At 36.9% G+C, this 259,033-nt stretch overlaps 29 protein-coding genes and 1 long non-coding RNA gene across 50 annotated transcripts; 16 read left to right on the forward strand and 14 right to left on the reverse strand.

The window, feature by feature from the left end:
* Nucleotides 1-4,245: 4,245 nt before the first annotated feature.
* LOC135607130 (cysteine-tryptophan domain-containing zinc finger protein 7-like) lies at nt 4,246-20,682 on the forward strand. 2 transcript variants are annotated; one of them, XM_065098681.1, is made up of 13 exons: nt 4,246-4,410; nt 5,014-5,086; nt 5,170-5,303; nt 5,583-5,933; nt 6,011-7,452; nt 7,565-8,025; nt 8,099-10,197; nt 10,269-10,420; nt 12,169-12,329; nt 13,134-13,294; nt 16,599-17,365; nt 17,664-17,765; nt 20,497-20,682. In XM_065098681.1, exons 1-11 carry the CDS (start codon nt 4,261-4,263, stop codon nt 16,788-16,790), a joined length of 5,376 nt encoding a protein of 1,791 aa, XP_064954753.1. In that variant the 5' UTR covers nt 4,246-4,260; the 3' UTR covers nt 16,791-17,365; nt 17,664-17,765; nt 20,497-20,682. The 2 variants fall into 2 exon arrangements, with proteins under 2 accessions (XP_064954753.1, XP_064954754.1); XM_065098682.1 differs by lacking the exon at nt 17,664-17,765.
* A 6,301-nt stretch (nt 20,683-26,983) lies between these two features.
* LOC135607132 (probable esterase PIR7A) lies at nt 26,984-28,113 on the forward strand. The gene is made up of 3 exons (XM_065098687.1): nt 26,984-27,399; nt 27,470-27,601; nt 27,684-28,113. The coding sequence occupies exons 1-3, from the start codon at nt 27,028-27,030 to the stop codon at nt 27,963-27,965; spliced, it is 786 nt and encodes a 261-aa protein (XP_064954759.1). The 5' UTR covers nt 26,984-27,027; the 3' UTR covers nt 27,966-28,113.
* Nucleotides 28,114-28,872: 759 nt separating this feature from the next.
* LOC135607131 (serine carboxypeptidase II-3-like) lies at nt 28,873-34,158 on the reverse strand. Of its 3 annotated transcripts, none has more exons than XM_065098686.1 (9): nt 33,707-34,158; nt 33,518-33,625; nt 33,175-33,452; nt 32,829-33,089; nt 32,638-32,756; nt 30,581-30,673; nt 30,379-30,484; nt 30,075-30,241; nt 28,873-29,168 (listed from the first exon to the last, which is right to left on the reverse strand). In XM_065098686.1, exons 1-8 carry the CDS (start codon nt 34,071-34,073, stop codon nt 30,098-30,100), a joined length of 1,476 nt encoding a protein of 491 aa, XP_064954758.1. In that variant the 5' UTR covers nt 34,074-34,158; the 3' UTR covers nt 28,873-29,168; nt 30,075-30,097. The 3 variants fall into 3 exon arrangements, with proteins under 3 accessions (XP_064954758.1, XP_064954757.1, XP_064954755.1); XM_065098685.1 differs by having other exon boundaries at nt 28,873-29,274; nt 33,707-34,157; XM_065098683.1 differs by lacking the exon at nt 28,873-29,168 and having other exon boundaries at nt 29,948-30,241; nt 33,707-34,150.
* A 1,394-nt stretch (nt 34,159-35,552) lies between these two features.
* Nucleotides 35,553-42,009, reverse strand: LOC103977719 (cyclin-dependent kinase D-1). The gene is made up of 7 exons (XM_009393309.3): nt 41,582-42,009; nt 39,563-39,861; nt 39,384-39,492; nt 37,692-37,817; nt 36,669-36,904; nt 36,237-36,560; nt 35,553-36,075 (listed from the first exon to the last, which is right to left on the reverse strand). The coding sequence occupies exons 1-7, from the start codon at nt 41,726-41,728 to the stop codon at nt 36,015-36,017; spliced, it is 1,302 nt and encodes a 433-aa protein (XP_009391584.2). The 5' UTR covers nt 41,729-42,009; the 3' UTR covers nt 35,553-36,014.
* A 737-nt stretch (nt 42,010-42,746) lies between these two features.
* Nucleotides 42,747-51,852, reverse strand: LOC135607133 (amidase 1-like). 2 transcript variants are annotated; one of them, XM_065098688.1, is made up of 9 exons: nt 51,622-51,852; nt 51,368-51,520; nt 51,067-51,191; nt 49,714-49,839; nt 48,295-48,477; nt 48,034-48,181; nt 44,993-45,161; nt 43,251-43,385; nt 42,747-43,156 (listed from the first exon to the last, which is right to left on the reverse strand). In XM_065098688.1, the coding sequence occupies exons 1-9, from the start codon at nt 51,750-51,752 to the stop codon at nt 43,004-43,006; spliced, it is 1,323 nt and encodes a 440-aa protein (XP_064954760.1). In that variant the 5' UTR covers nt 51,753-51,852; the 3' UTR covers nt 42,747-43,003. The 2 variants fall into 2 exon arrangements, with proteins under 2 accessions (XP_064954760.1, XP_064954761.1); XM_065098689.1 differs by lacking the exons at nt 42,747-43,156; nt 43,251-43,385 and adding an exon at nt 44,384-44,741 and having other exon boundaries at nt 51,622-51,834.
* Nucleotides 51,853-59,414: 7,562 nt separating this feature from the next.
* LOC103977721 (uncharacterized) lies at nt 59,415-61,093 on the reverse strand. Its single transcript, XM_009393312.3, has 2 exons — nt 60,841-61,093; nt 59,415-59,930 (listed from the first exon to the last, which is right to left on the reverse strand). Exons 1-2 carry the CDS (start codon nt 60,955-60,957, stop codon nt 59,643-59,645), a joined length of 405 nt encoding a protein of 134 aa, XP_009391587.2. The 5' UTR covers nt 60,958-61,093; the 3' UTR covers nt 59,415-59,642.
* A 6,202-nt stretch (nt 61,094-67,295) lies between these two features.
* LOC135606651 (transcription factor MYB98-like) lies at nt 67,296-67,868 on the forward strand. The gene has a single exon (XM_065097706.1). The coding sequence runs from the start codon at nt 67,296-67,298 to the stop codon at nt 67,866-67,868; it is 573 nt and encodes a 190-aa protein (XP_064953778.1).
* A 2,714-nt stretch (nt 67,869-70,582) lies between these two features.
* Nucleotides 70,583-73,116, reverse strand: LOC135607134 (heavy metal-associated isoprenylated plant protein 32-like). The gene is made up of 3 exons (XM_065098691.1): nt 72,810-73,116; nt 72,542-72,617; nt 70,583-72,345 (listed from the first exon to the last, which is right to left on the reverse strand). Exons 1-3 carry the CDS (start codon nt 72,846-72,848, stop codon nt 70,988-70,990), a joined length of 1,473 nt encoding a protein of 490 aa, XP_064954763.1. The 5' UTR covers nt 72,849-73,116; the 3' UTR covers nt 70,583-70,987.
* Nucleotides 73,117-77,896: 4,780 nt separating this feature from the next.
* Nucleotides 77,897-82,536, reverse strand: LOC103977723 (probable E3 ubiquitin-protein ligase LUL4). 2 transcript variants are annotated; one of them, XM_009393315.3, is made up of 4 exons: nt 81,865-82,536; nt 79,207-79,714; nt 78,939-79,071; nt 77,897-78,301 (listed from the first exon to the last, which is right to left on the reverse strand). In XM_009393315.3, exons 1-3 carry the CDS (start codon nt 82,368-82,370, stop codon nt 78,958-78,960), a joined length of 1,128 nt encoding a protein of 375 aa, XP_009391590.2. In that variant the 5' UTR covers nt 82,371-82,536; the 3' UTR covers nt 77,897-78,301; nt 78,939-78,957. The 2 variants fall into 2 exon arrangements, with proteins under 2 accessions (XP_009391590.2, XP_009391589.2); XM_009393314.3 differs by lacking the exon at nt 77,897-78,301 and having other exon boundaries at nt 78,678-79,071.
* Nucleotides 82,537-84,310: 1,774 nt separating this feature from the next.
* On the forward strand, nt 84,311-85,171 carry LOC135606652 (adenylate isopentenyltransferase 5, chloroplastic-like). Its single transcript, XM_065097707.1, has one exon. The coding sequence runs from the start codon at nt 84,311-84,313 to the stop codon at nt 85,169-85,171; it is 861 nt and encodes a 286-aa protein (XP_064953779.1).
* A 1,179-nt stretch (nt 85,172-86,350) lies between these two features.
* LOC103977725 (uncharacterized) lies at nt 86,351-95,268 on the forward strand. Its single transcript, XM_009393316.3, has 6 exons — nt 86,351-86,642; nt 89,836-90,075; nt 91,620-91,731; nt 91,821-91,995; nt 94,179-94,419; nt 94,743-95,268. Exons 1-6 carry the CDS (start codon nt 86,459-86,461, stop codon nt 95,042-95,044), a joined length of 1,254 nt encoding a protein of 417 aa, XP_009391591.2. The 5' UTR covers nt 86,351-86,458; the 3' UTR covers nt 95,045-95,268.
* Nucleotides 95,269-95,898: 630 nt separating this feature from the next.
* LOC135607136 (glutamine synthetase leaf isozyme, chloroplastic-like) lies at nt 95,899-102,008 on the forward strand. 2 transcript variants are annotated; one of them, XM_065098695.1, is made up of 14 exons: nt 95,899-96,053; nt 97,363-97,644; nt 97,952-97,991; nt 98,114-98,217; nt 98,323-98,371; nt 98,474-98,580; nt 98,765-98,852; nt 99,173-99,301; nt 99,731-99,805; nt 100,510-100,563; nt 100,641-100,678; nt 101,202-101,361; nt 101,465-101,525; nt 101,650-102,008. In XM_065098695.1, the coding sequence occupies exons 2-14, from the start codon at nt 97,388-97,390 to the stop codon at nt 101,787-101,789; spliced, it is 1,302 nt and encodes a 433-aa protein (XP_064954767.1). In that variant the 5' UTR covers nt 95,899-96,053; nt 97,363-97,387; the 3' UTR covers nt 101,790-102,008. The 2 variants fall into 2 exon arrangements, with proteins under 2 accessions (XP_064954767.1, XP_064954768.1); XM_065098696.1 differs by having other exon boundaries at nt 97,368-97,644.
* An 820-nt stretch (nt 102,009-102,828) lies between these two features.
* LOC135607135 (UPF0603 protein OsI_019212, chloroplastic-like) lies at nt 102,829-105,266 on the reverse strand. Its single transcript, XM_065098692.1, has 3 exons — nt 104,813-105,266; nt 104,463-104,655; nt 102,829-103,263 (listed from the first exon to the last, which is right to left on the reverse strand). The coding sequence occupies exons 1-3, from the start codon at nt 105,215-105,217 to the stop codon at nt 103,016-103,018; spliced, it is 846 nt and encodes a 281-aa protein (XP_064954764.1). The 5' UTR covers nt 105,218-105,266; the 3' UTR covers nt 102,829-103,015.
* Nucleotides 105,267-106,436: 1,170 nt separating this feature from the next.
* Nucleotides 106,437-112,465, reverse strand: LOC135582667 (probable methyltransferase PMT7). 2 transcript variants are annotated; one of them, XM_065098694.1, is made up of 8 exons: nt 112,195-112,465; nt 111,700-112,114; nt 111,264-111,553; nt 109,989-110,372; nt 107,879-108,125; nt 107,657-107,795; nt 106,992-107,151; nt 106,437-106,778 (listed from the first exon to the last, which is right to left on the reverse strand). In XM_065098694.1, exons 1-7 carry the CDS (start codon nt 112,376-112,378, stop codon nt 106,993-106,995), a joined length of 1,818 nt encoding a protein of 605 aa, XP_064954766.1. In that variant the 5' UTR covers nt 112,379-112,465; the 3' UTR covers nt 106,437-106,778; nt 106,992. The 2 variants fall into 2 exon arrangements, with proteins under 2 accessions (XP_064954766.1, XP_064954765.1); XM_065098693.1 differs by having other exon boundaries at nt 106,437-106,820.
* Nucleotides 112,466-115,224: 2,759 nt separating this feature from the next.
* Nucleotides 115,225-119,661, forward strand: LOC103977729 (putative E3 ubiquitin-protein ligase RF298). Of its 2 annotated transcripts, XM_009393323.3 has the most exons (4): nt 115,225-115,358; nt 115,640-115,717; nt 115,860-117,902; nt 118,899-119,661. In XM_009393323.3, the coding sequence occupies exons 3-4, from the start codon at nt 115,884-115,886 to the stop codon at nt 119,370-119,372; spliced, it is 2,493 nt and encodes an 830-aa protein (XP_009391598.2). In that variant the 5' UTR covers nt 115,225-115,358; nt 115,640-115,717; nt 115,860-115,883; the 3' UTR covers nt 119,373-119,661. The 2 variants fall into 2 exon arrangements, with proteins under 2 accessions (XP_009391598.2, XP_009391599.2); XM_009393324.3 differs by lacking the exon at nt 115,640-115,717 and having other exon boundaries at nt 115,226-115,358.
* A 2,454-nt stretch (nt 119,662-122,115) lies between these two features.
* Nucleotides 122,116-135,003, reverse strand: LOC135607137 (squamosa promoter-binding-like protein 9). Of its 3 annotated transcripts, XR_010485088.1 has the most exons (12): nt 134,363-135,003; nt 133,093-133,268; nt 131,497-131,735; nt 131,283-131,357; nt 131,072-131,179; nt 130,247-130,364; nt 127,809-127,944; nt 127,196-127,376; nt 126,203-126,778; nt 123,280-124,257; nt 123,140-123,200; nt 122,116-122,900 (listed from the first exon to the last, which is right to left on the reverse strand). XR_010485088.1 is itself a non-coding variant. In XM_065098698.1 (10 exons), exons 1-10 carry the CDS (start codon nt 134,911-134,913, stop codon nt 123,952-123,954), a joined length of 2,466 nt encoding a protein of 821 aa, XP_064954770.1. In that variant the 5' UTR covers nt 134,914-135,003; the 3' UTR covers nt 122,116-123,951. The 3 variants fall into 3 exon arrangements, 1 of the variants encoding a protein (XP_064954770.1); XR_010485087.1 differs by having other exon boundaries at nt 123,140-124,257; XM_065098698.1 differs by having other exon boundaries at nt 122,116-124,257.
* LOC135607138 (early nodulin-93-like) lies at nt 122,423-123,144 on the forward strand. The gene is made up of 4 exons (XM_065098699.1): nt 122,423-122,553; nt 122,645-122,706; nt 122,792-122,867; nt 122,949-123,144. The coding sequence occupies exons 1-4, from the start codon at nt 122,490-122,492 to the stop codon at nt 123,047-123,049; spliced, it is 303 nt and encodes a 100-aa protein (XP_064954771.1). The 5' UTR covers nt 122,423-122,489; the 3' UTR covers nt 123,050-123,144.
* Nucleotides 135,004-139,941: 4,938 nt separating the features above from the next.
* On the forward strand, nt 139,942-146,423 carry LOC103977733 (probable protein S-acyltransferase 17). Of its 3 annotated transcripts, none has more exons than XM_065098702.1 (10): nt 139,942-140,187; nt 142,212-142,305; nt 142,700-142,794; nt 142,876-143,049; nt 143,129-143,201; nt 143,376-143,428; nt 145,425-145,516; nt 145,601-145,653; nt 145,765-145,890; nt 145,972-146,423. In XM_065098702.1, the coding sequence occupies exons 1-10, from the start codon at nt 140,039-140,041 to the stop codon at nt 146,242-146,244; spliced, it is 1,182 nt and encodes a 393-aa protein (XP_064954774.1). In that variant the 5' UTR covers nt 139,942-140,038; the 3' UTR covers nt 146,245-146,423. The 3 variants fall into 3 exon arrangements, with proteins under 3 accessions (XP_064954774.1, XP_009391603.2, XP_064954776.1); XM_009393328.3 differs by having other exon boundaries at nt 142,876-143,043; XM_065098704.1 differs by lacking the exon at nt 145,765-145,890.
* Nucleotides 146,424-146,800: 377 nt separating this feature from the next.
* Nucleotides 146,801-158,604, reverse strand: LOC135582679 (uncharacterized). 2 transcript variants are annotated; one of them, XM_065098700.1, is made up of 7 exons: nt 158,174-158,603; nt 155,603-155,802; nt 154,505-155,149; nt 153,947-154,097; nt 151,638-151,787; nt 148,674-148,834; nt 146,801-147,314 (listed from the first exon to the last, which is right to left on the reverse strand). In XM_065098700.1, the coding sequence occupies exons 1-7, from the start codon at nt 158,472-158,474 to the stop codon at nt 147,207-147,209; spliced, it is 1,716 nt and encodes a 571-aa protein (XP_064954772.1). In that variant the 5' UTR covers nt 158,475-158,603; the 3' UTR covers nt 146,801-147,206. The 2 variants fall into 2 exon arrangements, with proteins under 2 accessions (XP_064954772.1, XP_064954773.1); XM_065098701.1 differs by having other exon boundaries at nt 147,280-147,349; nt 158,174-158,604.
* Nucleotides 158,605-159,685: 1,081 nt separating this feature from the next.
* LOC135607139 (uncharacterized) lies at nt 159,686-170,354 on the forward strand. Of its 4 annotated transcripts, none has more exons than XR_010485091.1 (5): nt 159,695-159,880; nt 160,922-163,310; nt 163,816-163,888; nt 168,329-168,842; nt 169,904-170,354. It is a non-coding gene; the product is annotated as an uncharacterized LOC135607139 (long non-coding RNA). The 4 variants fall into 4 exon arrangements; XR_010485090.1 differs by lacking the exon at nt 169,904-170,354 and having other exon boundaries at nt 159,697-159,880; nt 160,922-161,081; nt 162,875-163,310; nt 168,329-169,021; XR_010485089.1 differs by lacking the exon at nt 169,904-170,354 and having other exon boundaries at nt 159,686-159,880; nt 168,329-169,021.
* Nucleotides 170,355-171,499: 1,145 nt separating this feature from the next.
* On the reverse strand, nt 171,500-173,637 carry LOC103977736 (WAT1-related protein At5g07050). Its single transcript, XM_009393331.3, is given in 8 exon segments — nt 171,500-171,774; nt 171,777-171,979; nt 172,093-172,244; nt 172,329-172,487; nt 172,573-172,822; nt 172,910-173,026; nt 173,118-173,180; nt 173,264-173,637. Coding segments are annotated over 8 exon segments (1,419 nt in total). The 5' UTR covers nt 173,623-173,637; the 3' UTR covers nt 171,500-171,658.
* A 12,635-nt stretch (nt 173,638-186,272) lies between these two features.
* On the forward strand, nt 186,273-193,018 carry LOC103977737 (gamma carbonic anhydrase 1, mitochondrial). Its single transcript, XM_009393332.3, has 5 exons — nt 186,273-186,474; nt 189,433-189,576; nt 191,238-191,363; nt 191,707-191,858; nt 192,393-193,018. Exons 1-5 carry the CDS (start codon nt 186,360-186,362, stop codon nt 192,678-192,680), a joined length of 825 nt encoding a protein of 274 aa, XP_009391607.2. The 5' UTR covers nt 186,273-186,359; the 3' UTR covers nt 192,681-193,018.
* Nucleotides 193,019-209,322: 16,304 nt separating this feature from the next.
* Nucleotides 209,323-213,002, reverse strand: LOC135607140 (probable mediator of RNA polymerase II transcription subunit 26b). 4 transcript variants are annotated; one of them, XM_065098707.1, is made up of 10 exons: nt 212,866-213,002; nt 211,926-212,480; nt 211,639-211,707; nt 211,430-211,512; nt 211,059-211,111; nt 210,861-210,982; nt 210,712-210,739; nt 210,265-210,602; nt 210,091-210,181; nt 209,323-209,992 (listed from the first exon to the last, which is right to left on the reverse strand). In XM_065098707.1, the coding sequence occupies exons 2-10, from the start codon at nt 212,337-212,339 to the stop codon at nt 209,871-209,873; spliced, it is 1,320 nt and encodes a 439-aa protein (XP_064954779.1). In that variant the 5' UTR covers nt 212,340-212,480; nt 212,866-213,002; the 3' UTR covers nt 209,323-209,870. The 4 variants fall into 4 exon arrangements, with proteins under 4 accessions (XP_064954779.1, XP_064954778.1, XP_064954780.1 ...); XM_065098706.1 differs by having other exon boundaries at nt 212,554-212,996; XM_065098708.1 differs by having other exon boundaries at nt 210,861-210,976; nt 211,926-212,996.
* Nucleotides 213,003-218,873: 5,871 nt separating this feature from the next.
* LOC135607142 (early nodulin-like protein 18) lies at nt 218,874-220,260 on the forward strand. 2 transcript variants are annotated; one of them, XM_065098709.1, is made up of 2 exons: nt 218,874-219,253; nt 219,608-220,260. In XM_065098709.1, exons 1-2 carry the CDS (start codon nt 219,028-219,030, stop codon nt 220,111-220,113), a joined length of 732 nt encoding a protein of 243 aa, XP_064954781.1. In that variant the 5' UTR covers nt 218,874-219,027; the 3' UTR covers nt 220,114-220,260. The 2 variants fall into 2 exon arrangements, with proteins under 2 accessions (XP_064954781.1, XP_064954782.1); XM_065098710.1 differs by having other exon boundaries at nt 219,125-219,257.
* Nucleotides 220,261-221,350: 1,090 nt separating this feature from the next.
* On the forward strand, nt 221,351-226,074 carry LOC135606433 (uncharacterized). The gene is made up of 6 exons (XM_065097464.1): nt 221,351-221,772; nt 222,483-222,575; nt 223,466-223,699; nt 223,810-223,912; nt 224,388-224,617; nt 225,589-226,074. Exons 1-6 carry the CDS (start codon nt 221,453-221,455, stop codon nt 225,809-225,811), a joined length of 1,203 nt encoding a protein of 400 aa, XP_064953536.1. The 5' UTR covers nt 221,351-221,452; the 3' UTR covers nt 225,812-226,074.
* A 2,642-nt stretch (nt 226,075-228,716) lies between these two features.
* Nucleotides 228,717-233,279, reverse strand: LOC135607143 (NADH dehydrogenase [ubiquinone] 1 alpha subcomplex subunit 6-like). The gene is made up of 2 exons (XM_065098711.1): nt 232,980-233,279; nt 228,717-229,145 (listed from the first exon to the last, which is right to left on the reverse strand). Exons 1-2 carry the CDS (start codon nt 233,196-233,198, stop codon nt 228,960-228,962), a joined length of 405 nt encoding a protein of 134 aa, XP_064954783.1. The 5' UTR covers nt 233,199-233,279; the 3' UTR covers nt 228,717-228,959.
* A 2,379-nt stretch (nt 233,280-235,658) lies between these two features.
* On the forward strand, nt 235,659-240,199 carry LOC135606434 (putative disease resistance protein RGA1). Its single transcript, XM_065097465.1, has 2 exons — nt 235,659-239,399; nt 239,602-240,199. The coding sequence occupies exon 1, from the start codon at nt 235,659-235,661 to the stop codon at nt 239,337-239,339; it is 3,681 nt and encodes a 1,226-aa protein (XP_064953537.1). The 3' UTR covers nt 239,340-239,399; nt 239,602-240,199.
* A 787-nt stretch (nt 240,200-240,986) lies between these two features.
* On the reverse strand, nt 240,987-245,226 carry LOC103977744 (probable protein arginine N-methyltransferase 3). Its single transcript, XM_009393341.3, has 7 exons — nt 244,915-245,226; nt 243,990-244,523; nt 243,726-243,823; nt 242,738-242,816; nt 242,400-242,657; nt 242,141-242,308; nt 240,987-241,626 (listed from the first exon to the last, which is right to left on the reverse strand). Exons 1-7 carry the CDS (start codon nt 245,185-245,187, stop codon nt 241,183-241,185), a joined length of 1,854 nt encoding a protein of 617 aa, XP_009391616.2. The 5' UTR covers nt 245,188-245,226; the 3' UTR covers nt 240,987-241,182.
* A 314-nt stretch (nt 245,227-245,540) lies between these two features.
* On the forward strand, nt 245,541-254,555 carry LOC103977745 (uncharacterized). Its single transcript, XM_009393343.3, has 8 exons — nt 245,541-245,659; nt 245,761-245,885; nt 246,917-246,996; nt 247,609-247,750; nt 247,818-247,967; nt 248,068-248,269; nt 251,516-251,640; nt 254,245-254,555. Exons 1-7 carry the CDS (start codon nt 245,581-245,583, stop codon nt 251,614-251,616), a joined length of 879 nt encoding a protein of 292 aa, XP_009391618.2. The 5' UTR covers nt 245,541-245,580; the 3' UTR covers nt 251,617-251,640; nt 254,245-254,555.
* Nucleotides 254,556-258,004: 3,449 nt separating this feature from the next.
* On the forward strand, nt 258,005-258,448 carry LOC135606653 (sigma factor binding protein 1, chloroplastic-like). Its single transcript, XM_065097708.1, has one exon. The coding sequence runs from the start codon at nt 258,005-258,007 to the stop codon at nt 258,446-258,448; it is 444 nt and encodes a 147-aa protein (XP_064953780.1).
* Nucleotides 258,449-259,033: the final 585 nt, after the last annotated feature.

A 259,033-nucleotide genomic window follows, 5' to 3' on the forward strand; every position in this document is an offset into this window, starting at 1 on the left:
GAAAAGAAAAGAAAAGGATAGGATGAGATGAGATGAAAGAACAAAATGGGAAGAAAGAAAAGAAAAGAGAAGAGAAATGACGAGATTTTGTTTCAAGTAACCAATGCCCTTAGAAAAGGAATTTATGGGAAAGGATAGGATAGGATGAAGTCTATAAAAAGAAGATGATAAGGAAAAGATTGAAAAGAAAAGAAATAGAAGGAAAGATAGTGCTCTGTAAAACTAATATACTATATATATGCTTGATATTATTGTATGTAAGTATATCATTTATTATTAATGTTTTTTGTCAATGGTTTTAGTGATTGATTGACTGATTGATTTGTCCACTATTCATTACTATATGATTCAGTGGTATCAGCCAAGTCAATGTTCGATCTGAGCCTAAGAATTATGAAATAATATTTAAAGCTTGTAAGCTTGGAAAGGTTGAAGTCTTCTTTTTTTTTGCCTTTAGCACTCAATTGTCAAGAGATTAATAATGATTATCGCTGCTCTTTTAACATTCAATTGTCGGTATGAAATCCAAAGATCAATAGTAATTATTATTTTTTAATTAATTATGGAAAAAAAGAGTTGACGATGGAATGAATATATGCATATTATGATTAAGACACTCAAATATAAATTTTAAAAATTCGAACCAAAACAAATATTCCATTTGTTATTTTTCGTCGAATATATTTGAATTAACCCTTGAAATTTGACACAAATCTTTTTAATTATAAGGATGAAGAGAAAAAAAAAACCATTATTGTCATCCTATTTTATTATATTATAAAACTTGTACAATAACAACATGACATATTATTCATATGCTAGAAAATCTTCTCAAATCTTTGATTCGATCAAACCAACAAGTCAATTCTTAATCGGATCTATGTCCAATTCGGTCCTCGTATCGGTGCACTCAAATGCCGATCGACCAAGTAATATACATGAATCAAAACTTCTTTAAGACTTCCATTTTCGTTATCTCAGTATATAATAACCCAAAGGTATCTGTCATTTAATAGAGCATCCTCTCCTTAGTCAAAAGACGCACACGAATGCTGTCAAATTACTATCTTGATAAATTAGATTTTTAAAGATGTTAATTAGTTTAGCTGATAAAAAATATATCATAAACTCGACGTTTCTTCCTCACGTCAAGTGGATATTTTAGTAAATTTATGGTAGTAGTCAGCATTTCCTTTTACTGGTTATTTATTTTTCGCTGTATAGAATCGATTATTTATTGGATGAGTTATTTTTGTGGTTTTACGTATGTATCCTTTAGTGTTAATAAACAATATATTACCCTTATAAATGATATCCTTATATTCACACTCGATCAGGAACAAGTAGGCACCCACGTGAACACAAATGAAAATATTCGTGGCACATTTTATGATTCCCAAACCACAAGTAGTTATGGATTTTCAACGATAGAAATAGATCATGTTTTTATAGAATTTAATTGTCTGATCTCGATGTAGATTCAGAGTCGATCGAGGTTCAATTTATATCCATCGATCTCGAGCAATGTCACGTTTATCCGATCTCAAAATTTCAAACTCATCCGACTCTGAATCCTACAAAATTATGTTGAGAAGAGGATATTAAAGATGGCAATTAAAGATGCCGATGGCAATTAAAGATGTCGATTACTGGGTCTCAATCATTTGTTGACTACATGTTGATCATGTGTCGACCTCTTGTTAATCATACGTAATCGTATGTTGATCATATATTGACTACATGTTATGTTGAGGTGATAATCAAATACGTAATCGTATGGTGGTGTGTAGATCAAATTTTTTCATAATTTGATCATAATTATTAGAATATGATCAATTATTCAAAGCTCGAGGGATCACTAATTGAATTAATGGGGCATTGGATCATTTATCAAGATAGAACCATATATTTATTATTTTTTAAAAAATATATAAAATATATATTTAAAATAAAGAAAATATATGATTAATGTTGTGAAATAATATGATAAGAATAATATATATATATATATATATATATATATATATATATATTGAAGGGATGAAGAACTAATAAGTGTAAATGTAATAATAGAACGTGCTTTTCTTTTGTGGTGATAAAAAAGACTTAAATACCCTTGATAATTTAAATCTGAAGTTAATAAAAAAATTTAAAACATTCATATGGTTTAATTAATAAACACCACTAGTTTAGACTATGCATTTTCAATTTTACAACTATATTTGGAATAGAGATTAATGCATAATATTTTTTAATAACTAAAAATAGAAATATTATAAATAATTAAATGAAATAAAAAAATACTATATTTGAGAATTCATAATATTTTTTAATAATTGAAAATAGAAACATTATAAAGACTTAAATGATATTAAAAAGATAAAATAATATTATGTTTAACATATAGTTTAATGTGTAAAAAACACTTAAATGGATCAATAAATGGACCTTTTAAGTAAATTACATTCAAGCTACTATATGTAAGAGCTATAGATATGATTCCATTTAGTCTTTTGATCATCCGAATGATTTGATTAGTGAACCAAATCAATTGGACATCTGATTCATAATTTGACCAATCCAATGATGATTTGACAACTATGCCTTCTTTATGTCGAGTTCTTTCTCTTCTCCCTCTTTTATCTTTTTACGATAATTAATTAATTAATTAATGTGTCAGAAGATAAACATAGAAATCTATCATGTATATTCTTTGTTTATGCGAGAATAGTCTTGTTTCATGTTAGATATTATTATTAATATATCTATTTATTCATACATAAATAGTCGAGAATAAGACTCCATATTTTCATGATTTGCATACATAGTCAACTTCTAGACTAATTATATTAAAATATATAAAATGATTATTGCTCTCTCCTCTCCGAATTGGTGGGTCCCGAATAGTGGTGTAGTCGTGGGTTGCCTGTGGAAGACTCCAAGTGGACCCACAGGAGAGACCCGCGAGGCAAATCTAGATCGTCCCGAATCGAAAGGAACACGTGTCAATCGATAAGGTTCCCCGGGGGGGGAACTTTCTCGGAGCGCGCCGCTCACTGCCTTGCGACACGACGTCCGAAAGCGGGCAAGAGTTGGCTGCGAACTTCCCTCGCATCGAACAGCGTCGTGTGATGACGTGGAAGCTTCTAACTCGTAAAACCCGTGCACCCCAGTCTGCCGGACCTATGGATTGGTAGATTTTGTGTAGGTTCTCCAACAGCTAGTCGCCGGCATCGTCCGGTTTACAGAAACCTCTTTATTTCATCGTTTGCCCATTAAATTATATATATATATATATATTTATTTATTTATTTAACATGTTGTACCTTTTGGAGGAATGTGCTTCATCTCTTCGTGTTTATTCGGTCCGAGTCATCTAATCGTACTCCTCGTCGTTACAACTCGTTGAAATGAACGTTAAACGCCAACTCTTCATCTCTATTTAGTTCGATCGTTGCCGATATCTAATTCAATTACTTCATTTAGCTCTCGTTCTCATCTTATTTATTGACGTCAGAAATTATATATTTCAGCCATCATTTTCATGACTGTATTAAATAAATAAAATTATGTGTTTGCTGTTCCAAAAATTATTATGCTTGGCCCAAAAATGCAGCAGTAGTCCTTAGAAGGCTTTGGAAATGTTTGTTTAGGGACCAAACTTGAGATTTAGGTCCTAACGAGGGGGCGAAAAAGAAAAAGAAATAAAAAAAACACCCCATTATTTATTTTTAATTTTATTATTAATTTTTCTCTTTAATATATTATATTAATATTTAAATAGATAGATAAACTAAGTTGTATATATGCGTAAAAAAGAGAAGAATTCCTAATATATTTTTATTCATTATTTTCCCCTTCCTTTCCTCTCCCCCTCCCCTCTCTCTCTCTCTCTCTCCGAAGGACGCCGAAGAGAGATCGAAAGCAACCACCGCAAGCAGTGCTCGTGGTGGCGATCGCCGGTCCCGATCTCGCCTCCCGCGATTTCGATTCCCGATCTCCGAGATTGCACTGCCGAGGGCCTTCCCCCGCGCCGATCGCCGCTCGATTCAGCTGCCCCCCTCGATCGGCGAGGGATTCTAGGGTTTGGGCCCACGGGGGTGGGGGCGCGAGCCGCTGCTGGCGGTGTGTGGTGAGGGATTCGGTGGTTTGAGTTCTCCTTTGTCCGATTTTGGTGCGAAGTGGGGAAGAGGGGGAGGGGGGGAGAGGACAGAGTGGGGCGGCGTTGGGGTGGGGGAGGGGAGGGGAGGGGTGGATTGGATGCTGTCGGTGGGGAGAAGGGGGGATGGGAGGAAGGAGCTAGGGTTCGGGGGAGGGGGGATGGAGGGGGAGAACGAGCTCGAGGAAGGTGAGGCGTACTCCGGCCAGGAGGACGACTCCTGCATCGACCCCGACGCTCTCTCCTACATCGTAAGCCCTCTTAATAATTGTTGGCGCTTTCCTATGTTTTAGATTAAAAGTATATGCCATTTATTGAACTTGAGTGAAACTAGTATTAGATATGGGCACTTTCGTGCTTTATCAATCTTTGTCTTTCCAACTTATCAATTTGGTGGCCAATTGAATCCTAAATATCTTTGTTGATGTTCTTTCGTGATTCTAATTTCGAGAACAAAGCGGAATCATGTGATACTTTTTAAAATGGATATGTCTTATTTGAGAAAAAGGACATTTTTGATACTCCGAGTCTATAAAGATCTCACGTTTCTTTCATTTTGAATAATTTCTTTTTGCTTTAAGGAGTGTTAATTTAAATCGTGACCTCGCTAGAAGTTGATGTTCGGCCGACTGGTTTGCACCATAAGCTAATAGGTTTCTGCGTTTGATTGCACAGAAATCATTGAAGTGGAAGAACCCTGGTTTTCTTGTTGTGGGATGTCAGTAATATCTATGATCATCGAATTCATCAAAAATGCTTCAAATTTGAAGCATGCAAACTAGTATTTTATGCACACTGATTTTAGCTGAGATTTTGATGCTTGCCACTAATTGTGTTGCCATTTTTGTTTTCAGGATGAAAAGATCCAGAACGTACTGGGTCATTTTCAGAAAGATTTTGAAGCTGGGGTTTCTGCTGAGAATTTGGGTCAGGCAAATATGATAGTCTTCATCAGGATAATAAATATACAAATTATGGTACTGATGATTTCGAATTTAACTGATTTACAGGCGCAAAATTTGGAGGATATGGTTCGTTCTTACCTGCATATCAGCGTTCTCCTTCTATTTTATGTCAAACTAAAAGTCCACAAAAAGTTCCAAACCAAAATGTCACAAAATCTCCCTACAATCCGTCAGTCGAGGTACATTTATTGTTTTAGGTGATATATGTGATATTCTATCCTCAGGTTGAAGGAATTTTATTGTTAACCCTCACATCCAATTCTCCGTATGAGAATTCTGGTGAGCTGTTATCATGCTTCTTCCCATGTAAAAAATGCCCTTGTCCATGGATTGCACTGATTGAGACGAGAGTGAATTATGCACAAGGATTGCTACCACATGGCTCAAATAATTAAATAAATTTCATTGTATTTCAGTAGAAAGGGTTCTTCTCTGAATTTATCGCCTTATATGTACAGGTTACATACCAGAACCCTTCAGTTATGATGAGTTCATCTTTTCCCAAAAATAACACTGTTGCTGTGCCACCATCTGATGAGTCATGCAAAAGGGACATGTCTATCAATAAACCAAACATTCAGGAGCCCACATCCCAGCACGGCTTTAATAAAACAGTTAGTGGCACCGACCACAAAACACTAAAAGTTCGCATCAAAGTGGGTCCTGATAACGACTTGGCTAGAATCTATAGTGGCCTAGGACTTGATATTTCTCCATCTTCATCATCCGAGGACAGTCCTAGTAGGAGTGGAGGGATTTCTCCTGAATTTCAAGTTATGCCTGATGAATCTCCCAAGACTATTATCCAGGTAAAATGCTATTTCTTGCTGGTCATCTTTATTCTGAATCTTAGTTTGCTAATTCCTAGTTTGAATTAATCAAGCAGGTCATGACATGTTTGATGGTTCCTGGAGGTTTTTTACTCTCACCTCTTCAAGATAGTCTATTTCAGTTGACGGAAGAAGACAGTTCTTTTATTAAACAATGCCAGGGGGGAAAGACCTACCATGAACTACCTCAAACGAGTACAGGGTCTGCAGACTTTACTTTACATTTAGCAGAAGTAAAATGTCAGATGGAGAATCATAGTAAGTCTACCAAGCAGAAAGCAAAGCCAAGGGAAATAAAGAGTTCAGAAGGCAAAGCTGATTTGACTACGAGTTGGGAAATTGACACTGAAACCCAAGTAAGACAAGAACTTGCTTCTAATTCATTGAATATGTCATCGTCCTCCTTCTCGAAGAATGCTGGCAAAAAAGGGGAAAAACAAATAGTTGGAAGTCTAACAAAGAATGACACTAATATGTCAGATCACTCGAGGGAAACAAAGAAGGCCTCATTGAAGGACGGATCAACTTTTCCTGGTTTGATGAATGATAAACATTTTGAATTATTTGAAAGTACAACAAATAATGTGGCTGGCAATTCAGGGAATGAAGTGATGCTTTCAAATGAGCAACATAATTCAAAAGCAAGCATGTTACAGAAGGCTTTTGAAGAACAAAGTACGAATAATCATAAGGATGAGAAATCTAATTTGCAGAGTGAAGGCAGAAGCAAAGTTGAGAAATATTTTGCTATGACAAATACCCACTCGAATGGAAGTAAAAGGAAGAATGAGCAAATAACTGAACCTGATGATCATGTTAAACCAAGTTCTCCTCCATACAAAGAGAAGACACTACAACGAAAGGACCAAATATCTGATGGTAAAAAGAAAGTGAAGTTAAGTCAAGCTAATTCTGAATCATTTGGGAACTATTTGAAGGACAGTATAAGTGGTAATTCATCTGCAATGCCAAAGGAAAAGAAGAAAACTTCTCATGCAAAAGCAGGCCATGCTGAGAAGAAGTCTAAAGTTCTAAATTCACGTACAGATTCGAGTGGGGCTGGCATTAGAGAATCCAGTGGATATGTAAACTGGGATGCCAAAACTGAACTGTTGGAGAACGGAGTTGGTTCACTGGATTTTCGTTCAAAGGGTAAGCAGAAGGCCATAAAAGCTAAGCTCGAGAAGGAGCCCATAATGTCTACTCATATTTTTAATGAAAAGCCAATTGATAGAAACGCCGAGAAAACTCAGATCCCAGGAGCATCGGTTAGCGAGAAAACTCAGATCCCAGGAGCATTTGTTAGTGGACAAATATTTGCTCCGTCGTCAACGTACAATGCCCCAGCTATGGGTGCAACTGTTGCCCCTCAACCTCCTGTTTTTATCAACGAGCATTGGGTATGTTGTGATATATGTCAAAAATGGCGCCTTTTGCCATATGGGACTGATCCTGATCATCTTCCCAAGAAATGGCAGTGCAGTTTGCTCAATTGGTTGTAAGTTTCTCTTCACATAGAAAGTGGCATGAATTTCTTTTACTTGTCTTTGCTTTCCACATTTTTCAGTTTTAGTAGTTTTATATGATAGTTTGTGAAAACTCTTATGTAGGCCTAGGATGAATAGTTGTGACATCAGTGAAGAGGAGACGACAAATGCTCTACGTGCATTATATCTTGTCCCTGCCCCAGAAAATAGTGCTAGTTTAAATGTCCATCATGATGTCGTTTCTACTAATGTGTCTTGGGCCAGCGGAGTGCATCTTGGTCAGAATCTTGAACCTGGTTTTCCAAATGTGCCTACTGTTGCTAAGAAGAAAAGTGGACTAAAGTGTGATTTAGATTTACCACATTCAACTTCTGGTCAGTTTTCAAATTCTGTGAAAAAGGATCAACACACGTCTGTTAAATTTAGAAGTTCAAATGATGCAAATCAGTATCCTCCTTTTGAATTGAACTCATCAAACAAAGGTGTCCCTGGTGATGCAAGCAGATCATCTGACTTCAATGCAGAGAAGCAGAAGCCAAAGCAAAAAGATAAGCATAAAAAACGTGGTTCCTACTCAGATGGAGGTACCATTTTGCTTACCATTCTTTGTAGGCTACAGGAACAAACTTTATCTCTTATATCTCTCTTGTTTTTCAGGTGATCATAGTGGAAAAATTGAAAAACATTCAAAATCAAAAAGCAAGAGAGAAGTTGATCAAGATGATCTTAGAGCACCTAAGAAACCTAAGAAAGAAAGCTTGCAATATCCTAGCAAAGATTGTTCTGAGCATGATGTAGGTGATAAGGTTTTTGTGGAAACTGATGTTGGTGGTAGTTCAAATAAGGTAATTGCTAATAATGAGCCTAGGTGGAATAGTTTTCCTTTGTCCAAAGGCTCAAAATGTGATTTGAATGGCAATTACTCATCATCTAAGAAGTTAGGGGATGAAGTTCAATCCATCACAAATGGGGAAAGTAAGCAACATTTTGTTGCCTCAGATGTAGATAAGTTAAGTATTATGGACATTTCCACTAAGAAGAAAAAAGGGAAGGAGCGGCAAGGAAGTCAGCATGGTGAGGAGGTTCATGTGACTACCAAGCATGTGTTAGAAAATGAGGTTATTGTTCAACGAGCTCCTGGTCCTGCAGAGCCTGTAAGGGACAAGAAGGCTGAGCTAACAATGTCTGTAGGAAAGGGATCTAAAACAACTAAGCTAAATGACAGGATGGATACGAAAGGTAACATGACCAAAATGATTCTGCCTGCCAGTGGAGAGCATCTAACTTCTGGAATGGATAATGAGGTCCCATATGTGGTGGAAAAAAAGCATCGATCCAGTCAGAGATCCAGTCAGAGCGAAGGGAACATAGCATCTCAAAGGGCTCTGGACTTTGATTCCTCGAAGAGAGATGTCATGTTTACACAGCCTCCAGTAGCTGAGGCTGCTAACTCAAGTTCTTCAAAGGTTTCAGGCTCCCGCAAAAGTAGATCCAATCTTCAGGAAACAAAGGGTTCTCCCGTTGAGTCAGTTTCTTCATCACCTTTGAGGATTCCTAGTATTGAAAAATTATCACACAAAATCATCTTGGAGCAAAGGAATGGTGCCACCAATTCTGGTTTTCCTGCTTTGGGGAAACCCAGAATATGTTCAGATAGTGAATTTGATGGTGGAAATGGCCGTTCCGTAAAGGGTAAGAAACCCTTTTCTGTTCAACAACAATCTTTAGAAACTCATAAAGCAGCAAATTCTGGAATTCTAGATTCTTTGGAGGGAACATCTGACTACCTCAGAAAGGAAAGAAATAAATCATCTGATGGCAAATCTGAAGAAAGGTTGCATGTGAAACTGAGTGCTCAGAATGATTCTTCACCTGCTGAGCTTGGAAAACATTCATACAGGGATGATATCCAAGACATGGGTAAAGTGAACGGCCACCAACTAGTGAATGACTCTAGTCAGCGAAAGTCTGGTAAGAATTCTTCAGGATTCAAAGAGAAACATAGAGGTTCTAAGTCTGTTTTGGATAAGAGTAGGCTTAAGGTTTCTGGTTCCTATAATGAGCACAAAGATTTGCATTCTTTAAAGAATGGCAGCAATGGCAGACGTGAGGCTAGCTTTGTTTCTGGTGAACATTGTGTGTGTCCTGATGATTTGAGGAATGAAGAAGGCAACTTCCAGGGAGAGGATGAAAAGGAATTCTTGGGGAAGAAAGATCCTAATTCGAAATATATGACAGGTAGGCGAGGTAATAGCTCAACTTCTGCAGTGCAAGAAGACATGGATGGTGTTCCCTCCTCGTTCTCTAATCCACAAAGGGATTTAGACTCAAAAATACCAGTTGGAACGAGATGTGTTAAACCAGATTTTCAAGTGGGACCTTCTTTCCACAATGAAAAAGCACTGAACCATCCTTATTTAGATAGGATCAATTGCCCAGAACCACCATCTGGACTGGGTAAGTCACAATTGAAACTTTCTTGTGATAAACTAGATACTCATCCTCGGGGTCGTCATATGGTCACTTCACCTCTTAAAGCGAGTAGATCTGATGATGTAGCTGATGCAGTAAATTCTGATACATCGAAGGTGGTCAAACAACACAGATTACAAGATTGTCACAATGGATTGCACAATAATAATCTTAGACATGCCACTCCTTTTGTATCTGATTCATCAAGTCCACTAAGAAAGGAAAATTGTGCTGCTGTTTTGAAAGAAGCGAGAGATCTGAAGCACTCGGCCAATCGCTTAAAGGTTATATCACCTTTCTATCTTTCAACATAATTCTACAATTGTTTGCCTTTCTCAAATGCATTTTTTCACAGAGTGAAGGACTAGAACTTGAGAGCACTGGCCTGTACTTTGAGGCAGCTTTAAAGTTTCTCCATGTTGCTGCTCTCATGGAACCTGTTAATTTTGATAGTGCTAAACAAGCAGAAGCTGCACAAATGTACTTTGAAACAGCAAAACTGTGCGAGTAAGTTGAAGTTATCATGATAGATAACTGTTAGGATGGTCTTTTATTGTTAATGAATCATTGACAAAGTTCATATATCACTGACACCAACTGTCTGTCACTTGTAGTCTCTTGTTCATTGCTGTTAGGCCCTTGGTGGTCTTTTAACATATTTGAGACATTTGTTTAGGCCAGCATCCTTATAGTTTATTTTATTTTCATTTCAATGTCATAAGTTATATGATTTAATGTGATTGATTTACTCTTATGGACTCTCTGGAAGGAGCACTTTTGTGAAAATAAGAAGTCTTAACAAGCCAAATTCTTCTACTTTTCACACAAGCAATGTTGTAGGATCTTTATTATGTACTATCATAGGCTCATAGCAAGGATGTTAGCGTGATTATTTGTACTTAGTGTTGCAAACTGTATGCATCACAAGTATCTGTGCCTTGAATGCACGTGTAATGTAAAAACACTTGATTCTTGATTCCTGCTGGCATGATTAATGAGGAAGACTTATTTACATCAACAAAGATCAATTTTTTAGTTAGAGATGATGGTAGTTTGTTTCTCTTTGTCTTCTTATGGATGAGTTTTCTTCTTGTTGATGAGTGATTTCTGATTTACTTGATAACTAGCAAAAGGATCTTAAACATTTTCTGTTGTAGTTTACCGAGGTTAAGGACTAAGGTATGCTATTTTCTGATACTTAGGTACTGCAACTTTTTTACGAGTATCACATAGGAAACATGCAAAAAGCCAACAACAATGGAGTTTCTATAGTAAATATTCAGTATAGCATGTGATAAGTCTGTATTGCCCATTTCACAAATAGCTAAGATTTTATTGGTGTGATATAGCCAATTGTTGATATGAAATGGAAGTGTGAGTCTTTTGTTCTTTGTACACCTTTTTTTCCTTATTTTCTTTTCTATTTGTGGTGGTGTGGTGGGCGCGTGGCAGGGTTGTGTGCGTGTGTGATGTGTGCGTGTCTAAAAATTTAACTGAGATCTGTGTTTATACTAAGTGGTTATTGGAATAAACATTAAACTTTAGCAAGTTTCAATAATTTTTAGCAATATCAAAAACATAATTTATTGGAATAAACATTAAACTTTAGCAAGTTTCAATAATTTTTAGCAATATCAAAAACATAATTTGACCTCTTTGGCGATTTATGATAAAAATTATGCCCATAAATAACTTTGACAATGTGTTCTGATGATAATAACAATTAGATTTACCAAATTATAGTGAGAACTAAGCTATTTGTTATGATATTCAATTACATCTCCAGTGAAGTTTAAGGGTTGGAGTTATGGACTAAAATTTGATCTTCTCAGGCCTCTATTTAGACATTGTTGTCTGCAGGCAGTCCAGGTATGACAGTGTTCATGCAGCATTTGGGTTCTTATTCAAGTGCATGCACAACTTATTTTAAATATTAGAATATATAATCAAGTATACAAATGTATTTAAAAAATAACCACATAAATATATGCTGCAACCAAATTAGAACGCATGGAATAATATGTAGTCTATATAAGTTCTAAGAAACATGTAAAGGTCTATATATGTGGTTGGATTTTGTAGGTATGTATGTTCCAGATGCGTGTGCAAATTCATGCATAATGTCTTCATAGGTCCTTTCCAATGTGGTGCATTTTTGGGTGAATAAACCGCCTTCTAGAAAATAGATTTTTTTCTGCTCAAGTTCTATGTTGTGGTGTCTTTTTGTTTTGATACTGCTTACTTCTTATCAACAGGTTTGTGGCTCATGAATATGAAAAGGTAAAAATCATGGCTGCTGTTTCTCTAGCATACAAGTGTGTGGAAGTGGCCTATCTGAAGACTACATACTGTAAAAGTCCTAATGCAACCAAAGATCGGCATGAATTACAATCAGCTTTTCAAATCCTTCCTCCAGGTTATCAACTGTGTAGGATTTCTAAGAATTTCTTGCATAGGTTTTAATCATCAGGCTAATAGTTGGTAATCTCTTGAATTTTGTTTTAAAGGTTCTTATTGGAAAATATACTCTTATTTCTTGTCCATCATGGCTACAATGAGTGAATTAACTGTTGCTAGCGATCCATAAGCACATCCCATTCAACTCTACTACTATTAGCATTACAAATTAGAATCAAGCCAGATATGCAATACCTGTATCAAAAGAGGCAAATTTTATCTGGTTTTTCCTCCTCAATAAATTTTTAAACTGCTATAAAGTTTTACCATGTCCATAGTTTTATGAATTTTTATTTTCAAACTGGTTTTGCTGGTTAAGTGTAATCGTTGTTCACTCATATCTTTTTAATATTTCTTTCTGGTGTGTGTCTGTGTATTGTCCAAAACACTATCAACCAAGTCATATCTCGAGTAGTCTCACTCCATTTGAGCCTGCTGAACATGAAAACTTCAGATTTTAAGGACATCATCTGTGTATACACTCAGTAATGGTGATGAACTTTTTTCCTTGCTTCATCATTGTTTAAGGGCATAATCTGTTTATGTATTCATTGCTTAAGGGTATCATCTATCCAAAGTACACTTAGAATGAAATTGTTGTGTGCAATATCAGCATAGATTTTTTACCGATAATCTTTCATATTCGTACTTTATTTGTGTTATATTCTCTTGTTTATATTTGTTCTCCTTGTGCAACTTGTGGATTTCTCACATGCTAATTAGCAAATATTCTCCGATTTTGACTATTTGATTTCTGTTTTAGGTGAATCACCATCTTCTTCTTCGTCAGATGTTGATAATTTAAACAATCAGGCTATATTAGGTAAGAATGCTTCAGCCAAGGGTGTTAGTTCTCCTCAAGTTGCTGGCAACCATGTTATAGCTGCACGCCATCATCATCAAGTTGTGCGGTTGCTTCATTATGTAAGTTGTCGGATTTTTGTTGATGTTTTGGTGATTATGACCTATGAAGTCAACAAGGAATTTGTCAAGATTTTGTTGCATCTAAGAATTGATAGTCCGAAGCTAATTACATCTTTGTCTTCACTTAATGTCTTATGGCTCTTCACTTAAACCTAAATGATTGCAACAGATTCCCCAATTTGCTCGAAATTGTTTGGTCTAAGATTTTCGATTCAGGGGGTTTACATTTAAGAAGCGGCGCATAGGGCCTTTTTTTTTTCTGTCCTAAGCAACATAAATCACCAAATATATGCTTTTAGCATATTAAAAGCAGAGTAAAAGAAATAGAAAGAAGTAATAAAGAATAATGAGAAGAAAAGATTATCAACACAGAAAAATAGAAGCAGAATGGATGTTTTATTTCCTGTGCCAACGGAGAACCAATTTACTTTTGGTAGCAACAGGAACAACTCTAACCTAAAAACTATTGACATTGTAATAGCTCGCCGCAAACCTTTCTTAATTAAACTTCAAGTGGACCTGTTTGATTGCTGCTATTTATAAAATGTTGATATTTCTAACAACTGCTTCTTGTGTCTATGCCAGATATATACAGGATGCAATATTTTTAGGACACATGTTGGATACATCATCAAAGTATCTGATTTTTTTTTTTGTTTGACTAGTCATTATAAAGCTCATATTTTTTTTTGGATGCTTGAGGAATATGGTATGATGCACCCGTTGCCCAACCTGAATCAGATTAGTCCAGAAATGTACTGGACCTAATCTGGCCTTAAATTTCCTTGGTCACTTGATATTGGAGGGAAGGAACTTCAATTTGTGGTACCAGACCCATAACGATACTTTATATGCTTATACATCTTGAGGCACAAAATCCAAACCAGGGAAAAATTGAAGAACTTCGATTTTAGGATTGTTTCTCACCTATTCTTGGAAATTACAGCAGATATTGATGACAATGAAGTGATTTTAGTTCATAAGATGATAAAATATAAAATCAAAACATATGTCAGATAAGGCTCGAAAGCAGAATGTAAATATTACATGTACCAAAAAAAATGTTCTAACTAACATATGAGAATGATAAATTACATGAGAAACCAAAGCATATCCCTGCTCTTACCACAAGATGATGGACGTGAGTCCATGACAAGTGGATTGAGGTCCTTGATCTCATGAAACTTCAGATCAATACAGTGTGTTTGCAAGATCCATACATGGAACTGTTCTCACAACATATGATAGTGGGAAATACTGTGTTATTAATGCAACATGGTGTTAACAATTGTCACCTCATCTGCATGAATGATCCTCGTGGTAGTTGAGAGAGTTGAGCGAGAATTAGGTGAATTTGGAGAGAAATTTCAAAGAGAATGGGAGTGAGAAAGAGAGAGAGCGAGATAGATAGTTAATACAAGAAAGGTGCATGTGGGGGCTGTTTTAGCCACCAAGCACAGCCCTAACGGCTAACGAATGGCTAGTTGTGTAGTCACATCAATGAGAGTTTAATGTACTACTTGCTAGTTGCTACATGGCCTAACGGGTGGTACAAGACCCATACTTGGCAGTGCACCTTGTACTGGGCTTGAACCATCTGGTTTACCCTAGTCCGCTTATAGGTTGCTAGATTGGTAAATACTAGCCACAACGAACCATATTGGGCGTATTCAAAATTGTAGTGGAGGTTTAAGATGAGCTATTTTACCCATAACACAATCGGAAAAGATAGCCACATTTGGGTTATTGACTTAATCTATATCTTTATTCGTGAATCGTATTCAACAGCTAATTTAATTGAAGATTTAGTCTTTCTCAACATCTGTTCTGACATGTTTAAGGTCAATTATGAAAGAACTAAACCAAACCCAGGCCTGGCTGACCCTTCTTGGATCTTACTTGGCCCCCCAGGTGAACTTTAGGTTGGACCAACCTATTTAGGGCATTTTCAGCCAAGAAACAGGTCTCAAAGCACCATGTCATGGGTGATACATAGGAATTTGACAGTTACCGGAGGTTGTTTTTATAAAAAAAGGGTTATGGACTATAATACAGGTAGAAATTAGTTTTGGTTTAAATTGGTTTTGAGCATCTAAAACAGTCTAAGTCCATTGCTGGCAGACTAGTTCACATCAGCCTTATTTTACTTATTCTAATTAGAAGACTTCTCTATTTTTAGTTGTTTTGACATTTTTTATTGTTTTTAATGGCTAGTTAGTATACACTATTATGATTCAATCTAGTGTCCTGTAGACCATATATGAGTATAATATTCTAGTTATTTTGCTGTTGTGACTCATGTTTTGAGAGTTTTAAAGGTTCTCTTCTAGTTGGTTTTTGTGGGGTGACAATATTGACCATGTGTACCACAGGCCACAACTATAAATTAGTTAGCTTGAAGAGACATGATTGAATATATTCTCCGTTTTACAGTGAGCTTTGCTTAGTTAAACTTTTTCTCCTTTTTTTCTTCCATTTTTTGTTGCCTTTTTATGTATGACGTCCCCACTGCCTGACAAGGGACCTGCCCCAAGAGAATTTACAGATGTTTCTTGAGAAAATGTTGATTTTTTTATTATAGAAAATGTAGATATATGGTCAGACTTGTCATGTTATGACAAGATAAAATAATAATAGCATCTATGTTTATCAGAAGTTCCTTTTATCTCCACTACATTTGTGAAGTATTGTATTACTGAATATAATATCTTCAAAATGAGTAAGTTCAGAGTGCTAGTTATAATTTGTTATTATTTTATGTGAATTCATGTTTTATGATAATATGACATCAAGCTTTGTGGAGTACAATATTTTGTTTAAATGAGTTTCATTGTTGCACATTTGTCGCATGATTTTCAACTTTTCAAGACCTGGTATCAATAGACCTGTATTGCATCATATTGTTATCCGATATCTGTGTCCATGCCTCATCGGCCAGCATGATTTAAACTGAATGAAAATTGGAAATGGGTTTCACCACCTTAAAATTCTATCACAAGACAAAAATACAATTGTGCAATTCATTGACTTAAAAATACAACTTGGACTCAACCTGATAGCTTGGAGGAACCATTAATTTACTGTTTCCACATCCAATTGAATCATTTTAGCTACAGAATGATGATCTTGTGACATCCTTTAATTGTGCATTATTTTACTACCATTTTTTTTAGTCACCAAACATATGAAACATATTGGTTTTTTTTCTTTCAATGTAAAATTCACGGATACTAGTTACACAAATTGTGGCTGAATTTTCTTTGCTTTTTTTATATAAAGATTCTCTTGAATGTCATTGTTGCAGACAAATTATCTAAATTGTGCATTCGAAGCAACTAGGAAATCGGAAGCTGCTTTTGCAGCTGCTAGTGTAAGCCCAGGAAAGGACAGGACAGGCTGCTTATCTTCTGTAAGAAAGGTTCTTGATTTCAACTTTCACAACGTAGAAGAGTTGTTGCGATTTGTACGACTTTCATTGGAGTCCATCGGTCGTTAGAAGTTCGAGACAAGGGAAGAACTCTTCTGTGAATGGGAACTTTAGATTATGTCTCTTCTTTTGCAGTCTCTGCTATGTGGACATGCTGGGGTGAAAAATAGTGATCAGTGGGATTTTGACTTTTCTGATAGGACATTATGTTATCCTGATGGTTCATTTCCTGGAAGATATGTACACAGTGGTCAGCATGCAAATTTTTGTAAAGTATTTTTTGCAGTCTTTGTTGTTTTAGACACTGATAAGGTCTTAGCTATCAACCAACAGCATTAGAGATATGAGATTCAAATTGGGTTTCTTACTAGTCTGCCCCAGCACAAGGTGACAACTATGCAAGACACAAGGGCATATGTCTTTCTCCAGATGAATCTGGGCAGCAATAGTTTCATGGTTGAATAAATTGACATGTTATGGATTTACCTTATCTTCAAGGCCTTCTCTTCAGCCACTTCAAAGTATCTGGAAGTTTGGAACTGGTACATATATGAAATGCTTTCTGTTGAGGCAGTTTGGTACAAAGTGCCAAATATCTCCTTTTTTAATTCTACAAGGCCGAGCACAACTGACTACCTATTCTGGTATGTGACGTTCTCACATCTATGTTTAACTCTTTGTTTGTTCTTACTATCTGTTTGAGTTTGTTTTTCCTTTGTTTTAAATTCTGTCTGTAATGCAATCGTTTAATATTCTTGTTTGCAATTCTTTTGGGTTCTTTTTTTTTTTATGAATGAGGCGGATTAATATTGACTTGTATCTAGTTTGTACATTTTCATACACGAAGCTTTTGCTAAAGTTTTCGTAAGGGTAGCTGAAAAATTCCATTTTAATCTTCATTCTTTCACATAGTATTGACTTCTGATTTTTTGCTTGTCATAGGCGACATCTGTAATATTGTTGTTTATACTAACATAGCTGGGGGCAAGGAGTACTACAGTTTAGTTGATGTTGCCATCAGACTCCAAGCAAAGAGTTCAGAAGGTAAAATATTTATGTTAAAAATTCTTATGAATTGACTAGTAGTAGGAAACATTTAAAAACAGAGAAAGAAAGAGCTTATTTTTTTGGGTAATGTTGTTAAGCTGTTTGGTGGAATACTGGAAGTAAACCAGGAAATGGGTAGAAGCCCGAGAAAGCAAACAAAAAAAAAGAAGCAAAATGTTCACTCAATCTCAACAATTACTACTAAACGTTCTCAGTCCATTGTTTTTCTAATTTAGTCTAAGGCTAAAATTGATGTTGTCTATGAAAATTGGAACTCTTCACTGCTCTGCAAGTTCTACTATCAAAGAGACCCAGCTTCTATTGTCCAAAATTTATTACCATCACAACTTTCTAATATGCTAAAAAAATTTGCTGGCTGATTGATAGAACCTCCAGAGACTTGGAACTTATAGCCTTTATACTTGCACATAATTTGCAAATGCGAAGTGGGCTTTTGTTTCAGAAGAAGCACTTCTAATATTCTTGTCAGTGTAAGGGAAAATGTTGTTGACATGTTTCCAACGTTAGAATGTATTTAAACTTTATGGGTGATGTCTGTTCCATGGGTACAAGAATGTTTGATCTACTTAAAAGCACTTTTTGATTTATTAAATTGAATGATTGAAGTACTACCTAGTGATATTCACCTATGATGGCTGGGGACTTGCTACCTTGCCCTTTGTCCTGTACATGTGTTTTTTGGCATTTATAGGCCCAATATGATCATTTGGGATCTGTGCCAAATAGTCACATTTATGCTTGAACTGCCTTGTGACTTAAATATTTACTATTTAAGCCATTTATTTTTTTCAGAAAAAAGAATCAAGTTCAATTAACTAGCCAAAATAGGTGGAAGCCTGTTTCCAGATACAAAAAAGGAGCCGACTTTAGCTTCCCATGAGTGGACCAAGTGTTCCACTCCGAAAATTTGCAACCGTATGTGTCGAAAGGTTTTTCTCTGTATTTTTATTGAACAAATGATGCCTTATGGTGTGAAGCCAGCAAACAGATATCATCAGTTTGAGAGGAGAGGGCCCAAGGTGCAATAGAGGTTCCATTGAGCCAATTGATGACTTCAAGTGCATCAGATTTCACCAAAAGGGTCTTAAAGAGGCCCTCAAAGATAGCCTAGGTTTCGGGGCATCTTTTATGATGTAGCCTGAACCTGCAGAGGATGTAGAACGGTGTAAGGAGGCATCACATTCTATGAAGAAATCATAACTTACCAGTGTATCTGGCCTGAGCTGAGCATCTATGTTTCCCAGGGGGACCCTCAGATTTACCTAGATTGGAGCAGTAATCATTCGTGGTAGCGATTACCTTGCACCATAGGAGAAAGAGCCTAGATTTTGAGTTGCAGTGTAAGGAATCATTGCGATTAAGCCACAGAAACCAAGGAGCAGTACCAATTATGCTTCTTAGATGTCTAGCCTCAGTTTTACCAAGGTCATGACCTTCCACTAACCAGGCTCCTTTATACCAATTATCAAAGAAATTGAACTCGTAACACGTTTTACCGGTGAGCAGGTGCAAGGACTCAAGGGCATAAGCACATTAAAAAAAGATATGGGTTATGGATTTAAGCCATTTATGAGTTGACTTATTCACTTCGGGCATTAATCTGGTAAAAAAACCCTCTTCTTGACAGTGGCTAGAGTCTCAAAGATAACAAGCAAAAGTGGGTTATCAGACTTGAGTATTTTATTGATCAATATTGAAGATGCTGTGTGTCTGATTTCATAACTGTAACCTTCTTGGTTTTATTGTTGAAATTAAGTCATTGCCTTTAGATTGAGTTACCACTATCATATTGGGTAATGGTGGACACTCCTGATTTTATTCAAGTTTTTCCTGTTAAAGCATTTCACAAGTTTAAAAAGCCTAACAATTTGATGTTTCTTATTTGATGACATTGACTGTTTGTAATTTTCCTGTTAAAGCATTTCTTGCAGCTTCATGGAATATTTTTTATGGAATGTTCCAAACGCAAATACATGGCCTGCATGCATTGACACTATTTAGTATTATAAAATTTGGAACCATGGATCATCTGTGCCAGCTACATGAACACTTATGTTCTGTTAGATACCCTTGAAAGTTAAAAAGATTAGAACTTTTTGTGTTATAGAAAAGAAAGATGGGAATCATTAGTTGTTTGGTCAATTGAGAAACGTGTCATTTAATTACATTTCACACATGGCCATAAACTTTTTTCCCCGGAAAATACTACCATAATGGGAGAAAAAAAAAAGGTTAGTCAAAGAAAATTTGGACACAGAAGGTTTTCTTTAAACATTTCTAAATATTTGAGTAGAAAAGAAAATTTCTTCAAACAAACTTCCACAGAATCAAATGGCAGATTAATGAACTAACATATATACATCTGTTTTGGGGGAAAAAGAAGCAAGCAGTAACTAAGCTATGGGCAACTGAGGTAAATATTTGAAAATTTCTTTGTAAAAAGGATTTCATAATCACGCTATATGATTATGTTAAAAGTTTAAACTGAATTAACTACTTTGTGGTACCTGAAAGAAGTTGATGCATCTTATGTGGCTTATCGCACTCATTTTATATGCTCAGACTAGTGGTAATTTCGGTTCAACAGTTTTTATGTTCATCATATATGAGACAGCCACTGCATTTGTGGCTGCAGTAGCTTACCAGACATGCACATTGTATGTCTTATTATTTGCTGACATTAATTTTACATTTCCCTCTGTTTCAGGTTGGACATGGCTGTATGATTTGGCAACAACACGGCAGCTCTACTATTATTCTTGATGTTTTTTCATTGAGAACTGTACATACGAGTGTTTGGAGTTTGACCTCTGACCATCTGCCCCATGTACATTTAAACAATAGTTCAATGAATTGATTCATTTTATAATAAAATTTTGATGTGGTTAACAAATGATAATGAATCTTGGCACCAGTTTTAACTTGGGTGATCTGTTTTTGTCACTGGAACTGGGTTGCTTAAAATGTATCTGGTCGATCCAAATCAATGATACATGTAGAATCATTTTGTTTTCTCCTTAAAATGTATATGCATCTTGTCAATGGATAAATGTAACTTGAGACGCACAGGGTTATCGACATATGAGGGACATTGATTCATGAACCTACTCTTCCGGGATGCACTTTCTCATTCTTTGTCTTCTGTCAAGATTTTATCATAAACTTACTATTTTTGCATGGGATCTTCTTTTCAGTGCCAACAGTTTTCGATGGTATTGCATTATGTGCTTAACTTTTTTTTTTTGGCTTATAATTGCTCCGATCTTTAACCGAGTGATTGCACTGATGAAAAGTGAAACGTTCTGCAGGTTTTGTAATACCAGATTGAGAATCAGAGATCTGTTAGCTTTTAAACACAGTAAATGTTGGAAATGTTTTGGTAAAATATTTTCTTGGTCAGCATCTCCTTTTGGTTTTTATTAGCATCATGGTTTTTATATTTAAAAAAATTACATTAAGATTCATATAATTTTTTAAAAAAATATAAATATTTTATTTATTTTAATTTAAAAAAAATATATATAAATATTTTATTTATCCTATCGTTAGTTTTATTGACGAAAAATGTAACATATAATACTTTTTATTTTCAGTGATTTTATTAATAAAAAAAATTAATTTTAAGATTTTATATACTGAAAATGAAAGGGATATTGAAATTATTATTTTGTCCATCACTTTCGTGTCGATTCAATATATAGTATTATGTGTTTTCTGTAAATGTAGCAGGCAACGTTAGAATTATTTATTTTATTTTTAGAATTATAGAGATTCTAATATAAATTTTTTTAAATATAAGAACTATAATGTTAATAGGATATAAATATAAAGAGTAATATATAATTAGCTCCCCTCTTAATCATGTAGAGAAATTTAAACTTTAACGGTTTAATTTTGTTTAGCTCTAGTTCATAAAGTTTAAATGCTGGGGTAGATTTATAACCATCATTTTTTCTAGGGTTGAAAGTGTGTGTGAAATAAATACTTTATACTGTGGCCTCATCATTTATGTTAAGGCAGTCAATAAATACTTTATACAGAACAATCAATCATGCTAGTATTGTTCACACAACTAAATTAAAGCATGAAACCGTATTCAAAGCACTTACTGCGCTTCGTTCTCGCATCGTCTTCACTACAGTGGAAGACAGAGAAGACGCGTGCCTCAGAAGGCGAGGACGACGACCGTTGTATACGTAACCATGACTTGGATGGATGGTTGCTGATAAAACGACACACAGTCGCGTTTAAAGACGGTGGTGTCACGAATGGCTGGCAAGGAGACGAGGATGCCTCGAAGCCACATACCGAGGACGGAAGAGAGAAGCCGCAGCGTGCTCATACACGATGCTGCCAGCTTTCTTGCAATTATTTAGCCGTGTGGCTCAAACAACTCCATGTCGCCACCCACTCTTTCAAGCAGCAGCAGCAGCAGCAGCAGCAGCAGCAGCAGCAGAAGAGACGCCATGCACTTTTGTTTGTCCCCAATCCTTTGACCTCTTTTGTTCTTTATTGCGCCAAAAAGTCCAACTTCTACATATCATATTCACGTTAATCGTTGTCGGTTTGACTTTGATTCCGCGAGTTACAATTTTTCATCATCATATCAAAACCAAAATTAACAAAAGAGTGAGCAAAGGCAAAAAAGAATTAAGCTGTTAAATTAATTAATTCTCTTTCTTTTTTTCTTCTTTTCTGTTCATATTTTCGTGATATCTCTCTTTGTTCGTTCGTTCGTTCCTGGATTGACTATCTTCCCAACGTAAAATTATTTTTAAAATTTAATTTCTATGTTTTGAAACTTAGAAACCCTCAACTAAGTCTGACGATTTAATTTCTGTCTACGTTGATTCAATCACTTGCAAGATTGGGAGAGACTTTAGATAGCTGACCTTTTTTTTTTTTTTATATAGAGGAGAAATCATGACTTCCACTTGGAATCAAGATTTTCTTTTTTCCAATTTAGTTTTCTCTCACTGAAGATTTCTTGGCATTTAACATTTCAAATTATAATAAGTGATGATATTGGAGTACAAAAGAATGCTAAAATTGATCAGTATTAGGAGTTCCTTAGTGACTCTCATACTGTATCTCAAGCAAAGTTGCTCCTTTTCTTTGTTTAAACCTCAACGCAATTTGCACGTCCACTTAACATAATATAGAGGAAAAAAAGAGAAAAAGGTTAATGTTTGTTTGGCTGATCATTAAACCTTTGTTCAAAGATTATGACATTAATGGACCACTAGTTTGTGATCACCAATAGTTCACTCTGTTACATCAAGAAATAGCCACTCACTGTTGATAATCTAGACAATGACTGGTGAATATATTTCAGCCACTTACGCATTGTTAGCAATGGTGAAAGCCATTAGTAGATCTCATCCATTATTAGGATTAAGTTTCTGAGAGAGTTCTTTTTCGAAGTAATAAAGTTTAAATCTTATCTTATTTGTGCTCTCTCTCTCTCTCTCTCTCTATATATATATATATATATATATATATATATAAGAAGTCAAAGTTGTCATTTTTGGTCTTGTAGACTTCTTCCTTCTCCTTCGATAACTCCAAATCTAATAATAAAGGTGTCTACAGGTGAGTGGACAAAGACGCGCGCAGCATGAATCAGACCTCTCAGCCACTGCGTTTAATCTCTACAAGATAGTGATTGCGAAGGGCCTCTATTTATGAGTTCGAGAGCACCAACACGCATCACCTGAGTTCGAGGCACATGGATTTAAAAAATATTCGCATTATTAATATACTTGATTTACAAAATATAAAAGTGTTAAAGATCAAGAGCACTAAGAGGGAGGGTGAATTAGTGCGATTTAAAATGATGTTCGTACGATAAAAATGATTTCGGTAAGAAAACCGATTCTGAAATCACTTTAACTTGTGATCAAGCGAGATGCAGTTAAAGTAAAGATATAGAAGCAGTTTATAGTTAAGATAGAGAACATAATGTAATTGCAAATCGAAATACGACGTTCACATGATAAAAGCGATTTTGGTATGAAAACCGATTCGGAAGTTGCTTTAACTTAGATTAGGCGAAGTGAGATTTAGAGTGGTTTGATCAATCTTGACCTACATCCACTTTTGGCTTCCTCCTCCGATGAGGTCACCGACGTCCATTAGAGGCCTTCCTAGGCGAAGGCCAACCACCCTTTTACAGTTTCACTCCTTTTGACAGGCCTAGGAGACAACCCTTACAGAATTTTCTCTCCTCTCTTAAAGATCAAAACTTAGAAGAAAAGAGGGGGGAGAACTTCAAGCCTTTACAACACTTTTGAGCTTTAAAAATCATAGAATAAGATTGGATTTTCAGTGCCCTTTCATGCAGGAAAGGGTGGGGTATATATAGGCCCCAAATTGGTTTGAATTTGGAGCTCAAAAATATTTTTTCCCAGATTTTCGGGGTCCTGGCGGTACTACCTCCTGACTGGGGCGGTACACCCGCTTGACAGAGCTCGGAGACCGAGCTCTGGCGGTGCCACCGCCCAATCTCGCTCGGAGACTGAGCCTAGGCGGTGCCACCACCTGACCTGGGCGGTTGCACCGTCCAGATTTCCTGGGAGATTGAGCTCGTGGGCGGTGCCACCGTCCACCCAAGCGGTGCTACCCTTAGCCAGGAAATCTGGGTTCGAATGTGTTGATCCATTCGGCCCAATTTGGGTCTGTCAAGGACCCAATTGCCCCCAGATTAAGTTAATGGGATCATCTCCCATTCCTAGCTTAATCTACATGCTAACTACGATATTTCTTTAAGACATTTACTGCAACTTGCTTCGGTGCGTCAATCACTTCTTCCGGCGAGCTTCCGGCGAACATCCGACGAACCTTCGGCGATGCTCCGGCGGACTTCCGGCCAACTCCTGGACTTGCGATGATCCACTTGGCGAGTTCCGATGAGCTTCTTTGGCAAGCTTCTAGACTTCTTGGATTTGTTCCCGTAGAACCTCCAACGACCTTCCGGACTTCCGTCGAACTCTCGAACCCCCAACGTGATCATGGTCTTGACTCCGGCACAACTCCTGCTACATGTCTTTCTTCCATCGTAGTTAATCATATACATTTATTTCAATATATAGATTAGATAACAAATGACAATTGACTTCATCATCAAAATAAAATATGAGATTCAACGAAAAGGACAGGGAGGATATTAATTATTTGCTTATAAGTGGATGATTTTATGTATACCGATAATGATGCTAACGTGGTTTATGAATTAAGAAAGAATTTGATATAATTGACTTTGGTTTGATGAAACATTATCTTGGAATTAAAGTTGAGTAAAAAGATGTAGAAATTTTTATTTCTTAAAAAATGTACACATCGGGGAGATCCTTAAGTTTAAAATAGATAGATAAAAACAAAACTATTAGCACTCTAGTAAAAATACACTTAAAATTTAATTAAGCTGGCAGTGGTAAGAAGGTTTATAGTACTTTTTATAGGCTTATTGTGGAAAATCTTATATGCCTGATTATAATTAAATAAGATATTATGTATGAAATCAACCTAATCAGCAAATACATGGAGAATCCTACAAAAGTTCATCTTCAAGCAACAAATAAAATTTTAAATTATTTAAATAAAACTCATGATTTTGATTTTTTTTATGATAGAAAATTTTTTGTTTGATTAGATTTACTAACAAAGATTATGCAAATAATCTTAATAGTGGAAAGAGCACATCTTGTTATATATATTTTTCTTCACATCTTAAGTGATTTCATGATCTTCTAAGAAGCAACCCATATTAACATATGCATTCTAAACTATTTGGTTCAAAAATAATAATAGAAGAAAGGTATGTGAAGTAAAATTTTTTTATGACAATTCTTAGCTTTAAAATTATCTAAAAATCGAATCAATCATGATAAAAGATAAAAGTTGGTATATTCACTTGAGATAATTATATGTTTTTGTACCCTTTGACTTTTCCCATTCGAGTCATCTCCTAAAACAGGTGTGAAGAGTTCAAAGCACTCGTACTGCTTTTGGAACGTAGGCAGTGACAGCTCAGCCGCTGACCGCCGACCAGAGTCATCACATCTTGGTTTGTCATCACGTCGATGTTATCCGATTGCTCTTTAAACATGGTCGATCAACTCCCAAGTGTTGATACGTTACTTGCCATGGTTTCCATTACACATTATGATTTGCACAGGAATAGAAAGTCTCACCATTTTCTTCCACATGCATGATAAAGGATGGTGATTACTTTGTTGCAACGAAGACGAGGAGTTAGGTTCTCAGTCCTTTTCTTTCCATGCGCATGCAAAACGCAGATGACAGGGCCCTTCAAAACCCCCACGAGAACATCCGAAAGCTACGGGTTCATGCACCCAAAACATGCTATTTAAAACAATTGAAGACCACGGCTACATTATTCTAATCAATGACTTCCAACCTTACGTCCTTTACATGTGGATGGATATGTATCATCGAAGTCTTTGACGTTTTACGGCAGAATGAACCAAAACTTAGTGTGAAGGCGGTGGTTCGAGAAATGCACCGTCGGAATCTTGAGAAGATAGCAGATGGAGTACTGTTTTAAGGAGCACTTCAATCGATCTGCAATGCTATCTCATCCATTAGCACCGCAGAGGCGAAAGGGAAGAAGTTACATCCCACGTTGCATGCGATAACCACACATTCTTTGACTCCCACTCATCTACTTGCTTAATTACATCACGTCCTCTTAATTCAAAATGGTTGTAATTTTAAATTATATCTTTAGAAAAAAATAAAAGAAAAATTCATCAAAGCTTTAGTAAAGATATCAATGAGTTGGTCTTCGGTGTTACGATAGTGCAATTGATTTCTCTTTTATTTATCGACTCATGGATAAAATGGTGTTGAACATCGATATGTTTGATGTGTTTTTGAAATATAAAAATTTTTATTACTAGAATAGTAAACTTGTCGTCGTAGTAGATTTTGGCTCGTTCATCTTACTTTCCATAAAAGATATGTTAGAATTCTTCGAAGACAAATTGTTTGGCATGTCACAAAAGTTGATGTTTCCATTGGCCACCCCAAATTTTTGTGATGGTCAGCTGCCCGCACCAAAGTGAACAAATGAGAACGCCAGTGGTGTGCTTCAAACCACTGAGCCGCCACGTTTGAGCTCTCCAAGACAGTGGCCGTGAGGGCCTTTATATATGAGTGCAAGAGCACCAACACGCATCACCAGAGTTCGAAGAGTGTGAGAGGAAGAGATCGATATATGGAGGGGGCAACAACACGTAAGCACTTCGTTCTTGTCCATGGGATCGGCCATGGCGCGTGGTGCTGGTACAAGCTGGTGGTGCTGCTGAGGCTAGCCGGCCATCGAGTCACCACCCTCGACCTCGCCGCCAGCGGAGTCCACCCGCAGCGCCTCGACGAGCTCGAGTCTTTTGCAGACTATTCCCGGCCACTGATGGAGCTGATGGCCGCCGTCCCTCCCCATGACCGCGTTGTGCTCGTGGGACACAGCTACGGCGGAGTTAGCTTGGCTCTCGCCATGGAGAAATTCCCTGAGAAGATTCTGGTTGCTGTCTTCGCCACCGCACTCATGCCCAGCCCCAGCAATTCAGTGGCGAGCATTACAGAAGAGGTACAAGTTGACACATGTCACTGTTGTTTCTGACGCTAGAGTGGATCTCACTGTCATCTGATACCTGCAGTTCTCCAAGGGGCATCCGCTCGAAGCCTATATGGATTCCACTGTGGAAATCAGCGATGACCAACGAGGCTTCTCGCTGGCTTTCGGCCGCAACTATCTGTCGACCAGATTGTATCAGCTCACCCCACCAGAGGTAGCATCTAGGGAGGTCTCAACCTTCTTCTACCTCTTATCTTCCATGTGAGTTTTCTTCAAGGCGTTTGATCTGCATGCAGGACATAGAGCTGGCTACCGTCTTGCTGAGACCCGGGAGCTTCTTCTTAGATGATCTGAGCAACAACATGGTCCTCACGGAGGCGAACTACGGCTCGGTGAGACGAGCGTTCATCGTGTGTAAGCAGGACAAGGCGATGGTGGAAGACTACCAGCGTTGGATGATCAAGCGTTGCCCGGGCGCAGAGGTGAAGGAGATCGACGGCGCCGATCACATGGTGATGCTGTCAAAGCCCAGAGAGCTCTGCAATCTCCTTCTTGAGATCGCCGACGAGTACAAGTAACAGAAGGGGTAGTCTTCCCTCTTTATACCCCATGCAAAGAGTCACTCCCAAGACATCATAATGCTTTTGGAATTGTTTTCTTCGCAGACACTACAAAATAAGACTTCGGGGCCTGTTTGCATCAAATATCCAGTCAATTTATCTTTAATTAGCATCCTCAAATTCCTTGCATTTGACCAAAATATCATTTCAAACGTATAATACCGTCTTAACTTTGTGCTAAAGAATGGGAACGTTTGATAAGTGCTCGACAAAGTTGATGTGGGGAACTCTGTTCTCAGTGCATCATCTACGAAGCAATCTCTGTGCTATCTAGATGTAGACATCCACTTCTTCTTGCCTCTTCCTAAGAAACGATGTCGGTAATGCGGTGGCTTTTGTCTCTGTGCAAAACAATATCACGCTTTTCCTAAGAGAAGCAACCTCATGCTTGAAGAAGCAGAAGCTTCACATAAGAAACCTAGAAGAATGAGCTCCTGCTGTTACGAGTTCTTATGCTACTTGAGTATTGGGTTTCTACTGATCACATCTAGCAGACTTTTCTTCCTGTAACAAGGTTGTGGTAGAACTTGCAGTCCGGATCACGTCGTTAAAGGATGAACACCTGCACCTCCATCAAAATCATCATTTAGCACGGTCTTTGCTGTGTTCTCCTATGCATGAATGTATTTATCATAGATGTTGAATCAATCCGGTAAGTAGATCTTAAGGCAGTAGAGAGATGAGAATTCCACGCAGTTGTCACGAAGTAGAAGTGGACGTACATGACGAAGTTACACATGGAAGTAAAAGTCGAAGCTATAGTCAACGATGAATCGAAGACTAGTTCGCCCACCGCTGCATTAGGGTTTTAGTGGAGTTCCTTCCGATCCCACTCATCTCTGCGAGCAGGAAAAGCGCAATGATCTTTGTGTTGCACTGAGAACTCTCACCATTGCTGACACTGTTTCCCACAAACATTGTTGTTTAGCCAAAAGTTAGATGGCGTCATTACATATTCCTTTTCATTACAAAGGAATCGGTGATGCTAAAGATAAAAAGGAACGTATGGTCTTCTCATTCACCGTCTTATCCTTCTAAGCCATGTATTATTCGATGGAGTACGTGCATGCACTGTGAGGAGTGTCGTCTTCCAATCTTGAGCATCGAGAAATCTAGTTGTGGGTTGACATGATAATTCTGCCCTCTGTTCAAAAATAGTCCCTAGAAATAACATCAAGGGTTTTCAGTCATTTCCATTAGATATTAGCATGATATGGCTTTGTGGTGGGTTGCCACTGTTGTGAACATAATGCTGATGCTGAGAAATCTGCAGTCACAGGAACAGTGTCACTCGCCACTGAATCATGTAGTAATGTTGCTTAGTCATATTTCATATCATTTAACTGTTATATGTACATAGAAACACAAACTACAACACATGAGAAAAATGCCACTTGAAAGTGATATGCAAAGGTATCAATAATATAAGTTTTGATCTCAGCAAATAACTTTCAGCACTACTAATTGGCTTCTGATTGAGCTGCAATAATATCTTAGTTTCAGTCACAATAATATTTCACAAAAAAAGGAGGCATACATAATTGGTAAAGGCATGAAGCAAACAAAAACTACAAGTTCTTTAACTCAAGTTCTCTTAATCTAAGAACCAAATAGCTCTGTTCTCTGTGTTCATCTTGCCCAGTAGCTGCTTATATATGTGAATCACTATCAGAGCAATTAATACAACTTTGGCAAGAAATTAGAAAAGGTAGCAATTGTCTCTACATCTTCATGTAGATTTAGAACAAGAGTAATATGCACATGTTCCTTCAGATTAAATGTCTGTAATGGTATAGGATTGTACTCATAATGCCAATATATAATAGTTGGAAGTGTCATGCCATTGGTGTTCACTAACAGAGTAAACATTTTGCTACTGCAGGACTATGAATTATTGATAGTAAACTTGCAATCAAACACATCACTGAGAGAGGAGAGAGTGAAGGAGAAAGATTATGCAATGATAAATCCTGCATGTTTATTGAGTGTTTCTATATTGGTGGAATTCAACTACTTAGTAGTAGTGCAAGGACCATTGTCCTCACAATCATTTTATTCCTAGATTACCAAGTGTCAAGTTCTTGTGTCCTTCAGGCTGGAAGCTGCAGTCCATGAAGAAAACTGTTGATGAGTACCAGTGCTCGAGCTGGCTGATAACTTGGAACTTCATGCCCTGCTCCTCTTACTGTGGCAAATGTCAAATTCCTATCATACACCATTGTGTACCCACCAACCTATTCATACACATTTGACATCAGATTAGTATTTATTTTGGTAAAGGAAAGCAAATATGGAAGTAACAGAGGCTATATTTGGCTTCTCATTTTAGACCAACAAAAAGACATTTACTAGAGTTGAGATTGTGTATTACCTCAGAGTTGATTGTCCAAGATTTCCATGGGGATTTGATTGGAAGATTTAGTACATTGAGAGAGTATCTTGTGGAAGTAACAGGAACTCTACCATCAGTATCACCACTGCATTTTTCATTTGCCATGATCACTCATTAAGAAATTTATTGCAAAATATTCTCATGTTGAAGAAGATCTCAAATAAGGTAAAAAAAAATTTACCTGTACACCAAAATCTGTACACCATGAGCTAGAATTTGCTGAATTATTGGTAGGATTGTAGAAGGACTGTCCACCCAATTCGATATTACACGGCTGCATCAGCAAGTTTGATCACAAAATTAAATAGAAATGTTTGAGAAGTCACCATTAGGACACATGACATGACATCAATCAAGGCTTAATATCATGGAAACTGTAGATAGCTGCAAAGGGGTTGGAAAATATAAGCTCATGAAATGAAATATATAACATTATGTGAAAGTTTGTCTTACATGAAAGTAAATCATTAAAGAAATTAAAGAAGTCAACATATTATATGCATACGACCTGTGAGAATAAAAGGCATTTGTTTGCAATCTTGTTTTTCCCATGCATGATGGGGAGTAGGAATAAACAAAATTGAGATATTTTGGGTGAAAAAAAAAATTTGAGATAAATGTGTCTCTCTCTTGAAAACCAATTTGTGTCTCTCCTCTTCTTTTCTTGCTAATATCATTATCAAACATCCTTGTTGCTTCTCTCCTCTTCTTTTCTTGCTAATTCAAATCGATTGCAACTTGCACTGTTCTTGCAAGCAACTAGCTTCCATTGCCCAATAGTTCATGCCCTGTCCTTTTATCATGACTTCTAAATCCACCCTTGAAAGAAACAATTTGACATCACAGGATGTCATGTTGATACATGTCACAGCAGTACTGATGTATGATCATCATTGATTGATGTTTAAATAATCAAAATCAAACTATTCTGACCTAACTTTTTTTGTTCAAGCTGAACTTCTTTGACTGAGTTGTTTTAGCCCCCTTTATAAACTCTCTTCTAGCATTTGCCTTTAGGCAGGACAAGCATTCTTGGATTCCAGCATCAAAGAATCATTCAGCACAAACAATCCCTGAGGAAGGAAGACAAGAACAAAAAGCAACTCTCCTGAATCATGACAGAGCTCCTATCTCTCAGTTCATGATCAGATGGGGATCTTAGCTTCTTCTCTCCCTACCTATAGCTCGTCCTGTTTCCTCCCTCCCCTGGTGTTTCTGCCATTATTCTTCTCTTCCCCAAAGTACAAGGAAGAATGTGGTACAAGCTAAAGTCCACAGGAAGACAACACTATTTAGAGGAGTGCTACATGAGTGGGTTGTAAAAGAGTTGGGGCATCGCATCACCACATGAATCATCCTTCCATTTCTTTCTCATCAGACCATATTCCTCCCAACCACGTCCACATGTGTCAAACAAGTCATCACTTCGTTCAATGATGAAGTGAGACATGAACTCCGAGGGGAGACGTATTCAGCTGGACTTCTTCGTCACATCTTTCTACATAATGCCTAGGAAAAACTCTCCCTACTTAATCTTGGGTGATCGAAATATCTATCTTTCTTTCTCGTATAAGTTTGCGTACATCGATCCTCTCTGTTGTTTATGATTGGCTTGTAGGCCATGCTAGCTTTATTAGCAATGAGCATGGAGAAGCACATGGCTGCTGTGCTCTCATCTTGCTGGTGGAGCTGAGCATCTCTCCAAGTCAATACATACATACATATAGAGGTTGGGCAGTATTCCATTAGATGGGGCAGACGGAATCCTAATTAGGTGGGTGTTCAATTATTGTCTTTGACAGTCTGTTCGAGGACCTAAGGTTGGTCAAGGGAATCCTAATTTTGAGGCCATCTCTCACCTGATGATTCCCCTCTCCAGATTTCTGTCATCTGCACTTCTGACCAGAAGGTTCATCCTTGAGCTTGCTATGATTGTGCAAGTTTACCGCAAAATTCCACAGCCTGAAGTGACATCCCCTGCACTAATGGATGGCAGTTGAAAGAAAAGGAGATGACGGATAACCTTGACCGCAGAAGGAGACACCATCTTCTGCAACGACTTGACCCAAGAAGGAGACTTCATCACCTATTTCTATTGCAGGACTTTTCCAATGGGAATGCAGGATGATGGATTCAGACTCCATGATGATGATGATGATGATGATGATGCTGATGATGATGATATCACAACAAGAACAAGAATAATTCCATGCATGAAATGGTGCAACAGCATCACACCTGCAGGAAGACCAGGAGTAGTTGAGCCTTGTGATGTTAGCATGGAGAGCTTTCTGTACTTCCGGATCATTCAGGTATGCGTTGACGTAGATAGACGTACAGGGATCGAAATCCTCGATCTGCAACTCTTCCATGCATTAGAAACATGTGAGGAATCGAGTAGAAGGGATGGGGAGTTGGAAGAGACGCACCGAAGGCTTCTTTGGAGGGGAAGTCAAATTGGATGAGAAGCACAGGGGAGCGTATATGTTGTAGATGTCCAGCTCCTCGAACACCTGGTCGGCCTCACGCGCAGCGTCAAGACACTGCTGGGGTTCCTTCACCGCGTTGGGGGAGAAGTTGCAGTACTTGTGGATTGCCTCCACGGTGGCGTCTGAGATCAGCGCGTGCGTCCAGAAGAAGTCGTAGATCCCTCTGCTGTCGGTCTCGTCGTTGATCACCGCGTTGCCGATCTTCCATCGACCGAAAGGGAGCAGCGTGAGATGATGAAGCGCAGGGAGAGGGAGAAGGCGTTCGAGAGGGCGGAATTGAGGTTACCGCGATCCCTTTGAGGTTGATGGCAGCTCCGGCCGCGGACTGGTTCTTGTTCTGGAGAATGGTGTAGGCGAGCTGCGGCACGTAGTGGCCGGCGTAGCTCTCCCCTGCGATGTAAAAGTCCCGGCCTTTGTACTCCGGGAACCTCTCCATCCAGTTCACCAAGAAGACGAACGCGTCTTCTGCTGTCTTCTTGTCGCCGCTCTTGCTGTAGTCCGAGGTGGTGTTCGAGTAGGAGAAGCCGACGCCCGCCGGGCTCTCCAGGAACAACACATTAGCCACTGCAACAACAACATCCACATCAACTTCACAACTCACGAACCATCTGAATTCATGAAACACTTACCTGAATTCCAAGCATAAGGATTCCTGTAGAGAGTTCTGCCATCGCTCATGACGCGGAAGGGGCCTAATTCCTGCATCGCCCCGATCCCGAAGGACGAACACCCGGGACCTGCGCAGGGCAAGACAATTGGAATCAGGAAGCAAATCATGGAGATGCTCGTTCTAGATGACGAAGCTGGCGATGGGAGACCTCCATTAAGCCAGAGAAGCAGAGGCTTGGAGCTGCTCTGTTTGCCCGCTGCCTCCGCAAAGTAGTAAAACAGAGCTCGTCCGCTTCGATCGTCGACGGTGACATAACCCCCGTACTGAACGAAATCTACTCCTGCAGGCTGGCCGGGCAGCTCGACGATCCGGTCGTTCTCCTTCGACCCGGAATCGGCGTACAATCTCGACGTAAGATCGGAGAAGGCGAACGTGTCAAAGTCGGAAGACGAAGTAACAGTAGCTCCCTTTCGGAGCTTGTCGAGGGCATCACCCTGCCTTCCCAGAGCTGCAGTGACAGCAATGGAGGACAAGAGGCATGCCAAGGAGCACAGGAAGCCTCCCCTTATCGCCATCCTTATCTCTGTCCCTAAGCTTTGCTCCCTCCTATCAACTAAAATCGATTTATAGGCCCAGACACATGAAGTCAAAGCCGGAGGAGAAAACTGATAGAAAGTGTACTTCACGGCAAACTTTCCATGGATAATGATAATAATAATTGTTGGCAAGCCGGCATTAAAGCTGTTTAGTGCCGGACTTTACAAAGTGCAAATCTAGCCGGCAAAGTTGTTTACCATGAAATCTTTGTGGATGTAAAGAGGTGGTGGTGTTGTGCTGAGTTCTATAGATAGTTTTATGGGCTCAGAAAAGCTTGATGTCATTGTTAGTTCAGCCATCGGAGTCTTTAGCCAATAAAGGTACTGTTTCTTGTCCATTCCAAGCTGCTGCACATGCCATCAAAGAGAATGATTTGTAAGAAGAATTCTTCTTTTGTTTTTGTCAGTTGCCAGTTATGTTGCAACTATAAAGAATAGGATTAGGATTAGAAGAAAGGGGATTAGCTATACTAATGCAAGGCAACACAGAAGGTTGATTGACAAGGATTCCAAGGAAGCCATTTAATCATTGAAGTATAGTGTGTATCTCAAAAAGGTGATGTATCCATCTGTCGTTTTCCTTTTTCTTTAGGTGTCATATGTAATAGAGGAAAATTGTGACATCTTCTCTTTTTCTTTTTACTTTTTCTTGTTCTATTAATTCTTTTAATTTTAGTTTTGGGTAGGTATTAGGTCAATACCTAAAAAAGGTTTGAGCATGTAGCTGAATCTGTTGTGACAAAGAGCACCTAAAAATTAGTGGGTACCATATGATGATTGATTAACTATAATCCTGTAGTAATTATTGAAAATTGTGACATTTTTTCTTTCTTCTTTTCATATATTTTCAGTCTTTATTAATAAATTGTGCCTTAATAAATAGGAATTCAGAATTCCTTTTCGCAAAAATGTTTTTTTGTTTATAAATCTGCATAGTAGATAAGTATGCAAATATTTGAACTTTTTTTTTCTATTATGTTTATATCATTGATGCATTTTACAAACAAATGGAGAAGAAGAAGGAGAAAAAAGAAAGAAAAAAGAAAAGGAAAAGAAAGAGATCATAGCTTAAAAAAAAAGGAAAATATTTTGTGAGATTTCAAAATTTTCAATCCCCTCTTCGGTGTTTGTTCGGAAGGATTTTATGCATATTTTATGTTTAATTATGAGTTTTTAAATCCTTATTAGTGAAACTTCTTTTCTAGGCCAAATATATCTATAGAACACAAATTCTCATAGTATGAGAACTGATTGAAAACATTGAAGTTTATCCAAATCCAAGAGAAGGTAGAGCATGTGTTTTGGCTAAAAGTTCTCACACATACACCATATCAAACAAGTCCAAAATGATCGTTAAAGAGATTGTTCTAAATCTAAGCGAGAAATGATGCATACTATTCTACACTTTTCTGAACAAACCTTATTAGGGGATGAGAAATTAACAATCAACAGCAGAAGTCGACTGTAACAAGATCCAAAATAAACACATTGCCTTAACATGCCACAGTTGTATACCAATCATCAGATTAATTTTTTACCATAAAAGTGTGCTACACTAGCAGCACATTATCTAATCGCAGCCGATGTCCCGGCAGCAATGTCGATCCATCATCATACACCACAAGAAAAAATAGATTGAATAAGATTACAAGTTGAAACTAGTCAAGCAGCTTGTCTTATCTTGTTCTTCGTGATTAATTAAGAAATTGCATCTCAAGGTAAACCTGTGATTGCCGAATTAACCATGCCTGAGTCAATACAGTGCCGCTGATCCCAACTGCATCTCTTGCACTGCGGCTGTTGGGTCCTGCCACTCTCCAATGTTCAAAATCTGATAGAAACGGAAGTTATCTTACTACTCATTACGTGCAAACTTGAATACCATACTATTCCAAATGCTGCTAGACCGGTCTACTATTGCTAGTGGTAGTCAAATTCAGGATCCAGATCAAGTTTTCTCTTCAAATGTGACCTATCGACACTGCAAAGATGATAATCTTTTAGCAAAGTAAAACACTAGAGTGCAAGAAGAAAATAGAATTTTCAGGTAAACTATGACGCGAAACATCTGCATCATTATTTCCTAGAACTGCTACCTTTAATATGGTATGTAATAAATGCTTTGCTTGAAGCAAATATTACCTATTCAAAGTTGGTCTAGGAGGTGGCCGTGAGCCAAACACAGCTCCCAAGTCTATTGACATTGGCATACTACCACTCTGACCAGTAGTTCCATCCATATTTCTGACTTCTTTAACATGCTCACCAGCTTTATCCAGTTGGTATACATTTCCTTCCAACCCATCTTGATGGAGAGTAACCCTCCTCAGCTTCCTTTGTGGAGACAAAACAAGAGGCCCATCCTGTGAAATGAAGTCTGAAGGCTTGTGATTTTGTGATTCGCCCTTCGGAGGCGGCCTTGGAAGTAAAGATGGCTTTGTTGGTGCAGGTACGGACGAGAAGTACCTGGTTTCAACACAAAAAAAATATATATATATATATATATATATCTCAGTGAAGTATAAGTAACTTTATTTGTTCGTAATCCTGCTGTAATACTTGCACAACAAGCACCTGTGCTCTAAAGCCTGTTGCACTGTTATTCTTGCCTTTGGATCATAAGTGAACATCTTTGACAATAAGTCCAAGGCATCATCGCTGGCCATTGGAAAAAGTGTCCGCAATGGAGGTGCAGGGACATATTGGTATTCAACATAATCTGGAAGGAACACCATGTCAGGCCATTGAGATGGCTTTGGAGTCCCAAAAGCTGCAAAAATCTTTCCTAGTTGGTCGATATCACTTGAACCCTGAAAGCAAATACTGTATTATGAGTAATCTGCACTCACTCAGAATCTTAACGAATCCTTTCCTCAAAATGTGTTCTGCATAGCCATCAATATAGTTTTGTTCGCTAAGATGACCACTAAAATTTTACAAAGATCATATCATTGTATATTTAATAAAGGCCAATTTTGAGAATGGTTAATTTGGATATTGGAAGCAGACCAATGCTTCGAACCTCTTTGAATCATCTATAAGATAACATTAATTGAAGATGCATTATCTTATTTGATCACTTGTTGGACATGCTCATCGATGATGACGATGCTGATGCTGCTACCATGGGACATTATAAATTCCTGCGTTAATCTGTTCTTTCTACCTGTGTGCTGGGCTATTCGTGTGTGAGTGCATGCACGCTTCTTGCTTCCAACCATTTCTGTGTCAGTCTCTTTGTTTTGGTTACGTAGTACGTTCTAATGATCTAATTGTTCATCTTTGTCATTTGGATTTTCTTCAGATTTCATGGTTCTTTCATGTTTACGCAAACAGGATAACATCATCCTCACCTATTCCTTTCAAGAATATGAAATGCAACACTAAAGGAATTTCAGCTAATGACTAGAAACAAAAGGTTCAAGAAATTTCACCATTCTATGATATTTGTATGGAGAGAAAAAGAGTCTCAGATTTATATCTAACCAAGAACTATGCAAAATAATACACTTGTAGCTATATCTGACAGAACAGAAGTACCTAAAAAGAATTTCCATTCAGATATTAGGGTAAAATCAAGAATGAAGCTAGCCAGACCTGCAGAAAGGGTCGTCTAAGTAGAAGTTCAGCGAATATACAACCTGCAGCCCACACATCCACCCCTGCTCCATATTGCTTGGCCCCATACAATAGCTCAGGTGCTCTATACCAACGGGCAAAAACCTACAAAGTGCAAGGGTTTCTTAGAATTAAGTTTATGTTTCCTTCTAGTGAAGGTTGTGAAAAAATGAACAGCATACGCAAAGAGATCTGGGCTCAGGTTGTGAGAAAATGAACAAATTATGACATTATTAGAAGACACATTTGCATTCCAACAGGGAGACATGGAATACATATCATGAACAAGATGTGCTCGGATTTGCTTTAAAGTTACGGTTGACAACAAGAATCGTCATTGTTGAAGGCTTGAAGCCAGTTAATCGAGCCTGGCTCTAGTACAAAAATGTCACGAATATGTCTCTTAATAGGCAATTCTCTAATTCAAGGAAGACAAGCCTCAAAGGACTAAGCTAAGAGAATCTATCTTTCTTGCTAGAACTGGAAATAAAAAAACAAAAAGAAACAAATACCGACTTAGATTCTCATAGGCTCCCCTTTATTTACACTATTCCTGTACCTAAACCCCATATAGATCCATAATGATGAGATGACAGTTATATTACTAAATCACAGATGCCATGCCTTTGAGTGGCTCCCAGGCATGTGATACAAGAAAAAGAAGTCGGTGTCCCACCTGGACAGCAAACATAGTCGCAGAGCCTGGTCCTGAGTTCAAAGATTCAGTGACTCCATATTGAACTCAGACATATCTGAGCCCAAGAGAACTCATGCACAAGTTTCAAGAGATATAGAGTTGATGCTAGCACATTTGATAAGTGAACAACACATGCAGAGGGAATCACATGAGACCAAGATGTCAGGGACTCTACATGCATCATGGTTGAAGACAGATCATGCAAGTACTACAGCAATTTAAATTCCTTGTCATCACTCAGAGGGGACAAGGAAGGCGAGCGCCACGGGGAATGTAGTTACCACTTCATAAGAACTTGATGACAAAGGAACCAAACAAAAAGTCTAACAAATTGATTGACAAGTTCTTCAAATTTGAAGTTCCATAAGCATCCAAGTAAATCTAGTTGATTTGCCATGCATATCATGAAACCATGGGAAAATAATGATTGCAGTGAACTAGTAATTTATCTGAATATGCACAGTGGGGAAGTATGTTGGTATCACATATGATGCACACAACTGCATATTAGCATAAAATTGTAGTTCCTTGTCAAACTTCGTGATTGTCAATTGTCAAATCCTAAAACTCAAAGTAGATTGACAAAGGTCACGACGTATTCTCCTGTCAGAAACTTAAAATGCATGTCTATATGATGTATAATCAACTCTGACCCCACAAAAAGAAACTTGTCTAAATGAAATATGCTATGCATTTGTCTCGGATAATAAGCATGCTGAAACCTGTCAGCACATATGTCAAAAGATGATGTTTTACTATTCATTCTTAAAAACAAACATTTAAAATACCATTATCTGATAGCATACTTATACAAAAAAAAGGATTCCTGCTTCATCTCTTAACCTTCCATATTAATATATTTATCTCAAGTCCTCATATAAATGTCCCAACAAATTGATATAAGTTAATTACATATAAATATCTTGCAATTTATTATCTAAACAATTAGAAGAATATATTGAATTAAACAAAACCTGGTGAGTGAACTTGCGATCTGGACTTCCAAAGATGCGTGCCAAACCGAAGTCTGCAAGCTTAAGCTGTCCATCAGAAGCAATAAGTAGGTTGTTCGGTTTCATATCCCTGATACATTAGCACACTTGGATCAGGATATAAGAAAAAAGATAAAAAAACGCAGAAAAAGACAAAGTACCTGTGTACAACCCATTTTTTGTGGCAGTATGCAAGTCCTTTTAGTGTCATTTGGAGATATGATTTGACGTCAGCTGGAGACAAGACAATGTTTCTGTCGCGAATGACAGCTTCCAAGTCGCTCTCCATAAACTCAAATACAAGATGCAAATTACCCTTGTGAGGGAAGGCATCAATTAATTCAATTATATTTGGATCCTTGAGCTCTTTAAGCAATTTAATCTCCCTAAGTGCAGTGAAGTTTACACCTTCCTTGTACTTTCCAAGTCGAATCTTCTTTATTGCAACTGTTTGCCCAGTCTGTAAAGGTTTCACATATTAGCTTAAAACAGTTTTATTGACTTCTTTCACACATAATGTTCATAAGATAAGAAGGTGAGAACTGCAGCTTCTTCAGAAAAGTATATTTGAAGGTTTGCTCAACCGGGATTACAGATGAACAGGAAGAAGAAACCAAAGCCTGCAAATTTGTTTAAGAATCACAAATCATAAGATCAGCACGCTTTGTAGGTTCTAAAGTAGAATAATTATGAAACAGCCTGTTCGAAAGAAGTCAGCATTGCTGAGAAGTTTAAGCTTCACCCTTATACTTCTCTAAAGAAAAGCTTCATTCTTATAGTCCAATCCAAACTCTATAATGATATAACAACAAAACCATGAGCATTGTGATGCCAAAAATGAGCAACTGGATTAATCATTCTTATAGATCAACAAACTCTGAAAGAGTGAGTCTGGGTAATAGAAAAAAAATAAAATAAGATATTTTTACATTATGAACAATTGAATGTAGCTCCAAAAGAAGATAAGATGAGGAAAAAAACCATTTCCAATGATCAAAACATTTCCAAAGATGATCTATACATGCACCAAATGGACGAGGTGAGTTGATTAGGATTAATGGGAAGGAGAGGTAAAGAAGATTTTAGAAAACTTTATTATATCGATGATAAGGGGATGGACAGTTGTCCCAATTGGACAAGGTGAGTTTGTTAGGATTAATGGTAAGGGGAGGTAAGGAAATTTTAATAAAAAATTATCAGAGGCAACAAAATGAAAATTTGATTGCTCTTAGTTTTTAACAAGTGAGAATGCCCTAACCAGAGCTCAATGAAGCTTTGTTGTGCCGAATTGGACTTCACTACCCATCACAAGCAGAACAAAATTTCCCCTTTTAGGGATTCAAAACCTGAACCACATGATGATGCCTTAAACCTGAACTCTTGGTGACCCAAAGGAACTGGTCAGTTTTCAGTGACACAAACGTCCCTATTCACGTAGCAAACTAGCCCCATTTAAACATAGCTCTAATGACAAAAGTAACGCTAATCAAATCTCAATTCTGATTCCGGTGTTATGAGCCAAAACTGTAAAAGGATTAGGTAATTGCAATTCCAACTTAATTTCAACATTGGGAAACAAACCAACTACCACAGAGATTTTCATTCAATGGCCCACATTTTCTGAAGAAAAAGAGAAAGGAAACTCTTAACACTTGCAGTTATTTATTTAGAAATAGAAATAAAATTCCTTCTTGCACTTAAGGCAGATCTAAACTCAGGTTGTGCCCACCGTCCCTATTCTCATTTCAGAGTGCAAGATTGACCCAACTCAAGTGATCAAGTGAAACAAAGGGATAAAACGGTAAATCTAATATAATATAGAAAATAAAGTCATAGTTGTTCCCAATATGAATTGTGAAGTCAGATTCACTTCATTTCTTCTTAATCAAAACAACAAACACATAAAACACGCGCAGAAACAGCAAAATGGAACAATTGGGCAGCCAATATCGGGCTTTTATTTTAAACGAAGTCACCTGCAATATCTGAGCTATGAGGAGAGGAGAAATAAACTAGAAGTGGAGAGATTCCCGTCAGCGTAAGATTCTCTTTTGCCCCTATATCGCATTTGACATCAACTTTAAACCCTAATCCAACAGATCCCATGCACTATGCCTAAACTTCCATCAACCGGTGGGTTAACGATCCAAATCAGAAAGCAAATTTATCGACCGACTTGCCTTTGTGTCGATGGCCTTAAAGACGATACCATAGGTGCCCTCACCGAGCACCTCGCGCTTCAAGTAGCGGTCGGCGACGCGCTTCGAGAGCGAAGGGTCCTCTTCGCCGGCGGAGGCGCCGCCAGAATCCGACGCCGGGATCATCATCTTCGTCGTAGTCGCCGCCGCCGTCGCCGCGACTGTCGTAGCCCTTCGAAGGCGGTCGCCGCTCTCAGCACAGTGCAAGCGGCAGCAGAGCACAGAGTGGTGGTAGGAAGGGGGACGCAAGCCGCCTTTTGGTCATCGGAAGTGGAGAGCAGGACAAGGTGGAAAAGGGAAAGGAGAAGGATGGGGCGAGCAGCTCCGGGCCGCGTGCGGCGAAGGAGGGCTGCTTTGCGAGGTCGAATGACCTCAAGAAAACACCAACGCGTTTGGGCCGTTTGGCGAACGCCCTGTGCGTGCTTTGAAGCCGTTCGACAAACAGACGGGTTCGGTTCGGATCCGTTTCGTCGACTTTTTCGAACTCGCACTCAATTCGGATCCGATCCGTATCTGACAAATCTATCCTGACACTTATTCGCGTATTACGCGCTGATAAAGAATTAAGAATTTTAGGATAATTTCATTTATTCTCTCTCTATCTCTCGCTCGCGTTCGACTCAATTTAGTCTTCTGGTTTGAGTCGATGCAGTCTGTCCTCTTTAATCCAATATAATTTAACTAAAACTCTTCAGTAGAAATCATCATCAAATCATGCATCTGTGAGAAGAACAAAAATATACCTCTTTACATGTACCAAACATTTGGTTCAATGAGTACAAACAAGAAGATAAATACTTAATGGGAAATCATCATCAAATCACGTCTCTCTGGGAAGAACAAAAATCTACCTCTTTACATATACCAAACATTTGGTTCGATGAGCTACAAACAAGAAGATAAACTTTTATATTCTTCTGTTGGGAATAGCTAGATTTTATTTGACCAGTTATGAATTATATGCTAAAGTACAACTCATTTCGATGTTAAAACGCATGTCGAGAAATTAATTGCAGGTAAAGTTAAAATGGGTTTAGCTCCTGTAGCTATTAAAAGGAAACACCAGTTCAATCAGAACATAATCCTTTGCATCTTCACAAAACAATTTGGCTATTTTTACTCTGATCTCCATAAACTTTCATGCAAATGAGGGTAATAAACTCTGATCCATCTGTAATAATATTCCAATTAATAAACAGAGAAGGAAATCAGCACCATTGCATCAAAAGTACTTAACTTGATCACAGTCTAAGGGTACAATAACTTAATCCAAAGCTCTTGGAGAACAGGTTGGCCAATTACTTTGTAGAAACTCTGCATTAGCACATTGATTTCCAAAGAGCATGTACATATGAAAAATCGAGATAAAATTACGGCGTTTACTTGTACAAACAGACACTTGAGTCAATTGCCATGTTCCCAAGCTATGCTAGCTTGCTCCTTGAGGGTAGCATATAGTGTTTGAACAATATCAAGAAGAAAATGGTCTGCATTATGCTTTGCTAGAAGGGAAACCGAGACAGGAAGATCATCATGCATTCCAAGTGGTATAGAAATCTGCGATCGTGATACAAACTTGCATGTAAGGTTATCATGTACTCATGAGTGGCATGATAGTGTGAAAATATTGATGGCATGCACAATGAGTTACCTGACAAAATCCGGACATGCCAGCAATAGAAAGCAAGGAAAATGCTCTAGCACGAAAGCTATCCAGTTCATCGACCTCCATATTTAGCTTAGGTGGGACTCCAGGAATTGTAGGCAGTGCAAGAATTCCATTATCCTAAAAAAGAAGACAGGAAAACACAAAAAGAAATAGTAGTATTTGAGAAAGTAGGACAGTATTTGTTTACAAGTAGAGGGTACCTTTTCAAAAATAAGAAGAGAGGATATGGAGCTTCCAGCTTAAATGAATTTTCAAATTAAAAATGAAAGAAGAAAAAATTCCTAATGTTCTTTCATTGTGAACGAAAGAATCATCACAAATAAACACAAGCGTTTACTAAAAGTCACCAGAATGGCAAGCAGCTTCAATCTCCACATGAAGTTTGATTCATATCCTTAATTCATGAAATAAAAGATTCCGTAGTTAAAAAGGAGATGTTGCTAAGAAGTAATGCTAATACTTTGCACTAGTGATACTCCTTAAAAGAGTGATGTTAATAATTTGCATGTTTTACTTGGTTTCCAAATCCGCTAGACAAGCCTTAAACTGAAAAGAAACAGAAAGTCACCAGAATGGTAAGCAGCTTCCATCTCCACATGAAGTTTGATCCATATCCTTAGTCATTGAATAAAAGATTCTACAATTAAAATGTAGGTGTTCCCAAGAAGTAATGCTAATAATTTGCTCTAGTGATACTTCCTGAAAGTGTGATGCTAATAATTTGCATGAGTTTCTTGGTTTCCAAATCCACTAGACAAGCCTTGAACTGAAAAGAAATGGAAGGTAACTAGAATGGTAAGCAGCTTCCATCTCCACATGAAGTTTCATCCACATCCTTAGTTCATGAAATATAAAATTCTAGAGTTGAAAAGGAGATAGTTCTAAGAAGTAATGCTGATAATTTGGACTAGCCATAGTTCCTAAAGAGAATGACATTAATAATTTGCATGAATTTCTTGGTTTCTGAATCCACTAGACAAGCCTTAAACTGAAAAGAAATAGGAATTACAATAGAATGATTATTGAGGGTTACTCTAATGGCTTATTTTCAAATGGATTATTAACAAAATAAAAAAAACTAAACATTGTTCCATACTTCCACATTGGTTTATAAATGACCAACCAAGAGGGTTCTTTGCTTCTCAATATTTTTTCCATTTCTCTTAACAAATACAGGGTCATATATAAAGGGCATCTAGACATTGTTGGAGGTTAGAAGGCTGAGTTGTATTTAAAAGCAGAGAGTATTCAAATATAAATTACACATGTTATTCTTGGTATATGCTTCTCCTTTGGACTTGATTCCATCACAGACAATGACAAATCATCCCAACCTTGTTTCTGTAGAACACCTTGCTTTCCTTCCATCCATGTATCTGAGCTCAAAGTTACACCCAACATATAGTCTTACCATGTGGTGTTTTGTTTCAGTCAGTTCCCCAATATATGTTTGTGGTGCTCCTGTTCATGGAACTTCATAGAACATAATAAACACACCACCTTGGTAGAAATCCATCAAATTATCAAAAGACCAAAACTAAAGCCCTTGAGTTATTTACAAAAAAACATGGATGATCAGAGATCTTTTTCAGTGGGAAAGCCCTTGTAATTTAGTTAAGGTGAAGAAGACTAAAAATGTCATATATCATTTGCCTTCTTTTAGTATACAAAAAGAATGTGCAATATGAAAGAAAGAAAAAGTATTATATAGAAAATCAGGCTACCTGCAAAAGAGTAGACAGGAATGCTTGAAGCTCAGCCCTCACTGGATAACAGTACTCCAAGTCCTCATATGTTGAATTTAGAACTTCTGATACTCTTTCAAACATTCCAGGACCTAGAGTAGGTTTTGTGGAAATCAACCAATCTCCATGATTGGTTTTAAACTCGAACCTACAAAAGGAAAGTTAAACACTAAGTGATAAATTGTGAGGATAATCTTGATGCTCTAAAGACAAAAAAATTCAGACAGAAAGGTAGAAGGATGCACAAATTCCTCATTATACAAACACTCAACAATGATCATCATAGATGCAACTTTAATTATCAATCAATATTGCCAATTAGAAAAGAGAGCCAAGAAAAAGGACAGTTTTCACTATAGACTGCCTTCATCTCATCAGTAAGTATTGTCCTAGAACATAAAAAAGTAACTCACTTACATGTTAATAGACCAAAAATCCAAAGGATGCATGAATGTGAAATTGCTTTTTCCCAGCAATGTTATAGGAGTTCATCAGATGTGTTCTTTTTAATGGATAAATTGTATTTGTAGGATATGCTTTTTTTATGTGTTAACTTGTTCACAAAATTATTGCAACCTTTCTTCTTATTATAATAATGAGACAACATAGTCGTGCATCATGCAATCCATGGGTGATAATGTGTACATGTCAAAAGAATGTACTAGATGTGCAACTATTAGTTGTCCCACAAATCCTGTTAAGATACCCAATACAGCCTCAATACATATTCTGTTGCCTTGGTGATAGGTTACAAAGAACATGTCAACAGCATGCAATAGGATTGCAGCATGGAGAATAGAGGTTCGGTGATATCATTATTTTTAAAAACATAAGTTTATTGACAATTCCACAAACAAATATCCATCTGAATGTCAATTAAATTTGCATAAAACTTTATGGAGAAATTTCATTTGATAAAACCTAACTTAATTTCCAAGCATTAGTATAATGCACTTCATTTATATCATGGATTGCTTTGGATTTTCATAACTATTCCCATCACTTGTATGCTTAGAACTCGTGCGATGCATGAGATTTTGCTGGCCGATCTACAGATTGCTTGATGATGAATGTTGCAATGATTTTATATGCCTAGCTCAAAGAAGGAATACCTACAATCACTTTTTAACATTGCCTTCACTCTTGGTTAAAGAAAAAAGTTCACCCATCAGAATTTACAAATAAGAATAGCATGCTGGGAAGAGATGTTGAATGCTGCAATAATTCTTTCCGCTAGACAAACCAGATTAATTTCATTTCCATGTTATGACAATTTGCTTTAAAAGCATCTTTTGCCTACTCTACTAAATGCACAGACCCTGACCATTTTCTATGTGATTGATTCTACAACAAGAATGATTTAGCTGCAACTACCACATGGAAGGAACTAGAATGTGTTGCTTCTGAAGAATGAGAGAAAAGTGCAACTGAACACGTGAGGCTCCTACCATTATGGTGATCAGAAAACCAGTAAACTTGTCATTCCAACTTGCACTTTAAACAAAGAATATGTTTATCCAATTCAACTACATCTTTAAACATTTTGTCAATGTTTAAAAGTAACTCATAATCCTCAAAGTCCATGTGTAGTATAGTCGAAAAGTATAACAGGTTAATAATTTAATCAGCCATCACAGACTCCCTACTTCTAGTCTACTTTCAACAACAAGAGAAAATAAAATAATACAAAATCATTATGATGTGATTTGATATTCCGATACAATATTAGAAAAAATAACTCATAAGAAGAAAAGGTGTCTTAGTTATGCATTTGCAAGTGTAATTGTTCATTTATTATTCATGAATAAAACAATACGATATTGATTGGATTAAAAGCATAAGTAATACCATTCTGTTTTTCATCTGGTACCATAAGAAGACTAGGTTTTCCTATGATTTGTGTCACATAAGCCACTCCTCAGGTTGTTTCATTTCCATGACTAAAACCTTTTGCTTGGTTCATTATCATTTATTCAGGATATGCATTGTTTCAGAAGAAAATAACACAGAGACCAACCTAGGCAACTAAAATATAATAGAATTCAATTATAATTCTATATGATTGTTGGGATTAGTAGCTTTAAAGTACCATATGGACTCAGAATAGGAGCTGTAGACCAATTTGATCAAGGAATTAATTTCTTTTGTATATTCTTGAACTCAAATAGAATTAAGAGTAGGATTTGAGACAATAGTGCATCTACATAGGTGTGTTTTGAGAGATGCTTAAGTGCCTGCTGTCGTGTGAGGTGAGTGCAGTGCATGGAGGGGTGCACAGAATTTCCTGGGGCAACTGGTGAGTGCTAGAGTGCTTTGCTTAGAGGTGTGCTTCATTAGTGGATGTGGAAGTTCTGTGGTGCCATGGACAGTGAGATGCATGCGAAGTACAACTATATAATGGGTAGAGAAAAGATATTTGAGAAAAAATATCTTTTTGAAGTGTTTCATATAGTGAAAATTCTTGTGAAGTAGGCTGTGGTCAAACTATGTTAAAATTTTTTTGTGAATGATATCCCAAAATTAATTAATTTTCCAAAGAAAAATGCATAAATTACTATAATATCAGAAATCAAGAAATGAAAATTCAGTTTCTTCATTGTTAATCTAAATTTCGCGATAAATTCCGTTTCATGATACTCTTTTGCCTTTTAATGTTCAATAAAGATTTTATGAACACTGGAACTTTTCACCAGGATTTCCATAAAAAAAAGGTCCTTATCTTGTCAGTCCTGTAGGTCAAAGTAAAGAGTAGTTAGGTGCACAAGTTTCCTTGCAACTGAAGTGTCTACGGAGATTCAGATGTAACAAATTTTGTCTCCACTGTGAAACACTGATTTTGGCTATTCAAGCCAATCAGTCTTGCAATGGTGCAACGTTAATGTTTCAGCAATGAGAACAAACAAAAGAAAAAACTTACTGTTCCACCAGTGCCAAAATATGAGCATTAAGGAATGATAATTTAGATGTCATATATAGACATATATCTGGACTATACAACAATGTAAATCATAGAGTTGGACCTTTGAAGCAACCGCATGGCATGTGAGAGAGCTGCAAGAACTGGCATTGTAGATGCTTGATCTCCGGAGAAGCTACTTATAAAGTTTTGCAAGCTTGGAACATTGTGGTAAATATGGTCGCCAAGATTTTCATGGTGTAATATACTACCTGTATAATTTTATAATTTTACATGAGAAACATAATAACAAAAGAGAAAAGGATAATGTATCTTCTCAGAGGTGATGAGTGTTGAAATCAACTTAGTAAGAGAAAGCACTTACATCCAAATACCTTCTCTACAGACTTTTTCAGGATTTGAGAGATTTGGTCACTGGGAGAACTCAAATACTGGAAGCAATCTTCAGGAATAACAAAACGCTTGGGTGGCATGGTAGCATCACTAGATGACTGCAACAGAACCTGGCCTACTCGTGTCAAGGTAATAGGGTCTCTAGCAAACCATCCTAAAAGAAGACTTTGTCAACTACAATAAATAATTTCAAAATTAGATGGATAAGAACATAAGATAAAATAACTCTATGAACCAAGTAAACTTCCTCTGAAGATTAATTGTATTCATTCATCCCACTGCATCGCAGCATTATGAACTCTAACTCATGTTATTTTGTATGATATTAATAATTTCTTGATCTACATGTTCCTGTCCCACTAATCTAATAAAAAAATAGTTGACAGATTGTGAGAATGAGGAAAAAGGTCACAGATCTGTTGGCTGTTTCTTTCATAATTAAATTGAAATATACGTTTGGCAATGTTCATGTTTAAAAGTAATGCCTTCTGTATACCTCCTAAAATCTTTTATCTATACAGATGTGACTTGCAAGTTAACCCCCTCAAAACGGTCAATACTGAAAATTTGATCTGTTGCCAGATATATATACCCTTGATATGCATCTGATTAACTTCAATGCAAGATCTTAAACAAATTTACATTGAACAAGTTGGTCTTGTTATCAGTCAACTTGAATTTGACAAATGTAATTGGGATTTCAGTACATTGTTCAGGCCCTGTTCTTTTTAGGACATACAAAAGCTTTGTAGTTTTTGTAGTTTGCAATCTATAATTACTTCAAACCTTGCATACATGTTTGTCCACTACATTCAAATATGGGATTTCACTCCATAATGTACATATTCAAGTCACCATTGACACACTACAAATTTTGGATTGGTTGATTGTTTGTTATATGTATAACACAGACATCCTAATAAATAAGCTCCCCCCCACTGTCAAGCATAGAGGGTTTCAGTTGTACCCAAACATGACGGCACATGCAAAGAAATCATTCCTGGAATTATTTATGCAGATTTACTTTGATCATTAAAGATATAACTTCAAACGGATTGGATCATCCAATTATATATGAACATAAAAATCGACCATATCATCAATGAGTTCAACAGTTAACTCGATATAAAGTATCACATTACAGCCTTTTGTTGAATTTTACTCAGATTCATTCTACAAACAGGTGATACATTGATGCTCTAGCAACTTCAAAATGATTATGTAGAAGAATAACAAATACACTCAAATATTAGCACCCTTTTGAGTAATACTTATATGTTCTCAATATTTCACCAAAGTGCCATGAATCATTTAAATGTAATATTGCAAATGCTGCATTCTAAAAGACTATATAAGCTGGCCATCTTTTGGAAATTTATTTGCTCCTTACCAACAGTGTCAAAGCTCTGAGCCATTGGAATGACACCTGTTGCAGATATAATGCCATGTGAAGGCCGGAAACCAAAAATTCCACAGTAAGCAGCAGGCACTCTAACACTTCCACCAGTATCCGTACCTAAAGAATCATCAACAACGATTGAAGATTCAGAAGGACAAACATCAATGCAATACTGATACTAAAATAACAACTCATGTTTTTTTACCAAATATCAACTCAGATGTTGCATAAGAGGTCAGGTCTATTTAAGTTGTACTGCATCAAGGTGTATATGCAAGTACATTGAAATGTTTTGTCCTTGCACATGTTCACTGACACCAGCCATGAATTGGAACACATATTGATCATGTAGCTACTGAAACGTAGTTGGAAGCTAATCCTATTGAACTAGCAAATATGTTGGATGCAAATACTACAATGCAGCAAGTTGTTAGCCTCCTTTTAACCACAGTAGATGATGACCAAGGCATCCTTTATATTGTCTTACTGATAGCAGAAAACATGGTTATGAAATCGAAATACAACTCACTTACCAATTTAAAAGCATTTTTACTCCAACTATATATAATTAATTGACAACAAGAACTGTAAAAGCAACATGGATAAAAATATAGTCCTGTTGATGTCAATATATTTCAAGAGATTTTGCAAATCATGTCTGTTTACAATCACATGATGCTTTGAGGAAATCTTTGACAAATGACCAAATCTCACAGTCTTCAAAAAATTGTTGGGCAGCATCATGCCACCGTACTGGTTAGCACACAACATGTTTACAGGATACACTTGTATCAAGAAGGATTGTCCAGAATGGACTCAAACTAATGCAAGCAGAACATAAGACTAACAGAATGGGTTCCTGCAAGGTTAACCTTCTATTTTCTAATTTGCCAACAACTAATGAAGACCATCTCATGACAAACAAATATGCTCTGTTTGTTGACAGGCACTTCTTAGTATTCATTACAATTTAATCCTTGGTTATTTCATTCCTGGAATATGGTTTTTATTCATTATTTTATTTTAGATCTTTTTTAGTTGCAATAGTAACTTTTCCATTTTATGCTTCATTACAATATTGTTTGTCAACCCTTGTTCAGGTTTTCTATGATGAAATGTTTGGCCAATGTCTCTTCTCTAAATTCCATGACATAGAAGTTGCTTGTTCCAAATTGCATTCCGGTGTTTCCCCAATCTATCATATGGTTTCTTTTAGGTACTTTCATATATAAATGTAAACAGTATAACACAAATTTTTTAAGATGTTAAAAATAAAAACTATAGCCATACATACAACTTGAACACAAAAAATAAGTAAACTTCAAGAAATTGTCGGCTGTAAACCTAGAGCAAAGTCAGCGAGATTTGCAGCAACTGCTACAGCAGATCCACTGGACGATCCTCCAGGGACTCGATCAGGAGCACACGGATTAGTGGGTGTGCCATAATGATAGTTCTCACCATTGATGCTACAAAGGAACAAAAAAAAAAATCAGATTTTTGGTGCATTCCAATCATGATGAGGCAAAATGTTCACAATTACAATGTCATTAACAATATTCCAATCATGATGAGGAAAACAGACGACTTTACTCTCTGCAACTAGCCAGGAGACCAAATATATCATATGATGTATGGACACAACCTGTATGCCATCTCGTCCATGACAGTTTTGCCCACGCATGTGGCGCCAGCTCCGATAGCAGCGAGAACAACGGGAGATGTGGACGACGCTGCCTCGTGCGTCCTCGCCCAGTCCGGGTTGCCGAACCCGGTGACGCAGCCACTGACGTCGAATCTGCAGTCGAGATAGCAGGAACGAACTGTCACAGAAATCAATGGGGATAATGGTCAGGAGTAAGAAGAAGGGGAGAAGTGAGGACGAGGAGGAGGACGTGCATGTCTTTGACGGCAAAGGTGAGGCCGTGGAGAGGGGGAGGGGGTAGGTCGGGGGAGCGGGGAGGCGGAGGGCGGAGGTGGAGCCTGTGGATGAACGCGGCGTAGGCATCGAGGCTCGGTTTGAGTGCCATGACCGCGCACTTCCCTCGCCCCTTCTCGCTTGGCTTATTTGATGCCTTCGGCCGCTCGCGCCCCTTATCCACCTTCGCTCTCCCTCGTTCCCCGTTCCCGTTTCCCGCTGTCACTCGCGTTTCCCCTTTCTGTTGGTTCTCTCTTAACTCAACGTTTGTAATTAACATTTATTAATTTAAAGTTCAAAATATATCCTTTTAATAATATATATATATATATTGCAGGTATTTAAAAAAAATATTCATATTTTGAGTATTTCGTATCCCTCATTTTATTTCTTTAAATAATACTCTTAATATAAAATACCTAAATGACTCTTTAAAACCCGGTCGAGCCGCTCGTTCATCGATTTCCCGGACCGGCCGGTTCACGTAAACCGGACACCATTTCTTTCTCGGTAGTTTCCCTCCTCTTTCTTTCCCTGTTTTTATCCGAGAGAAGAGGTCGGGGAGGGGCTTCTTCATCCATGGATCGATGGGGACTCTCCCGAACTCGGGGGCGAAAGTCCTCAATCTGAGCTCGCGACCCCGCCTGCTTCTTGCTGCCGTCGGCGTCGGCTTCCTGGATGGGAGGAACTTCGTCGCAGTTCGGGGGAGATTGAGACAGCGCTGCTGCTTCGCGCTCAAGCGGAGACAAGAGGTATAAATAACGAAGACCGATAAAATTTCCGTTTCATTTGCGTTTTGTTACCGATCGTCCATATTTGTCGGTGATTCTTGCTTCCACCTCCAACATCAAGATTTTTCGGTTTGATCGGTTGAGGCACCCTGTAATTTGTTCTTTGATCTTGTCGTATTGTAGTTTGTGATTCTTGGTCACTTTGACGTACAGTGTCCGCTTGTGGTATATAATATGGTGATGGCAAGTTGACTGTCGAGCTGCTTTAGCCATTCATCGGTTTGCAGACACTTTTTGCTCTCTATGATGAACTGTGTGGTTTATTAGATCACTGCAGAGTTTATAAAATCCAGAGGCATTTTAGGATCATACGTTAAATTGTATTGATGAAGTGGGTAAAAAGATAAGATTCTGCTTCTAGTTATTTGGAACTGTTCTAATTGAAACAACACCATAGGTTATGTAATTTTAGAAATAACATGAGAAGAACCGATGATGAGTTAGGATGAAAGTATAATAAGTTTTTGTAAGTAATTTCAGGTCTCTAGAATCTATTATTTAGTGAGATGGAAAGCTTGATGAAGATATTATTCATAAAGTAAAAATGTAGAAAAATCTTTATAGTATAAATTTTAGATATTTTAAATCTATATTTTAATAAGATTGATAGCTTAGTGAAGATATTATTTATAGAGAAAAAGCTAGACGATTAAAGTGGAGAGAGATATCAGAAGTTTTGAGTGAGCACTGAGTGCCTTTCTTTATTCTGAATTGTTGTGCAGTATTTACAGTTGCATATGAAATTTTGTTAGAATAATGACATTGTCTTCTTCCCTCCTTGATTGACCCTTTCCAATCATTTTCTGATACCTGCACATCTGTGAGTCAGATATAAATTGTCTTTGATTTTATAGTTTTAAGGCTGGTTCTGAAATGGAATCTTCCAACTAGTAGTTGGCTCATCTTTTATAGTTTCAATTCTTTTCTGTATGAACCTCATCAATAGAATACATCCTTGATATGAACTTATTGTCAGTAAATTGCATCCTTAAAATGTTAATTCATGTTGGATTATCATATAATCTAAATAAAATCATCTTCCTGCCACTAGTCCAATTATATCTTTTCTCTTTCTCGATGATTCAAAAACTTTGATACAGGTCCCATCCAAATCTCATGCTTGTGTTTATGCAAGACTTTTGTAATCCCTCATGGAGCAATTTTAGTTACTGAGCAAAAAATCATTGTTTGGCATTTAAAAGATCTAGTTGACTAAAAACCTTCTAAGGCATAACACATTACATTTATTTTGTGGTTAACCTTTTCTTATTGCTATGTGCCTATGACTTTTTTGAGGCAAACATGAGTCTTGACTAAGTATGTTAATATATGGAAGTCTAAAATGATTATCTCTTGAAACTCTTCCATTATATGTTCAAAGAAAAACCCATTGTTATAAAGAAATGCTATTAAATGTTTTCCTGTCTTCTTGTCTGATCATGTGTGCATGACGGGTGGGCCAGCTGCTCAATCTCAAGTTTCATCAGAAATAGTAGGTGAAACTCTAAGTTTACTATGGTAGCTTTAATCTTTACTTTGAAAATCAGGGTTGATAGACATTTATTATATAATTATTTCTACAAGGTGAGGATCCTATTGCTTGAAATTCTTTCTTGACTTTCCCTGTTCATAATACGTATAGTGATTAGCATGAGTTGAAGTTGCCTTTCTTCTTTTTCCTCTCTCTTCTTTTTCTTCTTATCTGTTCCATGCGGAACAAGGCAGATTTCAGATGGAGAAGCAACAATCCAGACCCTAGTCTTGAAGAATGGAAAGGGTAAGTTTTCCGTCATTTGTACTATATTGTATTTCTTGGTTTTCAGACGGAAAAACAACGATCCGAACCTGACTCTTGAAGATGGAAAGGGTAAACTTTGTATATTGTGTTTCTCAGAATCATGTTTTCAAGATGGTTTATCCTGTCTCATGTAATTGCTCGTTATACCTGTTATTTGGTTATCGGAACTTCTAGTTATGTTTTTTGAGTTTTTAATATAATTGATTTCAAACCTTAGACCTTGACCTTTTACTCTTAGTAAGCCTTAACAATGCCAACACCCATGGTCAAGCTTTGCAGGTGCTGCTGATGCGGTTTCTTTTGGCTGGTGATCCACACTGCCAGCCCAAGGCTTGCTGCATGTATACATCAGGTTTGACTAGAACTTGGTTCACAGGCCTTGCCTTCTGTTGTCCTTAGGCTTATTTGCCATGTTGAATGTTCTTTCATCTTAAATTCTTCAAATAATGGCTCTGGAATAAATGTTGCTGCTTCTGCATTTGATTCATTCAAGTTACAACAACATAGTGAACATAAATGCTTGTTGTTAGCGTAAAATATAATAACACGATTATCCTGGTTTCACTTGGAGATACATCATTGTAAGTCTGTACTTATGATATAAAAATCTGATTTTAGATATACTCATGAATGGATGCACCTTTAGTAATCTAGAGGCCAATGAAACACCATGGAATGAATTCTGCAACCACTGGAAGACAAGGAAGGTGAAGAAAGGTTACTGCAACAGAACTGAAAGAAAATAGTATAAAAAAGCTGAACTTTTTATCTTCTACCTGTAGATTCTTACGATACTATAATCTTCTCCTCTCGTTCTTTTCACCTGGTTTACCCTTCTCTATCTTCATGCACAGGAAAATGATACCCGAGTCTGTCTATATGACATAAGTAGACAACCCTTTATGAAGTCATGTGGGGCCCCACATTTAGTAAAATACACTATGGTAGTACCCTATGAATACAAGATACATATTTTGGAAGTTACACTGGGAATTTTGATGCTTATGTATGACATTTGATAAAAAGTTGCAAATTGTTTAGTGCTGTTTTGATAATTACCTTATTGTAATAAAGTCATGTATTCTTACTTATTCCGTGAACTTTATAGAACACATCAGGCTAGATGAGTTCTGTTCCTGATCTTATATATTTTTATTATCAATTTTTTTTTCCAAAGAGCATTCTCGTGACACTAGTCAATCAAGCCAACCAATTCATCCTGAACAAAATTTCATTGGTGATCTTGAAATTGGTCTTGATCCTATGAATTTTGCTGTCTATTGATCCATCAACAAGCAATTATGCATAAATGACACATCTTCTGTTAGGGATTTCCAATAGACTAGTAAGTGTATTTGCTGGGATTTGACTATATTGTGAGTTTTAAGAGTACTTTTATGGTCATATGGTTATCCTTTTGTTTTTTCTTTCTATTTAGAATTTCGATGGTTGGTAACCGATAGAGATCTGATTTTTTTTTTCGACAATGTGGATAACTATGCAAGAGGTAAGATACATTTTAGGAGATAAATGGGTGTTTAATTTTGAATTAGGCTATTGATTAGGTCCTTTTTAAAGTTTTATAAGAGACAGATTTTCAGCATCCAGCTTCAAAATAGACAATTTAAAATGGTTTTTTGCTAGTAAAAAGGCTTTAAACATATCTAGAAAGTTCTTCCTACTTGAAAAGCATTTCAGCTTTCTACTACGAGGCAAATTGTATGGCCCTAAATATATGTAATGAGTTTCTTCTTCCTACTTAGAAACTTGAGCATTTTATCTTTCACTAGGGGAACAGTACACAAGTGCATTTCAATTCTTGCTTAGATGTAAAAGTTAAACATTATACAACTAGACGACAAGTTGTGAGATTTTAACTGTTTTGTCAGTCGAACACCTTGTCTGATATTGTTTCTTCCACAGATTCTTGTCTTCTTCTCAAGTATGGAAAGCATCTGTTAATTCTTGCTAAGAACGTCACTTTTGTACTTGGAGTACTTTCTGTTCATTACTCATTCGGCAAATTCTGTATTGGTTCTCTTGTAATTTTTATTTAATGATTTGTAGGAGCAAGTACGAAGTGGTGATGCAACATAAACTGAGTATTTTGAGCTTGGTGCTGTTATGCTGAGATAAAAGTTCTACCTAGCAGCTACCAATTATTTTCTTCAAGCAATTGAGAAATGGGATATAGCCGATAAGGATCTAGCTCAGGTTAGATACGCGCAACGTTATTGGCAATTTGTGTTATTGCTTGTTCAAGCAGGACCATAAAATGGTTTCTGAGATTGTGTGTGTGTGTATTTTTTCCCCCCTAGAGCCATGAGGAAACAGAACATTCAGAGGTATCTAAACCTTGATATATCCCATTCAAATCAATGATGAAGCAATCACATGGAAATTCAACTCCATTATACATTATCTAGTGGATTTAAATGCTTATAAACAGCATTCAACCTATTTCGTGGAAGGTTGTTTAAATTGGATTATGTGAACAGAGGTAAGACACAAAAGTCTGTTTTAAATTGTATAATATGAAAATTCATGTCATTCATCTGCATCTAATTATCATAAACCACATGTATCAGAAAAACAGCTTTTTTGGATGGTTATAGATAATAAATTAAGTCAAGATCTTATGCCATACGATTCAATTGTTAACATTATGACCACATTATTATTGCCTAGGAGATCCTGAAAGTGGTTCAGTATTTGTTCCTGGACACATTAGGCCATGCCAGATTATTTGCAAAGATGACCGACTTCCCATGTGTACCATCATTAATATCGAATGGGAAGTTCTGAGACCAGGATACTTCATGGTTGATTATATCCTAATTTAACTTTATATATTTGTGTATACAGCCAAACACTCTTTACATGTATCCATATATTATATATGTACCAGTCATGCAGAAGCCATAAAGTTCCTATTTATTTTAGCCAAAACTTATTGTACATTCAGGAAGTCTCTTCCTTTTTGTTCTTTTCTTTGTACCACTAATCTTTGTATCTTCTTTATTCTCTTTCTCTCACATAGTTGTTTGTGACCCCTCTTGGGTTGTTGCCTTAGCCTTGTTACATGTTCAAAGAAATCATGCTATTGCAATTGCAGCATCACATGCATGAACTTTGTAGATGATTTTTTTTTGTCTGCTAGTCATATTATTCAGTCTATATGCTAACTAAAAGAAGGTTAAGTAAGGGATTAGTAATGGATTATGATATATTGTTCTCCAGTCACAGTTTATATTTGTCTATTCAGCAGTTATTTACAAAGTCCTCTCAGTTGGACAGGTGCTTAATGCTCTTGTTGGCTCGGCATCTGGTCAGATTACTAAGAACCAACAACAGAGTGGGATGATCAGTTTCACAGAATTGACAAGGAGAAATGGATAAGGCTCTCTACGATGTCACTATTTCAGTGTTTCATGTACTGTTATGTCTTCTCATGCAGAAGATTGCTTACTGGTGACTGTTTTGATCTGACCCTCATGTCACTGTGGAACTCAGTGTCTAAGAACCAGATCCATTATGAAGTCAAAGATTTCCACTACAATGAATCTAAAGAGAGGATAACGAAGATAACAGCACCACTTTTAGGCAGTCCCCACCAGTGACCGGAGGAATTCATGCTGCAAAGTGCACCACACACCAGCCAAGCAAGTAGCAGATTCCAGGGCACATGATGCAGATATATAATGGCATGATCTGCCATTCATGTGCATGTGATTAGATTCTGGCCCCATATGGTGGATACAGATGTAGTTGCTCTTTCAGACACCACACCATGTATGTGCTGCTAATGATATATGCCTGAGGTATGGCCCCATGGATAGGGATATCTCTTGCCTGGCTGAAGTGGGGGCCTCAGTTAATTATGCTTGATGCACGTTCATGATGAGTACTACAAGATGCAAGTTAAAGAGTGGGACAGGTAATATTTCTTTAAGAACTTATGTGACATCTTGATACAATATTGAGGTTGTTCCTTTGCCATCTGATACAAATTATGGAAGCAACTTCTCTGATTGAATGGTTAAAGTTATGAATCAAAGATATGTAGTTGGGAGCAGCAGAGATTGTTTCATAAGCCATGAATTAAATATTTGAGTTCTACAAACAACAGACAGCAAATTCAGTGGATGCTCAAAGCCACTAAATCCTGATCAAACACAACAGTTTTTTCTGCAATGGATGACAAGCCACATGACATCTTCCCTTCTGAAAAGAAAGATTATGATATGTGCATGTGAAAGCTAAGATGGTTAAGGGGTGTTTAGAGATGAACCAAAACTGATGCATAGCATGTAGCCGGAGTTGGATATGATGCAGATGAGAACTCAATCATGCACTGGGTACACATCAGAGTTGGATATAGCTGAGGTAGGCCACTGGATTTGTGAGCACTATAAGAGGACGAGGAAGATAATGTCGATCTATGATTATGATCTGCATCAGTTATGGTCCTTTCATTTTTGCAAAATTGCATACATGTCACTCCAAGTATGGTACTTATTTTACTTTTTGAATTTAAATTTAGCATATATATTTCTGTAAAACTTGAGAACTTGTATATATGCACTTATGGTTTAATCTCTGCCAGCCAACTGATTGATTGTTTCTTGAAAATATAATTAATATTAGTATACTTTAGAAGATTATTACATTGATAAGAATGTTAGGGTTATGTTTTGAAATATTGTATATGAGTTTTTGTGCTCAAACTAGCTGATTTTTAATGTAGAAGTAGTTAACATGATCTTTTTTTAAGGTCTTAATATATAAGCACAAAACAGATAGCCAATCAACATATCAATTTTCCTACGACTAAAAAACCCTGATCTACTTCTAAATAATCTGAGCTACTATTATTGCTTTGCAATTACTGTACTGATCAATCCAGTATGGAAAGATCAATAGGAATAAACTGTGCATCATGCAAGATATTATTTTTCTGTAGATCTCCAAATACCATATCTGAAAAAGTCCCATTTTTTGCACTATTTAAATTTTAAAAAAATGTTTTATCAAGTCTTGATTGTGACATCTTAACCATGTTTGATGTCATACAGTGTTCAGCAAATGACAGGTGAAAGATACAACATCAGTTTATGGCACCTGTTGATTTGATCAGCATCCAGATGAGAGCAGCTGAAGGTGTCCTCATCACAACACCACCATATCCTAATGGCATGATCACTCCCATTCTTTACCTTCTCCAATTAATACAACACTCAATGAGCACTTGCTCCACTCCAAGCCACTCTTCACCAGTTACAGGAACTATACAATTCACTGAAGAGGCTGGAATCTTATTTCAAGCCCACATCACCAGTACATCACCAGATGGAAAAAGTATGCTTTTCCTTTACAGAGTACCATAAACAATTCATCAGGACCAGGCTGCAAGTTAGTATGAGCCAGAGATCATCTGGTACTCCTGGGACTGCCTCTTTGGCACACTTGAGTTACTGCTGCATTTATTGGTGACTTGAGAAGCCACAGCTGCAGATTTGTTCAGCTGCCTGTGGGTGTTGCTGTCAGCTGCAGTGGATCTCCTTGACCTGTTGTTGTTCTTCCTTCTCGGTGCAGCAGAACGTGGGATAAAGACTCCAGTTCCTTTGCTCTCCCTTCTGTAGGCCAACAACTCATATCCATATGCTGGCGGCATCATGACTTGGGGCATGTAAGGTAAATCCTGTGTTGACAATAAACATTTCTAGATCATGTTGAGGACATGGAGGAAGATAGAATTTGCACATCCAAGAACTATGCGTCGATGCTGAGCCTTCATATGGACTGTTAGGTGATAGAATTGTTAGGTGTCTGGTTAAATGACAAAGGGAAAACTTAAAAATGGTTGTGTATTGGCCACAGTATCAGATTTGAGATCCTCTTCAATTATTGTACAGATCCATTTCTGATGTGACTGATCTGGCTTGACCTACACTAGCGGTGGGTGTGTGCAGTATGAATGAATGATTCCAATCTCAAAATAATGTTGCAAAATTAATAATAATAATAATAATAATAATAATAATAATAATAATAATAATAATAATAATAATAATAATAATAACAATAGATGGGGAGGATCCACAGCCAATTAGCAGCAGGATGAAGCTGCATAATCTACTGGGGCTTGCCAAATTTAGTACATGCCTAAGGAGAGATGTGATATATATATATATATAGAAACTAATAAATCTGTCTTTAGCACAAATTGATGAATTATCTGCCACTAAATACTAGGTTCTTTCTGGGTCCCATTGCAGCACTATGGTCCCACAGAGCAAAAGGACAGGTGTGACACTAGGTATTTGTATGCATGATTGATCAGCATCATGTAACTCAAATCCCATGCATGACAGAGAGTGATCGATTGCAGCAAATTCCGTTTTCCTATTACGCCAGAGAAACCCAATGATGCATCAGGCTCCTCAAAACCCATGTTTGAATGTTTTTCCACAGAAAGAAAGGGAAGAAAAAGCAAAAAAGGAAGTAGAAAAAGCAGAGCAAGATTTCATGGCAGACATCTGATCGTCCCCTATCTATGATCACTCAAGAAAACAAATTCACAGAGATCAGTGAGGAAGCTGGCAACCAACCTGAGTAGGAAGCTGTGGGCACTGCACTGGGAATTCTTCCTCATCATCCATGATCAGCAGGGCAATCTGCTTGCTTAGGTCCGCAAAGAAGACATCATCTTCCACCTCCACAGCCATCTACCCCTCTGCAGGTACTAGAACACAACACCACTACTAGAACTGCTTTGTGAAGCAAAGAAAGCGAGGGAGAGAGAGAGAGAAGCCAACCCACTCAATATTCCTTCTTCCTCCTCCTCTTTTTTCTACTTCTTTGCTTGCCATGGAGCTTTAATAGGCAAAAAGGCAAGGGATGGGGGGGGTGGGAGTGCATGTGGGTTTGGGGGTGGGATGTGGGGCCCCATGGCAGTTGGCTAATCCCCTATTTTCTTTGGCCCCAAATGAAATAGGTGGATAGGAGAATTTGCATGAGATTATCCAGTAAGAGTAGCAAATGGATGAGGGGATTCAGGCAACAAATCCAACCAGCATAGATTCAAATCCAAGATAAGACTTGGGACATCTCCAGGTGCTCACATGGCAGCCAATGTGGGCATGTCCTCTGAACTCTCTTCCTTGTAGCTATCCCAATCCACTTACTGTGACACACAAGGGTGTGAGGCAGGTTTCTCTCCACGTCAAGAACTGCTGCATGTGAAATTTTCTCCTCTTTTGTGGGGCTTTTAGGTGGCTCCTCCAATCCATGGAGTCGGAGGTCAGCCAAGTGAGGTGGAGTTTGTGACCACTAGCTTCACTTCCTGCCCTTTTCGACCACCCCCGGTTGGTGAGAGGCTTCAGCTGCCCGCTTGCCACACTATGATGATGACACCTTCACCCTTCTCACAACTTTCAAGTCATTGATGTCAGCGCATGGATTCATCATCTAAATTAAAATTGATTTATATTGTTTCTATTCTCAGTTGGTAAGAAAATATAATTGTGGTTCTTTATGGAAAAGAAAACACTTTCTACACCTGTGGCCATCTGATATAATCTCATCAATTATGCCTCAAAAATCACAAAATCATTGTTCATTTCTTAGTTTTTGCACATGCAACAAGAAAAGTGGGTTTGAAGCTCTTGCTACCAAACAATTCTCTGCTTTATAGGCATGATTTAGTACAAAGCTATGTAGCAAAGTGCCATTTGACATATCACATGTCTGTAGAACAAGTGGTTGCAGTAAGTATCATATGAAGTAGCAGTAAGCATGCAGGAGGTCTGCAACACTGCATTGCCTCAGCCTCAGCCTCAGCCTCAGCCTCAGTTTTTGCTTGTTTTCTTTTTCTTCTTTGATCAGGAACATGGACCCATGTTTCAGCTGACCTGCAACACTGGACTTGTTCTCACCACAGCACATCTTCAAACCTTTCTCTGTTTCTTTTTCCTTGTTTAATCAAGAACAGGGGGCCAAGATCCTGGCCTTTTATGTGGTGCTTGTGTCCTACCAAGCATGTTCTCAGACAGATCAAAACCCTCCTTCCCTCATCATATTTTCCAGGTACTGATATTTTAGTGTTCGGGGAATAAGAATTCCGCTGCTCTGTGACCATCGTACTGGAATTGATATGGAATTGGCTTGTGTTCTTCCTCCAGCGCCTTCAGACCGTGAAGACTGTAGCTTAGCTTGTCCTGGTGCCATCAATCATGGGATTCATGTGGCCAAAAGTGTAGTGCTTCTGCTGGCATGGGGTCAGGACAAGTTCTGCCCATGGAGTCTTAAGCACCACATCCCGGTAGAAGTCGGTGCTCGATCTTACTGAAAGCTGGAAAGAACATAGCGGTCATGTGGCAGCTATTTCACTTGCATGACAAGCTGCTGTTGAGAGTAACATCTCTCACCTAACCAAGGTTAAAGTTGTTCTTGTAAGGAGGAGGACCGACCTAAGTCTGTGCATGGAATCTGGAAAACTGAGCTGTTTCACAGTCAATCCCTGTCAAGGTTGCTTTCACTTTAAAACCCTGCAAGGGGCGGGCGGGCAATGGAACATTGGATCAGGGTGTAATGCATGTGGGATGTAGGTATCAGCTTCTTGATCATGTTCTATGGATCAGACAATGATGAACAGCCAAGTCTGGCATCATATGATCAGGATGAACAGTAACACTGTGTGATGCATCGAATGAAATCTGGGAACGTACCCCCTTAAGCTTGTTCCTGCTGGTGGCGGCGCCGCAGCAGCTCCGGTTGTGGACTGTGGTAATCAGTGTATTCAGCTCCACAGTTGTGGTCGATTAAAGGTGTCAAAGTAGTCGCCTTGACCAAAAAGATGCAAAGACAATGAGCCTTTTATATGATATAATACACTCTGATGCATTGCGAGTTGATAGAGCAACAAAATAGATTTTTTTTAATTATATAATATAATATAATATCATCATATGTTTTTATCATTATAAAGTTTAAGTATATAATATTAATATCATCATAAATTATTATCATCGTAAAGAACACGACAAATGTGTCTCTCTATACATACATAATAATAAAAAGAAGAAAAGGTAAATCGAATTCAAATTGATTCACCAATGGTTTATTTACGAAGACTAAAAATAGATCGATTAAAGTTCAAACCGAACTAAATCGATTTTAATTTAAAAGTTATCGATTATACTATTCAAAATGTGAGGTTAATTTTATAGATAAATTAATCAAACCGATTTAAATACTAAATTTTATAGATAATGTGAGGTTAATTTTATAAATATTATCGAATCATCCAAATGAAAATTCTGATTCAATTTAATCAAATTGAATCGATTTATTTAAAAATATATATTTTTAACTAAATCGAATTAGTTAATTTTCGGTCTATTCGATTATATCGATCCAAATAAAAAATGATTCGATTATATCGGTGCATTAGTTACACTTTTTTATTTGATTTCTTTGTATTAACAGACTAAGTTTTTGTTGTAAGATAATTGTATGTGGATCATAAGATTGCATCTTCTAACATATAGTGTTTCCATTAGCATTGGCTGTTGAAATGCAATTTTCCACCCATATCATATCAGTCCAAACATTCACCTATCAAAAGATCATTATTAACTTGTTCATATAATTAAGCACGCAAGGGAAGCTCAATGTAATTAATACCACAAACTTATCGATACAAAAGTCATTCGTCTGGTATCTCTTATAAATCAATCTTCGGGAAATTTGAAGTTGTTTAATGAACAAAAATTTACTTGTCAATGTGCAATTCGAGCGAAATTATTTTGAAAGAAAATTGAGGTGAAGCCCTCGAGAGAACAAAATTATTTTAAGTATTATTTGAAATTAAAATCCTTCTCGTATGATTAGATCATCGCATATGCCATCAAGATCAATCTATTGTTGGATCATTCGAAACTAATTGTTATGTATATTTTGATGGAATTCAAACAATTCAGAGTTCTCTTAAAAAGAGGTTAAATATGTAGTGGAGGGGTATACTACATAAATTATGGCATGATTATAATGATGCATTTTTGCATTTGATGAAATCAATGGAATTGGGGTTTGATGATGAACCAACTTATACATGTAATGAAACTAACAATTTCTTAAAAACTAACAATATCAAGGAAAAATAATCAAACTAACAATAATGACCACTACTTTTCAATATTCTTGCCCGCAATAATTGCTTAAAATGGCATGAATATCCATTTTTAGAATTTTATGGAGAGTACTTAATTGAGGCCTTAAGATATATAATATATATATATATATGTTAAATAGGCTAAAGACAAAAAAAAAGATCAATTAGCACTATCTTAGTCAACATATTTTCTTTATGTTAAATTCTCTCATAACTTTGTTTGATTAAATGTAGAAAATGATAAGGTGACTTGTTAAATTAGGGAATTTTTTTGCACCAATAAAAAAAAGATGAAAATATTTCATGAATTTTGTTACACCCTCGGAGTAATAAATATCCTTAAAAAAATGTTCATCTATGGTTTTCCCCAAAATTAATTTCTGAACAATTCTCTTGGCATTTAAAACACTTCTGACAACTCTTATTGTTGTGATGACTATACATTAATGACACTCCTTTCATTAATACTTCTTAAAAGACAGTAAAAATCTTTGATAATTCAACAATATTCCTTTTCTTTTCCTTTTCTTTTGAAAATGATTTTTAATTTTTAATTGAGTATAGCTTTTTAATCTATAGTTAAAACACCCTTTCCTCTTGGAAAATATAAATCTTTAGATAAACAAGATCCCCTTGGAAAATATAAAAGAAATAATAAATATAATATTTAAATAACCTAACTTAAGAATCATAAAAAAAAAAAATTCCCTTCCATGACAAACATATATATATATATATATATATATATATATATATATATATATATATATATATATATATATGGGGTAAGAATTAATATTGAAATTACATGGTCAAGTCTTCAAAGGTTTATCTGAGCAGCTTCCAATTATTACCTCAGTAGAAAGACCCCTTTGGATGCATTTATGAGAATGCATCCAAGAATCCACCCAAGGGAAGCAATTCGAATTTAGAAGAGGCATATGAGGACTGCCATGTGTTCCTCTTCTGACTAACTTACCTTCCATAACATGTCCCTTACAATCATTACCTTCACTCAATTCAGACAAAATTTTCTGTGTCACTGTCCATTCTCTGAAGGAAGCTTGACAGTCACAATTCTCAGAACATTCTGACCACTGATTCACCTTCAATTTGCCACCTTCGTATATAGATGAAGAAGCACCCTCACCATTGTTCTCCATCCTTCCTCCCCTTCCTCCGTCCTATGGAGTTTGGTTGCCCAAAGAGCTTACTGCCTATGGCTTTCCATCATGAACTCCACTGGTTTCAGGGTTCTGGTGATCTGTTGGATGTCTTATCCAATGGCTGTTCTTCCGATTTCGTTCGATGTTTCCCTCACAACACCTTCTCAGATGACTTGAACAGTACTCTGATGCTCCAAAAGATTGATCCTCCGAGTTATTCCACCAGGATCATTGGTGATCGAGATTTGATGGTTTGTAACAGTACTGAATTCAATATATCTTTAGATGCATTTCATGATCTTTCGACTATGGTGGCCGGAAGTCAAGCGCAAAAGAAAGTCCAGATCGATACGAACACTATTGTGGCTGCCAAAAACGGTGGTTGTCGAGTGCAGAAGAAGTCCAACGTGGTGAAGGGGCAATGGACTGCCGAGGAAGATAGGTATTGATTTCCTTATAATAATGTTTTTATTGCAGACAAATATATAGAGATTTCAGAAAGTTAAAAGGAGATGAATCTAATAAAAGATATTTTGTGTATTTTCTGTGAAGCATGTTGATGGAATTAGTGGAGCGATATGGAATCAGGAAATGGTCTCATGTAGCTCGAATGCTAAATGGAAGAATTGGGAAGCAATGCAGAGAAAGATGGCATAACCATTTAAGGCCTAATATCAAGGTTTATTAATTACCCTATACTTTCCTCTCTAGTTTATTCATTCATAATAAGAGATGCTTTGTTCATGCAATTATTATTATTATTATTATTATTATTATTATTATTATTATTATTATTATTATTATTATTATTATTATTATTATTATTATTATTATTATTTTCTTTCAGATGTCTTGGTAAAGTTATATGTGACAATTAATTTGTAAATAAATATATATACAATGTCTATGAATTAAAAACCAATTAATCTGCATGCATTTGATTATGGACAAAAACATAATTGAATTATTGTCCTGTAGATATACACAAATAATTCAAATCAATATTTACATGGCATGCAACTATACATATATGCAAGAGCATATATCTAAAGGTTTATAACATGCAGGCATATATATTTTTTTTCTCATGTTGTTGAAAAAAGGAATAATTTCCAAAATCCCATCACCAAAATAAGATTACTTGATTTCTCATTATTGCAATTATATGCTATAGATCAATGTTATTTGTGGTGAATGATGTAGTCACAATGTATCACTCTCAACTTACATGCTCTTAGAATATAGAATTGGATTTCTTATATATAGATTGGCTTTCTTACATGCTCTTAAAATATAGAATTGCATGATTTCACCAACTTAGAATTATTCTTTTCTTGCAACAGTTTCATCCCCATACTGTCACATAACTCACAGGAAATGTAAATAATAATAATTCATTAGAAAGCATTTAAATTTTAGAAATCATACTGTCAAAGATAGTGCTCTCTCTCTCTCTCTCTCTATGGTAAACAAGTTATGATACATAGAAAGATCTCAAAATAGTGGTCTGGATGGATCAAGATATGTTTTTGAATTAAAATTTATTTCTGTGGAAATCCTTAAATCTAAATATCATGGAATTTATGTTGTGCAGTATTTTATTTATGCATGAATTTATTATATACCTAAAATGATTTGAATGAGCAAACATGAACTGCTGCATGCATGCGATCTACTTGTGGACTATTGGATCAGCTACCCACGAAATGACAGCAATCTCTTGTCGATGCAGGTGGATAGTTGGAGCGAGGAGGAAGACAAGATACTGATTCAGGCGCACTCACAGCTGGGGAACAGGTGGGTGGAGATCGCCAAGCGGCTTCCAGGACGCACGGAGAACTCCATCAAGAACCACTGGAACACCAACAAGCGGCGGCAGTCTTCTCGTCGAACATGCCGGAAGTCGAAGGACGCCAAGCGGAGCACGCTCCTGCAGAACTACATCCGAAGCTTGAACCTGACCTCGTCACCTCCGCCGATGGAAAGCAGCAGTAAGAATGGCATGCAACGTGAAGCCGTCAACGTGCAGGGAGACGGTGATGGCGACCGCTTCCTTCATGGCTGGGGCCTCGGCGAGGCCCCCGAGATGCTGCTGGATTCCAGGATGCTGCCTGACACGGATGATATGATCAGTTGTCTCTTCGATCAGCTGGGATGCAGCGTTAGGATTGGGAAAGTGTGTGACGCCGCGACGACGTGGGACGGCGTTCCGCCGCTGGTGATACCGAGCGAGGATGTGAAGAGGGATGTAGACCTGTTGGAAATGATCGCCATGAACAGCAGCAGCAGCAGAGAGTAGAAGCTACTGACACAAGTAATATTGCCTTCATGGATGTCTCTTTGATAGCGTAAACTGTATACGGCTATACTGTGGCCTTCAATGTTTCGTGCTATGAAATCCGTGCTGCTGTGAGCTCGTCTGCTCGATCTTCGCTTTTGAATCTGCGGTGGTTTAGTTAAATTTGATTAACGTTACTAAATCTAAGAATTATAAGTAAATCACTTTTCTTAATCTTGAGAGAGATTAAGATTTCCTAAGTAGGATTTCTTTGGTGTTAGAGAAGTTCTACTGTCCTAAGATTTCCACACTATTAGTCTCATCCATTAGTAGATTTGATATCGTGTTTTTCATTGTGCATTCATAATTATTATCTAATATATTTCTAAAAGCATTTTCACAAAGATTTGTTGGTATGTGTTGTGAATTCACGAAAATTATTATTAAGAAAAGGTTTAACATCGAACGTCCCTATCAAGACTTATTGGGCCCAAATTCGGCCTGTAATGGGCTCAATCTGGCACTCGTAGGCTTTAATCTGGACTAAATGGGCCCACCTTAATGTGCCATCCCTTCTAAACCAAGGCGATTTTGAGAATATATATATATATATATATATATATATATATATATATATATATATATATATATATATATATATATATAATGAGTTAATAAAGAGAAATATTTTACGATAAAATTAAAATATTTTTACTGTATTATTGTTGAAATATTTTAAAAAAATATCATTTTAGAATGATGTCCATATGATATAAATATTTGATGAATCAATGGGTATGGAAGAAAATATTTCCGTATTATACAGTAATTTCTGTTTAAGATCAATATGAGTCCGATCCATCTCACACTACTCGCAGGGATAGAAGGAAGGAGAGATTCCAATGGCTGATCACGGGGAGTACGTCCTTCTTTCGGGTACAACGACGCACTGCAGCAACGCAGACGAGAGAGCGGTCAAGGTGTTCGACAAGCAACGTCGTACCACCGTCTACATGCCGCGTTCATCACGTACGTAAACCCGTGATCGCACTACCTTTGTCCGCTGCGAGAAACGCCACGCCCACATCCCGATAAAGAAGACGAAGTAGAAGACAAGCCGTCGGTGACTGCTCATTACTCGGCAGAGAAGAGGAACAGGAAACTGCCGCTGCCGCTGCCGCTGCCGCTCGGTGATGGACTCCAGTGGATGATCCTCGTCTAGGGTTGACAGAATAGACGTCTCGCGGAGGAGCAATGGCATGGAGGAATCGGGCGCCACAGGTGTTTGATTGATTGACAGTGCTGTTGTAGCAGCAGCATAATACTGCCCTGCTCTGCTCTGCTCTGCTCTGCTCTGCTCTCATGGCACTTCACCTAGGCGGAGGACACTGTAGAACAACTTGACCGATGGCCTCCGTACGTGAGAATCCTGACACCGTTGCCTGCATTGATCTAAGTAGTAGATCTGCTGTTCCTTTTGGGAACACAGTTCGGATACATTCCCTCCATTCGAGAGCTCGAGTCACTCACCACATTCCATTTCCTAAAGGTTTTAACGGGGGGATGTCGTGCCTCCACCCTGAACTCGCGTTGGCCTCATCTCCGTCACAGACCTGTGTAGTTGCGTGACCGGAGAGGGTGGGGGGGGGGGGGGAGAGAGAGAGAGAGAGAGAGAGAGAGAGAGAGAGAGGTGTGTGCATCTCTTCAATGTGGCAGTACACCTTAGGTCAAAAGTTTTGGGAAGTAGAGAACATGGAGAAGAGTAAAGAAAGGGATTGAAAGTGAAGAAAACTAAGAGGAGAGCATCATTCAATCCTGCTCAGCTCTCCTCCCAACACTCCAAAGCATCTCTCTCTCTCTCTCTCTATCCCCTCTTCTCTTCTTTCCTTTTAGATTAGAGGGAGGGTAGGATTAGCTCTCATCCCAAGGCATAGGTTACTTGATTCTATGGTTTTATACTCTGCATTTCCAAGCATAAACATTGTGTTGCATTCAAAGTCACAAGAAGAATGTGCATTTCCAGACTTCTCTGAGAACTCCACATCTCTCCATGGGCTATTCAAATGTACACAAATCAACTTCCTGAATGAGTTATGTTCTGATCTTGGATTTGTTCAGTCTCTGCTAGATTCGAATAATCTACTAAAACTCAAGTCACTGCATAAACTTCTCACATTTTGTAAATATTTCAAAACAGAAGTTGAATGATTAAAACAAGGAAACATGATCTTTTCAAGTGCAAAAAGTTCTAAAATTCCAATTATTAGAGCCTATGATGGGTAGCCAAAACAATCTTCTTTTATTAAGATGAAATTTCAAATCATTTCATCTATCATTCCCCCTTTTTGCAGCAGCAGATCATCTCATACTGATACATTAATAGAAAAGATTGAAATTTCTTCTTCAAAATTCTTAAAGAGGACCAAATAGAATCCTCCTGTTAGCAGTTAGCAAACATAGGGCTATGTACTTATAATTATTTTATACTCAAATGAGACCAATAATTCTACAGCATTATGTATTTTTTTCTCCCCATAAGCTCCACTTGATATAAAAAAAAGCATAGTTGTATACTCTCTGCAATATGATATCTGAAGTAGTAGATGCTATATAGATTTCCACTTTACATGATGGTGTGAAATTTTCAGTGCATCACAAGGATGCTAACTACATCATCAAAATATTTATTAGGATGCAACATTAATAATGCCAACAATGTTGGATGTGACTTAACATGTGAAGATAATACTTTTAACATTGGTTTGCATTTCCAGGTGCCATAAATGCACCATTTGATAGCAACATCAGCTCATCAATTTACCACCAATCTTATCTGAGCTTTCATGGATCTTTTCTATCAGCCACTACCATTTACATGATATCACATCAACCTTAAAATTAACTGAGAAAGGGTCAAAATTTCAGATGATATATATTTGACCAGAGTAATAAGCTACCCATTTTTGTATATTTGCAGCAGCAGATCACCTCATCTATCATTCTCCCTTTTCTTCTTTTCATGACAGCTACTGTTTCCCTCACCAAATGCACATGGAAAGAGAGGTACTTGGATGCACTGAGAGTGAGAGAGAAACATAGACCAACACCACAATTACATGCACCAAGCTATCAAGCTTGTTTCACATGATTGAGCAGCCACTGCTGGTGTTCTCATCACTGAAGAAGGTGGTGTAGGGCTCACCATGATGTGGGACGGCCGCTGGCACCGGCGGCAGGTACACCGGCGGCGGGGGTGGCCGGGCGTAGCCCGTCATCGTCGGCTGGAAGCTGCGGTCATGGGCGTTCATCATCATCATCATTCTCTGTTGTTGTTGCTGCTGAAGCTGCAGTTGCTGCTGCTGCTGCATCATGGCGGCCATGTACTGCTGCTGCTGATATGGATTGGCAATGGGTACCACATCGGGCGGCGGCGCCACCGTGCCAACTCCCTGATAGTAATTGTGAGGTGGGACTCCTTGCGCTGCCGTCGCCGCCACCGGAACGTTACCCATCTGAGGTCCCATTGCCATGCCGGGGAAGCCTTGGCCAATCATGCCCGGATTGATCATGGGATGGCCTCCTCCGCCGCCCATTTCATTCTTCCCACATCCTTTCTTTGCTCCGTTGGCGGTGCCACTTTTCCCAGCTTGGCCATTGCCGTGACCATTGGGAGGGTTCTTGATGTCACTGCCATCGTTATGGCCATCTTGTGGCGCAGCGCCACCACCATTCTTCGATGCAGATCCAACGCCTTGACACTGGTTTTGGTTTCCACAGCCACCCTTCTTACCACCACCACCATTGCCATTCTTCGGTACACCGTTGTTACACATGCCTTGGTTCTGTTCTCCAGCCTTCTTAGCCCCGCCGCCGTTACCTCCTCCTTTGTTATTACCCTTCACAGTGTTCCCGTTCGGTACCCCGACCGCGGGCGTGATCTTGATGTTCTTGAAGTCGTCGTCGACGTCGGCGTCGAAGCAGTCGAGCTCGTCCATCTCGTCGTCGTCAAAGTCGTCATCGAAATCGTCCTCCTCGTCGTAGTCATCGCCGCCTTTAGGAGGCAACGCAAAGCTGACAGCTTTGGGCTCCTTCGGAGGGGGTAAATTGAATGGCTTCAACTGTGGCAATTGTAGGTCTTTGGACCCTTTCATTTGATGCAGCATCTGCTGCTGTTGTTGAAGTAGCAGCTGCTGCTGCTGTGGTGTTTGCTGAGGCTGCTGACCTTTTTGGTCTTTCCCTCCTCCACCACCACCGCCGCCGCCGCCACCGCCATTCCCACCCTTCTGAGGCTTCGCATTATTGTCCTTCTGCTGCCCCTTGCCCTGTTGCGGCTGTGACTTCTGGGCCTGGTTGCTGCTGCTGTTGTTGCCACCCTTCGGAGCTAACAGCTCTGCGTGTTTGCCAGCCTTGGCAAGCTTCTTGACGAGGGTGGCAGGATCAACATCACCTGATACAGTCACCTTCCCCTGCTCTGCATCTATACTGGTTGTGTACACCCCTGATAACAATAGCAACCCAAAGCAGAGGCAACAAAAACAAAAGAAATCAACCATGGAAGAGCTCATCAGTCCGTGATGCTATGATAGATAATCAATAAAAACAATGGAGTTGAAACCCCAAAAGAAAAGGTGAAGAAGACAACAAATTTTGTAATGGTATGATTGCTTAAAAACAGAGTGTTGCAGTTGAAGTACCATCAACTTTGTGAAGCAGTTTCTTGACCTTCTTCTTACATCCATCACAGTGTATGTTCACTTTAAGGATGCATGTCTGCAAATGGAGCAAGAAAACCCACACAAGACGAAAGCATTACAAAGACAACCATGAAAACCAGCACAGTTTGCTTGCCTAGTGGGAGCTCCCTCAAGAGAGAGAGAGAGAGTGAAGAGTTGAACATGAAGAAATTGGTTAACATAAGATCTCCCGAGTTAAGAAGAAAATGTTCAGAGATAGAAGCTTTACCTGTATCTTGAGGAACTTGATGTCTTCTTCTTTACTCATCCCTTTCACCTCAGAGAAGAGCAGGGCTACAATGTTCTGTACCTCAAATCCAGCAGAATTCTCTTGTGGTATTGGAGACAGGGAGAAGATAACAAGGCAGGGAAAACATCAAGAGCAACCCACACAGGGGAGCTTCTTATTCAGCAACAATTCTTGTCACTCAAAGAGAGAGAGAGAGAGAGGTTCAGAATTTTCACAGCATTGTCCCTAAAAAAATGGCTATTAGCATTGGCATTTTCCTCAGGTGGTGTGTGAACTTGGTTGTAGGGAAGGGTCCCACAAAATGCAGAGCCTCTCTCTCTCTCTCTATCTATGTATACAATATGTTATGTACTTTTTATGATTATTATACTTCTTTCTTTTATGTAAACCCAGAATTTAAGACAGCCACCTATTACACTACAATTCTCTACTTTAACTACATCAAACAACAAAATCTTTACCTTGCAATTTCTTGGAATTGATCTCCAAACTTGTGAAGCTTTGATTGCCAACAATTTCTGATCAAATTAGGTGGTGAGCTTAGGTACTGTTTGATACCTCTCAGGGTCATAAAAACATCAAACAAGCAAATGCTTTTCCATTCATCACCATCATAGTTTGTGAGGATCATCCAAAAACTCCCTCTGCGCATGCTGAAGACACATTTCCAATCTTTACCTGATGGTGCACCGACAACAACAATTTCGACTCGATGGGTGCGTTAACTACAGTGGATCAGCTACTGTCAGCAGACGCAGGAGTTGAGCGATGTGTTGACTTTTGTGTTGCATGTCTGAGTGCATCGGATTTGATGTACAGCAGGCCATAAACATCAGGAGGAGGAGGTGAGACAGAGGTTATTGAGCATCATCAGCTCATGGCATGCATCACCCTCAAGTTTAAAGACATCGTTGATGGTAATCACATGAGTTAAAGTTGTGTGTCAGATACAGCCGCAGCTGCACTGCTGCCTTCTTGTTGACATCCACCAAAATCCTGTTCTCTAACTCATGTTGCAGGCTGAAGCTGAGGCAAGGCAGCGAAGTTGTCAGAAACCTGATAGAAAACCTGATCTGATCAGGCTTATTAACGGGCTAATTTTCAGAAAAATTTCCTCATTATGGGATGCTTCTTCTTCTTCTTCTTCTTCTTCTTCTTCTTCTTCTTCTTCTTTTATCCATCAGTATTTTTATTTTTTTATCTTTAAAATGTGGCCCAGTTACAATATTTTTGTAAATGCTTAGTTTTTGTATGTCACAAGAACACTATAACACTATAGTACTTTGTTCTTAGCTTCAAACGAAGGATGAATTCTTAGATAGAACTTTGAAAGATCCACTGGAAGGATTAAAAGGAAAAAAAAAAAAACAAAGAGGATATTCGAACCTTTTCTACTGATATGACACTTTATGTATATATCATTTATATAATAATTAAATACTTGGAGCAAAATAATGTCGTAAAAAGCTAGCTTTCAACCCACGCAAATCCAATCCGCACACCCAAACAAGATAAATACAAAAGGATACGGAGATGCCAATCTGACGGCCACTGTTCGTGTGAGTTGCCGTTTCGACGGTCGGCAGCAACGTTTCGCCTCTCGCCCCATGACAATGCGCAGTGAGCAGAGCAGAAGAGAGAGAAAGAGATGAGTTCACCCTCCTCATCGACTCTGTGCACTGGTTTCTTAATGAGGCGCACTTCCCCAAGGATGGAAGCGCAGGCCACAGTGGTCAAGTCAAAGCAGTGGACTATGGCTCTTTCCTCTGTCTCCTCAGTGACTTTTAATGAGGGGTTATGATGTAATGTCCAAAGATGTGCCGTGAGCCTTCACTTCATCTGAACTTTTCAGGTCCTTTGTGGGGGGAGGGAGAATATTATTTCTATGGCCTGAAGACATGGATGCTGGTTTTGAGTGTGGCCTCACTCTGTGTTTGTGCTCGAGTTGCAAGTTCCAATCACATATTTTTATGAAGAACATATAAGAAACATTAATTGGGACACATCTTTTCTCGATGTCCAGTACTTTCACATGCCTGGTTTATATTAATGGCACATATGTACTCTTTAAGGACATGTGAATGTGGAAAAAAGTTGGCACATCAAAGTTCACACTTTTATGGGAGGATATAAACATTAGATTTCATCCTTTTTTTCTTTTTTTTTTGGATCTTTACATCACATACCCACAAAAGCATAATCACCACATAGGCGAAACAACTCAAACTTGAATCAACTTGAATAATGCCTAAGAGAACAACAGAAAATGTTCTCTTCTCATTCATTCATTCATTCAAGATGATGGCAGTTCGATGTCCAACCTATTTTTCTGCTTCAGAGGAAACTTGCAACACTACTTTAGAGATGGCGTCATGTACAACTTTTGAGAGACTCTTCCTAAGCAGAAACTGTTCTTTTCTTTCTTTAGTTTTCCATAGAATAATCCACAAGAACTTTGAGATGATTGATAGGAGCGTGTTTGAGATGGCTGGTGTTTGAAATAATGAGCGGCAAAGGAGACGAAATAAAGAACATAGTACTACTAGATGCAGGCTTCATAGAAAGAGCAGGTCTGCAATCATACACCTAGAACTTCTTTTGAAAGACACTTTAAGTAGATAACTATTCTCTCTCTCTCTCTCTCTCTCTCTCTCTCTCTCTCTCTCTTGGATTTACATGCAATGTTACATGGGATGGATTCTGTAGTCCCATAGAGAGAGAGAGAGAGAGAGAGAGAGAGAGAGTTCTGCAATCACACAAAACTCGTATTGAAAGAATCTTTTAAGCAGATGACTGTTTCGTCCTTTTCTTACTTTGTTTTGCATAAAATGATATGATTTGTAGGACAGAGTTTAGGATGGATTAGTGTTTGAAATAATGAGAGGGAAGAAGATGAAATTACCAGCAGCAGCAGCAGCAGCAGCAGCAGCAGGAGGAGGAGGAAGAGAGGAAGAATCTCCGACAGCAGTGCTGTTTGACATGCGCGCGCGGACGTATGCACTGCAGTCACCAGTCCTCTTTCCCACTGCACTCTTTTGTCTCCTGGCTTTCGTTTGCTTCTGCTTGAAACTTCATCGTTCAGCTTACAGAGATACCCAACAGTGAACAAGGAAGCAAATGATGGTAACACAAGTGACGCAGTACCCGCAAAGGTTGCTACGGGCGTGGCGGGTAATCGAAGCCAGACGAGTACGCCATTAATGCCTGCATAAAGTGACTCCATTGAGAAATTTTCATTAAGAAAATAAATCAGTCGATCATGTCTCATCGACTGAATCAATGATTTTTAAACTCCCTAAGGACCTCCCTAATTACAAATTCTATCTTTCTATTTTATGGGTTAAATACAGTGGTAAATGTATTTTCTAATAATCCCATATCAAGAATTGATGATTAATAATATTATAAGAAAATGGGATTTTTTTTTACTTTTTGATTTCTTCCATAGTGAGAATGGATTGGGAATTGTGTTAAAATATACTGCCCGGAGAATTTTCTTTTTTTGTTTATTAGTAAGTATTAGATTTAACACTGTGGATGGAATGCTTATTCTATCGAACTTTTATTGGATTACTAAATCTACTTTTAGTCAAGTTGTTGTAATTGTAGCATATTTTTAAATAGCAGATGGTAGTGCCCAATCACTATTAGAATGATAAGATAATTAAAAAAAACCAAACTAAATCGAAATTGCCATTTTATTCAAATAATAGAACAGAGACGATAAAATTCAAAAAAAAAAAAAGAGAGTCAAAATCACCATTAAAGAAATGTAATCATATTGTCCTTTATGTCATATTAAAATAAAAGAAATCACTTTTGATTTGCTTAGACAATAAATTTCTTGTCCTTAAAGAGGCTAAGAGTGAAGGTACAAGGTCAAAAAGAACTAAATAAGAAGATATTCAAGTGCATCAATGGCAGTACATGAAAAGGACACTAATTTTCTTTGAGTGGTCATCTCATATTTTGTCACCTTCGAGTGTTCGAGGCTCAGAGAGACGGTTTGGTCATTCAAAAGGAAGACTTGGATCCAAAAAGACATAATTCACTGCCTACAATCATCGTTTTGGCTGCCTTTTGTTTTGTTTTTTTTTTCTTTTGAATTATTTGGAAGTAAATAATACTTTACTTGTGAAAAAATAAAAATAAAAAACGAATGAAACTATTGTTCTTATCTTTATCAAACATGTTTCCTATTTGTTTTTTCTTATAAGCTTCTTGCCTGATAAATAATTGACAAAAAGAAAAAGTATCAATATATATAATCATGATGAGACCACAACATTCAATTTGAAGAGAAAAAATAGGTGGCTGGATAAAACCGAGCTGATTCAGCTAACCTGCAAAATCTGGTTGAACAAATCACTTTGATGCATCGAAAGATTCATCAGGAAGATTTTTGTCATGCATTGATGTGGACAGAAGAGACCTTGTTAAAGTCCTTCTGCAGCCCTGCTGCTGGATTGCTGATCACTCTGCCTTGCCTGTGGACCCCTGTATGTCAATCGACAAACAGCCATAACTGCTGAACCAAAGTTCTAAAAGAAGACTGGAGAGAAGAGACATACCAGAGATTGAGATGGTTATTGTCCGAGCCACGCAAACATCACTGCCATCTGAATCTTTTCACAGAAAGATCAAATTAAGTCAGACGATTCAAAATAAAATGCAAGTGAAAGTAGAATAAGAAGAGTAGTCTCTCAGATCAAATGCCCAGCTGTAGTAGACAACAACTGAAACACACCTGTTTGCTATTCTGCAAATTGAGTCTGTCTAGTTAAAATTATAACCTAAATCAAAAGCTGCAATTTAACTTGTTGCAGATAGGAGCTGATATAATGCAGGGAGGGGCTCCCCAGAGTAATCACAAACGCATTTCTAAGCAACCAAAAATAGTTTTTGGATGTGCAGGTTACATCTGTAGCCACCAAATAAAATCTGTAGCATGTTGTAACTATTTAAGAGGCAAAAGGCAAACAACTCACTCTCAATGCATGTGCAAAACCTAGATTTGCAGATGTGGTGCAACTGCAATTACAGAAAATTAAAATCACAAGCAACCAAGTGCAACCTGCAGGCTTGTTTGAAATCATACATAAGGCATACATTGCATCAACAAATGCAGACATTCTGCACATTGGTCAAAAATATGGGCGTAAATTCATACCTCATTTACATAAGGATCACTATATGTGTAGACCAGTCCTTACTGAAGATGTTGCACATGCAAGTGCAAGAAAGCTGCTCACAAATAATCAGTAAATATTCACACTTCTTACTATGATATATGCTTCAAAGTGGAATTTAGGCTGGAAATTTATGATAACTCAAATAGCTCGTATCAGGAAGTCTTCTGAAAGCAATGTAAGAATCAACCAGGAATGATGCCCCAGTTATTTTGGTGTTTGTGTGCCGTCTTCAACCTGAGTTGAATTTCTTCATGTTCCAACTGAACTAAAGGCAATTACCTACCAATTGAAATTTAATTAATAAATTCTATGAATGATGTTGAAACATGAACCATGTTTTAAAATTAAATCATTTGAACAACCTGAGGATCACAAATATTAACAATACTAACTACAACCAACTTGTATAACAGAACAAGTTAAGGATGCTCCCACAATTTCTATTTTGCAACTTTTTTTCTTTTTTTTGCACAGAAACACCATCTAGATTGTTAACAGTCATGCAAATTTTGTTCAGACATGTTCTTTGTAATTGTAGATAGCACTGTTGTAGGGCAAGATCAATATACAGTACCTGGAGAGTCTATAACAACCACCATGAAATTTTAATATCAAACCAACAAAATATATGTATGAAGCCACTACAACATGCAGATCATAACAACAGAGGAATTCAATATTTTAACTGTTGAACAACAACAGTGCAATATAACCAAACTGGACAAGATTCAACACAATCACAGACAGCTGACTCAACTGACATGGGTACACAGATATTGTGATAAAAGATTAATATACTTTCAACTTTCAACATAGCAATATGAAGCTGTATACATATATCAATGTACATGAAAGTCACCAACTTTATTTAAAACAGATACACACTAAGAAGAAAATTTTGCAAAACCTAACATACCAAGAGACCTTGAAGTCTATCATGGGTCAGCGGTATTGACCTTAATCTCCATCAATTGTTCAACAGGTTGACGGCATATTGGACATTTATTTGATTGCAGCCTTAATGCTTTCGCGCACTCACCACACATGCACTGGAAGTGACATAAACAATCAGTTAAGCAACAATAACACAAAAGGTGAGGGACCATCATAACCACATTTACTAGTCAGTTTCATCTTGTAACAATATTAGTAACGAAACAAAAGAAAGCTTGTTGAGGACTAACCATGTGCCTACAAGGAAGTACAGTGGTATCTCTTGGTTCTGACAAACAGATTACGCATTCTTTTCCCATATCATCATCATCTCCACCACTAATTTTTGCTTCAACTGGGCTCAGGCCGAAGATTTCTTGTAGTTCATATCGTTCGTCTTCAACCCACAATATCTGCTTTACTACCTTGACTTTAAAATTCCCATCATTACTCTTCTCTATGACAGCTTGAGTGATCTGCGCATGAGCAGGACTTGAAGATTGGATACCATGAACATCTTTGGATGGGGATGGTCGGCAAGATTTGGCATATATTACCAAAGGGAAGACATCACCTTCTAATGGCTTTGAGAGCTCATCCAAATCGAAGAATCCCAAGTCAATACCAGATCCTGAAGGTTGGATGAATGTCTGTCCAAGTCCCTTAAGAAAGGTTATTCCTTTAGGTGTGTATATATCCACATATATAGAAGAGATAGTGGCATTGGCCCCTTCCTTGGCGAAGTAATAAATTGTAACACTGTTATCAAAGTCAACTTTAAACCTTTTGTGCAAAATCAAAAAATTGTTCAAACAGTAACAAACTTATATTATAGTAAGAAATAATTAGATGGGAGATGATACTGTTTGCAAGTAAATGTGTCTTAATTGTAACAGAACAGTTTCTAATTTATGGTAGCATAATTTCACAGTTAAATTTATGATTAAAGATAAAAAGTTCGATGACAGGTATGATCGCTATAGCTGACCCCTAGTAGTTGGGTCATTACAACAATGTGTCAAGTTTTGGTACAAGACCTATGCTGGTCCCTGCCTAGACTAGCATAAGTCCTATACATAGTGGCGTCCCGACACCTGGTATGCTGATGTTGCACCAAAGAGGAGGGGAGGAGGAGAAGAAAATGGAGGGGAAGAAGACAAACAAATACAGAGTGGACAAAAGGGAAAAGTTTGAGAAAAGAAAGAAACACATGGAAAGGAATAGTGTAAGCTATGGAGTGCATGATTTGATCCAATAGATGATAACAGCATAAGTACCAAACAACATAGACCTGTTATCACTAAACATCACTACTGAAGCAGCATATGTCCAATATATGTGTTACGACATGTATTTTATTTTAAGTGAGAACATTGTCAAAATCCCAAATAACAAAATTTGAGGAGGTTCGTCAAATAGATTTTAATGCAAATTGACCAATCCTGATAATAGTTATGCCAGTAATTTAGTATTTTAGGTTAAATGAAGACCAATACAGATGAAGTGTAAATTGGTTTTTTACAAGGAAGTGCACTCTAAGGATAAACAGATCAATAACAGACACACTTTTCTATGATCAACACTAAAGAAAATGCTATAACTTTTCTGAATGCAGGAGGCACAAAGATGGAGAAATAAGTTGGGACAGCAGAATCTAGAAAACAATATAAAAAACATAACTGAAGATCATGCTTACATTATTTTTCATAGCACTCAGTTAGATGACAAGATCTTTATATAACTTAATTTTTCATCTATAGGGAAAACCAGTCACTGGACCAAACTAAAAGGATTTTGCAAACAAGAGCATCAACACTCTCCATGATTACAAAACTCAAAATGGGCAATTTGAGTATATGAGCTAAGATGAATGGTATCATATTAGGTAAACAATGTACCATGTTGTTGAGCAAGTTATCAGGGGTTACAATTTTTGATAAAAGATATACCAGCCTGCAATTTCCTTCTTCAGTTGACAATTTAGAACGACTATTTGCAACTGCCTGAATGTACTAAAGTGCAGACAAAGAGAAGAATAATGATGGAGGCAAAAGTTACAGCATAGCATAATCCAATATATCTAGATTATAATCAGCAGTTAACTTAAATCGTTAATCAAAAGAAATTTAAAACTTTAGGAAATTCAAAGAGAAAAATTAAGAAGTAGAAATGGTTATAGTTGGCATGCTGTAATGAGCTACAGGAGAGAAATGTATAAAGAATTAATCATGTGTAGCTAACATACACTTTTGTTCAGGTTACTTACATGTTTTATATTCCAGGAAAAACTGTTGAAATTGGCAAGTCACAAACTGATTGAATTAAGCCCAAATATTACATAAAGTAGCCTGAGCATTTAAGAATAGTCTGTTCATATGCAGCACATAATGCTGAAGAATCAGTTACTAAAACAGATGAAGCGACCAGAGAAACCATTTCCGTAGTCTACTGAGATATCTATTGATCTAAATCTTTCTATGCTTTGATGTTTTTGACGAGTGGAACTACATAATAATCTCACTCTTTTTAATGGGTACTTGAGATTACCATTTGAAAACCAAAAAAAGAAAAAGAAGGTGAACCATTGAACAACAGAATAAAGTTATAGTTACTGCCAAATTGTCAATCACCAGATCAAGTTTCCTTGTTTGATGATATCAAAACAGTGACCCAGCGACAATGATGAAAGTATTCAATGCATTGAAAGAATGGTTCAGAAAACCCAAAAACATTGATGCATTTCGTCAGGATAAAACTCACAAGAGACAGGGAATAGTAATAGCATTGAAACTGCGAATTCAATTTCATCATACCAAAATCAACACTTATCGATGATCTTCTACTGAACAAACTGTGAATTCAATAAAAACAGAAGCATTAGCAAGAAAATGGCGAGAAGAATTAGATACCTCCCATCGACCATGGCGTCAAAGGTGAAAGAGACCAGATGATGATCGGGGCTCTGCTCATCAGGCACCAGCCGTATCGAATCCTTATGCACGTTGACATCGTTCTTCACCGTCTTAGTCTGCTCGACGAACGGTGGCGGCGGCAGCGCCGGCGGCTGACCAGCCATCCCGGGAGAGTGGATCGGCGGCGGCGGAGGCGGTGGCATCCACCAACCACCGCTCCGACCGGGGCCATAATGCTGTGGGTGCTGAGGCCGGCACGTCCAAGAGCTGGATTGGTGGTAATAAGAAGTGCTAGGGTTAGGGGGCGAAGGCATCGGGTAGGGCGTGCTATAGTTGGAGCGAGGCGGCGGCGGCTGCGATGGCGGTGGAAGCGGCGGAGATATCGGGAGATGAGAGGAAGAAGTAGCGGACTGGTTCGGACCAGGAGGAGGAGAGGAGTAGGAGAACGAGGGATTTTGACGGTGGTAGTCGTTTCTTCTCCAATTGCTTGATGATTGGCCCATGCTTCTTCTTCTTCTTTCTTCCTTCTTTCTTCTTGTTAATCGATGGAGATTCTTCTTGCTTATCGATGGGGAGAGTTAAAGAAGAACGGGGAGAACGGAAGAAGAGAAGACAAGAGGAAGAAGGTTGGGAGAAGACCGGTAGTGGGGTGTTTCTGTAAATAATCTGATCTTGCGTTTTACTTTTCCGGGGTCAAACAAAAGAACGAAGAAAAGGGATGGTCACAGGGAGAAGGAAAAGAAGCCACGTAGCAAGATGGTGAGATAGTTGTAATCTCAAAGCATAGGGAAGCCGGGGTGCGGTGACCCTTGAATCCTACAACGAAGGTGGTGGATATTGATAGAATATTATGATATAGATAAATATAAAACAATAAATTTTATATTTTTTACATATTTAATCTTTAATTAAATATTTGCATTTTAAGTATTTCTTAATATTATTTTTTATTTTAACTTTTTTTTATATTACTCTTGATTTATAAAATAAATAAATCATCTCTTAAAATTTTTTTCACCTATTACCATAATAAAAATATTGTGAGACTAACGCAATCTAAATGGACTCCCAACCTTAATTAAATTAATTAAAATCTTAAAAATATAATATTATAATAATATATAAAAAACGTTTATGAAAAACATTGTAAATGAACCAAATGAAAATAATGTTGTAGTTGAAAACTGGTTAAAAATGGCAAAAAAATTTAACGAAAAAATTTGTGAAGAATATTTTAGATATTTTATAAATTAGAAATACTAGTTAGGAAAAAATAAAAATGGATATCTTTTGAAAAATATAAAATATATTTTTAAAAAAATATATATTTCTTTTTCTCTCTTTTCTTTATCATAAGTCAAACCTCCATAAATTTCCATAACTCTTTGAAATTTCACACTCAATGAATTGTAATTCTCTGATTGGTTTTCTTTTAATATTTATCGACAAAAAAAAATAAAGCAACTCTGTAAGAGTTCGATCTCGGTTGGAGCATTTTCTACTAATATGCATGATAAGGACATAGGATTCCCATGCATACCTGTGCACAGTATCCAAAAGCCTTTCATTTATTCTCACTCTCAAGAGCAGGAACTCGTCTTCCTCGATAAGCGCATTGGCATTTCGTGGGTTGCATCTCTTGCACAGTTGTCTAGTGGAAATTAGTCTCAAAATATCACAGTAGGTGTTTGCTATATATCTTAGTAGTTTTGTCTGCCAAATCCAAAGCATTAGAGGGATGCATGTCTTTGATTTGGTAGATCATGTAGGATATCACCCATACATTTATTATGTATATTTACACTACTCATCTATGACCTTCTCATTCGGATAACATCATGTTGAAGATAATGTAATGAAGTTATGATAATAAGATGTTATGGTGTTGTACTATATGCAAAATCTGACATCTTCTCTTCCTGTAGTTTAAAGCACACGAGCCTCTATAATTGTTCTTGCTAGATATGCTACATTCTCCTGCTATAAGATACTTTGAGATCCAGGTTTGAGTAAGATAAATAACCATTGCAGAAATGCCGAATCGTGTCCTCTATCTTTTTTGCTGACATAAACAGATACAGAGCAGATCAGGAGTGCTGGAGCCAACCCAGTTGGACATCCCTTTTCTTCTCTTGTTCTAAGGTTATTTGCGTGGAACTAGATTGATCACTAAAGATTTGCCATGGAAGCAGCAGCTGCACTGCAACATCTATTTATAATGGCTCATCACAGTTTCAGTTCAGTGCTTCTTAGTTTGCATGCATGTCTTGACAGAGAGCAGCGTTGGAACTCCATGCTTCGATCTTGCAAAGCGGATCGCTGTTCTTCTTTCTTTCGGATGCCTTCTTACCCTCTCTTCCTCATCCAGTTTTGGTTTCCGAGGGTTCCTTCGGTACCGTGCAGGCTGCTTCCTCCCCTCGTTGATGTCCCCGCAGTTGCACGCATGGTGTACAAGGACAAGGTCGTCTTCATCCTTGGCACGACTGGGAGCGGCAAGTCCAAGCTCGCCATCGCTCTCGCTAAGAGCTTCCGTGGGGAAGTCGTCAACTCCGACAAGATGCAGGTGTACGACGGCCTCGGCGTGATCACCAATAAGGTGACCGAGGAGGAGTCCGGTGGCGTCCCCCACCACCTTCTTGGGGTAGTGCACCCGGAGGCGGACTTCACCGCTTCGGACTTCCGCCGCGAGGCCACGCGCGCGGTGGAGTCGATCCTCGGCCGCGGCGGCCTCCCCATCGTCGCCGGCGGGTCCAACTCGTACATCGAGGAGCTGGTCGAGGGGGCGGGCGGCGAGTTCCGGTCCCGCTACGACTGCTGCTTCCTGTGGGTGGACGTCGAGCTGCCGGTGCTCCACGAGTTCGTGTCGTCGCGGGTGGACAAGATGGTGGAGCAAGGGCTGGTGAAGGAGGCACGGGCGGCGTTCCGACCGGACGGGGACTACTCGAGAGGAATTTGGAGATCGATCGGCGTGTCGGAGATGGACGGCTACTTCCGCTCGGAGGACTCGGCAGGCAACGGGGAGGTGAAGGCGCGGATGCTGGAGGCCGCCGTGGACGCGATCAAGGCCAACACTTGCAGGCTGGCGTGCTGTCAGCTGCAGAAGATCCGGCGCTTCTGCGCGATGGGGTGGGACGTGCACCGAATCGATGCCACCGAGTTCTTCCAAAGGCGAGGGCGGGGGTCGGAGGAGGAGCTGTGGGAGGAGGTGGTGGGGGAGCCCGGCGCGGCCATCACAAGAAGCTTTTTGGCCTCCAAGAAGCAGAATAATGAGCTCGATGCCACTGCTAATGCTGCAACGTTCTAGGTTGAGAACGTGAGCACTTGCAGCGGTGGATGAGCTGACCAAGAAGCCATGGAATAAGTGCAGAGCTCTCTTCGTGGAAGAATGTTGCTGTAAAGAGATGTCTTAAATTAAACTGATTTATTGGTGGAAATAAGAGAATAGAAGGTTTTTTTTTTCCCAAAGGAATTCATCATCATATATTTTATATTATATATATATATCTCATCATGTAGTTAGGGAGATCTTGACTGTTGTTGAGGTTGTTATCACGTTGACTGTTATCATGTCCTCGCAAGACGGTGCTTCTGTCAGGATACCGATTAGACTGATGTGATGAAAGCGATTTACAAGACGTGAAAGCGATTTACAAGACGTATGATGGTGATGTGTTTTATGCATGAGTGGAATACCGGATTAGCGCATAAATAAGTAGCTCCGATATTGTCACAATATATTATAAGAGTAGAGTTGATGTTGATTCCTTCCCGGGCACGGTATTCAGCTTCAGAACATGCAACTATCTTTTACTTCTTGGAACTCCAACTAATTGGATTAGGTCCGAGGAAGTGAATATACTCCGATATAGATGTTCTATCATCAAAATTATCTACCCAATCAGCATAGGCATGGAGATGATATATATATATATATATATATATATATATATATTCTTATTTTTGACCCCACATTTTTATAATTTTCTAGCATTTTTTTACCTAATACCTAAATATCTTGGTCATCTTCCCTTTTTTTCCTTTTATTTTTTCTTTTTCCTATGAACAGATCTATTGAGTCAATTCATTCAATCACAATATTTTTACACGATAAATATAATTTTTAATAATTTATAAAAAAATTCTTTTAAAGATTGCTAAAAATATTATTATATAGTATAGAAATATTATAATTGGATCGATCCATAGAAAAAAAGAGAGAAAAAAAGAATATTCTTAATTTTAGGTAAAAAACGTTGTTAAGGGGACGTTTATCGGGAAAACAAAAAAAGAAGTTTTTTTTTGTAAAATTTCCTTATTTATATAAATATAAAAAATAATATCGAAATTTAGTGAGATAAAAAATGTGTACAAAGAGAGCAATAAGCCTTTTGTATGGAATCTCCGCAATACGCATATGCAGGAGAATATAGTTTGACTGGCGGATGACTGGGTTGAGCTGCATCGCCACGACTGATGCCTATTTGGCATGTTAGTTCGGTACCGTGTGTGATAAGATCCGAAAGCTTCTAGAGGTAACCAACGAAGAGAAGGGAGCAGAGGAGAGAGATCGATCGATCGATTGATCGCCACCATGTGGGCTGCATCGTGTCTGGCGTCCTGCTGCGCGACCTGCACCTGCGGGCTCTGCACCTCCGTCGCCGCCGGTATCTCCCGCCGTTCCGCCCGCCTCGGCTACTGCGGCCTCTTCGCCCTTTCCCTCATAATCTCCTGGATCCTCCGCGAGGTCGCCGCCCCCCTTCTCGAGAAGATCCCATGTAGGTTTGACACACGCAGAAAGCCCTCTCTCGTGTCCTTCTTTCCTATCACATTAAGCGAACGATTCTTCCCACCAAAACGTCATTTTTCTCGTGATTAATGGTTGTTTGTTGGTGATAATTACACTCGTCTTGCGGCATGCGTCAATCGGGCTTTTACTTGCGAGGGATGAAAAAACGAAGTAGGGAATCGCGTTTGCCATGTCAAATCAGACCATGATTTGTTCAGAATTGAGGAACCAAGTGTCTTAGGCGTCTTGGTTGTCTGGAGAAGATTCTTATGTTTAACGAGGGGAATGATACTTGTCCATGTGTTTCCAGGCAACAAACATGCAGTTTGAAGGCTAAAGGTGGTGGCTTTATCACGGATTAGTCGAATTAGATCGCCAGACTTTAGATCGTGTTCTTGGTGAAGTATAAGATTTTCATGATCTTGATGTTAATGATCTCCTTTTAAAGAGCCAATGTTTACCAAATTTTTTTTTACCATGTCTCCTTGCAAATGAAAATATTAGGGCAAGAATGTTACCCAGCTTCTTATACTCACAGGAGGAAGGGGATTATCACAGTACTGCAAGTTGGAAGGTCTAAGGTGGTTGCTGTCTGAGGGATTAGTCGAATTGGACTGCCAGACTTTTGAGCTTAGTCTGAAGAAAGTACAAGATTTTCATGATCTTGATGTTAATTATCTTGCCCTTTTAGGTGCCATTAGGCGATAGAATTCATTAGGGCGAGAATGCGATGCAACTTCTTATACTCACAGTAGGAAGAGATGATTACAACACTTCAAGCTGGACAACATTAGCTGATCATGTGTGGATGTTATTGGACATTGTTTTGACTCATGATATTCTTCCGATTAATATCTTATTGATAAAAGATTTGATGTGAGTATAGGTCAGTCACAAATAACACAATGTGATGCAATAATCCTGTCATCCAGCAATCGATTGGTACACTGGAGGGCACTTAATTCCTTATTAGTAGTCCTTTTGATTTATTATTTAATTATTCAATGGCTTGATGTCCAAATGATAATAATTTGTCTCACCCAGTAACATCTAAAAGTGGCTTGCCCCAAAACGTATAAAGTCTAAATATAAATATTGATATAAATGCAACAAAGTGAATATGAAAACAACTGAGGTAGTATAGGATTTGTCAGGGATATGGAAATAAATTGTTCTGTGTTGAGGATATTACATGTATGAATATACGTTAGTTTTGTATGAGAAGAAAATCAACAAGCTATTTTTTATAAGAAGTGCTCAAATGCATATGAAAAAGAAATAAAAGATTGTTTTGGCTGAGACAAACAAAAATTATGGTCTATGTCTATTCATCTTTCTCTAGTACTTCATAAGATATTAGTGCAATAATTATAAGCTAAACATCCATCTTATTCATATTCAAAGGTCAATATTTTATGAAGAATTTGTGTGTAGTTTGAACTTAATATCATGACAGTATTTATAAAAGTTTTCATGATCCTTGAGGGAGGAATATTTATCAGAAGTGTCAATCACTTATCCGAGAATTATCCTATGATTGAGGGCAAAACGAGGAAACATCCCTAAGGGAGGACAACGAGAAATTATCAACCATGTGTTTAGTTGTTTTAATTAAAAATGATGTAATTATAACTTTAAATGTATAAACCATTATTTGTAACCCCTAAGTCTACATGATGGATAATAGAATTGAAAAGCAACTCAGTAAAATTTTCATCTATATGCATATGTGGATATAACATCCTTTTTAGGAATTCTGATGCTGCAGATCTTGAAAACTCTTATGGTGGATGTACTAAATACAAATCATTTTCATATATTTGACATCAATGTATCACTTAAAAAGTTCAGTTTTGAGTGACGGTGAGTAAAATTTATGAATATTTGGAAAATTGGTTTAAACAATCATTGGTCAGGAAGTTGGGTGTCATTTGTCAGGTCAAGGGACACCATAGCCTCCTTGGTCAGTGACCACCATGTAGCTTTGCTCCTCCATTTGGGTATTTTATAGAATCTGATCCCAATATGAAGTAGGTTTTAAAATATATATGTTTCATATTACAGATAAGTTGGGATTGATGAAGAACCGGCTAACTAATACCATCCACGAAAGAAGACAATAACAGTGATATTTTGTTTTCGTGTTTAGTTTTACTTGGTATTCTTTCCTAATTTTTGTTCATAAGAGTGGCTACTCTTTGGTGATTCAGTATAGATCAGTCACAGGCAGCTTATCAATTAGGCTTGGCTAAGAGCAGGCTTTGACAAGCAAACTATGAGTTTTTATTGGATTTCTTAAGTTCTACTTGAAACAAAAATTGGTGAATCAAAAACTAGGGCTTTATAATGTAGAAAATACAAAATTGACATGGAAGCATTTGGAGCCAACCTAATTGGGACAAGGAAATTTGCAAGTTTCTCATCACGGCACTGGAGCTAGAGACAAATTCTGAGATATTAATAATAATCATCTGTTTGTTTGTTTGCTATTTTGCCTGAACCTAAGAAGGAACTATTTGGTTTTGTTTGGCTGAGATTCTTTTTCATTTCTTCAATTCTATCAAATGATTTGAATATAAGGATGGAGGATTAGCAGTTTGTTAATTGACAGTGCCTCATCATAATCCAGGAGTGGAAGCTGATGATTATAGGCGATGAAGAACCTAGAGAGCAAATCTTATTACTTGGTTGAATTTCTAGGGATTTATAAGAGATTTTTGCTATTTCTACTATTTTGCTAGCAATAATGTGGCCATACTAATAAGCCCTTAGAATATGCAGAATTGTTGCAACAGTTATTTTTATGAAGAAATTTTGGATATCAGTCCCCACTTGTTAGTCTTGACTTTTCTGGAATCTCTTAAATGCTATCAACTATCAAGGAGAAAGAGAGGTACAGATAGCTAGTTAATTGATGGGCTACATTTTCATTTAGTTATCCCTTTCTGGTATGATACAATTATAATCTAACCACACTTGTGGTATGATTGGAGAGTTTATTTAATTGCTTGTCTGATTTTTTTTTTCTAGTAGTTGCTGAGATTATTTCCCATGTTAAAAGAACAGTTCAGACTTTATCTTTATATCATCAATTGCATACCTTGTAAGATTATGTACAACAATTGATTTTTCTGAATGAGTTATTGTCAAATTAGATACTTAAACTCTTCCTTTTTATGCAGGGATAAATAATTTCACCCATGCCCCACCAAAAGAATGGTTTCAGACCAATGCTGTCCTTCGTGTCAGTCTAGGGAATTTCTTGTTCTTTGCAATATTTGCTCTGCTTATGATTGGTGTCAAGGACCAGAATGACAAACGAGATTCATGGCACCATGGTGGATGGATCGTGAAAATTATTATCTGGGCACTGCTCATTGTTCTTATGTTTTTCCTTCCAAACATAGTCATTACAATCTATGGTAATCGGTGAAACTTTTTGTTTTTTTGTCCTTGTCATGAGTATTTTTTTGTGTTTAGCTGTCCATCATTATGGCAGTGACTTCATGTTTGCTGATAAATTTGTTTATGTCATGCATGCTCCTTAATTTTGTGGTCATTTGTGCTAGCATAAACATCTAGTTGAATTTCTGCCTTAGGCCCTTCATTGTCAGCAAGATAGTGAGCATTCCACTCAAGTTCTGATTTTAGTATGCACTCACTGGATTACTGGAAATGTATATGTAACTGTCAGATGTTCATGATATTCTGTTCTATTATGCTTAATTCCATTAATTGGACTTTGTGATTGAAACCGTAGACCTTCCTTGATATATTGCTTTAATTAAATAGATGAATAACTACATTATGAAGGAATTTGTTGTCTCTAGGAAAGACAGCATACTGTCTGCTACTATGTCTTTTGATGTGTTAATCTGAAAAACTTACTAAAAGTCAACCATCATGCCACAATATGCGGTGAGGTCCCCTATGACAAGAAGTTGGAAGTTCAATCCTTTTGTAGTTGATGACAAACCCAAGTTTACACCTGTTCTGAAATGACCATTCTCGTCTTTTTGATGGTCATACTCTGACTTGTACACTTGTGATCTACAACATGCTTCCACTCTCTTAATTCACTTTTTTCAACCAAAGATTATCTGTAAGCTAAATGCATCTAGCTTCAAGATTTTGTCCAGAATACTAGAAAGGACTTCAACTTTCTGGATTGCTTGGTTATTAAAAAGTTAACAAGGTTACTAATTCTTAGAAAAATGAGTGAGACTGGTGCTAAACTTTATGTCAGCTGCTCACCATGATTTTTTTTTTATTCTCATCCTGCTTATTCTTCTCTTACTAATTCTTGGAAAAATGAGTGAGACTGGTGCTAAACTTTGTGTCAACTGCTCACCATGATCTTTTTTATTCTCATCCTGCTTATTCTTCTCTCTTGCTCTCATAGGAATTCTCCTAAGCTAGCCTACAGCCTATTGACTCATAATACAAACTTGTTTCAAAAGGACAGATTGTATTTTTCTTCATGGTCCCTGTTATCATAGAGCTGTTTTTCTCATTGTGAAAATGTTTGCAATGAGAACATTAAGACCACACTTTTTACAATAAGAGCATAAGACCACAATGGTTTCTTTCCACTGCTATGTGCCTTCTGATGATCATACAGCTGGCATGGTAGCCAAGCACAACGAAAATTTTTTCTTGCATGTCCTTGGGATAGGACAATCCTTCGTGATAGTATTATTTATACTTTCACCTGCATTTTGATGGAAAGTACCTAGTTGATGACCTATTTGTTCACATAGATGTATAATATATATTTGTCCATGCACATGCATCTCTTTGTATAAGTAGAACACTGTAACATGATTTCATTAGTAGTTTTTTACTTCATAATAATCCTTCATATGTTGATATTCATTCTTTTACCAACAAGCTAACGTGTCTCCATGGACATGGAGCTTCAGCTCAAACAGTAATTTCCTCATCCCCAATTTTGTTATTTCTGCAGAAACATTGTCAAAATTTGGTTCTGGTTTTTTTCTTTTGGTTCAAGTGGTCATACTTCTCGATTTTACGCACACATGGAATGATGCATGGGTCGAGAAAGATGAGCAGAAATGGCAAGTTTGTAACTCTGCTACTTGCAACTGTTCAGAACTAGTATTACAGCATTTCTTTAATTTGTCAACGTCTTAATTTGACCCTGCAGGTATGTTGCTTTGCTGTCTATAACAGTAGTGTGCTACCTAGCAACATATGCATTCTCGGGAGTGCTCTTCATGTGGTTCAACCCCTCTGGTCATGACTGTGGTCTCAATGTTTTCTTTATCGTCATGACAATGATTCTTGCTTTTGTCTTTGCTATTGTTGCACTACACCCTCAGGTATTTATATTGCTAATTTTTTTATGAGGTCGGCATTAATGTGCATTTATCTAAATCAAAATTTTCATTAATTTTTTGATTTCCATGATCATCATATTGGCTTGTAATATCTGAGTTTTGTTAGTAGTTTTATCATGTATGCATTATACACATTTGTGCAGTCCATTAATTTTCTTTAATAAGAAATACAAAAATTGTTTATATCTTAAACAAAACTTTATACTGTTGGAGGACCATATGGTGTCCCCAAGGAATCCCAATCACCGTGATCTTAGATGCCATGGAATACATTTCTTAATCGGCTTTTTCCAGACATTTGGCTGTGACTATTAGTTAGTGCACTGGAGTCCCACTTAAGAAGATAGCCTATGAATTTTGATGGCTCTTTCGGGGATTTTTTTGATTTTTGGAGCAGAGAGAAATTGGCTAATTCCATCATGATACTTGGGTATCTTTTTGGGATCTTCTCTTTTGTCTTTCCTACCCATACCATCCACCATGTTTCAATGTTTTGTATTTGGATTTGGGTAGTTGTTGACCATGACACCTAAAAAAGGTTCTGGCGGTACATGGAAAAATTTCAGAAATATTTGACATTATGAAATAAAACGAAGAAAATCTTCTATACTTCAGTCAGAACATCAATGACATGGTTCCAATTAGCAACAAGAAGTAAAAGAAATAGACAAGTACACCAAGTGAAATTATGTGGTGAAACACATGGATTACATCATGAACACAACGTGCCCATTGCTAAAAGTGCCTTAGGTATGATAAATACATTGGCTATGATCCAGTGTATCCAAACATCTATTTGCCTATGCGGTACTGATGGATGAGTCATATGAAAAATAAAACTGTTGCTGCCATATTGTTACTGTTCTTGCTCCATCTGCCCTAGGTATCCCATGGTGTAATCTGATGTCTGTAATGACCTCCATATCCACTCCATGAAAATCAGGTGACTTTGGCTTGATCTACTATCTTAGTTAAGCATAGCATGAGCTCCCTCTGCTCATGATGTGTTATAATCCAGGCATCTCATGTAGCATTGGTCATAGGTGCAAATGCTCTCTCACCCAGGTATATCGACCAGCACATCTCAAGCTTAAAGATCATCGACAATAATATGCCTTAAATCAGGCGTGCATATAGTTTGACATGTCTTGTTAATGGTTATTTGAGACACCTGCAAATGCTCTCTCATCCAGGCATATCAACCAGCACATCTCAAGCTTAAAGATCATCGACAATAATATGCCTTACATCAGGCATGCATATAGTTTGACATGTCTTGTTAATGGTTATTTGAGACACCACAAAAGACTGAATCAAGATGAAGTAGCATGGCAACAACATTTTGTCCTGATTCCAATCCGTGATTACAACTCCATCCAACCCATCCTAACCAAGTCAGGAACTGTTGAATCTATAGATCATAAGGTAGTAAAGAAAACCCTGGACTTTGCAAGAGAAACTCAGATTAGCAACCCATGTGGGAGGAGGGTTGAAGTGGCTTTGGAACCAACAATTGGCCGGCTAACGTTGATACTGAAGTGCAGTGGTAGCAGTCACGGCAGAAGGCATGATTATTTGCAATTGGCACATGTTGAGATCATGTTATGAAAGGTCGAGAGCAAAAGAGAGGGTCATCAATGGCAGGTCACTCCATGTGTTGGTGATGTTGTAGTTAGCATTGCTGTGGCTTGTCTTGGATTGCTTGCTTGTGAAGAGCAAAAGAGGATTAGGCTAGGGCTACAAAAGAATTAAGCGACCTTATTTTGTTGGCTGTGGTAAAATTTTAACACAATTGGGTGTGGTTTTAACTGGTTTTGTAACTCGTTTGAGTGCTAGACTGGGACCAAGTTTCAACTTATGAATTTGACCATGTTGGGCTCACATTTGGTGTTTGAGCTGGACCTTACTCGGCCAAGGATGGAAAATCCTAAGCAGTAGCTGTGGATGCTAGACTCAAAATCATTGGGACAGATATATGGATGAAGGAAGTTAGTTATATATGCTCTATGTGACTGTTAATTTAAGGAATGAGCCACTTTTTTTCCATATAACATCTTGGATGCATGTGCTGCAACGGAAAAAATATATATTTTTATTCGTCTTTCTTATAATTTTAAGAAGTACCCTACATCATTATTTTGTGATTAACTTTTCCACTTGCATAGGTGAACGGGAGCCTCTTGCCTTCCTCTGTAATCTCAATTTATTGTGCATACCTATGTTACAGTGGTCTTTCGAGTGAGCCGAGAGACTATGCATGCAATGGTCTTCATAATCATGTGAAACAAGTTTCCACTGGTACGCTGGTTCTCGGAATGCTCACAACAGTTCTCTCTGTTGTCTATTCTGCTGTTCGGGCAGGATCGTCTACTACTTTTCTATCACCGCCATCTTCTCCAAAATCAGGTACCGATTAAACTCAACATCTTTTCTGTTCACTACATTTATATTTAGCTTTCTATCCATAATAATGACATTGTCTCTGGAGCAGAATTTATGTTGGTTCCAGATACAGAAAATTTTAATGGTTCTCATTAAACAAGATTCATCATTGTAACCATAATTATATTATGTTTTTTTTCTTCTTTAAGGATTCGAGTAGATGTTGATGCCTACCAAAATTCTTTCTATGAGAGGCAATTCAGCACCTTGCACTATATGTAGCTTATGCTTTCACTAATTAGCTTTTCCAATTTTACCACTTCCCGTCAACACTGATTATCTTGTAGGTTCGAGAAGTCCACTGCTCGAAGCTGGTGATGCAGAATCAGGAAAACCAGAAAAGAAAGAAAATGAAGCACGGCCAGTTAGCTATTCATACACGTTCTTCCACCTTATCTTTGCCCTAGCCAGTATGTACTCAGCCATGCTTCTCACTGGATGGAGTGGTTCAATCTCTGAAAGCTCAGAGCTGATTGATGTCGGATGGACATCGGTATGGGTGCGGATCTGCACCGAGTGGGCTACTGCTGCCCTATATATCTGGACTCTGGTTGCTCCTTTGATCTTGCCCGACCGTGAATTCTACTAAGCCATAAATCTGCATGTTAAAAAGATTGTACCACAGTAACACTTACCAGACTCTGGAATTATATTTATGTTTGTGTCTGCCATATGTGAGAAGCAGGAAAGTTGCAGAATACACATGTATATATTATATATTATCACAGTTGAACTTGATTCGTGGTGTATGTCACTTCAAATTGTGATCTTTTATCAAATGGTCAATAACCAATTTCTAGTTGTGCTCTTTAATTCGAGTGCTTGGCTTTATTTTTTGGACCAGTCTTTAACCTTTGCTACCTGTAAATTTTATACGTAGGTCATTTCTTCTTGTGTACTGAGGATTTGTGATGTAGAGGTTATTTTGTATTCTGAAACAAATATTCATTTTTGTTGTAATGTTATATTTGTTCCTCATGAGTTTTATCTTGAATCAGGATTTGTTTGACCCAACTTTACATTTCATGTGCCACTGATCCATCTTCTATCAAAAGGATAGATAATTGAATGCTGCAACTCAACTTAGCCACAATTTTAGTCAGCGTGTGCTTAAATTGGGTAAACAAATCTACATACTTTTCTTTCCTTTTCTGTGAGTTGTTGTTTCATCAGTCATAGATATAAAATTTAGATATGATCGGTTGAACGATCGGATTTGATTTACTAATTAAAATAATTATAATTTTAAAATATGCATGTATTTAAACTTAATTAGGAAATTGTATTGTGCTATACAGATATTAAATCTGCAGTGTGACCGTTTGATACATCGATTCAACCAATGATTGGAAAATTGATTGGATCAATGTGTCCACTCAATTCCAATAAATGTGGAAGGATTTGGAGCCTTATCTAATGCATCATCATGCAGTGGCCTTCTGCCGTCCCCAAAGTGCGACTGCCAATTCTCCGCCACCCAACGTTCCAACCCTATCTATGGAAAGCTAACGTCCCCTTTATATTACTTACTGCTCCTCGTTACTGACAGTCTTCCTTGTCCTTCCTCCTCCTCCCTGCTCGGACTCTCCGCCTCTTTGGTAAGCCTGCCATGTCATGCTGCTTCCTTCTTCACGTCTCAGTTTGTTTGGCCATGCAGTTTATTCGTCTGAGATATCCTGTGCGTTGTTCTTGTATTTGGAGAGCTTGGGTTGTGCTTTCTTCTACTTGCATGCATGGAAGCCACTCTCAGGAAAAGTCCTTTTTCTTGTCCTGTCAACATGGTTGGGTCGGTTCTCGGTTTTCTTCCTCCGCTCTGTACATAAATAGAGCGCACAGTAAGCATTATCTTGTTGTCAGAAACCTTTGGATATTACTGTTTCTGTGAATGTTACTGTGGATTTTTTGGGTGGTTGTGTTCCTGGACGACAGTGTGATAAGCGTGGTCTTCTTTCTCCTCCCTGTGCGAATGTAGAGGACACAGCAACCAATTTGTTGTTTTCTGGGAAATCTTGGATATTACAGTTTCTGTGAATGTTGTTGTTTCTTGGTTGTTTTATAGGCACTTATGGGTGTTTATGTTCTTCCTCATCCCTATACGGATGCAGAGCATACAGTAACCATTTATTAGTTTTCTGTGGAGTCTTGGATATTACAATTTCTGTGAATGTTCTTGAGGCTTTTTGGTGGTCTTTTGAGCATTAATGGTTTATGTTCACATGCTACATGTAATTACTTAACATAATTAATTGAACGGCACTACAGAGTAAGAGAAATGGTTGGCTGCTACACAGCAACAAAGAGCTTATAGGCACTAGCATACTGCATGTAATTGTTTAACATACAATGGGCATCGGATTGGATTATTTGGTCATTAATTTATGAGTCACATCCTGTGAGCATTTGGCTGGTTCGTGCTGACAAAATATTGTAGAACAAAGAGAAAGGAAAAGGAAATTAGAGATTCTAGACAGTGAAGAAACTGTATCCGTTGGAATTCAGAATGCCACCAATCACATTGAGAATGGGTAGAATAAGGTCTTGGCAGTTGAATTTATTGTTCTTTTGGTAACTTGATAGTTAGGCAATAGCCACTTCATTCTTTATCATTTTTTGCTAATATGAACAGAAACATCCGAAGTTCAAATTTTCCTGCCAATTTTTGCTTGCTTGATGAATAGAGGCAAATGGAACTAGTTTTCATTCCTGTCCTTTGAAGCTTAGGAATGTCTTATTACTAGCTTCGACTCTCTGAACTTGTAAGTGCAAGTATTTAGCAGGTAGAGAAGCTATCTATCTTATGTATGCGAGGAAAATGGAACTAGTTTTCATTCCTGTCCGAATAAAGCATGCTATTTTTTTTTTTCTTTTTGGTATTTGACCCTTAATTTTCATACTTCTGAATTGAAGTTCAGAAGGGAGGTAGCAGGAAAATATGGCTAAGATGATGGTCTCCCCCATGCAATGCCAAATGGGATTCCCAAGCAACTCACTTCAGGGAAGGCCCATGATAACATCAAAGATGTGGAATTCTCTACTGTTAAATGCCCAAAGGCCTAAGACCCGAAGAGGAATTTCTGCATTCAAAGTGCTTGCTGTCAAGTCTGAAAATGGTGTTGTATCAAGGTTGGAGGACCTACTTAACTTGGACACAACCCCGTTCACTGATAAAATCATTGCAGAGTACATCTGGTATGCAACAATGACAACTTCATCCTTTCTCCTGGTAAATTGAAGCGTATATTATGAATAAATTTAGCAACGCGATTTCTGAATCATAGAGAACTAGACTAGCAGATGAAATAGCTTTGAGAGGGAACACAACATGTTGAATTCAGAATCTTAGTTTCTCCCTTTCTTTCTTGCTTGTATGCTTGAAAATTTTAACTTGTATGGTTCAAGTTAAAGTGCAAGCCAGTATACATGTGATAGAGATAGATATCGGCTATGACGTGTAACTCTTTGACTGAAAAACAAATTGTTTTCATGCTTCAAATAGGATTGGAGGAACTGGCATTGACATCAGAAGCAAATCACGGGTATGCTTTTACATTCGCGTCAAATATTAAGTTGTTTTACCTTTGAAAGAATAATCAGGTACAAAAACTGTATTTCTGCTCCTCCTCGCTAATAGCTCTTTTATCATGATGAAATATTTCAGACAATATCAAAGCCTGTGGAGCACGCATCAGAGCTACCAAAATGGAACTATGATGGATCAAGCACCGGACAAGCTCCTGGAGAAGACAGTGAAGTCATTCTATAGTAGGAAATATGATTCTATATCTGTATTTAGTTTCTCCATAAACTTGCTTGCAAGATGATAACCCATGCTTTCTTTGTTCTAAGTTATTTCCTTTTTACCTTCAGTCCTCAGGCTATTTTTAAAGACCCTTTTCGAGGAGGAAACAACATCTTGGTTAGTAATATATCTTTTAATACTCTTCAAACAAGCAGAAAAATTCACCATGTTTCATTTATAAAATATCCAAGTACTTCAATGACATGCATTCTTGTGAAGGTAATTTGTGATTCATATACCCCAAGTGGAGAGCCCATACCTACCAACAAGAGACATAGAGCTGCTCAGATATTTAGTGACCAAAAGGTCATTGATGAAGTGCCTTGGTGAGTTTCTTTTATGTATTAGATATATGGTGCATGAAGACAGGGAAAAGTAAAACGCGGTCATACATATTGTGAATCAACCACCTGAGTTGCTTGTTCAGTCATGTTATAGACACCTCTGTTTCCACTTGTTGGACTGAGAAGAAATGCTGTTTCTTTCTATTTCTTTCTTGAGAACTTACAGGTATGGAATAGAACAGGAGTATACCTTACTCCAAACAAATGTGCAGTGGCCTCTTGGCTGGCCTGTGGGGGGATACCCAGGTCCTCAGGTAACAACTTTTGTTCTATCCTGACAAGCATGTAATCATATTTGAAGTCATAGTAACAAGGTAGGTGACTGAGAAGAGAGATGGCTCAGTGCAGTTTCTTTTGACTTGGAAGCTGTGAGCAGGACATGAAATTTTGGTTATTTTCATAATTACTGCTGCCAGGATCATGAATCATAGTTGGAGCATTTGTACATTACCCTGAACTGGTGTTCACCATAATTGATAGAACCACGGAATATGTTGGACACAACCTCCATGTTAATAGTCGAACTAGAAGGAACATAATAATACTAGTAATTGTGGACATTGAATTGCTTCAGGGGCCATACTACTGTGCAGTGGGTGCAGATAAAACATTTGGTCGTGATATTTCGGATGCTCATTACAAGGCATGTTTGTATGCTGGAATCAACATAAGTGGCACTAATGGGGAGGTTATGCCTGGACAGGTATAGATAACTTTTTCCTGTTTCTTGCATTTTTCAGGATGCTTCACCTTGTTTTCTACATGTACTGATTCTTTAATTCATTTGCCAATATTGAAAGCATGTGATAGTTCTATCATATGTTACTTGGTACATTGACTCATTAGTATGTTGTCTAACCATTTGCTGTCTGACGCATTCTCATAATTTTCCTAGTTTAGAAATTATGTGCCATCCTTGTTTACGCATGCTTATATAGATTTAAATTAGGAGCTTTTATGGAGAATAAAAATCATACTTGTAGTGTTGGATTTCTAAAGTATTAGTTGCCTGCTTATATAGATTTAAATTAGGAGCATTTATGGAGAATAAAAATCATACTTGTAGTGTTGAATTTCTGAAAGTATTAGTTGTTATCAACTAAATATTTGATGATCAAATTAACTTGTGCAGTGGGAATATCAAGTTGGACCAAGTGTAGGAATTGAAGCAGGAGATCATATATGGTGTTCAAGATACATTCTTGAGGTAATCTTTAGCTGTCACCTTTTAGTTTCCGAACAGGAAGGAAAAATGAAAAACAGTTGATCAATTTTCTACAATTTAGCATTGACCTGAGTTTCAAGGAGTTGATAAACTCTCTTATCAGAGGAATATTATAGAAATACATGTGGTGGATGCACTTCAAGCCACAAAAGCACTTTATTTTTTGTATTATTATTGTGACCTCATTTAAAGCATAAGACTGGTTAGAGAGAGAGACTTTGTCTAAATCATTTTGTTGGACCACATTAATTGCCCTCAAGCTTAAGAATCTTTTAGTCCCTGATCTTTCTAGCGAAAATGTATCTTAATTTATGCGACTTCTAGAAGAAATTCAGTATTTCTCGATCTTATAATGCAATGGTATTATAAGAAAGTAATTCAACATTGCTACTTGAGGATATGGCACTTGCTGAATCTGTAAGCCATCCTGATGGAGCAAATGACCTCTCATTTAATTTTGTCTCTCAGCATAATATATTACTTGTAAAACGATCATGCTCAAACCCTCTGTTAAGGATACACTATTGATGAAATTCAATAACATGACATCAAAGCATATGTATGTGCAAGTTATGAGATATGAATGCTGAAAGTGATTCAACATCATTATGAGTAGGATCACTGTGAATCATTTGTCTTCTCCAGAAATTTATGATCCTCATGTTTTCATCTTGTGTCTTCTGTAGAGAATCACAGAGCAAGCAGGTGTTGTACTCTCCCTCGATCCAAAACCAATAGAGGTACTTGCACCATACTGCTGGAACAAGATTTACATGTATAATCTCAAACAATTCTGAGTTGTTCATTGCATGGATAGGGTGACTGGAATGGTGCAGGTTGTCACACCAATTACAGGTAACATGCTCTTGTTTTCACCCATGGCATAGTTGGAACAATGGAACAAGAGTGCAGTAGGCAGCTCATTTATTTCCATGAAGATAACTCCTAGAATGAATGTTATATGGCCACATAAAATTTCAGGTAGCATGACTCAGGTGGCAGTGATGTTATCTAAAAGACTGAAACCACAAAAGAGTTCCAGGGTTGCCTTGAGAAGGTTGACCAAAGGAGCTACCATCTAGAAAAGCTTGTTGAGAATGCATACATAGGAAACTAGAAAAAGTAGGTGTTTATGCATTGTTAAGGAGATAATAAAGAAGGATACAACTAGAACTAGACAGAAAATTTAGGTATCAGTTTATCTTTGTGTTGAACTTGGACAATGCTTGTGATCAGCATCATTTGCTGCAATTTAGGGCCATAAAACTAGTCATTTCAGCTGAAAAATAAACAAAAATCTGTAGATTTTACCTTTGATTGGTCTTGACAGATTGTTTATTCTGTCATCTGCTCCTGACTTGTATGCTTGTTATTGCAGCACCAAGACAATGAGAGAAGAGGGTGGGTATGAAGTGATAAAGAAGGCAATCCTCAATCTATCACTCAGGCACATGGATCACATCAGTGCATATGGAGAAGGAAATGAACGCCGGTTGACTGGGAAACATGAGACGGCAAACATAAACACCTTCTCCTGGGTAAATAACCAGAACCAACTTACCACTCTTTTCGATCTCCGTCTTCTCTCATTTCAAATGCTAGTGTTTGATTGAATGCCATGATGACCCCTTCTTGTCACAGGGAGTGGCGAATCGTGGCTGTTCAATTCGCGTGGGGCGTGACACAGAGAAACAAGGCAAAGGTGTGTGTTGTTCCTTTCAACTGCACTTGCATCAGCTGATGCAGATCTGATTGTCTCTGAAACCATAGCAGATGAACTCTGAAGAACTGTTGCATGTTTGACCATTTGTTTGTGCCAAATTTAGGATACCTGGAAGATCGTCGTCCGGCTTCAAACATGGATCCCTATGTGGTGATATCTCTTCTGGCTGAAACCACAATTCTTTGGCAGCCAACCCTCGAGGCTGAGGCTCGTGCCGCGAAGGAGTTGCAGTTGCAAGTATGAGGCCTTCATGGTGAGGTGTGGAACGGGAACTCGATGGATACCTCCTCTCTTGGTGTCAGCTCCTCCTCAGTTCCAAATTTGATCTCTGTAGTTTCTATTTATGTGATTCTCCTTCCTCATTAGGATGCTAAGAAGGAATGAATGCTCCATGAACAATACAAGTTCATTGTCAGCAAACTCTATGGGTGCCAAAAATAAGAAATTCTAGTGTTGTTTGCATGTGTGAGAAATTGATATAAGTTGGAGGTATGAACGTTTTGTATTACTCTGGTGATTGGACCAACTTCTCCATTCCCAATCCAAGAGTCATCGGTCACGACAACCTGTTCATGTCAACTCTTGCTAGCTTTTCCTTCTCATTTTTGCCAAATACAGACTAACAATCTAAAACCAGTTCCCTGTTTTCAAGTACTGTCATCTCTCATCTTCCTAGATCTTTCAATAATGTTGTCATTTTTCGACAAACTTCGGCAGATCTCAATAATAAGGTTTAGATTGTTCTTTGTTCAAAAAAAAAAAAAAAGGAACAATCTAAACCCAATAGGTTCTAAACACTTAATATATATAGTTATCATGATTGGATTGGAGATTCATCCGACAATATCTGATGTCATGGGATCATTGACTAAACTAATGGATCAAGTAATTAGATTATAGAATTAATACTTTTTGAAAATAATATATACTATGTCAAAACTTTAAACAGTACATAACAACATAAAATTAATTTTTTGAGAGTGGAACTAAGTGTGACGATAAGATTGATCCAACAAGATTTGAGTTGTGAAAATGGTCTTTTTAAATATATATTGATCCTATATCTCGATTTGACGGGAGCATCATGCCTAACTTCATTCTTACTAAAATAATTTTTTGATATGATAATAGAGTAATAGGAAGAAATTTGATGATACTTGAAGATTCTCGGTTGATGGGCAAGTTGTTTCCTTGTGAAAGGATTCTATTTTAGATAGGAAGAAATTTGAATGAAAGAGATTGTTATGTCACCTTAATTAACACATTGATAAAGCACTCGAAATACACAAATGACACTTTAACATGAACCCATTCCTTTACACGAGTAAGCTTTGATGATACTTGAAGAAATGCAAGCCAAAGTGAATTGGCATACAATTTACAATCCAAAATTCTCTGCGCTTCAGTTCTCAGTAGATACAAATTTAAATTAGAATTTCCATCGCTCATGATTATTATACATGGAGAACCTACTTCTTGGAGACATAAGCATAATACTGTGCCATGGGAACCACAAAGGCAATCACTAGCAAACCTACAACTACGAGGGTAAATTGCCCTCGTTTCTCTTCTGTCTCTTCCTTAGATTTGAAATTGGATTCGCGCTTGTTGTCCTTGAACTTGGGTCCTCCGGGATCTGGCAGCCCATCAATGGCAGCAACTAGACGTTTGGCGGCACTAACTATAGCTTCATTATATTTCTCATCCGTAGCTAAGACTGCAAGACAAAAGTATACAGCAATTGTAATCTATGAATAACTCACTTGTTTAAACTAGTTAGTTTTTGTCTTAAACAGTGAATTCACAGGTTTCCCAAGAGGAGAAATTAATCAAGTTTAATTCCTTTTTACAAATGAAGTTAAAGGTGGCACTTAATATGTAAAACAGAGAAAATAACAACAAATGCCCAAAGCTATGGATTACAAGTAACAAATATTGCTCATGATGAACTGCCTTATACTCGAAAATTCAGAGTATCAGTTCTATGATATGTCCAGATAGAAAATGTATCTAAAATTATGCCCAAATCCTTGCCTAAAACCCATTAGTTTGTTTAGCTATTGCAACTTAACTAAAACCATAGAATGAATGCTTATAAGCACAATGTTTCAGAATTGAACACGTTGGATACTGGGTTACTTTAGAATTTCAATCTTCAGCATGTAATTCCTCTCATAAATATAAGGTTTGAACTACCTTATTACGGTGAGCTATAATACATCAAGTAAATGATGAACAGATTATTTTGGCATACTGACGTATATGCTCCAGAGTCTTAGGTCATATATAGGTATCTCTGGAAAATGAGTAGGTTTCTAAGACAAATTCTTACATAAACTAAAAGAAATTGGTGGACATCAAATCCATGACTCAAAAGCTAAGATTCTGTGTGAGTTGAAAAGTTAATTCAGCAATGATTTATTATCCGAGCACATATTGGGCATACAACTCTAAAAGATACAGACAGAACATCCTATTTATGATCCAAGCTAATGACATAGGTGCTCTAAAATCACCAGTAGCTAAAATAAGCAATAGTTAGTATGAATGCACATGATATGTCCTTTCACTAAATCATGAACATAGAACTAGTGTAAAAACTTATATTGATTGACAAAAAAATTTAAGCATTTATACTGCATTATATGTTGTTGGTTAATGACCGTTCATCATGGTTGCAAACATTGCAAAGAGCTTGAAATGCAAGACAAAATTCAGAAAATATCATATCACTAAGGATCCTCCAGGTAATATAATATTTCATGTTATACATTAAAGCCAAGAACTACATCTTCATGCTTATATGTAAGCATCAATTTTATTAAGTAGAAAAGTTTAGATTAGAATATTACTTGCTTGGTGTGTGATTCTCTGTATAGAAGAAACTGTTTAATCCTTGAAAATTAATTGCCTTACCTGGAAGATTCTCAGACACAGTAGCATCCAGAATAGTATCTCCAACAGCTTGAACGAAGGCAGGTCCTCCTGTGATTGCCCCTTCTTTCTGGCTGGTAACCAGTACAACTATTCCCTTGTTGTTGCCTTCTTCTACTGTTGGATACCATTTCTCAAGCACCTGGTCAGCATACTCGAAAGCATCCGCCTTGCTCTGGAAACCAAAATTATCAGCTGCAATTAGTTGTGCAAATATCTTGTTTGTCCAAAAGCATAACAATGTAGCAAAATGCAGAACATAAGTCAGGGCATAATTGCAATTGAAATCACACATTCGAGTCATCTGGAAAGGGGAAATTGCTGCGACTCACCGTAAGCTTACGAAGAGTGATGAAATTGATGTGAACGTTCTTTCTCTTCTCGAGATCAGACATCAAACTTTTGAGATCCGATTTGGTCACGCGGCTAAGGACGCCGGCGTCATCGACGACGTACTCCACCGGAGGGCCCTCGCTCAGCACGTCGAACTCCGACGCGAGCGCCGGGGGGTCAAGGGACGGGACGGGGCAGAAGTTGATGGCCAGGGACAGGGCAGCAGTTGCCAGCCCATGATGGAGGTGGGAGATCCAGCTCCTTTTGTGGGGAGATGGAGCAGGAGAGGAGTTCTTGAGGGTGCAAGAGATGGGCTTGGAGAGGAGAGGGAGTCGGGGATGGTGAGAGGAGGGTTTGGGGAGGAGGAGGGGAGCGGAGGAGCAACGAGAGATGATGGTCTCCATTGAGGAGGAGGCAAGTGGGGGGGAGGAGAAGGAATGAAATGGAGGGAAAGGTCGAGATTTTTTAGGCGGTTGCTTCCTTTTTATTTGCTTATGCTTTTTGTTTGGCTGTCCGTTGGATTTGGTTACGATTTGGCGTGACGTGATTGGTTGGCTGGTTTTTTATGTAGATAAGGGTGACGTTTCCTAACGTCGGTTGGCTTTTAGATTCGTTATCTGATGATTAATGAAGGGTATTTGTATTATTTATTATCTCTATAAATAATATTTTGAGTCTATTTAATCCAGTTGTTTATTGAGTCGGTTTGATTCAATTAGAATCAAGTAAATATTTATTTAATATCAAATAAATATTTATTTAATATTTATTTATTATTAGAGTTCAAGTCTTGGATTCTGGATGGAACTCTATAAATAGGGATGTAATTATTTCTTTTTAATTATCTATGAAAAATATTATTCTGTCTTTTGACAAACCCTAGGAAGTCGATCCTCTCGAAATGATCAAGGAGGGCCGATCCCCTCGAAGCGATTAAGGAGGATCGATCCCCTCGAAGCGATCAAGGAGACCGATCCCTTCAAAATGATCATCCATTTCTCTTTTCTTTTTTACGATAAGACTTTAGGGTATTATCATTTGATATCAGAGCTTACGATAAGACCTTTAGGGTCTTATAATTTGGTATCTGAGCCTACGATAAGACTTTAAGGTCTTATCATTTGGTATCAGAGCGACGATAAGACTTTAGGGTTTTATCAATACATACACATATATATGTATATACATATGTATATATATATACATATATACATATGTATATATATATATATATATATATGTATATATATATATGTATGTATATATATAAATGTATATATATATATAAATGTATATATATATTTATATTTATATGTATGTATGTATGCATACATACGGGTATCTCTGAGTTTTCATATTAAAAATAAATAAATTTAATCTAAACAACAAGGTCTCAGACATAGAAATACAATAGTAAGGCTTAGATACATGAAAAAACAAATTTGCAAGAATACAAACTACAAGTCAACTCTGCTCAGGTAGATATGCAAAATCACTATGCCATAATCATATTTCTTTTATAAAAATTTTTATGACTGGCATGCATATATCACTTCTGCAAACAATGCATTAAATATTGAAATGTCTTTAACAGAAACATTGTCCTAAGGCATCAGAAAGGTATAAAGATATAAGCTAGACAAATTTTCACAAAACTTGATTGGGGAACACATTGAGATGCAAATAAAAGTAAACACAAATTATCAACTTAAAATGACAGTGTTAAGCCATACAGATGAAGAGAATGGAGGTTTAGTTAAGATGCAATATCTAGATTTTTACTCTATCAGCAATAACCCAGTTTCAGTTGGAAACCGCAGCATGCTTAGTTTGTCAAACCATATCCCAAAACTTCTTCCACATGATGGTCTCTGAACTTGCACAATACATGGATTGGCAAACTTGATGCTTAAGAATTGGTGTATTTGATGTGTAGCAGCCACACGCCATAACCAATATTTGCCGCTGTAATTGAGTTCATTTAGAAACATATCATTCTTCTGCAAACTGAAGGAAAATATGATAATTTGTCATATATCACAAATAAAAAATAATAAACCTGATATGCCAAACACCAAGAAAAAGGATTTTAACAGTTCACAAAATCCTTCAGTTTTGTGAACTTTTTTTTTTCAAAAGAAATTGAAAAAAAAAGAACAGTTCACAAAACCAGCTCACCTCAAACAATAGCCCAAAACTTCTTCCTGCAAACTAGCACGGGCTCCTTTTTCTTTTCCTCATTTTCCAACACATGTGATGTGACATCCCAAAGGAACTTAGGTGCAAGATTTCTGATTGTTGAAACAATAGACTCCTCATCTCTAATAATGATGAAGCCCTGGATAGGCATAGCATAGTAAAACAGGTTTAAGCCCACGATTCATAACAGCTGGGATAACTGAATAACTATTGGCAGAAGAGTGCTAAAAGGTTAGCATTTAGGAGAATACGAACAAATAACTTGTGCTTATCAGTGTTGTATAAGAAACAAGGCAGCTAACAAATCGAAGACTGATAAGCTTGAATTGTAAAGCAAGGTTTTATAATCTGCTTTTTTCTTATAAGGTAAGTGACAAAAGTGGGATTCGAACCTAGGACCTTGTAATAAACAGTCAAAGTCTTAAACAAATAAGTTAGCTGACACCTTCAAGGTTCTATAATCCTATTCAACTTCGTTTTTTTCTCAAAAATAATTTCAGTAAGCCATAATTTGGTAAGATGTTCTCAGCATATAGATGACACATTTTTCTTTCAAGTAACTAAATGTTTCAACAAAAACTTTACAAGCTGAAAAAAAAATTTTCATTATTTAAGTAAATAATTATTAGTAATTAAAGAGATACCTGAGGACGAATTATACGGTCCATCTCTAGCATAATATCTTCTATGCCACAACCTTCGCCACCGTCTTTGTAATGAGAAAAAAGATGAGAAGCATGGAGCAAATCATATGAACGTGGGTATGTTGAAAAAGGCATACACCTATAGAATAATTATTGAGTGATATTAATATTACTATGACAGAAAGAGTGATTAATAATAAACATATATTGACAACATCCCACCAGTCATGAAAAGCACCAACCAACCCACGATCGTAAATAGCAGAAAGGGTGTTACTCATGGTTGCTGGAACAATGTTCATTACCCACATGGGCAGAGTACTTAGTGCCACAGAAAATCCACCACAATAAGCATTCATGTCCATGACATTTCGAATCTCCGTCTTGTCGACACTGATCAATCTCCAGTATTCACGAACTTGTTCTTGCCAAAATCTATCACTCATATCAAATTTCTCTGGAGTGACCCCTATTGGGAATATAAAATATTAGTTATTATATCCAACAAAGTGACAAGCTTCAAACAAACAAGAGAATGCCCACATAACCAACAAGAAGATAAAATGTCCATATATGAATATATTAATCTGTAGCAACAGTAGACAGTAGTTTATGGTGCAATCATGATAACTAACAAATGCAAATGAAAATTGGCTATGAATATCTATATACATGTCCACTCAAGTTCAATACTGAATACTCAAATGGTAAATCCACACTCTTCAGAATGATCTAGGTTTTTTCTAGTGTCTATAAGCAAAATCCAGTCCTCATGATTGCTTAGGGTGTCCAGTGGAATAAAAATAGATGATGTAAATAACATCAGTGTGAAATTGTATAGACATATGATTATCTTAGTAACTGACACTTCGGTTTGATGTAAACATCACCCAAAAGAACAATTTACTTGTGGTGTAAATTGTAGAACACAGATCAACTCAAAACTTCCAATAAATTCAGGTTTGCTCATTTGATGGTCACTTGATGAACAAGTAGGAGATACGAAAAGGAAAATTTTGTTACCAGGCTCGTAAGATCTAGAACATGATAGTGCTGATCAGCACTCAACTTTTATCATTCGAACTTGAATCTGAAATATTGATTTTTTCTTTAGTTAGGTATGTATCCTATCACAACCCCCTCATTTAGATATAGAGATTCCAAGTGAGGATCCTTAAAACTGAGAATAAACATAAATTAAAGATACAAGGATCAAGGTGACCTGTAGCCACAAAGAAAAGGTGATCCGGAACTCCTCACCTATGAATTTTCATCTTGGGATGATTTGACCTATAGGCACTTTAGAAACTCACAGGATAAGTTTAACTAGTAAGTGGCCTATAAGCTACAGATTACTTTGATCATTTTGGATCACCAGTCTATATCCTTGAATATGGAGAATATTTTCCATCTTTGGATCCTTGAATATGGAGAATATTTGTTTTCACATATTTCTTTGTCAATTGAACTGATGTTGTGTACTAAATGAGAAACAATGAAGAAAAAGTATTTCATTAGGGGCAAGAACCAATTGGATAGGTCCAAATATTGGAAATGCATATATCTGAATTCACTCATAACAGTGGATAGAGAACTTGGACATGGATATTGGAAGGATGTTAAATTCCATAACCATAAAAGTGTATGATGGACATGAATTTGAATGAATTTAAGGTGGACATATATGCCAATACAACAGATAGTTAAAGGTACTGTGGTAAACATACCAATTATATTTTTTGGGTAGTAACACTTTAAGGGAATTATGAGGAAGAAAAGAATGACCAGGAAATTTTCATAAATTCTTAAAATAAAAATATGTCATATAGTAACATAGGTAAAATTAACACTTTGAAAAGGAATATCAATTATAGAAATAATAATATGTAGAAGAAGTAAGGTTGTGCAATTTAAACCCTGGCGCTATATGTTCAAATCATAAAAATAATCTCTACAAGTAATATGAGGTAAGTTGCATAAGTTTGACCCTTCCCAAACCCCATGGTTAAGTCTTGTTCACTACCATGCCAATATAAGAAAGGTAAATCATTGGTATTTCATTTCTAGATGTCAAGCATGTTACACCATTCTACAAAACAGAATTGTTTACATGTCAGAGAGTGCAGTATTTACTGATCTGCTAAGCAGCACATAATGAAACATGAAAATATATATTGATAGATCAAGTATGCCTATTCTACTTCCTTAATTATTTCAGATTTTGTTTTCTTTCCCTCAGTGTTCTATTTTTCCTTAATGCAAACTGAAAGTAAGAGTAAAAAAGAGAAACTCTTAAAGTAGCTACATTGACAAGGCATAAACAAAAACCAACCTATCTTCTCGAGACTTTTTGAGTATATTGAAAGCCGTTCAGGCCTAGGAGGGAGTTTCTGAAAGTTTGATTGCTCAACATTCAATTTCAGACAGTTCCTCAGTGGACTTCTCCATGAAGGAACAGTATCATCCTCCGGCTCGCATACGGTTAACAGGTTCCTCTCTGCATTTTGCAGTCGGCATAAATCATTTTCTGGTTTGAGCCATATAACAGTCTGGACTTGTTGAGCAATGAGCTTCCAGCACATTGCCGAGGTCAAATTTGATAGCTTCTCCCAAATCATTGGAAAATCTTTGTCCTTCCTATAAGCAGGTGGAGCAGAATAGACAAAATATCCATTTGGTCGTAATAAACGATCAACCTCTTTGAGCAGTATGCCATCTAAGACAGAATTGTAAAATAATTCAAGTAAACATCAAGATCCAAATGCATCATGTCAAATATGAGACCTCCACGTAACCTATCTACCCCTTCCACACAAAGATAAAAAAACTATACAGCATGCAGTTTGGAGAACGATGATGATTCTCATTTTGAAAAAAAATATGGAAAGAGATAGCATCAAACCTTCAAGGCATATTGATTCTGCAAAACTATATCTGCAAAATCTCAAAAAAGCAATCTCAATAACTATCAAAATATGGGACTTCATTGATGCCACATGAAATGCCCTATAAACTGGTTCCCATAATTCTCAAGTGACTAAAAAGTTAAGATTCAATTTGCTTCTTTATTGAAATTATAGCCAATGATTTAAAGAAAGATTTCTCTTCAAGTTTGTTTTCTTAACTTGATAAATGTGACCTACAGCATTTTTGACCTAAAACTCAATTAAAAGGCTAATTACTTGCCATGCTTGAGGAGAAAGACATGCATATATACAAACAATTGAAAGGCATAGAACAGCCTGACATGTAAACAAAAGAAATAGTAATGTTCTTTTGCATAATGCAATGTTATATACAAGACAAACAAAAATGGGAATGAAATGATCTAAAGAATCTTTGCAACATAACTATCACCAAGAAAAAAAAAAGTAGATTCCATGGATAAAAAGCTTCTCTGAACAGAACACATTTGACTGACAGCATTTGACTGCCACATTAAGCAAATAAGATTTTTCCGCTGATAAACATCAATGAAAGTAAGTATATTATATATTAGATAAAAATCTAAGGTTTAAAAATGGGCAATGTTGTGAATATTGGTGACTTAATGACACATGATATTTGGAAAAAAATGTTAAAAAGTAATAGTACAAGAAGAGTTTACCATTTTCATGCCAATCAACACGGCAACGTGAACAATGAACCATCTCAAATGAGTTGCGAGGAAACGGCAATTGTTTTGTGGCGAGCACTGAGATCATCGCATCAATACCTCTCTCTAAAGCAAACTGAATCTGATTCTCGTGACCATCTTTTGGAGCAAATGACATTGTGTGAATGTCTAGTGGGAGAAGATAAGCCGAAAAGCTGGCAACGCCACAACCAACATCCAAAACTTGAAAAACTCCTGCTGTACGTAGATCACCTGTTTCATTTGTTGTCATGTTTCCCAGCCTGCATTCAGCAATCAGAGATAGGCAAATCTGAACTATTCACAGTATATTTTTCACAAACCGAGTCTCTGACAAATCAAAAGCCCAACTTCAAGCTAAAGTTTTCTGCACAACGTAGCATCTAAAAGGTCCAAATGCACATGCTACCTCTCAATATACTCGGAAGCGCCATGCTTGAAGTGGGTACCGCCACCTGGGAACCACCACAGCTTCCCCTTCTCATGCACCCAGTTCTGCCCCCCTTTCACCTCGGCGAGGTGCGAATGGTTCACATTGCTGCGCCAGACGTAATCCCTGCTGGTGGGCCACCTGATGGGTATCTTGTAGTCGACCGGCGGGGGCACCAAGCAAAAGAGTCGCCTCTCAGGGGGCGGGCAGTGACTCTCAAGTTCTTCCTCCCTCGAAATATCCAAGCTTTTGATCAGACTTCGCGTGTAATTGGCATCGTGGCAAGGAATGTACTCGTTGTACTCAATAGGGCATACATTGACTCCGCTGGGTGGAATCGAAATGGATTTGGTCCTATACGAGAGCGCGACCTTGTTCGGGAACCGGGTCTCCCCTGCAATCGAGCGACAACAGCAGAAACATCGGTTACTTGACCGGATCTAAGTGGTTTCTACGGTGAGGAATGAAAGGTACCTTGGGATGGAGGAGATGAGGAAGAACGACCGGGATCCGGAGTGGTGGAGCGGACGATGGCGGCGGAGGAGTAGGAGTCGGGTCGGAAGAGGGTTCCGGCGTAGAAGGAGGCGATCATGAGGAGGAGGGCGACCAAGATTAGCTGTCCGGTCCTGGAATCGAAGGCCACCGACAACGTCCCCATCTCCCCCTCTGCGCTCGAGCGGAAGGTGACGAGATGCCGACGAGCTTTTGGCCCTTCAACCCTTGCATTCCAAAATACGGTAATGCCTACGTCACCATCTCAAGAGCCGGTAGAATTATAATTGATCTCCTAATCCAACGATTGCTTCATTACATTTTGGTCCCTAACATCTAATTAATGTCAACTTAGTACTTAATTTTAGTAAATAGCGTTGCTGCAATCTATTACATAAGCATATTTGTCCTTAAAAACATAGTTATTTACTTATTCGAGGCGAACCGGAGACCGGTCCACTTGGATTATTCGGGTCATTGGACGGCCGGGTCGACCATAGGTCAATTGATTCGGCCGTCAGTTTAATTAATACATATTTTTAATTATAAAAATAATTTTAGGATAAATTTCTCGAATAAAATCCTGCAGTTGATCCTCGCGCAAGGGTCAGTTGCCACTACTTGCAACCCTAAACCCGATCTCCATTTGCATCGTCCATACGGGTCGTTCCTTCGTTATGTGATTTATTTTCATTGTTATCTTCATGTATTATAAGAATAGTCGATGAGTAAAACAAAATAATATTGTAGGATTGAGATGATGATGGTTCGATAGGAGCCAAGGATAAAATGATTATTTATGAAAAAACATTCTACGAAAATTTAATTTATCAAATTTAAGAGTTTTTTTTCAGAATTCGCTCATAATTTTATAGTATATATAGCATAAAATATTTTTAATTTTTTAAAACATATTTAAAAGAACTCAAATAATCATAGGAATAAATAAAAATAAAACATCAGTAACATAAAATATAAAATAAGGTAAGCATGAATTTTTATTTAGATAAAAAAATATATTTAATATTAAAAATAATTATATTAGTATACTCATTAGTTAAAATTTCATTATATACTAGCAACACTTATCAAATAAATTTTTACATTGGTGTGGATATAAGAATGAATAGAAAATATGTCACATAAATGTGTATTTTTTGGCCAAAAAAATCAGCATATCACTCTTATAAATTTTAAGATAATATATGCATTCCTCCAAATATTTTGATCATCCATGCACCTTACATTAACATATTAACTACCTTCAATTATGTTGAACATTACCTACTTAAATTTATATTGTAAAAAAAGATAAATTACCTGAAACACTTATAATATTATAGAAGGTTAGTTGTTAACTTGTACTAAACACATTTGGCTAAGCAAAGCAAAGCATCTAAAATAAGTTAATTAGTTGAATATTGTGTTACTAATTTCAAATGTGATATTAGTAACAAGTTTTTTCAGTTATTAGTTACTTCCATCTTTTAGTCATAATCCTTATACTCTATAGCAAGTATTACATTTAGTTGGTGGCTTACAATGTAAGGAATTCTTGGCAACCTAAATATTAGTGTTATTTGAAACCTAAATATTAGTGTTGAATTCTTGGCAAAATCATCATAGAAATCCTATCAGTTACTAAATTATACTACTATTGACAAAATTAAAATTTTCATTAGTTTAGTGATTCACTTGATATAAAAAGGCCAAATCCTCTCTCTCTCTCTCTCTCTCTCTCTCTCTCTCTCTGGTAAAAATCTTGAAATAAGTGTTTGCAACATAAAATAAATGTTTTTCAATAAGTATTTTATTGATTTTTTTTAAAAAAATATATTATATAATGACATTTAAACATGGAGTCAAACCTAACACCCATCACTATATTAACTATATTAATATTTTCTAAAAAATAACTTTATTAAATTAAAAAATGACCTGCTCTATCCCTATATATATATATATATATATATATATATATATATATATATATATATACATGTATATGTATATACATATACATGTATATGTATATACATATACATGTATATATATACATATACATGTATATATATACATATACATGTATATATATACATATACATGTATATGTATATATATATACATGTATATGTGTATATATATACATGTATATGTATATATATATATGTATATGTATATATGTATATATACAGCTTTATTCTCATCACTCAAGGTATAAGACAATTTTACATTTTGAATATATGATATATATATATATAATTGAATATGTTGCTAATGTAATTTTTAGTAAATCATCGATGAATAATTATCCTTATCTAAGGTCTTAAAAAAAAAAAAAAAAAGCTATCACTTTCAATCTCAAGATTGGAAACATCTAAAAAACATCTTCCATCACTATATAGTAAAAAAAATCTGAAGTCTTTACTTGAAAGATAAAAAATATCATCTCCATTTAATTTGGGTATATTCATATCCCCTTAACATGAGATGTCTCCTAAACCCTAATGATTTTTTAATATATTTACAATCCATCATATAATACCCATCACTTGTTTAATATTTCACTGATCATAATTGTATCAATAAAACTAATTATTGATCAACTTAAAACCTTAGAATTTATTATTCATATCAGTGTTCAATAATCCATCAATAAAGTCATACTCTTGTGAAAATAACCTTAGATTTTCAATCACATGGCATGAAAAAATCAAGTACAAATAATAATTTAAATTTAAATTTAAATTTAAATTTAAATTATTATTCGTACTTGATTTTTTATTTATATATAATAAATATTCCAACTTAAAGTATACTTTCTTACTTACTTGAACTCATCTTAAACTCCAAACTCGGTTTAATTGAGTCGGATAGATCAAGAAAAGAGTAACCAACCTTAACCACGGTTGGTGTTCGTGGGAATAATTAGCTAACCATGGTTAATTTGTGGGGTTAAATCCAGGTGCTATATATACCCCCAATTTCTCACGGCCACCGCACCTAAGCCAAATTGAGACGCAGACCAATTCGAGCGGCGTTCTTCCTCAAAGGCTTTGTGCCGCGACCCAATCCATCCCCAATCCGCCCCCCAAGGATCCCCGATCGATCTTCCGATCGATCTATGCGGCGTCATCTGCAGCCCGGTAATCTCCGATCCTTCTCGCGCGGCCCATGCAATCGTTTCCGTTGTCTCCGCCTCGTTCTTGACGGTGGTTTTCCCACGATGGACTGATGCCTTCCCGACGATTGAGATTTTCCCCAATTCGATCCTGAATTTTCTGTGCGATCGCGCATTCATGTTGGGTTCCTCTCCGATGATACGTTTTCTTGAGATTAGCTACGGTTTCTGTAGCGGCGATCGTCTCAATTTGGTGCTTCCTCGATGAATCTTTGTGTTCTGATTGATTCGACTGTGTTGATGCAGGAAACCGGTGTATGAATGCCTCGAATCCCTCTTGGAGATGAGCTTTTGGTTACATTTTATCTTTCACATTGCAATAGAGTAAATCCGAATGCTATTACGATCGTTACGATTTCATGTTGTAGTCCTTTTCGCTGATCTTGCATGCATTGCTCCAATTATTATTAATTATTTTTGTTGAGATCATCAGTGGGGATTTCATGTTGGCAATCTTGATATATAGGTCGTGATTTGTGCCGGTTCTTGAATGGCAACCATGGTCGCTGCGAGTGGTAGTCTAGGGTCATCACCTATGTCTAATCAAGAGAAATGTAGCAGGAATAAGAGGAAGTTTCAAACTGATTCACCTGTTCTTGACCCATCTGATCCTTCTCTCATGGAAAGTGCAATCCATGAGTATGAACCATTTCCAACTGGGCCATTGAGTAATCATGATCTTGAGAAGCACGTAAGCGCCTGCAGTACATGTAGAGCTCTTACCCATAGCCTCAAAGAGGTACTCGATTTGGAGGATGTTAAATATACAGACTGGAGCGGCATGATGGAAACCCAACTTGAGGAGCTTCTCTTGAGTAATTTGGACATAGCTTTTAAGAGTGCAATAAAGAAGATCACTTTGTATGGATACAAAGAGTCCGTCGCAATTAATGCTCTATTAAGAATCGGCCGTTGCTATGGTTGTAAAGATCCTGTTTCAAACATTGTGGAACATGCTCTGGAGTACCTGTCAAGTGGGAAAGCAGTGGATATTTCAAGCAGAGAGAACTCATCTGAGGATATGAGGAAGTTGCAGAAGAGCTTGTTGGAAGACATGGTTAATGTGCTTAGGAAGATGCGGCCTTTCTATAGCAGAGGTGAAGCAATGTGGTCCTTGTTGATCCATGATATTAATCTTTCCCATGCATGTATAACAGATGGTGATACTTTCAGTGGTTCAGGATGCAATGAGATCTCAAGGGCTCCTGCTGTGCAGTCAAATGTAGAGCCGAATACCAATGGCACTACTACTTCAGTCATGGTGGAAAGCAATGTCCCTGAAAGTGATAAGCTAAAACCGTCAATAACTCATCCTCAAATTACTTCCAAAGCTGAAATGCCACCTTTGGGTGGTGTCCCAGGCTTAACTTCTTCAAAATTTTATGCCTCAAGCATTGTGCATGGCGCAACTTCTAGTTCAGGTCCCATGAAGGAGAATCCACCATCGTCATCTAAATCTGCAGAGGAGGAATTCCGGTCTCAGACTGTGGTTAAACCTTCTCTAACACGAGAAAAGCTTGCAGGTAGTAGAAAGGGGCTTGCAGGTAGTTCTAGGAATCGATACAGGTCAACTCATTTGGAAAGGAATAACCGAGGTCATGGACATAGATCAGCTTCGAGATTATCCAAAAATAGCAACTTGGGTAACCTGCTGTTAGACAAAAAATGCAAATCAATTTCCGATTCTGTAAGCGTGGATCCTAAAAGCTCTCCTCTTAAACTAGATAAAACAGTTGATCTCCTAACATCACAATCATATACGACTCAGAACTTTTCTTTTACTGCTGGCTCATCATCGTCTGGCACGGACAAAGTTAGCAATAGTGCTTCATTACTTGCTGCAAACACCGATGCTTCCTTATTACTTTCTAGTAATATCAGCGATGACATCAGTACCAGACCTAGTGATACTGCTGTATCTAAAAAGAGTAGTAGCATTTCCAGCTTTCTGTGCCATCAGGCTGGTTCCAATTGTGCTGCGGATGCAAAGGATGAGATATTGGTCAAGTTAGTCCCCCATGTTCAGGAGCTGCAGACCCAACTGCAGGATTGGAGAGATTGGGCACAGCAAAAGGTGATGCAGGCTGCTCGTAGACTGAGCAAGGACAAAGTCGAGCTTCAAATCCTGAGGCAAGAAAAAGAAGAAGCAACTCGTCTCCTGAAGGAAAAGGAGACACTCGAAGTCAGCATGATGAAGAAGGTCGCAGAGACAGAGTATGCATGGTCGAAAGCTTGTGCACAATATGAAATGTCAAATGCGACTATGGGAAAGCTTGAAAATGACAACAACAAACTGAGGCAGGCATTGGAAATTGCAAAGTCACATGCTACCAAATTAGCAGCTAATTGTCAAGAAGCATCAATGAGGGAGATTATGACCCTTAAGAAGATACATTCATGGGAAAAGGAAAAAGTGATGTTTAATGAGGAGCTTGCAGCTGAAAAGAACAAACTCTCACGGCTTCGGCATCAACTTGAAGAAGCTAAGGATTGTCATGACCAAAGTGAGGTAACTGTCGGTGAACACATTGCTTCTTAGTTACATCATTGCTTGCTTGTTATGGGCTTGTCTTTTATCTCTCTGACGTTCAATCCTATGCTCAGAATATTGTCCATCATTGTGACCCATATTGGAGCTAATAGAAAATTCCATTTTCTCCCGTGCATTGTTAGGAAACTCTAAGGATGGGTCTCTGTTTCACAGTAATATTACTCCTTTATGATATAGGTGATTAAGATTTGAATCACAGAGACAGCCTTCTGCTTGCAGATATAAGGCTGCATTCGTTGACCCTCCTTAGACCTGTCTTGATGGGATCCATTTGCACTGGACTGTCCTTTGTTATTAATGAACTACAAAATAATTACTGAATAGCGTGTGACTGTATTTTGTAAGTTCAGCTGATACATACAATAAATTAAATATGAAGTTACATGGCATATTGTTAGTGGGCAGTTAAAAGCATATTGAGCAATAATATCATCTTCACCGTTGTGTTCCTATGTTAGTTCCTTCAGTTCCCAGTGTGCATTCAAGCACAGATGGATGCTGTAGTTTCAGACCTTTCAGGAACAAAGGATCAAAAATGAATGTTGAAAAAAGTATTTCGATTTCAGTCAAATAAGATTATTTTCACCTGTCTTCTTTTTGTAGTTCATCTGAGATGTCAATCTTACTTGGCAACTTTTATATGTATGTTTGTCTATGTGTAATTAACATACTAACCCAGCTTTTAAGAGATCCCATATTTGGTGATTTCAAATGATCAAGGAAGAATAAACAGAACAAAGCTGGTCATTGAATCTAAGAAGGCTTGATTAGATTCTAAAGATTGGATAAACTTGTTTAGTTACCAAAGGTTCCCCAATCATGTATCTAATTCTAGTTTTCTTTCTGTTTTACCTTTTCCACATCACCACAAACTGTTATAGTCCTTGGTCATTTTGAATTGTTTAGATATGCACAATGTGATATGTCTCCTCACCTGGAAGGAAAACATCACAGGCTGCTTGGAAGCAGGAAGAGAAGGCAAAGGAAGAATCACTCATGCAGGCTGCTGCCCAAAAAAATGAACGTGAGAATATAGAGGCCTCAGCAAAATTGGAGGAAGATGCCTTTATATTGAAGACAGAAATTGGTTTACAAAGATACAAAGATGATATCAGGACACTAGAAAACCAGATTGCGAAACTCAGGCTGAAAAGTTGTACAAAAATTCCAGTGCTTAGTTGGGATACCAGTGTTCATTCTAACACTGATATGGGGGATTCCCAGGGATCAGGAAATGGAGACATACGGCGTGATCGAGAATGTGTAATGTGCTTGACTGAGGAAATGTCAGTTGTTTTCCTTCCCTGCTCCCATCAAGTTGTTTGTGCAAAATGCAACGAGTTGCATGAGAAGCAGGGTATGAAGGACTGCCCATCATGCAGGACCCCCATTCGGCGCAGGATCTATGTACGCTCTGCTTACTCTTAACTTGCATATAGCATCTTAGGTCAGGAAAATCACAAGGATATGGAGTAATGCTTTGTGAGGCTTGGCACTGGATAATGAATATTGAGGGGAGGGTTTTTTTTTTTTTTTTTTGTCTTTTTTGCTTTTGAGATGCATCATCGAGGAGGTGCAAGTTTCTGATGTGTTCATTTTTTTCTTTCTGTCCTTTCATGATCGCTCTTATTGTTTGGATAATTCATATTAAATGTGAGATTTGTCACAATGGATGTTACAATATATAGAACAGGAGGGGAGTATGGCTTGGAATGTAGATTATTTCGTTGGATGCAAGTATTAGAAACAACTATAATTTACATTGCGTAACACATTTTAACTATGAGATCTGTAAACATAATCCTCATCATTGTCATTTACCTTGTTTTATGATTCCTTTTAAAATCCGCTTTGCGTAATATTTGCATCGGTTATTCTATTTTATTCAGTCATGTGGTGTTTAAAATTTTATTCAGTCATTCGGACCGTCTTTACTCCTTTAGGTTGCAGTCAAGTGATATTGCTCCGAAATCATATCTGGCCATCTTATGCCTTTAGTTAGTGTGGACATGGAGGAGCTGACACTCCTGATTGCTAGGAGAGGACTAAAATGTGGAATTATAAAGGTCATTAGGAGGAAAGAGTTTTGTTTAACTTTTTATTAAAACCTGCCGATATTACTATTGACATTTATATGGTTATTGAAGATGAAATGCATCTCTCTCTCTCTCTCTCTCTCTTATTTAATGCTTTAACGTCTTTGTTGGGTGAAATTGAACCAGCATATTTTTTTTGTTCTTATATGATGATATGTGATTTTAGCATATTTTTTGTTTGCCAACTGTGATTGATACCAGACTTTGTGCGTTCCTGCCAAATGTGGACTCTCCGAAGGGGAAGATATCAAGTTTTTGTTATGTTCTCATGGCAGTGGATCAAGTCTAAAAGATGACACACACTGTTTACTGGAGAAAAAATGATGAACACTAAGCGATGTCACCAATCTTTTAGCAAGCAAGGTTTGCATGTCCATTGACTAAAAGAACATTACTTGTACACATATCTAAATCGTAAGGCTGGCTGAGATATAACTTTGTAAGGAGAAGATGGATGAGGAGGTTGAGCTTCTTCTATCGTTGCCACATCTTATGACGATCATTAATTCCACTCTTCTCGATCTCTCTAATCTTTCCCGTTGCATTCCCATATATCATGTACGAAAACGTTGTCTTAATCCAATTCTTTGGGTTTCTTAATCATAATGAGTCTCTCAATCAACCTTAAAATGCTCAGTTCTGAAAAAATAAAATAAAAAGAGATTCTAATGTAATATTAAAATAACATGATGAGCTAGCTCTAAGATAACAGTCTATTTTTTATTATCTAAGATCTTTTACTCGATACTATCGATAAAGAAGATGTCAAGTGATCTTCTATAAAAAGGCTCCTTTGATATCTAAACGAATCATCATATCATAATTGTGACAGTTCAACGATTTAAACTCAAGTATTCGATTGCCCGCCCGATGATGATCTAAGATTTTGTGCAATTGTTTCATAAATTAATTTTTTTTATTTCAATTTTAATAGTTACTCGAGTCCTTTATAAAAGAGCATTTAAATATATGAACCTTCAATCTGTTTGAAAAAATTATAGTCCTTCGAATCTTTATTAATTTTTTAAACATCGAATAAACTTTTGTTGGGTACATTATTATGATATAATCTTTGCAAGAATCCCTTATTCTCATGACACCAAACTTACTTGGGTTGGATTAAACTCATGACTTTTCGGATAATCGAAATACAAAGTAAAAATGATCTTTTTAAGTTAAAATAATTAGGATGCAATGACAACAGTATTTGATCAAATCTTTTTAATTCTTTTAATTGCTAGCATATTATATTTAATAAAAATAATATGTACTTCAACGACTATAATATCTTTTTCGTGAGGTTAAAAGAAAAAGAGATTAATACTGCAGTCATGTTCGGCAGACGTAGAAATCCATTAGCCCTTTTAGGTGCTGCTGTGCCGTCGCTCCTCATGATCCGACCCCACCGTGGAGATACATATATATCTGCGATCATCTGCCACGCAAAACCAAGGGACTCGATGTGGATGTCGTGGAACCAAAATACCATTTGCTTCTCCAACAGCTTCACGTTTCCTGGGTGCCACTGTACGGATACATGAGACAGAGACAGAGAGAGAGAGGCGTCAAACGTCCGAGGAACATGGCATCACGCAGTCGCCAGTAGACAAGGCGGTACTGTTCCTGTCCTAATTCACCCGACATGAGTTCCACGAGTTACCATCGGATTGACTTTTGGGATTTTTCGTTCGTGATTTAGATTATTAGATTTCAAAGTCTTAATGTTACGTTACAGTTCTTCGTTTGCGATTTAGATGATCAGAATTTTAGTTAGAGAAACAGTCATTTGTGTGTCTTCTATGCTAAAGTTTTTACCTTCCCATCAACCAACAATATGTCGACAGTTATGAGAAATAGTTTTTAAATATATATATTTTCTAAAATTTTAAAATATATATTATTTTTAAATTTGGTTAAGAATTTTGATTGTTGATGTCATGGGTCAAATCCATCTATTGATTCCAATTTTTAGTGAATTGAAAATATCAAGAATTTAGTGACTTTAAAGGGTGAAGACATCTATTATTTCCTATTCTTTACTTATAAAAAAACTCAATTAAAATTTAATACCATCGTACCAATAAATCAATAATAAATTACTGGAGATTATTAGCTTAAGACATCATAGACTCGAATACCCTTTGGTGTTATTAACCCCGAGGATGGAAACGGGACCATCCGTCACAACAGTGAGAGGCATTTGTCGCCATCTAAAAGACCACAGGCCACCGAGAACCGGAGGCAGTGACATCAGAACGGTGTGCCCACATTTCCAGGAGCACACCGAACGCTCAAAACCATCAACTTCTTCCTCGCTCGCTCGCTCGCTCTCACCCACTCTCTTCCATCGCCTATAAAGAGACTGACTACCCACACTCATCCACATCTCACAGCTCACATCTTTCCTCTCTCGACTCAAGCTCTCTCCTCTTTAATCCAGACGAAAAGAATGGCTCCGGCAACTCGCGCTTCCCTGGACCAGAAGCTGGCCATGGCCAAGCGCTGCTCCCACGGTATCATCTCCTCCGTCTTCATCTTAGCATTTGGTTACCGCCGCGCATCGTCCTATCGCTGATCTCGTTCTTTGCTCGGTATGGTTGGCAGAGGGAGTCGTCGCAGGAGCGAAGGCCGCCGTCGTTGCAGGTTTTGCAGCTGCTGTTCCCACTGTAAGCATACTCTTCCTTGTATACCGTGTGACCTCAGCCGTGTTCTCTTCTGGGCCATCGGTTGAACCGAGCTTGCTTGCATCAGTTGGCCAGCGTTCGGATGCTGCCATGGGCGAGGTACAACCTCAACCCCACAGCTCAAGCTCTCATCGTCTCCACAGGTCTTGAACACTCTTTCCAAATGATTTCTGATCCTGTTGATCGAATGTTGTGTGAGTAATGGGGAGTTTGATTGGGTGCAGCTGCCGGAATGGCATACTTCATTGTTGCAGACAAGACTGTGCTGGCAGCCGCCAGGAAGAACTCCTTCAAGGATGCTTACCCAGGCAACATCAGTGCCTAAGAAGCGGTTTAGATTGATGCTCAAGTGTGCAGGAGGATCCACAAATACATGTAAATCCATGCTTGGTGTGACAATAAATCTAAATGTTACCTCGATTGTTGTTGTGGCTGCTCATCCAACTGCTTCTGTTGTTCTTGAACTTATGGCGAGTCTGCTTAGATGCATCACAAGTGTCAGACATGATAAATAAACCATATGAAAGCAAACTAATCCAATAATTCAGATCAAACCTGGATAATTTGGATTTACTAATACAGCACATTGGATTGGAATTTAGGAAGGAAAAACTTGTTGATGTCTTGCGCTAAACAATGGATGAACTGCCTGACACTTTTGCAGGTATCATGATAATAAATGGAGCAGGAAATATTGTAGAGAAATATCACTGTCAATATCTTGTACTAAAATAGAAATGAACAAGGATCTTATTCTCGCATTCAATTCCATAATAAACTGATTGATAACATCTCTAGGTTATCCATGATAAACAACAATAGTAAACCTTCAGTCGATTCAAGCAAGGCCAAATCGAGCTCCAAAGATAAAAGCTTATGATGGCTAAAAACATAAGAGACGAAATTTGTTACACCAACAATTTTAAGATCATATTCTCATCGAACAAAATTGACAAAAGGAGTGATAGTCTACATTCTAAACAATAATCATAGCTACATTCTAAACAATAATCATAGGGACCATATATCAAACCCATAATTTTCTGACCTAGTAGAGTAACAAATACCTTTACAGATTGCAAGTTGTGCTCTGTTTCAGTTCAGACTATGCCTGAGGTCAATAAATGGCATGTAGAGTTTGGGGAGTTGCCACTTGCAACCAGTGCAAGCCGAACAATTCTACACTGTACATAGGACACAAGTGAAACCGGAAGTGTTAGCTTGGTTTCACGAGGGTGGGCCGCCAAACATACACCTTCTGACGGAAATCGCAAACTCCCCGGCCTTATGTGGGTGGAAAAGGATGATACATGCTGCTAAGCACAAAACAACACTAACTACTACAAACAAAGGAAAGCGAGTCCTCATGATTTTGTTTGAGAAAATATCGTCCAAAGAGGGTTTGAAAACTGGGTTTTGGTGACAGCCCCTCCTGTCAACAATCTCTTTGGTTACAAGTGGAACATTTACATCATGCTCGATGGCTGGATGCAACGAGGTCGAACACGAACTGTCTCCAATTGCCTCGTTATCCTGCAAAAATTTGTGTATTAAGATGGATTATGTAGATGGATAATCGTAGAGAAGATATAATTGTCAGTCTATCTTATCATGGTATTTCAATGTCTAATTAACTCTTAAAAACAATATCACCATAATATGTACTATAAATCTTGATGTTCTCACATAGAGAATGGAAAATTGCCTCGTTATCCTGCAAAAATTTGTGGATTAGGATGGATTATGTAGATGGATAATCGTAGAGAAGATATAATTGTCAGTCTATCTTATCATGGTATTTCAATGTCTAATTAACTCTTAAAAACAATATCACCATAATATGTACTATAAATCTTGATGTTCTCACATAGAGAATGGAAAATAATATCCGCAGGTTCAGAATGTCCACGCAGGTAGAAGGCAATAGACTTTCTCCCTTTATTGAGCAGAAAATGGGTACATGATATATAAATAGGAGGGGGAGATAGGAATTGAATCTGAACCCATGAATTTACAACACAAGAAAATTGAAAAAGACTAGCAAGTTAATTTTTTCCCAAGTAGTTTGTTCGCCAATATAAAGAAAATTTCTATCTTTCTAAAACAAAACCGTTGACAATATCCCAATGGAAAGGCCCCGAAAATTAATCATTTAACACAAACTTAATATGAAGAACATCTACAGAATGGCATACTGCGATCAGGCTACCCTATTAGAAAACACATTTAGTTGTGATCAGGGACTTGATACACTACAAGAAGACTGTTGGACTCTTTGAAAAATAAAGGTGATTTACAAATTGACACCACCTAAGTCAAAGTAACAGCACAAAAATCAAAAGGTTAAAGGTTAAAGTAATTATATATGAAAAACACAAAAACATATATAATTTGATATAGAATTAGAATATTTCTGGAAAAACAAATATAATTATTACGCAGATGATACTTTTGGAGTATCATTAGGTATTAGGGAACAAAATTACTAAACAACACTGTACAATCTAAACTACCCACAAAAAACAGAATGGAGAAGGCATTTTCACTCAACAGTGTGTAACTGTAGACATGATACCAACCCAATTATGCTAGAATATATTACGTTAAAAGCCAATAGCTAGAGAAAGCAATGCAATTGACAGGAAAAATGAAACAGAACAACAAACCTTGAGTAATCAAATAAGAGTACATTTTCATTTTTCAAATTCTAAGCCCTTGGATTCTTTTCAATGCATGAACAGAACTCTCAATAATTTGAGATTGGCTACCTTTGTCTATTCCTGCAACTTAGCGATATCGAGGACAACATTCACAAACAGTCCAAAAATCAGTATTATCCATTTCGACTGTTTATAACTAGGTCTTCTTTAGCACTAATTCTTACTATTGTGTGTACTTAATTCTTTGGACATGTCCAAAGACTTTTAGACAATTTTCCCTCATCTTGATCTCAAATAAAAGTAAAACTACCTCTAGATTGTTATTATTGCAGCCAATTTTTCGTACTTCCCGATAACATCCTCATTAGAAAGGTCAAACTATTACAGATGATCACTTCTGATAGTGAAGTTGAAAGCCTCTCATTTGCACACATGGTCCCCTCAAAAATTTGAATTCGTGTTAGGAATTGGAATACATTTGAATCATCCTTAGAAAGGAGGAAAGAGAAATCAATTCATAAGATGTTAAAGCAACAATTATAAGAACCCAATACCTTTGTTTAAGCAACAGATTACCTACCCATTATCTTCAGAATTTAGAAGGTAGGACAACTGTAATCAAAATCATTTCACACACAATTATTTATATCTTCATTTTTTAATAACCACCAATGTTAGCCATGATTTAGCACTACCTATATGCAAAGAATGATGATAGAACCAACACATCAAGCATATGGTTGGGAAAACATTGACGCAAAAAACATTGGAACTAAGCAATCCACAAGAATAACACAAAAGCAAACAACATAACTTACTTGATTTGTATAATTCTTGGCACACATGCTAGTCTTCTGAGAGGTTTGTGGCATGAGAAGTCCACAAAGTGGGTTTTTTGGTTCTGTTAACCTTGTATCATTTAGAGTTCTCTGATAAAGAATTTCTCTTACATGGTTAAGAAAATCATCATATAGCTTCTGGTCGACATCAGAAGTCCAATTGTCTGGCTTATCAAAGCCCTCGGTGACAATAATATTATCCAGATGATGCATTATTGCTTGGAGCACACTAAAAAGCTCATTCTGGAGTAAAAACTTTAACATAGAAGTTAACCTCTGGACATTGGTAAAACTCCAAAAAGCTTCCTTTTCTTCCAAATATGGTGCCTTCAGTAACCATGCTATATCTAAGAGCAATGCTGACATTGCAGATTGTCTGGATGCAAGAATTTCGCAAAAGCCTGGAGAGGAATTAGCAATAAAATTTTGGGACATAATGCGACCAGCATAACAAGAATCAACTACAGGTTCTTCCATTCTCTCTAATTCAGAACATATCTGTTTGTTACCAATGAGGACAGGTATATAGTTGGATATTCCAGCCGCATTTTCAACCTACAAAAAAAGGTAATGCAGCAGAAATCATTATTTTATCCAATAAAATGATATAGATATTTTACTAATCATAATACTATTTTTTTTTTCATCTCCAACAGCTGAAGTTTGTTGATTTCCTACCATGAAATCTTAATGGTTGAATGAACAAATTCAACTGTGTAATAATATATAAACAATAACATATGTTCATTTAACAGAGAGTTTCCTCATCATATGGATATACAAGCCAATAGTTTTAAAATAAAAACAAAATAACAGAAAGGGGAGACCATAATTTAACGGATGTAGTAATTAGAAACTGTTTCTTATGAACTAATTCTTTCAGAAAATGGCAACTGTTAAATTGTGATATTAAAAGAAGGAAAAATTATAGAACTTATTTGCAGACTGTGAACTTCACTAAAGCAAACACACCTCAATAAATGCAGGGCCAAAAACTTCCGAGTCCAGGTGAGTTACTTTTATTCTGAACATCTCATGTTCAGAATTGTTGATACACACTGCTTTATTTCCATCAAGATACCTGGATTTCCCAGTAGATATGACATGAAAAGAGTCATATTTAAGATACTTTCCAGCAAACGATACCAGAAACCTGCCATAACAAACATTTCTCATTAGGCTAGCTACTCCATTTCAAGCATAATTTTCTGTTGATTAAACATTTAGATATCTACATATATAATGGGAGAAAATGAGGAGAGACCCAGTAGGAGCCAACAGCCATCTCAGCCGTCCATGGTGAAAAAACAGATGGACAATATATCGATTTTCTATCCCTGCCATAAATTTGTGTTCCAATAGGACTCTTTTCTTTTTTCATCTTACATGCATTCACAATGAAGAAAATTATGTATTAATGTTAAAGATCTTTTATGCTTAAATTTCATATGATTTGAGATACAGGTCCAAAAGCAAGTACATTAAAGTAGAGACACAAGCATGTCTCAAACATGATCCTTATAAGACACTCTTAAACATGATGATCTGATACAGCTATAGCAAACTCTAAATGAAAATAAATTACCGAAATTTCGGCTGTTCAAGGTTGCTTCCACATGCAACAAACTCCATAGGTTTCCCGGCTTCAAAATAAAAAGGATAAACATAATGAAGTCTTGGTGCCTGCACCTCCATCTTGATATTTGTCAATGTTGCTCCATCTGAATATATATACATTAAACATCTCAGGAATTTCTTGCACGTGCTTACCCTTGATGAGATAGTTCAAGGGAAAATGACTGTGATACAAAGAGCTCTGAATTATCCGATTGAGATCGCATCAACTTAAGAAAACCAATAAGTTGTCAGCTGGTCAGAGAAATCAGTCACCTTATGGAGCCATGAAAGCTCTGAGTTGTGCTCTAGAGCCAAGCCTATCAGGGAAGGCATATATGGTTGTGATGATGACTTATTTAGTATAGTTGCCATGTGCTCTAATATCTTCCATGGATTTGTAACAAAAATGATGACCAAAGAAGAAATACATAAATGGATGTATGCCACAAACATGACTTTTTATTCAGGCAACTAACCAATATTAACCAAGAAGTCATTTCCTTTCACTTTAAATTGTATTGCGAATATTTTAATTACTATTTACAGAATATAGAAAGGACACACATAATTGCAAATTATTTAGATGACATCATCGAGACAAATGCGTTTTAGTTGCAAGAATGCAGAAAGCATTAAGTGATAAAAATATCACAAGACAAGCATGGATTGTACACAATTAACTGTGGATAAGATGGACATGAACACAATATCTGTGTGTACCACCAGAAAATTGCAGGTAGCCAATAGCAACTAGACTAGTAAAACACTACTATTGCCACTTGTAACTTAAGCATTTTACTACTTTCTTAAGTTTCATACTCCTTCCACGCTTAAAGCAGACATGGGCTGAGCATCATAATGAACAAATAGTACAAATTAGAACATTGCACAATTATAATGTGAAAGGCTATATTACAGTTGGATGTTAGACATGGATGACAACATCCAGTTGCCAATAGGAAATTATAGGAAGTGAGTATTAGTAAAAGAATTGTGTTTCCCTTCATTGTCCAGCCACTTGCACAGACAAACCACATTGATGGATTTTTGTTTTTCCAATCACCCACAACATGCCTAATAAGGTTTGCAATTTCATATCAGCCCTTAATATTACCACCAGAAAGTGTCAACCCATGAAAGGCTGTATCTCTTTATCTCAGCCATGAGTAAAATCTCACTACAACTGAAAATTAGCAACCACAAAATTAAACAAAATTTCCTCAGATAATTCAAGACATCCCAGTCTACTTCCTGTGACTAATCAGTAATGCTATACGTACACAAGGGCCAAACAGATAACTTAGGTGCCATGAACCGTCTAAAAGCAAAGCTATGATCTAGACAATTGCCTAACAATCAAGAAATCTAGCTGCTTCAACCAATGCCTGTTGACTGCACAATGATAGAGGCCTAATGATGGCTTCAACCAACACTTGCAGAAGCTACAAACAAAAGCTGAGGCAACTCTAGCACCGTCAAAGTAGCTGCTTTGTCAACTCATGCAAAGAAAAGAACAACCACTAGCATTACATGAACACTGAACATTAGGAAGAAGAGAAATTGAAAGGAAAAATGATTAAATACCACAAAACCTAGGCATACTGTCAAATACATATTTGTCAAACCAAGTATGGTATACTAGTTATCATGGTACGAATATCAATCCTTTTTAATTACTTTCTGCGCATACCACTGATAATGGTACTATACTGATTGATAGTTACCAATTTGAACAGGTTTCAGTACCTAGACCAAAGTGGAACTTAAATGCTTTGCAGAAGATGAAGTCAGAAATCAGAAAGAAAGATAACCTTCCACTTATTGGCAGTTGAAGAGCACCACAAACGATTCTTTAGTCATCCAGTCACTTATATCATTACTTCAGTCATCGGTGAAAGTTGTGGCTAGAGAAGTTTATGCATCCGATAATATATACAGTCATGGATCAATGAATATCAAAGATTTTTAACCTAATCATGACATTTCAATCCATCTATGATGTTTGTGCCCATTTAAATGGCTGATTAGTCGTCAACTAGGCAATTAAACATCATTCAATACCAAGCAGCCCAAAGCAGCATTAATGAGTTACAGCAAAAGGCCTGTAGCCAACCCCAACCTTGGCGGGCACCTAGGCAGGCACTTAAACTGCCTAAGAAAGCAATGTCAATCAGTCATCCAACCATCAGCAATGGAGGATTGGACCACTGCAGCCTCACACCAAAACAACGTTCTTTAATTAGAATGAAAAGGCACAACCAAGCTTAATTGTTTATTCAAATAATGCACAACATATTGTCATGCCAAAAACTAGCAAAGTAGACTGCCATTATCTAATTAAAAACACAGGTCAAGTTGAATGAAACTGAAATTGGTGATAAGTAGACAATTTGGGTATGAGCTAACCTTGCAAGACATGGATAATCATATTGCCAAGATAAATAAAAATGGTGCCTCTTCCCCGCAACAAACTTTCAGGTGTATTAATCAAGTCCCTCACATAGTGAGCCACATTTTCAGATAACTGTTAAGAGGAATTTTGACGTTAAAATTAGCTCTCAGTTGACCGAAATACATGAAAATCCTATTGTGAGACCCAATAATGAAAAGACCTTATCAAATCACGAAAGGAATCTTTATATAAAAAGGATAAGCAAAAGCACAAAGTTGATGCTGATGGAACATATAAACCAAAAGCTCCTACTGTCAAGAAGTGTTAAATTGTTAATAAAGCAAGTGGTAAAGCAGGCCATCAACAATAATTTTGTATCAAGTTACAACATCGTGCAAAGAGATAGTACACTTTTCATGATGAATATGCATAAAGACATCTGTTAGATAATCCTCCGCTGAGAAAAAAAAGTTTGTTCTAATCTATAATGTCCATTCACATCTGTAAATATCTTCATGAAGTTGGAAATGCATGTGAATTCAGCTAGGATGCTATGGCTTCCATAAATAGTACACAGCACTCATACTGGAGATTGCATTTTAGCCAACAGAAAACCAAATTCCTCTGATATCAGCAATGAAACAATAGTTTCTATGATAGCCAGAGGCCCAGAAGTACAAGAAAAACACTCAGTAACCCACAATTTTCATGTTAGTAATATCTTTGGAACAAAAGCAGTCAGCATCAGTAACAAGTATAATGCATTCATTATGACAATATGGGAACAACAAATATGACATTACTAAGCATATTAGATTACTGAAAGCAAAACTTCATACCTTATCCCACATGGACTGTGGCATTGCAATGAAAACAGTCAAAATTGTACATCCAGGACGTATATAACCCTCCAACTCAACAGGCATATTTGCCAACCAGTGAAATATCTGTAGAATTAAAATAAAACCAACTAGTTAATGTCTGTCTCACAATTTAAACAATAAACTAGCCCTTCTCAGCTAAATTTTACTTAAGAACTTAAAAGAGTACTTGATGGCGCAATCGTCTAGGAAATTCTGCAGGGTTCCAATCGTAGAGCTTGAACGATATTCGACCTGTAGGACACTACAATCAAGTAATGCATCACAATCCACAAGCATGTAAAAATATGTTAATAGCCAAAGGCACTCTTCTCAATAGAGAATCAATCAAAACTGGAAGAGAAAAGCCAGGTAGCTTAAAGAAAAGAGATAAAAGGACCTACCACAGATGAATAAGTACTCTTCTTCTCACAAAAACTAGAAGAAAGGGCAGATTTTGAATTAGTAATCCTTTCATCTTGCTGAGCTTCACCAGAAATTACTATATCATTGTTTTTAAGGCTAGGAAGTGAATCAGTGGGAGAACCACCCCCATCTTCAGATTCTGCTAGAGGTTCTCCATCCAGACTTTTGTTGCTCACAACTGTCTCAGCTGTGTTGCATGCAAAATCATCTACCATCTCTAGAAAACCATAAAATAAGAATGAGACAATCAAATAGAACGGACCACTGTGTAATAGACTGAGTAAGAAAGGGAAAACAATATACGGGAAGAGTGGAAAAACAATTACAAATCATTATTGGTTATTTCCATTAGAGTAGTTACAAAATACATTAATCTACAGTTATTCCTGCACAAACAAATTATGCCTAAGAAAGTGCAGTAGCAACAGCATGAATCAAGATCCATGGGATCAGGATTAGCTCTGGAACTAGTCAAGGGATTTAAGATCTGGATTGACCAATTTTTCTTTTTTTTTTCTTTTAACGACCGAAAATCACCAATATTCACTGAAAACCAAATGAAATAGGCAGGATCAGTTGAAAAACATCGGAGGATCGATTGAATGAGAACTAGCTCAACTGCCAGAATTGGCTAAAGATAATGGGGATCAACAAGATAAATTCAGTACAACTTGGAATGATTGACTAGTCCAGATCAGACAGAGATCAGCTGAATCAGATCAGATCAGAGTGACCAAATACAGCACAGGAAAAATAAAAATCATGAATGGATCCTGTGTTGTTGTTAAATATGTAGCACATAAATCCGACCTCAATGTCACCAATGTGACAATGAGTATTACAAGCACAATTTGTTGTTCACAGTAAGAGTTGGTATCACAGTCTTGCCATATTCACATTTTTTTTAATTATTTGTGAATGTTGGTATTGATCTTTGTTGAAAATGAATCTTATACTACATTATCAATCATCATTGGCGAATAAAAAATTATTCATCAAGCGCGTTCTACTGACTATTCAGGTTTGCACCACTTCACAGCCAGAGTAGTATTCCGACATTTGTTCAGGTATATAAAGAACTCAGAACCATGATAAAATATATGGCAACCACTGGTAGAATACAAACATGGTTCAAGGTAGGTGAATAAAAAATTACACAGCAAATCAAATTGACAAGTTTCACGAATCAATGTAGCATAATCATGGTTCGCTTTACCGATCCGTACCGATATGCCGATCAGCCATTGGTATGGTACATATCGATGTACCAAAACATAGTATGATGAGGCATACTGATAGACTAGTATGTACTGCCCTTACCGGTCCCCTATCGGATCAATACATATCACCTATATCGAGCAGTACACCATGGTATGATGAACCTTGGCATAAATTTAACAGAGGCAAATATTCATCATTTGGTGTTTCGGTAATTTTGCAAATATAAGTGTACTATCACTCATTGCTTGGCCTCTAATAGCAAATATTTATTTAGCAACTATATATTGAACCCAGGAACTAAAACATAACCAGATATGTCTGATTTTTTATGCTTGACAAGTAAGAAACAAAACCTTTCATTGGTTCACCATCAAAAGAAACATCAGGCGGTGAGTCTTCTTGCATGTCCATTTCTTTTTCCACTATACTATTTAAGTCATTAGGCTTTCTTCGCCTCCTTTTGTTGTGTCGTTCTAATTTTCTCCTACAGCTACGTTTGCCCTCATCAAAATCTGGCAGAACATGAAACCTGGAATCCGACAATTTAAACTATTAAAATTTTAGGCTAGAACCAGGAAAATATAGTAAATATCCAAAGGCATAATTACTTTAAAACAGCATCAGGTCAGCTAAAACCGAAAAGAACAACATTTATTTTCTTTAAAGAGGTGTTAAAGAAAATCACTTGATGCCACAAAGACCAATTTTAAACCATGTGATACTAAAGTATAGTGCCAAATTTGTTATATATACACAAAGCACTACGAATTGCTACAGATTTGTTTATCACAAACTGAAACACTAGAACACTTACAAGTATCTTAGATTCTTAATGAATATGTAAATTAAAGCTCAAAAATATTTCTGAAATGTTTGAAATTAGGATTATTTTGATAATATAATTAAAGTCAGCTGACATCAATAGACCCGCATCGTCTATTTTGAATTAGTTATGCCATAGAACAAAGAAAGATGCATGATTTAACAAAATGATAATGTGTATACCTAAATGAGAATACACCATCTTCTATTTCTTTTTTTGCCTGAAAAATTATTTTAGAGTAAGGAAGTATATCTGATCTATTTAAGGGCCTTCTAAGACATATTTGAACTCAAAAATATGTTGACAAAATAAACTTGAAGAAGACAATCCAATAGATGTAAAGTAGTTGCATACTTCCTAAAATGGAAGAAAGCAGCATGGTTTGTAATAAATATTATTCATTAATTAAACGCTCCAATAAGTTGCTCCGTTTTGACGTGGGTGACTATAGTTTAGTCACAAAGACCTATTGTCTGCTTGCAGGATTAAGACGGCATAATCGATTCCTCTAAATCCCTCATTGGCACAATGGGGGGAAGATTATTAACGCAGAAAAAATGTCCTGAAATCCAGAAATGATGAATAATTATTTTGAAATTATAAAGTCAGTACAAGATAGAATACTTGTGTGCGGTAAAATACAACATCACAAGGTTATAAAAGAATACAACGTTACTAACAGAAACCAATACCAAGAATCATACATTCTCGAATTCTTTGGAGAAAATAACCATGTGATGGAATAATTCTACATCGAAAAATCACGGTCTTACAAGGTTATCCAAAAATATACAACTTACTTGCCACACTGCTGACAATAACGCTTGTGCTCCCCGTCAAGAACCACCGATGAAGAATTCGCACACCGGAGACAAACCCTGTGCCGCTTGTGATACCCCTTCAACTCGCTGATATCCGCCTCGCACCCCGGTACCTGGCACCTAACCACCCTGGATGCCCCGCCCTTCCTGGACCGTTTCCGCGGTCCGGCCACCGCCACCTCCTGCATCGCCTCCTCATCCTCCTCGGGGCACGAGCACGGCACCCTTCCTGCCAAATAGTTCGGGCAAACGAGTCTCGGGTCCCTCTTCCTCACGCGACCCATCCCATCCTCGATCCCCGACGGCGCCGGCTCGGCAAAAGGGATCGGGAGGGAAGACAGCTCCGCGGTGGACAGCGGCGGCAGCGTCTGGGCTTCGTCGGAGGTTCCCCAGGGGAGGATCAGGGGATCTTCGTCGACGTCGGTGAAGTCGAAGAGGCTACCCCATTCCCACATCGCCGCCGCCGCCGCGGTGGGTTCATCGGCCGCCGCCAGGATCGGCTCCGCCGCTGAGGCCGGAGGGATCTCCATAAGGCGAGATAACGACAAGAGAGAGAGACAACTCCGCCGCGCTGCGAGGTTTAGATTTGGAGATCGGACTCCATAATTTGGGATTCGATGAGGAAAAGATGATATAATAAGCTACCGGTGGTTTAGGAAGAAGAACAGGCGTGGGCCCCGTTCGGTGGAAGCATGAGGTTAAGATTTCCTGTAAACGACCAATCACGGCTCAGGAATCAGGATGTTTCTATAAACCCGCTTGCGGGACCCACGGATCGTCCTTAGTTGGTTCACTCAGTCTGGGAATAACTGTGAATCCTGGCTGCCAGTGGACAGGTGAACGACCTTTGGGTGGGTGGCAAGAGTACGCTTGATTGAGGGGTAAATTAGGCCACCAATCCTTTCCATTTTCTATCTGTTCCTTGACTTTTAATACAACATCTCGGTCAAATTATTTCTATATTGACTCTAAATTTTAATTGCATTTCAATTAAATTAAATGTCACAAGTTAGGGTTATCATCACTTATCCTCCTTCCAAATGAACCCTTTCAATTTAACTCATTCACAAGTAAACGGATATCATTCACCATGGCATATTCAAGAAAATGTTTGATCGTTGAAAACAATGGACAATGATAAATTTTGCCTATTTATCTGTGCAAAAAGTAAAAATTGCTATATAATCAGAAATTCAAAAATGTGTGTGATAGGTTGATATGCCAAATTAATGATATAATTTAACTAAAATTCTAATTAGTTTTTTTAAGGAAAGTAAATTTGAAGGGGTACCAGAAATTCAAGATGATCTATCTCGATCAGCGCAGGGAACAGGATCCTCCTTTCACAAAGCATGTTTCTTCACGTAATCCATGACGTCATTCACGGTGACGAGGTACCACGTGGGTGGGAACCCTGTTGCCTGTCTCGGGAAGACTGGTAAACGCCGCCGCTCGGGTGACCCCGCCATGTCGACACCGTTGTCCTGTCGTCGTAGCACGAAAAATTTAGATCCGCGTGTCGCTTCCGCAACGTGATAAGAAGAAATGCTCGGATAAGTTTGTGCAGGCGGGGAGATAATAGAAATAGGGCGTGAGGTGGTTGAGCGGGCGTGAGGTTGTTGACACATTTGGTGCGGCAACAGATATTTTATGAACGGAATTCTTTCCCGACCCCTGTTTTTCCACGCCCCGAAACACCTGGCTTTCTATTGAACAAGAAAGCGGGCCCCAAGGAAGATCCGAACGGACCCCACACTTCGCATCGAATCGCGAGGTCGGTAAAACGTGGTTGTCGTGGGGAAAGTCGAGGCGTGTTGTTTACGACACTTCGCGTAGCACCACCTGCCTTGCTGTTGGTGGCGACGGTGGCCCCGGCGGTGGACCCCACATAAAACAGGGGAAAACCAATGGCGTGTTTTCTACGACTTTGTGTAGATTAATTACACCTTAAAGAGGAAGAGAGACAGAAAATTTTCCTATTTATTTTTCCCTAATTTGTATGAGTTTTTTTATTATTATTTTTGGGTGATTTATTTTTCGATGTTCTTAAATCAACCAAAGAAAAATAGAAAAAAATATTTTATCAAATACATTCGATTAAAAATCGAATGGCTCTCTTGATCTGTACATTTGGCAAACCAAAGTGGAGATGATTTAATAGAAAGCAATGATCTGACCGATTCATGTTTGAATCAGCCGAAAAAAAAACATTATCTTGAGATAAATGGTCAATGGGAAGAACAAAATTGAATAAGCATTAAATTAACTGTAATTCCACTGGTGGCAATCGATAGAGATAATATATATATGTGTGTGTTCGAACTAATCACTTTATTAGTCATAAGTTAATAGGAGATAACATGTAGGGATGATATAGTTGGAAGTCAGCAGTTGGTGGGCTGTCTTCTTGTTTGCTCCCTCATAGAAATACAAGTCCTCAACTTTATATCGAGAAACATGGATATGTAAATGTATTATTGGGGATATAAAAGAACATGTTAATTAACAAGGAAAACAGAGGTACTCTCATATAATCTTGTTTGTTCACTAATGAGAATTTTGTGACCATTACAAATAAAATAAGTGTTTAGTTTCATATTAAACAATAATATTTAATATTTTAATATTTTAAAAAATTAGAGGATATAGAGACCAAAAGAACTAATGAAAAAAATTATTGAGAGAAGATGATAGTTCGATTCTCCAACTTTGTTTGGATCATATGAGAAAAAAACATCAACCAAGAGGTCTCAAATATTTAATTTGATGTCAATTTGCATGCAGATGATTTTCAGATAGATTTCTCAACATGATCGTTTTGATGTTCAAATTAATAATCCAATCGAAGGTGTGGGTAAATAATGATTGACCTTAACTGATTTGATTAGAAAAATATATGATGTGATATAAGAAAAAAAATTATATTTATTGCTTGGGTCGTTATATGTCCGATCATGATTAGATAACATTTCACTTATCTAATTACACTTAAACATTATAACCTAAATTTAATATGAATTTGAAAGAAAGTGATCACTGAAAATTTTAACAAGTTATTATATTATATAATATTATTTAATTAGATAAGATATATTATGTAATATTATTATAATTATCAGGCAATATAAATAAAATCTAAGAATTTGGAGGCTCTTCTAATTATAATCTTAAATACTTTGCTCTCGCATATAAAAGAAAAAATTTTTATGGGGATGAAACTCTTAATTATTGGGAGATTACAGGTATTATTATAGCTTTCAGATCTAACAATAATGTATATATAGATCAGATAAGAACTTTTGAGTAGCATAAAAAAAAATTATGTATTGTATCTTCTGATTTATTGAATGAATTGTCACATGTATGGTTATGATTGTGGTAATATTTCACAAGAAGTATCATTGGAGCATCATAAATAAATTTATTGTTAATTGCTATAATTATTCTAAAAATTATCATTAATTTTGGATATTTTTCGATAAAGAAAAAGAAAATTAGATAGATATAACCTACCCTAATAATTTTATGATAATAATTAATTTTTAAATGATACTAATTTTATTCAGAGCTCCAAATAATAGACAGATGATTTGTTTGCTTAGGAAGAATAACTACTGTTAAATTTCATAAATATATTATGCCCTTTTCTTAATAGTTTGAGTTCATGGGTTAAATTCTTTGTCAATCATAATGATGCATAATAATTTATATTTTACAGTGATTGTTTTAGACAAAATAATACGATGTATTATTCTCTCTTAAAAGAAACTTGATTCACTTCGAGTTCATATCGACTAATACAATCTCCATAGAATTATGTTGCATGTGTTTATGAACATTATGCACAATTAATGCAATTGCATCCAGAATGAGTTCTCTCATAACTATTTGATTCAAATAAGTTACAGATTACTTGTTCGAGATATTTTTGATAACTCAACAAAATCAGACATTTTTATGTTGAAAATTTGTATAAAAATTAAATATATCATAATTGGAATGTTAATATAAGAGTTTTATGTAGATCAATGAAGGTTATGATCCAATTATTCTATTTTTATACAGTGTAAAAAACAATGTAATTGGCTTGATAATGAGGTAGTTCTAATGTCTTCAAGCCTAAACTATTTACAAACAATCTTTGGATGATATTTTTAAAGTGGAATTAAATACTTTATTTCAAAGGAATGGATTCTTTTTTTTTTTGACTAATTTTATATTGAAAATATATATTAAAAATTAACAAAAATTGATATTTAAAAACTTTATTATTATTATTATTATTATTATTATTATTATTATTATTATTACATACGCTATCCAATGAAAACGAGATTCGAATCGATAATCTATCAAAACCTTTAAATATAAGTACAACATAAGTAAATAAAATTATATAATAATAATAATAATAATAATTATTATTATTATTATATAGACTATCCGATAAAAACGAGATTCGAGTTGATAATCTATCAAAACCTTTAAATATAAGTACGGCATAAGTGAATAAAATGATGCAATTATACTATTTTGATTCAGTTCACTAATTTTATTTAAACCGAGCCAAAGAAAATAACAATTGAACTAGACTAACTAGATCCAAAAAGAAAAAAAAAACATTTAGCTGAACATTTTCTAGAATCATTTTTTATATTAATATTTGATTCAGGGATGTAAAAATAAAACCTCTAAAATTAAGATATTATTTTTTTTATCAGAGATAAATACAAAAGTCACTTATTTTGAAGGGATTATATAAAATATTATAAATCTATTAAAAAATATCATGGTTAGGTAGTATTTCACCCTTATTTATTATTATTCTTCTATGATAAATAAAAAATAAATATATAATCTAGATTTAAGATTACGTGAGAAAATATAGAAACTTTCGTCTTTATTTATTTTGAAATATATCAAAACCTTCTTGATTTTCATCTAAAACCATGCACACTCTCATACCAAAAAAAAAAAAGAAAACTATAGGACTATTTTGGTAAGCAGCAAAAACCTAATTATTATTTCTACAATAAATAAAAATAAAATATTATAAAATTTCTCATTATATATACACACACACCCCTAAATTTAAGATTATATAAAAAATAAAATTCATTTTCTTAATTTTAAAAGTACCAAAATAATTCTATTTTTTTCATTCAAAGTCATTTAAAACCTCTCAAACAAACTATTTTATAAAGCAAAAAAAATTATAAAAAAATAATAAGATTAATTGAGATTTAAAGTAATTGAACTCAATATATAGTATTTTTGGCTACTGAACGAAAACACTATAATCTCCTTAAAAAATTTTGTCATCGGTTTATTGAAATAAAACATTATAATCCCATTTTCAAATATATATATATACATATATATATACATATACATATACACACACACACACACACACACACACACATATATATATATATATATATATATATATATATATATATATATATATATATATATATATATTGTGTGTGTGTATACCAATATGTATATTTATATTTGTACATATACATATGCATACAGACTCACAACTTGTTGGTCTCATCACCTCGATTTTGTTTGCTCGCTGGCTCAGCCTGACGCGATCGCGGACAAGAAGGCGAAGGAGAACCAGGTGGAGGAGGAGGAAGGGGGAGGATGGCCGTGCAGTGGCCGCTGGTGGTGCACGGGGTGGTGACGCTGCTGGTGGTGGTCTCGTTCCTTTGTGGGCGCTGGCCCATCTTCCGCGGCACCTTCGTCGAGAAAATCCATTACTTCATTACCTACGGCGCCTACGACTACTTCCTGTGTGTCTTTTTTCCCCTCAAAATTGCTTCTTTCCTGAAACTAATGGCTTTATTTAGGTTTCTTAGACTCGTTTTCTTTGTTAGTTGAGTCTAGATCGAAGAGAGGAACATAGGTTTTGCATACACTTGATTTGGGATGAGTTGATTCGGATGCTTGCTTCTTGAAGGGCTTGGTTTCGGTATAATTACTTCGAATTCCTTTGAGAGGAAGCACAGGCGTCGGTGTATTGCGAGGTAGTTTATCTGTTCAACATCCAGTGTCATGTACATCCTGGTTGGATGGAAGTTGTCAAGTTGGAATTCTTTGGTCATTGCTCTTAGATATGAAGCGTTCCGAAATCTGAGGATTCGAAGAAAGTAAAGGCCGTTTGGAAGATTTTATAAGATGGTTCTTGGGAATTGATTCTCAAGAATGGTATAGAGAGAGTGAGAAAAAGTGAGGTAAGGTGTCGGCAGTATTTTCCCTTGAAGACAGCGGAGGGTTTGGGCGAGGCAGTAGCTACTATGTGGGGCAACTCTTGATGATCTCTGCTTGAAAGGAAGAGAGGATGCACGTGCCCTAGCTTGCAGAGGAGAGGGAGAGGAAAGAGGTGGTCGCTGCAGTCTCCAGTGAATGTGGCTACGGGCTTAGGTAACACTAAACCCATGATGTGGGGCTTGCCCTCAGAGTGGCAGTGGTAATGGCATGGATTACGACAGAACAATTCAACTTAAGCCAGCGACCATCATGGTCACAGCTCCAGTTGAACAACTCTTCTGGGATGTGATGGGTCACGAGACCTGCTTAAGAGATGCTATGGTTCATCAAGGTCTTGTCTCCTTGTTGAGATATGTGAATTGTGAAACTTGTTGAGAGATATGATAGACCTTGAATCCTGGTTGAGTTGATGCATGGGCTGTGCCTATTCGTTGAGAATTAATCTGAAAACATGGAAACAAATTAAAGTTGTCTATGTTCATTTGTAATCATTGTTCCTAGAAAGCATGTTTCAAAAAAATTCTCAGATAATATTACCAAACCTTTTTCGTTGTTTCTAAAAACTGAAAATCAGTTTCTGAGAACTGAACCAAACAGTCTGTTATTATCTCATACAAATTTATTTCGAATCTTTCACTTGTAGTGTCACTATGTTTCTCTTCCTCTTTCTGTGGCAAACTGGAAAGTTGCACACACTTCCAAACACACTAAATTCATATGTCTGCATGAAAATAGTTACTGGTGACGTAAAGCTACAAACAAACAACAAGCAAGCAATTAGGAATTAGTATGCATTTTTTTCCTCCTACTTCACCTGGATTGAATGGAAATCTCAAATGGCTTGTTTGGTGTTGAAAAGCTAAGTCGTACATCACATCCCAAAAACCATTCCATGATCCAGAACTTTCATTTCTTCCAGGGAATGGTAATTTAGAGATAAGAAAGCTCAAAGTATATTTTTAATAATCAAGGACTTGTATACTTGACATACAGTCGGCATCATGTAGAAACCTACTCAGAAAGTTTTGTGTTGCAACTCAACCATTTTTTCTTCTATAGTCAACCATATAAATTGTCACATGCCTGACAATTGACATCACTCCTCTTGATATCTGATTCCATCACTTATTTATGTTTTCTAAATTATGTTTTCTAAAGTTAATTTTGTACACTAGCGTTTGGAAAACTTTTTTTCTAGTTATGAGTCTCTTTAACTGCGTCACCAGCAAAATTTTTGTTTATCAAGGACTTAGTTTTTAGTGCTGTTGTCAGAGTGTATTTTAGTTTCAGACTTCAGAGATTGATTTCATTTTATCTTTTGATATTCTTCTCACTGGGTCAGTGTTCTTTTTGCTGTTAGATTTGTTTAAAATATTTACTGATAGTGAAAATTTGAAACAGTTTGTTATTAATGAGCATAAAAAGGTTTATAAAATAAAAAACTTTCTGGTTCTCCACTGGTTAGATTACTTGATTAAACAAATTTTATTCTCTTGTTTTGTTCAATGTCCATCCTCTGAGCTAATTATCTTCAACATTTTTGCAGACGATTTGTGGTAGCTGCATTTGGCTCTAGAGGCAGAAATTGCTTTCTCACAGTTGAAAATTATTGTTGTGAACGGCCAAATCCTATCTTACAAGTATGATGACCACTTTTCTTTCAAATTTCCTTACTATTTTTCCTTGTAATAAGTATCCATTGATTTCCTAAATGTACATGAACATCCTTCTAGGTTTTCGAGATGTATCTCTCTTTTCTAGATGTTGATATCAGGGAATTCACTCACTTCAGTCAGTTTTGAATTTAACAATGGTTTCAATAGGATCATAGAATCTAGTTTGTCTTGTTATTAATTGAATATATTTCACACAGGTATTATTTGCTTGCCGATGTTGCATTGATTTGTGGTGTGATATTGTATGAAGATATATATAGGATGACTCTGCATGGAAAAAATTCTAATGGAAAAAATTCTAATTTGAAGGAGCATGGTGTGATATTCCTTGTCACCAAACTCAATGTGATATTTGCAGATATTTTATCTGGTCATCCTTGGTGTGACATACTTTATCATTGGAAAGTCATCCTTCAGATACATTCCTGGTTTCTATGTCAGTGAATTTCACTGGTAATATCTGTAGCACTTATTGCAGATAATATGAATGACATAAAGCATTTTGAACTTACAGAAAACAATTATTTTGTCCAGGTACACAGGCATGTTGGCTGTAGGTGTTGGAGTTCTTCTTTTTCTATTGACTAGCTTTTCAGATCCAGGAACTGTGACAACTGAGAATGTTTCTAAATATGTATCTGCATATCCTTATGATGATATCATATACATGGAGAAAGAATGTTCAACTTGCAAAATCCTAAAGTCTGAGTATTGTTTTTGTGCTACTATTTTGGTTGTGATTTCTTTGCATTTTATATATTCTCACAGGAATTGCATTTAAATGCAGACCTGCTAGATCTAAGCATTGTGGCATATGTAATAGATGTGTTGCCCGATTCGATCACCACTGCGGTTGGATGGTCAGGCCTGATCTATATCTTTCCTTGTTATCCTATTGTTGCTTTTCTGATAATATGTCAACAACTCCTTGGAATAGTTGTCTTATTTGGATGCCTTAATTTGGTTTATGATCAATGCAGAGTTACTGCATTTTTGAGAAAAACACTTCCTAATTCAGTTTATCTGGGACGCAGAATAATTGCATTGGCGAGAAGAACACCCGTTATTTTATGGCCTTTCTTCTTTGGTTAGTAAATACCTAATCCAATGGTGAATATTCTGAGGTCATGTGTATCATCTAGTTATTATCATGCATACTTTACATTTGAAATAGTACTCTGCTAAACATAGAAATCTTTCATCATAATTAAATTTTTTCTTTGTATCGTCATCTTAAATTACTTCAAGTTGCTATTGGGCTATAAATTTTCCCAGTAAAGAAGACTTCATGAGCTAAGTGAAGTTCTCCTACGTAACTGCTTATCATTGAACAAGCTATCCTTATCCTTTGCACAATTGTTCCTGACTAAGATGCCTGGTGAGTTTTGAAGTGATTGTTTAATTTTTTTGGTAATTACATGATATATGTACTGAATTTTGAATGATCTTGATGTACTGAAGGTTGGATAGTGAGACGGTTTGAGAATTCTTCCATTATAGTTGATCTCGTGACCTTTTTCCTTTTCCTTTTTCTAGTTTCAATTGCATATGAAGATTTCTTGGCTCATTGGTTTTCTTCTATTAGCAAAGATCTACATATTTTTCTATAAAAAACTCATCATTTCTTTTTTTTTTTATTGTCTTGGGGTATTTTAAGTTACTTTGTATTTTCATGCTGTCTTTATTTATTGTATTGTTTATAGAATATATTATACTTGTTACTTTCATGGGTCAAGTGTTAATGATAATTACAATGTGTAGGAAGCATTTATTTAGTATCGCAATGTACAAAAAAGAAAGTTTTACAATGCACATCTAATATCCATTTATTGAAAAGATCTCGGCAAAGGAGTATATTTCTGAAGTTTATTCTTTAACATGTTTTTGCAAGTTGGGTAATATACGATATCGTATGTTTGTATTTTAATCTGTCAAAGTAGTCAAAATTTATTACTTCAATATTTTGTTTGGTGAATTGAAGCATATATCAGAGGTTTCAAATATCGATTGTACCAGTTGGCATTAGATGGTATTTAGGTTCATCTAAGTACCAGTGTCGAAACATATAGCTCCAATGTTATTTTATTCAGTGATATTGGATGGTTCAGGTTGATATACCACCCAGTATACCTGTACCATATTAGCCCATTAGCTTACTAAAATTGCTATTGAACCTAAATTTAAACTCTTGTATTGAAGTGAAAATATTGCTAAATGAAATTATGTTTTGGTTTCTTTGGTCAAGTGAGGCAGCTAATAATAGCTTAAGATTTGTCCTACATTGATGGAACAAAGCTAAAAAGTAACCTTAAAGTAAAAGGCAGATGGCACTTAGCGTGAAGGCTGCTGTCTAGGTAGGATACATTAAATTAAGGTCATCAAGGCCCACTGGTGGATCCTGCAAGTAATTTTGATATTCCTTTACTGAGGGATCTTATAAGGTAATCATCTCCTATGATGCAGCCAGTCAAATCTGAAATATGTTATGCTAGTTAAACATCACATTGAGAACGATAGTTTTTGTAGTTTGGTCCATTCCAATGTGAATATCAGTTTTGTGACTGACTTGAAACTTTTTCCAGGACAAGCCCTCTAAGATCCTTGTTTTCTGAAAGATATTTCAGTTCAGTGGTAATGTATTATGATACAGCATAAATTGTTGCCATCCCTGCTCCTGTCAATCTTATTACTACAGTAGCTACATACCTTGTGAAAGAGTTGATATTGTTCTTCTGATGATTTCTTTACAAGATTAACGAACGAATGACATCAAAATTAGCACATAATTAAACATTTGTCTTGGGCACTTGCTAACCAGTTGGCTACTTCTTTGTATGGTGATTAAGTTACTTTGTTTATGTTTGAAGCATTTAGCTCTTTATCTATTTGTTATTGTTATCATGATTTTTTTCCCTTGGATAAGTGTTTTTTTTATCGACTCACATTTCAAAAGGATTCCTAGGCAGTGAAAACTCAACATGCTAGACTTTCTGTCATGTAACTTCACTGAATGTAACTGTCATATGTGGTTGTGGGTGCCCCTAATGCGGAATCCTCTCCTTGTTTATCTGGTGAACTGGCAGGCACTTTCTTATTTGTCTCTATGGAGCACTTGTCCTCGGATTAATTCTTGCTGGTCAATTGAAAGAGCACAAGATAATATACATTTTAACTGGTAATCTGATGTTCATCCTAATGCATTTGGCTTGTGTATTAAGTTTCTACCATGTTTTTGTGATGACCCTTCCTCTTTTTTCAGCTTATTATGGCATTGAACATTCATTTTCCAGCTTATCTCCACATGTGGTACAGGTAAGATAGGAACTTTATGCGGTACAAGGATTCTATGCATTGTTCTCTATATCTGTAAATTATTAGAGTTTTTTTACGAAATTTCTGCAAAATAATAATAAAATATTACAGTGGTTGCTGGGTTCATATAATACACAAATACTTCTGATAATGTTTCTGGCAATAATTTCACTGCTGCTGGCCGGATTTTTTGGATATCATGCACATCTCTGTTTGACAAACACCACAACAAATGAGGTTTTCTTCTCTACCTTACCCTAAAGAGACGACCGGTCGAAGCCGACTATTAACAGATGCTTCATGTCTTTGAGCTAGCAGACTTTCAAGTGGCAAGACTACATAAGCTGGAAGAGGAAACTGAATGAAGCCAAGGCCAGCGCCGCAGCACTGAAGGCCGGTATACAGACAATCAGTGAAGAAGCAAAAGCTCCTGAAAGCAAATGGAGGGCTTTTTTCCGCAGATCCCCTCTGCAGAATGATGATGTGATTGTCAAGAATAACTTGTATGATCAAGGATTAATCAGTAACATTTGTGAGATCATTTTTCCTTTATCGCAGAGAAAGTCATTCTTTCATCGGAAATCAACATAACAGGGTTGTTGTAGACCCCCTTTTTCTCATATGTGATACATGAAGTTTGCATTTAATGTAGGTTACCCATTAATGTTTCTTCGGGGACCGGTTATATATTACAGAAATTGATGCTGTAGCTTGAATCTGATGGAAGATCCCAACTTCTATCTTGTTGCAAGGATTTGGTATTCCTTGGATCTCATTTGTCTACTGACTGCTTGTTCCTATGAAATATTCTGGAATTTAGAAGCACTACACTGGTTGGTTGTGAAACATGGGGTCTTCTTCTAGCAATCTTTGAGATTTCAGATGGGCACATGGTATCAGATAATGTTCCCAAATTGTGTGTGCAGGATAGGGAGACACCTTTATGCTAAAAATGAATACAAAGATGATTTGCTTGTGGCAACACCTCCATGCTCATTCATCATTTTGACCTATTAACAGGAAAAATAAATCCAAGTGGAGGAACATTAATCATTCTCATTCCTTCATTGATTCAGATGTTGCAAGGCATTAACCTTGGGTTTTATCTCTTGCACATGAACTTTTGCAGGAAGAAATGAGAAGCATATTTCACAACTGAAATTGACATAACTCAAAAGCCATTACAAGAAGTGGTTGTCCAGTTCTGCAGAAAGCAGTTTAGCATAATGATAACCACGCTTATTTTGCTATATTAACACAGTCTGATCAACATCACATTGCCACATTGTTACAGCGAACTCCTTCCGGAGGCAAAAAAGAAACACCAAATAACTGCACACGGTACCATCCAGAGTCAACAACTCCCAAGTGATTCCAATCTACTAAAAAGGAATGGCAACAATCACTGGAGCTGTCAAAAACTGAGGGAAAAATATTTAACTTTGTCAAGTTGCTTGTTTCACCATCAGTGGGTCCACTGGTTTCCTGAATTCTTATCCTTGGTATCTAATATTAAGGCTCATGACGAACCCTTACTTTGTCTGTATCCTCCTTCACTTGCTTCTTTTCACAAAGACAACCTTTGGGCTTGGTAGAAGCTGAAGGATGCAGTCGTTCATTATTGGCTTTGGATCATTGTCCAGACCCGGCTGAAATCTTATCTGCAAAATGTTTTGTTGATTTAGATCGCTAACCACTGAAACACAGGAAGATAACAGTGCAAACTTGTCAAAATAATTAAAATATAGAAAAACATATACACAATGAAAGAGTGGAAGCTTTTCGAAATAATTAAATATAGAAATACATACGCAGAATGGAACTAGCACAACAATGTCTAAGAACTTGAGTTTAATTGACGTCTTTCCTGAAACTTCAAGTTCCTCAGTTTAGAAAATCAAGGAAAATATAGATGTTGTTTCGTACACCAACATGTACCTGGAAGCTGAAACTTGAAACTACAAACAAAGCAACTTATTTCACTACTAATGTTCAGATCACAAACCATTCCCAGATATTGCAGAAATTAGTACCAAAATCATTCCCCAGGGATTACTTCATCACTCAAGATTCAAGTAAAAGGAGAAACAAAATAGTATTCCCCTAAAAAGAAGCAAGAAGAGGAAACAGAAAACATGTCTTCTATTGAAAAAATATCTAACGGTGCCCTATTATTTTATCTGTAAGCTCCTAAATAGATCATGTACCTATTCGTCTTCCCAAGATAAGCATGGACACTAATAGATAGGATTGTTCCATTGCAAAATAGGAGAAGCGGATTTGAAACATAAATATAATCTCTTTGCTTACATAGGTAAAATTACAAAAATTGATCCTCTCAAGATCTTATATTGGAGAAGCCTTATGTGCTAGGCCACTATTTTATTTTATTCATTCACCTTCCAAGCCGATGACCAATTCATCAATATCAATATCTGTCAAAACAAAAGGAGCATGCATCTCTCTTAAACAATTAAAAGCAAGAAACAAATTACAGTAATGGGAAAGTCTGTCAGGTTACCCACTAGATCTGATCCTATTCTTTATTGAGTTTTCAACCTTTAACTCTTAAAAAAAAAACTTAGCTAATTTTAACCATTGAATTGGGTGATTGTTGTATATTTAACTATGAGCTCTATGGATATGAACAACAAATATCAAACTCTATGGATGTGAACAACAAAATAAAATGACAATAAGAATGGGCATGACTATATGCATTATGAGAATGTGTTCTTTCTTCATCTTGTTTATCAAATTAGAAGCTCATATAATAGTTTTAACCCAATTATTGAGCCCTTACCCATATGCATTAAAAGAAAATAATTGATTATTTATTAGATGAGGATCAGACATTTGTGTGAAATCATTTTCTATGCAGTCTATAAAACATTTGATTTGTCATAAAATAAATAAAGTGGTTTTGTATCATCGGTACTTATCTAAATTCTAAAGGCATAAGTACAGATTTACCAAAATCAAGCCACAAATCCATAATTAAATATAACATATACAAGTACCTCATAGTTCTGAAGCAAAGATGCAATCAGTGTTGCAATTCCAAGAGTTGCAAACTTCTCTCCAACACATGCTCGTGTACCATATCCAAAAGGAAGAAAAGCTGCCTTTTTCTTTGGCTCACTAAAAAAATGGCTTCCTCCAAAGTCTTCATATTCCTTGCCTATGAATAGATATGTTGAAAAAGATAAAAACTTCAATCAGTGGTTTCAAAAATAATAACAATTTATAAGAGTGGGCATGAACAGAAAATTCAAAGTACTAGAAGCTGATATCTATACATCTCAAATAACATGCAAGTGAAAATCCATGATATATATCTAGTAAGTCCAAGGGTTAAAATTAGAACATGATACTAGTTTGAATTGCTCAAAAATAGGACAGAGAACAAGGAGACCAAGCATATTAGAATACTTAAAATAAGATGACAAAACAAAACAAGTAATCATGTGATTTGCATTATTGTGATGTACGTTGATGAAATCAACAGTCAAAGTGGCTAGAAGCTTGCACTAAAATAGAGTTTTCGTAAAGAAGCTCAACAATGACTCAGCAAGAGAAATCTCAAAATTTTAGAATGGGGAAGCGAATAAAACATCATGTAAATCGAGGAGAAAAGTGTTCAGATATTTTCTATATGCACACTATATCTGCAATCTAGACATGGTTCATGATGCAAAGTTGTATGTATGCCCAAAGAATATCAGCTCGGTCAGGTATCTGAGACAACGCTTGAAGAGTTTGCATTGTTTAGCTTGTCTGCTAAGTTCTTTGAAAACATGGATCTTCATCTGGTTTTCAACATAGACTCTTTCACCTTTGATTGCAGAGAGCAGTGGCAGTAGTATCAAGATCTATCTTTATGCCTGTTTGTGCTTGAAACAAAGGATTATCATTTCAGTTGGCATGAGTCAGCGTGTGACATGTCAGAAGGTATCAGCACACATGTGGAGGGATGCTGGCAATGTTGGTGGTACTAATTCTTGAAATAACTTTCACTACTTCACCCAAAGTGCACTTGTTCAAGTCTACTTAATGTATCTTGACAGATAAAACTCCCTTCTCACATGGTAACTACCACAATTGTTGAACATGTTCAAAGACATGAAAGTGGATATTCTTTATGTTGCAGCACATAGATAATATTTTGCACTGAATATCTTTCTTTGACTTGGCCTACCGCATATCCGAAATTCTGAAGGATTCATGTAAAGCTACTTTGTCTAAGTTGTATGCATTTTCTATAAAATATTATATAAAAAAACCCTTTTATATTACTAGCGAGTATATTGAATATGAGTGCTTATCAAGATTCACTATATGTCATTATCTAGTTCCAAAGGCACTTATTCAATTCATCCATCATGCGTTCTTCTGGGAGTGATTGACTCAATATTTGAAACGTAATCAGGATACAGTATGAGAGACATCAAGAAGTATATTATTCCCATTACATAATTATCATAATATCTCCACTCAAATATTCCTTGTATGTTTCAAGCACGTGATAGGATATGATCCTCCTGGTGCTGCTCTTTCATTCCCCACATGTGAAGACTGTTTCATATGGTTCCATTTCATCTTTAGGCCTCACGAGTCAGGTAATTGCTGTTTGAATTGTCTAAAAGCTGGAAACATGGATATGGAAGCTCTAGAAAATAGAAATCTTTCTCAGTCACAAGTGACTCATTTTCGATTCCAGACATGTAACAAGACCTATAATATACACCATAATAGATTTTTTAAAATGTTTTTACAATAACATGATAAGCTCAATATTGGGTGTCTAGGTGCTGACATAGAAAAAGACCAGGCAAGTTCAGTTTACATATACAGTAATAGTCACCTAAGTGTACTGTTGTTACTCAACCTAATGGAACTTGCAAATCATAATCCTTCACCTAAAAGCAGCTAACAAAACAAAATCAGTAATATTATAAGATTCATTACTAATATAATTTTGAACATGACAACTGCAATACAAAAACTTTGATGTCATTAGTTTCATTTATATGGCCAATTAATGTTCTTAACCCCCAGTAGTTCTTTTAAGAGATGCATCTTTTTATGCAACCATAAAGAAGTTGAAGGTACTGTCCTTAACAAGACCAGACTCAACATGATTGCTATACCTAGATTCCATTATCTATCTTAAGTTCTGCAGGCTATTATTTCTCTTTCATATATCATGTATCCTCAATAAAATGGAATATACATAAGAAGAAACTCTGTTTTTGGGCAACTAGATTTTATGTACTTCACATACACCAACTCTTCTGTAAACTTGGGCAAATCAAGCTCGCAATGTTGAAAAGAACACTTGATGAGCCTAGTTAAGCAAGATTATATCCTTCCTGTAATGCCCCATCATGCCTTGTTGTAATAGTCACAAATGGCAAGCCGCTGGGATTCTATCCCACCCTTAAGCTATGTCGAGACATGAGACCTTCTCATAGTTCTTATTTCCATCAAATTGTTGCAATATAAGCTCAGTTTAAAAGATAAACAAATAGGAAGATGAGAATATGTCGCATACTAATTCAAGGAAACCTTAAAAAGATAAGTACTACACTGTCACACATAACAGAGCATTTAGTTTGGATGAGTCACATTGAAATGATTCAACCCAGTTTGGATGGGTGAAATTGAAAAAATCATCATAATAAGGAAATTAGTTTATCAGGAATAGATATCTAATTTCACTTGTTATCATTTATCCAATTAAATTTATAGAATGAACTTAACCACATGGCTCAACATGTTTATGAACAAGATATTCGGTAACTAGATTACTTAGGTTATTAACAACACTGTGTGGATAAAAAGAAAATAAAAACCAATCATACCATCTAAAAACTTGTTTTGCTGCTACACTTGAAAAAAAAAAAAAGGTTGAAGCACAAAGAGATGATAACAAATATTTTAATGGGAGAAGAAGGAATCCAATCACGCTATGACAGCACTACCTTTATGGTTTGTGGCCTCCGAAAAGAAGCGACATGGATTGAATTGACTGGCATCCTTACCCCAAATAGCATTATCCATCTGCACCAGCTGTAGAGGAACAACAAGAATTGCCCCTGCTGGTGCAGTTACACCAGAACTAAGACAAATATCTGCAATTCAGAATTAAAAGGCAGTAGTTAAAAAGTTGGCTATAGTCTTTAAATGCATTGATAACCTATCATAAAAATAACCCTTCGAAGGAATAGTTTGATCAATGATCTCATATGCATGTGACTTTAACAAAGTATAACTGTTCACAGCACAAGTGAAATCTATAGGCACAGCTTAGGCACAACATATACAACAGGTAAAACTTCAGCATCTTGTCAGGTTGCACAAAGAGAATCTAGCTTTCTGTTATGTATTATCAACTGTGACCAACTAGATGTAAAAATTTAGTTTTAAAATACCATATACAAAGACAAACTGACTTGATAATCTGCTCCGGATATTTCAAGTTTTGTAAAGCTAATATACCAAGAATCCCAAATAATTCCCAGGAATCCTGGGCCAAGAACATAAGCTACTCTTGATCAAACACAGCCAACTTCCATACCAAGCTTCGAAGATGCCCGGAATGGAATGTTACATAAGTTAACTTGGAACTTCTCTGAAACATAGTTGTTCAAGTCAAAAAAGGTTCTATGAACAAGGAATTGAAATTCATTTCACACCACCCAGCCTGTACAGATTAGTCTGAGTGAGAATCGACCTCTGGACTGCCTTCATATTGGGTTATTTAATAAACAGGACTGAACTGCAGGTTACCTGTCTTGATACTGTAGTTTGGTGCGATATAGGTTGATTACTGCTCTGAAAAGGCACAGGATACTGTTGGTTGGCAAATCAGCCTTTGAGCATCTGAAGCAGTAAACTAAGAGAATCATGGCTCTTTAAAACTAAACCCTTACTGCCAGTCTGCCACGGCTTTGCTACTCTTTGAATGCCACAAGGAAAGGGACAGAATAGAACAGGAAGAGGAAGAAAGTAGGGTCCAAAATCTGAGAACCACTGCCAAAGGAGAGAAGAAGATATATGCAATTATTTACTAGATTCTCTTTATTTCTTTTTCTTGGATTTCTTTTATCTGATCAATACTGAGTTGTAGCAGACAACATACAAAGTTAACGCAGACCCATATTGATCTGAGAGGCGACCACAACATGTCCAGAATATGGTATTTAAATCCTTGTCCATAAAAATTAGAGCATTAAATTCTCATCTGCTGCAATTTCAACTCCTTACAATGGTTACTGAGCCCCTCACATTTAGCCAAGGAAAGATGTACATGTCATTAAAAGCCCACCTTTTTGGTCTGCTGCAAACCTAATTTGAACCCTTTGAAATGGTTGCTGAAACCTCAAGATTTAACCAAGAAAAAACCTTAAATGGTATTAATGCATATATTTTAAGATCATTCAACTGAGAGAAATATTTTAATAAACCTGGAAAATTCATGGTGGAGAATTTTCATAGAAGGGAATGTTCAAAACTTCATGTCCCAAAACTTCATATCCAAGATATTTTTTTATACCAAGTTTTTTACCATGGGTATAAGGGGATTAACCAAACTCACTCAGTTTTTTGATAGACACATAATTGATGGAATTTACAAATAGGGTTAGCATTGCAAGTTTCTTTGTACAGGAAGGAATCAAATCTATGAGAGGTGGATGAATCTCTTAACCCATGCAGTTAGCAGAACATAACTCCAGAGCTAATGCATTGGCAGTCACCAAACAGAGATCTGTGTGTGCTGCCTAAGCAGACAAGGGTCACTCCATAAATACTCATGAATATGAAGTATTTGTATATATAAATACCAACAGCACTTCCCTATTAATGGTACTAAGATTATCCAGTGAACAATTTATTTAAATAGGATACCCATATAATGATAACATGCAGAGAAGCAAGCAAGTAAGAAGCTTACAAATTTATGCATTTATATTTATAAAACACAATAAAGCTATTGGTACCATGCTCATACATGTATGCTGTTATCAATATTAGCAACTTTGTATTGAAGGAATAAATAGACCTATTCAGCTCAAATGCATCACTTATAGAGTTACAATCCTATTAAGATAGCTGTGTTTAAAACATCAAGTAACAAAGGAGACAGACATTACCATGGGTTGAAAAGAAAAAATAACATAGAGAACAATTACAATAGCACTGATAACCCAAATAAATAAAACTAATTTGTTCACTGCCTAAATGAATATTTCAGAGATATTGACTAAATTGTAGAGACTGAAGTTCATACCATGTTTAAGTGAGCATCTTTGAAGCAATGGACCTGCTGGCAATAACCGAGCTGATTCATGGACTGTAGCCATCAGTAAATTCATCTTTTGCACATCATGTGAATCCAGCTGGTAGGTTTTCTCTCGAACTTCTATGATCTCTGAGTACAACTGTGATATAGAAGATAGGTAAGCAAAAAGAGATAACTAGCTGAGTTTTTTGAGAATACATCCTCAGATCTCAAAATTTTCTTGCTCTAGAAAGATTTTTTTAAATTTAGTCTTCCAAGCATAGCCCTGTAACTAAATAAAGATGAAATGACACAGTAACTTCAGTTTTTTTAACATCAAATTTTTTTATCAAACTACTGGATTTCCGAATTGAAAGATCACCCAAGTAATATCAACTTTGAATTGTCTGGCATGCCTATAAACAGTTGTACGTGCACAGTTTGGTAACATCACCAGTTTATAACAAAGGTGATTTAAAACCATTTTGGGAGTAAATCAAGATTAGATGAACAAACAATAACAATTAGCAAAGCAGAAATGTGCCAGAAATTAGAAAAACTATCTACCTTCTCCTGCAATTCAGGATGCAGCACAAGCCTGGTCAGAATGCTACTAATCAAACTAGCAGTAGCTAAACATCCATGAAACATCAAGCCTAAAATATTCCCACATGGTTCTTCTTTGGAAATAAGATACTCCTCCATCTCTTTCTGGAATAGACCACCTGAAGTTGCATTATCAAGCAAAACTGGAGCATCCAATCTGGTTTTCTTCTCGTTACCCTTGTTTTCTTTGTGAGAATTGTAATGAATTTGACTTAATAAGTCATATCTTTCCACACAATGTTGGATGATGTCTTTGGTTAAGTGTTTTAACCTCTTGCACATGTGTTGGTACTTCCAGTATGTGCTACTCCAGAAAGGAGGGACTGTATAAGAAGCCCAGAAGCAACCATCCTTAGCAATTGTCATGAGGATCTCCTCATACATACCAGCTTTAGGCCAATCCAAAAATGCATCTCCAAAGAGTGTGCTCCCGAGGATGTAAAATGCCAACTGTCGAGAAACCGATATACAATCAAGAATACCTTTACCCATAATAGTATCAACCCTGCCCATGACACATTCAACAACCTTCAGAGGAATATTATTTGCTCCCACAGCTAGTTTCCCATTCATGTATTCTGCTAAAGATTCTCTTCTCTTTCGTACCTAGAAGCATTGAACAAACAACACATAGTTATAAAATGTTTTCTACAGTTAAATAATCAAGACAAGAATTACTATACTCTAACAACAGAAATCAGACAAACATTTAATCATACAACTAGTTAAAAATATACTAAAAGTAAATAGCTAAATGTATTCTCTTCACAAAAAAATATACATCTTGGCTAAAAATATACTATGTACAGATGAAATATAATGTAAATAAAAAAAAAATGAAACAACAACTTCACGAAAAACACAATTTTCTTAACACTATCAAAACTAGATCCAGTACAGGGTAATATGTCAACCAAAAAGATCCGTAAACATAAGAAAGTTTATCATAGGTGCTAGCATCAAAGTCACAAGTAAAACTAGCATTTAAAAAGTGAAGAAACGAAAAAGTGATAAAATGGAGAAAAATTGCAAATTCTAGCACTATTTAATTAAGGATACCTTTTCAAAGGAAGAAACAAACAGGCTTGATCTACCAAAAGCCAAATGGAATGCCCGCCCAGTCAATGGCAATTTATCTTCTGCCTTTATGAGCATCTCTTTGATGAGCATAGTATCTTTGACAGACACAAGAAGCTGAGTTGGGCTGAGCCAAAGTCTGACAATTGGTCCATATGTCTCATGCAACTCGGCCAGATAACCTGCAATGCAGTGAATTCAGAAATGCATTGGCTTTAATATGCATGTAATTGTTCTATTATAACTGCATTTTTCCAATATTATTCAAGCAGAGGGATCTACAAATCTAGACTGCGCACTTAAGTTAGTCAGGTGGTATAAATTTTTTTATCTCATGCTAATATAGTATCTACAGAAAGGAAAGATTTGCAAGATCAGGGTCCGTGGAGGACCAATTATAAGAATCCAGCAAGATAAACCAAATAGAATCATGGGAACTTCTTTTATGGAAACAAAAATCCAAAAATCTACTGGAATTAGAGGGACTGACAGCCAATCTTGATAATGCCCTGAAAGGTTTCTTGACACCCAATCCTATAAACCATGACAAGAAAAAAAATCATTGTATTGAGCTATTATTGTCTAACTATCACTAGAACTTGCATATCCTTGTTTTCTTTTTTTCTTAATCCTAGTGATCATTACATTAAAGGTTATCATCCAAGCAACTACATAAACTAAATAACTGTCAAGTCAAAATGTGATTCTGGTACTGGTTCATTGTACTGGCATGTTCGATAAATTGTACCAAGTAATTCATGTATATCTACAACATTTAGTTCCTCAAATCTTCTAAGAAGTTTTAAAAAATTTTAAGGCATGTGGTTTTATCCTTCTTTATTATTTTTTGATCTCTTACATATAGATAGAATTAATGCTAAATTAAGGTTAAAGGGTGCCCTATCACTTGGATAAGTTATCTCCTATAATGTGAACATAAATTTTAATTTATACAAATGCTATATTAAGGTACCAGAACAATTTATAATTGTTTATAACTGATTTTGAGATGAATGTGCAAGGCACAAATTCTTCCTCAAAAGCATACCCATGATAGACACAGTTGTTCAGGAAAAGGTAATTTCAACAGAATCAATTTTGAAGATAATATGTCAACAAGAATCAAGCATTTACTTCTAAATGATAAACTAACAAATTCTGTAGGTTCGTCTTTTGGTACCAAAGGTACAGATAAACATGCATGCCTAAAAAAATAAAAAGCTTTTGCTGATCAATGCTGAAATATTTTAACTTTGCAGAATCCATTACCTAAAACCAATGTCAAATCATGAAACTCTTTATGAAAATAATTTGTAGACCATATTTTACAGAAATTTCACAAATAAATTCTTGAGAAACAGCAAATGAAAGAAACAAATAAGATTCCCATTCATGGAGAAATTAACTTACGGCTAGGATTTCCTTGTGGGTTAAATCTTGAGGATTAACCAACTATAGTAACATATTTTATAAAGTTAAAGGGAGCTGGCATGCAAGTCGTGCAGCTTACTGTGGAACCTGTTAGCTAAAAAGGACAATTGTCCAAATGCAAATAGCAACCGCCAGTGCTCCCTGTCCTCCAAATAGGAACGGAAAGAGAATAAATAGAGAATCCTACGATAACTCCTGACCAAATACCTATTATAATAATTCTCCAAATAAGACCTAGAAGCTAATGCATGCAAAAGCAAATGTGATCTTAATAGAATATTATGCGAATGCAAATCTTAAAGATTGAATTTGAGGACTGGATAATATAATACCTCAGAGAAACACAGAAATTGCAACATTCACAGATCAGTTTCAGAATTCAATGTTGCAAAAAATTTTGACAAATAGCAAAGGTTTTTTATAATCTCAGTCAGAATGATGCAATCCAATCAAGATTCCAGATACAGATTGTTTAAGTTCCAGCTACTCAGGTTCTAGTCAATGATAGTCTAGCATCAACTCAAGCCATTCAAAGTTTTCTTTCTCCTTGTGCAAAATATTTTGTTTTTACTGGTTATAATTTAAGAAAGACCACCATGATATGATTAGAAATTAATTAAACACACATATCTACATGTATGTGTATGAACAAACACACTTAAATATACATGGAACAAGGCATGGTTCACACCCAAAGTTTGCTTTATGCATGACAACCTTTCCCCAACCAAAGAAGAAGGAACAAGGTTGCTATGTTCTTGTCATCTAAGTTTCATGACTTGAGAATCATGAGTAGATCCAATCGGTATACTACAGAAAATAATATTTTTTGGTGAGAATAAATACAAATAAATAAATTCCTAAAAGAACCACATCGTAGCACTGCCAGGTGATAAAGGATCTGCTAATAACAACTTACAATTCATGAATCCAAGAGTTCAAGTCTACCCATAAGATAATTTACAAGAAAATCATTAAAAAAACCACTTTTTCAGCTCCTCGTGCTGAAATACCAATCAAATAATCACAACCGCAAGAAGATCTAAAATTTCAGCTGCAAGACATAACTCATAAGCATCTCCAAATAGCAATAAACAGATTCGAAGAAGCATAGGCCCCTACCGGTGAGGCTCCCCAGGGATCCGCACCCGGCGATCAGCTTGGAGCGGGCAAGGAAGGGGTTGGAGGGCGGGCCCGGGATCCGGCTGCCTTGGACCCACAGCCGTACCAGCCTAGCGAGTCGGCGAAAGAGAAGCGAGGTGACGGAGATGAGGGCGATCCAGAGGAGAGCGTTGGTGGCCCTGGAGGTGTAGTCCCGGAAGAATCGGCCGGGGCAGGCGGCGGCGCCAGCGTGGGCCGATGTCGGCGGCCGGAGAAGAACGCCGATAAGGGTGTAGGGGTGCGCTGCGTCGCAGGATTCCATGCTGCACCCCACGGTGGAATCGAGTGGATAAACCCAAGTGCGTTACCGAGCGAAGGCGGTGCCGTCCTGTAGCCGTGGAGAGGGTGAGAGAGCGGTGGAGACGCAGGGGAAATGAGCAAAGGAACCGGTGGATTTTTTGTGGTGGCTTTTGACTCCAAAGATGGGAAGAGGCGAGCTGTGGTGGATGTCGTGATACGTGGCAGTCTCCAATTCAATCGGGCCAGCATCACATGGGTTGCGTGATGGACTAACTTTGGTTTTGGACACATCCATGACATTTAATGAGAGGCTCTATTTACCAGTTCAAATCGTACCCGTTCGGCACCTGTTTAATGGTTGGTCCAGCCACCTGGACCACCGGCAGGGTCTCCAGAAGAGAACCATGTCAGTCGTTTAAGCGAGTACTTACCAGATAAGAACAGAAAACACTTTCTTTTAATGTCACCAACGGTTGGTTTTGAGAAACAAAAATACCTGGTAGAATCACCCACGGTTTTACCAGTTATATGATTGGAGGATAGTCAAATGGACCACCTACAGCGATTGCCAGTCGAACACAAGATAGGTATGAACAGAGCGAGATGAGCGTTGGGATGAAAAAGAAAAGGCATTTTCATGTCGAGATACCTTTACCCACTAAGTTTACCATTGTCTGTACCTTTCTTATCATTGGTGGTCGAACTGGGAGGAGAGCTTTAGGCATGCTTTGGATGAACGTGATCCGTGATCGCAAAAGTGGCCCACCTGTGGAGATTGCTGCGTGAAAACACGAGGCAGGTAATCGGGTGAGTAAACCTCGGGAGGATAATGTCACTATTACTTTGTATCGTCACAGGTAGAATGTGTTGTTGGCCACATATGCGTCGCATAGTTGGGAAATCTGTGCGGTTCTTGTGATATTTTCGTAGCGAGAGTACGATTGGAAGAACGTTTTCAACGCGGCCGATCAAATCATCTTAGTTAATAAAGGTTTGCAATCTCTCAAACAATAGGCACCAACAAATCAAATTATGTAATAAAAAATAAGATCATGATTGATATCGAGTTCTATGATTTTGTGTCGTCAGATCGATCAATTAGGTCAAATTGGATCACCAGAGAATGAGATTGGGTCAATATATGGCTTTCAATCAGGTCGGTCATAATAATATGCTCGCCCCACATAGGTCCATTGCCATGAATGAAATATATCTCAATAATATAATGTAGGTGTGATGTTATATTCTAATATGATGAACGGGCGTAGTTATCATTCAACCAACGGGACGTACCGTCGGAACCAATCATAGTTTATGCGTAATACTTGAGCGTTACCCACGTCAATGGAGTCGAATTTGGGGTTAGAATCCATAGATAAACAACTTCGAAGATGATGGGAGGGACGAGAGAACAATTCTCTTGGATCGGTCTGATTTTTTTCCCTTTTGATCCCGTTTGCCCTAATATTTCTCTGTTTTTATCCACTCGTTTCTGCTCCTTTCTTGTTAATTGCCGTTCTCTGTGTTCCGTTCTTTGTTTTCTTGATGTGTTCTTCATTTGTGTGCTTGATAGGGGTTTAGGGTTGCCTGATAACTGCTGGGGTCCATCGTTTTCTTGTATGTGACGTTCGGAAATTTTTTGGTGGTCGAGTTTGCATTTGTTTAGGTTGTTCCATTGTGATTTTGGTCTAGTTGCGGCACGAGCCACTTTATCTGTTCCCTGTGTTGACGAGAGTCTTATACGCCAGGCCGCCTTCTTTTTAACTTTTTCTTTGTGGCATCAATTTCTTGATTTGATTCCAGTTCTTTAGTCTGTCTTGGTGTTGCCTTTAATCCAGGGCACACATTGACTAGTTCTGTTGCGTATTTTTGGGTGGTGGGTTTGTAGGTTCTTTTAGGTGTTGCACGGAGGTGGATTTGTGGCTCCATCCAATTTTATGTTGTCGAGTTTATTTCAAGTTAGTGGATGATGTTATGACTTGCGTGATCTGTGAATTGTAGACAATAGTGAAATTTTGTTTTTCTTTTTATCTTCTTCAACCACTATATGCAATGGTATCTGACATTTGCAATAGACATGGTATTGCTGTCCCATTAAAAATTTTTGATTTCCTGTTTGTGGCGGCCCGTTACGTGTCTTTCATTATAATAAGAAAAAGAAGAATATAGGATGATTCTCCTTCTCACATGTAACATGGCTGTTCAGAAATAGCAGATGCTCCTACCATACTGTCTGATTTCTTTATGTATTCATCTCAATCTGCTTAATAAAGGGAAGATCACTGAGATGGCTTAACCTCATTATGATAGATCTTAAGCCTCTTTATAACGAGCGCAAGAATGAAACAAAGAAACATAAAGTTATTCACTACATCAGTTGGATATCAAAATCTGTTTTAACAAGAATCTAATTGCTTTCTACTACATCATGCTTAATGTTTAGTGAAGACAGTAATTTTTTTGAATCAGGATATATGGGTTGAAATAGGGTAGAGTGATCTTGCAAGGATAGAAGGATATTACAGCTTGGACAGGATCTTTATAGAAGGAACATAAGACTATGCCAGAGAACACATTACTGAATTTTCAATTTCTACAAGGATATTACAGCTTGGACATGATCTGCAAGGTGTGGTTGTTCAATTTCTGATTGTTTGTTTTTAGATTTTTGCTAATGACAAATGAAACTTATTTTACCTTCTTGCTACAAAATTTGGGGAGTACCCTTATCGAGTTATGTAATTTCATGAACATACCTATAGATGAACAAAAAAAGAACATGTAATTTATGTGATCTCATCATCAGTTGTCTCAGTACTTTGGCAAGGATGCCTTGCATTTGATTTAATTGATCAGGTGGTTAACTTCTCTCTTCTTTTGAATTTTTCACCAAATATCCTTTATTTATTTATTTATTTATTTTTGCCCAATTTATTTATTGTTCTTTTAACTTTTTAGATGTTGAAGTTGAAGGATTGAATGAACTGAAAGCTAGTAAGATGAAAATACTTGTTCTAAAGAAGCAAAATGAGTTTGATTAAATTGACAGAAATGTCCATATGGATGTTGATGTTGAAGGAAAAAGACAAATCCTTATCAATCTCATCAGCTCTTTTTTTTCTTCACTAATGAGTTATTAAGGCTTTGTCAAGTTCCAATATATCACTTAAATTTATAGGCATTGATCTTGCTATGTTCTTGTACCTAATGCTTGCAAAGTGACTGAAATTCTTATCTGTCCTATGACTTCCTTTTAGTGTGTTGTTCCAAAAATGTTTACTTATTGGTGTGTACATGTGCATGTTTCTAGTTTCTAGTACCCATATATTAAGTTGCATTGCAAGTAGAATTTTTTGATGGAAGGTCAACTACCATAGTGTCCAGACTGCAGAGTAAATTGACATTTATGTATACATATTACATGGATATGTACAGACCAATGCAAAGATTTGCATGAATTCATCTAAAGCATGGCCGTAAGTTTCGTTGTATGCTTGGTGATGGGGTTTCATCATCGGGTATCATATACACGTATAACTGTGATGATAAAGGGTGGTTCAGGACGAGTCTCCTGCCAAGGGTTGAGCAGGGTCAGTTCTCACAAATTTAAGCAGAAAGGTGGTCTTTTATGTTTTTTTTTTTTTGGGCATACTGACCAGTATATAATGGTTTCATGTTTAAATTTTAGTGGGAGACCTAGATTTTGACTGTATTCTCAAGTATGGTGTAGTCGTGAACTTTGTTACTCATTGGAGTTGCAAGGATACTTTGATGGTAGTAGTTATTGAAGATAACATGTATGGCTTACATGTCTCTTATAAGTGTAAAGTTGAGATATTATCTGGTCATGACTTATGGCAGTATAATTAACTGTTGTCATTCAGTGAGAATAATCATGTTTTTTGAAGATTTAAAATTATAACAATCATTAGGTATTTTAATTTCCGTCTCAGTTCATTAGCATTTTCTCTTGTGGTACTGTACTTCTTGGGTTGTTTGGGCTGCCAAGTTTACATTAGGTGTTTTAGTTTCTTTTTTCAGTTAGTATTGTCTTCGTTCATGGTACTGTAGCTTTTTGGGTTGTTTGGGCTGCAATAGTTTACAAGCCTACACCCAGGTGGATTGAATATGCTATAATTTCGTTCTTTTGAAATTTTTCTCTAGAGAAAGTTTCTTTCTCTCAACTTGTCTTGCACCTGATAAGTTGATCTGCATGCATTGAATCTTAGAACTTTATTCGGATAATTATAAAATTTTGGTTTATGAATAGACTGCACATCTTTTGGAAGCTTCTGTGTGTTGGTTTTAATGAAAATATCATTTTCTGAAAGTTCTTTGATGTTTTGGTATAGTGTTTATCAAGGATTATCATTTGCTTATCAGACCCATATCGGTCCTGGTTGGACTGGTACGATGGTACAGGTATACCGACATATATGCTGATACATACCAGCATTTCAAAAATGAAGAACAAGAAGGAGAAGAGGAAGGCACAATGGAGAAAGAGGAGGAAGGAGGTGGAAAGAAGAGGGAGGAGGAGGAGAAAGAGAAGGATGAGAAGATAGGTATGGCAATCAACGAGCATTGGGCAACCATGTACTGCTGTATGAGGAGAAATGAGGGCTTGCATTCGGGGAGAAGAGGGCTCATGAATGCAAGCTCTAATGGCTATTTTTATTTTTTTTAACGGTCGGGCCGGATTGGCCTGAAATGGGGCGATCCGCATATTGGTTCATGTTCGCGTACCTGTTCATGGTGGGGACAGCCCACAATCCAATTCATGCCCATGTATTGGTTCATGGTGGGGGCAGTAAGTACCACCTGTTTTGTACCAGTCCGAGCAAAACATCAATCAATGGTATTTATCTTTGTCCCTATATTTGTTTACTTGTATGTGCTTTCTTAAACGTGATTTTATGGGAAATCTTGTTTTCTTAATACATCGGTTGTAATATCCCAACCAGCAGGAGATGGCTCTGATACTTGCATTCCTTCAGTGTAGGAATTTTCTTCTCTTTTAAAATCTGTTCTTGAGACTGACCAATGTACTTGTTATATGATTCTTTTCATGATACTATTACAAATTGTAACTCAGTTATTTTCCATGCATGTTCTCTTGCTTAAGTTGGTACCCTAATTATTAGGAGAAAAGGCACATTGGATTATGGTATCTATTATTTCCTGACATCCAATCACTGATGTAGCTTATGTAGAGAATCTGACTGCAAAAATAAAGCCTTGATGAAACAAAAGGAATGCCATTTATACATAAACAGTGGAATTCTGTTGCTGGAAATATTTCCTATGTAATGAAATATATTGCATAGAGCTTAGTTTGAATACTATGTTATTTTGGTCTCTAGGTGCAATTGTTAGATAGATAGGAAGATTATATCAATCTGGCAGCAACGAGAAGCGGTCAAATGACAATTCCAGGTTGGTTTTCATTATTTTCCTCTTTATGCTACTATGTTACATAAACTTGTTTAGGACTTTAACTTCATCCTGTGGTCATGATAAACTTGTTTTAGGACTTTTCCTTCATCATATGTTCACCACAAACTTGTTTTAGGACTTCCAGCAGTTGTTCTGGTGGTCCTGTTGTTTTTACTTCGTGCTACTAACACTCAAAGAACAGCATAATTTAGTAGGTTATTTAGAAAGATTGCATGCTTATGTTTGTTCATTTCTATAACAATGCTTGATGTTGTCATTAATACTTTCTGGATCTTGGAGGCACTTTGTAGTTAATAATGTCATTGGTTCATGGAATTTTATAGCATGTTGTATCATGGATTGAAAGCTTGAGGTCAATTCCATAAATGTCTAAGAGGAAACCTTTTTTTCCACTTTGCTTTTGAATCTAACAGTGTGCATGTCCATTCACTATGTAGATTATTGAGACCAATCTTATGTGGTCTGAACTTTTCATTTTAACTCTTGCTGATTAGTACCATGTCCTCACTCTGTCATATCATTTTGGATAGAAATTGCTAGGATTGATGTTCTGCCATGAGGCAATGATTTTTTAATTTATTTCAGAAATTACATTCGCTGTGTTTGTTATGAAAATCACATTTCTTGCAAGTACTCTGGTTGTTTTTATCACTGAAGCTTCCATTAAGAGAATAGGCAGTCCACTTGTTTTGAACTCTTAGATAAATGCTTGCGAGTATCCTCGAATTTAAGTTCCAGTTGCTAAATACAGTAAGTTGGATCCTTGGAATAGTAAAAGAACATATATGTTCCTTGTGGTTCCAGAAAGTTTTATTCTCAATGTTTGATACCATTGAAGGAGTCTTCGGAAGTTTATAGACACAGGTTGTAATGCTAGCATATGGGAGAAGACTTGGTTGAATAATATTTATTAGTAAATGGCCAACAATTCGTCAATATCGATAAGATGAGCAACTTGGATAATATTTCATATTTTACTTGATGGAAATTAATGGGAGGTGCAAAGACTTTCAGCAAGCTTTTATCCTATCTCGATAGACTAGATTTCGTGTATTCATATTTCTTGAAACTCGAGTGAAGACATTTGAATATGGACTTTCCATCCTAATGGTAATGCTACTGCTCATAATGCATAAGAACTATATGATGAAGACTACCTAGTTTTGAATTATTTGCAAAACAATTTAGTATTAAATCTATAAAATGCTTCTTTGTGTCCAACTTGCAGCATTTTCAATCATATTGTACAATACTTTATTTTTCAATGCTCCCTTTTGCCTGCATAGTGTGCTTTTATAATGTGCTTGTTTTTCTAATAGTGGTACCAAGAGGTAATATATGATGATCTTAAATGATACCAAATGGAAGGCTTTAGGAACATGTGTTCAAATTCTTAATGACATTGGTGAAACTTTATGGTTTTTTTAAAAAGCCTATTAAAAGATTATTTGAATATCTCTTTAACCTTAAATGCTAATTCTTACATGTTAGCTGATTGTTTTAACATCAGATCATGTTAAAGAGGTTGTGTTGTTAAAAAAAAGGTCCACATCACACAACATCTAATGCCACAAACATTGATGGTACCACCTCAGGTGCCAATTTTGGATGGAAATCCTTCCGTGTTGTAGGGATTGGAACCTGACAAGCACAAATGATAGTGTGTGTGGTTTGGTTATCAATTTTTTGCCTCCCCCACCATGCAATGAAGCAATCTTTCCAGTATTGTAGCACATAGCACAAGGCTTTTTCATCACCCACTCTCCCAATTGTGGCCTTCATCATGACATGGTGCCCAACCAATTATTTAGTTGGAGACTTGTGTGTACTCCACCATACTTTCTCACACTGCTCTAATGAATCATCCATTCCCCTCCATTTTGAGATGTAAAGATGTTCTTATCCACTTTGTAGTCCCAATGGGGCTCTACATATGAAGTAATCATGTCTCATGATAAAAGGGGTTTGATTTTGCACTACGAATTTTAGCCTAAGAGAAAAAGAAAATTTAGCTAAAATTTGCAGACTTTACTGGGCACTAATGTGGAAAGATTTCAGTTGATGAAAAAAAAAAAATTTAGCTAAAGTAAGCCTTGGAAAAGAAATAAATTAACAAAGAGTGCCTTTTAGCTTGTAGAAAATATAAATCGGTATTGATTTGGCACTAAGAAATTTTAGCTAAGGAGAAAACAAGAAAACAGAAAGCTAAATTTTGAGGGATTCAATTGGCATTAATGTGGCAAGACATTTTAGCTAAAGAAAATAAAAAAAATAGCTAAATTCCAAGCCTTTTGCAAGAGAAAGAAAAGAAAGGAAAAGAAAAGAAAAGAAAAGGTACTTTCTATTTTGTAGATAAAGAAAACTTGATGGTGCAATCTGTTTCTGGCAACTGAAAGGGAGTTGCATGCTAATTGTTGTCTTTGAGATGAGATATAGCTTTTAAAAGTTGATGATCGGATGGATTCATCTGGCATTTATTTAGCACGAAATTACAGCTGATTTTGCTTGATGAGCTAAAGAAATTTTATCTTAGGAGAGCAGACAGAAGTTTAGCATTTCTTTTAAGAGGTTCATTTGGCATAAGAAAATTTAGCTAGAGAGAAGAGAAAAAAATTAATTAAATTTCGAGGGGTTCATTTAGCATTTATGTGGCAAGAAATTGTAGTTGAAGAAAAGAAGAGAATTTAGCTAAGTTTTGATTATGTGGGATCAAAAAATTTTCATGCCATGCAAAATATTACATTAAAGAGTGTCGTTTAGATTTTAGAAGAAGTTGGTGATGAAATTTGTTGCAATGGATTTTTTTTTTTTTTTTTGTTGAAAGGGAGTTGCATGCTAACCATCTGTCTCTGAGATAAGATTAAACTTTAAAAAGTTAATGATCAGATGGGTTCATTTGGCATTTATGTACCAAGAAATTTCAGTTAATTTTTCTTGATCAGCCAAAGAAATTTTAGCTGAAGAGAACCAGCAAAAGTTTAGTTAAATCACATGGAGTTCATTTGGCACCAAGAAATTTTAATTGAAGAGAATAAAGAAACACGAAAATTTGAGAGGTTAGTTTGGCGCTAATGTGGCAGCAAAAAGTTTCTTCTAGCTTGTAGAAAAAGAAAATTTGATGACGCAATCTGTGACAGTCGATTCTTTTTTTTTGAAAGGGAGTTGTGTGCTAATTTTTTTGTCATCTTTGGGATAAGATACAACTTTAGAAAGTTAGTGATTGGATGGTTGCATTTGGCATTTATGTGGCGAGAAGCTTCTGCTGGTTTTGCGTGATCATTTAGATTGGAAAGATATACTGTTTTGCAAAAGAAAAGACAAGAAAAAGCTGAAAGCAGTGTCATTTAGCTGGTGGAAAAAGAAAAAGCAATCAGCTGCAGTAGATTTTTTTTGTGAAAGGGAGTTGCACGCTAGTTTGTTCATCTTCAAGATAGAATATGACTTCAAAAAGTTAATGATTCAATCTCTTTAGCATACAGATTTAAAGGGGTTTATTTGCCATTAATTTGCATGAATTTTCTGCCATTTTCTTCTGATCAACTTAGGATAAAAAATTTTGCCTCTTGAAAGAAAAGAAAAGAAGTGAAAAAGATCATAATTTAGCTTGTAAGAAAGAAAACTGTGATGCAATTCCTTGCAGTAGACTCTTCTTTGCGAAAGGGAGTTGCATGCAAATTTATTTTGGAAATTACTGATTGGATCTCCTTCAGCATGCAATTTTAAAAGTTCATTTGGCGGACCACAAATTATAGCTAATTTTGCTGATCAATTTTTATTGGAAAAAAATTATGTGCCTTGCAAAAGTAAAAAAAAGGTGGAGAAACTATTAGACTAAGACAAAAGGTAAATTGGTGACACAATCATCTGCAGTATGTTCTTTCTCATGAAAGGGAGTTGCATACTAATTATTCATCTTTGTGATAAATACAACTTTTAAAAAAGTTAATGATTTGATCTCCTTTAGCAATAGATTGTAAGAAACACAAGGAAGATGAAGAAAAGTTCAAGTGACATCAACTTCTCCCTGAGATGCATTTCCCTTTAGGTAAATAATGCATTAGAAATACCTTATCCCAGAGTAAATAATGCAACTCTGATCATGGGAGGACACATGATTGAAAACCAAAAAACCATATTTTTTTCTGAAAAGGAAAAAATATTTACGAATTTTTTTTCCAAAACTAGCTGAAAAAAGTTCTGATAGGTAAGTAAGAACAGAGGCATTCCAGATGTGGCCATGAGTGCTAGTCCTTAGCGTAAGCAACTAGTAGCCTGATTGGCTTCCCTATATTATATATTGATCTTGTACTCTGAAAGTAATTTTACATTCACTTGCTTTTGTTCTGAATCTCAACTTATTATTCACTTGCCAATGTATCTGGTGCTATTACTCAGTTCATGTTTCACTCTTTTTTCCAGGAAATAATGGTCTGCTCACCAGTCCTATGAATAATTGAGGGCTTTCTGAGGCACTATCTGGTCCTGAATCTTTTGCCAAAAAGGATGCTGCCCCATGAAGAGTTGTCCTGGGCTCCCTCACTTGAAACACCACAATGGTCACTGAGACCTCTTAGAGAAGGATTGTTATCAGTATCGGAGCTCCTTACATTATTCACTCTGCTCCTGCTCAAAGAGTTGCTATCTGTTACAGTGCAAAGTAAAGAGACCAAGGAGAAAAAAACTCTGCCGATGGCCACTATCACTCTCTGATGTTGAGGACTCTGCAATGAACATTACTGGTCAGGTGGCATGGAATATGGAGATGTCGAGAGGAAAGTGAGAAAGATTTAAAGGTGTTTGAAGAAGTGGGGATTTGTGTGCCTGTGGATTAAAGACACAAGCATTGTTGTTCAAAAAGATTAGTGGAATGCAGCAACTAGTCCGTGTATGGATGTTTGGCCCTTCTGATAGATGGACCTTTCTTCCAGTGCTGGTATTTTATGTGTCACTTCATTGCTTTAACTTACTCTTAGTTTACCCTTCAATAATGTAAATATTTTACATCCCCTGCAAACATCAAACACTCCTTTTAAATATATGTCAAATTTCTTGTATTTTATTTAGGTTTTGTATGCCTAAATTCAGATTAAAATAAGGATTATGATTGGAATACTTTACGATTGCAAGTTATAATGTTTCCACTACTTATGGTTGGCTACATGATGGTGCTCGACTGACATAAGAAGGACAAACACATCTGCATGTTGCTAAGCACAGAATTGAAGGACAGCAGTCCTAAATATTTTAATTGGTAGCTTCTAAAATTTCCCTGAACTACTGCTGTTCCAATTTTTATCATTCAAAATATAGCAGTTTAGCTGGCTACTCTTAAACTATCAAAATGTTGTGAAATGGATGATAAGTCCTAAGAAATTTATTGCCATTATATCATGATAATAACAGCAAAAATCTCAAATCTCAATAAGGAACCAGTAATTTGTTTGGCTAATTAATCACCCTTGCCATATAGGCATATACAGAGTCTAGGCTTGGTATGATCTGCTTGCATTGGAGTGGGACAACATCACAAACCTGGACCTGGATGAATCAGGATTGCTTTAGAATAAAGCTCACATTCAAGCAGCCAGTTTTGTGTAGCCAAAATCCAATGGATCACAAGCTGGTTTTGCATCCATTTTGTTGAGCTTATGTCACTTAACATGACCTCAAGCATCAGCTGGGCATCAGAACATTGCTGTGCGCCTGGTCATTTGCACGATCTAAATCCTCATATCTCCTTTTGCCAACCTCTGCAATTTTCCTTGTTGCTATTCCAACACGCACAGCAACCGAACAACTCTTCCACTACTGTGAAAAGAACTTGTGACCTGAGGTGTTGAGATCTCATTCCAAGGAAACACTTGTTTTAGTTTTATGGGAAGTCCATTAGAAATTGTATAATTGAAAGAATCAGACATTTTTTCTTGTGCAAAAGTACTTTTTTATTCTGTATACTTTAGCAGATGGCCAACTAACTTATTTTTGTTTATGTAGATCACATCAAGATACTGTACTGAAAAGGACTACAGGATTAGGCAGGAGCATAAAGAATAACCAACCTTTGTTGTCCTGAGATTAGAGGTTAGATATGAACTCAAGAAACAACAATTATCATTACAGAGATACGCTGGGAATTGCTGCTGCGTTAATCATGCAGTTGGTTCTTTCCATAGTGACTTCCTTGCAGATATGAACTTCTTTGGCTGGTGGGCTGATGAACTGAGTTGGTTTCCAGGAGAGCAATGGTCTTAGCACCATGACATATTTTTCCACCAAACTTTTCTCAGCTGGAATAATTCCTTCTGGGTTTAGTTCAATGTGAAATATGGCTTCCTAATTAAGTTATGCTGGCTTTGCAGATTTTGCACTCTATATGATCATATACTTGTTGGAAGTTTGAAGAACAAGCTAGGATTGGATACTTCTAATACAGAATTTTGCTACATTTTTTAGTGATTCTTTTGTGCATGAATCAAAGAGTTAAAAATATCAAACAAAAAGATAACAGGTGGGAAATTTAAAGCTTAATATGTTTCAAGAAAAACCACTGCTTGTGTGGAGTTATGAGCACTAGAAATGAGAATACCAATCTTTTGGGAATGATTTAGTGCCATCCTTTTCGATGCTGACATTGTTTATGTTAATATGAAATCTTATCTTTTGCTAGAATCTATCAATCTGTTATCTTTCATATAAGATGGAACTACATAAACTATCATCCAGCTTTCAAGAGATCATGAATGATTTTCTCGAATCCAAAAAAAGTAAATGATACCAATTGCCATGACATTCTGCACATACATCACACAACTGAATTGGATAACCAGCAGAGTTCCACTGTGAAAGGTATCAACACCAGTTGGAATTATGAATGCAGAAGAGAATTTGGATTCTAGAAGTGGCAGGTGTGTGATATATTCTCTCCCATGAACATCGTGTCACAAGTTGCCCACATAGTGTAGGAAATGGAACTCAGAATCAAACTTAATCCAGTTAAGTAGTTGTCTGCTTGGGCTGAAACATATCTCAGTTGATGTCTGTAGTTATCATCCTTCTGTTGCTTTAACCTTCTTTATTCCACTCCCTAACTTTCAAGTATCATTCCACATTCACCAATTCATTGCCATTAGTAGTTCTTTAGGAATCTCTTAGGCTTGTAATTATCCACTATGCACTCCGATCGAATCCCACAAACATGTCATTCTCTCCACGTTGTGACTTGCTCTCTTTTACAAGGTTTTGCCAAAAAATGAGGACCCAGTAAAGTTACTGCCTTAAACAGTGCTTCTCATGGATGTACAGTTGTGAAAATGATGAGCCTGTTTGCCAACTTTTCTCTGTTCTTCCTAATTTCAAGGTATTTTTTGGAGTTTTCACAAGTTTATTTTTTTTGTAGGACTTGAAATTATAGAGTATTGGCAATCTCAGCTGCAAATAATTCTGTCCTGGATTTGACCTGAGATTAATTTTGAGTGCAGATGTTAGGAAACCACTCATTTAAATGAAGTCATGGAAGCTCATAATCCAGATCTCTTTTTGTGCAAGTTGTTGCTGGTAACCGAGCATAATTTAGTGAGCAGAAATTTCAAATGAGTTTATGAGCGTTTATAATTGTCATTTCTTCCAACTTGCAAACTACAGTTTGCATGGAGTGTCAACTACACCATCAAAAGAAGAACAGTAGAAGGGCAGGGATAGAAAAGAAGAAGGAAGCTTCATGAAGGTGAAAGACAAACAAAACACTCCTCCTTAGCCCCTGTACCTACTGATCTCCTCCTCTCTGTTTCTCTCTCCTCCAAGTCCCAGAAACAAACTAGCTTGTAGCTCCTCCTTCTGTGCCTTCATGGAGTTCTCTGGTATTGGACATTAACTGCTACAGCAGCCTTGTCAAGGGGGGAGATCATCAAGGTGTTGGCTTTTGCCTTCTCCAGCTCAACTTCATCCAGTTCAATGATGGTCTTCACTGCTACTGGTATGTCCAAGGCTTCCATCTCCTTCTCCTTATTCTCCTTGTGCTTGCCCCAGAGAACAGAGTAGAGGCCGGCGACTATAAGGGCAGCTCCGACAACTCTGCACAAAGATGAGAATGAAGTGGAAGAGCTTGAGTCCACATTGTTGTTCGATCAAGGTGTAAAAGAACCTTCAAATCTCCTTCGAATTCTTGATCTATATGGTAGACTTACCCTCCCAAGTAGATCTTCTCAGCAAGGATAAAGGAGCCCATAATTGCTACTATGATCATCATCAGAGGGCTGAAGGCAGAGGCAAAAACTGGGCCTTTGTCCTGTATCACCAGACCCTGGACGTAGTAGGCAATGCTGGATGTCACGATCCCCTGCACATATCCAAATCCATAGGAAAATCTCATCAGCAGCTTACTAGCTAGAAAAAGATCAGCTTGAGAGAGAGAGAGACTGACAGCGTAAGCGGCGGCGAGGAGGTTCATGTCGAAGCCAATTCTCCAAACAGAAGGCTTGTGCTCCATGAACAAGGTCACAGCAGTGGCTTGCAGAGTACCCATAAAGCATATCAATGAGGTGAGGGAGAGGGGAGCATCATACGTCTTTAAGGTTGCTGCCTGTAGAGAAGGGGACCAGGGAATGAGGTCGATCGACACTCGTAAGATGAAGTACACTAAGCTCTCTAAGCAAGCAAGATCCTACCTGAAGAATGAAAAGAGAAGCCCAAGCCAGAGTCGCGATGATGAGGAAGATGCAGCCTTTGAGCCAGTCCTTGTCGGTCGAGTCGGCGGCCGCCGGCACGTTCGCGTGTTGCAGTTGCGCGTGCTTGGTCCAGGCCATGTCCATGATAGGTCCCTTGTACAGGGTCATCAACATGGCTCCAGCTACCGTCACGAGAGTTCCCACCACCTTGGCTTGGCATCTCACCTTCTTCAGGTGCACCTTCTCCATCCTGTTATGAATCAGATGCGCATCAAATTAGCAGTGACTAAGAATGCGATGGTGGAATGGAATCATGAGCTCGTCCGATCTCATCTACCTGCAAATGACGGCTAACACGAAGGTCATTGCAGGCAACATGTTGCTCATGGCGCAGGAGAAAGTGGGTGACGTGAACTTCAACCCAGCATAGTAGAAGTTTTGGTCTATCACCGGCCTGCAAATTTTGGACAAAGCACGTAAAACAACTGCTTCTGAACAACCGAAGAGTTGCAGCTTTCGTCGATGACATGATTCTGAACACTAACCCGAGGAGGCCGAGGGCAAATATCTGCATGAAGATGGAGAATGTCATCTTGGGTCGCACCTTCCTGCAACGAGGAGTGTTAGAGTTCCGTAGACAGAGGATGAAGCATCAAGTACTTGGTCATGGATCATAGCGGGGGAGGGTAACCTCTCGAGGATGAGGGCGAAGGGGGCGATGGAGAGGGTGGCGAAGGCGTGACGGTACACGACGAGCACGTAGTGGCTCATGCCGTGGTTGAGGGAGACCTTGGTGATGATGTTCATGCCGGCGTAGCCGAACTGCAGCGAGATCATGGCCACGTAGGGCTTGCACTTCTGGAAGAACTTGTTGCATCCTTCCATCTCAATCGGCGTTAGATGCGGCTGAGCAGAGCTCGGAGAAAGAGAGGAGAGCGAGTGTGAGAGAGAGAGCTGCGGAAGACCACAAGACACGTCGAGTTGGTGTGCGCTCTCCCGAGGAAGAAGGTGATCATTTGAGCTTGCATTTATAGCCGCCACTCGAGGCATCGTCGTCCATGCAACCCGCTCATGAGGGAGGCGTCATTCTCCATGGGGCCCACAACTTCAAGGAAATGGTTGCATCCCACGTCGGAGCATCGGGTGGGGCCTCTCCGGCACCGATGGCGTGACGAGGAACCCATGCACAGAGAGAGAGAGAGAGAGAGAGAGAGAGAGAGAGAGACTGGTAGTTCCTCTCGATTATATCAAGTTCAACAAGAAAATTAAGATATGGGAGCTTATGATCAATTTCTAAGTTTCACATGAACTGATTTCTAGCTGTTCCCCCCCCCCCCCAGAAAATAAGAGAGAAGGAAGGAATTACAGGTCCTTTTCTTGAATCTTCTTGCATGGGAAGGGAACAATCTTTATGAGGCATCAGAAAACGGAACAAATGCAAGTAAACTGCACCAGGTTATCGTGGCTCAATTTCTTCCATGGTCTGCTGAGCTCCAACTTGGATCGAGATGGCAGATGATGCATGAGCAATTTGGCTCGGATTCATCAACCAAATTGCTCATCATGATTTAACATTCCACTTCGTCCCAGCCATGACATTCTCTCGGTATCAGCTTCCATGGAAACCAGTTCTGCACAGCACAACTGGTGCTGCAGTGTGCCGTCAGATACTGGATTCCTGTCATTGGTGTTATCTGCACTGTCCCTGAAACATGAGGAAAAGGGTAATGGAATTTGACATCATTTGCAGCAGACAGCCCTGATGAGATGGAGGCACCACCAGCGGGATTCTTGTGGGGCACCTTCCTCGGCACCATGTGGTGGATGCCACCAGGAGTGACGCTGAAGTATCAGGTCTGCGGATGACACAGATACCTGCATGCCATAATCTTATGCACAGGATGGCAGGAGAGAAATGCTCGATTTGCTTCCAAAATTCTATCCAAAAGGGTGAAGGAGAAGCTTCACATTACCTTCATGGAAGGTCATGCCGTGCTGCATTTCACATTTGAAGTTTCAAGGAGCTTTTCTTCCCTGTTATCGTCGGTAGGAGTCCATCTCAAAGAGATACAAGCATCAGGTGCTTGCTTCAGCGATTTGGTTCAGGCAAAGTCAAACACTCAATGCTGATGGCTGAAGAGCTTAAGCTGCACTGAATCCAGCACTGTGATCCATCTTGCTCGGTATCGATACCTTCGGAGGAGTTGGGGTGGGCAGAGGACTCAGGAGATGCTCCATGGCTGGATTGGTGTTCTTTTCCGGTGTCATGGCTGGCCGACATTCCAAAGGCATTTAGGCAGCCTCCAGTGGCTTGCTCTTTTGGTGTTCCCTCCACTATTCATGTGCTAAATGGAGCTCTTTCTATACCGATGGCATCTAAAAACTCCCAATGATTCAACCGGCACGGCGTCGGAGACTTCTCTCCACCCAAACATGAATCTCAAATAGCAGTCCAAGGCAGAGTATCCTCCTCCTCTAAAGGAAAAGCCTTGTGGTATTTTCTTTGTTCTGCTGCATGAGACTCACCGTAGGACATAGCAAACATCATAACAAAGATTTTTGCCTCGTACTTTGATTCTTTAGCTGTTCTGCCACAATCACCTTCTTGAGTTCTTCCCAAGATCATAAGAACAGACTTCGAGTTCTGATGCGCCAACAGGAAGATGAGTTCTTGAACAAAGCCATATGTGATCTTGAAGCTTGGAACAGAAAAGGCACCATCTAGGAACTTGAATTTACATGTTTGCTAGTGATGTGGGTGTTGTCATAGATTCCAACTAGAATGTAGGGGTGTGGAAAGGAGGAGAATGCAGAGAATTGGATGCCTACCGTGTGTGTCAGTTCAAGAATGCAAACATTTCAGCTTTCTTCTCGTGCCTCACCTTCCTGCTTTCTTGGCTTCTCAGGTAGGTGGGATTCTTATATTAATATGCATGAAAGAAAACCATGCTGGAATCAACGTGATAATTGACAAGCATCAAGTGGTCACTACTTGGAAGTATTCCTTGCAGCCATCAATTTACTTGGACAAATTGGTCCATCCATGCATAAATGATACAGATGAACAGAAACAAAAGGAAATAGAAAATGCATGCAAGTTATATCCATTGATCAAGCACAGAAACATCATAATATACAGCCGATTCAGACTAATGGAAATAGTAAATGCTATAGATGCCATCAATGTCCTGTTTTCTTGTTTGCAGATATGTGTCTCAGTATACCAAGACACAAAGAATTATTATGAGCAGCTGCATGCATTCATCAATCTTGAAATTAAATCTGAATCACTGCTATACCAGAGAACAAGCAGATAGTAGTGGTGAGGAGATGAAGTTTCAGTGGCAAAGCATGCAGATGCAATCCTGCTAGTTTCAGAATAGATGTAGCACCAAAATCCTATCAACTCATCTTTGCGGACCACTTTAATGCTGCAACCAAAACATGATTAACCAATATAATTGTAGGCCACATAATTATATATAATTAAAGTGAGAAAGCATCTTTGGGTTCCTCCTTTTCCATGTTCCTCATGTCAATAGAGTATGTGTTGGATCTCCTCCCTCCTCTTAGTGCAAGCTTTTTGCAGGCCAAAGAGCCACCCACCGACCCTATTCATTAACACTATCACAGGCATCCTGCTGCATGATGACTGATTGCTGTCTTCACAGAGTTCTAACAAAAGCCTTCGCAGCACTGCTTTCCTCCCCATCACATCCTCCTCTTAAGTTTTCTTTTCTGCTCCTTTGATCTGGCCAAATTTATCGGGTGCTGTTGGTGGCTTTCATTTCATGTTAAAGGATGTCTGCCTTACACGCTGCCATTGCCATACAGCTAAAAAAGAAGATTCAGCTTCCATGGTCAAAGATGCATCCAACAATACCTCAGAGCTGGGATCTTTTCGTTTAATCGAGTAGCCTTTCCATCTTGCTTTGTGGAGATATTATTAATAAGCTTGCTTTGCGGAAAATAAAAATAATGAGCACTCTCGGTGTTTGCTTGCAGAGATCGAGCTCCATCGGAAGTCTTCCGTTCTACATCGTGCATTCTGATCCTCCCACGATGATCAATCAGTGCCAACTTTTTTGAGGAGGAAGAAAGAGCCCAACTTTTGTCATGATCAATCTGTGGTGCCTATTCTACAATTCATCTTTCTGCAGCAACACTTGTAGCTATAAAGCTGTGATCAAAAGTTGCAGCTCCACCGCGTCGTTGAACGGTCCAAAGGTGAACAATTGCCAAAATCGAGTGACAAATAAATACACACTTCTATTTCGATTAAACAAAGCCATATTGCTCGGAATAATGGACGAACAGGGTATCTGAAAGGGAAATAGACGATGCTTTTTCCCAGTATGATGCGTCATGGTTCGAGTATAGTCCACAATAGCTCATGTCATCGGCCAATTGTGTCCGCTTCAGATTCAAAGTCTCCATGTCTAAAGGCATTGTCAGAGACGACAAGCTTAAATCATGTGCTCGCGGCTTTTTGAAGAAGAAGAAAAGGAGAATGATGATGAACCTTTTTGTGAGTGATCTGCTTTCACTTGGAAAAAGACTCGAACATATGGGGTAACCAAATGCTTATGGGAGGCAACACCAAGTACCGGAGCTCAGTCCGTCGGCCGACAAATGACAATGGTGTCCAATTGCAGCGATCGATTCACTTCTCTTACAGCAGACTTTCTAGTAATTGTCCTGCACTGCGTGTTTAAATCAATCAGGCCTTTGTTGTACTATACAACATCAACTTGGACTTTGGTTGGTATCGTCACTGATTTGCCTTGCTTGCTAAGGTATTATTTCTTTATGCAAACTGCCTCATCTCAGTAAATTGGCAGAAAAGCTTAATGTACGTACCCAATGAAGAGAGAACGACTTATTTGGGCCTTTAATTGATTTGTTGGATTCTTTCAGTGATGATAAATGGGTGAATCTTAATGGACAATCATTGCTTCGGCCCAATCATAGTCTATTGATTGGATTATTTATGAAAGATTCCTATTATTTTCCATTTCGCTTGTTTTTACCCAATCATGCTTAAGAAGGTTGTCCGATCATAACAAATATCATAATAGATTTTGTCTATAATCGTCCAAACAAACATTCTAGAGGCAACATGCAACAATGTTTATAATAAAGCGTTAACAAATCCGAACAATAATTCGATAACATAGTTGCTTATGACGTGTAAAGTTATGTTGTTAAAAAATATTATCGCTTGCAAGCTGATATTCCATTGATATTTCAACTTTCATACCCTTCTAATTTTACAAGTCCTGCTACTCGGTTTTCATTATCGTCATGCTCACTTTGTTGCTCAATTTTTTCGACGTTCAATAAACTAGTTTGTTGATTCTAGAACTCCTCATCATGTCAAGTCTGACTAAAAGAATTTATTTTTTCATTTAGATTATGATGGTTCATATATGGTGATAGATAATGGTAAATGTTTCAATATATGAGTTTCATAAACCTTCTCTCTTCCTTTAAATCTTTTATTTTACGATGTTCTTTGTATTTTTAACATAAAGAAGAACCTAATATTTATCTTTAAATTATGTTCTTCTAATAATATTTCTATAGAATTCTTAAGTTCTTCATTTACATTGAAGTATCTCAATATACATCTTATTCAATGATTGAATAAAGATGAAAATTGAGTAAGTTATTCAAATCCATCTTTGCTTTAACCGGCATTAATGTTTCATTTCAAAAATGACATAATTACTTAGAGGATCCTTCTTTTAAGCTTCTAGATCATATTGATCATTCTTAAAATTTACCATTATCATCTTATCATCCAGTTTTATATAATTCATACAAATATAATAAAATATACCAACTTCTATTTTATATTTTTTTTTATAAATAATTCACCTCTTGAGTTTATATATTCTTATATTTAGGATCATTCACCATAGTTGATTATTTCACAAAGTATATGTGGTTATTCTTAAAATTTTAAAATATATATATTTTTTAAGCTCAAACTTATTGTTGAAAAGTTCTTTTAATAATTTATTATTTTATTTTACTATAATAATTGTGATGAATTTCAAAAGCTTCTTAACTTTTTTGAAACCATTGAAATCTCTCATTTTCTCATTGCATACTCTTGAATATAATAGAACCGTGAAATGTCATCATTAGTATATTGTCCAAACTAATTTTATTAACTATATACTTTTTTTAATTTTAGTCTCGTGTATTTATCACATCAGCTTATTTTATTAATAACGTGCCAATTTCAATTCTGGTCTCATTATTTAAAAAATTATTTGGATCTACTTCTAACTCTAATAAATTATATGTTTTTGGATATCTATGTTATCCATAGTTAAAACCTTACAACCGTACCAACTAGAAGTTTAATAAAATTAGATAATTTATTTCTCACCATGTTAATTTTGTGAAATCTATTTTTTCTTATAAATCACTTGACTCTTTTTTACCTAGACTAACTTCCAATAACTTCATTGATTGAGTCCCCAAATTCATAAGTCATCCAACTAGAAGTTTAATAAAATTAGATAATTTATTTCTCACCATGTTAATTTTGTGAAATCTATTTTTTCTTATAAATCACTTGACTCTTTTTTACCTAGACTAACTTCCAATAACTTCATTGATTGAGTCCCCAAATTCATAAGTCATCTCATATTAATTAAAACATCAACCCTAGCCATCAATCCAAATGTTTATCCACTTAGAACCTAATAAGTCATTCCTCAATGATACATGATTAGGATAATTCATAATAAGGTTTGGTCTCAATATCCCATATTTTAAATTCTTCTTGTCGAACACATCTTCATAGTATCATTGACCTTATACTAATTCATATGGTGGTTATTAGATCTAAAAATCAAAATTTTAAACTAAATAATTTTTTTATTTTCATAAAACAATCTCAAAAAATTATTTCTAAGCCTTCTACTGCCAACTAATCCTTAAAAAAATTTGAATAATGAGTAATAATGATTAAAGAATATAATATTTTATTATGAAATGATGTATGAGACTTAGTCTCATCCTATCCAAGTCAAATTTTCATAGGGTGAAATGGGTTTTTGGTATCAAACGAAATTGTGATGAGTCCATTAATAAATATAAAGTAAGACTTATTGCAATGAGATTTAATCAATATCTAGGCCTTGAGTATTATAACACATTTAGCCTAATTGTGAAGCTAATAATAATTTATATTATTTTATATCTTATCTTATTTAACAAATGGGGACTTCGATACTTTGGACGTAAATAATATATTTTTTCATAGTCATATTTTTTAGGATATATTTATGAGGCAACCTTCAAGCTTTATCGAACATAATCTTTCTCACATTTTTACAAGTTGTGCAAGGTTTATGGTCTCAGATAGGTTCCTTATGATTAGTATCATAAACTTCAAACACATCTCGTATCAATTAGATTTCATAATTCTTAATATAATACTTCATTATTTATTTATTTTTGTAAGGACATAATCATATTAATACTAGTTTATATAAATAACTGAATTAATATAAGTAATAAATTAATAATAATTTATTTATTTATTTGGGAAATAATTTTCTATCAAAGATCTTATATCCCTCGGCTATTTTCTTGGTGTCCAAGTCATCTATATGACAAACGATCTATTTCTTTCTCAAAATAAGTATATTCATGATCTTCTTGATTGTACCAAAATGTTTGAAGCCAATACTATTATTATGCTAATCTTTACAAATATTTCTTTTATCTTATTTGATAGTGCTAATCTAAGTGACGCAACTGAGTATCATCAAATTGTTGGAAGTCTATATTATTTAGCATTCGGTCGTCTAGTCGTCTAGACATTACATGTGTAGTGAATAAATTTTCTCAATTTATGCACAAGCATACTTTTAACCATTAGATGGTTATTAAATGCCTTCTATGATACTTAAATGATACTATTTATTATGGCTTATATATGTGAAGGGACTCTCCATTGTTGCTTCATGCATTTTTAGATGTTGATTGAGCAAATAATAAGGATTACAGGATATCTACTAGTGCTTATGTTATATTTTTTATTCATAATCAAATATCTTGGAGTTTTAAGAAATAATGCTCTATTTTAAGATCAAAGCTGAATGTCAAGCAATTACTTCTACAATTACTAAACTTTGTTGGATTCAATCATTGCTGCATGAACTATTTATTAAATTTTTTAATCCTCTATCTATATATTATGACAATATTGAAGTAACATATCTATTTGTTACTCTTGTATTGCACTCTGGAATAAATCACATAGTTATCGATTTTCATTTTGTTCGTAACAAAATTCAAAATAGTGAGTTACGTATCTCTCACGTCTTATATTCTGATCAACTTATAAATATTCTTACCAAACCTTTGTTTCACTAGCAATTCCTTCTACTTCAGCCCAGGATCAATGTCTCATAATATGTCCTATCTTACGAGTGACATATTAGGAAATATATTATTGAGAAAAATAAATCATAATAAAATTATCATAACCCTCTCATTATTTTGATAATGTATTATCATGATTCTAAATCATAAAAACTATGATAACATATTATCATGTTTCTATCAATAATAAGGATTATGATCGAAACATGATCTCCTACATTATAAAATGATTTAGATGAATATTTTATATTATATTGAATGAAAAAAATTATATAACTGTCATAGTTTATAATCTCTATATATATACATTCCTATCCATTATCAATAAAAATTCAAACTAATCATTTCTTTCAAATCCTTAAATTGTTTCATTACACCGCTACATTGATGACCAGTGAATCCTAAAATAATCACATCACTTGTTCGATGCCTCATTATTTTTTTCATGGCATGAAACACATGTATCCATTATTTTTAACTTCTGACCTCTTCCTCTTTCCACTCGATCAATTCCATCAAAAAGAACCAAAGAGATTATTCTTTTTTTCTTCGATCGGGCAGACCTAAACAACAGCAGCGCATGAGATGTGTTTTGATTGCAGAGTTTGTTGATGGGATCTGACTAAGATGGGCATATGTTCTCTCCCTTTATTTCCGTGTCAGTGTATCCACTGAGCCATAGAATGCTACTTACATGATAGGATCTATCACCAAACAAAGAAGTCTAGTGAAGTATTCTAAAGATAAAAAGAAAAAAATCTAATCTGTTCATCAACGTGCTCAGATTTTGTTTCATAAAGCATATAGTTAGGATGCAAATTCTTAATTGTCACTTCATTTGTTAGAAAATAAATACTTTACTATGCTGTACTTTTTTTTTTTTTTGTTTGGAGTGAATAAAACAGTGCTAACTAAACTTAGTATTCTATAAATTGTCACAAAAAAATTTACTTTTATATTTGTTCTGTTAGATTTTGTCGTCTTTTATAATTGGATAAGATGTATAATATAATTAATTGAGTTCCGTTGAAATATTTTTACCAATAAAATATAAGTCTACTTTGCTCTCACAAGTATAGACACAGTCCCCATTGAGGGAGTACAGTTTTCTACTCAACTCTCTCCCCAAACCCTCTCCCTATAACCATCAATCTAGATTAATCTAGCAATCTTGAATTAAAGATCGTGTTTGTAGATCAAACAGAAATATCTGAACAGATGACATTAAAATATACACATCATCTATGTATTTGACTTATATAAAGGTTATTTTTATATTTTAATATAACATAATTACATATTTTTATGCTTACATATTCGGTACAACCATTCAGAAGAATTTGATTCGCTATAATGCCTTCTTCCATTAATTGTAGGTCCAAAGTCTATCTCCTAATTAGCCCACTTATAAACCAAAGTAATTTCCTAACACTTTGAGTTCCTTAGCCCACATAAATCTCGTTGTGATCTCAGTGATTTATATCTCGACCTATACTCCATCTTATGCATCTTTATTAGTACCTGAATTTTTCTTAATGGCTAAAATCATGCTCATGGAAATTGCTAGGCCTTCAAGACACAGTGGTAAGTAATGTTAGTGAAATCATTGATCGAGTTGTTGATGTGAAGACTTCTATGGTTGAGTTGACTCCTTGGAGTTTCGAGTTCAACTTGACGAGGTTATTTGGCTAAAAACTTTCATCATTCTTATGTACAGAAAGATGTCATCAACGTTTTGAAAATATAATATAGTCTAAATCTATGTGTATGAGATTATCCATGATGCCCCCAAAGTAAAAATGCTAAGACCTCAAAGTGTCACATGCATAAAGACTAAGGTTGGGAGAGGTTTCTTAACCTGATTTCTTTGGCCTGCAAATTGTTAACCTGAGGTAGATGTGTATGATTGCAAGTAGTAAAAAAAAATCCTCTTTTCACTATGCTAAAAATGAGTTTTTATATTTGATTATAAAGGAGTAGAATATTGTATGAAATATTTTATAGGAAGACATCCCTCAACCACTTTTAACAATATATGGATAATAATGGTGAGATAACTTACAACCGTCTACCTTGGACCCTTGTTCATGTGGACAAACCAATTGAGGGTAGCCTTTGTCTTCTTCTTTTATCTTGGATGTCATGCATAGGCCATATGTCAGATGATAATTAATCGATAATGCTCTTTCTACAATTTGTTCCCTCAAAAGTATGCTTCGGGATCTCTTCTGAAGAAGTCCCAAAGTGCTGTTATTAACTTATCTGACACGGGCACTATGCAGAGGAAAAATGGTGGAGAGGCAAAGAAGAGAGTTGGCACAACCAGCTATAGTTATGCCAAGGTCGGGGCACGGGTTTCTCTTTATCTCTCTTTTCTCTATTCCCTTCCACTTAGCTATAGTAATCATAATTGTTCGATAGAAGGGGAGGAGTTAGAAGACATTTGAAAAACTTATCGTCGAGCCACATTAACATCTCCATTAGCAAATCCTCATCTCCGCTTAGGGAGGTAGACAAAAAGAACTCTAAGAAAGCCCCTCTTAAGCCCAAGTCTTCCATAGCGACTAGCAAGTCCTTCACTAACAAGTTGCCAGAATTATAAAAGTGTATATAGATGCTTCGTGGCTTAATAGTGATGGTGGTCGAGTTTCTCGACCTTTGTTCTCTCGTCGATGAGTGTCCTCCTTCTAACACTAAAAATATTATGAGAATATATTATTGACGTTCTAGTCAACCAAATATGATCTAAACCCATGTATGCAGGGTTATTCAACATGTCTTTTATGTGAAAATATTGAGGCTCTGATGTGCCACTTACATAAAGATCGAGGTCGAGAGAGGTTTTTCGACCCGATCCTTTTGACACCAAAATTAATAATTCGAGATAGATACATGTATTCATGAGTAATGAAAATGATTTCTTTTTCATGACATTAAAAAATAAGCTTTTATACTTTATCGTAAAGAAATAAAATATTTTATAAAATATTTTATGAAAATATAGCCCTACAAAATAGTCTCTCCTTTCTTGAACCCTTATCCACATGAATATACGGATGGGGATAGCCTTTATCTCTCCTTTCGGCTTTGGACGCTATATGAAAATCACATATCATTGATCACTGGCCTTTGCTACATATAAAATTGATAACTTATTCTCTAAATTCCAGAACAATGGACTGCAAGTTCTTTCTGCATCCTTTTGTTATACGTCAATTACAGCACTGTCTAAATCCTGTTGCCTTACTCGGAGAGATCCCTAAACCTCTGCTATCTTTTCTTCGAGTCTCCTTGTGATGTACTCAGTTATGGCCCATTGTATAAATTGTTTTCTGCATTTATCCTTACAAGAATCCAAACTGATCTTTAACCTCTTCTAATTCTGCATCTTTGACATCTTTCAATCCACATGAACTCATTCATTTGTGTCTCATCAGGATCTGAAGATCCAACACTGCAATACGTGTTCTTCACCGCTGGAGCTATCACTACTGCATGCCTTTCACATGATGTTACAGCAGCTAAAAGATCATTATGGTTCAAGGGAGAACACGCTGCAACAGTAAATATAATACATCTCTGGTTGATGATGCACGGCAACCAGCTTCTTCATCACCCACTTCTGTTGGTCCCCCATGTCCAACCCTAATTTATAGCAGTTTGCAGGTTCAAGCAACACTGCACATACGACATGGTGTCCCTACGATCACCCAGTGCATGGTCGTCATCCAACTTCTCCTATTGATGCTGCTCTCAGGGGCCTGGTTGCAGAGAAACCCTTCATAACATTCTGATGTGGATGCCTCAGCCTGTGCATGGATTGCCTACTGGGTGTTCGAAGTAATGCTGAGATGAACTCCCTATTAGGAATGGGTATTATGTTAGCAGAGGATCTCAGGAACAAGGTGACAATGTAAATGAGCTCATACATAATTGAATTCCAAAATAAATAAATAAATAAATAAGAAATTACTTTCAAAATAAAATGCTTCTTGTAGAAACCACAAATTATACAAAATAATATTTTATTTTCTTTTGATAAATAAAATATCATCTTTATGAACAGAAACAAATAAATTTTTATGACATCTTAAGGAAATTCTTTATGCATATAATAATATCCTTGTGTATAAATTTACACCTTTTTGAGAATAATTCCTTTTTGAACTAGAAATTAAAAGGTTGGATTACATGTAAAAATGTCAGTCATGCCCTAAATTGCTTTAGTATTCCAATCAAATTAGGTTCAAAATCTAATAATTACATAGAAAGGTGTCACTCCACAACTTAAACAACTTATGCAATGAGCAATAGTTGTCTCATCATATATTAAACGTGGATTAAAAAATGATATATATATACATACATATATATATATATACATACATATATATACATACATATATATATACATATACATATATATACATATATATATACATATACATATATATATATATACATATACATATATATATATATATATATATATATATATATATATATATATATATATATAAGCTCATTCAATTGTTATAAAATATCCTAACATAATATATATGTATTTGAATTTTAATATAATAGTTTCATTACTATAGCGATCTATTTATAATGTAATCGATAATAATGATGTAAAATATTACAAATAATAATAAAATTAACACTAATTAGTATTAGAATCGAATGTAAGAAACTATGAGCAATTAGTCATTTAAAAATCCACACAAAATAACAAGAAAAGATTAAAAAAAAGGTAAAAATAAGTCACAGTTAGACATTTGCAAATGATAACGCAAGTTACAAATTATCCTATTAGTATTATGATCTTTATACTTATAAAATTTATATTAGGATCTTTATATTTCTAAACATAAAATAAATAACCTTATTTATTTTGATGTTACTAGTTGCATTAACGAAAAATACTAACACATGAGATCACGGGATCGACATGAAAATGATAAGCAAAAAGATAAAAAAAATAATTTTAACATCGAAAATAGAAAAGATATTAAAATTATCTTTCTGTCCATCACTTTTATATCAATTTATTACATGATATCATGTTTTTTTATCAATACAATTTATTTATTTTAGTTTTATAATTATAAAGATTTTAATATAAAATTTTTAATTATAGTACTAATAGGATCTACACCTGAAGTTGAGGTCAGCCCAAGCGGCACAGGGAGAACGAAATAAAATACCATTTCTACCCCTAGTCGAGAGTCTCATAGCGAAGCTATTGAGGGTAAAATAGTAGTTTAACTTCGAGCACGTTACTTTCAATTTAACCCCTTGCAGTTGTCGCTGCCGCTGCTTCTCTTTTTCGCCCCTCTGCCCTTTCTTTTCCCTGCCCTACGAACGGCGTGCGATCCATGGGGACGCTGGGAAGGGCGATCTACTCCGTCGGATTCTGGATCCGGGAGACCGGCCAGGCCCTCGACCGCCTCGGCTGCCGCCTCCAGGGCAACTACTACTTCCAAGAGCAGTGTAAGACGACCTCCTTCCCCTTGATCCCTTTCCATTTTGATCATGCGAGCGCTTCTTGCGCGTGTACCGATCTGTTAATGAGTCTGAAATCGATTGGTTGGATCACTGCGGTTTTCCTTTCAGGAATCATTGCCTCGTGTATGGTTTAGGATTGTAATCGGAATGGGTGATAGAGGGTTTCTTAGCTTCTCTAGGATGACTTCTTGGTGATTTCTTGTTTTGACTTATCGTCAAGTTGTCTTTTTTACGTGCCCTATTAGCATGACGCAATATATCACGATTAGTATTTGAACCTCTTTTGGTAAAATATCTCTGTGTGGGTGATGTTTCTCAATCTTAAGGAAAACAAATTAAACCAAGTTCAGATGTCATCGTGTGTTATTAGAACATGTTTCCCAAGGTTATACTTAGATTCATTTGTTTCATATTGCAAACAAACCAAAGCATTGGGTGTCTGCAAATTGTAGATTCGTGTATTTTTTTCAGAACCTTCAATATGAAGCTTGGTTGACCTTGGATATCTTTCACTGATGCTTATCTAGGATGTTGATGTAACATTTTCAGTGACAAAGACAATGTTTGCCCCTTCATCAACTGGAATGCTCTATTGGATTCTATATGCAAAATTGTGGGTCTTTGTGGAGAGTCATTTAGTAGTGTTATGGGAATCTTACCAAGTCTTGTATTAGAGGACTTGTAATGAGCTTTGAATATTTAGATTGAAAGATTTTTTATGTATGAACAGCGGGGATTTACCTATAAGTACCTGAGATAGGTAATAGTACTCTTTATGTCATCAAATCAAATTCGTTGTGTTGCCTGGGTAAATTATGTATTTTTCAGTTTTTATTATATGGGGGAAGGCCGCAACTGATCAGATGTTGCTTAACTCTCAAAACTTTTGGTATCATGTCTTCATCCTTCGGTAGGATGTGTCGCATGAAATTGAGAATGTTTGCAATACATCTATCTAGGATGAATATTATACAAAGTACCTTAAGAGATAGGTTAAGTAGAAATTAATCAAATTGGACAATGTTGTATTTGGTCCTAACCTTCACTAGACTTGAGGAAAAACACTATATTTGGATTAGAATGTACCGATTTATAGATTCTGTGGTCGGTCCTACTCTCAGAAAGAGTTGTTAAATTGTATCAAATTAATATATGGTTGCATAGCTACCATAGCACAATTATGAATGCCGTGACCAGAGTCTCATGCAATTATTTTACTACTATTATATCACAACGAGCTTGAATTTTGTTGGTTGCCCATCAACTCACCTCATCACATTTGATCTTTAAGAATAAAAATGACAATATTTCAGAATAGAAGAATAAGAAGAGAGCATAGGTTAAAGTATGTGCAAGATCTAGAGTGAAGCCTAGTTGGAAGAAATAATCAAGATCGCATAATCTGAAATGATTTCCAAAGCCGTTAGTCTACTTAAAGTCATTTTGATTGTAAACATGAAATAAATTTCCATATCATTAATTAACTTTCTAATTGGGCCTTAGGAACATAAAACATAATGAGATTTGACGATGGTTCCTAACAGAACTGGTAGATAGTTGTTAGTTGCCATAAACTAGAAAAGGTTAACCTCAGTGATAACTTCATCTAGACTTATGACTATGCCCCTTAGTCTAGAATGCCGATCAAGCTGCATAGTTTACTTTTGTTATTATATTGGATAAGCTTGTCCTTTTACTATCTGCATTTGTACATGCCTATGGAACAGCATAAATGTAATGCACGACTTCAGAGAAAAATCTACCCAGAAAGTTCTTCTATAAGTCTTATTCATATTTGTTGCACCATGATACCAACTTCTGCTTTTATCTAAGAATTGTGATTATTGAAACAAAAGAAAGGAATCCCATCCAAATATAATTGCAGTGGTAGCATACTCCTCTACAGCGTCAAACGTCTGATATTCTAGCTCAAATTAGCTCAAATTATGAAGGTCCAGTATCATTCCTGTGTTAGACAACCACAGGTGTAGTATTATTCCATGCAATGGCATACCATGAGACACGTGCCAACTCGTGTCGTTTTACTTAAATAGCAATCTTGGTGCATATTATTTGTGATTAAACTTTGATTCACAGGTGCACATGGTACTCATACTGATAAGGTTTGGAGTAATTGAATGTTTTTACATTCCCATCACAGTTATTATGTATCAAACTATATGCTACAGATTGTCGATTTAGCACATGATCTAGCTATTTGTGAATTATCCCAATGACAACCTCATTTTGCAGTTGTACCATGTTCTAGGGTTAACCTAGATGCTTTAGCTCTATTTTGTCTTTGATCTTGTTTGTGTTAGGGTTAACTGAGATGTTTGATCCTCTAAGTTTGGGTTTAAATTGCAGAGCAAAAAGAGAAGAAGAAATAAATGGAACACTTTTCAAAGCCAAAAGAATTTAGTTTTTTCCGTTCTTAGTTGTTATGTCTAGACTGGGTAACTGATCTAGCCTGTGTAGTTGGGTGACTAAGACAGCAATTAGTGCATATAAGCAGCTATCATTTTGTGTGGCAGCATGGATTTATGAAATTATGCCACCCACTTGCAATCATGAAATCTATTAAGCAAGAAATCCATTAGAAATTAGATTTCAAGTAGTATCACTCCATGAGAAAGTAATTGTATTCTTGATGAATTCTTCAATTTTATGCTAAATATAACTTTTTTACTTTGTTTACACTTTACATCTAGTCATATCAGCTTCTACTACTGACATAATAGTTCAAATTAGCCTGCCATTTCTGTCACAATAATTCAGCTTTCTTTAATTTTTATGCCACTATCACTGAGTATAATTTTGTAGTTTTCTTGGATTTGATACATATCATTCTAATGCTAATTGCACTGAGTGTGAGAAATAAATTCAATTTTTAAGTTATAGGCTTTCTAATTTGTATTTGCTGCTTTCTTCATATCATGATAGTGTCGAGGCATCGTACGCTCATGAACATATTTGACAAGGTGCCTAATGTTCATAAGGATGCTTTTGTGGCTCCAAGTGCATCTGTTATTGGTGATGTCCAAGTGGGCCAAGGATCATCAATTTGGTACGGATGTGTTCTGCGAGGTATGTTTCTGTTGTACAAGTTAGTTTGATACTATGTATATAAGCTAGTAGAGTATTGATCATCCTAAAGGCCTTGTTCTCCTCCATACAAAATTCACTGGCTTAATGCATTATTTTCCAACTGAGAAAGTTGAATTGGTACTGATGTACAATGGATAATATTGCACTCCTTATGTAATGCTTGACAAAACTAGATTTTTGGAGGATGGATTATTTTGCATGAGAGATAGGAACCATATACATTTCCAGTAATTTCTTCTATGTCAATACTTTGCGAAAATCATTGTCAATCACTATATGGCTGTAAAGAGCCCAGATGATAGATTTTTCTTTTGAGAATTATGGTCACATGGTCCTTGTATTATGAGATGGACCCAATTTATCTGCGTTTGATTCGTCTTCTACCATTATCATTCGATCGTTTTCTTTTCCTTATTAGAACCTCATGTATAATTGACTGTATGTGTTCTACATTATCTTTTTCAGTTAGATGTCTGAATGCTTACTCTCCTTTCCGCCAGGAAATACTAAAACTTTACATTGATCATGCAGTAAATAAGTAGTCCCATATGAAATAGAAAACAAATAGGATAAGATTCAAGTTCTCTTGGTAATGCAATCTAATATGGTTGATCTTGTCTATAATGATGTAGAAATGATAAAGACACTCTTTTAAGTCCATATACTCGATAATTATTTTGAAAAAGGAAGGATTGGCTGAGCTTGAAATTTGTCTATTCAAATGAGTAAATGATTGTTTCTATTTGGTGGTTCATAGCAGCTATATTAAGTGATATTTCCCCTGCATTTGTTCTTTCTATATGGTTGTTCTTTATATTGCTTCATCTTCTTAAGCTGTCATTTCCTCACGATAAATAAATACTCCTTTCTTCTAGCAACTCATGTCTCATTTTATTATGTATTTAGTCCTTTTTACCTGGAGCAATCTAGTAGACTCAATCTTTTCTAGGGTTTGAAATGCAGAACTGATCATGTAGATTCTGTCTGTCTTGCATTACTTCTTGCCTCTATTGAAGGTCCTTGCTCTCATGAATTTGGTATCTGTACGTTGCAAGTAGATAGCACATATAAAAGGTAGCTCTATCATGTGTTGAATCATGGACTTGTTATATTTTGATTTGTAAATTCAGTTTCAGATTTATGAGATTTGCCTTTTAGTCTAGTGCCAGATCCAAAAGCATGACAAACTCAATGTTCTACAGTAGTATTTCTTTGTTTAAAGAATTTTTTTTCTCCCTACCTATTTTGTGGTATATTCTCTTTCCCAGTCTACTTGTTGTAGCAATAGTGGACATACGTCTTTCCAAGAATTTATGACGCCCTCCTGTATTTGTAAGCCAAAAACTTTCTTGTTTTCTTTCCCACTTTCTTCTTGTAAAGAGACATGGAAAATTTTCCATTCCTTAGATAACACTTGCATTCACCATTGTACATTGGTTGTTACTGTCTTCATTACTGCTGAATGGCAATGAAGACGAGATACATTGTTCTTTAATATAAATTTGGTGCCTGGACATCATCCCTTATGACAGTAATAGTGGACATTAGTTTCAGTATAGACATTACTTGTAACTCAGTGTTCTCATGTTCAATTTGGTTGAATATTGAGTAATAAACTCCTTTTCTCTTATCGTTTGCAGGTGATGTAAACAGCATCCATGTTGGCTCTGGCACTAACATTCAAGATAATTCCCTGGTGCATGTGGCAAAATCTAATCTGAGTGGAAAGGTTCTACCAACTATTATTGGAGATAACGTCACAGTAGGCAAGTGATATAATCATTTAGTGTCAGTTTTACAATAAGTGTCAACCTTGCTTTTGAACATTCAATTTGGTCATAGGTTAAATGATTAGTGTCATGGTGCTCAACTTCTTGTTCAGCAGGTACTAGTGGATATTTCTAGAAAAACACTTTCTTTTTTACCTTAGTAGCTATAATTTAACATTAGAACCTGCATGATTTCTCATAGATATAATTGTTGAATTTAAAATTTTTACTGGCTGCATAATCCTTTTGTTAAGTGTTAAGAGTTTGTACGCAAGCTGCAAGATAATTTTATAAACTTCTTGTAAATCTCATCATTTTATTCAAATCGTGAACTTCATAGGTCATAATGCTGTCTTGCATGGATGCACTGTTGAGGATGAAACATTTGTTGGAATGGGTTCTGTCCTTCTTGATGGGGTTGTCGTGGAGAAGCATGGAATGGTTGCTGCTGGAGCCCTTGTAAGGCAGAACACTAGGATTCCATGTGGAGAGGTTATCAACTGTTTAACCCATTATTTATTTTTTTCATTTTTATTTGTATGAATTTGTGCTCATATTAGTCTCTTTAAGATTATTACCATTTGTCGACTCTGTTCAGAAGAGTATACCTTTTCCATAATGTGTCATTTTTATCGTCAGAAGTATATGGTATGATCGCTGGTACCCCTTGACCTTTTTTAACTGCCATTGGTTTTGGGATGGTCATTTTAACCAGGTTTGATCTAGGCAAAAGGCTATGCAATTTGATGAACAGGTAGATTGGAAAAGGATGGAGATTGGTTTACTATGTTGGAACCACATTGGATCGAGGCCTGATCAGATTAATCCCAATTCATTTTTGGTTGAAAAAGAATTTAAATTGTTGGATCAGATTGGGGCTTTCAGTATCTGGGTCATTGGATTGTGAACTCCGTAGATTGGACTGGACAATATAGCATAATTTGTGATCAATTACTGTTTATTGATAAACTGCCTTTGCTTTAACAGTTTGTCTTGCACTCATTTGTGAACTTCTGTTATTGACAGGTGTGGGGAGGTAATCCTGCGAAGTTTTTGAGAAAGCTGACCGATGAAGAGATTGCTTTTATATCTCAGTCTGCTACGAACTATGCCAATTTGGCCCAGGTGCATGCTGCTGAGAATGCTAAATCATTTGACGAGATAGAGTTTGAGAAAGTATTGCGCAAGAAGTTTGCACGCAGGGATGAGGAGTACGATTCGATGCTTGGAGTGGTTCGTGAAGTCCCTCAAGAACTAATTCTTCCCGACAACATCTTACCGAACAAATCTCCCAAGCCTTCTCAGATAGGCTGAGATTGCCAGCCCACCTCACCAAATTGGTGTTGTGAGCTTGTTGTAAAGGGATGATGAGTTTGGTGGTTTATGCCATCCCAATAATTTCAGGTCGGTCTCATCTCTGGGATCGGCCATGCACTTTTTCCCTGTTTTTTTGTTTTTTCTTGGAATCTGAAATTGCTTCCAGATGATGTGAACAAGAGACGATGGTTTTGATGACTCTTTGTAGAGCACTTGGCATACTTCAGAAACCTGTCTGAATATAGTGGTGCTTGGAGTAATAAGTTATTCAATTGTGAGATAGAAACATCCATCATGGAGACACTGAATCCAGAAGCTGATATCTTCTTGTTGGTTGTCCTTTGTTTTGTGCCATCAGTGGACATTGAATTCAGATGCTCATCTCTTCTGTTAGCCAGTTTTTGTTGTGTTATCATTCTTGTAGGTATTATGTCCATTTGGGAGCTGAGCTCTTAATGATATTTTCTAGCTCTGTGCTTCATCACAGGTCAATCAACCAAAATCAGTGTGATTTCACAAACATGTGCAGACTATTCCATTGATTCGATCCATAGGAGAAGGATTGATTAAAAAATTTAATGAGCTCGCATGCTTTCTGAAACAACTCTTAGCCAATTTGCCAATTTTAACAGATACTTCTCACTAATATTCAATCGAAGATTTTGAGCCTTCTTTTATCTTTACCATAATGCTAATGCTCTCCTTCAGTATATTAATACCAAATAATAATAATTAAAAAATTAGGTAGATAAATAAAGATGATGGAAATACTGTATTTTTAATAGCCATGCCATCTAAAAAACTTGATTAACCACATCAAAGCCAATATTAACTTCCTTTATGATCATCATTATATTGTCAAGGCTTTTGTGGATGTTTGTTTACCTATCTTTTTTTGGATCCAAAAGATGTGGTCAGAGATGGGTATCAATGTTGGGGTTTGGATCCAAACCCTTTTGACTTTTATCTCCAAATAATAATAATTCTAAAATTAGGTAGATAAGTAAAGATGATGGAAATATTGTATTTTTAATAGCCATGCCATCTAAAAAACTTGATTAACCACATCAAAGCCAATATTAACTTCCTTTATGATCATCATTATATTGTCAAGGCTTTTGTGGATGTTTGTTTACCTATCTTTTTTTGGATCCAAAAGATGTGGTCAGAGATGGGTCTCAATGTTGGGGTTTGGATCCAAACCCTTTTGACTTTTATCTTGAAATGTCATTTGTCCTCTCAAATCAAAGGCATATACCTATATCTCTTTGCAACATCAATCATGATGCTATTGAACAACCATTGATCACATCCATTTCACATCAAATATTTAACCATCCAATTTTTGCATGCTATTGAACAACTTAGATCTGATTTTATCAAATTGGTTGGGATATTTACTTGTGAATAGATCTTGGAATATGAATCCGGTGGTCCTAATCATGATGTATGGATTTGGAAGTTTGATAAGAGGGACATTCATGGCTGATCCAACTATGCAGACTCTTGAGCTTGGGGATGGGTGGCAGGCAGGTGCTTTGCAACTTACACTGTTGTGTTAGATGCTTGAACAGTGCCCTATCTCCCAACCAAAATAGACTTGTTAATTTTGGATCATGGCTACTTCCAATTACCTTATTCGTTGCCATGCACAATATATTTTCTTTGAATATAACTTTTCCTAGTAATTATGTGAGGCCTCCTTGTAAAACAAGTTTAGATTTTTTTATCAATGGGTGGATGGGATGGCATGTGGTTTAATAAGGGAAATGATGCCTCCTTGTAATTTTTAGCTTCCTTTATGTGCTTTTATCACCAATGTTCTATGTATGATATTGAAAGCTAGAAATGGGGCTGTTCGTATTCCAAATTGTTATCCCTATTGCCAATTGTGTGCTATCATCTCATTGAACTTTTGGAATCCGACTTGATGATGCCGGTTTCAATGTTCTTCCCAGAATTAAATGTCTTCTTATCTTTTGTGCAGAACAGTCTTTTAAGTTCACATACATTAAATGAAACCGGTTGCAGGCATTAGGCATTGACTCCTCCACTTGAACTTTGACTTTCTTGCAGTGCACATCAACTTAGTTGACTTCACCAAATGGCTGCGAGTGAAGACTACGTTGAAAAACCCATTATTCAACGACACATATTTTAGCTAAGATGTTCATGTCACTAGGCAGCATCCACAAATAAATACAATCCAACTATCATTGAGCATACAAGTTATACTTAATTATTTAAGAATAAAAATATTTTTTTTAATATTTTCTAATAATTTTCTGTATTTATCTTAATATTTTCATCTTAGTAACATAAGTTTTTTATACATATTATTTTTTTAATTAAGTATTAAATAATTAAAAAATAATATACAAAAAGATTGTATTGCTCGGATAAAAATACTAAGATGGATATATAGAATTATCACAAAAGATAGGAAAAAAATATTTTTATTTATGAATAATCAAATATAACTTTGATAAATCATTTAAGATGATATGAATATATACCTAAAAGTATTTTAGAATATATGAAATAATTAATATTAATCTTTTAAAAGATTCATACATAATCGATTCTAAATATTTAGAATATATGATTTGATTATTTTTATTATTATTGTGGAAGAATACTAATGAGATTGGTGTGTCTGCAGTGAATTGGCTCCTGAGTTGTTCAGAGGCCATCAGAACTCTTTCCACAGGTTTCAATCGTCATGTAAAGTACAAACAGCAAACTAAAAGTCTCATCCAGCGGAAATCCTGCAGCCACCAACCCCCGAGCTTTAAGAGCTGATACCGACAACAAAGATGAAGACCGCAGCATAAGCCAACAAGAGTTGTCGTCAGAGACAACTCTTAGCCTGCCGTAGCCATCGCGTGGAATTGTTTTGCCCACTAAGGAGCGTAAAGACTTGGGAGTGAATGCGTCAGCTCTGCTGCATGCGAATCTACCGCTTTCGTTTTCCAGCCGCCTGTTTCAGGGATCTCGGATCACCGTCCGTTCTTCGCATCGTTAAATCTTAGTCGTCGAACGAATACAAGTCATGCTGCGTCAGGTGGACGGAGCTCGTTGATTACAGGAATTATAGTTACTTAAATAAATTATATAAAACTTTACTCGGATAATAATTAAGCTACTCGTATTCATATCAAAACGTGATTAGATCTATCAATGAAATTTTAGTTGCCATTAAGATATTCAATCAATTTTTTTTTATTTTTATCATTTTCTTGATAGCTACTTTGATTATTCTTAATGGTTTTTTTGCATTTATTTGGCCAAAAGCCATACAGTTGGAATTAAGAAAAGGAATAAAAACCCTAATAGACGCATATAGTTATATAATAATAATACTACTACTAATAATAAGCAGGAAGAAGTTTGATAGGGCATATTTTGATATCGCCCATGTGTACCTAGGCAAGCAGACACGATAATACAGACGTGGTACCTCAAGTACGATGTGGTGCACAACACACATGTGGTAGGCAGTCATTTAGCACCCCCTCCATACGAACGACGATATCATCATAGTACAGCCACCCCGAAAAGCTCAAGACGGCGCCGCACAGTGTCGATCCGTGCAGGTCGGTCGGCGCTCGTACAGTCAGCTGCCTGAGGAGCCGGCTGCAATAAATTGACCCCGTACCACCAAGTCGTCCTCGTAGGTATAAAAGCTAACCCTTCCTAATCAGGAAGGGGAGGCGCTTCGAACACTCAACTCTCTCTCATTCCATCAAAAGCTAATTTAAGTTTCAGAGGGGTCGAGTCGAGAAATCCCCCTCCCGACCCTGACCTATGTGCAAGAGCTCAACGACGAAGAAGCAGGCCACTTGTCAAGAGAGAAGACTATGCTCGGGGGACGAGGCTCGAACCCGACCTGACCCGATGCTCACCCTCACCACCCGAGCATCAGTGTGGCCGACCTTGTGCATCCGGGACCGGACCAAGCCATGCTGACACCTAAGCCACGACATAAAGGTTCACCATCATTTTGGCATTAGAAGGAGGGCCTAATATTGTAAGGATGCCCCCAACTGAGCAAACCGAGCACAACACTCCAAACCCTCGATGATCCTACCCGAGCGCCCTCGAGCCTGACACACTGTCATCTAATTCGACGAACTCTTTCAGGGCTCAGTTACACTCGGTCAATTGACGTCTTGATAAGGTCCAAAAGGAGTTTCACAAATCCAAGGAAGAGCTCAGCGAGGCTCCCCCAACAGGGTCCCCATTTGTGCAGGAGACTCAGGACAAGTCAACCTCGCAAAACTTCTGCCTCCCTGTGCTCAAGCCTTACCAAGGTAGCTTCGACCCAACAAAGTAAGTCGTTGCATTTCAGGCCCAGATGGCCCTATACGACACTTCGAATGCCCTGAAGTGCCCAAGTTGTGTAGCTCGACCAAATAGTGCCTCAATGGTGTACCTCGGTCAAACAGTGCACGAGTTGTGCACCTTGGCCAAATAGTGCCACAATGGTGCACCTCGGCCATATAGTGCCTCAATGTGCACATCGGCCAAATAGTGCGTCAATGGTGTATTTCGATCAAAAAGTGCCCGAATTATATACCTTGACCAAATAATGCCTCAATGGTGCACCTTGGCCAAACAATGCTCGAGTTATTCACCTCAGCCAAAGAGTGCCTCAATGGTGTACCTTGGTCAAACAGTGCCTGAGTTGTGCACCTTAGCCAAAGAGTGTCACAATGATGCACGGTCAAAAAATACTTGAGTTGTGCACCTTGACCAAATAGTACCCGAGTTATTGCACCTCGATCAAATAGTGGTGGATCTCGATGAAACAGTGGCTCATTGGTAAATGAAAAAGTAATAATCTCTGCTGCTGTTTTGGCAGTGTAAATGCCTCTCCTTTGGTCATCTTCTCTCCTAAAGATACCGAGTCTCAAGACAGGTGGATAGAAATTAAAACACATAAACTACTGTAGTTGACGGTCCATAACTATTGCTCTTTCCACCTGCCTCTTCTTCTCTTTGGTCACTGCATGCATCAACACTGCGCAATCACCCAACTCATGGCTTCACTAGACACCGACCCAGCAAGGTGTTTGATGTCTAGTGAAGCCATGAGTTGGGTGATTGCGCAGTGTCGATGCATGCAGTGACCAAACCAAAGAGAAGATGAGGCAGGTGGAAAGGGCAATAGCTATGGACCGTCAACTACGGTAGTTTCAATGTGCTTTAATTTCTATCCACCTGTCTTGAGACTCGGCATCTTTAGGAGAGAAGATGACCAAAGGAGAGGCATTTACACTGCCAAAACAGCAGCATAGATTATTACTTTTCATTTTTTTGTGTGCATGTATCCACAGCAAGAACCCAACCCTTCTATGATTCAGTCATCTAATCTATCAAAAAGTCAAATCTTTTAAGGTGTTGTTTAGTGTCTTGAACTCAGATTATCAGGAAAAATCCAACATTTTACTCTCTCTCTCTCTCTCCTATTTTGATAGGTGTGTCAAATTTTGCAAGGAAGGATGCAGTCCAAGACTTCCTTATTTTGACTTGATTATTCTTCAAGTTCCATTCATTATTTGCAATAAAATAGACAAATTTTGGTGCCTAAGTCAAGGTACAGAACTGAAGGTTGTGAATGATGGCACCTACCCAGTTCCACCACCACAACCAGTATCACCTACCTTTTAAGTCCATATACTCGATAATTATTTTGAAAAAGGAAGGATTGGCTGAACTTGAAATTTGTCTATTCAAATGAGTAAATGATTGTTTCTATTTGGTGGTTCATAGCAGCTATATTAAGTGATATTTCCCCTGCATTTGTTCTTTCTATATGGTTGTTCTTTATATTGCTTCATCTTCTTAAGCTGCCATTCCCTCACAATAAATAAATACTTCTTTCTTCTAGCAATTCATGTCTCATTTTATTATGTATTTAGTCCTTTTAACCTGGAGCAATCTAGTAGACTCAATCTCTTCTAGGGGTTGAAATGCAGAACTGATCATGTAGATAGATTCTGTCTGTCTTGCATTACTTCTTGCCTCTATTGAAGGTCCTTGATTGCCATTGTTCTCATGAATTTGGTATCTGTACATTGCAAGTAGATAGCACATATAAAAGGTAGCTCTATCATGTGTTGAATCATGGACTTGTTATATTTTGATTTGTAAATTCAGTTTCAGATTTATGAGATTTGCCTTTTTGTCTAGTGCCAGATCCAAAAGCATGACAAACTCAATGTTCTCCAGTAGTATTTCTTTGTTTAAAGAAGTGTTTTTTTGTCCCTACGTTTTTTGTGGTATATTCTCTTTCCCAGTCTTCTTGTTGTAGCAATAATGGACATACTTCTTTCCAAGAATTGAATTTATGATGCCTTCCTGTATTTGTAAGCCAAAAACTTTCTTGTTTTCTTTCCCACTTTCTTGGAAATCACAAGGCAAGTTACAAATTATCCTATTAGTATTATGATTTTTATACTTATAAAATTTATATTAGAATCTCTATATTTTTAAAAATAAAATAGATAATCTCATTTATTTTGATGTTGCTAGTTGCATTAACGGAAAATGCTAACATGTGAGTTCATTGGATCGACATGAAAGTGATAAGCAAAAAGATAATTTTAATATTTTTTTATTTCTAATAATTTTATCGATAAAAAAATAATTTTAATATCAAAAATATAAAAAAAAATTAAAATTATCTTTTTACCAATCATTTTTATATCAATTTAGTACGTGCTGTCGTGTTTTTTGTTCATCTAACTTATGATGTTAAGATAAATAAGATTATTTATTTTAGTTTTATAATTATAAAGATTTTAATATAAAATTTTTAATTATAATAATAATAGGATCCAGTAATAAATTAGCACAGTGAAATTGGAGGTCAGCCCAAGCGGCCCAGGGAGAACGAATTCAAAATACCATTTCTACCCCTACTCGAGAGCATCATAGCGAAACTATTGAGGGTTGAGCACGTTACTTTCCATTTAACCCCTTGCTGTTGTCGCTGCCGCCGCTTCTCTTTTTCGCCCCCTCCGCCCTTTCTTTTCCCTGCCCTACTAACGGCGTGCGATCTATGGGGACGCTGGGAAGGGCGAACTACTCCGTCGGATTCTGGATCCGGGAGACCGGCCAGGCCCTCGACCGCCTCGGCTGCTGCCTCCAGGGCAACTATTAATTCCCCTTGATCCCTTTCCGTTTTGATAATGCGAGCGCTTCTTGCGCGTGTACCGATCTGTCTATGAGTCTGAAATCGATTGGTTGGATCACTGCGGTTTTCCTCTCAGGAATCATTGCCTCGTGTATGGTTTAGGATTGTAATCGGAATGGGTGATAGAGGGTTTCTTAGCTTCTCTAGGATGACTTCTTGGTGATTTCTTGTTTTGACTTATCGTCAAGTTGTCTTTTTAACGCGTCCTATTAGCATGAAGCAATATATCACGATTAGTATTTGAACCTCTTTTGGTAAAATACTTCTGTGTGGGTGATGTTTCTCAATCTTAAGGAAAACAAATTAAACCAAGTTCAGATGTCATCGTGTGTTATTAGAACATATTTCCCACGGTTATACTTAGATTCGTTTGTTTCATATTGCAAACAAACCAAAGCATTGGGTGTCTGCAAATTGTAGATTCGTGTATTTTTTTCAGAACCTTCAATATGAAGCTTGGTTGACCTTGGATATCTTTCACTGATGCTTATCTAGGATGTTGATGTAACATTTTCAGTGACAAAGACAATGTTTGCCCCTGCATCAACTGGAATGCTCTATTGGATTCTATATGCAAAATTATGGGTCTTTGCGGAGTCATTTAGTAGTGTTATGGGAATCTTACCAGGTCTTGTATTAGAGAACTTGTAATGAGCTTTGAATATTTAGATTGAAAGATTTTTTATGTATGAACAGCGGGGATTTACCTATAAGTACCTGATATAGGTAATGGTACACTTTATGTCATCAAATCAAATTCGTTGTGTTGCCTGGGTAAATTATGTATTTTTCAGTTTTTATTATATTGGGGAAGGTCGCAACTGATCGGATGTTGCTTAACTCTCAAAACTTTTGGTATCATGTCTTCATCCTTTGGTAGGATGTGTCGTGTGAAATTGAGAATGTTTGCAATACATCTATCTAGGATGAATATTATACAAAGTACCTTAAGAAATAGGTTAAGTAGAAATTAATCAAACTGGACAATGTTGTATTTGGTCCTAACCTTCACTAGATTTGAGGAAAAACACTATGTTTGGATTAGAATGTACCGATTTATAGATTCTGTGAATGCCATGACCAGAGTCTCATGCAATTATTTTACTACTATTATATCACAACGAGCTTGAATTTTGTTGGTTGCCCATCAACTCACCTCATCATATTTGATCTTTAAGAATAAAAATGACAATATTTCAGAATAGAAGAATAAGAAGAGAGCATAGGTTAAAATATGTGCAAGATCTAGAGTGAAGCCTAGTTGGAAGAAATAATCAAGATTGCAAAATCTGAAATGATTTCCAAAGCCGTTAGTCTACTTAACGTCATTTAGATTGTAAACAAGAAATAAATTTCCATATAATTAATTAACTTTCTAATTGGGCCTTAGGAACATAAAACATAATGAGATTTGACAATGGTTCCTAAAAGAACTGTTAGATAGTTGATAGTTGCCATAAACTAGAAAAGGTTAACCTCAGTGATAACTTCATCTAGAATTATGACTATGCCCCTTAGTCTAGAATGCCGATCAAGCTGCATAGTTTACTTTCTGTTATTATATCGGATAAGCTTGTCCTTTTACTATCTGCATTTGTACATGCCTATGGAACAGCATAAATGTAATGCACGACTTCAGAGAAAAATCTACCCAGAAAGTTCTTCTATAAGTCTTATTCATATTTGTTGCACCCTGATGCCAACTTCTGCTTTTATCTAAGAATTGTGATTATTGAAACAAAAGAAAGGAAACCCATCCAATTATAATTGCAGTGGTAGCATACTCCTCTACAGCGTCAAACGTCCGATATTCTAGCTCAAATTATGAAGGTCCAGTATCATTCCTGTGTTAGACAACCACAGGTGTAGTATTATTCCATGCAATGGCATACCATGAGACACGTGCCAACTCGTGTCGTTTTACTTAAATAGCAATCTTGGTGCATATTATTTTTGATTAAATTTTGATTCACAGGTGCACATGGTACTCATACTGATAATTTTTGGAGTAATTGAATGTTATTACATTCCCATCACAGTTATTATGTGTCAAACGATATGATACAGATTGTCGATTTAGCAAATGATCTAGCTATTTGTTAATTATCCCAATGGCAACCTCATTTTGCAGTTGTACCATGTTCTAGGGTTAACCTAGATGCTTTAGCTCTTTTTTGTCTTTGATCTTGTTTGTGTTAGGGTTAACCGAGATGTTTATCCTCTAAGTTAGGGTTTAGATTGCAGAGCAAAAAAAAAAAGAAGAAATAAATGGAACACTTTTCAAAGCCAAAAGAATTTAGTTTTTTCCTTTCTTAGTTGTTATGTCTAGACTGGGTAACTGATCTAGCCGGTGTAGTTGGGTGATTAAGACAGCAATTAGTGCATATAAGCAGCTATCATTTTGTGTGGCAGCATGGATTTATGAAATTATGCCACCCACTTGAAATCATGAAATCTATTAAGCAAAAAATCCGTTAGAAATTAGATTTCAAGTAGTATCACTCCATGAGAAAGTAATTGTATTCTATGAATTCTTCTATTTTATGCTAAATATAACTTTTTTACTTTGTTTACATCTAGTCATATCAGCTTCTACTACTGACATAATAATTCAAATTAGACTGCCATTTCTGTCACAATAATTCAGCTTTCTTTAATTTTTATGCCACTATCACTGAGTATAATTTTGCAGTTTTCTTGGATTTGATACATATCATTCTAATGTTAATTGCACTGAGTGTGAGAAATAAATTCAATGTTTAAGTTATAGGCTTTCTAATTTGTATTTGCTGCTTTCTTCATATCATGATAGTGTCGAGGCATCATACGCTCATGAACATATTTGACAAGGTACCTAATGTTCATAAGGATGCTTTTTTGGCTCCAAGTGCATCTGTTATTGATGATGTCCAAGTGGGCCAAGGATCATCAATTTGGTACGGATGTGTTCTGCGAGGTATGTTTCTGTTGTACAAGTTAGTTTGATACTATGTATATAAGCTACTAGAGTATTGATCATCCTAAAGGCCTTGTTCTTCTCCATACAAAATTCAGTTGCTTAATGCATTATTTTCCAACTGAGAAAGATGAATTGGTACTGATGTACAATGGATAATATTGCACTCCTTATGTAATTCTTGACAAAACTAGATTTTTGGAGGATGGATTATTTTGCATGATAGATAGGAACTATATACATTTCCAGTAATTTCTTCTACGTCAATATTTTGCGAAAATCATTGTCAATCACTATATGGCTGTAAAGAGCCGAGATGATAGATTTTTCTTTTGAGAATTATGGTCACATGGTCCTTGTATTATGAGATGGACCCAATTTATCTGCGTTTGATTCGTCTTCTACCATTATCATTCGATCGTTTTCTTTTCCTTATTAGAACCTTGTGTATAATTGACTGTATGTGTTCTACATTATCTTTTTCAGTTAGATGCCTGAATGCTTACTCTCCTCTCCACCAGGAAATACTAAAACTTTACATTGATCATGCAGTAAATAAGTAGTCCCATATAAAATGGAAAACAAATAGGATAAGATTCAAGTTCTCTTGGTAATACAATCTAATATGGTTGATCTTGTCTATAATGATGTAGAAATGATAAAGACACTCTTTTAAGTCCATATACTCCATAATTATTTTGAAAAAGGAAGGATTGGCTGAACTTGAAATTTGTCTATTCAAATGAGTAAATGATTGTTTCTATTTGGTGGTCAATAGCAGCTATATTAAGTGATATTTCTCCTCATTTTGTTCTTTCTATATGGTTGTTCTTTTTATTGCTTCATCTTCTTAAGCTGTCATTCCCTCACAATAAATAAATACTCCTTTCTTCTAGCAATTCATGTCTTATTTTATTATGTATTTAGACCTTTTAACCTGGAGCAATCTAGTAGACTCAATTTGTTCTAGGGGATGAAATGCAGAACTGATCATGTAGATAGATTCTGTCTGTCTTGCATTACTTCTTGCCTCTATTGAAGGTCCTTGATTGCCATTGTTCTCATGAATTTGGTATCTGTACATTGTAAGTAGATAGCACATATAAAAGGCTAGCTCTATCATGTGTTGAATCATGGACTTGTTATATTTTTGATTTGTAAATTCAGTTTCAGATTTATGAGATTTGCCTTTTAGTCTAGTGCCAGATCCAAAAGCATGACAAACTCAATTGTGAGATATAAACATCCATCATGGACTATGTTTCGTATGCCATCCCAAGAATTTCAGGTCGGTCTCATCTCTGGGATCGGCCATGCACTTTTGCCCTGTTTTTTTGTTTTTTCTTGGAATCTGAAATTGGTTCCGGATGATGTGAACAAGAGACGATGGTTTTGATGACTCTTGTAGAGCACTTGGCATACTTCAGAAACCTGTCTGAAAATAGTGGTGCTTGGGAGTAATAAGTTATTCAATTGTGAGATATAAACATCCATCATGGAGAAGCTGATGTCTTCTTGTTGGTTGTCCTTTGTTTTGTGCCATCGGTAGTCATTGAATTCGGATGCTCATCTCTTCTATTAGCCAGTTTTTGTTGTGTTATCATTCTTTTAGGTGTTATGTCCATTTGGGAGCTGAGCTCTTAATGATATTTTCTAGCTCTATGCTTCATCACTGATCAATCAACCAAAATCAGTGTGATTTCGCAAACATGTGCAACTATTCCATCGATTCGATCCATAGGAAAAGGATTGATTAAAAAATTTAATGCGCTAGCATGTTTTCTGAAATAACTTTTAGCCAATTAGCCAATTTAAGAGATACTTCTCTCTCTAAAATTCAATCGAAGATTTTTGAGCCTTGAAAACCTTGAACCCAATTGTGGTCTCTCTAACTCAAGTTATTACTCTCTTTTGTCTTTACCATAATGCTAATGCTCTCCTTCGATATAATAATACCAAATAATAATAATTCTAAAATTAGGTAGATAAGTAAAGATGATGGAAATATTGTATTTTTAATAGCCATGCCATCTAAAAAACTTGATTAACCACATCAAAGCCAATATTAACTTCCTTTATGATCATCATTATATTGTCAAGGCTTTTGTGGATGTTTGTTTACCTATCTATTTTTGGATCCAAAAGATGTGGTCAGAGATGGGTATCAATGTTGGGGTTTGGATCCAAACCCTTTTGACTTTTATCTCCAAATAATAATAATTCTAAAATTAGGTAGATAAGTAAAGATGATGGAAATATTGTATTTTTAATAGCCATGCCATCTAAAAAACTTGATTAACCACATCAAAGCCAATATTAACTTCCTTTATGATCATGATTATATTGTCAAGGCTTTTGTGGATGTTTGTTTACCTATCTTTTTTTGGATCCAAAAGATGTGGTCAGAGATGGGTATCAATGTTGGGGTTTGGATCCAAACCCTTTTGACTTTTATCTCCAAATAATAATAATTCTAAAATTAGGTAGATAAGTAAAGATGATGGAAATATTGTATTTTTAATAGCCATGCCATCTAAAAAACTTGATTAACCACATCAAAGCCAATATTAACTTCCTTTATGATCATGATTATATTGTCAAGGCTTTTGTGGATGTTTGTTTACCTATCTTTTTTTGGATCCAAAAGATGTGGTCAGAGATGGGTATCAATGTTGGGGTTTGGATCCAAACCCTTTTGACTTTTATCTCCAAATAATAATAATTCTAAAATTAGGTAGATAAGTAAAGATGATGGAAATATTGTATTTTTAATAGCCATGCCATCTAAAAAACTTGATTAACCACATCAAAGCCAATATTAACTTCCTTTATGATCATGATTATATTGTCAAGGCTTTTGTGGATGTTTGTTTACCTATCTTTTTTTGGATCCAAAAGATGTGGTCAGAGATGGGTATCAATGTTGGGGTTTGGATCCAAACCCTTTTGACTTTTATCTCCAAATAATAATAATTCTAAAATTAGGTAGATAAGTAAAGATGATGGAAATATTGTATTTTTAATAGCCATGCCATCTAAAAAACTTGATTAACCACATCAAAGCCAATATTAACTTCCTTTATGATCATGATTATATTGTCAAGGCTTTTGTGGATGTTTGTTTACCTATCTTTTTTTGGATCCAAAAGATGTGGTCAGAGATGGGTATCAATGTTGGGGTTTGGATCCAAACCCTTTTGACTTTTATCTCCAAATAATAATAATTCTAAAATTAGGTAGATAAGTAAAGATGATGGAAATATTGTATTTTTAATAGCCATGCCATCTAAAAAACTTGATTAACCACATCAAAGCCAATATTAACTTCCTTTATGATCATGATTATATTGTCAAGGCTTTTGTGGATGTTTGTTTACCTATCTTTTTTTGGATCCAAAAGATGTGGTCAGAGATGGGTCTCAATGTTGGGGTTTAGATCCAAACCCTTTTGACTTTTATCTTGAAATGCCATTTGTCCTCTCAAATCAAAGGCATATACCTATATCTCTTTGCAACATCAATCATGATGCTATTGAACAACCATTGATCACATCCATTTCACATCAAATATTTAACCATCCAATTTTTGCATGCTATTGAACAACTTAGATCTGATTTTATCAAATTGGTTGGGATATTTACTTGTGAATAGATCTTGGAATATGAATCCGGTGGTCCTAATCATGATGTATGGATTTGGAAGTTTGATAAGAGGGACATTCATGGCTGATCCAACTATGCAGACTCTTGAGCTTGGGGATGGGTGGCAGGCAGGTGCTTTGCAACTTACACTGTTGTGTTAGATGCTTGAACAGTGCCCTATCTCCCAACCAAAATAGACTTGTTAATTTTGGATCATGGCTACTTCCAATTACCTTATTTGTTGCCATGCACAATATATTTTCTTTGAATATAACTTTTCCTAGTAATTATGTGAGGCCTCCTTGTAAAACAAGTTTAGATTTTTTTATCAATGGGTGGATGGGATGGCATGTGGTTTAATAAGGGAAATGATGCCTCCTTGTAATTTTTAGCTTCCTTTATGTGCTTTTATCACCAATGTTCTATGTATGATATTGAAAGCTAGAAATGGGGCTGTTCGTATTCCAAATTGTTATCCCTATTGCCAACTGTGTGCTATCATCTCATTGAACTTTTGGAATCCGACTTGATGATGCCGGTTTCAATGTTCTTCCCAGAATTAAATGCCAATCCAGCGTCTCATCGTTCCAAAACTAATTTATTTCAGTCTTCTTATCTTTTGTGCAGAACAGTCTTTTAAGTTCACATACATTAAATGAAACCGGTTGCAGGCATTAGGCATTGACTCCTCCACTTGAACTTTGACTTTCGTGCAGTGCAAATCAACTTAGTTTGACTTCACCAAATGGCTGCGAGTGAAGACTACATTGAAAAACCCAGACTGAACGACACATGTTTTAGCAAAGTTGTTCATGTCACTAAACAGCATCCACAAATTAATACAATCCAATGAAGAATGAGAATAAATATCATTTCGGTAGGTCCCATAAGCATACAAGCTATACTTAATTATTTATGAATAAAAAATATTTTTTTTCTAATAATTTCCTGTATTTATCTTAATATTTTCGTCTTAACAACATAAATTTTTTGTACATATTATTTTTTAATTGAATAATAAATAATTAAAAAATAATATACAAAGAGCTTATGTTGGTGAGATAAAAATGCTAAGATGGATATTTGGAATTACGACAAAAGATAAAAAAAAATATTTTTATTTATGAATAATCAAATATAATTTTGATAAATCATTTAAGATGGTACGAATATACACCTAAAAGTATTTATAATATATGAAATAATTAATATTAATCATACAAACAGAAGTAAAGAAAGCTTTAAAAATTATTAATACAAATCATAAATAAAGATATAAATATTTTAAACTTAATTTAACATATAATCTTTTAAAAGATTCATACATAATCGATTCTAAATATTTAGAATATATGATTTGATTATTTTTATTATTATTGTAGAAGAATACTAATGAGATTGGTGTGTCAGCAGTGAATTGGCTCCTGAGTTGTTCAGAGGCCATCAGAACACTGTCCACAGTTTTCAATCGTCATGTAAAGGACAAACAGCAAACTAAAAGGCTCATCCAGCGGAAAACCTGCAGCCACCAACCCCCGAGCTTTAAGAGCTGATGCCGACAACAAAGATGAAGACCGCAGCTTAAGCCAACACGAGATGTCGTCATAGACAACTCTTCGCCGACCATAGCCATTGCGTGGAATTGTTTTGCCCACTAAGGAGCGTAAAGACTTGGGAGTGAATGAGTCAGCTCTGATGCATGCGAATCTCCCGCTTTGGTTTCCAGCCGCCTGTTTCAGGGATCTCGGATCACCGTCCGTTCTTCGCATCGTTAAATCTTAGTCGTCGAACGAATACAAGTCATGCTGCGTCAGGTGGACGGAGCTCGTTGATTACAGGAATTATAGTTACTTAAATAAATTATATAAAACGTTACTCGGATAATAATTAAGCTACTCGTATTCATATCAAAACGTGATTAGATCTATCAATGAAATTTTAGTTGCCATTAAGATAGATATCCAATCAATTTTTTTTTATTTTTATCAATTTCTTGATAGCTACTTTGACTATTCTTAATGGTTTTTTTGCATTTATTTGGCCAAAAGGCATAGAGTTGGAATTAAGAAAAGGAATAAAAACCCTAATAGACGAATATAAATATATAATAATAATAATAATAATATGCAGGAAGAAGTCTATATTCTTTGACCACACCTTGTTGGGATGGTGTTTAGTGAAGCCATGAGTTGGGTGATTGCGCAGTGCTGATGCATGCAGTGACCGAAGAGAAGAAGAGGCAGGTAGAAAGAGCAATAGTTATGGACCGTCAACTACGGTAGTTTCAATGTGCTTTAATTTCTATCCACCTTTCTTGAGACTCGGTATCTTTAGGAGAGAAGATGACCAAAGGAGAGGCATTTACACTGCCAAAACAGCAGCAGAGATTATTAGTTTTCTTTTTTTATTTTTGTGTGCATGTATCCACAGCAAGAACCCAACCCTTACTATGATTCAGTCATCTAATCTATCAAAAAGTCAAATCTTTTAAGGTGTTGTTTAGTGTCTTGAATTCAGATTATCAGGAAAATTCCAACATTTTACTCTCTCTCTCTCTCCTATTTTGATAGGTGTGTCAAATTTTGCGAGGAATGATGCAGTCCAAGACTTCCTTATTTGACTTGATTGTTCTTCGAGTTCCATTCATTATTTGCAATAAAATAGACAAATTTTGGTGCCTAAGTCAAGGTACAGAACTGAAGGTTGTGAATGATGGCACCTACCCAGTTCCACCACCACAACCAGTATCACCAACCTTTTCTTACTGGTGAATGATTGAATTGAGATTGAATGAATCAGGCAGCTTTCAGAAAACACCAGCCAACAAACACCACAGAATCTGGAATATGATCATTGGTATAATAATTGTCATTTTGTAAAGCAAGCGCTGCTTTTACATCATTCAGGCAACAGGACTGATCATAAAATGGAAAATGATCAAAGATTTGTTAAAGACATGTATACACTGTTATCTAATAACAACCAATGAATTGTGACCAGGTCAGTATGCAATCCAGCGTCCCAAATGTTTTCTCAATTCTGGAACTCTTTTGAGTCCTCGGGGTTTCTATATCTATTGTAAGACCCCCAGCATCTTTTGCAGTATATAATCATGGTTTCTAAGTCATCATTTAGGGAAAAATCCCCAAAACAAAAAGAAGTTTGTACAGCCTTCATGTCCGAGCTCAGCTGGTGGAGACAGTTTCAACAGCAAGCGGGGAATGACTACCTGAGTACCTTTCGCTCTAAAAAAACTGACAGGGCTTTTGAGCGAAAGGTACGCAGGTAGTCATTCCCCGCTTAAGTACAAGCCACAGATGTTCCAACGTGGAGAAAAAGGGTCGGCTCAGAGCTGTAAGTTGGCAATCCACTTGGAGAATTAACATGACTAGTGCCGACCACTTGCCCAACTCCTACTCTGGTTTCTGGATTTCAGAATTGGATGCCTATTGTGTGCCTGTTTTGGTAGATCATGCAGCTCCATTACTTGTATCGTTCGCTGCTTTTTTGCTGCCATAGATGAATGTGAAGCACACATCAAATAAGCTATTAATTTTAATTGTAGAAAGTCGATAAAAGCACAATAGATGTTTTGGATTGAAACATACTATTTTCCGCTAGCTGGTAACCTTCATGAAGCTTCCTCTTTGCCACTTCTAGCTTAGCTTGTATTAAGGCTTCCTCTGAGTTCCTTGTTTTCTGTATAGAGTGCAAAGAATTCGATGGATAAGCTCCTCCAAACCAACTTTATCCAAAGTTTTTTAGCGATCGGATAGACTTACATCTAGTGAAACCACCGATGGCTTCCTCTGAACTCCAGCATTGTCTTGATGCTGTTTAGTTTTCATCTCGCTGTGAGCTTTCTGATTGGAGGCTAGTTTTAGTTGTCTGCCAGGCCCAGACATCACAGGCTTGCTTTGCTTGTTTACAATAATTTCATGCTTTGCTTCTCTAACCAAGTGCTCCTGTGGCTTTGCTGGTTTAATGACTAATTCTTGCCTCCTTGCCTCCCCCTTCTCTTTTGGAATGACAGGCTGTTGTTTCCTCTCTGGTTCATCAGTTTCTTTAAGCATCCTTCCATTTTTCCACTGCTTCTCAAACTCCCCATTAGTTCTGAAATCTGAATAATATTTTCCAGTAGATGGATGATGTCAGTGCATAGTGGAAATTGAACAAGAAGAAAATGCATCAGCAAAACTCATAACCAGACAGAAAGCACAATTACTCACTTCCATCATCATCCATTCCATCGAAGAACTTCATATCCGAACAGTCAAGGCACATAAAATAAAACCAGTCAGTTGGTTTCAGAACTAGAAGATTATGCTTCAATGAGAAAGGACCGACAATATATCATCCAGAATTTTATATGCCATACCTCTGAGAGCTGGATGGAAGTAGTTTGAGTGGCAAAAAGAGCTCCCTCATCCAAAGGAGGGGATGGGAGCCCTTCCTCGTCTTCAATAGGAGGATTTTCATTGTCAGGAGAGTTATCTGTAACTGATGCGTTCATAAACACTTATGAGATCTCATAAATGACAAAGCCATGACAATATGGAAGGAAAAGACTGTCTACCTGCAATGGCAGCTGTAGCTCTCACCCATTCTTCAACCAAAACCTTCCAACCACTGTCGCATAAAAAGAAATTGAAGCAGGGTTAAACAAGCGTCTAACCAGCCATTACATAATTTATATACTTCATTAAGCTGTAAGAAAAGCCAAGTGAAAGGCACTAATTGCAAGAATGTTTCAGCAGTCTAATGCATATCCCCTCAATGCTCCAAAAGCTGATATGAAATCCACACATGAACATGACATCATAAATCCTTCATCTTTTAAAAAACCACGCTCGACATGCCGGACTCTACTAAAATTAACATTGTAAATATTTCATGAGCTATTTTTATCAGTCTCTGAAAAAATTTGTTACAGTAAAAGAAACTTACTCAATGAGAGTCCGAACAAGGTGGCGAATTTGCTTAGAGTTGTGCTTCCGTAGACCGTTAACAGCTTTTCCAATCTCAGTTGCCTATGATCCAAATGAAACAGAAATTTGATATACAGCAAGTCAGACATTGCTTTCCTGGTAACCAAACTATTGCATCTTTAGGGGAACAGGCAACAACTAAACTGTAAAATAGATTCTATTCCTCACCTTCAGTAGTTCGACAGAAAGTTCCATCAACTGCAGCCTCCTTAGTGACTCAAACAGTGTGCTCTCAGACTGCAAATCAGCAAAGCAACTCTAAATACAATCGGCACAACTTCTTCAAGTTTCAAGTTAAGATCAAAGTGATATCATTCAACCTAAATTATACAACAAAAAGAATTCTAACACCATAATGATTCTGCAAATTCAGCTATAGAATGAGCCAAAAACCGTAGGTGTAACCAGAAAGACATCAAATAAGTTGAATTTATGAGAGGAGCAATGACACAAACCTCATCATGATGGTTGGCAAAGATCTCCTTTATCCTCAGAACCTCCCCAACGATTTGGCCCTCCTCTTCCATCTCCTCTGTGAGCGCCTCGGCTTCATCGAAGCTGTAGTTGCTCACAATCCGGTTCAGGTCCTCGGGCCCAACGTTGTTGCTATCCACTTTGCTCTCCTTCTCTCCGTCCCTCTTGACGCTGGCGTTCCCCTCCTCCCCCTCAGCGACACGGTCGCACCCGAAGCACCTTGGCAGCAGCACGGTGAACAGATTCTCCACCATCCGATCCCTCCTACTCCTGAATTCTTCGGGGTAGTCCGACGCCGCGACGAGGACGGCATGCTCTATCACTTCGAAGATGTCGGAATTAGCACTGCGGAAGAACTTTCTCCAGTAATCAAGCGACCCGGACGAGTCAGCCATGGCAGCGAGAGACAGCTCCGGCGACAAAAGCACGCAGGCAGGACTAGGACCGAAGCGATCGCAAACAAAACCCACTTCTTCTGGACCGGTTCTCGACCAGGGGGCGGCGCCAAGACCGATTCTTAGCCGCGTATTCCTAGCCTGCGATCGGAAAAACTCAAATGGGCATCAATGCTTCCACTGACTGGTGCGGTTTCGATCTAGCTGTTCTTACGTTTTCAAGAGAACCCAAAATCCAGCAAAAAGATCGGATTTCTCAACAGAAAAACCACCCAAAGCACCAATCAACCAGGCCCCAAAGAATTTTCCCTTTTTCTCACAGAAAACGCGATAAAAACATCGATCAAACCCCCTATTTCTTCCTCTCTTCACCCACACAAACGCCTCCTTCACGGCTTCCAGAACATCCAGAAGAACTTATTTTTCTTCCATCCCAACAACGAAACAATACCCTCCTGTTACAGGGAAAGATTGGGCACCAAGAACCAACAAAAGAATAATCAAGAAATCACTCGAGAAACGAAACCTTTTCCGCAATCTGCGTTCTCACTGCCGATTGCTGTTACAATATGTTTTCGTCCTCTCCTTTCGATTCCTCAAAGACACAGAGAGGAAGAGAGAGAGGGGAGCGGGGTGGGGGGAAGAGGGGAGGGAAGATGAATACCAGCAGCGAAGCGACGCAAGGAAACAGAACTACGGCGGACCGAATCCAACAGCCCAATCCTTCGTCTGCCTCCCCGTTCCTAAAATAAACTTCGAATGACCTCAAAAATCCGATCTTTAATATACGTATATATTTATATATATATATGTATATATACACACAAGGGAATTAATATAAGCAGTTAATAAAATTCATAATTACATAAATAGTAAGAAAGGGAAGGAGCGACTCATCGTTGACTCCAGCGAATGGACGGTTGAGATGGGCTCTCGCTGTTCGTGATCCTTGATCTGGTGAACATGTGAGTCGTCCGATCCACTCCTTCCAGAGTGGGCCCCAACGATCCCCTCCATACTCCAAATCCGAGTAGGCAAAAGTATTCTTGTAATACACCAAATTCCGTTACATTCTTCTATCGAATCACGAGAATGGACGGCTCTGATGGGCGGCCGTCTTGAGGTGCGAACGTTGATATTGATGTCACGTATTAGCTTTCTCTATTGTGAGTGTTTCACCCACTGAGCCCCTCATCATTTGATATGATCCAATAAAAACACACTCAAATTAGTCTTAGAAGGTTAATTAAGGAAATAAGATAGATAAACTTAACACCATGGTTTCCAATGGCAGCTGTGGAGGATTTGGCTTCCAAGTTTTTGTTGGTCATTGTGGTAAACAAAGAGTACTAGTCAAAACTCAATCTGAAAATTTAGGGTTTAGAGAAAAGGTGATTGAGTCAAATTGGAGTTTTCATTTTACATAAAATAATACATTAGCTATATTAAATCCATATATTATTTATCAAAGAAACCTCTTAATTGGATGAGAATTGTTGCCCAATTTGTCATTAGAGCACAAAGTGTAAATGAAATTATTTATTTATTCACCTTAAACAATGACCACAGAAAAGTTGACTATTGGTTGTGAGTAGCTCATTTATATTCATGCATAAAAAATGATGGAGATGGAGATGATCACTAGCTGGGAAGGGAAGTGAGGTTCTCATAATGATGTGGTGGGATTAGATGGCAACATTTGAATAGTGTCTTGTTGAGTCCCACATTACACATTACCAACCCTATTTTTCTAGTGATGGGAATGTGAAGTTTCATATCTTCCTACTTGACCTTTGTGCATCATTTTCTTTTATTTGAACAAAGCTGAGCCACTCACTACTGGTGGAAGTAATCTCTTGCCAAGAATTAATTGCCCCTAAATTGATGGTGCAATCATTTGAGGAAGGCACTGATTGTGGTGTAAGAGGACTCACTGAATGCTTTTGCTATAGCTTTAAATTTGTCACTGTTATTTATAATAGTTAGCATAATATATGAAACATGTTTGTCATGATTTCAATTAATTGATTTATCACATAATATGAATCAAATTATAATTTAGATAGGAGTCAACTTTGATTTGCAAATTTTATATATTTTTTTATATAAAGACTAGTTAGATGGGTCTTTTTGTTAGGAGGAATTTATGATTTGAATAGTACTAAATCACTGTAACCATATAATTAATTCAATATAAAATTTTGAGTTAACAAAAAAAAAATCCAAGCAAAATTTGTGAACCAATTAACAAAAAATCTTCTTCTTGAAATATATATGAAAATTAATCATGGAGATATAAAATAATTATATCTCAAGACATAGAGCTATAATTCTCCAAGATCGAGTTATGTTCTTGGATAGATGGTGAGGCATTAATCCATGATTTGTGAGAAGTTAAAGCATCGTGATGGTTTTAAAGGATAATATTATCCCATTATATGATTTTATTGGGGAAAATAAAAGATGAATTGGTTGTCTTCACACCAAAAATATGTGATGTCTTTTCGAGATATATTCACCACATTATATGTATACATAATTCTACGATTTTATGCCTCAAACTCATCACTATCAAACATGAGATATGTGAACGCACTTATTGAATATTCTTTAGACAAAACTCATCACTATCAAACATGAGATGCACGTAAAACATGAGTTTCTGAACTCCTGCAAGCTTAGATTTCTGTTGTTGACTTTTATAATTCAACAATTCCATCGCCTTAATTTTGATTTTCTTTTTCCTTTGAAGTTTATGTAAAAAATCATCTATTTTGATTTTTGAACTTTTACAAGTTTAGAGTTCTTGCTGGCTTTTATGATTCAACAATTTCACCGCCTTAATCTTAATTTTCTTTTCCTTGAAGTTTATATAAAAATAATCAATTACATATATATATATATATATATATATATATATATATAACTGTAGTTTGATAGTTGTAATCATAAATATCTTATTCTTATTATATTCGCATAGGCTATATTTTTAATTATATATATTACTTTTAAAAATAAATAAAATCAACTTTCCACAATAATTATAAAAGACTTGAGAGTGAATTTCCTCGATTTATTTTATGTCCATTGTCAACTCCAACATAGTTTATCAATCAATTAGCCACCTAATTTGAAGTACATGAACCAAAAAAAAATACTTTATTAAGTACCATAAATAAATAAATAAATAAATATTATATTCAAAATACATAAAATGATTATTTATGTTCAGGACATCCATCAAAATCTTGGACTTTAATCACACTCATCTTTGACAACTGCTCCTACAATGTTATATTAATCCCTCTAAAATGACAGCAGCCTCACAGTATAAAATAATTCGTTGCGATGGATTAAGAGTTAATTAAAGGAAGAGCATGTTATATTAGTAGAAATGATAACGATGATCCTTTGCGACGTTAGGGCTCGATGTCTATTATTTTTATGATATACCAGAGATAATAATAAAAAATTAAAATGTTTAACATGATATTTAATTTTTATTGTGCAGTTTTGAAGTATATTATGTTAATCATATAATGTAAGAGATGCATATCTTTTTTGTAAAAACTAAAAATATTACCATTATTCCCAACCACAAAGTCTATTCAAATTGGGACATCATTTTACAATGTGAACTTTGGATCGGCGTCATATTTTGATGCATTGGAACGGAAACGGGGTGACGACATGGATCGATATTTTATTGATGAGTTCGTAGGAGGATGAATAAAAAGCATTTCCATCTGTTGTCATCCACCATGGAAGGAGGGTCAGATTCAGATAAGCAGCAGCTCATTCTCTTCCTCCAACTCAAAACCGAGTATCCAACTTTCCTCGCACTCCACAAACGAAGCATTTGAAAGATTAGGGTGATGATAGACACCAACAGAGAACAGGTCGATACAAGATGGAGACGGAGACTCCCCACCCACCCTCCCCCCCCCCCTCTTTACAACAGAGGACCACCAACCTTTAATCCCATCTTCCATGCCTGCAAAATGAAGAAGAAGAAGAAGAAGAAGAAGAAGAAGAAGAAGAAGAAGAAGAAACGAAGAAGAAAAAGAAAGCTACACGTATGTCAAATTTCTTGCCATGCAGTAATAGAAACAATGCAAATATAGAGACACGTAATCCCATGACAACTAATGTTATGTGCTATAAATGATTCATACAACTAATATATAACAAAGAGCTAATGGTTTATCATTATTATTGAGTTTTGACTCAATTTACCTCAATTATGATGTTTTTCAAATAGGTTTACATTGTTTTGTTTTGAGAGAGGTAAATCTAGGTTTCAAACACACTATTGAAGATAAAAAAATTGACCGAAGTTATAAGTTTTTAGTTCTCGTACTCCTTAACAAACGATAAAATATTAAAAATGTGCTGCACATGTTAGAAAAAAAAAATCAATAAATTTACCCAACTTTTGTTCTCACCATTGTAGCAAAAGGATGGGATGCTTCTCATAATCGTAAATAATTGTCGCTAATGTCTCATCTTGTAATGGTTGACTAAGCGTTTGGTGGGAATATATGCTGAAACGTGTGGAGCAAGTCAACCACAATGCCAGGTAATAAATTCGAAGTTAAATTGATGGTTGACTAAAGATTAACAAACGAAATGAAAAGCGTGTGCAGTGGTCAACGTCAACGATGAAGCTTATTATCTTCGTACAGTCCAACTGCTAATGGGGTGGGTTCATGTACGTAGTTGACCACATTAAATGTTTAATGTACTTATTTTGTGGAGTCAACAGGCCATTTCATGCGGTTCTTTTTTTCTGTTTAATGCAAGATTAGGTTAGACTGAAATAATGATTAGAGATCCTCAAATGTTAATTACCCATTACCAAATCTAGTGCTGCCGTAGAATACAAAAGTAATACTTGTGTGGAATTATTCTTACATGTAAATTTCTTTCTCTTTCTTTGTTTTTGATTTGATTTCATGCCATAGGATAATAGCAACATAAATAAAGTGATGGGATGAAACGATAATTTTATATACGACTAAATATAAATAGATCGTAATACATAGTTGAATTAAATAAAATTTATAATCGAATAGGATAATAAGATTTACGTAAAAAATTTATTCAAGCGTAAAAACTACATAATAGGTAAAAAAAAATTACTAAAAAATAATGAATATACAAATCTCAGAATCTCTTACTCAAAACTCAAACAACAATCACAAGAGAATAATTGAGATATTGATTACAATAAAAATTTATTATAAATCTGATCTAAGATGAAAATACTGTCTGAATGATTGAGAACAATATTATCATCATCTTTTCTTTCTTGTTTTTCTACCCTTTCATTTTTTTTTATAAACCTATAGTTTTTTTTTCTCTATTCGTTAGATATTTTGGTCAGAGAAAAAAGGGTTATGGGTTACTAAAGCCCGGACAGCCTGCCCAACATACAGTTCTTCCTAAGCTGTCTTCTGATTCCAATTGGGCAATGTGAGCATGTCATACTTATGCAGGAGGTAATGTTAATCTTCTTTCTTCTACAGATATCTCGGAAGAGACAGCTGAAATAATTTTAGATGGCAGCCCAACAAAACCTTTACCTCCATTTGATTCTTCTTTAGTCCTTGCAATCATATAGTTCCAATCAAGGCCCAGCAGATTTGAGTGAAAAAGCTTCGAGACTACGAAGAAACCCAATTCGTATAATACATGAATCATCTGCAGAGATCAAGTTGAGTAGAAGAGTACTCTATCCTGAATTCATTTGGGAAAGAAACTATATACCTTACCGATCATTCAGCCGTTTGACCCATTATGAGACTTTGTCGAACCACATTTTAATATATTAATTTTTGTGAGTGTAGCCATTTCCTCTTATGGAAGATTGAGATGAGTGCATGAGACTCATTTTTTAATATGATTTTGATATATATATATATATATATATATATATTTAAATTAATAATTTATTTTATTTTAGTTAGTCTATCGAAATATTTTTAATTAATAATTTAAATTAAATTAAATAAAAATTAATAGGTTGGTTAGTCTATCGAAACCGAATGGAGACACATATAATCGCTTATTTAATGTAAAAGAAGCATAATAACTGAGCCGCCAAGATGGGGGCATGCGGTGGCCAAAGGTGGTTGCATGGGAAAACTGTAGTATGATCCAAAGGTGGAATAACTTGCCGTAAGGGTTTACAGGCTGTTCTATTTGTATGTGCTGAGGGGCCCATCACCATGTCACTATCCATCCTTCCACATGATCCAATCAATACTTATGTGGCTACCGACACATGGTTCTGTTCTTGCATCTCAATCATGCTTCACCCCCCCAAATGGACATCTTTCTCCTCCTATCCACACTCGTGCCATTTTCTTGAAATGTACTTTGGGTAACTTCTTCTCGTGCCTTCCAACATACGGAGATCTTCGTTGTCAGAGGAAAAAGTTCGGCTGCCATGAAATCTCAGCTTACAACAAAAATTAACCAAATATTTCTTCGGTCACATAATTATTAAGGGTTTTTTTTTGTCTCGAGGATCTGTAATTGTAGTCGAAGAAGAAAAACCAAGAAAATACAGCAGTGGCAGAAGAGTGGTTGGGGCAAGCCGCATGCCTTTTTCTCACGAGACAGTCGTCACACTCTCTTTCTAGCATATTGAGATCCCCAAAGCTTCCTCGAGTCATCAAGAAAGATGGAACAGAGCAGATCTTGCAGAGTTCTTCCTCCGGTCACCTGCTATGCCTTGTGTCGGCTGCTGTCTTCTCTCTGTCTGATCCTCCTCGATTCGCCAAGGGCAAATGCATACCAGAACTACACGGTTGGGGACTCCCTGGGCTGGTATGACAGGCTCCAGGTGCCGCAGGTCAACTACCAGAAATGGGTTTCAGGCAAAAACTTCAGTCTTGGAGATTTCCTCAGTGAGTTAGTTCCCTCTCCTGCACACAGGTTCTTTAGGCTGTCACATAACCAACCCCTTCATATGGATAATGCTTTGGTTTCTTGTTTCTGAAATACAAAGTTGTATCTGCTTTTGTTTGATTCTTAGAGCTTCAAAGCCACGACATGGAATTTATTACACTTGGTTCTTTTTTTTGAGTGATTAATTTGAATTCATCAATCGAATACTATAAAAGTTCATGTACTGCTGCACATTTAGCGAGTTTGGATCGAGGAAAAGGATTATACGTTCCAGCTTCTAGATTCTGTTTACCGATCTTTCTTCTTGTATCGTTTCTCTGCAATGGATCATGGACGATGTTGCTGCGATGCAGTTTTCAACACAGACAAGGGGCACACGGTGGTGCAGACCTACAACGTGACCACCTACAAGCGCTGCAACTACAACGACGCCGAGACCGACGACACCATCGAGTGGTCGGCCGGGGCGCCAAAGTTCAGCAAGGAGAAGGTGAGCATCGCGGTGCCTCTGCTCAAAGAAGGGATGACTTACTTCTTTTCGGGCAACAACGACGGCCGGCAGTGCCGGCACGGGCAGCACTTCAAGATCAACGTCACCCACGGGCAGGGCCTGCCGGAGAGCCTTGAGCATCAGGCGGAAGCCCCTGCGCAGGTTGCCCCGGAGAAGGGTGGCGTGGTGCCCGGGGAGGCTGTTCCCTCCGTGCCTTCCAGCTTCAGTAATCCAGTCCAGGCAGGCAGCGTGGAGGCTTCGTCGGCGGCTGGAGAGAGCCTGGCGAGGATGCTGAGGAACCAGCAGCAGCGGGATTGGAGGTTTCACCTCGGATTGAGCCTTGTGGGTGTTCTGCTCGTCCACGGATGAAGAAGAACTAATAACAAGTGTGATTGTTCTTTCGATTCTTTTCATTTGATTCGAGTTTGTGTGCCGTGGTTTACATTCGAGTGTGATTCAACTTGTAGATGTTAGCGACGATAATTCATGAAAGGAATCGGCTACTGTGCTTTATTAGTTCTCACTCTTGCCTGTGTTGCTCCTGCTTCTGCTGTGGGATCGCCGTTCCGGTGAGCAAAACGCTTCAAACTAAGCCGGAGATTTCCAATGTCTTGTTCATGGGAGAGAGTCTGCTGGACAATTATTGGCTACAGCACTTGCAACATGATGAGAACATGAATTATTTGTACCAAACACGAGGCAGAATCACCAATAACATAAAATCAATATTTGACAATTATTGATCACATAACTCAGACATTTTAAGGATTAACATCATCATAAGACTGAGTTTGAACAAAATATGTTTATTCTGAAAGTAAATATAGCAAAATTTAAAAGGATAAATTCCCAGGAAAAAAAAGTAATTTTAGGTTTTTCTCGTACCCCTTTTATTTTTATTTTCGCATTGGATGAATCCATAGGATGAATTAATTTTAAAATTAAAATAATAGCATATCAAATTAATTTTCTAAATTAAATTGATAAGTAAATCAGTTTGGATCCATTTAAACAAAATAGTGATTTTAATTTTATTATTTTGAATTAAAAAATATATATATTTTTTAAAAATAAATGATGAAGACAATATTCGAATCTAAAATCTTATAATATATTATCAATATTTTTATCAACCAAGCTAATTAATACATTCAAAAATATATTGTATGAGGTATATACGGACAAAGGTCTGTTGATCAATATTTAAGATATAAAAAATATATTGAAACAATTTTTGGCAATAGAGTCTGATCAAAACTTAATACAATAAAAAAACTTTTAAAATAAGATCTTATACTGTAAAAACTCGATTTTTACTAATAAATCATCTTTATTCTTTTCTCCTTTGCTTCATCCTAATCTAACGGCTCCGAGTGACGCCACCTCATCGCAGAGCCGTACTGGTTTGTCCCGTTCGTGTACTATGCTTGTCTGAACACGACTTGGCACACGACAGGAAACGGAGCGCGCATACGGTGCGGTTGGCGCCAAATCCCACTTAGGTTGGTTGAGTCGCTGCGGAAGTCGGTACTTAATGAGCTCTCTGGATCCATTATGTTACCCTCCGACGGGATCAATGTTTTCGTCGTTCCAAAGAAAGCATGATGGGCGCGACGGGACGCGGCAGCTTTATTTATTGGTCTAATACGCAACAAAGACGCCGAGAGCTCGGAGGAACTCACTGTGCTGCCCACTCTTCCCAAAACCCATGGCGATCTTGCGCGCCCACAGGGGCAAGCACAGGCCGAGAGCCCTCGTCGTTCCGCTGCTGGCGGTCTCAGCCGCTGCAGCCCTCGCGGTCATCTGGTTCGTGTTCTTCCCTCCGATGCTGACCTCCGGCTTCTCCCTTGCACCTCCAGCGGCCGCCTACGCGTCCGAGAGTGAGGGTTCGAGCGGGTTGGAACGGAAGTACTTGTACTGGGGCAGCCGGATCGATTGCCCCGGGAAGCATTGTGATTACTGCGCTGGCCTGGGCCACCAGGAGTCCAGCCTCAGATGCGCCCTCGAGGAGGCTCTCTTCCTCCAAAGGTCGAATATTTTCCCCTTTTTTGTGGCTTTGTCTTCTGATTCTGACTACATTTGGGCTCCATGGCTTCTGTTTTGGATTTGCAGGTAGACATTGGTTTCATCTTCATTTTTTATATCAAGCGTGGTTTTCCTTTGTACATGTTAAAGTTTGCATTTTGTTGAGATTTTTGTGTTAAATATCTTTTTCTTATTTTTAAAAATTTCGAGAACTTTATTGGTTTCTTGAGCTTCATGCCGGGTGCTTTTCCTCCAAGACAGTAATTTCCTTTTGAAGAATCGAAGTCAAGGAAATGTGGTACAATTGAAGTGCACATATTTCATGTTCTTGCTAGTTATTGTTCAGAAAGGTCGATTCCTCCTGCTGCTCTTCAAGTCTTTTGGTCTGTGTCTGTCGTTTTTTCTTCTTACTTACTTCCTCCTTATTTCCTGCATAAGTATTGGTAGTTTTGAATCTCTTTTTAACTTTTTGTGTTGAAAAAAGATTACTTCTTGGTCTTCTTTTCTTTCTTTTGGCAAATTTTCTGGTTTATTGAGCTTTATGCAGGAAACTCTTCCTTCGAGTCAAGGAAAATTTAATGAGTGCATTGCATTTGCTTGCAAGTTATTGTTAGAGAAAATGATTAGAGATTGCATAAGGCAGTTAAAATTTGAAACATGGCAATCATTTTGGATTTGGTATTGGTCTGAAATAATTGTTCTCCATCTTGCAGAGTGTTTGTAATGCCATCTAGAATGTGCATCAACCCATTACATAACAAGAAAGGGATCCTCCACCAGCACAGCAATACAAGTTCAGAGGAAAGGTGCGGCCGCATAAATTAACTAGCATATGCATAGCAGAAATTGGATTTATACCATAATGGTTTTTTAGCTTTTCATATCTCTATTGTGCTCACTTCTGATGTAGTTTGTGGTGTTACTCTATTCTTTAGTAATTAAGTTAGAATGTCAATTGAATGGATGATTGATCAGACGAAGTTTTAATTCATGACTTTGATTCTATGTACTCTATCCCATGTATGAGATGGAGCTGGCAGGATGCTTATGTCCATGTGTTTGTTAGACACTGTAGTAGTTCTAGTAACTCATTTTGAAATCCTTATCCGGCATTGTTCCATAGATATAAGGTGCTGCCTATTTTGTGGGTAGCCAGTTCAATTTAATTCTAAACTGACTATTACTTTGGACTTGTCAAGTGAACTATTCTAGGCTTCTTGAATCAAATTGAATTTTGAGATATAGTTTCTCTACTTCCTCAACTTTTGCATTAGTTTCCTGACCAGGAAAGTGGTCAATATGACAATCCAGGAGCCAGTTACTTATCCAAGCTAAAGAAATTTGCTCATCTGTTCATTCCTTTGCCTCTGAAATATGTTATCTAAGTCAATTTCCATTATAGTTGTTCACTGGCTTGAAGCTGTAACACTAATATTTACTAATGTTCACAAATCTAAAGTTGTAGTCACACATTTAATTGTTTGCTCATTTTTTCACTAGTGTATGCTCCAATTCCATTATTGATCAGTCAAAAAAGGGGATTTTTGGAAAAATTTAATGTATTTAACTTTAGTTCTGCATGTCCGGCGACGAGGTAGATTTTGAGATAATGCTATTTCAATGTATCATTATATCTTTACCTCTCTATATAGACATGGTTGATAAAATGACTGATTGTGCTTCAAAATGGTTTTAGGTGGGCAGCAAATTCATGTCCAATGGACTCTTTGTATGATTTTGACCTCTTTTCAAGTAAGGTGCAAGTGATATTGGACAATTCAAAGATGTGGTATCGAATACTTTCAACAAGTATGAAATTAGAAGAGAGTGGGGTGGCACATGTTGAAGGAGTTAGCAGAGTTGATCTCAAAGAAAATACCCATTACTCAAATGTCTTGCTAATAAACCGCACCACAAATCCGTTAGCATGGTAATATTCCACACTTTGGTTTCTCATCCTTTCTACTTCTAGACCTTAGAAACATAGCTTATTATCCAATATGCTACCATGAAAATAAAGAAGATGCATAATCCATCCAGGTTTATGGAGTGCAAGGATCGAACTAATCGCAGCTCTGTTCTGCTGCCATATTCTTTTCTCCCCATGCTTGCTGCTAGGAAATTAAGAGAGGCAGCAGATAAGGTACTAATGCTTAAAATACTTTAGAAGTTGATGAAAAGCATTCAAATAACAAATGTTTGTTCAATAGTCTACATTCTCAGCAAATAAATATTCTTTCAGTTTAATTAAAATATCTGGTTAATATCTTGATGATATTTTCATTTTATGCTTTTCATGTATGACTTTAATTACAGCTAATATGCTCATGACTAAACTAATAATCTTACTGCTGTCGCTTCATCTACTTCCTAAGTATGTATTGTTCCTAAAATAACCCCTTCCTAAGTATCTATCCCACTCCTTAGTAACTATTTCTGTTACAAGATTTTTATTTTGCAAATTGTCACAACGATACTGTTCTTTAAGAACATGTTCTAAGCTGCATGCACAAACTAGTAATGTCTAAAAAATTTCTGACATTTGGTTCTACATGTCAAATATTTTGAGTATCTAATTGTGGATTGTATATAGTAATCTAAAGAGCCTCTTCGTACAGATTAAAGGTCTACTTGGTGATTATGATGCTATTCATGTTCGCCGAGGAGATAAAATAAAGACCAGAAAGGACCAATTTGGAGTTATTAGGACCCTCCATCCCCATCTTGATAGAGACACACGCCCTGAATTCATTCAACAGAGAATTGAAAAATGGATTCCAGCAGGGCGTACACTTTTTATCGCTTCAAATGAAAGGTCACCTGGCTTCTTTTCACCACTCTCTGCTAGGTATAAGATGCAATATTAAATTTTTTATTCATTTCTAGAAAAAGAGATTTACTTTTGACTTATCAGGGCTGCTCGATTTATTATATTTATACCTTTTCGGAGTTGGGTAATATCAACAGTATAGTAATTGTCCACGTATGGCCAAGTCCATTTCAGATTTCTTAGCCTCTGTTTATCTTTTTAGCAATAACCCATGAAGATCTTGGCTATGATAACAGAAGCTCAGGTTATTCTTCTTGTATGGGAGATACTTTTTTGTTTCCTAAGCTAGTATTTTGCTGTTAACTCTATCAGTGAGTCTCATAAAACATATGCGACTGCCTATCAATGCATATCCACCTTACTGGTAAGCCACCAAGAAATGTACTTTTATCATGCACATATTTTGAATCTCATCCATGTAAAACTTTCTATAATCATATGACACCTTCATAAATGGCAAGCTTATCAAGAATACTCATTGGATTTAATTATTAGATTCTCTTATCAAATTTGAATTTTTAAAAAGAGTTGTTACAGTTGTTTTCTCAGTCGAATCATTTCAATTAATGGTCATCACCTTCAAAAAAAAAAAAGTTGTTTATTTATGAAGTTGTTCTACAGCACCTATGATGCATGTTTTTCAGGTGTCAATAGATAATTGTTCTTAAGTTGGATACATGCAATATATATATATATATATATATATATATATTTATGAAGCTGGTCTGAGACACCTGTGGAAGTATTTTTCAGGTGTTATAATGAATTGTATTTTTGCCAAAAAAATTAATGCGTTTGAATCTATAAGAAAACTTGTAGATGTCCATTGAGCTCAGCTCTTTTCTTGGAAGGAGTGACTACAGTAAAGAATTTGCTGTTTCAATAAACATGTATTCATAGCTACTTTGTTTGTTTAAATCTCCTGTTTAAGAATCATTTCTATTTGGCTTCATTTACTCGATTCTTATTTCAGTTTAAACACAATACAGGTATAAGTTGGCATACTCATCCAATTTCAGTGACATTTTGGACCCAGTGATTGAGAACAATTATCAGCTCTTCATGGTAGAAAGGTTGGTTTTAGTAGGTGCCAGAACCTTTGTGAAGACCTTCAAGGTAGACGAGAAGGATCTCAGCCTGACCGATGACCCAAAGAAGAATGCCAAGCGCTGGCAGGTACCCATCTATACCATGGAGAGGGAAGGAAGATAATTGGAATACATCAAGAAATACTCATCCCATTTCCCTGCAGCAACAAATGAACTTGGACTTCAAATCCTATTCTTGGTTTTTTTGCCTTGTCCAGGCACAAAGATGGGGATGTCATTACATGATCCTGCTCTCAGATTTTGAATACGCTACTTGTGGGAAGACTAGAAAAACAAGTTCATTGTGTATTTTTCGGGAGGTGATGCATGGTGCTTTAGAAAACGAGAGAAATCAATATATTTGTCACCTTAATGGGTTTATTGTTCTGTGTATTAGTGTGTTTGTTACTCAAATATAAACATGATTGATGGCAAAAACACCTTGGTCTACGAGGAATTTGGTTTCCTTTCACATATTATGATGATTTAGGAGATGTTTAGATAAAAGTTTAATTGATTTAGGATATCTGTTTTAGATAAGTTTGTGATTGAGTTTTCATATGTTTATGTGACATGAGTCTAGACTATAAACAAGAGTGTGGTATCTTTTTTTGGGGTACCAAGTGATATTAAGGGGTAGCTGCAGATGAGCTACAACGTTTTTTTATATTTCGAGTTATTATGGTTATGTTATTAGTGTTTGACTTTTTCTTGTTCGATTTTAATTTCGAACCATAGTATCAGAGCCGCAATGGTGAACAACAAGACAGGTATTGTTATAAGATTTTTGTCATTGATAGTCTTAATTTTTAGAGAAGATAATTATTTGACATGGAGTAGGAAGATGAAAACTTGATTTAAAAGACAAGATTTTTGGGAGATTATTGAAGAATGTTATAATGTAGCAAAAGCCATTAGAGAAGATTAAAAAATGGATTTACATATTCTTTATTTTTTTCAAAGGATTTTCTTAAGTTTTTACTGCAACAAATTCTAAAGAGGCTTACGTATGCAATTTCGAATAGTACCGTTCGGTACGACGGTAAGTACCGGTCCGACGGCATATTAGTACGTGGATCGTTCGCTACCAGATGGACCGTATTACAGTGTTATAGTGTTATACTGTAGCAATACAGTACTATAGTAAGAGAAAATCGTTCGATAAATCCTGAAATATCGTTCGGTATGTCTTTGTGTATCACTCGGTACGTCGGTATCATACCATACCGAACCAACCTCGAAACACTGGTACAATACAGTATTGTATACCTTGGATCAGACAATAAACATGAAGAATAGAATAAGAAAAACATGAAAAGTAATAATCAAGGTTACTACGAGAGGAATATTCATTATTATTCTTGTAAAAAAATGTTTGATTAGATCGAATGATTTTGTTATTTAAAAAGATAGTATCAAGTAACTAATTTTGTAGGCGGAGATGATAAATATAAAAAAAATTACATTTTGCAAGTTAATCTATTAATGATGCACCAAATCCATAAATAATGAGTTATATGACTCGATTAAGAAATAAGATTTTTGACATTTTAAAGTTCAGTTTAGAAGTTGATATCAGTCTTAAAGATGATGATATTATAGCATTGGATTGGATGATGATGATGAGTTATATGATGCAGATGTTAATCTACGTTTAAAATCCTCTTAGAATCAATGTTGAGTTGAAATATAGTGCTAGTGTTGAGTCAAATTTGAAAATGTATAATTTGTGATTTACAAGTATTAAATCTTACTGCTTTTGAAGAAAGTTCTAAATTAGTTCAGAGACCAAAGATGAAGGATTCATTATTTTTCCAAGAGATTTATTGATACATCTAATTAACATTCAAGCAACGTATTCATGCAAAGAAAGTTCTCTGAAGAACTCGATCTACAAGATAATGTTCGAAACATGAGTTTTAAGTTATTCTGATTCTATTATTAAGTATTTGACTTAATCGCCTCTGTCGTTTGATCCAAGTTACCCGACGGCTAATGAAAACACCTTGTCCGAATCTAGATGGTTTGGTTGGATATGTTACCCGAGTCCTATAGCTATCCAGGTAACAATCGTATTGAACTTAAGCCGGCAAACAAAAAAGAAAAGAGGGAATAACTGAGGTAAAAAGATCATTTCAGTATTCCAAAAATAGAAGGATATCAAAATTATTTTGTCGATCGTTTTCATGTCAATATAATTAACTATTAAGGATCTCAAATCTCAATATATTTTGACTGTGTACGCAAGCAACTTAATTGTCCCGGGCCTTCTGGCATACACTTGAGCTTCCTACGATGGTTGAGATGGACGTGCATCACACTTTTCGAGTTCAATGCCTAATACCTATTTCCTTCTTCTTTATTTCCAACGATCAATTTGTTCCACTAGAGTCAGTTCTATCAACAACCTGCACCATTAAATAAAGCTCGTATTCTATACAGCTGAACACTTTCCTACTCCCACTTCTTTATCCCTCGAGATAACCCCCATCAAGTAAAATCGATATTGAGCAGCCAACGGAGCAGTAGACAAGGTTTTCGTCTTTCTATCAACCCAAGTTTGGCCAGCTTCATCTTACTCCATGACAAGACTCTCAATCATCGACCTTGTCACATATTCAGATATGCTTTGCATAGTTAGAATCTAACCAAAAAGCCACCCAAACTATACAGTGTGTGGCATATGCAATATTATATAACATAAATTTGTTTGAAGAATTCATAAGAAACAAATCAATGCCGTCAACTAGCTAGCTATTGACGATATCACAAGGTGCAACAGAAGCTCACGCTGCCTACTAAAGTTCTGATTCAAGGTCGACATCGACATATACCTTCCCTTGAACAAGTCTGAATTTGATTCGTGATATAATCTTCGTTTGTTACAAGTAAGAGAAACACGGCAGTAGTTCCAATATTTGCACAATCTGCAAAACAACCAGAAACATAAACTACTGACACTTGAAAACACAAGCATTCACACAATGAGAAACACAGTTGTTCCATGGGGTTTCTCTTGACAGGCAGAATTCAATAAGCGGTACCTGTTCAATCTCATTCATGTAAACATCATGAATTTGTTATTCCTAAAAGGAGAAACTCAAGAAACACAACAAAAGCTTGTGCTGGAAAAATATTTCTCAATGCACCCCAACTTCATGATACAAACAAGCTAAATTAGAATTTTGGCTGCTCGCTCAATGTTGAAAGCTTGTGAACTGTATCAGCTAAAGATAAGATTGGAGATCGATTCTTCCAGCTTCTGAAAAGGTTCAGAAGTAGTTACTGGTATAAAATTGTTTCAGAAACTCAGATATTCCCTGGTCTTTTGTCCCCATGTCTTGCATAAGCCCTTCATGTCCAAGAACATATTGGCCAATTACATGGTGGCGCTGCTTTGAATGTGTAACTATGTTGCTAAGTTCCTCTGTTGCCTTGAAGAGAAGCAAATCAATAACCTGTTTTGGTAAATCAAAATAGATCAAGTACAAGTCAAAATATTGTTAAAATAAGTTGGTAATTACCTGAAAATTGACTGCTAGAGTATTAACAACTGTAGAAAAGAGGAAGCAAGGCAGTAAAGAATAGTACATTGAATAAATTCTAAGCACGAAGAAAAAACAATGAGGGTAAGTCGCCGGTCCAAAAAGAGATGAAATGAAAGGAGCTATTAAAGTTAGATTCATTTCGTGGACGTGCTCTTAAGACATGAAAAGAAGTTACAGTGATAACAAATTGGTCCAGTTACAGTGACTCACTCCTTTTCAATTTGGTTTCCTACTCAGAATGGTCACTTACTTCCATGGGAGTTTTCAAATACCATTCTAAAATAACACAATGCAGTAAAACTTGACCCATCCATGTGTTGGCATCGATCACGTGGCCCATAGCTATATGTTTCAATTGATGCCAATTTATACCAACTTGTATGGCAATCTTTGCTTCCATCGCCATTGTTATTCACCCAATTATATTGAAAAATAATTACATGGTGACACCCAAATGTCTAATTTAATATAGGAAGCAACCTAATTAAGTAATACAATATGTAGCATGGTCCAAAATGACAAACCAACCAGAAATCGATACAACACAAATCAAATTAATGGAGCATCCCATACCCGCACATATACCAAATACCTTATTAGTGCAGTGAGTTATATAAGTGCTTCAATATGTATTAAGATATAAACAATAAATGAGCCAATCCTAATCACAAGCACCACAAACCATGCTAAGTAGTACATTATTTATTTTTGTGAAATATCCCCTATTCGCATCAACAACATGAGTTAAAACATTCCACTCCATGTTATCAAAGGTGCTAGGCACTAATAGATGCCAAGGTTCTGAAATGTTTGAGGCCAGGAGCTTGCCCGAGCCAAGTGAGGTGCTCATCAATATAAAAATTACAAAAAAATATTATTAGGGAGAAGACAATCATTTAAAAAAAACAAGGCAATCCATGAGTTCCATATCATTTCATATTCAAGATATCACCACTAAAACACTGAATTACATTCATTTAACCATCTATAAAGCATTAAGGTACTAGATTGTCTAAATCTAATAACAAAACAAAAGAAGAATAATATGATTCAAAATTCAGGAACCTAAAACTGCAGTGACAATTCAAAAATTCAAAAATCAGGATCCTAAAAGTAGAGTGCAATTGAAAATTCTTGCAGTGATAAATTTAGTAATTAACATAATTTATAAACTATATTAACAAGAATTAACTATTACATTTTTGTTAATAAACAATAACATAAATCTGAAGGGAAGGGGAATGAGAATAAGAGGAGACTAGCAAAGAGTAGGGGAAGTTAGGGGAGGCGCATGAGAGCAAGAGAAGGTAGAGATAGGGGCTCAGAGGAGGGGGAGGCAGTGAGGCTGACAGAAGCAGATGGCATGGGCTAACAGCAGCAGGGGGTAGAGGATGGAGAAGGAGGGTGGGGGTTGCCGAGAAAAAGAAAGGCAGAGAAGGGGTGCTGCCGGGAGACTGAGAGAGAGGCATAGAGGACTGCCAAGAGAAAGAGAGAGGCGAAGAGGGCTGCCGAGAGAGAGAGGTAGAGAGGAAAGGTGGGGAAGGGAGCATATAGAGAGGCACGACAGAGAAAAGAGAGGGGGATTGGGGACATGAATCATAGGGAAGATGAAGAGAGAAAGCGAGCGAGAAGGGGGAGGGGGGTCACTGCACTACCAGAGAGAGAGAGAGAAAGAGAGAGAGTAGGTAGGTACTGCCTGGAGAAGGTACCATCACTATCCTACAGGAGAGAGAAGTCACAGCCACGCTGGGAGAACGTTGATCGTCGATCATCAGTCAATAATTGCCTTGCAAGCAAGAGGGTCATTTGATCGCCAACTGCCTTCCATGTAACAGGAACGGATGATTAGGGTTTTCCTCCAAGAGAAGACGTCGAGGGTTGCTATCACATAAGGGGCGAGGGTAGCCTTATTTACCTAGTCAAACCTAATTGATTGAATTGGGTTAAAATCAGGCTGTGATCAAGTCCGAACATGTGCCCAAGCTCAAGTGCACACCTAGGGGATGCTCAAGTCAAATCACCTACCTGGGTTTGATTAGTCTCTCAGGCCTCGCCTCAACTAGGCGCCTAGGCAAGCACCCGAGCACCTAGTGACATCACTGACTCCAATTCCTATGTAACTAAAATTTAAAGCTACTAAATGTCTCTTCCTTAGTAGTGCATGTTTAGAGATGAGCTATAAAAAGATGACATTAACATCACACGTTGCAAGTGTCAATGGTGAATAATAGCTTTATTATAATCAACTTTATAATTCCATTAACAAATTCTACAAGAGCATTATCATGTGCAAATAAATTAGGCAAATGCTTAATTATAAAACCAAACATATGCCTTTTACAGTATCAAGGATCAACAATTATACAGAGTAGAAAATTATGATCATCGAAAGTGGATTTAAGCTACTCTAAACCACACAAATATATGCATATCTATGATTGTGTTCCTGTAGTTGTTTTCAAGAATCCTATGGGTGAAAAGGTAAATATTTGTTTTGGGTTAAGATGAACTAATGGCTTTTGCTAGAATTTTCTTAACCGAATAGAACATTAGTTTTGTAGAAATCTGATGTCAATGCAATACATATAGTAGATTTCATGCAGAACTACAATATACTTCACCAAAGCAGTGAAACAAGCTGTTGATATTGAGACAACTCACTGACAAAATAGACATTCACTAGTGTGGTATATTACACTGAAACCCTATAAGAAACCAAATCAGAGACATTTTCATGATTACACCAAATTGGAAACAAACTAATCGCAAAGCAAATGCCATACAGACTGAGAGTAATTCTTATCAGGAAAGTAGTACATGACCAGTTTAAACAGTATATTAATATTCACCTAGGGAAGGAAAATGTTCAGGAAATGCGTTAGACAAAAAGAAAAATTCTAATTCTTACATGAAACTACGTTGGCTGGATATCAAAGCCCATAATCTCAGTATGCAGCAACATATCAGGTGGAATACTTTAGAAAAAAAAAAAAGTATCTTATTTCATTTAGAAAATTAATCATATACTGGCTTGAATGAGATGCAAAGATACTGTCACAAGGTTTTCAGAAAAGAATGATGCTTCAGGCAAATTCCAACAATATAAGAATGTTCAAAAAAGATAATTCTTCCTAAAACTTTTCACTGCCATCACCATAAAGCCATGGTGAAATTCCTGTCAAGTCCGATAATTCCCTAATTTCATAATTTTGCTGCTCAGAGTGGAACTCTAAATCAGCAAATTGCAACAATAATATAAACTTCTAAGTAGGTAACCTCCGTCATCCAATCGACTCAAAGATGAAATCTTTAGCAACTAGAATCAAGTCAGATAATTACCTAATTTCACAATTTTCCTGCACGAAGTGGGACTACAAATCAGCAAATTGCAACAATAATAAAAACTTCTAGGTAGGGAACCTCCGCCATCCATTCGACTCAAAGATTAAATCGTTAGCAACTATAATGCAGCAACATATCGCCATCCAATCGACTCAAAGATGAAATCTTTAGCAACTAGAATGCAGCAACGTATCAAATACAGCGCAGACAAACACAAGTATTTACGTAACTGTCCAGAATGAATATCGAACAGTTTAATAACCGTAAGAAAACTATTTCTTTTGACACAGGAGAAGAATGAAATGGAAAAAAAAGGCAGTCAATACACATCTTGACGTTAAATAGGTCAAAAAGGATGAACCGAAATGGAAGAATTAGAGGAAGGAGAGATGGATGGGATACCTTGGGATTAGCGATGTGGGCGTTCTTGCGGATCTGGGCGGAGATCGCGGAGCGGAGTTGGGAGACGGTGACGACATCGTCGAGGTTGTAGATCTCCATGACGGAAGGGAGGGATCGGCAGGCCATCTTGAAGAATTCGAGCGTCCGCTTGCGAGCCTCCCCCACGCTCGCCGAGTTCGGAGGAACCTTCACCATCTTCAACGCCGCCAACGCCGACATGATCGCTTCTTTCTCCTCCCTCACCCCACTCCTCACCTATCGATGGATTTCCCCTATTGTGCTTTCGATCATCCCTTTGGAGAGAGACCGATAGGAAAACCTTTATAGAAGCAGGCCGAAAGCCCATAGGCATTTCATTATAACTAGGCCGAAAGCCCAAAACAAATCATAAAATGAAATAGATCCCTATAATTTGGGAAAATTCCCTTTAAATTTGGTTTAGTGTATAAATTCCTAAAAAATTAAAAATTTGTAAATATAAAATTGTAGAATGAAGGATGTATATGCAATATCCATACATTTAGTGGGATAAGCATAAGCTAGAAGGAAATTAAATTGGGCAGTCTTATTATGCTATATTAACAAATTGATGAAATATGATCTACAAATTATATAAGAAATTAAAAAATTATCAAAAACTATAAATTAATTTTTTTTTAAAATTATCCTATTCATTTAAGGATTAATACAGTAAAAAGTTATTTCTAATTCATAACTATGATATTTCTTGATTTTGATCAATTAAATTTATATTCTAATCCGAAGAAGTTAATTTTGTAAAATTTTAAAAATATATATTTTTTTCATTTCAATGACATTCTTATCTTTATTATGGTAAATTCTATATCCTAATTATTTGGCATGGTTGAAACTCAATTATGTTTTACTTTTTGTGTATATCAACCGAAGTGTTATGAGTAGCGGATTCGATTGATAATCATGCAAAATTATATCGGAGTTGTGTCTGATAAATATATATTCAATGTTTAAATTAGTAGAATCTTTGGGATGATTTGAAAATATAATGAAAGAATTATATGAGAGAGTTCTTCTAAGATGCATCTTGTAGGATTTGGGTTCAGTGTGTGTTGTTCCTTTAACGATGGTAGGTTCTTTAGTTGTTAGAACTCGGTAATGGGTTCCCCAATGAACTTCATGACACTCTTAATGGTTTCTTCAACCTTTACCCTTGTCTTTGTAGCTGTAAGCATTCTTTCGATCTCTTCTCCTAGTTTGACCACTTCTTGATCGATAGTCATCAAAGCTAAAGACTCACTCCAATTGTGAAACTCATTACTTTCCACTAGTGTGACTTGATTGTAAGAAAAACACTGATCACACGTGTCCTCAAGGACTACTAAGCTTGGGTGGTCATGAAGAACTTGGGTGATCACTAGGCGATACCCATAATTGAAAGTATCAAAGCCCACTCTAGTAATTCATAGGGTAAATTTTCTTAGATGCCTTATACTTGGTAATCTTGTCGGCCTTATATTAAAGCTAAATGACTTAATAATTTAAAATCTATTCTTCTTATGATCTAAAACCCTATTCCTATTTTTCAGTCACTATCATTACATTGATAAAATAAAATTCTATAAAAGGAAACTCAAATAATAAAATGAGCAAACATATAAAAATCAAATAAAAGTATGATTAGGTTATTATTATTATATTATTATTATTATATATTTTATATTAAGATTATTAATAATCTAAATAACTACCTTATTAAAATATTAAATATGATTAAAGTCCTTGCGTCATTAAGACAAATTTTCCTAAAGAAAATTCAATGTGATAATAGTAAGCTGATTGATTAGTTAAGAAGCACATTGATGAGCAAATAGAGAATTTATTTCTAACTCTATCTCTACAGTGATTATAGAAAGAGCATAACTTTAAATGATAATTTTTACAGATAATAGTAAGCTGATTGGTTAGTTAAGAAGCACGTTGATGAGCAAATAGAGAATTTATTTCTAACTCTATCTCTACAGTGATTATAGAAAGAGCATAACTTTAAATGACAATTTTTATAAGATAATAGTAAGCTGATTGATTAGTTAAGAAGCACATTGGTGAGCAGATAGAGAATTTATCTCTAACTCTATCTCTATAGTGATTATAGTAAGAGCATAACTTTAAATGATAATTTTTAGGAGATATGATTATATACAGATCTCTCCAATAAGAGAGATTTCATATATTGTCACAACTCGGAATCTATATAATTGTTTCATGAATAAATAAAATACTCATGTATTATCACTAACATACAATAAAATATTTATTCTATATTTTTTATTGGATGCTTACTTTCGCTAAATAAGATAGGTCTTCGAAAAGATAGGAATTGACTGTAAAGTAAATGCAACTGTTAGAATTCACTTTCTTAGTTATCTGTTCTTTATTTATCTGATAGAATTCACTTTCCTCCCTCTACGTTGCAATGGATGTTGTTGACAGTATTCACCGACAACATCAAGATAAACTGGTGTTTCCTGCATAATTTATGATTCCTGCCACCAACAATCACTTCGTCAAGTAAATATTTATCTTTGAGTTGACCGACTGGATCATTATTTATCCTCAAATTCATGGATCAAGATTTACAAGGGGAGCGACCTTGAATGGATCTTTGAGGTGATTCCCTCTATTTGCCATCAGAGAAGAAGAATGGCTGGTGTCACATCACAGGCAGCGGCGGTGTTCTCCCTGGTGAATGAAATCTTTAACCGGTCCATCAATTTGATCGTCGCGGAACTCCGGTTGCAGTTGAATGCGAGAGCCGAGCTGAACAATCTGCAGAGAACACTATTGAGGACTCACTCTCTGCTCGATGAGGCAAAGGCGAGGCGGATGACTGACAAGTCTCTCGTGCTGTGGCTGATGGAGCTCAAGGAATGGGCCTACGACGCCGACGACATCCTCGACGAGTACGAGGCCGCAGCAATCCGACTGAAGGTAACACGCTCGACCTTCAAACGTCTTATCGATCATGTGATTATAAATGTTCCATTAGCGCACAAAGTAGCAGACATCAGGAAAAGGTTGAACGGGGTCACTCTTGAGAGGGAGCTAAATCTGGGTGCGCTGGAAGGGTCGCAGCCGCTTGATGCCACAAAAAGAGGTGTGACCACTTCTCTTCTGACTGAATCTTGTATTGTCGGGCGAGCTCAAGATAAGGAGAATTTGATTCGGCTGCTGTTGGAGCCCAGCGATGGGGCGGTTCCTGTTGTTCCTATAGTTGGATTAGGAGGGGCAGGGAAGACGACTCTGTCTCAGCTTATCTTTAATGACAAGAGAGTGGAGGAGCATTTCCCATTGAGAATGTGGGTGTGTGTGTCTGACGATTTTGATGTGAAGAGAATTACTAGAGAGATCACAGAGTACGCCACCAACGGAAGGTTCATGGATCTCACCAACTTGAATATGCTTCAAGTTAATCTGAAAGAGGAGATAAGGGGGACGACATTTTTGCTTGTGCTAGATGACGTGTGGAACGAAGACCCCGTGAAGTGGGAAAGCCTGCTAGCCCCATTAGATGCCGGAGGACGGGGAAGCGTGGTCATTGTGACGACACAGAGCAAAAAGGTCGCCGATATCACCGGCACGATGGAGCCATACGTTCTCGAGGAGTTAACGGAGGATGACAGTTGGTCACTCATCGAGAGTCACTCCTTCAGGGAGGCGAGCTGCTCTAGTACAAATCCTAGAATGGAAGAGATCGGGAGGAAGATAGCCAAGAAGATCAGTGGCCTACCTTATGGAGCAACAGCAATGGGGAGATATCTAAGATCTAAGCACGGAGAAAGCAGCTGGAGAGAAGTCTTGGAAGCTGAGACTTGGGAGATGCCACCGGCTGCAAGTGATGTGTTATCCGCTCTAAAGAGAAGTTACGACAATCTACCCCCTCAGCTGAAGCTCTGTTTTGCCTTCTGTGCTCTGTTTCCAAAGGGCTACAGGTTTCGAAAGGATACACTGATCCACATGTGGATAGCTCAAAATTTGATTCAATCAACAGAGTCGAAAAGATCGGAGGACATGGCAGAAGAATGCTTTGATGATTTGGTGTGCAGATTCTTCTTTCGGTACTCCTGGGGAAACTATGTGATGAATGACTCAGTCCATGACCTCGCTCGATGGGTTTCATTGGATGAATGTTTTCGAGCAGATGAAGACTCACCATTGCATATTTCAAAGCCAATTCGTCATTTGTCATGGTGCAGTGAAAGTATAACCAATGTTCTTGAGGATAATAACACTGGTGGAGATGCTGTCAATCCGCTCAGCAATTTGCGCACTCTCCTTTTCTTAGGCCAATCTGAGTTCCGGTCGTATCATCTTCTTGATACAATGTTCAGGATGTTGAGCCGAATCCGTGTTTTGGATTTCAGCAACTGCGTCATAAGAAAGTTGCCTTCTTCGGTTGGAAATCTGAAACATCTGCGTTACCTGGGCCTGTCTAATACGAGAATTCAAAGGTTGCCGGAGTCTGTAACACGTCTTTGCCTCCTTCAGACATTGCTACTAGAGGGCTGTGAACTGTGCAGGTTACCAAGAAGCATGAGCAGGCTCGTCAAACTGAGGCAGCTCAAAGCAAATCCAGATGTAGTTGCCGACATAGCCAAAATCGGGAGATTGATCGAACTTCAAGAGCTGAAAGCCTATAATGTTGACAAGAAAAAAGGACATGGGATTGCAGAGCTAAGTGCAATGAATCAGCTTCACGGTGGTCTTTCCATTAGAAACCTTCAAAATGTAGAGAAAACGCGAGAGTCTCGGAAGGCGAGGTTGGACGAGAAACAGAAGCTTAAGCTCTTGGAACTGCGATGGGCTGACGGTAGGGGTGCCGGAGAATGTGATCGTGACAGGAAAGTTCTTAAAGGCCTCCGACCACATCCAAACCTGAGAGAATTGAGTATCAAATACTACGGAGGCACTTCATCTCCGAGTTGGATGACGGATCAGTATCTGCCCAACATGGAAACGATTCGCCTGCGTAGCTGCGCAAGGTTGACGGGACTCCCATGTCTCGGTCAGCTGCATCTCCTTAGACATTTGCACATCGATGGGATGTCCCAAGTGAGACAAATCAATCTGCAATTTTATGGCACCGGAGAAGTTTCAGGTTTTCCATTGCTGGAGCTCCTCAACATATGTCGCATGCCCAGACTGGAGGAATGGTCGGAACCACGGAGAAACTGTTGCTACTTCCCTCGCCTCCATAAGCTGCTGATCGAGGATTGTCCTAGGCTCAGGAATCTGCCCTCCCTCCCACCAACACTGGAAGAACTAAGGATATCAAGAACAGGACTAGTTGATCTTCCAGGATTCCATGGAAACGGTGATGTGACGACGAATGTTTCCCTTTCTTCTTTACATGTTTCGGAGTGTCGAGAACTGAGATCCCTAAGCGAAGGATTGTTGCAGCACCACCTCGTCGCGCTCAAGACAGCGGCATTTACCGATTGTGATTCTCTTGAGTTTTTGCCGGCGGAAGGATTCAGAACAGCCATTTCACTTGAATCATTGATAATGACTAATTGTCCACTGCCTAGCAGTTTTCTTTTGCCTTCCTCTCTCGAGCATCTAAAGTTGCAACCATGCCTCTATCCAAACAACAACGAGGATTCACTGTCAACATGCTTCCAGAACCTCACATCTCTTTCCTTCTTGGACATCAAAGATTGTCGAAACCTGTTATCATTTCCACCGGGTCCTCTATGTCAGCTATCAGCACTCCAACATTTGTCTCTCGTCAATTGCCAGAGGCTACAATCTATTGGCTTCCAGGCACTCACCTCCCTCGAAAGCTTGACAATTCAGGACTGCCCTCGCCTCACCATGTCACACAGTTTGGTTGAGGTGAATAACTCTTCCGATACAGGGCTCGCGTTTAATATCACTCGATGGATGCGCAGACGAACAGGTGACGACGGCTTGATGCTCAGACACCGAGTACAAAATGATTCATTTTTCGGGGGACTTCTGCAACACCTCACCTTTCTCCAGTTTCTAAAGATCTGCCAGTGTCCACAACTTGTAACCTTCACCGGCGAAGAGGAAGAGAAGTGGAGAAACCTTACTTCTCTTCAAATTCTGCACATCGTTGATTGTCCAAACCTGGAGGTACTGCCTGCAAACTTGCAAAGCCTCTGCTCCCTCAGCACCTTGTACATCGTCAGATGCCCAAGAATCCATGCGTTTCCTCCCGGAGGTGTCAGCATGTCCCTGGCACATTTGGTCATCCATGAATGCCCTCAGCTGTGTCAGCGATGTCATCCACGAGGAGGTGATGATTGGCCCTTAATAGCTAATGTACCAAGAATATGTCTTGGAAGGACTCATCCATGACGCTGTAGCACCACCTGAAGCAACCTTATGTCATTCCTAGAGGTGCAAGTGCTTCTGCTGGTAATGCTACGAACTCTCCCGACTCTGCTGCTTCCTCTGAATAGATTTTTCTCAAGCATGCCTTGTAATCTTAGTATCTTCTCTTTAATAAATTTGCAATTCATTAGTGCTAAGTGAGCAAACAAACCCTTCCTGAAATCTGCTATGACTCATTTTTCATTACTTCCTTCTCCTTTGACCTTTTCTTATTAATATGATGTAGGAAGGAGTTCAGGTTGTAATCGGTTTATCAACCAAATGGATGTTCATACCAACCAAGTTCAAAAGAAATTTGTCATACATTCTACTTCCTCATCTCTTCGACTTTTATTATGTATAGAGATCTTCCTCCTCCTAGAGACTCTGCATTTTTCGGAATCAGTTGAGAAGATGCTTCAGCAACATCCAGCTTGTGTTCTAATTTTCTTCCTCCTCCTAGGAATGATGTGGGCTCCTGTCTTTTTGCAGGTTGTAGCTTTTTTGAAGAGAAGGTAGTCTATGTATGGAGATGTTTGCGATGCTTCAAGGACTTCGATTGGCTGCTGCTGGTGCTGGATTGAGGAACATTGCCATTGAATCTGATTCAGTGGAGGTCGTTAAAACAGTTAATAAGGAATCTGATCCTTCTTGGAACCAAACCAAATCAACTTAGTCGTATTTTGATCTCCTTCGAGAGCATTGTAGCTGTTCCATGTGTATAGGAAAAGGAATGGATGTGTTGATTGGTTGGCTGGCCGGGTGTGGTTAACTAAAATCCTTTTTCTTTTTTTTTGTAGAGAGGCCACTGATCTGATCCTCTTGTTACTTTTTTGCGTGTTGATTCATTCATCGGTGGCTGTATTCGTCTCTTTAATTAATATATAATTTTTTTTGGAGAAAAAGAAAAACTTAGCCATGAACATAGAATCTAGTTAGGACTTTCTTGCAGTAGACAGTTTATTTTGTTGTATATCAAGAGCCTACCGTTGCTACTGCCGGTGGCTGCAGGCGCTCGCTGATGGATAAGAACATGTAAGATAAGATGATCGAACGAAGAGTTTTCATACCGCCTTCAACTGCGGCCTCGCGCTCGTCGAGAATGTTGTCAGCGTCGTATGGCACCTTCAGATTTCTGGAGACTTGTCTTTCATCTGCCTCTCCTTTGCTTTCCTCAAACAGGGAGGGAGCGAGCCCTCATCGGTATTCTCTGAAGCCACACAGGAAATTTTGCTTGCTCTTTAACAGTAAAAAGCTTGGAGCTTCCGGGCAGCATCAGGTGTGCTTTCAAGATTCATTCCCACAGTCACCAAGTGGTCTTCTTCTATTGCGGTCATCATCATCCATCTATGATGCGTACGATGACATGAACACACACCAAAATAGAGGTGCCCTTCTCCGAGTGTTTAGTTTACCACTCAACACGAGATTCTGTTGACCTGCATACGAATAATGATCAAGATAGATTTTGTTCTTAATTGGAGGCTGGAATATAAGTATTAGAAACACATCGATTAGGTGATCATGATCTTGGAACTGGGGTTATGAGCTAAAATTAATGAACACGAAGTGCTTTATATAGTTAGATTGGCACATAATCAATTTCATGCATATAATGCTAAAAAAACATGATAAAAGAAACTCATGTAGAACTTTATTAATTCATCATTAACCTTCTCTTTTGAGATTAAGGAAGTTGAGCACCATGGTTTATCATAATAGCCGCCATACATAGACCAACATATAAGAGCATATAAAATATCACGTCGATGCCACAACAGCTCAGGAAAAGAAAATTTTGAGCTGCCACAAAGATATCAAAATCTCATCACAAACTGAAGATTTGAACTGGCCAACTGTGCTTCCGGTCATCCGAGCTGATGCCTGAAATCTCCAGTGATATGTCTATGCTGCGGTGTTCTGAGGACCGAGCAATGCTGACGCGGGCTCTGATCCTAACAGCAGGGCTCTCTTCTGTGCCAACTGCTGCCGTAGTGCTGACAAAAGCATCAGAAGATGTCATAGTGATTGGTTCTCGAAATGTCAAGATGGTCTGAGACCAGTGAGTCCTTGGAGTGTAAGGTGAGGTAGAGAGAATGGTAGGCATCTCCTTGCAGAATCTGTTGGTGAAACCAGTATCAAACCACAGCACAATCCCATAGCAAGGACATGTTCTAGATGTTGCATTGTTAGCAGGATCTGTTCTCAGTTTCAACTCGAAGATTGCTGTGAAATCCATCTCATCTATCTTCATGGTGGCCAGATCAATGGACTGAAATTTACAATGCAATTGAAAAAGCTGTATTAGCAGCTACTAACAAAGATGAACAGTTCAATAGTATCCAGGCAAACTATTAAATGATAAAGGGTGTTTAGAAACATAATTTATCTCTTATTGTAATGATCTTCCTCTTATCAGATCCTTAAATGAACTGCATTGTAGAGCCCGGTAAATCATTGACAAAAACATTATGAGGTGTCAAATACTTTTAAGCAGAACAACACTCGACAAAGTCCAAATTCTGTTTATTTTGAATGATTCATGCATAACTCAATCAGGTGATGGTATGGTCTTGCAAGACATTAGTGCTGGATGTATCATAAATAGTTTTGTAAGGTAGAATAGTTAGCTTGAAGAAGGGTGTGAAATATTTTTCAACTTTTCTTGCATGCTCATTCCTTCAGAGGCCACACAGAATATATTGATTAAACTAAAAGAGTGCTTCTAAAACTGCTGATGAGAGTTAGTAGAGGCTGAATTATGTAAAAGTTCAACTTGGACTTACATGGATAACTACTGATTCCGTCATGATATCCCGACTGTCTATTGCATCGACAATAGGAACACAAGAAGCATCCTCCATAACTTCCTTGCTAATGCAAGACATGTTAAAACCATATACATTTTCCCAGAAAGGAATGCTTGTTCCACCTCTTCCAAATCCAGCTGCGAACTACAAAAGAAAAAATATAACAGCTCAACTCAAATATCTTAAAATTGAATAAAAAATTGTTGGTTAAGATAATGCACTATCGCAGCCTTACTAAGGTTGCAGTATCTGGGAGAATGGCACCATCAGGCTTCAACCATCTATCACGTGCATAGAGAACTGAACTGAGCATGGATTCATATAATAGGCAATAACCCATCCACTCGCTGACTAGTACATCAACACTATTAGGTGGAATATATATGTATTTGTCAAGCTCTTCAACCATACATTGCACCACATTTATTACTCCAGAATGCTGCTCTTCACCTTTCATGCTGTCCTCTGACAATAGGCCATTATCCCTAGCTATCTGCAGTAACCAAGCAATAGAATAATCAAAGGCAAAACTAGTCGACCAAAAAGAACACTCAAGTTAAAATAATAAGTTACCTGAGTTGCGACAGCAGCCATCTTTGAGCTTGCTTCAACAGCAATTACCTTTGACGCCCCGCCCTGAGCTGCAAAAAGACTAAAAGAAGAAACACAAGGTAAACAATAAAACTATTACACAGTAATAGATACAAAGTAATAGGGCAGATTCTCAAATATTTCAGAGAGATCAACCCCATCACATATACAACAATCAGTAATAAATCTAAAGCCAATAAAATCAAAATATGGATAAATACAGCACAACAGAAACCTAAAATTTATTCCATGTAAATTCATGACAAATAATTTAAACTTTGTTGCTATTTGCGAAATCCATTGCAACCAGTTTATATTTATCAATTTTTATTATCACTGACCAAATGCTTCATTATGGGGCAAATTAAGCATGTAACCCATAAGCATACCACCTCATGTGTTTGTTTTTTGGGAATCCCCATCATAAATGACATGCTTTGGAAGACTTCGAGACCAAAATTTTATCTACCATCGGCTAACCACCAGACATCACTATACACTAGTATTATGATATTTTGAATATAACTGTTCCCATAATTTGAACAAAGTTTGACCTTGCTAGGGAGGGAGGGAACAGCTGTTTTCCACAGGAGAGAAGGCTATGGTTCCCATCCAAGACAAGATTGGAATGGCATTTGAGGACTAGAAGATTTTCCAATCGTGGCAGAAATTTTGCCTCTCTTTAAGTGGTAGGATATGGAACATGACAAATTGAGCTTTCAGGTTTGGAACAGCATTGGCGATCCCATATGAATGACATGGAATTGTTATGCTGGGGAAAATGCACATGAACATTGCTGAAAATAAGTGTGACGGTAATAAACTTTAATAAGCAGAAAAGGTATACTGAAATAACCTAGCAATAATCAACTTTGATTTTAAGTCATTCTTCATTTCACTATTCAGCAAAAAAAAAAAGTATTGTGGGATAGCCAATTAAAACTAGAAAGAACAAGGTAATCATGGTTACCTTAAGATTCCTGTGCCGCAACCAACATCCAAAACAGTAGCTCCGTTAATAAGAGATGGGTTATTTAAAAGCGCTCCTCTATAAGCATCCGTTCTTACCTGAATGTTGATATTGCATTAAATATTTTAAAACATAGACAACAACAAGGAAAATGATCATACAAAATAATTAAAGCACTTAAGGTCCTATTTTGACAAGAGGTTGAATTATTCTTCTCCTAATAAAGGGTTACCAAAGAACATAGACAACTGCAAAATAACGCACCTTGTCACTAAGCATCTCCCTATGTATACCAAAAGAGCCATAAGAACCAAAGTACTTCTCATTTACATTTTTTATTTTCCTTGCAACATTTGCAAGAGACACCCTTAATTGCTTATCTTTCTGCTTCTGATCACACGGCTTAAGAATCATGCCGTTGGTCATCATTCCCTGAGAAATTTTATCCATGCTGTCTAGAGATGCCTCTGTATTTCCAGTTTCCTTAAAAACATCAGATATGGGAGAATCACCATTTATCATGCTTTGACCATCATTACAAAGTTTGGGTAGTTCCTCACTGGTCATTAGCTCTCTCATCATTTCTTCATCTACTGCAGGAGGATCTTCTTCCTCATCTTCATCACCAGCAAAACTATGCAGAAGTGGATCATCTACCATATATGGTTTTAAATACAAGTCATCCTCCCAGAAAAATTTTCCATCCTTTTCAAAATTAGAAGCTGGATGTAAATGGTTCTGAAGATCTCTGCTACACTGTAAGGTAAGTCCGCAACACCAACATTTGTTTTCTGCAACCTGGAAAACAGAACATATAGAAGTTGTTAGTGTCGAAACTTTTCTTTGCATTACCCTAGTTGTTCAATTAAAGTGCAGCGCAAATCTTCTCGAGCATATTGTCAGCATCAATCTTTCTTTTTTATGCTGTATTACTCATAACTAAAAGACCGAAAAAGATTATTAGCGCAACCGAAACTAAAAGGAATTGCCACTGACAGGTTGTGACAATTTCCATGAAGCGGCCAATAAATTACAGAGTCAAATACTTGCCGAACAACAATTCACCAGAACCATTTTGACACATGTATAATCCCGGAATACAAAAACAAGACATTAAAACATCATAGTTTTAAAGATTGCAAAAGAAAATCCAACATCAAAAGCAATCAACAGAAGATTGGCTACCCACCCGAGACCTCACATAGTTGATAAGCTTGAAGGAGCCATAGAAATCTAAGCCCAACTCACGAACAACGTGGTGGAAATCAAAGGAGTGCTCGGATCGGCAGTGGTCGAACAAAATCTCCGCGGAGCCAAATCTCGAGCTACAGAACAAGCAGAGGCAACGGGAGGAAGATTCCTCCTCCTCCTCCGACTGCCAGTCATCCCATTCTTCCATCTGCTCCTCATCCTCCTCTTCCTCTTCGTCTCTTTCGTATTCTTCTACTCGTTTGGTCTCCATCACTTCTTTCCTCCGAAAGCCGCCTTCTAAAACCCTAAAGACGCTGAAAAGGCCTCTAAAATAGCACGAAACCGGGATATATATTGCTGCGATCATCACAGTATATAACATGCGTTATAATGAAATATCGTAATTCGGCCGAATTTTTGGTGCGGGCATCAAGTAAAATAACGGCCGCTATTTAACAATATTTGGGCTCACCCTCACTGTAATATTCCTTTGAATTGATGATTTATATTTGTTTAAAGATAATAGCCACAATAATGATGGATCCGTTATAACCTGTTATGTCATACTCCGTTACAAACCCGATATATGGATCCGTTATAAAAAATGACCAGCGGCCAAAACCCCGTAGAGGGCGAGGGCGGTGGGCGTGAGCTTAAGCGACAGATGTTGATGTTGTATGCCGCTTGCAGCCAGCGGTTATCCTCTTCTCTCATGGCCACCAAACCTCAACGCCTCCATGAGAGTTAGTACCTCCTTGAAGCCCATGGGACGTACCGTGCCCTAATCGACCAAATCCGCCTGTTTGACGAGATTGTCTGCGTTCTTTTTCCCAACTGATTGCAGTTGCTAGCGGCGCGTCGATCCTGGGTTCCGGCAAGAAGCCGAGGGCGATGACGACGTCGACGGCAACATCTGACTCGCCCATGAGGGAGGAGTTCGCCAAATACACCGATTACCTCAACCAGCTGGTATGGTTTCCATTGTCTCTTTGCTTCCCATTCATTCTGTTTTGCGATGGTACATAGCACTATGAAAACAAAATGGGTTTAGTTCTTGAGATGTTTGGAGTCTAAAATGGAAATGCAGTACGAAGAAGTCGGGAGGCTAATGAATGTCGTCGATCCTAAGGACACTATGATTCTCCTACGTAAAAAAAAATACTTGTTTTAAAAGGACACAGGTTGATATTCATTTTCTGGCCTAATATTCAGCCAAAGTTTTACACTTTCTCTTACTATTGGTTGAAAATATAGATGCCTAGTTAAAATAGTTTGGTTCTCTCCTAGCTATTCTTTGCTACAGAATCTGAATATTCGATATTATTCGATATTAAGTCAATGCTGGACCTTAATATGGGGCAGGTGCTGTAGTGCATGGTGTTGAAATTAAGATTAGATCATGTTAGTATGCGCTGCACAGTGCACATGGTCAGAACTTGAACTGGACAACGAAGATCAAGTAGCTCTTTTTTATTTTTGTTGTGGAGTTGGACTGGAACAATAAGTTGAGTCAGGCTTGTTAGGTTGAATTATTTTTTTCTTACTTTTTTTTTATTTTACATTTCTGTATGATTTTCCAATAAGCTATTTACTAGCTGTTTTCTTCCCTCAGTTGTATGTTTCATAAATTTAACATGTGGTGGGGTGAAACCTCTCTTGCCTGGAAGCAGTAGCTCTTACTAGGACATTATTAGGTCTGTAAAGTTGCCTAGTGTGGTGTACCAAGAGCATTTTGATCACTTGGTGATCATCGAAGCTAGGAAATAGGTTGACCTACTTGCATGTGTTTCAAGAATCAAAGTTAACTATTAATCTAGCTCTTTATCATTGACTAGCTGCCATTTGGTACAATTTTCATGCTCAGTGAATTTCTCAAAGCAATCTTTTAGTCAGCAGATGTGTTGGTCTATGTAGCTTTGTATTTTTTGCTTGTGACATAGTTTGAGTTGTAGATATATTGTTGAGATTGTCCTTTAAGATTTGTTTCATTGGCATTGTAGAATGACAAACGGGAGAGAGTTGTCAAGGCTAGTCGTGATGTGACAATGAACAGCAAAAAGGTCATATTTCAGGTGCATAGGTAAGATATGTAACAGATTTATGACTTCTATTGCCTGTACAGCAGATTCTACATCTATGGATTTATGATACTACTTGTTATGATTCAATGCTTCATGTTTGTTTTGGCAAGCAACATGTTTGATAAAAGTTCAAACTCGTAGGGCCAGCTATTACTTAAGTCATTTCTTATGGACCATCAACAATAATTCAGTGGAGTCTGTACTGACATATGTACTTGTCAGATGCTGAGAGGAGCATAATAGTCAAAATAACTAACTAGCTAGTAACAATATAAAATTAATATCCCTTTAATTTGATTGAGTTTTGTTCTTATTTTACAGCTTATATATGACTCTCATGATTGTATTTACTTGTCAGTTATACCTCATTATCCTCCATGACTGTAACTCTCAGATGATGCTTATTTATGTTGGGGAGTCTAAGGAAATTACCTTCCTATGTGGCTGCTTCATGATCTTCTGCTATGTGTCATGACCCTTGTATTTTTTGTGCATGCTTTTTATTTTTATTGTTTCTTTCTTTTCATCTAACTACAAACAGAAGTGCTTTGTAATTATCATCCTCCATTTTTTTTATATGATTTTGATCCTATTGCTTCTCTTTTTGTCAGAATGAGTAAAGGTAATAGAGAAGATGTGTTGGCGAAGGCAGAAAATGATCTTGCTGCTGTGACTGATCAATATATGTCAAAACTAGTGAAGGAGTTGGATGGGACTGATTTTTGGAAGCTTAGACGTGCCTATACATTTGCTGTTAGCTTCTGTGTGCCCTTTTGTTTTGGTCATTTTGTGATCATCTCTTAATGCTTACATTTTGTAGGTCCAAGAGTATGTTGAAGCTGCAACACTTTGTAGATTTTGCAAGGCTGGAACACTACTTAATCTTGCTGAGATTAATGCTTCTTTGCTTTCTCTTAGTGATGAGTCTCTTGAGCCTTTACAAATAAATGTTCTCGACTACCTCCTGGGGGTTAGTTCTAGTTTGTCTTAACAGTTTCAACTTTCACTCATGTATCTACCAAAATTCTTGGTGACAAAGGGCATCTTAGACTTTATCTATTTTCTTTTAGCTTGCAGATTTGACTGGGGAGCTTATGAGACTAGCCATTGGTCGTATTTCAGATGGAGAGGTTGAATATGCTGAGAAGATTTGTAGATTTGTACGGGATATATACAGGGAGTTAACCCTTCTTGTACCTCTTATGGATGATAACTTCGAGATGAAGAAGAAAATGGATACAATGCTTCAAAGCCTAGTGAAGATTGAAAATGGTAATCCTTTGTTTTTTTGTTTCTGTTTTCAAGATATCTTATATCTTATTATTTAAAACTTGTCATCCTTCTCTACTTTATCATGGGAATAAAAAAAGATATCAAAGACAAATAAATGTTTGGTCTTTGACTTATATCAACTAGCAAAGTTTGAAACTTGGGTATAAAATAATTGTGTTCCTTATAAAGTTGGATATAATTGTTGTAGGGAGTTCCGAATCCAATACTATCTAAATAATATTTCAAGCTTTCAAGCTCACAAAAAATACTTTGCGATAGCACCATTGAGCATGCAATTATTTTTACTGATCCATATTTAAGAACATATATGACATGGTTACATTTCAAATAAATGGAGGTTAATTTGCACTTTATCCTGCCTATTAACTGACATTGTGTTTTAAAATATTTACTTATTTTATAAGACAATTGTTAGGTCAATAATGTTTTATGGAATTGAGTATTTGGTGGGTAAGAAACAATATATATAAAAAGATTGTGTTATTGAGATAAGAATATAGATGTGGATATATGGAGTTACTAATAGAGTTTTTAGGAAGATAGGATAAAAAATATTCATTTGTAAATAATTAGGTATCGCTTGAATAGAGGATAAAATAAGGACGAATCGTTTAAGAGATGATAGGGATGTGTTCAGGAGACCTATAAAAAATGTTGATAGTTAGAAGATGTGAAATGATTACTATTAGTGGTATTAGTTGTGTGATGAGAGTTAGAGGAGATTAAAAGGACTTTAGTAGAAAGCATAAATAAAGATTTAAATATTTTTGAACTTAACTAAAGATATGGCTCTTTAATCGGTTAAGATCTGTGTTCATGAGATTTGACAGAGTTTTACTTTGGTTATCAGTGACCTATGTAACACTCCACCTTTTTTATTTGGCCTTGGGATCGACATTGGCAGTGTTTTCGATTATAAACTTGCTGATGATATTGTCTTAGTTGCTGACCTAACACAACCCTTTACCTTACTGAAGATAAACTTGTTGACCTAATGTAATCCTTTACCTTTTTCATTTGGTTGTTAGTAACCTAACACAACCCTCCACCTTTTTTGCTGATGATATTATCTTAGTTGATGAAATCTTAAGTTACAGAGGCAAGTCTTAGAAACTCAAGGTTTTAGATTAAGTAGGATTAAAACTGAATATATAAAATGTAATTTTAATGATTCTAGGAATAGACACGAGAATATAGTTAAGTTGGATGAACGAGAAGTCTCTTTGAGTAAAAACTTTAGGTATCTTGGATCGATTATTCAACAAGATAGAGAAATCGATGAAGATATTATTCATAGAATAAAAACAGAATAGTTAAAATGGTGAGTGGTGTTAGGAGTCTTGTGGGATCATTGGATACTTTTGAGATTAAAAGAAAAATTTTATAAGACAGTTGTGAGACCAATAATACTTTATGGATCTAAGTGTTGGGTAGTTAAGAAATAACATATACAAAAAGTTTCTGTTGTCGATATGAGAATGTTGAGATGGATGTGTAGAATTATTAGGAAAGATAGAAAAAGAAATACTTTTATTTGTGAACAACTACATATCACTTCGATAAAGGATAAGATGAGAGAAAATCGTTTAAGATAGTATAAACATGTGCTTAGAAGACTTTCGGATATAGTAATCAGAATAGATGAAATGATTAATGTTAATGGTACGAGGAGAGATAGAGGAAGACCTAAATAGACTTTAATAGAAACTATAAATAAATATTTAAGTACTTTGAACTTAACTAAGCATATGACCTTTTATGAATCTCAATGGTGGCAAAAGATCTATGTAGCCGACCTCGAATAGTTGGGAGTTACACCTTTGTTGTTACTATTGTTGAAAGCAAGGTAGGCAATATCGAATGATACCGCCTGATACGGGCGGTACGTACCGGTCCGACGGCATACCGGTACGCGGGCCGTTCGCTACCAGGCGGAACGAAAAAAAAAAATATATATACATATATATATTTATTTATATATAAATATTTTAGAAAAAGGCGACGTTCGGCGACGTCGCCTTTTTCGGATTATATATATATATATATATATATACGAGGCGACATCGCCTCGCCTGGGAGAAGAGAGAGGCGACATCGCCAAGTTATATATATATATATATATATATATATATATATATATATATATATATATATATATATATATACCGAACGGTATACCGCTCGGTATACAGTTTCGTACCGTACCGAGCGAACGTCGAAACTCCGGTACGGTACGAAATTGCAGACCTTGGTTGAAAGATTTGACTCTTTACATATCTTAATGAAAGCAAAAGTCAATCCAAAATATTTGAAATGTTACGGCTTTCTTGATCTTGTGGTTGAGTGCCTCTTGGGAAAATTTTCAACTTGGGAGCCATTGTCAATTTGATGTTAGTGTAGAATAAAAAATCTTGTAATTTGAAACTGATTATAATGGAAGTTGCTTATGGATAACTGTCAGCAATACTACTAAGCAGGGCCTTCTATTAGCATATTAGATCATTCCCAGCTTGATAAATTTAGGGAAAAAAATCTGAAGGTTTGCTTAAATAATTTTATATAACTTAATTGAGATGAACTTCCTTCTGCTTCCAATCTTTTTGTATGTGGATTAACAATTTTGTTCACCATGAACAATGTTATCTTTTTTGGTTATAGTGCATCCATGAACTGGTATGTATGACTATGGCAAAAAATCATCACATATCTTGTTCTAGCAAGTTTCACAGCTTATACTATGTAACTTTTACACATCTTTTTGGATAAGCTTCAGGAAGCCATTGCAAGCTTTATTTTCGAATTGCAAATTATGGAATTGAACAACATCAAGACTAATTTTATCATCATGTTGCTTTGGCATTTATCAGCAAGTGTCCACATTTTTGCATGGCATTAATGATTGTGTAACAAATGTTTAGAATTTTGTTGGTAACATATAAAACATGATTGAACTAATATGGAACATTTATTATATAAAATTTAACTAGAAAGATGTAATGGAAGTTTCTGCAGTGTGATTGTCTCTTATGAGTGCTCTAGCCGTTCATTAGAAGATTAAGAGTATTGTCTTTACTTGAAAACTGCTACTGTTTTTAAAGAATTAATGAGTTATTCTGACTTTTGGTGGCTGCTTATTAATGCTGTAAGTGCTTTCGTTTAGAAGACGAGTGTCATTTTGGTTGAAAACTACTTTAATATTCTCTTTTACTTTGTTTTCTTTTTCAGCTTGCTTCAGCGTTCATGTTAGGGGGTCAGAGTATATTCCTTTGCTTGGAAGTTCTGATCCAAATTACTCCTTCTTGGGTTTGCCAGATCTGGAATCATGAACTAGCAGCAGCACTAGGCCCCTGGTAAGAGTATTAGTCTTGTTCTTATATTTTCATGTGTAACACTCTAATAAAAAATTTCAATTCACAACTTTATCATAATATATTTTTGAGAGAACAAAAGGAACATACATTGAACAGCAAGTAAACATCTATTCTCTAAGGTGGATTAGCTGTGGAAAGTCCATACAACATCAGAGATGTAATAGTTGAATATCAATTAACGATAGAAGTATTACAAATTATTGGTTGGCAACATCAAAAATGCTTATGTTGTACTGCATTCATTATCTCCTGAAGAAGTACTTCTAATATCGGTTAAATTTCTGGAAATAAATATGAAAAAAATTAAATACTTCTTCTCTTCGTATTTTTTCCTTCCTGCTAATGTGTTTAAATGCCTACTCATAGTCATATTAGTTAAAAGACTGAAATAAATATCAAAAACAATATTAAGGACTTTGTCTCTTAGTTTGTCTGCCTTCCTGCTAATGTGTTTAAATTACTCCTCATGTAGTCATGTTAGTTAAAAATCTTGATCTAACAGTGGATTTTTTGATGGATCTCAGTGTGTTTGTTAATCATTTGTCCAAAGGATCAATTTTGAACTCCATATTCATCACTAATCATGAGAAGATGTGTTTCCATTATATAGTTAATATAATGGAAAAATGAAGGTTTCCTCTTATTTAGTTATTTCTTTAGACGAAAGAAAATTTGTATCTGATTAGATCTTGCATAATATTGAATAGAACATCAACTGAGATTCTGTTGTGTCTTGATGCTCATTCGATCTCCCACGTTTGGATATGCAGCTTCAATGTGCATTATTATTGTACATGTGAATGGGAGCATGTGCTGTCTGCAATTGCATGAAAATATGATTCCATATGTGATTCATGTTTCTTATCTTTTTCCTATTGTTCCACTATCACTGTAGTTATGGCATTGTAATATGATGTCTCCATGATAATATGTCACCTGAGCACATAGATCTGGACCTGCTTTTGTGGTTTCAGTTTGAAAGGATATTCAATGAGGAATGCGGTCTCGTAGATCTTGATTTGACAACAGCATATATTTCTGCAGAGTTGATTTGACAACAGTATATATTTACCTAGCAGTGCTACAGTGCTTGGTGCACCTGGGTGTATCACTCGGTACACCTAGGTGTACCGCTCGGTACACCGTACCGTACCAGTACCGAGCCCAGGTCAAAATACTGGTACGGTACGGTATTGCGAACCTTGGTTTAAATTACTCCTCACGTAGTCATGTTAGTTAAAAGTCTTGATCTAACAGTGGATTTTTTGATGGATCTCAGTGTGTTTGTTAATCATTTGTCCAAAGGATCAATTTTGAACTCCATATTCATCACTAATCATGAGAAGATGTGTTTCCATTATATAGTTAATATAATGGAAAAATGAAGGTTTCCTCTTATTTAGTTATTTCTTTAGACGAAAGAAAATTTGTATCTGATTAGATCTTGCATAATATTGAATAGAACATCAACTGAGATTCTGTTGTGTCTTGATGCTCATTCGACCTCCCACGTTTGGATATGCAGCTTCAATGTGCATTATTATTGTACGTGTGAATGGGAGCATGTGCTGTCTGCAATTGCATGAAAATATGATTCCATATGTGATTCATGTTTCTTTTCTTTTTCCTATTGTTCCACTATCACTGTAGTTATGGCATTGAAATATGATGTCTCCATGATAATATGTTACCAGAGCACATAGATCTGGACCTGCTTTTGTGGTTTCAGTTTGAAAGGATATTCAATGAGGAATGCGGTCTCGTAGATCTTGATTTGACAACAGCATATATTTACCTATCAATATTTTAGACTTGATTAATTTTTTTTATTTCTGCAGAGTTATGTTTTAGTTTAAGCATTAACAAACCACAATATATGGCTGCATATATGCCTGCATATGACAAATGCATTATATGATGCCTTGACCACCCATGGACTGACTGGATTTGCTTTTTATAGAACTTGATGACTTTAGAACTTTAAAATTTGTAAGATAATGATGAAGTGTATAAATTTAAACTTTAGTTGTAATAGGTCAAGGGATTGAAGGTCAGTTGTAAATTGTAATGGATTATCAAGAGGTGCATAAAATTGATGGTTTTATGTACCTCCTTTCCATTATCCAAGGACATGAATAGATTAAGAATATATTGCTTGTAGAAGAAGAGTAAAATAATAAAAGTGAAAGGTGCACCTTTCAGGTTGATCTTCTGAATTCTAAGTATATATACAGAAACATGTAGAGAGCACCCATGGTCTAGGTCACAATGTTGACCAGTTAGGAAGCAACATATCGAGCAAGTTCATAGTTAACATTAGGATGTTGACATTGATGATTAGTTTGAATTGGAGGTTACATGAGAGAAAAAATCATCCAAGTAGCACAAGGATTCTTTTACTGCACAAGAGATACCAAGGATAGGGATAGAGATAGGATGTTGACATTATCTGTTTGCTTGCATGCATTTCTGCTCATTTTTGCTTGTTAAACTCAGTATCAAATAATGGAATTTCTCGTACTTCCATGTCTCGAGACAAAATGACGCCTTTTATTGATGTTTCTAAAATTCTTTGACTGTTAGGTTTATGTCCCCTGTGGAATGGCCCATGCTGACAAACAAATGTTGGAAGCAAACCAAGTTGGTCCACTGTCCTGGTGCTGCATGGTCATAATGCGTCGCCTGTGGAAGGTACTAAATGTGGTTTTATCTTCATATTGGCACTGTTAAGATCCTTAAATGTAGTATCACTTGAGTCGCCCCCCTTTTTTTCTCCATGTGTGAAATATGCTTGTTAGATCTGGTGGAGAACATAATCCATGAGGGAAGAAACTTAAAACAAGGTGAACAAACGAATATATTACCTGTCCTCAAGTTAACTCTTTTGTGGCTTAGCAGCTGAAATTTGCATCGTTTGATGGTTCCTTACATCCTGATCCGAACTTTATCATGCTTCTGTGATGGAAGATCAGTTAACCAGCGATAGTGGACAGGTAATATAATCTATTTTTCTGCGAATTATATCAGGTCAGAAATATGATTGTCTTCCTCTTTCATTTCTCCTGTTAATTCAGGTAACATGAGCATTAGGTAAAAACCAAATGAAAACAGGAATTATTAAAATTAGCAATTTAGCTGAAACCAAACAGAAAAACACAAGTTTACAGATTATCTAGACAAAGAGTGAAGCTGGAAACTGAAACAGTGGCAGAGAAAGAAAACATAGAAAAGAATTAAAGATAGATTGCTATCTGCTAACTGCAATGAGTCCATTTTCCTAAAATAAAGGTCACTGAGAAATTGATAGGATGACCTGTGTAGACTGTTATTGCATGTCAGATATCATGTATGCATATATATGAAACATTGGGCCAAAAACTTTATTTAGTAAATTGATTGCCATGGATTAATCCGAGTAAACTTGACATGGGACAGCAAATTCATTTTGCGGCGACCATATCTAGGACTTGTGACAACAATAGAAAAAAGGATTTTAGATTGGTGAACAATTTGATGTGTCACATGCAGACAGCCCCACAATAAAGTGTGTTCCACCTAAACTTGTTCTGCAACCACCATTCCAGGACCAGCATCTTAAAAGACATCATGAAAGAAGGGTGTCATTAGTGTGGCTTCTCTCTTGGTTCACACTAGAATAGGTTCTCATCAGACACATCTTTTACATAGTTTTAATTCCTCTTTCCTGAAAAGATGTTTTTCTATGTAAGTCATGTTCATGTTACTGTTTGATCATAGTTTTCTGCATTAATGTCTCCAAGATAATTGGAAACATGACAATTATGGCTTTTATAGCACATAGGATTATCATGTGTTTTGCAACTTGCATAGCTCTTAGTATTTGCTCCTTGGTCAGGAGAGTAGAAAGGCTCAGTAGTCCTATTATTCTAGATCTTCAACAAGCCCTCAACTTGAGATGAAGATATTCTTGTTAAGCACCCGTAGTTAATGAATTAAAGACTGTCCCTACTGGCCGTATAGACAACAGGAGAGTCAGTCAACAGATAATTCAAGGTTCAAACAATCAATGTTGACTGGACTCAATCTTTTATTATGTTGGAGAATACTGTCATACCAAGTTAAATTATGTAACTTAAAAGAAGTAACACTTTGACCATGGACTAGAAATGAACAGAGCAGCCATTTTTTTTTTTATAGGACTTGAACCAAGAATTAGTACTCTGTTCCATGTCACAGGAAGGTGTGGGAGTAACCTGCCACTTATTTAATCCTCTTACCACACAATCCAAACTTAATTTCTAGCACAGTAAAGCAAAAAATAAAGGGAGCAGAAGAGGATAAGATCGACGCAGTGTCACTGTAGGCTTGAAAAGGAGAGTGTCTTGACAAAGTGTGGAATTTGTCCAGGACAAATTGGAAGCCAATTGGCTCTTCTTTTATCTTCTTCTCTTTTGTCAGCCTTGGGTATATTCACAGCATTTTCTTGTGCTAAAAATAGGACCAATTATGTGATGTTGGTGTTGTTTCACCATCCACTGCTGTCATTCGATGTTTATATGCTGCTAATTCGATAGTTGCGTCCGCCTACCGGCAACTCTTGTGTCAGCATATGAACTCGGCTTCTTTCTTTCATTCTCTTTAGCCTTAGCTTTTAGCCGAGCCATCATGTCTCAGTTAACATCAGTGTTTGGCCGCCAAGTCACAACGGGAGATAGAAAACAAAGAAAGCACACAGTGGCCATTGAAAGGCCAAGCCACTTAGCCGCCAGGCAGCATCAAGACAAGTTCCTCTATGGACAAGCAAAATTATTATTACTATGTTGGCACACTGAAAGGGTAAATCCAACCCTCTATATCACAACTGCTTTATGGTCACCCAACTGCAGGCACACAGTGGCCACCAACGCTGCCTGCCACACTTATCAACTTGATAGGGACCCCCTTCCAGAAAAGCTCACGTCCATTTCAATGAATAAAGCAGTCTGGCAGGCAGTGTGGGCGTGCGCTGCAAGTGGTCTCTGTTCACCCACTACTAGTGAGTTTGCATAAGAACGAGCTATCTTCTTTAGGATTCACGAATTCACCAAAGTAGCTAATGGATAAACTTTGTCTTAAATTAAAAAGTATATTAACTTTTCGTCTTTGATCCAGAAAAGTATCTACGGTGTATGAACACCAAACTCCTGTTTGTAATTTAGTGAAAGGTAACTGTAACTGGTTCATTGTATGTGCCCTCTTATAGACCTTCATTGAATGGAGGTTGCTTTCATGAATTGACACCAAAGAAATAGTGGATATGAGAACTAGGGGAAATAATTGTTTACACAGTGGTTGAATGCATCAAGCCGCTCATTGGATGTAGAAATGTGGATCTGAGACAATCATTGATGTGGAACCCCCATACAAAACAGATGGACAGTGACCCCCATTCAAGGAAAGGACTGGACGAGGAGTGCCACAGGGTGGCATCATCTCCTCCAACTTGGGTGAATCAGTCCAAACTCAAAGAGAGAGAGAGAGAGAGAGAGAGAGAGAACAAGAAGAACATGGACTAGGTTAAAATAAGTGTTCTGTGTTGTGAGCATCAAGTGACGCAAAAAGGAAAAATAAGAGTGCACTACCTAATTCCCATGATTTTAATACTTTTAAGGTTTTCATAAATTATTTTAATTAAAATATTTTCAGAAGACTACAAGGGATCCAAGTCTTCCTAATTTTTGACTTCACTTAGTGATAAAAATGGTTATGGTTGAGAGACAAAAGATGTCTTCCACTCAAATAAAAACACTTTCCTTGTCATACAGAGTCACTATCTATTCAAAATCAAGCATTTAATATATATATGACTTTCAAATAAGATATTTTCTCATCCAGCAATAAGATTTAAGTGGTTTATTAAATCATCTCTAAATAAGATTATCACATAAGTCTCAACAATTGTGGACTGTTCATATCCAGATCATGAGGCCCCAAAATCTATTTTATTGGGGTTTCGATAAATCATATATCGAGCTCCAATGAATCAACTTGACAAAGAGTGTCAACCTATTTGGGTCTTGCAATTATTTGCCTTACTTTTAGCGCCAAATACGCCCCAAGCCATGCAAGCCGCCTGACGCCGAGCCGAGCCAAGCTGTTGTTTCTCCGTCACGTCATCTTATCCCACGGCGGCAACGTCATCGTCTTCTCTCATCTTCTCCGGACGCCACGTGGCAAAAATATCGCCTAGTACACTATCTGCTCTCTCCCTTCGATGGCTCCACACCCTTGTCTCTCTATAAAGATTCCTGTTCCTTCCTCTTCCTTCCCTGGTCAGACGCCCTCTTTCTCTCTCTATATCTCTCTCTCTTGCTGCTGCTGGAGGATGGAGAGACTCGGTGTCCACAGGAAGCGCCTCAAGCGATCCAAGGGGAAGACGAAGCCGATCAAGGTGGTGTACATAGCGAACCCAGTGAGGGTGACCACCAGCGCCGCCACGTTCCGTTCCCTCGTCCAGAAGCTCACCGGGCGGGACGCTGACACGGCCGAGCTCGACACGACGAGCTGCTCTTCACCGTCGGAGCCTGCAGATGATGCCTCGACGGCGTCTGCGCCGGCCTCGGTCGCCAGCCCCGACTCCGGTGGCTCGGTCCCGTCAGAGCCCAGCACGAGCGGCGGCGTGCAGCCGGATAACAGCCTGGTGGCTCCGGTGGAGGTGTTCGAAGAGGGCTTTGATGCACAGATGATGGGGAGCTTTCCTGGCTTCATATCTTCGATACTGTGTTATGAGCCTCGAGTCGCAGGACTTGAGGGTTTCACTGAAGTGTGAATTCTCGATGTGATTTGCCATGGCTTGATGTTTATAGTTCCAGCTAGTATTGTCAATGCCCTTTTACTTTGCATTTGCAAGCTAATTATTGCTTTGAGTGTGGAATTTTGTGAAAGATTTATTTATGTAGCTAAAAAAGCATTGAGATTATATGTAGTAGATGTACATAAAATATGATTAGTAAAATCGGTTGCATATGTTATATGGATGAAAACTTCCTAAGTTATGAACAGTATCTTTTAACCATTGCCAGATTGATGGTTTATACTCTGTATACCACTCACTGTATCTTCCACTTATATCCTAAAAATAAAATTAGAGACCTCTTGTGTTTTGACAACCACACTCTTAGCAATTTTAGATCAGCAAAATGGTGTAAAACTTAGATATATATAGAATTCAAAGTCAGAAAATAAAAGCAGTTATAACATAAAAGAAATTATTTAATTAGTCATAAAATTAAACCAAACATTATGTAGAAGAGACCACTGTGGTTAATTTTTCTTCTTCTTTTTTTTGTGTGTTTGACTATCACTTGTCTTAAATTTTATTTGGCACTAATAATTTTAGAAGCTCTCATATGAG

Source organism: Musa acuminata, chromosome BXJ2-3, assembly GCF_036884655.1.
Source record: "Musa acuminata AAA Group cultivar baxijiao chromosome BXJ2-3, Cavendish_Baxijiao_AAA, whole genome shotgun sequence".
Taxonomy (NCBI): Eukaryota; Viridiplantae; Streptophyta; class Magnoliopsida; order Zingiberales; family Musaceae; genus Musa; species Musa acuminata.

Bases quoted from the DNA above. Each gene is read 5' to 3' on its own strand.
- LOC135606433 (XM_065097464.1), top strand. From the start codon at position 221,453: ATGGCGATCTTGCGCGCCCACAGGGGCAAGCACAGGCCGAGAGCCCTC. The intron at 223,913-224,387 runs GTACTAATGCTT...CTCTTCGTACAG, and splicing joins TAAGAGAGGCAGCAGATAAG to ATTAAAGGTCTACTTGGTGA. The intron at 224,618-225,588 runs GTATAAGATGCA...AACACAATACAG, and splicing joins TTTTCACCACTCTCTGCTAG to GTATAAGTTGGCATACTCAT.
- LOC135607140 (XM_065098707.1), bottom strand. From the start codon at position 212,339: ATGGCTGACTCGTCCGGGTCGCTTGATTACTGGAGAAAGTTCTTCCGC. The intron at 211,112-211,429 runs GTAAGTTTCTTT...TTTATGCGACAG, and splicing joins CTTGTTCGGACTCTCATTGA to TGGTTGGAAGGTTTTGGTTG. The intron at 209,993-210,090 runs GTATGTTTCAAT...CATCTATGGCAG, and splicing joins TTACCAGCTAGCGGAAAATA to CAAAAAAGCAGCGAACGATA.
- LOC103977733 (XM_065098702.1), top strand. From the start codon at position 140,039: ATGGCCGTGCAGTGGCCGCTGGTGGTGCACGGGGTGGTGACGCTGCTG. The intron at 143,050-143,128 runs GTATTGTTTTTG...ATTTAAATGCAG, and splicing joins TGCAAAATCCTAAAGTCTGA to ACCTGCTAGATCTAAGCATT. The intron at 145,517-145,600 runs GTAATCTGATGT...CTCTTTTTTCAG, and splicing joins GATAATATACATTTTAACTG to CTTATTATGGCATTGAACAT.
- LOC135582679 (XM_065098700.1), bottom strand. From the start codon at position 158,474: ATGGAATCCTGCGACGCAGCGCACCCCTACACCCTTATCGGCGTTCTT. The intron at 154,098-154,504 runs GTAGATAGTTTT...TCTATATCACAG, and splicing joins ATCCTGAATTGCAGGAGAAG to TTGTACTCAGAGATCATAGA. The intron at 151,788-153,946 runs GTATGAACTTCA...TCTGAATTGCAG, and splicing joins AAGATGCTCACTTAAACATG to ATATTTGTCTTAGTTCTGGT.
- LOC103977745 (XM_009393343.3), top strand. From the start codon at position 245,581: ATGTTGATGTTGTATGCCGCTTGCAGCCAGCGGTTATCCTCTTCTCTC. The intron at 245,660-245,760 runs GTTAGTACCTCC...AACTGATTGCAG, and splicing joins ACCTCAACGCCTCCATGAGA to TTGCTAGCGGCGCGTCGATC. The intron at 247,968-248,067 runs GTTAGTTCTAGT...ATTTTCTTTTAG, and splicing joins TTCTCGACTACCTCCTGGGG to CTTGCAGATTTGACTGGGGA.
- LOC135607130 (XM_065098681.1), top strand. From the start codon at position 4,261: ATGCTGTCGGTGGGGAGAAGGGGGGATGGGAGGAAGGAGCTAGGGTTC. The intron at 4,411-5,013 runs GTAAGCCCTCTT...TTTTGTTTTCAG, and splicing joins CCGACGCTCTCTCCTACATC to GATGAAAAGATCCAGAACGT. The intron at 7,453-7,564 runs GTAAGTTTCTCT...ACTCTTATGTAG, and splicing joins TGCAGTTTGCTCAATTGGTT to GCCTAGGATGAATAGTTGTG.
- LOC103977725 (XM_009393316.3), top strand. From the start codon at position 86,459: ATGTGGGCTGCATCGTGTCTGGCGTCCTGCTGCGCGACCTGCACCTGC. The intron at 86,643-89,835 runs GTAGGTTTGACA...CTTTTTATGCAG, and splicing joins CCTTCTCGAGAAGATCCCAT to GGATAAATAATTTCACCCAT. The intron at 91,996-94,178 runs GTATTTATATTG...CCACTTGCATAG, and splicing joins TTGTTGCACTACACCCTCAG to GTGAACGGGAGCCTCTTGCC.
- LOC135606434 (XM_065097465.1), top strand. From the start codon at position 235,659: ATGGCTGGTGTCACATCACAGGCAGCGGCGGTGTTCTCCCTGGTGAAT.
- LOC135607135 (XM_065098692.1), bottom strand. From the start codon at position 105,217: ATGGAGACCATCATCTCTCGTTGCTCCTCCGCTCCCCTCCTCCTCCCC. The intron at 104,656-104,812 runs GTGAGTCGCAGC...TTTGGTTTCCAG, and splicing joins TCACTCTTCGTAAGCTTACG to AGCAAGGCGGATGCTTTCGA. The intron at 103,264-104,462 runs GTAAGGCAATTA...TTTGTCTTGCAG, and splicing joins TGTGTCTGAGAATCTTCCAG to TCTTAGCTACGGATGAGAAA.
- LOC135607131 (XM_065098686.1), bottom strand. From the start codon at position 34,073: ATGGCGATAAGGGGAGGCTTCCTGTGCTCCTTGGCATGCCTCTTGTCC. The intron at 33,090-33,174 runs GTAACCTCAATT...GGTCGATGGAAG, and splicing joins TCAACCTCAAAGGGATCGCG to ATCGGCAACGCGGTGATCAA. The intron at 30,674-32,637 runs GTGTGATGCTGT...TTGCTGATGCAG, and splicing joins TACTCCTGGTCTTCCTGCAG to CCGTGTAATATCGAATTGGG.
- LOC135606653 (XM_065097708.1), top strand. From the start codon at position 258,005: ATGGAGAGACTCGGTGTCCACAGGAAGCGCCTCAAGCGATCCAAGGGG.
- LOC135582667 (XM_065098694.1), bottom strand. From the start codon at position 112,378: ATGGGGACGTTGTCGGTGGCCTTCGATTCCAGGACCGGACAGCTAATC. The intron at 108,126-109,988 runs GTTGGTTTTTGT...TATTCCCAATAG, and splicing joins AAAAAGTCTCGAGAAGATAG to GGGTCACTCCAGAGAAATTT. The intron at 107,796-107,878 runs GTGGGATGTTGT...ATTATTCTATAG, and splicing joins GTTGGTGCTTTTCATGACTG to GTGTATGCCTTTTTCAACAT.
- LOC135607132 (XM_065098687.1), top strand. From the start codon at position 27,028: ATGGAGGGGGCAACAACACGTAAGCACTTCGTTCTTGTCCATGGGATC. The intron at 27,400-27,469 runs GTACAAGTTGAC...TGATACCTGCAG, and splicing joins TGGCGAGCATTACAGAAGAG to TTCTCCAAGGGGCATCCGCT. The intron at 27,602-27,683 runs GTAGCATCTAGG...ATCTGCATGCAG, and splicing joins ATCAGCTCACCCCACCAGAG to GACATAGAGCTGGCTACCGT.
- LOC103977737 (XM_009393332.3), top strand. From the start codon at position 186,360: ATGGGGACGCTGGGAAGGGCGATCTACTCCGTCGGATTCTGGATCCGG. The intron at 191,364-191,706 runs GCAAGTGATATA...TGAACTTCATAG, and splicing joins TGGAGATAACGTCACAGTAG to GTCATAATGCTGTCTTGCAT. The intron at 191,859-192,392 runs GTTATCAACTGT...TGTTATTGACAG, and splicing joins CTAGGATTCCATGTGGAGAG to GTGTGGGGAGGTAATCCTGC.
- LOC135607143 (XM_065098711.1), bottom strand. From the start codon at position 233,198: ATGTCGGCGTTGGCGGCGTTGAAGATGGTGAAGGTTCCTCCGAACTCG. The intron at 229,146-232,979 runs GTATCCCATCCA...TTACCAAAACAG, and splicing joins CCCACATCGCTAATCCCAAG to GTTATTGATTTGCTTCTCTT.
- LOC135607133 (XM_065098688.1), bottom strand. From the start codon at position 51,752: ATGGCACTCAAACCGAGCCTCGATGCCTACGCCGCGTTCATCCACAGG. The intron at 48,478-49,713 runs GTAAGGAGCAAA...GTCTTCTTTTAG, and splicing joins TCAGAGCTTTGACACTGTTG to GATGGTTTGCTAGAGACCCT. The intron at 43,157-43,250 runs GTAACTCATTGT...TCACGATCGCAG, and splicing joins GCATGTCCGGATTTTGTCAG to ATTTCTATACCACTTGGAAT.
- LOC103977729 (XM_009393323.3), top strand. From the start codon at position 115,884: ATGGCAACCATGGTCGCTGCGAGTGGTAGTCTAGGGTCATCACCTATG. The intron at 117,903-118,898 runs GTAACTGTCGGT...AAAACATCACAG, and splicing joins ATTGTCATGACCAAAGTGAG to GCTGCTTGGAAGCAGGAAGA.
- LOC103977723 (XM_009393315.3), bottom strand. From the start codon at position 82,370: ATGGGCCAATCATCAAGCAATTGGAGAAGAAACGACTACCACCGTCAA. The intron at 79,715-81,864 runs GTATCTAATTCT...CTTTGATAACAG, and splicing joins GACGCCATGGTCGATGGGAG to TGTTACAATTTATTACTTCG. The intron at 79,072-79,206 runs GTTAGTCCTCAA...TGTCACTTCCAG, and splicing joins TACTTCCTTGTAGGCACATG to TGCATGTGTGGTGAGTGCGC.
- LOC103977721 (XM_009393312.3), bottom strand. From the start codon at position 60,957: ATGGCTGTGGAGGTGGAAGATGATGTCTTCTTTGCGGACCTAAGCAAG. The intron at 59,931-60,840 runs GTTGGTTGCCAG...TTGTCAACACAG, and splicing joins GCCCACAGCTTCCTACTCAG to GATTTACCTTACATGCCCCA.
- LOC103977744 (XM_009393341.3), bottom strand. From the start codon at position 245,187: ATGGAGACCAAACGAGTAGAAGAATACGAAAGAGACGAAGAGGAAGAG. The intron at 243,824-243,989 runs GTGCGTTATTTT...ATCAACATTCAG, and splicing joins GGGAGATGCTTAGTGACAAG to GTAAGAACGGATGCTTATAG. The intron at 242,817-243,725 runs GTAACCATGATT...TTCTTCTTTTAG, and splicing joins TGCGGCACAGGAATCTTAAG to TCTTTTTGCAGCTCAGGGCG.
- LOC135607138 (XM_065098699.1), top strand. From the start codon at position 122,490: ATGGCTCCGGCAACTCGCGCTTCCCTGGACCAGAAGCTGGCCATGGCC. The intron at 122,554-122,644 runs GTATCATCTCCT...TATGGTTGGCAG, and splicing joins GGCCAAGCGCTGCTCCCACG to AGGGAGTCGTCGCAGGAGCG. The intron at 122,868-122,948 runs GTCTTGAACACT...GATTGGGTGCAG, and splicing joins AGCTCTCATCGTCTCCACAG to CTGCCGGAATGGCATACTTC.
- LOC103977719 (XM_009393309.3), bottom strand. From the start codon at position 41,728: ATGATGATCCCGGCGTCGGATTCTGGCGGCGCCTCCGCCGGCGAAGAG. The intron at 39,493-39,562 runs GTACTTTGTCTT...CTAATGTATCAG, and splicing joins AAAAAATGGGTTGTACACAG to GGATATGAAACCGAACAACC. The intron at 36,076-36,236 runs GTAATATTTGCT...TCATCTTTGCAG, and splicing joins CCTAGACCAACTTTGAATAG to TGTCGATAGGTCACATTTGA.
- LOC135607136 (XM_065098695.1), top strand. From the start codon at position 97,388: ATGGCTAAGATGATGGTCTCCCCCATGCAATGCCAAATGGGATTCCCA. The intron at 98,218-98,322 runs GTAGGAAATATG...TTTTACCTTCAG, and splicing joins GACAGTGAAGTCATTCTATA to TCCTCAGGCTATTTTTAAAG. The intron at 101,362-101,464 runs GTAAATAACCAG...TTCTTGTCACAG, and splicing joins ACATAAACACCTTCTCCTGG to GGAGTGGCGAATCGTGGCTG.
- LOC135607137 (XM_065098698.1), bottom strand. From the start codon at position 134,913: ATGGAGATCCCTCCGGCCTCAGCGGCGGAGCCGATCCTGGCGGCGGCC. The intron at 131,736-133,092 runs GTTTTGTTTCTT...ATGGTTTTCTAG, and splicing joins TGATGGTGAACCAATGAAAG to AGATGGTAGATGATTTTGCA. The intron at 124,258-126,202 runs GTAAGTTATGTT...AAATTTTTGCAG, and splicing joins CCAAGAATTATACAAATCAA to GATAACGAGGCAATTGGAGA.
- LOC135607134 (XM_065098691.1), bottom strand. From the start codon at position 72,848: ATGAGTAAAGAAGAAGACATCAAGTTCCTCAAGATACAG. The intron at 72,618-72,809 runs GTAAAGCTTCTA...CTCCATTTGCAG, and splicing joins TCAAGTTCCTCAAGATACAG to ACATGCATCCTTAAAGTGAA. The intron at 72,346-72,541 runs GTACTTCAACTG...TATTGTTATCAG, and splicing joins ACTGCTTCACAAAGTTGATG to GGGTGTACACAACCAGTATA.
- LOC135606651 (XM_065097706.1), top strand. From the start codon at position 67,296: ATGCAGGTGGATAGTTGGAGCGAGGAGGAAGACAAGATACTGATTCAG.
- LOC135606652 (XM_065097707.1), top strand. From the start codon at position 84,311: ATGGTGTACAAGGACAAGGTCGTCTTCATCCTTGGCACGACTGGGAGC.
- LOC135607142 (XM_065098709.1), top strand. From the start codon at position 219,028: ATGGAACAGAGCAGATCTTGCAGAGTTCTTCCTCCGGTCACCTGCTAT. The intron at 219,254-219,607 runs GTGAGTTAGTTC...GCTGCGATGCAG, and splicing joins CAGTCTTGGAGATTTCCTCA to TTTTCAACACAGACAAGGGG.